The following is a 288,358-nucleotide window of genomic DNA, read 5'->3' on the forward strand; positions in this document are numbered from 1 at the left end:
TTGGGGAAAGGCAGCAGAGAGAAGAAAGTTTCTCACTGGTTTCCGTGATTTGTGAGAATTGAACCGTCTCTGTGAAGGTGGGCACTGAAGACTCATGCCCTCCAACATCTGGGCTGCAGTGATGTTTGCTAGAGCCACAGTGAACTATGCTATGTTTTATTTGAATTTTTCCTCTAATTGGAGCCCTCCCCCCCCCCCAAAGTTTAAATTTGACAAAACTCCTAAGTCTGACTTTGTGCCTGACTTCCATAAGGGTCACCTCTCAGGACTTGAACATCTGTTGAGTGAAAGTTTTGGAGCATACAGAAAAGCATGGACTGATGAGCCTCATCGCCACCATGCTATGGCTTCCAGGCATCTTTCTGTGTAGGATAGCTCCCTTTTACATGGACATGGAATATTCAGCTGCTAGCATCTGGAATTGTTCTTTTTTATAATTGGTGTGCACATGTAAGTATGGGAGCCAAGGTCAACCTTGTGAATGGTTCTTTAAGAGCTATCAACTTTGTTTTTTGAGATCCTCTCTCCCTGGGACCTGGGAGGCTGGCAAGCCAGTGAGCCTTACATAGAAAGCCTGTCTTGGCCTCCCTGGTTATTTAGTATGGCTTTTTTATGTGGGTGTTAGGGCCCAAACCCTGGCCTGTATGCTTGGGAAAGCTTTAGCTCTAGCCTACTGAGTTATCTTCCCAGTCTGTAGATACTGGTCTCAAGGCTTTTGAATAAGGGCCAAGTTTTATAATGACAGTACATATTTAAACAAAGGACTTGTGTGTTTCCTTTCTTTCTTCTACTCTGGTTGTAACTTTCCTAGTTGTTTTTGTTATTAACTAACCTCCAAGTAATTGGCTCATCTGATCTACAGGGGAAGATGGACATGTAATTAAATGGGAAAATCCATGTAAAAGAAATCTTTGCAAATGATTGGGAAATTCTAAGATATCATCAAGTACTTTTTCATCAAAATTAACCTTCCCAAAGACACATATATTTCTGCAAGATTCTTGCCAGAGGCATAACAGAACACTCCTCCATCATCAGCTCCTGGGAGTGGCCTAGCATCCTACAGACAGCCAAGAGGACAGAGTTCTCTAGCCAGTCTGCCAAGTATGAGAAGTGTCTTCAACTACCCAATGGGCCTAGATTGGTCGTTAGCAGTTCAATAGCCACAAAGCACAGACCTCGATTATAGAGAACATACTTGATTTTCAGCAGTTCAACACCCAGAAAACATTGACTATGAATAGTGTACCGTCTGTGACGTGCTTCAGGTGGAACTGGCCCACTGTGTTCACCCCATCCTAGCATTCACAACTCATTTGCCACAGGTTGGCAGGTGTGGCTTGAACTAACAGTGTGTTCGATTCTTTCCAGTTGAGCAAATATATTTCCAGTGGAAATGATATTTATTATATTCGCATCTAAGGGGTTAGCAAGCCTTCTCTGGTTTCTAGCACCATGGACACTTGTAAAACCTTGCAAACTTTATTTCAAGAGAACAAAACATGGGGGATAATCCAGCATTCCTTTCACTCTCTGTCCAAGTATACTGAGTCAGTATGGCTTAAGAACATCCTCCACACACGGTCGCCATGTCCCCGAGCTGTAAATACAGTAGGTGGCCAGAGAGCAAGCTCTAACTGCAGTCGTGTGTTTCCTTCATTGTATATATTCAGGTCAGATGTTAACATGGCTTCACCATATTTTCTTTGTAGTTTAATTTCCTTTGTGATTATTGCTTTTATTTAATGGTGGTATAAAAATGTCCCAAGGACTGAAAACAAATTGTAGCACCCTTTAACATAAGCATTAAGAAGTTCTCCACTAGTTTGCCTTGAGGCCAAGATTAAAAGTTAAAATCATTTCAGATAAAACGTGCAATAGATAAACACCTACATTTTCTTAACAAAACACAGAGCGCTATCTGTATCACACAGTGTTCGTTCTCATCACGTTAGGCCCAAGCATATAACAAACTAGGAATGAGGACGTGTGTTCACAGTGGCTCTCAGTGTCTCAGACCGGGCCTCCCTGGAGATGCCGTGAGGCGCCTGCCAGCAGCACCACCCTGCTGTTTCTAACGGCTCCCTGGAGAGCTGGCAGGATCCTGGACACGTTAGGAAGGAAAGGCAAAGGAAGGCTCCCCAGCCCTACCCAAGGACCACCATGAACTTCACAGCAAGGCAGAGGGTGATGGGAATCCATCTCCTAAGTGTCAAATTTGCAAAGATGTTTTCATTTCATGTTTACTATCCCACCTATTAATGTGTATTTGCTTCTGACACTTCGTTCATTTTATAACCTGATAGCGAACAGGTTCGATTTAATGGCCATTTCTTAATCAAGGTGTTGAAATGGTTGAAATGTTTGCTTCTTAAACAAGACAGATTTTTACCTATTTGTTCAGGAAGCAGCACACATAGATTTTTCAGAAACTGGGCTTTATGAACATAATGCATTCATCGGACCCTGATAGAAAATGCTTTAATTTTATTCAGAATATTACTTCATTTTAGCACCTGTATAGATTCAGAGTTCTTTGAACTATATGAAATCACTGAGAGTCTCAGTGCACAGCTGTGCATAATTTGAGCAGCTTTTTGTAGTTGCTCAGAGGGAGGAAATGTGGTCCATTTCATCCCCTAATATAAAATAAAGTATATTATACTGGGAACAATAGTTGAACTTTCACACATGAGTCCACTGTTTATTTTTATAGGCTTAGTATTTTAGTTAATTAAAAACTAAGAAATATCAATTTTCTTAAAATAAAAAAATTACAATCCTGTAAGAAACACACCTATCAAAACTTTTGCAAAGCTTTATTACTTGGAACATCATTGTGAGTGGAGAATACAGTTGGAACTGATAGGAAAAAGCACTGTCTAAAATGATACAGAATTTAATCATAAAGTACAATTCCTCTTACACTGCAGAGAAAGTGTTATGATGAATTGATGGTAAATATAAACACACAGATAATTTTAAATAGTCTTTGCCTCATTTTTAAATTGTGTGTGTGTGTGTGTGTGTGTGTGTGTATGTGTGTGTGTGTGTGTGTGTGTGTATCTGTCTGGGGGTATAGGTACATGAGTGCAGTGCCCACAGATGCCAGAAGAGGGCGTCAGATGCCCTGGAGCTAGAGTTATAGGAGTTTGTTAGCTGTAGGTGCTGGCAGCTGAACTCCCATCCTTTGGAAGAGCATCAAGGACTCTAAATCACTGAGGCGTCTCTCCAGCCTTCCTTTGTCTGATTTAAAGAGCATAGAGAATAGTTAAGAAAAGTAATACATGATTATTAAATAGTATCCTAAAACATGAAAAAATCATTAAACAAAATGAGATGGTTAATAGCTGACTTAAAAATTAGTAAAACCTTTATAGGTTTTTATTTTCTTCCTCAAGGTTACAACCCTAGCACCTAATTTACTTTTAAAAATGTATTATCTGAACAAACAATTACTTAGAAACATTATTACACAGATTCAACTCTTAATGGTTAAGATTAACAGTGCTGATTTTAATTAAAAAATATTTCCCTAGTAAATTTTCATTAGCCTTTAAAAAAGAAAAGAAATCCATGTTTCCACTACTTCCAAAGTTCTGGTAATCACTCATGCAAATGAAAAATAATGTATGTTTTCCATACATGCATAAGTTGTTCCACAAACATCTGGTAATGAAACTTTGAAAGCTGCTAGATTCCGCCACAGCCCAGGTGTTCAACGCAGCCTCTCTAGAACTCAGCCATTGCCCGCAGTCATTTGTTGCAACTTGTATTGGCATTTTTATGGTCGGGATGAGGGGCAAGGTGATGACATCATGCACTGGTGTTATGAAGGTGCTGTGAATTCACTGCGAAAATCCCATCAATGAGTGATTGTTGCTGAAACCGACTTCATTGGTGGCCGCCACGTTTTGCCAAGTGAAACATCTGGGCACAAAGTTAGCAGTGGCACACCTTGTAAATAACTTAATTGAAATTAATTGCCAGAAGTTTGCAGCATGCATAGGCAGTCATAAGTGCTATTTCTTATTCTGCTGAGGAGGGTTATGCTGAAGAATCTGTGCTCACAGGTTCTATTGTAGCAACAGAAGAGGAAAGTGTAGAAAAAGGGACTGTGACGGCAGGGCCCTACAGAAAGTAAAGCCACAGCACAGTGTGGAGAACACTTGTATGCCTCTTTCATGGAAAGATATTTTCTTCAGAGAAATACTTTTTAAAACTTATGAATAAAGCAATTTAAATAGGTAGTGATCTATATTTCCCCAGAAAGCTCTATTATTGTGCCCATACTATCAGTACAGAAGGTAATAGTAATGCTGATAGAAATATGAAATTATCATGTGTTCTAGAGCCACATATTGAAGAGATAGAGGTTATATTTTGAAAAAACTAGGAGACTAATCATGAAATATGTACCTTATTTTCTCCAGAGTCTTACTAATGTTTGGAGTAATTTTTACACAGTCCCTTGTGCCCTCATAAATCTAGGGAAAAGCAATTTAAAACTTACTAAAAGGACACAGCAGTCAACACAAGTAAGTTGATGCCCGCCCGACACAGCCTTGCCTGGCCTTAAGAAGTGGTTCAATAGTGGCAGTGCCAATCATCGACTTCTTTCATTCTTGGTTCTCATTACTTTTCAACTTTCCCTTTCTTTTTTAGAAAAGCTATGCAAATGTAAACATATTTAAAGATCCTCAGTGTTGATATTGTAAAAATTTCCCTCTTTATCTTCTTCAGATTTTGTGCTTTTATATTTGCTCCCATAATGAATTCTGTCTGAGTTCTCTATGTAAATTAGGATTTAAATGATAAACATTTTAGTTTAGCATGCCTAAAACTACTGGCCTTTATTCTCCCATTGAAAATAACGGGATCTAAGAAGGCTGTTCTTCGTAGAGCTGAGGACACTTTCACCGCATCCTTTTCTCCTGCTCACTGCAGGAACATAACCTGCCTTGTATCAAAAGCATTCTGGTTCATTTTTGACAACAGCCCCTGATATTCACAAGTGGGCTTTTGGTGTAACAGAGGACCCAGCTCTTAAGATAAGAAAAGAGAAAAAAGGATTTGGCTTTTTTTGCTCAACACCAAACTGCATTTCTGGATACACCCCTAAAAGTCATGCCAGTGTTTTCCCAGTGTGCATTCTGTTCTGGTCAAGTGAGGTGTGTGATGCAGAGGGGGAGAATGGGTTCTATTGAGCACTTGCTTTTGTTAGGAACACACAGAAAGTGTAGGCAAAGAACATCTTTAACGTATGGTTTTAATCTTAACATTGAATCCCCATGTGTTCCCTTGAGGATAATATTTTAATGGTATCAGATCAGATTAAACACAGTGGAGACTGGAGGGAGCGGCAGGCAGCCAGAACCATATGAAATCAATGACAGTTGCTTTGTAATCAGGTTTCCTTTTAGCTGCTTTTTGCTGCAAATGAATGTATTTATAGCAAGAATATGTAAATCACTTGGGCTTCTACAGGGAAGTATGTGATTGTATGATACATCCTAACTCTTAAGGATCTCAACATTAATAAAAACAGCTATGTTTGTTAAAGCTGTAAGGCAACCCAGAAAAGCCAGGGTAGGACTTTGCTCATGGATCCCTTGACTGGCAGTCAGTTCTGGAAGGTGGTGTGGAGGCAGCCCTGAGCAGCTCAGAAATGGCAAACTGGATGAGGCACATATGCCAGCGTGGCAAACTCAAAGGCATCTCTCAAAAGAAAGCAACACAGTTTCAACTCATGTTATGTGGTTTGTTTGTTCTTACAGTGCTGGTGACTGAACCCAAGGACCATATGCATGCCACTCCAATGCACTACCACCTAGCTGAATCCTTAGCTTAATCCATGTTACTATGCAGCATTTTTTCTTGCTGACATTCACACCATGCAGTGGATAGTGACTCAGCTCCTGATGAATCTACAGCAGTTGGAGTGATCTGGGGAAGGTCAAGTGATGACTGACATGTTGGGGTGTCAGCCTAGACTCTTAGTTACTTTGACACAAGGCTGCAGGTGGTGCAGGCTGGCTTTGAACTCCTCATCCTCCTACTTGAGGTTCAAGCTAAGATTGCAGATGTGCACCACCTTGTTAATTTAGAAGCTCTCATAAGACTCTACTAGGATGTAGGAATACAAAGGAAAATGAGGTTACTGCTTTACCACATTTAATTAATTAAATTTAGTTAGTTTTCATAATAATAATAATTGTGAGTTAGGGACAGAATGTTTTATTTATATTAGTAAAATTTTCTTTTAGATGATAATATACGACGGAAAACATCAGGGGCCTCTGAGGTAAGTTTATTCACTGTGTCAGAATTCAATCATGCATGTGTCTGAAATAATAATAAAACAAAACTTACATGAATTGAAAAGCATTGGGATATAGGCAATATCTATTTAAAGGATATATCTTTCTTAGTCTTTTCTAACTTTCCCAAACACTGGTGTTCCAGAAGAATCCATAATCTATCACAATGCTCTCTGGGTGACTATTGAGTGTAGAACTGAGTTCTTATGTCTTGTGACTCTGGCTGTTCCATCCTGTGAACACTTTCCCTTTTTCCTGATGTGGCTTCTGGGATCCCACACTGTCCTGGTTCTAATTATTGAGTTGCTTTTTTCTCAGCCTCCTCTGTTAGCTTGTCTTCTTTCAACCACTTAAATGCTGGCACCTTCTCTGCTGTAGCCTCACCCTTTCCTCTTCTCTTCCTTCTTCCTGCGGAGTTTGATGTAGATATCGTCAGTCTAGTCCATTGATGATGTCCAAATTCCTGTCCCATCTCCAAACCTGAGTTCCCATTCAGTTTTCTGAGTCATCTACTTGGTATTTGTGCATAGTTTCCTGACAAATACCTCAAAGTCTTTGCCAACATAAAGTTATTTTTACGCTCCAGAAATCTGACTTTTCTTCTTTGTGTCTGTTGTGGGTTGAATGAGAATGACCCCCATAGGCTTGTTTATTTGAATGTTTGAGTGGAACTGCTTAGGAAGGATTAGGCATGGTCTTGTTAGAAGAGGTGTTGCTGAGGGTGGACTTTGAGGTTTCAAAAGTCAATGCCAGGCCAGTCTCACTCTGTCTCTGCCTTCATTTTTCATATAAGATATGAGCTCTTTGCTACTGCTCCAGCACCATGCCTGCCTGTCACCATGCTTGCTGACATGATGGTCATCGACTAACCCTATGAAATTATAAGCAAGCAGCCAATTAAATGCTTTCCTTTATAAGTTGCTTTGGTCATGTTGTCTCCTCATAGCAACAGAGCAGTAACTAAGGCTGCCCATGTCAGGAATCCATCTGTCCAAGGTTAATCCACTTGTCCAAGGTAGATGGGATTTTTGAGGTATAGGGGGTGAAAATGTAATGCATGCTAGGCAAGTGCTCTACCTCTGAGTTATATCCCAGTCCCTCGATATCTCCAACCATGGCTCTGTTCTGTCCTTTTTCTTTCAACCCACATGGAGATAAAACACTGTGTTTGTTCTTAGTGCCAACTACTACTCAAATCCTCAAATTAATCTCTTTTGTTTTCACATCAAGGACATATTCTTTTTTTTTTTTTTTTTTTGGTTTTTTGAGACAGGGTTTCTCTGCGTAGCTTTGCACCTTTCCTGGAGCTCACTTGGTAGCCCAGGCTGGCCTCGAACTCACAGAGATCCGCCTGGCTCTGCCTCCCGAGTGCTGGGATTAAAGGCGTGCGCCACCACTGCCCGGCTAAGGACATATTCTTTTCAGCACCTCACTGAACTTTCTCCAAAACTGACCACGTACTTGGTCACAAAGCAAATCTGAACAGATACAAGAAAATTGAAAGGGCTGGAGAGATGGCTCAGAGGTTAGGAGCACTGGCTACTCTTCCAGAAATCCTGAGCCACATGGTGCCTCACAACAATCTATAGAGAGATCTGGTGCTCTCTTCTGGCATGCAGACATACATGCACCCAGAACACTGTATATATAATAATAATAATAAAGAAAAAACTTGAAATAACCCCCTGATCTTATCAGACCACCACAGATTAAAGCTGGATTTCAACAACAACAGAAAGCCTACAAACTCGTGAAAACTGAACAACTCCCTACTGAATGGAAACTGGGTCAAGACAGAAATAAGAAAGAAATCAAAGACTTTGTAGAACTCAATGAAAATGAATATACAACATACCCAAACTTATGGGACACAATGAAAGCAGTGCAAGAAGAAAGTTCATACCACTAACTACCTACATTAAAAAACAAACAAACAAACAAAAAAACAAACAAAACTGGAGGATCTCATGCTAGCAACTTAACAGCACACCTAAAAGCTCTAAAACAAAAAAAGTAAGTATACCCAAGAGGAGTAGACAACAGGAAACAGAGTTGAAATCAATAAAATAGAAACAAAACAATACAAAGAATCAATGAAGCAAAGAGTTGGTTTTTTGACAAAATCAACACAATAGATAAACCCTTATCCAAACTAACTAAAGGGTGGAGAGAGAATATTCAAATTAACAAATCAGAAATGAAAAAGAGGACATAACAGACTTGAGGAAATTTGGAGAATCGCTAGGTCATCTTCAAAAACCCGTACTCCACAAAATTGAAAAATTAAAAAGAAATGGACAATTTTATCAATAGATAGCACTTACCAAAGTTAAATCAAGATCAGATAAGCAATTTAAATAGATTTCTAACCCCTAGTGGAATAAAAGCAGTCATTAGACATCTCCCAACCAAAAAAGCCCAGGGCCAGACAGCTTTAGCACAGAATTCTACCAAACTTCCAAAGAAGAACTAATGACAATACTCCTCAAATTATTTCATAAAATAGAAACAGAAGGAACATTGCCAAATTCATTTCATGAGGCCATAGTTACCCTGATATTCAAACCACACAATGATTCAACAAAGAAAGAAAATTATAGACTAATTTCCTGTATGAACATAGATGCAGAATCAATCAATAAAATACAGAATCCAAGAACACATCAAAAAGATCATCTAACATGACCAAGTAGGCTTCATCTTAGAGATGCAGGAACAATCCAACATATGAAAATCAGTCAATTTAATCCACCATATAAACAAACTGAAAGAAAAAAAACACATCTTCTCATTGGATGGTAAAAAATCCTTTGACAAAATTCAACACCCTTTTATGATAAAAGTCTTGGAGAGATTAGAAATACAAGGAACATACCTAAATATAGCAAAGGCAATTTACAGCAAGTCTATAGCCAACATCAAATTATGGAGAGAAATTCAAAGCAATTCCACTAAAATCAGGAACAAGACAAGGCTGTACATCTTCTCCGTGTCTATTCAATAAAGTACTTAAAATTCTAGTTAGAACAATAAGATAACTGAAGGAGATCAAGGGTAAACAAATTGGAAAGGAAGAAGTCAAAGGATCATTATTTGCAGATGATATGATAGTATATGTAAGCAACCCCCAAAATTCTACCAGAGAACTTCTATAGGCAATAAACACTTTTAGCAAAGTGGCTGGATACAAAATTAACTAAAAAAAATCAGTAGCCCTCCTATCAGACTGAGAATGAAATCAGGGAAACAACACCCTTCACAATAGTCACAAACAATATAAAACACCTTGGGGGTAACTCTAACCAAGCAAGTGATAATGATAAAAACATCAAGGATTTGAAGAAAGAAATTGAAGAAGATAGCAGAAGATGAAAATATCTCCCATACTCATGGATTGGTAGGCTTGACATAGTAAAAATGACCATCCTACCAAAAGGAATCTACAGATAGAATGCAATCACCATCAAAATTTCAATATAATTCTTTACAGATCTTGGAAGGACAATACTCAGCTTCATATGGAAAGCAAAACAAAACAAACAAACAAACAAAAAACAAAAACAAAAATCCAGGATAGCTAAAACAATCCTGTACAGTAAAGGAACTTCTGGAGGTATCACCATCCCTAATTTCAAGCTGTACTACAGAACTATGGTAATTAAACTCTTATGGTATTGGCATAAAAACAGACATGTTGATCAATGGAGTCAAACTGAAGACCAAGACATAAATTAACACATCTATGGATGCCTTAGTTTTGATAAAGAGGCATGAAATACACAATGGCAAAAAAAAAAAAAAAAAAAAAAAAAAAAAGGTCCTGGTCTAACTGGATGTCTGCATGTAGAAGAGTGTAAATGGATCCATATTTATCACCCTGCATAAAAATCAAGTCCAAGCAGATCAAACACCTTAACATAAAACCAGAAACACTAAACCTGATAGAAGAGAAAGTAGGAAATAGCCTTGAACACATTGGCACAAAAGATAACTTCCTGAACAGAACACTGATAGCACAAAGCATAAAGATCAACAATAAATGAATATGACCTCATTAAACTGAAAAGCTGTGTAGCTGAAGTTTTCCTGTGTCCTACCCAGTCCACAGCTGCTCAGACCAAAGTAAACACACAGAGGCTTATATTAATTAAAACTGCTCAGCCATTAGCTCAGGTTTACTACAGACTAGCTCTTGCACTTAAACTCAGCCTATTTCTGTTAGTCTATATGTTGCCATGTTTTCCATGGCTTTACCTGTGTGCCATTTCATGCTGCTCCCTGGGCAGCAGGCTGGCATCTCCTGACTCAGCCTTCCTCTTCCCATAATTCTCCTTGTCTGTTTATCCCGCCTATACTTCTTGCCTGGCTACTGGCAAATCAGCATTTTATTAAACTGGTGTACAAAAGCAGTATGCAACAACACTTCTGTAAAGCAAAGGACACTGTCAATAGGATAAAATGGCAGACTACAGAGTGGGAAGATATTCACCAACTCCACATCTGACATAGAGCTAATATCCAAAATATATAAAGAACTAAAGAAACTAGACATCAACAAACCAAACAATATAATTAAAAAATGGGGTACAAATCTAAACAGAGAATTCTCAATAGATGAATGTCAAATAGCCAAGAAATAAAGAAGTGTTCAACATCCTTAGCTATCAGGGAAACGCAACTCAAAAGTACTCTGAGATTCCATCTTACATCTGTCAGAATGGCTAAGATCGATAGCACAAGTGACAGCTCATGCTTGTGAGGATGTGGAGCAAAGGGAATACTCCTCCGTTGCTGGTGGGAGTGCAAACTTGTACAGCCACTAAGCAAATCGATATGGTAGTTCCTCAGAAAACTAGGAATCAATCTACCTCAAGACCCAGCTATATCACTCTTTAGCATATATCCAAAAGATACTCCATCCTATCACAAGGACACTTGCTCAAGTATGTTCATAGCTGCTTTATTCACAATAGCCCAAAGCTGGAAACAACCTAGATGCCCCTCAACAGAAGAATGGATAAAGAAAATGTGGTACATTTACACAGTGGAGTATTATTCAGCTGTTAAAAACAATGATATCATGAAATTCACAGGCAAATGGATGGAACCAGAAAAAATCATCCTGAGTGAGGTAACCCAGACCCAGAAAGACAAACATGGTATGTGCTCACTATAAGTGGAATAAATGATATAAGTTAAGTATATGATGACCATGCTACAATCCACAGCCCCAGAGAGCCTAGGTAACAAGGAGAGCTCTGAGGGGAATGCGTGGATCTTCCTGTGAAGGGGAAATAGAATAGATTTTGTGGGTGGACTGGGGTTGGGTGGGATGGGAATAGAAGGGACCAGGTGGGGGAGGAAGAATGGAGGAAGAGAGTTCAGGGAGAGATGACTGGGATTGGGGGCACCTCGTGGGGGAGGGCAGGCAATGTGGAAACCTAGTGCAGTGTAAGTTCTCTGACCTATGAGGGGGACCCTAGTGAGGGCTCCTACTAATGGAGAATACAGAGCCTGAACAGGCCATCTTCTGCAACCAGGCAAGACTCCCAGTGGTGGGACTGCGACACCAATGCAGCTACAAAACCTTTGACTCACAACCTGTCCTGCCTTCAAGATGTGCTGGGGCAATGGTGGCTCAGAGCTTTGGGGGGTGGCCAACCAATGATTGATCTAATTTGAGGCTCAAGTCACGAGAGGAAGTCCATCCCCAACATTGCCTGGATGCCCAAGAAGAGGAGGCTGGATAGCCCAGAGATCTAAGGTAGAACCAACCAGGACTAGAAAAAAAAATCAATGACGTTATTCCCAATGATGTTCTGCTATACTCTTAGATTGGTGCCTAGTCCAGTTATCATCAGAGAGGTTGCCTCTGGTAGCTGATGGGATTAAACTCAGAGAGAGCCCAGCTTGGAGGTTTCCACTTCAGCTTGAGGAACCCTGTGGAAGATGGGGAGGAGGTACTGTGGGAGCCAGTGGGGTGGAGGACACCAGGAGAGCAAGGCCTACGGAATCAACTAAACAGAGCTCATGGGGACTCACAGAGACTGGAGCAGAGCCACAGTCAAGGAGCCTGCACGGGTCTGTGCTAGGTCCTCTGTGTATACGTTAAGGTTCTTTGGCCTAATGTTTTAGAGGGACTCCTGACAGTGGGAGTCCGGAATCTCTGGACTCTTCGCCTGCTCGTGGAAACTTTTTCCTCTTAATGCATTGCTTTGCCTAGCCATGATGGGAGGGGTTTGTACCTGGTCTTATTGTATCTTGTTGTGCTGTGTTCTGTTGATATCCCTGGGAGGCCTGGTCTTTTCTAGGGGGAGTTACAGGGGGATGGTGGTGGGGAATGGATCTGGACGAGAGGGGAGATGGGTGGGGGAAGTGGGATGAGTGGAGGGATGGGAAGCTGTGGTTGGGATGGATATATTGTATGAGAGAAGAATGAATACAAATTTAAAAAAATTGAATGGGATTTTTGTTATAAGAATTGGCAAATGAAGCTGGGAGGTGGTGGCTCAGGCCTTTAATCCCAGCACTCAGGAGGTAGAGGCAGGTGGGTCTCTGTGAGTTTGAGATCAGCCTGGTCTACAGAGTGAGCTCCAGGAAAACCAAGGCTACAAAGAAAAACCCTGTCTTGAAAAACTTAAAAAAAAAAAAAAAGGAAAGAAAGAAAAGAAAAAATGGCAAATGAATCTGCTTGTTCTCTCTCTCTCTCTCTCTCTCTCTCTCTCTCTCTCTCTCTCTCTCTCTCTCTCTCTCTCTCTCTCTCTCCCTCTCTCTCAAACTTGCTTTTTGTGAGCCCTGTGTCAATGGATGACGTTATCTTCCTCCCACTTCAGCTCAAAACCTCAGACTATGTTTTGACTCTTTCGATCTCCACCCCACCCACAACTACTTAGCTTCACTCAGACAAAATTCTGCTTTACAGCTGATTTTCCTTCCATTCTTCTCAGCCTTAAAGTCTGCAGGGGTTTTCAGAGAGCCTTTCAATGGATCCCCTTTCAAATGATGACTCTTTCAACCAAACTCTCTGCTGTTGGTGGTGTGATTCCCTTTCTGTTTGTCCTTTAAGGTTTTTTCTCTTTTTACTAACTTCTTTGGTTGATATGAAAATGAATGTGTGTGTGTGTGTGTGTGTGTGTTCAAAACCACTGTGTGTGTGTTCACTCAACACTGTTGTGTGAGTGTGTCTGTGTGTTCGTGTTTATTCAAAACCACTGTGTGTATGTGAGTGTATGTGTGCTGATTCAAACCCACTGTGTATGTTTAGTCAACACCATTGTGTGAGTGTGTACATGCGCGTGTGCTCTCACATGCATGCATGTGTGCTTATTGCACACATCCTGTGCCTCCCCTGTCTGCTTTGCCCTGCTCTTGCTCATCTCCTCATTCCCTGCGTTTACTTTCCTGTCATGTAGGTTACATCATCCTCTCTCATTTTCCCTGCTCCTTTTAGATTTCTTTCTCCCTCTTACGGTCTCTTTCTTATTTTCATTTCACAAATAAGCATATGTGTATATTAATTTAAAGATAAACTTCATACATGAAAAATTCAGTGTTTGTCTGAGTCTGCCTGTGTGCTTGTTAGTTGTTGGTTTTTTTGTTTGTTAGTTTGTTTGTCAGTTTGATGCAAGTTCAGATCATCTGGGAAGATGAACCTCAGTTGAGAAAATACTTCCAAACGGTTGTCCTGTAGGAAAGTCTGAGAGACACTTTCTTGATCAATGATTGATGTGGGAGGGCCTAGCTCACTGTGGGAGGTGCCACCAGGTGCAGGTTGTGCTGGGTGGTATTAGAAAGCAGGCTGAAGAAGCCATGGGGATCAAGCCAGTAAGCAACACTTCTCCATGGCTTCTGCATCAGCTCCTGCCTCCAGACTTCTACCCTGACTTTTCTTGATGATGAACCCGAGAGTTGTAAGTAAAATAAACCTTTTCCTCCCCAAGTTGCCTTTGGTCCAGGTGTTTATTACAGCCACCAGAAGCATAATAGAACAGTCTGCCTCGTTACTGTCCTGCTGCTGCGGTAAGATACTATGATCAAAGCAACTCAAAAAAGAGAAGGCTTGTTTTGGACTTACTGCTTCAGAGGGTTAGGGTCTGTGGCCATCATGGTGGTAGCATGGCAGCAGACAGGCATGGCACTGGAGCAGTAGCCAAGAACTTACATCTTGACCCACAGCATAAAGCAGAGAGAGAGAGAGGTACGTGGCAATGGAATGTACTTTTGAATTATTAAGGCCTGCGGCCAATGACACACTTCCTCCAGCAAGGCCACACCTCCTAATCTTTCCCAAACAGTTCCACCAACTGGCACCAAGCATGTAAATATATGAGCCATGCAAGCCATTCTTATTCAAATCACCACACTGCCTTTGGGCTCTTCATTACTCAGTTCATCCACACAGCTCCAAATCGTAGTGGGTAGCTGTTCTGTCTGTGACCTTGAAGCACCACCCCTAGAGATGCAGCAGGTTACTGCACTACCTGCCGATGACCTTGAAGTACATGCCCCTGGGGTATGGCTCCTGGGGACCCTTAAGACCTGAGATGCATGTAGGCAGTCTTCTCTGGCTCCCTCATGGCTTGGGATATGAGACTATCTCAGGCGACTGGAACAGCGTTCCAGAACCCGTGACTATTCTGTTCTGTACAGTGAGTTTTCCTCTTAATAAATTCCTTTGCCCTTTAAACAGACTCCATGGATTTCTCACCTTACCAAATAGAACAGGTTGATCTTTCTGTGTGCAGAATTGTGGTATAGACCCTTCATTCCTACATGACCTTTTGCTATGGGCTCAATGTCTGCAGTGTGTCAAAGATGTTCTCACAGTTTGAGTCTCTGACATCATTCCTCACAATTCTTACAAGGCCCAAGCCCCTGGGTCCTTTGATTCTGCATATGCTGATGCTTCCTTTATCTGAGGAGGAGGGATTTTCTTTACTCTCTGTAGGTCCCTGTGATGATGGTGTCTGCCCTGCCTGTGAGATCAGCTCAGATTTGAACCTTCTGAGTCTTCCTGGTACTTTTATGTACCTCCTTTTTTATATAGTTCAGCTATGTGTTTCATTTTCATTCTCCCTGTAGTTCCATGACAGATTTCAAGCTCCTAATGGGGAGGACTGACAGATGTTTGAGTTTATTGTTATCATTTCCAGTTGATGTTCTCTGATCACCTATGTATACAATCAGAAACACCTGAGTATTCAGGTACGGGGCGTGTGCAAGGAGGCGGCTCAGGGGTTGGGGAGATGGTTCAATAGGTTAAGAGCACTTGCTATGTAAGCATGGGGACTTGAGTTCAAATCCCCAGCACTTCCACAAAAAGCCAGCCATGGCTGTATGCATCCATAATCCCAATGCTGTGGAAGGCAGAGAATCCAGTGGTCTGCTGGCTGCCAAACTAGCTCCAGGTTCTTTAAGAGACCCTGTCTCAGCGAGACTAAATGAAGACTGATAAAGCAGGCACCTGATGTCCTCCTCTAGACTCTATGTACACACCTGTACACATGCACACACACATATACACACATGCAAGCACGGAGGAAGGGAGTGAAATTTACCCACTTTTGGATAGTATTCTGTACTTTTAAGACTAAAGGGGAAAATCTGTTCAGTAATCCCAAAATGATTGCCATAAACTTGAAAGTTTTTAACACGGGATTGTCTAAAATCTCATCATGCAATAAGTATGTCCCGAGGTGATTGGTTAATTTCTCACCCTTAAGAACTCATTGTAGTGATCATAAATACAGTGAATCTAGTCACTTCTCTAGGTTATTATCTTGTGTGCTGGCTGGTTTTTACATTTGAATTTTAATTGACCTGTAACATTTATACTTATTTACAGGATATAGTATTATGAGTGATAGTAATGTATAACTATTAGGCCAGATCTCTTACCTTGGTTTTTCCATCAGTATAAGTATCAGTACAGGTACTACTGCACAGTGCCCTCTGCTGAACCCAGGGGAATCCAGAGGGGAAACTCAAGAGTTGAGTGTACTTGCATTTTCTATGCCCAGGATGGCAGCTGGTGCCAAACAATGATGTCACATCTGGCGATGTGATCATTTCTCTCAATTGTGTGCTCTCCTGGGTCCACCAATTCTTTCCATTCAGGTCATCGGGCGGCCATCAGTTGGTAAAATTTTCCTCTTTATTTGGCCAAAACTGGATCTAGAATTTTAATGAGTCATACTAAGCCAGGGTTTAAAAATATGACTTTACACTTATACTTCACCTGCAAATATTCCCAAAGTATCATGTGAAAACCATGATAAGAACAGTCTTCCCAGTGAGCAGAGAAACTGGCTAAATCATATAAACAAGCACAATTTCACATATAAAACTCTGGAGGATTCTCACTGTTAAAGAGAAGGCCAAAAACCAAACAGGAATCCAATAGCACGAGAATCTTGGCTTGGACTGACCACACATCTGCTCATGCTGCCATGTTGCCAGATGTGTTCGTGGATTCATAACCACCTGACTAGGGACCATCTCCAGCTGAATCAACAATGAACAGCTTCAAAACAGACAGGAACATGCTCAAATCTCACACCTCAGGGTGGATCCCAATAACCCAGCCTCCCATGTGGTATTTCACTAATTTCTGTAATCAACATTGTCCTAGTCCTCAATGATTTTCAGATAAGTGACAGTTTTCTTTCTGAAACATAGAGCTGTGGAGATGAAAAGCAAGTGCCTATTTAATGAAATTCAAATCTAAAAAAATAACCACTCTGATATCAATGTTTTTACTTTTCCAATGCAATCAACTGATTTATCTAGAACTTTCTTAAAAGAAAATGAATTTTTCTTGATATTTTTATTATGTAATTGAAAATCTTAAGTTTTACCAAACTTGGATGGTTTCATGAGTCAAACTTTGCAGCTCCCAAGGCAATTTACTTGCGAATTCATTAAATTGGATTTTACTCCCTATTATTTTACTTTCAACGAAGAAAATACTTTTGTGGGAGGCTTTCGACTGACTTCTGCTGATTTTTTGCTTCAACAAGGGCAAGTGAACTTCTGATTCTGAGAAATTTAACCAAAACAGCATTACATTCTTTCAAGTGATTAAAAATCCTAAGTTTCTAGTGATATACATGAAGGAACTTAAGTATTATCACATTGTGGTAGCTTGAATGTGATTGGCCCCATAAGCTCATAGAGAGTGGTACTATTAGGAGGTGTGGCTTTGTTGGATTAGGTGTGCCTTGTTGGAGGAAGTGTGTCGCTGTGGAGGTGGGCTTTGAGGTCTCATGCTCAAGCTATGCCCAGTCTCAGACCATTTTCTGTTGCCTGAAAGTCAAGATGTAGTACTCTCAGCTACTTCTCCAGCACACCACCATGTCGTACTGTAGTGATGATAGTGGACTAACCTCTAAAATGTAAGCCACCCCAGTGAAATGTTTTTCCTTTATGAGGGTTGCCATGGCCATGGTGTCTCTTCACAGCAATAGAAACCCTAAGACACACATGTAATATGTATTTAGACTCAATCTTTGCATCATTATATATGATGAAGCTCAAAAATCAAAGCAAAACATAACAAAAACTAAACAGAAGGAAAACACGTGTTAGGTAGATGTGCTTTTCTCCGTAGCACCCCTGCATCCATTATTTCCTTCATTGTTGTGACCAAATACCCAACAAGAAGCAGCAGAAAAGGAAGAGGGGTTCTCAATTGGAAGGTACCACGAGCCACTGGTCACATGACATCCATAGTCAGGAAGCAGAGGGAAGAACGCTGGTGCTGGGCTCACTTTCTCCTTTTGATTCAGCTCAGGATCCAGCCCATAATATGGTGCTGCACACAGTCATGGTGGATCTCTTTCCCGAGTTCAGATTCTATAAGCCTTCTGACAGGTCTTTAGAGGTATGTTTCCATGGTGATTCTAAATCTAGTCAAGCTGACAATGAAGATGAATGGCACACTCATCATGTGTATTTTGAGTAGTTCATTTGTATTGTTCTTCAATCATATTTGAGAGAGTTGCTGGTTAGCATAGAATCCTCTTCAGTTTGCCTCAGTAATAACGTACAGCAGGTATTCTGAGGAATGAGCTGCCTACAGACTCATTTAGTTTCCCACAGTTGTTTTTTCCTCCATTACTAAAGGTTCAAAATTGTTTATTAAATACCTACTAATGTGAGTGGTAGCATACACCTTTACTCTCAGCACTTAGGTGTGGTTAATATATTGTGCACCCCAATAAACTTATCTGGGGGTCAGAGAATAAAACAGCCACTATATTAAACATACTAGGCAGTGGTAGCACACGCCTTTAATCCTAGCATTCCAGAGGCAGAGATCCATCTGGATCTCTGTGAGTTCAAAGCCACACTGGAAACATCCAGGCATGGTGACACACACCTTTAATCCCAGGAAGTGATGACAGGAAGCAGAAAGGTATATAAGGCACGAGGACCAGGAACTAGTGTTTTTAAGCTTTTAGCTTTTAGCAGCAGTTCAGCTGAGATCCATTCAGATGAGGACTCAGAGGCTTCCAGTCTGAGGAAACAAGATGAGCTGAGGAACTGGCAAGATGATATTAGCTGTGGCCTGTTCTGTTTGTCTGATCATTCAGCGTTCACCCCAATACCTGGCTCTGGGTTTGTTTTTATTAATAAGACCTTCTAACAATTCATGCTACACTTGGGAGGCAAAGGCAGGTTGATCTCTGTGTTTGAGGATATCCTGGCTTATGTTGTGAGTTCTAGGCCAGCCAGGGGCTACACAGTGAGGTCCCATCTAAATAAATAAAACATCCACAAATTCAATGTGTACTCAGCTTATCAGATATGATATTTAAAATTGGCTTTGATTACTTATATGTAACATCATTATCTTCATATAGGACTTTACATCTGTAAGGAGTGGAGATTTCCCACAGAGAACAGGACCAGGAAGAACACAGGTTCAAGACTGCAGGATAGCGGTATGGAAGTGGCAAGTTGAAGGATAGTCTAAAAACTCAGGTGAGAACTTGAGGTTTACAGCTAAGGGAATTTGTATAAAGACAGCTACTGCATTCTCAAGTACACAGGCATCTTAGTGAAGAGATAGAACTGGGCACTAACTATGCACAATGACTATAAAGCATGTTCACCTCACAGACAGCTGGGTCACATTTGTGCCATGGTCATGAGCTTAGGGGATATGCTGGCTGCACAAAAGGCATTCACATGGTGGTCAAGAATTTTCAGTGTTTGGGACAGGGATGGAGGCTGGCAGTAGGGTGTTTGCCTGGCATGTGTGAGGCCCTGGGCTCAATCCCCAACACTGGGAAAAATGGTAAAAGAAATTTTTCGTGTTTTCTTAGAAATCAAAGAGAACTGCATTACATATATCCCTTCTAATAATATTCATATAATCTGTATTCTACTTAGGAGCCTGATTTGCAAACATTTCCATAAGAGCTTAGATTTGGGGGCATCTTATAATTTTACTCAATGAAATGACTTCACTAAGTTAAAAGTTAATTTGCCAATTTCTGGTGAAGACATTAACATTTGTTAAATTATAACTTCTAGCAGATAAATATCAGGTAAATTATTGTGTGATACTCAGGCTTAACATACCTGTCTTGAGTAAAGAGTCTGATAAACGTATGTAAATAACATAAAAGCTTTTATGTTCAATAGAGAAATATGCTTTTCAGGAATGTTGAACATTTGACATCACAATACCGTGTTGTCATCTACAAACTTCATGATCAAAAGCCATGGAGAACCACACAATCAACCAAACAATCACACACACACACACACCCTCATAATTATTTAAGTCTGTCATGATTTTACTTTGGGAGGCATTTATAGCTATCCTGGAGTGCATGCAGCTACATCTGGCTGCAGGATGGGTATACCTGCAAGGTTTAACTTGTAGTCAAACCTCCTTCCCTCGTACAAAGTGGGTGTTGCTTATTGCCAGGGGCAAATTGTGATACTGCAGGCTTCATATCATCAAGGACTTTATTTCCATATAACTATGCTTTCAAACTTCTAAAACTTTTTGGATAAATATTTTATTAGATTTTTAATTAAAACTTACTTTATTTATCATTATTGTAGGTATATGATGTTGTATAGAGGCATGTGCATGCCACAGCATGTTTGTGGAGATCAGAGGACAACTTTTTGGAATTGGATTTTTTTTCTCTACCTGTGTGTGTTTTAGGGATTGAACTTGGTCAAGAGGTTTGCATTGCAAGGGCCTGTATCTGCTATGCCATCTCAACATCCCTCCATATTTTCATATATATATATATATATATATATATATATATATATATGTAAATTTTAAATAAAGTGTTTTTGAACTGACCCTAAAACATACATTCAGGCAGAATTGTCTCCACTAGCAAGAAACTGCTTTCAGTTATTTTTTCTATGTTAGATTAAAGTTTGACATAATTAAAAGGTAATTACCTTTTATAATTGGAATTATTTAAAAACACAAACTCCAAAAGAGGCTAAAGGAAAAAGAAAGAGATGTAAACAGGAAGACCGCCTGCTGTTCCCATGTGATACTTTCCTTTTTCTGGTCAACTTGAAAGAGTGATCAGACTCAGGAGAATGCTGTCTGGGGTTCAATCATGTTCTTTCAAACCCCATTTTTCAAACTTCATAGTTTTCTCATGATGTGTTAATTTTGTGGTACACCAAAATTTATGAAAATGTTTAGTTCAAACTCAATTTATCTTAGTTGCACCAGCAGCTCTTGCCTGGCATTCTGCCCAGAGTACTGATTGCAAAGTCTGCAGAAGTGATGTAGAAGATTTGAAAGAAGCAAGACAGTGGTCCAATAGGATGTAAAACTCAACTTCTGTTTTGATTTTCCAACATGCAGTATAAAAAGTAGCATTTAGCAGCTGGAGGTATGCCATTTGAATAACCATTTGTAATTATCTGGATGGCTTGCCTATTAAAATTAACCCATGGTATAAAATTATTCCAGTTTGTTTGTTTGTTTCACTGAGATCATTATTGTAATTAAACACTGAGGATAGACGGGTTTTGTTTTCTGGGGATTCAACCCAGGGCTTTGCATGTGCTAGGCAAGCACCAAACTGCACTACATGCCAGCCAGCTCTCCCCTGCCCCCAGCACTGACTTTGGAAAGTTTACTTGCACAGAAATGAATTACTTATTTAAAGGGTGTACATGGAGCTCCAGTACAGAGTGGACACATGTGCTTTCTATCTTCAGCCAGCACTTTTGAGAGTTACTCAGAGGTCCCAGTTACAAGTAGGTGGCCATGAAATTCATGTTTATTAACTGATATCATTTTACAGGTGATATTATAACTTCTTTCAATTTTCTGGCTTGATTTTTATTTTGTACATTTGCCCTCGCCTACCAAAGAAGCAATTCATGTTTTCAGATATTGAGAATCTCATTCAGTTGGAATTAGGCTAACTACGTTGTAGCATGAATCTTAAAATCTTATTAATAAAATTAAACCTGAGGCCAGTTATTGGGGTCAAATGCTGGATGGTCAGAGAGATAGAACAAGCCACAGCTAACCTCACCTGGCTAACTTCTCAGCTGATCCTGTTTCCTCAGACTGGAAGCCTCTGTGTCCTCATATCCCGAATGGCTCTCAGCTGAACTGTGCTGAAGCCTGAAAGCTTAACCAGCCAAATGCTTAACCAGCCAAATGCTTTTAGTTTCTGGTCCTCATGCCTTATATACCTTTCTGCTTTCTACCACCACTCCCTGGGATTAAAGGCTTGCTTTCTGGGATTAAAGGTGTGATGAGTCACCATGCCTGGCTGTATCCTTGAACACATGGATTTCTGCCTCTGGAATGCTAGGATTAAAGGCGTGTGCTACCACTGCCTATACTCTGTGTTTAATATTGTGGCTTTTCTGTTCTCTGACCCCAAATAAGTTTATTAGGATACACAATGTTTTGGAGAACACAATGCCACCACACTATGTAAACCAAAATGCATATGATGAGGACAGTGTTGGCAGACTGGGGAGGGGTTCCCCAGTGATCTCAGTTAGGGGTCACACATTCATTCCCTTTAGGATGAAAATTTCATAAGTGGCTGTGTGTCAGGGATAACTCAGAGGATATCTAACTGAGGAAAGAAAAGTGCTAAGTCATTCACAGTTCACTGTGTTCTTCAGCTGTGCACATCTCAGGTTAGTGTCTAATATTCTTTCCCATTGGTTTATGCACAAGCCAAGTCTCATGTGGATCTGGGAGAACAGTTCCTATGAAAAGCTGCTCAATTCTCACCACTGTATAGCTTAAACAAGGCTAAGGGAAGAAGGTAGATAAGGCCCTTTTCTGTTATAAGGAGATGGCAGTTCATTTCATAATATTTAATTTGAAGCTAGAAATACAGAAACCTTCTCCACCATCACACACTTAGGGGTGCAGGTAACAGAAAACCCAACAAACAATAGATTTGGCAATCGCCCTGATGTGGAGGCTTTAGAATTGCTTTGATCAGAGCTTTAGTTCACATCTCTGGATTCTGTGTCTTTGTCTTGCTCCCTGGGCCTGCTCTAAGAGCTGTTTCCTTCATGTTCATAAATTAGCTATAAAAGCACTGAGATGCACATACTTCTTCACTTATATGCTTGGAAGAGACAAAGTTCCAACAACCACTAAAAAGAGTCCTGAGCTCTGCATGACTGATCACCAGACAAGTCCATGATTCCAGGAAGTAGTACTGTGATAAACCCAGGACTGGGTCACCCCTTCCCCAGACCCCGTAACTGCAGCAGGAAATTGCAGTGCCTCCTTCTAGCTTCCATCAGCCAGGGCACACCTGGACTGAGCATGCTTACCTAGCATACCTAGAGACTAAGAAGTGGCACGAGAGCAGGATGCATATCAGACAACCAGATCTGCTGGACGGGATTCCTTTGCTATCCAAAGAAATGCCATCCACTGTTCTGTTAACTGGCGTATTATTTTTTTCTCTGCCTCCCCAGCTTCACTGTCAAATAGGTTAGGTCCTTCTGGAGAGCCTTAAATTTTACAAATCAATGTGGTATACACAAACACCTACTCCTGATAAAAAACAAAATGTAGAGAGGTAGGGCAAAATGACAATAAAAATCCTCAACTAAAAAGAAGATACCCAGAAACATTGCAAAGTAATTACTGTTTCTTGCCACACTTGTAACAGGGTCCCGGGGGCTCCTTTCTGGCTCAGTCGGTAGAGTGCCTGCTGTGCAAGCCTGAGGACCTGGGCTCAGGTCTCTACCACACAGAAGGTAAGTGTGGTAATACACATCTGTCATCCCAGTGCTGGCAGTGGGGCAAGGCAGAGACGGCGGATCCCCGGAGCTCATTGGCCAGACAGCCTATCCAAACTGATGAGCTCTCCTGGAACCTGAATCATAAAGAAATAAGGTGCAGAGCAACTGAAGAAGACACCTGATATCAACATCTGGCCTCCAGATGCACACACATGCATGTGAACACTCACTCACATGCACACATGTCCACCTTATGAACGTGCACATGTAACACACACATAATATACAGGCTGATTACATTTTTGATGTTTACCTCTTGATAAATTTAAATCATACTTTTAACTTGTTAACTGTTCCTGTTAATGAGGGCAAAGTGGTAAGCAAGCCTGGGTATTCCAGGTTTGGTGCCAGCAGAAAATTTAGCCCTTATAAGCCCAGCCCTGTATGTGGATCTTCACAGTAGCTCTATGCCATGGTGAAAACAAAACAACCCCCCCCCCACACACACACGCTAAAGGTCTTTCCCAAACTCTCATATTTAGATCTACTTTGGAAATCTCCCCTGACCTTCTTGCAAAACCTTATGAGTAATAAACCCTTTCAGATATTCTTAGCTTGCATATGGTGTCTTAAGTCTTGAAATATTACATACATTCTGTTGTGGTCCTTGCCATTTCTGTGGGTAATTTTAGCCACACCTCAACTGCCATTGTCAGGAGCAGAACTTGGTAATGCCCTGCTGTGTTCTGATTGTGTTTCTCAAATCCACATTACAGTCTAATTACCTGTGTGACTATGTGAGGAGGTGGGTCCTTTGGGAGATAGTTGGTTCATGGATGTGTCCAGTGTTTCAGGAGAGAAGGGGGTTCTATTGTGTGAGAACATAGCCAAGGGCTGTCTATGAACCAGAAAGCACTCTCATCAGACATCAGATCTGCTTTGCACCAAGATCTTGGACTTCCAGCCTTCAGAGCTGTGAGAAATAACATATCACCTACAAGTCACCCAGGGCTGTGTCGCAGTTGTTAGATGGGACTCAGGGTGGGTCAGTGTTCTATAGTTGTTCTTTCCAAATGTATCTCCATTTCCCAACCTCTTAAAACAGCTTCAGAACCTGGACCCGTCTTCTTCAGTTCTCGATCTTCCTCTCCCCTGTGCCTACTTTTCTGCCTACAATTTTCCAATAAACATCACCTTCATGGCCACCTCGTTCATACTTTCTCATCCAGTTCATGTCTGCTAGCTGATTTCTATTTTAGTCTTTATTACCTCTCCTCATCTGCACACCTGTGTTGAAATATTTCCCCCAAAGGTGATGAACAAATCCTGAAGTTTTCCATTGCCTTCAGAATAAAACTCCTGTCTTTCTGTAGAGTTTACAAAAACTCTTATCTTGCCTCCTCTATTTTACTCCCTACCCCCAATGCCATATCTATGTTGAGGATTCTGGAGACTGACTGATTAAAATGTCCTTGATTATGGAGGGGTGAAATGTTACAGACCCAGAAATAGAATGAGCTTGGGCTGTCTTTATTCCCCTTAGTAGCAGTACCATTTACACCTATGTTCACATCTGATCTAACATCCCCCTTTATTACCAGGTGAGATCTTTGGAATGTATTAACTTAGCAGAACACCCACATTTACTGATCCAAAGGCTAAGAAAGTCATAACATCTTAGATATATAGGCAGAGACTTCTCTGCTTAGCTGTAACCCATCTAACTGATGTCCTCAACAATAAGTCTGGAAAGTGCATTCATTTGTGACTTTTTTCCTGGGGCCCTGTGATTATGAAAAAGTCACATTCATAGTCATCTCATTCATGGTGGGACAAATCATTTTGTTGTAGTCTGAATCGCTGTTCCCAGACCATGATCACTTATATTTGAACACAATAAATTGTCTTATTTTTTTCTGGAATGGAAGCTGTTTTGCACCTGTCACAGCCCCTCCCCACCACCACCTTAGCTTTCACAATACCTATTCACCCTACAGCTCCAGGCAAGGGAGAACACTAAGTCCATGTCTCTCTCTCTCTCTCTCTCTCTCTCTCTCTCTCTCTCTCTCTCTCTCTCTCCCTCTCCTCCTCCCTCCATCCCTTCCTTCCTGTTTGAAACACACTCCTGTTTCTTAGCTGAACTGGTTCCTACTGATTCTTTGGGGGCTTGTCTTGAGCTTTCTATCCAAAGAGCATCCAAAGAGCAACACCTCCTGGTTGGCCAGGCTTAGAGGAGCACTCAGTGCTTCTAATTTGGTGTAGGCTCATTTCTGTTTTGATTGCATCTTTCTCTACATTTGATCTTCTTGGGGGTGGGGACAATGCTTCTCACCTCGGCTCACTAGCTATACGTACTATGGATCTGCAGACACATGCATAAAAATTGCCAATTGAAGAGGTACGTACTATGCTTAGAAATCAAGATCAAGGTTCCAGAAGTGAGGCACAGCATGGTGAAAGGCCTCTCCTCTTGCTGGCTGGAGTATAAAATGCTGTAGGAAGATGAGAGTTTCTAAAAGGTGGAGTTAGCATATGACTCAGCACTATAGTCTATGTCCAGTATCTGTCCAGGAAGTAATGGTCGACACAGAGCTTCTGGAAGTCCATCCATAGGAGTATTATTCATCTAAGTGGACTCAGGAAACACTATGCTAAGTGACAGAAGCCAGGCACAAAAAGGTCACACTTCATATGTGTAAGACATGTCCAGAGGAAGCACATGTACATGACAGAAAGTGGATTAATGTTGCCTAGGGCTGAGGTGAGTTGTGAAGAGATGGAGGAAGGGATGGCAGCTGAAGGGCATGGGGTTTCCTTTGTAAGTTATGAAAATACTTTAAAGTTGATCACAGTGATGAGTTCTTAAGTGTGAGCATATTGAAAATTTAAAGTTAAAAATACACAGATTACTATGAGGAATTTCAAAGGTGAGATTCTGATAACTGATAAACAGTGATTTGAAAAGTGGAGTGGTGTGCTGTAGGGGATGGTCATTGTGTTGGGCAAATTTAGCTTTCCATCTTGCTCTACAGCATGTTAAATTACCTTTCCTGAGTTTGTATTCCTATTTGAAGTGATTAAATTAATATACCTAGATTGTAGATTCATTGTACAAATTAAGAGAATATAACTTTATTCTATTTTGTCCAATGTTATAGGCATGTGGAATACTCTATGGATGTTATTATTATTACTCTGTGGGACAAAGTAAGCATATAGATATTTCCATGGAAAGCCAAAGTCATTAGAGTGTCGGGCACAAAAAGAGAAGAGACAAGCTGACACAGAGGTATTGATAACCGTTTAAGAAATGCTTATAGAATGCTTTTCCCTTTCTAACCACTAGACTGTCCAATCTACAAGGAGAAATGGGAAGCAGCTTGCTGGATGTACAAATAAGAGGTGGCCCTTGACTTCTTGTTGCTCAACAGAGAGTAAAAAAAAAAATGTGTAAGAAAGCATCAAATGCCAGTATTAGAGATATACTTGTTTGTGTAAAGAATGGGGTGGGATAGAAAAAGGGTCAGAAGAGGTGATCTGCTCTGTATTACTGCACTGTAATACTGATCTGCTGGACATTACAGTTGTTCACTAATGACTTCAAGTTTCCCAGCTCAGTGGAGGCTTGTCAGGACCCTGTTGATGCTTCCCACTTTGAGTTTAGAGATTATATATAGTTTAGTCAATTTTGTTCAGCGGACGAGAGAAAAGCAATTCCCAAGATGTTTAAGAATGCCCTTTATATGATGAATAGATGCAGTCCAGAGACTCACTCTCAAAGACCCAGAGTACTAGACAGTAAAAAATCTTGAATGTATCTGGTTCACTCCCGGACTGTTACCATTTGACTAGTCCCAAGTAAATGGTATACATTCAATAAGTATGGTTAAGTGAATGTTGTCCAAATCATCTGTGTGCTCCCTGTTGCCATTTCCACATAACAGGCACAACACTCTACACAACCACCCTCTCCTTCAAATGAAAATCTATCAAGTATGCGTGCATTCCCTTCAGAAGCTGTTGGCTGAAGGCTCTGAGATAAGGATGTCACGGTTCAGCTGTCTTTATCAGAGTATGGCTGAACCGCTATGACAGATTGGAGAGCACAGTAACTACAGTCCTAAGGCAGAGATTTTCAAAATGCACAGCAGTCTAGATAAGCTTTTGGCACAGGCACGTCCAGGAACTTAGGAGTTCTGCTAAGCCTTAGGATCAGATGTCACACCAAACGTTTCATGAGCCTGTCATACAGCCAGGTGCTTTATTCAGTTTTCATTTTTGGTTGCTTGTAAGTGGTGAAGGGATTAGAAGCGTCTTCTTACGGCAGATTCGAGTTCTGAACAGAAGAAACATTCTGATTTGGTAGGTGGTTGTATGGGTCTCTCACTAAGTTAGAATGAGAACTTTAAATAGGAGGTAGCTCTTGAGGAAGGCCAGGCAAAGCATAAGCCAAAGCCAATCTATTGCAGAGTGCAATTATCTGAGGATCACCCAAGTAGGAGGCTCTTCTCGTGGCCTAGTCTGCTGAATGCCTGATAGGAGGAACATTTGGTGGATGGTTTTGTTTTAAATGGAGCAACCATTCAGGACAAAAGATAAGGCATGATGCAGTTTCTGAGGATAGTCAGGGCAGTGTAAATCAGGCCAGTCCATTTCACAGGTCCCTCTTCTCCTCAGATGAGGTTCAGCCTGTCTCAGCCTGGGGTCATGTGATGCGCCCAGGGTGACTGGAGCGCCGCGCGCAGGCCTGGGCGGGCCTTGGTGGAAATCAACTTCCGGCGAGGAGGTCCTGGACGCTGGGTGGTGCGTGGGCAGCCCCAACTTGAATACCTGGGTCCGCAGTCACCTGGAGGGGGGTGCTGGCCCGTGTCCTGGTGCTCGAATCTGAGAGCGGGGTGTGGCGCGCAGGAGCGCGGGGAGCACTTTGGCGGCGGCGGGAGCAGGTAAATGAGTGCTCGCCATCAGGGTCCAGGTCTCGGCCGCATGCGGGGCGTTCCCCGGGTGGGAACGGCAGAGACACCGCCAGCCCCGAGGCCTGGGCCGGGCGATTCCCGGGACCTGGGGTCGGGAGGCGTCCAGCTCCCGCCCTCGCCTGTGTGGACCTGCACCTGCGTGGTCCCGAGTGGAGAGGGAAGTTCGCGTGCCGGCCGCGCTGCAGTTGTAGCTCCGGCGGAACGGAAGTGCTGAGTCGGCCTCGGTTCCCGCCGGCGCCGAGCGGCGCACCCCTTCCGGTCTCAGCTTTTGGGAAACCGCGCTGCTGGAGTGCGTACTGGGAGTCCTCCGGGAGAGCCGATCACGTGACACACCCAAACCTCGCGTTTCGGGTTCCCACCCGAGACAAGCACCTTGCGGAGTGCGGGACCTCTGTATCCCCCATTGGACGCAGCGTCTGCGCGGCCGCTTCCTCCGGAGGAAGCTTTGCACTCGAGTCTTCTGCTTCTCCAGCAGCGCCGGGCTGTTGCGGCCGCAGTGCTTTTGACCCTCAGCGCGCTGGGGACCCGAAGGCTTTGGGCTCAGCCGAGGTGCCTCAGTGCCCCACCCCCACCCCACGAATTCCGACTTCGTCCACTGTGCACACACGGACATAGCGTCCGCCCCGAATCTTTACCGCCCGGATCGGTGGATGGCTCAGGAACACGTTTGCATGCTGTGTAGTTGAGGGATTACCGTCTTGTTACTGGGTGGGCCAACAATCATCTCACCTCAAGATTTAAGGCAAAAGCTTGCAAAGGCGTGACAGCAACCGATGAGAATTGCAGAGCCTTGCACTTGTGGTCCTCTCAGCCACACTTTCTGTTGCTTTGGGGTTGTCTGTTCCACACCTGCTGGGATAAATGGCCCATGGAAGATGCTGGTACTGCTGCTGCTTCTTGGTGCAGTGCGATAGTTGTGGAGAATTGCCCGGTGAGGAAGTTTGGTGTCCCCCAGGATGGCTAGGAGGCGTTTCCGTGGGCTGGGAAATGTGAACTGGTTGCCTAGCAACAGCATAATCCAAATGAAATAAACATAAAACAAAATGAGAAAGTTAAGTCGTACCTCTTTTATGAAATGGAAAAATGTATCGTCTTAATGGGTAATTAGCCCAGGAATTTTGAGTTTTTAAGAAAAATTTTAATCTTAATACTTTACAGAAAAAGGAAACTGCTTGAAAAACCATTCAGAGAAACATTGTTCTTTTGTCTGTGTGTGTGGCAGAGAGAAAAGAGACGATCACTAACTTGTCTCAAGCTTGAATGGACAGACAAGAATTTGCCCAATGGGTCACTTTATATTGAACACCCAGCTACTGTCAGATTTGTAAAGTATATAGAATTTTTATGAATAAAGAAAACTTTGAAGGGGCTCTTTCTTAATGACACAGCCAAATGGGAATGGATTAAGGTGTGTGAGATGTTTCTGTTTATGAAAAAGGAGGAAAAAGTAAATTCTAAGGTTCACAATCACAGCTCCCACTGGCAACCTGTTCCTTATAAATTTCCATTATGTTTTCTCGTTTCTTGTACAATGTAAACTTTTGAAAGGCCACTCTATCGATGTGTATCTATTTCTTAGTATAGTAATGATACCTTTTGCTTATAGATTTGGTAACATTTTAGGGGTTTGGTTTCTCTGTGTGTCTCCTTTCTTACTCCAGTTTCCAGTAACTTGGTTTATTTGACTTGGAGTTAGGCACATTTTCGACATTTCTTTTACATTTTAGTTTACGGCAAACCTTCCACTAATTAAACTAGTGTCTTTATATACACACTCTGACAAATGCCTGGTCATGTAACATTACCAGTTTGCTCGTTGGCATCATCCTGGATAGCCACAGATTTTTCTTTGTCCCTTTTTCCCTTTTCTGGAATTGTGTAAGTGGAATGGTACAGTGCAAACCATTGCGTCAATGGCCTTTCACTGAATGCTTTTCTGGCTCACCCATTTTGGTGCCTGTAACCAGCACATCGTGCCTCCTTTAAAAAGGGGAGTGGTATTTCCTTATGTGAGTAGGCCACAGTAGTTGGTAGACATTTAGGTTGTTTCTAAGTTTTGTATTTTGGAATGAAGCTTCTATAAAAATGCACTTTGAGGTACATTCATATTTAAGTCTTAAGAGACATTAGTTTTCATTTCCTTTGGTTAAATATTGAGATGTGGGATGTTGGGCCAGGTGGCAGGTGCATGGTGAACGTTTTAGCACACAGTTTTCCATGGTGGCTGCTGTGTGCTGCACTTGATTGATGGTCCACGTTGCTGTGCATCAGGTTCCTGCTTTAGCAGGACTCATTGGCTTTTCATTTTTTTAAAATTTGAGACAGGGTCTCATCTCAAATAGCTCAATCTGGCCTCTAGTTGGTTCTGTAGCTGAAACTAGTCTTGAACTCTTGATTCTCGTGCCAGTACCTCCTGAAGCTGGGATTGCAGCTGTGTGCCTCTATACCTGGTTCTCACAGATGATTTTATTTGAGGTTTTAGTTAACTAATATATAAGACATTTTCCTTTGCTGCTTTTTGTTATTCGTATGTTCTTCTGTGAGGCATCTGTTCAAAGTTTTTGTCATTTTATTGAGTTTTTATTATCTAATTAATTTTTTGTTCAATCTGGACATAAATCTTAATTATATGCATATATAATGTATATATGTGATATATTGTGTATATGTTCACAGTTGTTTATTTATTTTATCTTACTTTTTGTTCACAAGTGTTTTCTTTGAGTTTGCCATTTGTTCCTTTTCCTGACACATGAAAGTAGTGAGGGAAACTTCAGTTTTGATGAAGTCCATTGCATCAGTTCTTTTTCCTTTTTTAAATGATTTGCATATGACCCAAGTTTGCAAAGAATTTCTGTTTTTCTCTAGATCTTTTGTAGTTTTCGGTAGTATTGTATTGAGGATCTGTTGTTTGTTACTTTTTATTTATAATGTGAGGTACAGGCTGTACCTTTCTCTGCCCACTTTCCTTTACTTATGCACACATTTGGCAGCATCTGGGAGAATCATTCTTACTGTCCTTCAGCAAGATATTTTTTAGCACTATTGTGAGTAGGCACTTCACTGTAGATGTATGGCTCCGTTTCTTTCTGGTCATTCTGTTCTGTTTTCCATATCATTCTATGTATCTCTCCTTTGGTGCAAACCACTCTGTAGTGTAGTTTTGTAGTGTGTCTTGAAATCAGGAAGGCTGAATTCTCCAGCTTGGTTATTTTTCAAATTGTTTCAGATGTTATAGCTCCTTGTGTAATTTTTAGAGACAGCTTAGAGGCACACTTCTCCAGAACAGGGTGGGGATTTGGTTAGGACTGCATTTAAGTTATAAATCACTTTGGGGTGACTGGCATCTTAGGTGTCTTGTAATTTGCTAGTTGATGCTTCTGTTTACCCAGAACAAAAGTTTCTCCTACTGTTTTTCAGCTTTTAGCATAAACATCTTATTCCTCTTTCATTACATTTGTATGTTTGTTCGTTTGGTGCTATCATAAATGGTGTCTGTGGACTTACACGTTTCTAATTATTGCTATATATATGTTGATGTTTACATGTTCTTGAATCCTACAGTATTGTTCAACTCACTTATTAGTACTTGTGACTTTTGTGGACTCCTTGGGATTTTCTGCATATTCATGTATTCCACCCATAGAGGCAGTTTTATTTCATATTTTCCTGACTGTTTGCATTTTTCTGTCTCATTGCACTGGCTAAGACTTCTAGTTATGTTGAAGAAGTAGTCACAGGAGACATTTGTTACTAATAATTTACATTAAAGAAAGCATGTAGTCATTTATTTACCATTTTGATCAGATTGAGGACGTTATCTTTGACTCCTGGTTTGCTGAGAGCTTTTAAATTTCAGTCATAAATCACTGTTGTATTGCTTTGTCTCATTGTAGAAGTCATTAGTTAAGGTAGAAAATTATCCCTACTATTATTCTAAGATGGCTGCTGCTTACATTTTGGTGCCCCCTCATGTTGCTTTTCATTGGGAAGTTTACTAGGCAAAATTATAAATACTTTATATGTAATCCCTTTTTTGAAGTATTACAGTATGAGTAACAATATGTCTGGGGGATTTTGTAACTTGATTGCCACGGCTCTGGGCTAGTGTCATACTCTGTCCACATTTCATTGTTTTCTTATTGTCAGTACAATTACAATTTATCCCACTGGAATTATCATCAAGTTGGTTTTTCCCTTTTATTAAAATACAGTTTCTATGAACTGTATCTATAAGAATTTTGAGGTTGCCAGTTTTGATGGCGTTGTCTAGTAAGTGCAGGGCGTATGTCTTTCTTCTGATGCTGCCCTCTGCATCCATCTGTACGCACTGTCCTGTGTTTCTTATGCACTGGTACTTCATTATTTATTGTTTGTTTCAGCTCTTTTATTAAAAACTGGATGTGTAAAAATATATTAAATGAACTCTCTGGGTATTTGCCCTTTCTCTTCCCTGGGATTTGGTCTTGTTGCTTTTTGTTTGTGTATTAGTTCTTGGTATATTATGTAGGCTGTGTGTCTTATGTGTGGCCACTGAAGTCTGCATAAATTATTGGCCACATACAATTATTTTCATTAATGCATAGAACTAACACATCTAGTCTTTGCCAAGGATCCCTGAATGATGGTGCATGCCCGCAGTGCTCCTGGGAGCACTGTGTAACTCTTGCCTTAGCCTGCATTTGCTGCTTGTGCGGAGCCAGAGGCAGTCTTAGGGCCGTCTTAGGTCTTCTCCAGCTTGTGCACACGCACAAGACCCTTACATCTGTACAGCTTTATGAACAAACTGGGCCTTTTAGATTTTCAGGAAAATATTGTATCTTTTAAAAATTACACATGAACATGTTATTCCTCCACTTCTTATCTTTATATGTAGGTTGTGTGTGTAGCTGTCACCACTGCCTCTGGCAGCTGAGTTTTAAGAAGGTTGGCCCTGTTTGTTTTTGGCAGAGGCCGTTCTGGTGAAAGGTGGCTATCCTGGCAACCTGAGTCAGATCAAATGCAGATAAGCACAGGGGCAGCATTTCCAGGGAACAGCTGGACAGGTCAAGAATGGCAGCTTCTGAGAATGGACCCTCAGAAGAGTTCCTGGGTGGCCCCTGGCTGCTGGGGTTCCTGAGCATTGAACCTGTTGGATTTTTCAGGTCACCAGTGCTGGGGAGAGCAGGATGAGGGTAGGAGGGACTGAATCGTCTCAGAGCCTCTGTTCTTCCTGACAGTGATGCTCCTTGGTTATTGCAAACCTTTGGTTAATTTTGAGTTATGAGAAAGTTGACTGGCAGTTTTTGCCACTGTTGTTCAAGTACTGTGAAGTTTTTGGAGTTCCTCTGGCAGTCTTCCTGCTTCCGCTGTGGGGTGACATTTGAATGGTCCAAATTCTTAGTGCTGATTTACCAGTCATATTCTCCCACTTCCTTCATCAACTATGTATACTTCAGCTTTGTGGAAGAAATCATTTGTGGGTTATTCAAGTTCAGATATGTAAAAATTTCCCTTGTGTATTTAAACCACTTATTTGGCATTATTAGTTATTGTCTTAAGTGCTGTGAGATGAGTCCACAGGATAAAACCTAGAACCAGCTCCCACCTTTAGCAAGGTGGCTCCAGAGTAGTGGAAAGATTAGTCCTTAGCTGAGTGAGAAGTAGATCAGATGAGGCAGTACAGAAACACTGTTAACTATAATAAACACTGTGTCCTAGACAAGAGTCACCAGCTAGTAGATCACACTGTTTTCTGTGTAGCTCAGTTAGCTTACACAGATGTTACTATAGTTTCAGGTTTGTGGATTGCAGAGTCATTATGTACAAAGGAAAAGTAGAAAACAAAACAAACCATTTATTGAATTGGGTCCTATGCCTGAACGTATTGCTTATGGGAAATTGGATTTCCTGCAAAAGGACTTTCCCAGTAAAAGACAACCAGAGCACATTTTCCCCCTTGATTTGCTGAATATATCTAGGTGTATTTTTGTATATTTCCATGTTTTGGTTGCTGAAGGTAACTGATTTTTTTTCCATTTGATAGAATGTTCCTGTCTTGTAGTAGAATCTGAGTGTCGTAACTGAGCATAGAGTAGATGAGTCTACTGTTGCAGAAGGGGTTCCTGCCTGCAGACCCTTGATACGAAGGTGGGTCTGTTCACTGTGCATGTCTGCGACCTTTTGTGTGATCATCTTCATCACTGAGGCAGACTTGAATGGTCTGCAGATGTGGTTAAGAGATGCGTCCGGACATGCATTTCCTTATTTACAGATCGAATTGACAGTTCCTGGGACCATCACAAACTCAGAGTTTCACAGTCCTCCAGAGCTGACGGATACAGAGGACCTGTGTTCCTGACTTGTTTTCACAAGAGAGACGTAGGTAGCCCCAAGGTGCGCCCTTTTTGTTCCTTCAATCATGTAGCTCGGGGCTAGGTTTTTACTTGTTGATGACCATGGCAGTACCCCTTTTTTGACTGGTATAGCTGCTTACGGTTCAGTATAAAATATAAAAACACCTACTGAAGACTTACACACAGTTTAAGGTTGTATACATAAGGAAAGAAACTTCCTCTAATAATAACGAGTGTCATTTCTGTCTCCCAGCAGGTAACATTGTTTGAGTTTAATGACATTAATTGACTCAGTAGAGAAGCAGGGCTAGCTGGCGTGTCTGTAGTACCCTGACCTTACAGCACATGAACATTGTGGGAATCCTTGGCTCACCAAGTTGTCAGGTGACAAAGAAGACCATGCCTAGCTACTGCTTTTGGATTGGGCGTTGTCAGAGTTAAGATATGAAGGTGTATTTCTAAAAAGGACTTTTTCATGTAACATTTGAGAGTAATTGTTCTACTGGATGGATTTGGTTTATATATGTTGGAAGCGTTATTAGAGTTGTGCTCAATTACTTACTAGGTGTGGAGGTGAAAAAAATTACAGGTGATTCATGCTAAAGTCAGAATCACATGAAAAATATGTGCTGAGGATTCTGGTATTTTTAATTCAAGGGGAAATGAAAATTAGTGGTTAGAATAAGTTTTATATCATCTTGGAAAAATGTGAACAGGCAAGTAATTTATGTGTTTCTCTTGGTGAACAAGTCTGTTTTCTTTTAAAGAGACACTATTAGCAGGTCAGACCTTTGGTAGGTGCATAAAGTAGGATACAAGAACTGTCCAACAGTCTGAAAATTAAGCAGTGGGAAGCTGAAAGGTGTGGGGATGCACAGTTCACATCTGCAGTCTTTACTGAGTCTTTACCTAGGTTTCACTGCCTTGGCTCTTCCAGGACCTCATAATAAGGAAGGTGAGAGAACATCAGATATTTGCAGTAGAGTACTGATTGTGAAGGGATGGGGTCCAGGCCATCAGATTGGAGTCTAGAGACACACCACCCTGAATATATTTGATAAGATCTGAAAGTTGGAACCAGGATGTAGCAGGCTTTCCTTGGGCTGCCAACCAGCTCCCCTGGAGACTTATTATTAGTTATGAATGTTCAGCTTTATGTTACGCTTGTCCTACTAGCTATTATAACTTAAGTTAACCTGTTTCTCTTCATCTGCGTTTTGCCTCAGGGCTTTTTACCTTTCTTTCATTCTGTATGTTCTACTTTTTCTGCTTCTTCCGTGTCTGTCTGTCTGGTGGATGCCTGGCTGGCCCCAGATGTCTCACTGTCTTTCTCCTGTGTTCTCTTCTTTCTTCTAGATTCCTCCTCCTATTTATTCTCTCTGCCCACCACCCCTACCTATCCATTAATCGCTTAGTTATTGGCCAGTCAGCTTTTTATTAGACCTATCAGGTGCCTTAGGCAGGCAGAGCAACACATCTTTACATAATTAAACAAATGTAACAAACAAATGCAACATACCTTTACATAGTTAAACTGATATTCTACAACATAAGCAAGTATAACACATCCTCACTGAGTTAAAGTAATATTCCACAGCACCAGGAGATAAGACAAAACCCCAGTGAAGGTGAGGACTGAACCCTAAATTGCGATGAGTGACCTCTCCTTGTCCTTCCTGGGGAATTAATTTTGTGTGCCATAGAGGAGACCTCATGGTAGGCATGCTGGCTGCTCAGGACCCCCAGCACTCTGTCTCTAGAAGCCTCAGTCCAGAAAGGTAAAGCACAAAGTGTGCCCTGTGAGGACATGCTGTGTGCTCTGAAAGGACTGTGTGAGCTTCATCATTTACACCGAGAAGTCTTAGGCATTCGTGGTAGAATTGATACCCAGGGTATGGCCTGACGGGAAAAGAAAGTTCGATCAGAGTGAATTTATTGATGTGCGTGCATTAAGCAGAGATTATTCTGCACTTCAGCTTGGGGAGTTATGAAGAATGGTGGTACTAGGTTCCCTGTCCCCCAAGATGACTGCAACGTGGCCCCAAATGCACTTTCCAGAGCAGATTGGGAGTTCTGCACCTGCTGTGGTGTGATGGCCAATTGGGATGTAGGCTTTGGGAAATGGGAATGTAAGCCTGTTTGTCGTTTAAGATTGACTCACTGAGGTTGGGAGTGGTGGCACATATCATTCCAGCATGTGGGGGGATCAGAAGTTCAGTCATCCTAGGCTACATAGGGAGTTCAAGGCCATCCTGGGCTACATGAGATACTGCCTTAAGAAAAGATCTACTCACTGAAATTGTTGGGATATATTTTTTAGTGGAGCCCCAACATCCTGGAAGAACTCTTGGTGGTGTACTTGAAGGGCAGAACTTACAGTGGGAAGTGCAGCCACTGAATTGGGGAACCTGAACACAGAGTACTCAGCTGCCAAAAATGAGATGGGGGCGGGGAGGGGTGGTTATCAAGATGCGCAGCAGAGCCAAACAGGCAGAATAGTCTGGCTTCTGCAGACCTGTGGCCCTTCCTTACTGATTTTGGTGTTCCCAGAATCAAAATAAAGAATTGATCTGCATAAGCAGGAAGTTTAAGGTCAGGTGAAATAAGGTGTAAGCAGAATAATAAAAGAGCAGATCACAGCCCTTGGCCACTTCTAGACCCGAGCAGTTTACAGCTTCTAAACGAAGGGCAGGCTGGTTCCCTTTCAGCAATATCCCTCGAACACCCATCAAATTTATACTTTCAGTTTCCACCTCCAGCCTTTCCAAGGGACCAGTGGTCTTTTACCAGGCAACTGTGCTCTGGGTAAAGAACATAGTCAGACCTTTGGGGTAACTGCTACACTCTGATAGTTTGAGAGACTCAAAATGGCATTGTGTTTGGCCCTAGTTATTTCCAGTGGGTTTTGTGGGTCACCAAACTCATCCTGTGTTTCTCTCCCCAATTTTGGAATACTCAAGTGGAGTAGTTCTTGTTTTGGACTCTTAATCATTGGACCCCACTCTTTGTTTGAGCCAATGGAATGAGCTGTTGCAGGAGCAAAGCCCTGGTAGAAGATGTTATATCCAAAGCAGTATCTCATTTCAAGAGGCATTCAAGATCAGTGAATCCCTAAGGACTTGGAAGATATATGAGCAGTGATTGCTACCATGCACTATTCAGCTCTCCTACTTGTCCTATATAAAAGGCAAACCAGTGCTGGAAAATGCCAGTGGGTTATTCCAAGTAATCAGTACAGTAGGGCGAGCGGGAAGACTTTAAGCTTTCATATTCTTATCTTCATCATCAGTACTCCATTACCAGGTGTAAGGAGTGTACTTGAGATCAGGCTGTTGAGGTTCAAGTTAGTTCCAGGAAGAAGTGGTCCTAATGCCCACCATCCCCTCTTTGCTGTACTCACCCCCTGGCCCCCAAAGCCTGCACCTACAGCTTTCTGGGGAGTTTCCTAATATCCTTTAACAGGAAGAGAAGACTGAGTCCTGATATGTGTGACATTTAGGCTCTACCCCCCACATTGTTATTTAGCATGTAAAGTGCCTTTGGGGACTCCTCTGGGTAGTGGTCCTGGTTAATCTTTCCAGAAGCAGAGCTGTGAGCCATGTGGTAGTTACTCGATTTGCCTAGAAGGAAAAGTGCTGGTGTGTGTTTACAGACTGATTTATGAGTTGTGGCCAGTGTTTGGCTAGGTGGTCTGTGGTGTATGGAAAACAGGATTAGAAAACTGATGAAAGGAACCCTGGGGAAAAAGTATGAATAGAATGGCCAAAGCATCCTGAAGATACTTGTGCCCCAAGTACTTGTTCTCCTGGGGGTGATGTCAGCAGAGATCAGTGGTTATGTGCATAGGATGGTCTGTTTTCTGGTCTGCTCTCCTTTCAGGGGCAGATCCCTAAGTGGTGTTAGCCAGCCTCCTCTGCATCCATTGTGTGTCTGTCGGCTCCACATAACTCAGTCACGTCTTAGCGCTGTGGATTCCCACTCACTAGGGTTGACCTGCGTGTGTCCAGTGCTGAATGTACAGTATGCCAGCAATACCCACCAATATGAAGGCCCTGATACAGTGCCAGGCTCTAGGATGATCAGCTAGTTACCTAGTGGCAGGTTGATTCCTTTGGACCACTTATATTATGGAAAGGGCAGAGTTTTGTTCTTGTTGTCGACATGGATGTCCTTTCCAAATGCAGTTTTGTGAAGACAGCTGTTCATGGGTTACACAGAATTCCTTAACGACTACTGTGATATTCTGCACAGAGCTGCAGGTCAGTGCATCTGTTTCATGGTAAATCTGATCGAGGAACTCATGTCATGACCAAGGAGTGTTTCAGTAGTCCCAAGTTTATGGGGTTCATTGACTTTACCATCTTCCATGGAGTGGCAGTGGACCCAAACTAGTGGGGCTCATGGATTACCATGTTCCACAGGAATGTGGCAGTGGACCCAGTTTTACAGAGTTCACTGACTACCATTTTCCATGCCTTCCAAAATCAGATGGCTTGACAGAATAGTGGAGTGGTCCTCTGAAGGCTCAGTTGCAATACCAGTTTGGGGGCTGAACCTAAAAGGGCTCAGGCAGGATCCCCGGGAATCTGCCTCTACTCTTTGTCAGCACCCAGTGCGCCATACTCTTCTCCCCTTTTGTGGATTCTAGGATTTAGGAATCAAAGATGGAGATGAGCTTGGCTACTATTTTAGTGACCCACTAGCAAGATTTGAGTTTCCTTTCCTGTGATTGTACCTTTGCTGGTCTAGGAGTCTGAGTTCTGGGAGAGAAACGCTGCAGTGGGAGGCACAGGAGTGCTTTGACTAAGCTTTGCTCCTGAGTGACTGTCCCTGCCTCTGGATCAGTAGGCAAAGGGGAGAGTGTGCCTGTCTGGACGAGTCCTGTCAAGGAGAAACCAAACTGCTGTTCTGTACTGGAGGCACAGAGAGCCCAGGGCCCAGGCAGTCCCCTAGGGTCGCTCTTCATCCTACCAAGCTCAGTGGTTAAAGTCTGCAGAAACTGGCATGGTTATGGCCTTGGCGCATCAGAAGTAGCGGTTAGGGTTGTCCTGGTAGGTGAATAGTCATAGCCAGTTGCTGGCGAAGGGACTGTGAGTGGGTAGTGAAGATGGTCGTCATCAGTACAGCTGTGAGTAGGTGGCCAGACACAGGCAGCAGCTACACTTGCATGTGCATTTTCTTACGAATCTGTGGTACGTGTAAAGCATGTGGTGGTATTGTGTTCCCCAAAATATTGTGTACCCTAATAAACTTATCTGGGGTCAGAGATAAGCCACTAGATACTTAGGATAGGCAGTGGTAGCACACGCCTTTAATCCTAGCATTCTAGAGGCAGAAATCCATGTGTTCAAGGATACACAGCCAAGCATGGTGACTCACGCCTTTAATCCCAGAGAGTGGTGGTAGAAAGCAGACAGGTATATAAGGCGTGAGGACCAGAAACTAGAGACATTCGGCTGGTTAAGCTTTCAGGCTTTGGAGCAGCAGTTTAGCTGAGATTCATTCTGGATGAGGACTCAGAGGCCTCCAGTCTGAGGAAACAGGATCAGCTGAGGATCTGGCGAGGTGAGGTAGCTGTGGCTTGTTCTGGTTCTCTGATCTTCCAGCTTTACCCCAATACCTGGCTACAGGTTTGGTTTTATTAATAAGACTCTCTAAGATTCCTGCTATAAAAGCAGGTATCTTTGCTTTCTTGTTCTGTTGCCTCACTGTGTAACATGAGATATTTTTACTTTACTTCATAGTATTTAAGTCTTTTTGGTGCTATAATATTTAAGTTACTGGAGCCTGAGGACCAGAAGAATGAACATCACTCAGGGTCTTAACCTTCTCTTTTGGAAAGGGAGTAAATGTGTTTCAGGTTCTGTGCAAGATGGTTTATATTGTGCTGTGTGGGAGACTGAGTGGCTTAGGAGAATGCATACAGGTGACAGGTTGAAAAAGGCTGCACATTTAATGTTTAGTGTCCTGTGTGAAGCTGCCTGGGCCGTGGGATATGCTGACACATGGTCCCACATTATCCTGGGTGTGTCTGAGGGTGTTTTTGGATAACATTACTGTTGCCCTCCTAGGTAAGAGTGGACCTCATCCAGTTAATGGAAAATCGAGTAGAATGGACGAGCTGTGTCAGGGGAGATGCACTGTTCCCCACCAATGGGCCTTCTGGTCTGTTTTTGAACTTGGACTCAGGATCACTGGTTGCTCAGGCCTGTACTGCCATCTCTCAAGGTCTCTAGTGTTCTGACTGCAGATCTCAAGACGTCTTAGACCCCATGATCATGTGAGCCAGTCTGTAGTCAGTCTCTGTCTGTCTGTCTGTCTGTCTTTCCTCCAACCCCCTTTTCCTCGTCTGGAGACCCTGACTTCTGGGTGGAGTTTGTTCTGTGCTTCCACACTTTTTGAGGAGAACTCAGATTATTCATTGAATCCTTTACTATTTTCTAAATAGTGCACACAATATATTTGTACATTTCCTTCAAAGCACTCCTCTCCATCCACTTGTTCTACAATTTAGTTTCCTCACTGTGTAGTACCTTGTGATTTCCTTATAATTTATGATGAGTTATTTAGAAGTATGTTGTTTCTTTGAGTTATTTGGGGACTTGCCAAATTTTATCTTTACTGATTTTCAATGTATTTCAGCTGTGGTAGTGAGAACCTTTTGTATGATGTCAGCTGTCTAAATCAAATTGAGATTTGTGTGGCTCAGAATATTGTCTGGCTTTGAACACTGTGTATGTGCTTGAAGGCCTAATCTGACCTTGTTGGGTAGCGCCTACTCCCATTATGTTTGTCTGATTGAAGATTCTTTCTTCAAGAATTCCATACTGCCGTATGTTTTCCCCCTAAGTATTAGCGGGCTTTCAGTCACTGTGACAAATACCTGGAGAACTCTGGCTCATGGTTTCAGTGTGTGCATGGTGTGCACCATTGCTGTGGAATCTGGTGAGACAAACCATCCTGGTGGCAGGAATTCGTGGTGGAGCACCTCTTGGTGGACAGGAACCAAAGAGCATAGGCCTGTGCTTGCAGCTGGGGTGTGCCTCCCCAATCCCGAAGTACACATTACTAACCTCCTTGGTGTTTTCCAGCTCAGTAAGGTAGACTGGAGACGAAGTATCACACGTGAGCATGACACCTTGTCATTGCGTTTGGCTTATGTGGGTTTTGGCAAGAAGTCTGCTTTTATTTTTACTTTAATTCTTTGGTGTGTAATGTATCCCTTTTCTGGACTATTTAAACTGTTCTATTTTCTGCAATTAGACCGGTACACACTGCACTATTTTATGGCTTCTCTGAAGGCCTTAGCCTTTTGGATCTCACAGTTTTTTTTGGACTTTTCACTTAGTGTCTTTGCATTTTTGGAAAGGCTGTAGTCACACTCCAGGCTACTTGAACGTGCTCTGTGCTCTCAGCATGCGTTCCCTCCACCTTTTTGGATATCCATTGTTGCTGATTCTGTCTTCACGATCTGCCATGTGCGTATATGAAGTTAGTCCTGGGGTGTTTCCTTCAATTAGTTCTTCCTGCAGTCCCATGCGCCTCCTTCAGCTCTTCTACATCTCTCCATAGTTTTCTTTCTTAAAGGAACAGGACATATGCTGTGGTCTCTTGTTTTGTGTCGGCTTTTTGTGCTGAAGTTGTGGCCATGGAGTTGTGGTGGTGATTCTCACAACTGGGAAAGAGTCTCCAGGTGTGGGCGGCTGAGTGGGCCCCTCTCTCAGCAGCTGTGAGTTGTTTTAAGCAGCTGTGGCCATAATAGCTGACGACTTGCATGATTGACAGAGCTCTGCAGGTCTGTGGGAGAGCGGCAGGCCTGAATTGCCTGATGGATTGTCAGCAGTGGTACAAGTATCAATTCACAGACCAGCGTTGGTCACCATCTCTCTATGGGACTTGAGGATATTTCCTCCTCTTGCTCTAGGGCAATGACTATTACTGCCTGGCACAGCGAAGGGTCTAACTCCTGTCCATCAAGCAGTGGAATTGTGTGTGGTTTACAGCTTCTCCCATGAAAAGAAAACAACATGAAGGAGTCCGTGTAGTGAAGGGTTAACCTGACATGAACACCCTTTGATGACCTGATCTAACAAGACTTATTCTCCAGCCAGAGCTCTTAGGTCTGGTCCTCTCTTCTGTCAGTAGGTGAGTACCCAGGCCATGATTTCAGAACACTGTCCTATCCAGAGTTCCTAAGCTTGGGTTCTCGGCCTTGCGAGTTCTGACTGGCTGGTCAGAGCCTCCCTCAGCGTGGCTCCTCTGCGCTTCAGCCCGAGCTCTGGCCTTGGAGCTGCAGAAGGCTTTGTAAGCTTGGCAGTTAAGCTGCTTGTTAGTCTCTGCTTCACTTTGACGGGTGCTCCAGGGCCAGGTAAAGAGTTAGCCTGCTGCCGCTGCTGTGTAGAAAAATGTGCATTTTAACATCACATTCTTTATTCTTTTATTCTTTTACATTAATGTGTATTTTATAAAAAGCAAATCTTTTCCCTCAACCTGCCATTAAATTTTATATAGAACTAGAGCTCTGAGAAGGCAGGAAGCGTCTCATTTGTGGAGCACGGCCTGACATGCACAGGGCCTGGGTTTAGTTTCCAGCGCAAAAATAAAAAACAGAAACAAAAAGCAAGACAAAACCGAGTTCACCCTCGGCATGCGCTGTACGCTTCACTCTTTGCCTGTCCCGGCTTTGCTTGGCCTCACAGTAGCGGAGCTTTCTGGCGTTTATGCCAGTAGTCGTCCAGCATCCTCAGCCTAGGAGAGTTGCCTCTTCTTTCCCTGAAGACTGCTTTTGTGCAGGGTGTGTGCTCTTGTGTGTACTTACAGGTCTCCTTCAGCTGAAGAAGTGAGTCTCCCCTCTGTCCTTTCTCAGGTCTGTGTTCTTCCTCACCAGGTAGAAAAGCCAGGCTTCCTGTCTGTGGCCTCATTTCTTTCAGTGGGTTAGAGCTGTAGTTTATAACTGCACTCACACCTGAATGGCTCTTAATGCATTCTGAGTCTTTGTTCAAGTATAACAAAGCCACTGGTAACATGCTCTGTGAAGGGAGAGTACTAGAGACGCTCAGGTTAAAATGGTTTCTTCTGGAAACATCAATTTTTTTCCATTCTTCCTCTGTTTCCTCTGGAACTTGTAAGTGCTCTTCAGAGTTACACAGGATCTGACAGTGAGCTCTGCCCACGTATCACAGAGAAAAGTCAGCACCTCCAGCAGAGCCGAAAGGAGGGAAAAACCTCTGTTTTTATGGACTTGTGTCAGGAACTTGGAAGCATGGTGAAGGATGTGTGTACAGGCACATGTGACTTGTGGCTTGTGAGTGTGACTGAGTTTTCTTGGGTTCTGCACTCCTGACAGGAAAGGATGCCAACTCCAGGGTAAGCTTGCATTTGCTGTTGCTATGCCCAGTCTGTCTGATTTCTACCTGTGAAAGGACTTGTGTGTAAACTCGACCTTCAGCCCCAAGCAGAAGTGTTCCAGAGAAGCCTTGGCTCCCACCTCCTGTGGCTTCCGTCTCTGGTTTCCTCTCTTGGTGGGTGTACCTGTGACAGTGTCCGTAGCCGCCATGCCTGCGTCTAGTGTTGTAGCATCCAGCAGCCGGCGTCCAGCAGCTGGCGCCCAGCAGCCATCCCTTCTTTCCCTGTTTCCCGGACAGTCGGTTTCTCTATTTACTTCCTCCTCTGTGTGAATGCACCTAAACATGCTATTTTTACGAGAATCTTACATAATTTCTCTTATGCTGCTGCCACCACTGTTGATGGTGGTGTTAGAATTCCAGGTTCAGCCCTGCAGATGAAACTTACATACCATTAACATTGCAATCGAAACATATTGTGTAGGATTTTTTTGAGCCAAATCTTAAGCTTTTTTTAGACTTTTACTGGGAAGAAAGGAAAAAAAATTAGCCTTTTAAAATCTTGGCTGCTTTCAAAGTAATTTTTAAGTTAGTCCACAAAGATACAAAGTAATGGCTTTTATTATGGTATTTTTATATGTGTATGTAAAAGCATACATACATGGTTCATATTACATTTCATAATTTCCCTTGCTGTGATAAAACATACCAACAAAATGCAACTTTGGCAGAAAATGGATTCATTTGTCCTTCAATTAAAAGTTAACAGTGTAGCATTTCAAGAAAGTCCAGACATCAAGACCTCATCAACTCAATCAGCTTGTCATAGCAGATCCACAGTCAGGAGCAAAGGATGAGTAAACACAAGGATCCTTACTTGCTTTGCTTTTAGCTAGCTTTCTTCTGTCTTACGTTGTTCAGGACCCCTTGCCTAGGGAATAGTGCTGCCCACAAGGGGCTGGACTGTCCTACATCGATTAATCAAGACAACCCCCTACAGAGATGAGCAAAGGTCAGCATGAAATAGATAACTTTCCAGATGATTCTAGATTGTGTTAAATTCTCACACACACAAACACACACACACACACACCCTGAAAAACAACACAGTTGTTATTTGAACCTCCCTCTCTTCCCTCTTCTCCCCTTACCTACTTTTCCTAGTCTCCTTCCCTATATCCTTACCTTCTGCTTCCCTGTCATGTGCATTCCATTACCTCACACTCTACTTTCCCTCCCTTCAGATAATTTCATATTCACACACACATTATGTGTGTATGTAAATTTCAGTCTAGATTCTACAGATGAGAGGAGAGATGCCATGCTTGTCTTTCTGAATCTGATGATCTCCGGTTCCGTGATTCATTCTGTGCAGCTGAACGGACTCCACTGTGTCCAGGTGCCACATTTTCTGTCCATCCCACTGTTGATGGAAATCTACGTTGGAGAAACAGGTAGTCTCTTGAAACTTGAAGTTCTCATTACAGAAATCACTCCTCTTGAACCGCAGGCCTTCAATAGGTGTGCTTGGTCTGTTTCTTGGGAGCTGTCTGTCAGGTATCTCCACACATGATCTTCTAGTGTGAGGACTAGTCCCAGCTACAAGTTTTTTTTTTGTTTTTTTTTTCAGGGAGCTTGCACACTCCACAGATGAGGGACTGACTGTTTCATTTTGTGCCCCTGTGGTTTCTCTGGGTGGCTTTTTCAAAGAAGTTCATTTTTTTTCCTGGCAATCTTGTGTATCCTGTGTAAGTATTTTTCATTATTAATAATTTTGAGAAGAACCAACTCCAGGTCAAAACATGGTTGCTAAAGCCACTGTGCTTTATCCAGGGTCATCCCAGTGGGTTTTGTATCTGTTCTGCCAAAGTCTGTTCATCTCACATGCCCCTGTGCTCACTGTCATCAACCTGGTGTGGAAATTATTTCTATGTATTTTGCCTAAATCAACAACCATTAAGAGAAATTCAACAAGACATGGAAGTTTAATTCTCTAATCCTGTAGGCTGGCTTGGGGAGACACCCCCACTTCTCACACTATAGGAATTTCCATTTCTGGTTGTGACTTGTGTCCCAGCTTTTCACTGTTCTTTTCCATCGTCTTCTTCCTCGGTTGGGCTTCGTGGTTAGAAATCTCCTCTTTAATTGAATTGCAGAGCGGTTCATTCCTGCCATTTTCCACTCCTCGGTCCAGCAGTGAGGGTCTGTGTGTGTAGGTACACTGCACCGTTTTAATAATGAATCTGGGCTTAAAGAGAAATTGAATTAAATTCTTCAGTTATTTTAGAAGTTCTAACATCATGCTATTTACATTTCTGGCCACAGCGAAAGTTTTTGTGAAACTGGGTTCTGTAGGAAAAAGCTTCATGTGTCATCATGATCTTGGAAGAACTTTGGGGACTTGGCTTGCCCAGAATTACAGCTTTGAACAGTCTCCATAAATCTTCCCATTAACAAGTGTGCATTATTTCTAATTAGGAGTTAGCCAGAAATCTGAGCTTAATCAGAAATAAGATCCTTCAACGAGAGGAAGCTGAGTTGTGGATGGATTAGGTGACATCTGTGATGACACTGATTTGCAGGGGAGCTGGGACTGGAGTCACAGGCCGACTTCGTGGCCAGCCGGCCGGCACTCTCCCCCTGCTGTGGGGCCTCTCACCGTCCTGTCTATCAAAACAAGGCCGCAGGGTGCTGGTGTGAAAGCGTCCACATCCATTTCAGTTCTGTGACAAAGATGAGAGCAAATCTGATCCATCTTCCACCTGAACTTGCAGACTATCCTGATAACCTGAAGGTTATCCTTTGGTTTCTGAAAAAGAACGTTTAGTGGCCTTTATTTCGTTCAACCTTTTTATGGTAATAATTTGTAAAGGTTCTCAGGCTTTGAAAAAAGCAAACGAGGACTCCCGTGCTGGCTGCTGTTACTGCCTGTTTCGTGTCAGCCCTTCCTTGGTGGGTTCTTTCTGCTGCAGGCATCTAAGCCCTCCTGCCTGTGGCCTGTGGGAACTGCCTGTCCCAGCTTCCGTGCTGATTAGTCTAAATGAAATGCCTGGTTCCGTCTTTGCTTGCGGTTAGTTCAAGGACGGGCAGGTCAGTGCCTCAAACATTTCTGTGATGTTGCTGCTAGCTTCTGTGTGTAGCTCAGGTGGGGATCGGATTCAAGGGACTTGGAGGTGAGTGTTGAGTCTCCTCTCTGCAGTGTGGTGCGCCTACTTCCAGGAGACGCAGGCACACATTTCTTTGTTGAAGCCTTTTGACCCATGGGTTTTCTCTGAATTCCAGGCGAGTGTGTGCACCTTCTGAGACTTTCTACTCCTCACTTTGCTCTCACTGGTTTTCAGTAGGAATTAAGTTTTATAGACTAAAAGGACAATGCCCTCTGGATAAGGGAGTGTAGAATCCTGAAAAGACAGGTACTGAGAATTAGGCTCATGGGCTGCCTTGAGCCACAGTGTGATCTGTGCTTTGCCCTCCTGGCTCAACTGACCTCATCTCTGTTGCTGATGACCTCCCCAGTCCAGTGAAGCCATTGGTTGCCTGTTTTCATGACTTCTCTAACATTGGACGTATTTCTGTGTCCTCACTCACTTCATGATTTCCAGGGCATCGTTCTTTTGTTTGATTTCTCTCTCTTTAAGAATTTTATTTTACAGAATATTACCACGGTGAACTAGATTAGCATCAGTTCAGTTATTTCAGTTCCTTTTTGGGGCTTGTTTACTGAACCCAGATTTCTAGCACAGTGATGTAGTTTGGCTTTGTCTCCCCTGTGCATGATGCTGTGCCTGTTTTTACCCTCTGTCCTTCGACCTCAGTCTCCCCCGTCTCTTCCTGCCTCCCCACTGTCTGTCTCTAGTAACACTATTTCTTACTCTGTCTCTGTCAGTGTCCCCCACTTTTTTGCTTATCTATCTATCTATCTATCTATCTATCTATCTATCTATCTATCTCTATCTACCTATCTACCTATCTACCTATCTACCTATCTACCTTTCTACCTATCTACCTATCTATCTATCTATCTATCTATCTGTCTGGGTGGGTGCATGAGCACGCCGTGCCATGAGGCATATGTATGGACATTGGAGGGCAGTTTGTGCGAGTTGATGACTCTTTCCTTCTACCGTGTGGGTCCTGGGGGTGAATCCAGGCCGTTCAGCTTGGCTGTAGGTGCCTTTACCTCCTGAGCTGCCTTGCTGACCTCCGCCCTTCAGCATTTAGTGATACTCCATTTCAGTCTGTCTCTCCCTCTCACATTTCCGTGGCTGTTGGTAGACATGTATGTTGTTTCCATATTTTGGCTGTTATGAACACTGAGCCTGGGAGTTCAGGTATCTGTGATAAACTAAAAGGCTTCTATGGAGCTGAGGAAACGGAACAAAATGAAAAGTCAACCTACAAACCAGGAAGTTGAAACTGCAAATGTGTTTCTGAGGACGGTTGACGGTCCCAGTTAATGGACCGTTCCTACAGTCGAACAACAGAGGAACAAATTGTCTACTGAATAAGTATGCAGAGCACCACAACTGAGACTTTCCTAGGAGTATATAAAAACAACTAATAGATATGTGAGGAATGCTGTTTTGGGAATGGGCATCAGTGGTAAAGACGACCCATGTAGGGCTGAACACTCAGTCTCTTATTCTCAATACTTTGATATCTCTCCATTGACTGTTGTCCACTGCCGAAAGAAGCTTCTCTGACCAAGGAGGAGAGTGGCCCAGGCCCATGGGTACGGCTGTAAATGTTTAGAAGGCAACTTCACAACCTGATCACTTAGGAAAATAGCAATAGCAGGTCCGACCCTATGGCCTGTGACCTTCCTGTTCTATCGATCTGAAGAGGCACTGTGGCCATCATTGAGGGAAGCATGGCTTCCTGCAGGCAGGAGTGGGGCTGGAGCAGTAGCTGAGAGCTTGCATATTGATCCGGCGTGTCAGGCAGAGTGACTGAACCTGGCATGGGCCTCTGAATCCTCAAAACCTGCCTTCAGTGCCACACCTCTTAATCCTTCCCAACACCTACTGGGAACGAAACATTCACATATATGAGCTTATGGGGGCCATTCTCATTCAAACCACCACATCCTGCATGGGCTTTTGACTAGGTTAATAGTACCAAGCTTGAAATTCCCACCCATGGAGCACCCCTCAAACCCAGTCAGGAAGCAACCAGTTTCCCCTAACTGTTGTACCACTCTTGACCCAGTCAGCACATCTCGCCTGGCAGAGTTCTGTTGTAACATGTAGGGTCCAGCTGTCAGGTAAAAGTATTGGTGTGTGTGCACTTGTGTGTCTTTCTGTCTGTGTGTGCTTGTGTGTCTGTGTCTGTGTGTGTCTGTGTGTGTGTGTCTGCTGTGTGTGTGTGTGTGTATCTCTCTTTGTGTGTGTCTCTGTATGTGTGCGTGCTTGTGTGTCTGTGTGTCTGCCGTGTGTGTGTGTGTGTGTGTGTGTGTGTGTGTGTGTGTATGTACGTGTGCGCATGCACTCATGCCTGTGTCCGCGTAGCGCCTTCCTGCACTGTGAAGTGCAGCCACCAGGGAGGAAGATTTCTGGTTGCCTCTTGACTGACTTTGAAGTCAGCAGCCCTTCTGTTGTGCACTTTCAGTGGGCTGGCTGTGTTGGCTCCGACAGCCCCGGGAGCAGCATCGTCTGTGCCGAGATCCAGGCTGAGCTCAGCGCGTCCCAGTGTTCGGTTCGGTTGCTGCTGTGTGTGTTACTGTGCATGAGACCGCACCACAGGCTCCATGGCACTCCTAGGAATTGAACTCTATTGTGCATTTACTGGTTTGACCCTCATCACAGGTTTTGCATCAGTGTTGTGTGATGTCATGTTGGGTTTGATGTGTGGATTATGGGAATGAACTGGAAACCAGCCGTTGAGGGTTAACACTGAGGTGATCCCAGAAGGCAAGCGGACACCATCTCAGGTGCTGTCAGGTGCGTTTCCACAGACTGCGTCCTCTGAGCCTTGGCTGTGGACAGACGATTGTTAACTTGCATTGGTTTCTGCTTGCCATAGGATCCAGGGAATGGAACAGCCACACAAGTGTCTTATACACTGTTAAACAGTTCCTTCCTACTCACTCGTGGGGAGTTTAGGGGAGAATTCTGAGATTGCATGCCAGAACTTGGTGGACTGGGAAACCATTGAGATTTCTTCATATTTTCAAAATTACCGGTATAGTTTAAAATTCACAGTATTTTTTTAAACAAAGGACTTTGTATAAAATACTATTAGGTTTTTAATAGTCATCTTCTTAGAAACACAAATCCAAGGGAGGAGGTTTTCCTGCACTTGAAATAAAAAGTGAAGTTCAACATGGCACCAGATTATACCTGCCGTGCACTTAGTGTCACGAGTTTGGTGGCCTAGCTTGCTTAGAAGGGGAGAAGCTGGGCAGATCAAACAGGGCACAAGAGCTGCTCCCGACTCTGTGCTTGCTTAAATAATTAAGATTCACCTTAAAAACCTCTTAAGTTAGAAGTAGTGATGGCCTATGTTTTGTTGCTATACTGCCTGTCGGTGTTTGCGTCAGTCATGTGTAATTCTGGTGTGAAAAGACACCGTTTTCCCCAGTGTATAAATATCATCGGTTCATTTCTGCAATTTTGCCCTTCATGAACTCCCTAATTTTCAAGTATTAACATTCATGTATATATTATAAAACACCTGTATGAGCCGGGCGGTGGTGGCGCACGCCTTTAATCCCAGCACTCGGGAGGCAGAGCCAGGTGGATCTCTGTGAGTTCGAGGCCAGCCTGGACTACCAAGTGAGTCCCAGGAAAGGTGCAAAGCTACACAGAGAAACCCTGTCTCGAAAAACCAAAAAAAAAAAAAAAACCAAAAAAAAAAAAAAAACACCTGTATGAATATATCTTTTTGAATTCTGGTAAACTTGCCTCATAAAAGAACATTCACATTCTTTTCCTTATTTCCTTTTTAGCACATCTTGGCCATCTTTCTTCCCCGCCTCCTGGCTTCCTGGATTCTGTGTTATGTGGATTAGTTTGGCTTGTATGACAGTTGGGTACATGAACTTGCACAGTGTGCCTTTTAATTGGCTTAATTTGGTGAAATAATGCTGTGGCTTTTAATGATTACTCCAGTCGTGAAAACCTTCTGAACAGTGGTCAGAAATGTTAGCATATGTACTCCCTGTGGATGAGCGATCCCAGCAGGCATCACTGCATCACCAGAGTGACAGCGCCTCCCTCGGCAGTGTGCTGTGACCTCATGATGCCAGGTTTTTCTAGTTGTGGCTATCCACCAGGTATTTACATGGGCCAGTTCATATGGGAAATGAGGTCATTGTTTTATTTCTTTTGTTGTAAAGGTGGTCTAACTAGCAAACTCTTATGCTTAGAGATCATCTTTCAGGTTTGGAAGGAAGAAACCTCCATTTCTGTTTATTTTTCATTCTTATATCAGGTTTCCATCTTGTTACAGTGAAGGGTATGTGGAGAGAGGCTTCTCTCAGCTGATGTTGGAGAGAGCCTTTGGGATAGGTCATCTCTGGCCATGGCCATCCATCCTCAGACTCATTATGATCTGTGACCCTGAGTTCAGGGGACTTATGCCAGGTACATACGGCTCAGCTCTTCCTGCCATCTTTCTCTTTAAAAATTGTGGTAAAATATTCATAGCACAAAGGATGTTTTTCAGATTCTGAAGTGCACACTCCATTGGCATTAAGTACTGTTATACTATACTCACCTTGTGAGTAGAACTTTATTTCTTAATTTAAAAGCATTGTACAAAGTGGGCACAAGGTCATTTGTCTGATATTTAGGCCTGGTAATTTAGTTTATGTAGTTTTAGGGTAGAGCAGGTGGTCATGAAAAGAGTATTTATATGACTTAAAACATTTGTCATATGTTCTATTCTTTGGATTTTGAACCCAAATATTTTGCCAGAGTATAGAATAGAGGTTGAATTCACCCTCCCCCACTTCAAATTCTTGCCTTCATTCCAATTTTTGTTTCCTGGTACTGAGGATGAACCATGGGCACTGTGCCTGCTAGGCAGCCCCTCTCCACTGAACTCCATCTTCAGCTAATGCAGCTTTTTGACATCTGTCGATATTTATGGAGTTTGTGTCATGCTTAGTTAGATGCTAGAAATATATAAATCAAGACCCCTTGATTTATATATTTTATTAATCAGTATCAATAGAATGTAATTACTGATGGCAGTGGTTATATTTTAAATACAGCACTAATGAAAATGCTCTCTTGTGATTGGTATTGGCACCTGCTTCCATGATATTGCCAAGAGGAATTGCTTTCAGATGTGAATTCCACTATAACCGAAAGAGATTCTTCTCTCTAAGCAAAGAATGGTTATTTCCAGTGACTTGTAAAACATTGTTATTGGAAATGACTCATTAAATTTCTTATGTATTTTTATTCTATTACATGATTCATAGAAATAAATTATTTTTTCTAGCCATTGCCTTTGTTCCCACTTTTGTATCTGAAGATAGAGGTGTTTCATGGGAAAGTTCTCCTGTTTAATTTTATATAAAATATAAAATTATATATGTTTATATAAACATTTATAACATAAATAAAATATTAAGTATATTTATATATAAAATATATAAGCTATAGATTCTCTGAGTGACTATGTAAAATTAAAATTTTTATGGTTAGGTTCTACCTGGAGGCAGAAACTGAAGTAGAGGACATAGAGGAGTGCTGTTTATTGGCTTCCTTACCAGGGCTTTCTCTGCTACAACCCAGGACAACCTAGGACAACCTTCCCAGGGTTATCGTCACCACCATGGACATGACCCTCCCACATCAGTCGTTAATCAAAAAGATGCCTCCACAGGCTTGCATACAGGGCATTCTGATGTAGGCATTTTCTTAGTTGAGGTTCTGTCTTCCCAGATGACCTGAGCTTTTTGACAAAATCTGACCAGTGTAGCTTTGAAGAGAGTGAGGTAGGAGACCAGGTGGAGGGTCTTGAGATAGATGCCATGCCTATACAGGAACATGTGGAGACTCAATTTGAGACACACACACACACACACACACACACACACACACACACACACACACACAGACTGACTCTGACCTTGATTTGGAAAAAAGCCAGATTACATTGCCATCTTACATAGCACACCATTTCCACATGGAAAGACTTAATAAAAGCAACATGCTGAATGCAGCATATCATGTGTACATTCTTTGGGTGAGAGAGGCCTTAGCTACTCTGGTGAGCAAGCTGTGAATAAAGAAAGATATTTGTATGGAACTTAACTTTGGAGTAAGAATTACAAACCATGCATTTGGTAAAATATTTTCAGTGTAGAGAAGAGACAGGTTTGATATCCATTATATATTGTCAGAAAAGAAACAGCAACAGAGGGAATGAGCGAAGAACACAGAGAAGCAAACCCACAAGTCCAGCAACAGGAGAAGATGTAAAGGTGTCAGACTCACTAGTGACTGGTGTAGACAGCCAGAGAGGGATGGGGGGGGGGGGAGGGAACCGTAATGTTCTAATGGCAGAGGGGGAGGCTATTTTTATATTTTGCTGTTGGAAATGTGGATTAGTTGAGCCTTTTTGGAAAGTGATATGACACTAGCTATAAAAATTAAAAATACATATGCCAGTTGACCTAGCACTTCCATTTATTGGAGTCCAGCCCATAGAAACATACTCAGCGTGGAAGGGTTTCTGTTTGTAGTAACGTAACTGAATACATAGGTTGTGTCTGTCAGTAGGAGAATTGTCAGATAAATATGTTCGCATTGTAGATTTACACAATGCATTCTTGTTGCCACTGGAAAGAATAAATCAGGTAGATGTCCTAACCAGGACACATTTTCATGCAGAAGTTCCTGTGGGAGAAAAATACAAGATGATGAAAAATGTGTGTTACTTTAAGACCGTTCAGTGTCAAAGCTAGCATGTGTGTGAAATCTGCTTTTGTATGTGATTTTGGAGTTATAATTACATTTCTGCTTTTCCTCTTCTCCCTCCAAACCCTCCCGTACCCCCCAACTCTATTTCAAATCCACGGCTTCCTCTTTTTTTTTTATATCAGTTATTATTGCATGCATTCACACACACACACACACACACACACACACACACACACACACACGTAAATATAAGCTATTTAGTCTGTGTAATACTACTTGTATGTATGTTTTCATGATGACGTAGGCACTGGATGACCACTTGTGCTCCTGGTTAGGGAGGCCCACCTCTTCTGTTCCCAGCTCATATCTCTGCTTTAAAGTCCAAGTGAACATTGATACATTTGAAAGGATTTACAAGTTGTAAGGTAACAAAGTTTAGCTCCTTTGGAAACTTCGTCACATGATCTTATGGCAGTCCATGTTTTTTGGGTTAAAGGCTCAAAATCTGTGAGTTTACATTAAATTTATGACCTAAAAGAATAAAACAAAACTAATGCATGAAGACATCTTAGATATTTAATAATTGGCACATAACTAAATTTGCATATTGGTGGAGTATTGGTCAGTAATGGAGCCATGCACAATGCCCTTGTAAGGTCATTAGAAACGTAACACTGTATTCTGTAGCACATTGGGTGTAAATCAGTTTGAGGTGGCATGTGTAGTCAGATGTATTTCTGTGTTCTAGAAGGAAACTGTGAAATGCAGACAGAAAAAGTAGATTATGGTGAAGTGTTTCTACAGTATTTTGACAATCGAATTGGACAAAGTGTTGGCAACATTTGAAAGTAAAATTGAAAAAAATGTTATATGTGGGTCTACAACTCCATGATCTGGATTTCTTTTTTTTTTTTAAGGGAAGAATGTGATAAGACAGTTTGTAATTATGTCTCAGGTATACAGTGTTTATATTTGGGTTCAAGTCTAGTTCTCCGGGCAGGTTAGTTCAATAGTGTCCTTCTTACGTGCAAGTCTAGTTCTCTGGGCTGCTTAGTCTGATAGTGTCCTTCTTAAGTGCAAGTCTCGTTCTCCGGGCCGGTTAGTTCAATGGTGTACTTCTTAAGTGCAAGTCTAGTTCTCCAGGCCGGTTAGTTCCATAGTGTCCTTCTTAAGTGTAAGTCTAGTTCTCCGGGCCGGTTAGTTCAATGGTGTACTTCTTAAGTGCCGGTCTAGTTCTCCGGGCTGGTTAGTTCAACGGTGTACTTCTTTTTTTTTTTTTTTTTTTTTTTTTTTTTTTTTTTTTTGGTTTTTCAAGACAGGGTTTCTCCGTGTAGCTTTTGCGCCTTTCCTGGAGCTCACTTGGTAGCCCAGGCTGGCCTCGAACTCACAGAGATCCGCCTGTCTCTGCCTCCCGAGTGCTGGGATTAAAGGCGTGCGCCACCACCGCCCGGCTAACGGTGTACTTCTTAAGTGCAAGTCTAGTTCTCCAGGCCGGTTAGTTCAATAGTGTCCTTCTTAAGTGCAAGTCTAGTTTCCAGGCTGCTTAGTCTGATAGTGTCCTTTTTAAGTCCAGGTGTTGGGACAAACCAGTCACTTCCAAGGTAATTTAACTCTGCCATTTATTCAATCACTTGATGGTTAACGTTTTAACTCTTGAAATCCACACAAATGTATGAGGACTAACAAATGTTTCTGGAGGGTGGGGGGTGGGAGGGAGATCCTCAGGTCCTGTTTGGGGGCCTGGATGGCTCATGTCCCATGTGCTGTGCCTTTTGGGTTCTTTGGATTGTATCTTATTCATGTCATATTAGGGTGATGAGAGCATCCAGTGTTTATTTTGTTGGGATGTCTGGCTTTCCTTGGTTTGTAGTTTGTTATTAATTAATCTCAAGATGGTTTTGGCCATCTTATTTTTGGGTATTTCTTCATCTCATTCTCAATGCCTTCTCTTTTTGGAATTTTATTTACAGCATGGTTGATTTTTCTGGCAGCACCCGGTAACCCAGGAATGGATGCTTTCCTTTTTCCTTTTAAATACCCGGTCTCTTTTCTCTTTCTCTGTGTGTGTGTGTGTACATGTGCGTGTGTGCTTGCCCGTGCCTGCATGTGCTTCAGTTTTGACACACCTCGTTCTGTATTTACTTTTTTCTGTTTTACAAGCTTTACTGATAGCTCCATAAATGCTTTTTCTTACAGTATCTTGAATCACTGGCATTTTTCACTTTACTTATTTTTCTTATAATTTTCTTCTTTTATATTTGTTTATTTGTCTTTCCATTGTATTTTCAAATTGGTTCCATTAAAGAAGTTTTGGGGGTTGGCAAGACTTGGCAGTTAAAAGTGCTTTCTGCTGAGTTTGATCCCTGGAACCTACATGATGGAAGGGGAGAACCAGCTTCTGTAACATGTCCTCTGTCCACTCTCTTGCTGTGATACCCACACGTGTGCATGTGTACATACACACACACACACACCCCACACACGTGCGCACACACACACGCACACGCACAGAATGTGAAAACTGAGTCTTGCTATATTCACTCTCTGGGTCTCCCTCATCACTTTAATTTTGAACATTTCTTTTTTGTTGTTGTTGGTCTTATAATTTATGCCTGTTACTATTTTATTTATGTTTCACTGTTTAGTTGGGGGAAAGTTTTGCCAGCATGAATATTTGTAAACCAAGTTCGTGCAGTGGATGTAGAAGCCAGAGGAGGGTGTAGATCACTGGGAACTGGAGGTACAGGCAGTTGTGAACTACCATGTGGGTGCTGGGAACTGAATCTGGACCCCTGCAGGAGTGGGCAGTACTCTAACCACTGCACCATACTCAGCCCTGCCCATCAATAATTTTTAAAGCTTGAGATAATTTATGTCATGAAATGGCGTACCTTAGGCCAGATGACTGGTGTTTCTAAAGTAGACTAAACTAAGCCCTGCTCACACACATCTCACCTCATAATCACTCCCAGTTGTTTCCCAGTAAAACACTAGGATTTATCCCCTCCCTAGCTTGGTAGACCCCAAAGCCCTTGGCTCTGCTCTTACTGTGACAAAGATTTCAACTCACCTTTGTGAGTTAAATGAGATAAAAAGTGAAACAAAGCAGAGACTCATAGGATGAGACCGTTTAAATAATGTATTGCTCAGTGTATATAAAATGAAGAGACTAGAATGGCAGCTAACTCAGACATTAAAAGTGCCCAACAAGAATAATGTTAATAATGGTATGCCAACTATTTAAAAATAGGTTTTCTAGAAAAAATATTACTTACAAAAACTTCTGGAGAAATTAAAAGTCTGAATTGTCCCATAATTACGAGAAACTGAATCTTCCCACAAAGCAAGCAACAGGCTCAGATGATTTGCTAAGCAAGTTATTATTTTTTTCTACCAAAATTCTAAGAAATAGATTATTCCATTCTGATGCAATCTCTTTTAATTGCAGGAAAAAGGAACAATTTCCAGCCAGTTCTCAGGGCCCAGCTCAAACCTGATACCTAATCAGATGAGGCTTCTATGAAAAAGGAGAATGAGAGGGGCTTCGTGGTCCAGTGTCGTCTGGAGACCTAAGACAGGATATCAGCAAATGAAAAACGCAGTCCAGTTACCAGCTGGTTTATCCCAGCTCTGCCAGGATGGCCACCGTTCCATGACCCCAACTCCTGAGTGACAGAAGAGTATAAGAACTGTGTGACAATCTCATTTGATAGGCAGAGTGAGTTCCTGATGATGAGGTTCAGCAAATTACAGAAAGGAGAGACCCCTTTGATCCTGTTAGGATCCACCCAGACTGTTGTCAGCAAGGCCTCTTTTCTCTATGGGGTGGAAGATTCTCTGTAACCAAGAATGGTAAAGTCACACCCAACTTAATGTGTGGTATAAACAGCATTGGTTACCAAGGGTTCCGAGGTCAGGGAGTGGGCTGTAGAAAATGGTGTCTCACTCTCCCTTTTAGTTCCTCAGGTGGGATGATTTGATCTCTGGAGGTGGCTTGGTTGGTGGACTGGAATCATCTGAAATTATGTTCATTCCTGTATCTTGAGATTGGATGCCATTGGTTGGCAATCAGCTGGAAAGCCTACACATGGCTTCTCCAAATGGTCTCTGTGTGGGCTCCTGTGGTCTTTCTGCATCCTGGCATTTGTATTCCGGAGACAAGATATGGGCCAGATGCTAGAGGATGCTGTCTTCCAATCGATTAGGGAGGTCACATATGCCCAGGGTCAGGGAGAAGACAGTGCTAGCATCCATTTTTAGAAGGACACATGGGTTAGGAGAGGGCTTTGAGATTATCTTCAGCAAGTGCAGACCGTTACATGACATCATGCACCTAGCACAGCAGTGGAGAGCATGGCCCATGTGCAGCGACAGGAGGGACAGGGCCTGAGGGAGTGGGAATTGTAATGAACGAAACAAAGCTTGCTGTTTGGAGACAAAATGATCATCGGCATATAAAAGAACCATGAAAGAATGTGCAGATAAATTATTACCAACGAGAGCTTACCAGGGAAAGAGGGATGTACGACATAGTTAAGTCAGTGGCATTGGTATGTAACAGCAGCGGACGGGTAGATAACGTAAAAGGAGACACTAGAATCGTAGAGCATCGGGTAAACTTGACAAGAGATACACAAAAGTTCCTTCAGGAAAATGACAGACTTCCCTGATAAGCCATGTGCACCTTAGTGATGTGTGCCAGGCTTAGGGTGGGGCCCTCAGTGTTGTACAGGTGTCATTCCCATGAAAACAATTCTGCAGCTAGAAGAGACACACATATGCATGGGTCTGTTTGTTCCAAAATAAATTGTATGTGGAAGTTTCTGTCCCGCAAGCTGTTCCCAACCACTCAGAGAGTCTTAATCACTAATCACAAATGTTTGAAGCTCAGGCTTATTACTAACTAGCTCTTACAACTTAAAGTAACTCATCTCTATTAATCTGTGTGCCGTGCTGAGGCTCGTGGCATTTACCTCTCTGCATGTCTTGCTTCCTGTCAGTCTGGCTGGTGATTCTTTTGACTCTGCCCTTCTTCCCAGAATTCTCCTAGTCTGGCGGTCATGCCTAGCTATTGGCCAGTCAGCTCTTTATTAACCAATGAGAGTAATACATATTTACAGTGTACAAAGATTGTTCCACAGTAATAAATGTGTTGTATGATAAAGACAGTATCAGGTTAATGAAGGAAAAAGTTACTTTATAATAAAAGAAATGGGGAGAAAATGTTCATATTTTTTTTAAAAGAAATTAGATCTTTGGTTTCACTAAATGTAAATATTAAGCTGTAGCTAGCTTAAACATTTGAATGTCTAAAAATGTTAATTTCCTTTGTAGCAAGTGCAGGTATATATCTGAAAATATTCAAAAAAACAAAAGATTTAAAAAGATTAAAATTGGTTATTAAAAAATAGAATTTTTTTTCATCAAAAACTGCCTTAAGTAAAAAACTGGCTTACAATTTAGAGGATGCTTACAATGCACAGGGTTGACAGTTGGGCCAGTGATAATGGCAGTGGGAAAGGCGTTTACCCACAGCTCCTGTAAACGGTCCTCTGACTCTGCACACACATGCTCACAAATGGGTAATAAAGAGTGGCTGAAATAAAGCAGTGCTCTTGTTGGTAGTGGACGCAGAACAGGTAGTGAATGGTTCATCGGTTTGAAGGAATGGGAGACTGGGTGGAGGCAGCAAGGGACCCTCAGCACTGATGCCTTCATGTGTCTGTTGCTGTGACACAATGGTGGCTTTTTCCAGGACATATTGGTGTAGTTTTGCTTTTAATTGTGAGGACTGAAACGGAGCAAGGACTTTGTCACATGTCTTGAAGTGGAGACTGACAAGGGCCTAGAAGATTTTTCTCATCAGTCATCATTTCCAAAGCACCAATTAAAAGTATTCTTTGAGTTAATAGCCCAGCAGCTGCCAGCGTGAGGTGCTATGCTAAGAAGTAAAGGCCACACCTGTGCTCCTGCACGCCCTCAGGTTTTCTCCAGCTGATGAGCCGGCCATCCTGCTCTCCTGCTACGAGACTTGCAATGCACAGTCTTTGCCGCTGTCCTGTTTGTCAAATTTCTTCTTCCTCACCTGCAATCATTGGAAAGTCAGAAAGTTACAGAGAACAACTTGGCCAGGCAGGGGTGTGGTCTGTGAGGGAGTGGCCGGCCTTTTCCTGTTGGGCAGTGATTGCATTAGGTGCTCTGTGGCCTGTGGTCAGCAGAAGGGCCTCTGAGACACCAGTAGCCCACATGTAGCCTCTGAAGGCTCTTTCTCTGTTAGACTTTCTGGTTGTCTGCTTTTGAGCAGCTCTGATGTCAGAGGCATAGTTTATTTGTGTGTAAATACTTGCAATGTGGGAAAATGTAGCAGAGGAACATAAAAACAATACAGTTTCGTTAAAATGTTGTTTTAAGCCAGGCAGTGGTGGTGCACGCCTTTAATCCCAGCACTTGGGAGGCAGAGGCAGGCGGATCTCTGTGAGTTCGAGGCCAGCCTGGGCTACCAAGTGAGTTCCAGGAAAGACTCAACGCTACACAGAGAAACCCTGTCTCGAAACCCCCCCCCCCAAAAAAAAATGTTGTTTTAAAACATGTATGCTTTGCTTTAGTTTCTGACATAAACAAACTTGCTTTGACTTCTTTGCTGAGTATTTGGATGGAAATGCTAGGTAGATTGGATCATAACATTTTGTTTTTCTGCCCATAATTTAAAGTTGTAAAAGGTATTTTTCTACGAGGCAACGTCCACCTGTGTTTTCTGCGTCCTCACACTGCCGTGTTTACCAGGGCAGGCGTTTGGACAAGTGTATCCAAACCATGCATATCATGGCTGCATCTTGATTTTCCCATTGCAGACCTGCACCCTTCTAGTAGGAAAGATGTAATCTGCCTTCCCTCCCTCTTCTTACTGTCTCTCAGTGGTCACTTGGTGATTTTGGTACAGTTAGCTACTCAGTGTTTTGTATCACTGCAGTCATATACTGTTCAGTACAAAACTGGGGTGTTTATTTTTCTTGTCCAGTTTGTTGGTTTCTGTTTTCAGTTGGCTAGCACTGTACTCACTAATGCAACCCCCAACTTGCCTCAAAGTGTTGAAAATTCCACTCATGATGGTAAGCCATATGAGGTGGTCTGTTAATTTCTTTTGTTTGAAGTACCTCCCAGGAGCGTTCTGAGTGTCCGGTCTTCTTGGATGTCCCCGACATGGAGGCAGTTTTCCAGACTCAGCCTGAGAGGCTGTATTTTCCATTCTCATATCTTCTTCCTTGTCTTACACCTTTGCTTTCCACAATTATTTTTTGTCTTTTTGTGGCTTTGGGGATTGAACCCAGAATTTAGGGCCTTGTGCATGCTGGGCAAGCACTCTGCCATGAGTCACATCTCCAGCTCCACAAGACATTTTTAAGAAAGAGCATAAAAACTCATGTTGAAACCTTACAGGTGGTGTGAATATGACTTTATTCTTTCCTGAACTCAGTGAGTACTGGCCTGGCTGGTTATAGGATTCTGTGTTGCACATCATTTTCCCTGAGTTTTAAAAGCCCCTCACTGCTGTCTTCTGCCTTCCTGTGATGCTGCACGAAGCCTCTGTGCTTGGGTGAAGCCTGTCTCACATTCCGGAAGCTTGTTGGATCCTCTGTGCATTGTGTTGTGCTCTGGTGTGTGTTCTCTTATTTACGCTGTAGTTTTATAAAAGAAAGTTTTCTTGAATTATTTTGCTGATGATTTCATAGTTCTGTGTTCTTTATAGAATTCCTAATGATTAGATAGCATAACTTGGACCGAAAGTTTCTTATATTTTACTCCCTTTCCATTTTTCTTTTATATGCTTCATTTTAAGGGAGTTTCCCTTTATTTTCTATTCCACAGTTCTTCAATTCTGCAATCCTAATTTAAATTTCTAAGACCTTCCAGTCTCACAAACAGGATGCCCTGTTCTTACCTCAGTGGTGTACCTCCTGTCGGCAGCTCTCTGGGGACACTGTGTGTGCTTGAGAACTTGCTTTCTTTCCCATTTGTGTGGTTGTCTGGTCTCTTCGTCTTTGCTGCGATTCCCGTCACTGGTTATCCTTGGAATCCTGCTTATGTATGAGATGGAGTCACGGAGAGTGAGTGTGTGCAGTAAACCTGAGGGGTGGGCTCCTAGTCCAAGTGTTTCCCTTGTTTTAGCTGATTTGATCTCTCCAGTGACCCCCGTCGTAACAAAAATGTTTCAGTTACATGTCCACCTTACACAGTGCTTGTCAGACTTGGGATTTGAACCCAGGCAGCTGGACACCATACTTGCTTCCTTTTAGCCTTTATGCTGGCCTGTCCTTCAATGAAGTCAGGAGCTAAAGGGAAACTCTGTCATCTGGGTAATCTGACCTCACCTTCCAGTGCAGCTAGTGGAGTAAACCTGTGTTCTGCTGGGGGAGGAGCTACAAGTGACCGGCTGTATGGGTTTGGGCAGGGGATTGAGGTGCAGCCCCGACTCGGGTTGGATTTTAAGTCTCACCTTTGACCAACTACTAGTGGCCCATTCTCGAGCCTTCTGTGCATAGCATGAGGGAGATGGGCTGAGCCCCCCCCTTCTCATGGGCATCAGTTCCCCGCCTTCACTTCACACTTCTGTACCTTACCTGTTCTTTGAACCTTGTTTGTATTTAGGAGCAAACACAAGCATTTTAATGTAACGTCTTTTTTTTTTTTTTTTTTTTTTTTTTTGTCATTTTAAAAGAAGACTTTTCAGTGGAAACTTGGATATAATGTACGTTTTAAATGCTCTATTTGAAATTACTGTTCAGTCCCTTCAGTCTGTCTCAAAGGTCCCCTGATATTCCCAACTTGGAGTATGTCCCGATACTCCCGACTGATAGGTCCCCTCTGAAGTCATCTCCCCACACTGGGCAGTTTTCTCTAGAGCTTTCACACTGTTTGATATTTGTGTGCCTTCCCTAGGATGTGTGCATTCTTCCACACCACACCAGCTTCTCAGAGACCTCGACTGACATCTGTGGAGTGACTTCAGAGGGTCTGTTGTACTGTCTATGTACATGTTTTACTTTCTGGTCTCTTTTTCTCAAACCATGCTTTAAAAGTACCATCTTTCTATTAAATACCGAGGTTGGCAGAATAGGGAATCAAAATAATAAAGCAACAGGATAAGTTAATTCACATATAAGGAGTTCTGAGATTGTTGAACCTAGATATTATGAAAACCTTTAGTCCAAGATGTAGCATGAATCTTAACAGTTCTTATTAATAAAATCAAACCTGGGTCAGGTATTGGGGTGAATATTGGAAGATCAGAGAGGCAGAACAAGCCACAGCTACCTTACCTGGCCAACTTCTCAGTTGATCTTGTTTCCTCAGACTGGAAGCCTCTGTGTTCTCATATCCGAATGGCTCTCAGCTGAACTGTGCTGTTCAAAACCTAAAAGCTTAACCAGTCAAATGTTGAACCAGCCAAATGCTTTTAGTTTCTGTCCTCATGCCTTATATACCTTACTGCTTTCTGCCATCACTCCCTGGGATTAAAGGCTCGCTTTCTGAGATTAAAGGTGTGAGTCACCATGCTTGGCTGTATCCTTGAACAGATGGATTTCTGCCTCTGGAATGCTAGGATTAAAGGCGTGTACTACCACTGCCTATCCTCTATGTTTAATGTTGTGGCTGTCCTGCTCTGACCCCAGATAAGTTTATTAGGGTGCACAATATTTTGGGGAACACAATACCACCACATTGAGTCCCTGAACTAATGGGATATAGCTCTGAATTAGAGTCTCATCCTTCTGTGACTTGGGTGTTACATGGTGTTGGCACATCCTGGTAATCACTAGTTCTAATGCTGTAACACAAAAATGCTTTATAAAGCCTTATCATGACACTTTTAGATAAAACCAAGGTTTGAATGTATTCAAGTGACAGAATCCATCAAGAACCACTGTGCTGTCCTTCTTAAGTATTACTTTTTTATTTTTGTGTAAATTGCTTTCCTTTTTGTCTGTTTGTGTATTGTGGGCTGCGTGTTTGCATGTTCATGTGTGTGTAGGGGGTGTGGAGTCCCAAAGTAAATGTTGGGCATTGTTTATGATCACTGATTTTTGAGGCAGGCTCTCTTGTTGAAGCCAGAGCTGGTTTAGTTAGCCACCTTGCCCAGGATTCCCTCTCTCTACCTCCCGAGTGCTGGGATTACAAAAGGAGTTTGACATCTGCCTGGCTTTTTATGTGAATTCTGGGGGTCTGAACAATGGTTCATATACTTGTGTGGCAAATGCTTTATCTACTGAGCTGTTTCTCAGGCCACTGTAAAATCGAGTTTTAAAAACCAGTGCTGTTCACACCTTTAATTCCAGGACTCAGGAGGCAGAGGCAGGCAAATCTCTGTGCATTTGAAGACAGCCTGGTCCACATAGCAAGTTCCAGGCCAGTCAGGGCTACATAGTGAGACCCTGTTCCTAAAAAACACACATACACACAATCAGCAGCAAAAAACATCTGTTGTTTTTCTTCTCTTAAATTTTCAAAAGGAAACTATCATGAGGTTTGAATCTAAATTATTTGGAGAAAGGCGCTGGCGTTAAAATAGCATTTCTGTAGCACCATATCTTAAGATATCTGGGACACATTTATTTACTCTTAAATAAAACATGTGACCAGTTTTTTGACAATATAGAAGAGGAACTCTGCCCTGTCTTCTTTGGTGTGTAGGAGTTGCTGGAACCTAGAGCATCAGTGGTCACCATTCTGCTGTTTTGCACAGCTCAATCAGAACTTAGGAATCCGCTTCCTTACCGCAGGCGAGCATGCTGTAAGCTCATGTTGTCGACTCACTGGCACCCTTCCCGTCCCGTGCCAGGATGTGCCTTGTGAAAACACAGGAGCATTAACTCTGAAAACTCCAGTCTTTAGAGGTGAACACCAGAGTCTGGTGGCATTCATAGATGCTAAAAATAGTTTGTAATTGGCTCCGGAAGTTGTGGTGCCGATGTGAAAGGACAGTTGCAGTGTTTGCACTTTAACTGTTAATTATTAGGATGCGTTATCGTCTTCTCCCATAGTTCCTTCCTGACAGATGTAACCAGAGGAGGATTTTCCTCATTTGAGACATGGTTAATGTGACGTCATTTCAGACTAACTACCATCGACAGTTCTTAGAAGTCTGGTGCTGCATATTCATGACTAGCTTAGCTTTAACTTCTGAATTTATGAAAAGAAATACATCTTTTGAGAAATGTAGTCAGCCTATGAGGCTCTGACGACAAATGGTGGCAGCGGTGCTGGCCTCCTCTGTGATAGCAGCTCTAGTAGCGCAGTGCTGCTCATAAAATCATCTTACTCCCATCCACATTCATTCCTTGTACTGTCTACTTTTTTGTGAGAATGAATTTGTTTGGCCTAGTGACAACAATCTGTGATTAGTGTATTTCTTTGCTGTTACTTTTTGAAGTGGGTCGAGTTTTCTTGATGGAGTTGTTGGTCAGTGTTTCTCAAGAAGCTGAGCATGGCTGCTGGTGACCTGGAGACAAGGCCTGCTGGGCTTCACATGGCGCTTAGCTTCTGCTTTCCTGTTCTCAGTTGTAGGGAGAGAACACTTAACGTAGGTAACGATTGCTCCTTGGCCTTGTCAGGCATTTTCCTTCCTTTCTGTTGGGAGCCAAGGCCTCGGCTTTAGTTTTGAGGCCTAGGTGCTAAGGCTTGACCCTTGACCCCTCTGTAGTGTATTTAGGAAGAAGCACAGCATATGTTATGCTGCAGCTTCTCTCTCTCCCACTCGAGAGTGAAGGTGTGGAGGATCCTGGATATCCTCATGTTTTCTGCCCTGTCTCGTGAACACACGACTTGATTTACCTTGATCAGCCCAGTAACTTGCTCCACATTTTTCCAGAAGTGCAAAGCAGTTTCAGCTAAAAATACACATATCAAATGCTCCAGAAGTCGTGGCCACAGCTCAAAAATGCTGATCAATTTTGAAAATCTAACTCAGCCCGGCCATGAAACCGAGGGAAGAACCTTTGTGGTGGGGACAGATTTCCAAAAATTCACCACAGTCCTGTTCTTAACTGGAGTTTGTGCTGATGCTGCCAGACAGCTGAGGAGCAGACTCGGAAAGCAGGAAGCATTACTGATGGGGCCTAGCGCCACTTTGGGAAAAGCAAATTAAAATGTAAAAGAATATTTTTCCACTCCTGGAGTCTCAACAGAAAATGGCAAAATACATGGTTGCTGAAAAAGTTCCAGAAATTGCTAATTTTGCCAGAAAGTAAAAACCAATTACCAGCTGTTTTTTTAAGTGATAAAAATGCACACGTACAGTCTAAGAAGGCCTTCCATCATCCAAATGAAACAGCTTTAGTTTACAACTCAGGGTCCATATTCCTTTAGTCCCAGCGGTGCTTTGGTGCAGGTGACTCATCTCTGTTGTCCTGTGTTTCAGGTGCTGCCTAAAGAATGGAGGATGACGACTTTGGTGGCTTTGAGGTACGTATCCTCTGTTTTTTAACTTTGGGCAACAGCAAACTATTACAAAAATGTGTTTACTTTCATTGTTTTCTTGATCTATTCTTTGTGTGGGTGCTGCATGTTCTCAAGTGTCCAGAGCCCAGAGAACGAACACTTATGTGTCTTATTTGGTCCTGTTCACTTTTTTATTTTGGACAGGGTCTTTCACTGGCCTGGAACTTGTCAAGTAGGCTATACTGTCTGGCTAGCAAGTCTCAGGGATCGGCTTACCGAGCACTGGGATTACAAATGCATGCCACCATGCCCAGATTTTTTAAAAATGGGTCCTGAGGAAGAAATTCTGGTTCTGTATTTGCAAAGCAAACAGTTTACCAACTGAGCTCTTACCTCTCCCCTCACGGTCCATTCTGAACCTTTTTTTTTGATGTAACTCTGAGACAGAGATTGAAATCAAGGAGAGTTAAGAGGTATCATCCACCAGACACTGAGGTGTTGCTGAAGCGCTGATCTTGCCATAGGGATGGTTTAAATCGGGGTAATTAATGAGGCTGGTGGAGCATCAGGAAGAACTCAGACTGTCAGAGGAAGATAGGGACACGTCTGTCAGAATGGGAGTCGGAGCCTGTCACAGCCCTGTTCACATCTGTAATGAGTGGATTTCCTGTGTGAGACACACAGATGTCCAGTGTTGCTGATCATGCTGTGCTGTTATGTGGCTCTCTCAGGTTTTGGTGGAACATTTGTAAGTAAGTGTTGTTAGCTGAAAATGTAGTGTCTTTTCCTTGGTCCTTTTCAGTGTGTGTTCATTTTATTGGAATATTTTATAACCCAGTTATTTTTACAGAACCAGTGTAGTCTTGCAGGAAAATCTCTGGATTAAGAGTCAAATGCAGGGCTCAAGTCTTGGAACCATCCATTGCGCACGCTCAGAGGGTCTCTCTCTCTCTCTCTCTCTCTCTCTCTCTCTCTCTCTCTCTCTCTCTCGTCTGTCTCTTTCTTTTAGTTGTTCGCCTAGTTTGGATTTGGTAAAAAGAGAACTATAAAAGTTAGGGAGTGTAATTAATGTTAGTAAGAGAAGTGGGGCATTATTCAAGAAAGAATGATGTGGTTCTTTTTAGCAGCAGGTCATTTCCATCCATCTCTCATAGCTGCCAGTGTAGACACACATGTTCTCCATGTGCAGGCAAGTACTACAGACAAACATGTTCTCCATGTGCAGGCAAGTACTACAGACACACATGTTCTCCATGTGCAGGCAAGAACTACAGACACACGTGTTCTCCATGTGCAGGCAAGTACTACAGACACACATGTTCTCCATGTGCAGGCAAGTACTACGGACACACATGTTCTCCATGTTCAGGCAAGTACTACAGACACACATGTTCTCCAAGTACAGGCTGTCAGTGTGGACATACATGCATCATTCCATGTCTCATCCCAAACTGCCTTTCAAAAAGCTCATTTGAGTGTTTCATACTTTTGTTTAATGGGTTGTGTTTTTGAATCTTATTCATGTTAAATGGAACATTTAAAAATTTGTTAAAATTCATTGATATTGAGGACAAGATGTGTTTCATACTATCCTGTGGCTTGCCTTGGTGCTTGGAAGCTATTATTTAAGGGCCCCATCCAAGCGTATTCTTGTGTCTAAAGCATAATGGATCCACAGAAAGGCCACAGTTGGTTGTTGCGTTCACAGGTGACTCCTGAATTCAGTCCTCTCAACACTAGAGGCAGCGTTAGCTGACATGGTTTCATTGTATTCGCCTGGTGTTCTTGCTTCTCAGCCCTGCTCTGGAAGAGTGGAAGGACTTTCCTGTGTTCAGTACTGTGTGCTCACTGTCACAGCCAGTGGACAGCGCGGCCTTGTCTGCTCTCTGCAGACTGCGTCCTTTGCCGCCTGGGCTGCCTGGCAAGTCAGTGCAGAATAGAAGTCCAAATTATGAAACCATGACTCTGACTTCAATAATAATCTTGCTTTAATGGTTATCTGAGAGACAGAACACTTTGTGCTCTCTCTGTAAACCTTGTCTTAAGTAGCTGCCCCCAAGCAGGAGAGCCCAGTCATCAAAAATGCTGCCTTTTGTAATTCTTCAGTGGTTAGTGCTCAGGAGACCAGAGTAGATGTTCAAGAAGACACACTCACCTGCTCTTTCAGAGTCTCTAAGTCTTATGCTAATTTAAATGGTCTTTTTAAATAAAAGATTTGCTCAGTCTGTTTTTAAGGAAATTTTTACATGGGTGGATAAATGTGGTGAGTTAGAATAGTTGATGTAAAGTTCACAAGTGAAAACATGATGAAAGATACATGAAATGAACATTTCATTGGCATCAGGTTGGTGGGATATGGAAGAAAAACTTTACCTGGGAACTGGGGCCTGGGCACTGTAGGTGGGGCCAGTGCAGGGGTGGAGCAGAGAGGTGTTCAGAGAGAGTGAGTGAGTGGCGTGTCGCAGGAGTGTCCCTGTGGGGCCGAGTGTGACTCCTGATTAAAAAGTACAGCTCTTCAGGTTTTTTCAGATGGTCTTGCCTTGTCTTACAGGCCGCAGAGACCTTTGATGGCGAACACAGTGGAAACCAAGCAATGTCCCCTGCTGTCCCCTGGGCCACCTTTCCTGCAGGTACTACCTCCTGAGGATTCTTTTTCTTGCATTTAAAGATTTTTTGCTGCTTTTAAAACCTATTTCTCATTTTTTTTCTCTTTTTCTGATCTGAAAATGTAGTGTCCTAGATATATCCTGAATCCAAATTTTCTTTCAAAGTATGAATCGCATTGTACATTCAATGCTAGCTTGGAGGCTGGTTGTAAAAGGAGATTAGGAACACTGAATGAACCTTAAGTACAACATACATTGTTCAAATTTATCTTGGTTTAGGAAGGTGTTGAGAAGCTTCCTGGGTCGTCTGTGCATGGCAGACTCCATTTTACATCTTAATTTATGATGTCCATTACTATTCAAATATAGTAGTTTCTTTATAGTAAAACTATTCAAAAGTATTACAAATTAACAATAACAGTTGGCCCATACATGTTTTCAAAAAGTGCTCCATATCCTACCCATCTTGAAATGCACATAAAATCCACTCTGAGACCCCACTTCACTTCAGAATGCTTATGATGTAGGAAACAGTGGTGGGGATGCTGGAGGGGACAGAGGAAAGAGGAACTCTAGCTACTGCTCTCGGGAACACAAACTAGTGCAGACACTCCTGAAGTCAGTTTGAAGGTTTCTCAGAAAGTAACAATGGAACCACCACATTCCCCAGCTCTGCCACTCCTGGGTATAATAAGCCTTAAGGGCTCAGTGCCTCACTGCAGAGACCCGCACATCCATATTCCATGCTGCTCTTCTCACAAGAATAAGGAGAAGACATTGAGTAATGACGTGAAGACGTTGTAAGAGGCTGTGGCTTTGTGTCTTAGTTTGGATGCTCACAGTGAGGGAATGGAAGTGGAAGGAGACGCCAAATTCTGTGAGGTGAGGAAGAGAAGCTCCTTCCATGCCTGGATGTGAGAGGTAGTCTCCAAGAAGCTCTTGTCCCTGGTGTCAGAGGCTGTAGGTAGGCTGATGAGCCAGCAACTTCTCTCATCCCTCTTCTCTCTCTTCCCCTCACTTCCCTGGAAAAAAACTCAGATCTGAAGATGGTGTTCTTCTGATTTCCTTATTGGTTTGCAGAAATGACATTAGCAGGCCTGGCTAAAGGCTGACCTTGAAGCTGTGGTTTCTGCTTCTCTTTTATACATCTGCTGATGCTGCATGCAGGTAGATGCAGGCTACAGGATTTATCCACTTTCGTGGAGGTCATTTCCAGGAATGGGACGTGAGTGGGTTACTAGGCATGACAGTCCCTTCTACACCATACCTGTCTTTCATCTATTTAGAAAAAATGTTTTCATGGATATATCTGAGAAAATAACGTAAACATTTGGTTTAAGTTTTAAGTATTTTGGGGAAGATGAAAAGGTTAGTTTTCAGGGTTAAGATAAGACTTTTGTTAAGTAGTGAGTATAAGAGGTTTGTTTTCCTAGTGAGTGTACAGCTTCAAGACAGGGCTAGATGACAGTTTTTAAACCCCACTGGGGATAATTAATGTCTCTCTTTAAATGTCTATTTATAGCCTGCAGTTCTTTGGGGGTTCCAGTACCTTACGCTGTGTCACTGACAGGCAGTACTGACGGTGGATGGATGAGTGGCAGGATCCGCTCCACACTGCCCTGCACACACCCTCTGCTCCCATCCTCTTCATCATGTGCAGTCTCTGACCATCTTAGTTACTTCTCTTGTGATCAGGTAGCTGATAAGAAACAACCTAAGGGAGGAGGGCTTATTTTGGTCCATGATTTGAGGGGATCCAGTCTGTCATGGTGACAAGAGTGTGAGGCAGCTGTCATGGTGCACCCGTAGGCAGGAAGTGGAGAACAGTGGATGCTGGTGTCCAGCTCATTTTCTCTGTCCTCAGTCTTCACCCAGCCCATGAGGTGCTGCCATTCTGTCCTGCCCTGCCCTATACACAGGGTGAGTTTTCCCTCCTTGGTTGGACCTTTCTGGAAACTTTCTCACCCAGAAGTGTACCTCCTCAGTGAAGACTGTCACGTAACCTGAAATGCACAGTGACACCCATGTTATGGAATTGGAGAATGTAATGGAAGATGGTGAGCATGAAACCATGGCCCCCTTCTCACTGCAGCCCACAGCGTTGAAGTGATTACTTCGTTCTAGTGAGAGCTGGCCGAGGAGAAGAGCTGCCTGCCTTGAGGCCGTTTTCTAGTTGTGCTGTGATCAGCACCTGAAGCTCTGTCATGTGTCGTTTTGTTCCATTTGCTTGGTGCTTGATGTCTCCTAATTCGTATTTAAAATCATGATGAAGTTGGCCGTCTTGGTTATTTTAATGTATAGGTTATACTGTATCTTGTATAGCTGAAACTTCATACTATTAAATACCAGTGACTTCCCCTCCCCCTTCCCTTCACTCCTGGCAGCAACTGGCTTGCTTTGTCTCTGAGTTTGGATCCTCGGGTGTATGCGTGGTGATTTCACAGGCTGCAGTTCCGTGACTGGCTTAGAGCACGTTTCATTCATGTTGCATCATCTGCCCCAGTTTCCTGCTCTGTTAATCCTAATACTCCATTTCTCATTCATTCATTATAGACACTTGGGTTCCTTTAACCTCTGGCTATTTTGCATAGTGACACTGTGAGGATGGTTGTTACGTGATCTTTAACTATAGTCTTGTGTATGACTCATCGTTATATGCCCGTTTTAGTCTTTTTATGGCAGAAAGTTGGTTTGAATCCTTTGGAAGTACAACCGCTAAGGAAGGTAGTGATACGTGAGCCAGTGCTCTGTGACTCTTGGTGACTGGTGAGTAGATTTACCTGCAGTTATCTCTCTTGGTTATTTTCAATCCAAGGCGAATAAGTAAATAGTCTGAGTGATAAGATGTAAGAGCAGAAAACTAAACTTTGCTTCAAAAATATATCAACCTTGGAAACCTTCAGTACTTGCTAAGAGCTGGGTGTTTCTGTGTCTGAGTCAAATGTTGTGATGACTTCCATGGATGTATGGAAGTCATGTGTGGAAGATGTACGACCTGGAAGTGATGCTCCAGTCACAAGGCCTGTGACCTGGCTCAGGGAGTAACACACCTGACTCCTGATACCTCAGTTCCGCCTCTGGAGCCCGGGGCAGAAATAGTCCCCCGACTTCCAGGGGTGCAGTGGCAGGCACTCTGCCTGCATGCACATCGCACATGGTGGCTCTTGTTTTTAAAGAGGCCATGGATGCTTGGAAGCACAGAGCAGTTACTGTGCTGATCTTTTCTTCTATCTCCTGGCTTCTCCTGTATGACAGAAATAGTACATGTTTGGTCACGTTTTAATTTACTGCAGGTCCAGGAGCAATAACGGTTGCGTCGTCTCTGTGTTTCATTGGCCATTTATTTTTCTAACACGTTTTCTGAAGGAAAACCATTTCAGGATTTGTGTGGTTGATAATTCAACAGCATTCAGCATGGTTGCTCATAAGAGTATAAGAAAGCAACAATTTTTTTTTACTAAGAAATCTTATTTATGAAATTGCAAAATAATTATTTTTTTAATGTCTATAAAAGGAGGACTGTTCTCCTTTCATTTCCCTGAAATTAATGACTGTCTGCTGATAGAATGAGCATGTAAATACTTGTGCATGTGAATATGAAAGCTTATGTATATATGGAGACCCTGGGGATGTGGGCTGTGGAGTCTGCCTTGACTGCTCTGTGTGGTGATGTCTTCTCCGCACCTGCTTTACCCTTCCACACTTGTTGTGCTCCCCTCTCCCCTCTGCCCCTCCCCTCCCCTGGACCCCTCCCCTCTGTTACTGTGACAGAAAGAAGGAGTCATCTGTACTTGACTTGCTCAGTTCTTAGTACTCCGTTGTCTTGGTTTGGCATCTGTATGCATTTTTTTTTTAAAATTTCTTTATTGTGCCTCTTTTCATAGCAGACCCAGAGTTTTAGAATTCCTGGAATTTATTAGGTTGTTTCTGTGTTCACCATTGATTCATTCCTTTGCCACAGATTCAGAAGGCTCTTGAAGTGTCAGGCTCACAGCTCTGTGCGTTGTGGACTTCATTTTCACTGACTGACTGTGGAAGCTGTTGCCTGGGAGGACAGAATGTTTCCCCCGATGCGTTTTTCGTGTTGGCAGACCTTCTACCCCTAATCTTAGTTAGCTTCAAGTCTTTGATAGTAGTTGCCTACAGTGAATACTAGGTCGGGACGTGTTATGAAGCCATTTCGTACAATGTGGGTGGCACAGTTTTAAGAGGCAAAAGATTGTTCGGTTTTTGCTTTCGACCGTCAAATGTAAGTTGTGTAGAAGGCGAGGTGGGAGGCACAAACCTTGAATACTGTCCTTTCCAATAATGCTTCTGAGTTCCTTGCAGCTCTGCACAGACCACATTAGAATTCAGTGACCATCAAAGGGAAAAACAAGTGGTCCAGATAGATACTTTAATCCAAATTAGCTCCTTCAAAACAGCTTATAAAGAGGGCAGACTAAACTGTCTGTCACAAGCCGGCCCTGCAGAAGGAATAATGGGAATTGGACCAGCAGATGCAGAAGCAAGTGACTTAGATGTGGTTCCTTCGCATCTGGAGCTATTTGCATACAAAGCCAACAGGAAAGTTCAAACATTCCTCTCAAGACCTTGGCAGAGGGGAACCTGGAAGACAGATGCCTTTTTGATTTCATGGTTCTGTCTTTCCGTTCTCCACTCTCCTGGCCGGAAAGCCTAGGACAGCAAATCGGTCGTTTTACTAATCCTCGCTCCTCTCTTCACTGGCCCTGCTCTTCCAGGGGATCCGTGTTATGCATCTCGAGGGCTCAAGACCCGAGTCTACACATTTTTTTTTTTTGTATATTTTTTATGAGCGGTTTGCATGTTTGTGCGTGGTAGTAAAAAGCACTAGATTCTTTGGTCTGATCTGCATCTGTGGTAGGTTTGGAAAGTGACCCGGTACTTGTTCACATACCTGTGTCTTACAGGCAGCGTAACCGGCCTGGCAAACGGCATTTAAAGAGACTCTGTGTCTCAGTCTGACTAAGAGACCAGTGAAGTAATGGGCCTCCCAAAATGAAAATTTCCCAGAAAGTTGGTGCTGAGAGAAGGAAAAGAGGGGGCACTTGTTCCCTGAAAGGAGATTTCACACAGTTCTAACCCCTTGTCAGACCACCTGACAAACAGACTGGAGCCACGCCTTGACCAAGACTGCTGAGATGTCATCCCTCGTCCCGTTTCCCTCTTCCCCACATGGCTGTCTGAAGTAAAGTTCCTTTCTGGTCTCCTTTAATTTGACTCTTTTAATTGACGTATTGAGGATGTGTGACTGGACCTGACTTGGGGGTCTGGTTTTAACCCCCACATTGGATAACAGTAGTGTGAGTAACATTTAAAACTTCCTCTACTTCCTGCTTACTATCCATTTAGACATTTTGTTAGCTCATACACTGGGTTTTCTTTCCTTTTTAGTTTATTTTATATAGGTATGGGTTGATTGCCTACATATAGGTCCATGTACTATATGTGTTCAAGGAGGGGGCATTAGAAGAGAAGCCAGGGCAGGAGCTTGAGGTGGAACTGAAGCAGAGACCATGGAGGAAAGCTGCTTACTGATTGGTTCCCTGGTCTTGTTCTCCACTCTTATGCAGTCTAGGATTGGCACCGCCCACAGTAGGCTGGGCCCTCCCACATCGATCAACAATGAAGAAAATGCCCCACAGACATGCTCAGAAGCAAATCCAACAGGGAATCCCCAGGCAAGGTTCCCTCTTCCCAAGTGTGTCAGATTAACAACTGAGGCTTACAAAGGCAGTGGCCCTCCAGCTGTCCATGGCATCTTTGAAGTTCTGTTAGCCAATGTGTAAACTGAAATGCCAGGTGATCTTTAAGGATACTTCCTGATTTTGAGTCCTGAACTTATTATTTTTTTCTGATTCCAGCTCTGTGATTTACAAAGCTTCCTCTAGATGAACCAGGGTGCCTGATTTTAACTGCATGGGCCAAGTGATGTGACACTAATGCCAATTACATTCTTCCCAAGCAGATACACACTAAAAACACAAGTGGGAGAGGCTAATACTTAGGAGAAAGCAATCCTGTTTTATGTATTTGAATTTTCACATCTGGTCTAAAGTTGCTGTCATGGATTCTAAAGACCAGGGCCGGCCATTGCAGTAGACAGAACCAGCTCCTTCCTCTCTTCCTCCTTTTCTTTGTTTCCCACATCCTGGTGTTGACCTCTTACAAGCCTCGCTATAGATAGATAGAAACAGTAAGTTTTCTGTAGTTGGAATTCTTAAGGAGCAGGTGGAGAAGAGAGGGAACTGTGAGGCCGTCTGGCAGAGGGGTCAGGGCCTGTGATGGCTATTCTTAGTTGTCAGCTTGACTACATCTGGAATAAACTACGGTTCAGAAATAGGCACACCTCTGAGATAACTTTTGCTTGGTGTGAAGTAGGTGGCTCCACTTCTAGTGGGACCTTTGAGATAGGAAAACACTCGCCTTTAATCCAGATCTCGAGGCACGATAAAGACACATCTTTAATCTGGGCCACACCTTCTGCTGTGTATAAGGACATGGGAGGAGGGAGCGTCGACTCTTTCCTGCTTGCTCCAGCCTTGCTGGCGAGTCCATTCCTTCACTGGCAGTAAGTCTGCTTCTTTGGGATTCCAGTGTCTACTGAAAACCAGTTGAGACATCAGCCTTTAGACTGAACACTGCTGGCTTCTTAGACTTTCTGTTCACTGCCAGCCATTGTTTGATCTCCGAGACCTCAGCCTGTAAGTCATTCGAATAAATCCCCGAGAAAGAGAGATTCATTCTTAGGTTCTGCTGCTCTGGAGAACCCTGACTGACACAGGGCCCACCCCTCCGTTGTCCTGTGTGCATGTCATCTTTGCTAATGCGGGCTTGAGTCAACTCTCACTTTGTGCTACAAAGTTGAGTTTTAGGCTCGTCTGTGTTCCCCTCTGAGGTCTGTGATCCCAGAGTCTCAGAGCTTCCTGTCTGCTCTTCTTATTTCTGGCCCTTCCACTGAGAGCTGGCCTTATTCTGTGAGGTTCTGGAATCCCGTAAAGCATCCCTGTCTCCTCAGTGTGGTTATCTGCCCCGCATCTCCCGTCCCCCTTGCGTGACCGCATCTCACCCGTCAGCTGTCACCCTTTGCTCTTCTCTACTTTCGCTCCCTGCCTGAGCCAAGCCACCGCCACGCTGTTTCCGGGGACTGTGATCACTTCTTCTAGCACCCGCTCTGGTGTCCAGCGAGAACCCCGTGGGCTGGACTTAGTCATCAGGGTGTCTGTTGTTTGTGAAATTTTACTTTAAAGTTTTTTTCCTCTCATTTGTGTAGTTTCCAGAATATTAAAGTGTAAGACATCTACTTAGCTATGATTTTGGTGATTATGATTTGACCTATTTTTATGATATTCCTCTGAGTGTTTTAGTAACCTCTGCAGTGTATTAAAGTCTTGCACCTATAATTACCATGTTCTTCTGAATAAATCATGTGAACTATGCAGTTACAAAATTTCACTTGATCTAAGTATTGCTATTAGGTCTAGTGGAAGCCGTTTGATCTCACTTTTGACTTCTGTATTAATTTACTTGATACTCTTGCCTTGCAGCTAATAAATATTAAGTTTTTTTCTTATTAAAGCATGGCTGATGTGAAGAGGTAATCATTTCACGTAACTTCTGAAGTAGGGCTTGATGGTACAGGCCTGTAATCTCAGCTACACCAGAAGGCAAAGTAGGAGCATCATGAGTTCAAGGCCAATCTGAACAACTTAGTGAGACCCTGTCTCAAAATAAAGAGTGGAGGGAGGGCTTGGCATGTAGCCCAGTGCTGGGTGCTGGGCAAGCGTATGTGAGGAGCTCAGTTCAGTTCCTAACCTGAAAGATCCCTTCTTTAGATTAACATGGAAAATATTTTAATCTTTCTTTCCTCTCTCTCTTGCCTCTTCCTCTTCTCTGTCTCTCTCTCTCTCTCTCTCTCTCTCTCTCTCTCTCTCTCTCTCTCTCTGAATTTAATGAAGGCTAGTTTTATTGTATACAACTTCAGGTAGATTGTGTTGGCTAGTTGGACCATGCAAAGTAATTTTAGGTTAAATAACATAGATATTGCCTAATATACTAAGAAAATAAGCAGGGATATATGTGTGTAGAGATACTTGTTTGAACTGTGGAGAAATAGTGAAAATTTTACCTAAACTTAGTTCTACAGAAGTGTTTTCTGCAGATGGTTTGAAGTTTCAGTCATTTTGTGCCTGAACAGTAGTAAAAAGTTGTTATGGAGTGTGGCATGCATGTCGTAGTGTTCACACATATCACACAAACACCTGTTAGTGTCATGCACATACCCACATCAACACACACACACACACACACACACACACACACACACACTTAAATTTTTATAAGTGATTCTGTCAGTGTGGAGAAAATGCCACTTGAGTTTGAGTGCGCGCAGGCTGGTGAGAACACGGATCGCCATCACCTGTCATCACCCAGCAGTGCCTGTTAGCAAGGACTCAGCAGACTCAGTCAGTAGTCGCTTTTCTTTTCTAACAATCTCTTAAAACTAAGCACAAAATGCCATTTGTTTTCATTTGAAGGAAGTTGTTAAATTGTTAGTTCATTTATTGAATAAACATTCAATGAATTCACCAGGTATTCAGGTCCCTAAAGGATCAGTCATCAAGAATTTTAAGCCCTTTGCCTTCTGATCTAAGCAGAGTGTTTGCCTTCGTGTGGTGTGTTGATGATGCTCACAGGTTTTATTTCTCCTGATCTTTTTAGATTCCTGCTGGTTCTTTTCCAATGTGAAGCAAGGGCCCCACATTTAATTGTAGGTTGTATTAAGCACAGAAGTAGAGCAGGGAACAAAGAGCAGTTCTGTCTGCCTTATGGGTGTGTATGCTAGAGAAATGGGCCCAGATTAAGTGGTCACAAAAGTTCTGCTGGGTTAAGTACTGCTGGGCTGTATAACCAGTGGTACTTTGGAGGCAGCTACAAGGATCAGGGAAGCCTGTCAGAAGGGGGAAGAGAGTGTGGCGGCACTGCCTTAGACTGAGGAATAATTGTCATCAGATGCAGAGCCCATCAGTTCAGGGTGAGTAGGGTGAGGTTCTGTTGCTGTGGAGGCAGGGCTCAGAAGACCTGTCCTGAGAAGAAGCCTGATAGCTTCCATTCACCATTTTCTGTCCTCCCCTAATTTGAGTAAAATTGTCCATTGAGTTACTTACATTTTTGCTTTCTCTTTTCATCTGTCACTGTCCCCCAAGCCCCTCCTGTCCTCTGCCCCCCCATCCTCTGCCCCCCTCCCGTCCTCTGCCCCCTCCTGTCCTCTGCCCCCTCCTGTCCTCTGCCCCCCCATCCTCTGCCCCCTCCTGTCCTCTGCCCCCCTCCTGTCCTCTGCCCCCTCCTGTCCTCTGCCCCCCTCCTGTCCTCTGCCCCCATCCTCTGCCCCCCTCCTGTCCTCTGACCCCCTCCTGTCCTCTGCCCCCCCATCCTCTGCCCCCTCCTGTCCTCTGCCCCCTCCTGTCCTCTGCCCCCTCCTGTCCTCTGCCCCCATCCTCTGCCCCCCCATCCTCTGCCCCCTCCTGTCCTCTGCCCCCATCCTCTGCCCCCCCATCCTCTGCCCCCCTCCTGTCCTCTGCCCCCTCCTGTCCTCTGCCCCCCCATCCTCTGCCCCCCTCCTGTCCTCTGCCCCCTCCATCCTCTGCCCCCCCATCCTCTGCCCCCTCCCATCCTCTGCCCCCCTCCTGTCCTCTGCCCCCCCATCCTCTGCCCCCCCCCGTCCTCTGCCCCCTCCTGTCCTCTGCCCCCCTCCTGTCCTCTGCCCCCCCATCCTCTGCCCCCCCCGTCCTCTGCCCCCTCCTGTCCTCTGCCCCCCTCCCGTCCTCTGCCCCCTCCTGTCCTCTGCCCCCTCCTGTCCTCTGCCCCCTCCTGTCCTCTGCCCCCTCCTGTCCTCTGCCCCCCCATCCTCTGCCCCCCCCCGTCCTCTGCCCCCTCCTGTCCTCTGCCCCCTCCTGTCCTCTGCCCCCCTCCTGTCCTCTGCCCCCCCATCCTCTGCCCCCCATCCTCTGCCCCCCTCCTGTCCTCTGCCCCCCCGTCCTCTGCCCCCCTCCTGTCCTCTGCCCCCCCGTCCTCTGCCCCCCTCCTGTCCTCTGCCCCCCACCCCTGCTCTCCCCCACTGCCCTTGCGTCCCACACTGTCCACTTTTGATGGAGTGTCTGAGAGCGTCCTCCTCTCTGACTCCCCTGACGGTGATGCTGCTGCAGAACAGGGTCTCACTTCCTTGTTCCCAGCTCATGTCCATCTTGAGGTCTGTGGATGAAGGAAATATGTGGCTGGGTCCCACTCTTTTCTTCTGCACACACAAGGGTCTGGAAATCAAGTTGAAGTCTACAGAATTTGACAAAATTTGCTTCTCTCTCTTGGTTAATTCCTTTGCTTAGTTTTTTTGCTTGACTATTTTCATCTATGTTCAGTTTGACTTAGTTGCTTTCTTTGAGTATTTTAGCTGGGTACCTAGCCTTCTGTTCACTGGAAAGAGAAATTTTAAAATCCACAAAAAGAAGAATAAAATAAAGTAAAATAAAACCCTTCTATCAGTCTGCTGTTGCCCGACTCTGTTAATTTTGTTGAAAGTGAAGAAATGTTGCTGTGGAAAACAAAGTGAGAATTTTGCTAATCAGAGTCTGGGTGTGAGTCTCTTGCCAAGCCATTGTGTGTCAGAGTGCAGGTCACAGCTGGGGAACGTCCCCTGGACTCCATAGAAACCATATGAGCGAATGATTCTAGAACTCTATATCCTCAAACCCTGCAGACTGTAAGTTCACATCTCTTAGTTGTGTTTAAGAACTTCTCATCTTTGTGAAACTAAGTAACAGAGATCCTCTGTTCAAAGCGATTGCATCATGTGCATTTACTGTCCTGCTCTAGTAAGGAGGACACTGTGGTGTGAATCCCTTGGGAACATAGCTCCTGTCTTCTGTAGTGAGGGCGGCACTGTGGTGTGAATCACTTGTGGTGAACACATTTCCTGTCTTCTGTAGTGAGGGCGGCACTGTGGTGTGAATCACTTGTGAACACAGTTATCTTCTGTAGTGAGGGTGGCACTGTGGTGTGAATCACTTGTGGTGAACACAGTTCCTGTCTTCTGTAGTGAGGGCGGCACTGTGGTGTACCATCTCTGGGCAGGTGGCTTTAGGCTGAGCAGGTCAGGGGAGCAGTCAGTAAGCAGCTTTCCTCCACATGTCCGCGTCAGGCCTGCCTGAGGCACTTGTCTTGAGGTCCTGCTTTGGCATCATTTGTGGACTGTGACCTGTAAGCCTGCAGATAGATCCTCCCTCCCCAGACTGCTTTGGTTATGGGATTTATCACAATGACAGAGAAGAGACTGGACAGTCATCTGCAGTACGGGTAGTTCACTTTCTGCCTTTTGCAGTCGATCGTAGGGTTCAGTCCCCCTATTTCTGGCTAACTATTTGCATGTAAACACACACACACACACACATATATACACGTGTGTGTGTGTGAATATATATATATATATATAATTTATATTATATATATTATGTTGAGTGTGTGAAATGATAACAAAGTTCAGAAGTCCCTAAAGCTGATGCTGAGAGGAGAGACTCAAGCATTCACCTTCTGTCTTCCCAAAGAATTCCCACCTGTCTGCCCACAGAGTCCATTAGCTTCTGTTTCTTCCTCCTGCTAGAGTCTTGGCCCCTTAACAACTCTAACGTTTGTCTTCTGTTATTTTTCTCATCTCAGTTGCTTAGTCTATAATTTGAAAATCTTTCAGAGTTTTTTTGTCAGTTTTAAGTTCTCTACAAATTAAGAATATTGGGCTTTATTTGTGGGGCATTTGCATATATCTTTTTCTAGATTGGCAATTGCTGCACTTTAAAGGTAATAAACAATTTTTGATAAGCAAAAAAGTTTTTGTATATTCTGTAATCATTCTGTTTTTTCTTTTAATAACTGGGCATTAGGACATTTTTCTTGTACATTACTTGATGACCTCAGCCCTGTTTTAGTTTAATTTTTATGTGATCTTGTTTTTTAAAATACTTTACTCTTTGATCTTTTAAAGATTTTATTTAGTTTTTCCTTTGTGTTTATGTGTGCATGCACACATGTGTGCAAGTGCCTCCATATGCCAGAAGAGGGCATTGCATTCTCTGGAGCTGGAGATGGTTATGAGCCACATTATGGGTGCTGGGAATTGAAGTTGGGTCCTCTGGAAGATCAGCAAGCGCTCTTTACTGCTGAGTTGTCTCTCAGGCCCTAAATCTTTGATTTTATGAGGAGTTTGATCTGTGTCTTATCTCTTTCCAAAAGGCTGAAAATTCCATCTTTATGACCTCAGTGACTTAATACGCCATATCTCTTCTGTGCTTGTTTCCCCCAGATGAGTCACTTTCGGGGTGTTCTGATCTGCTTTACAGCATCTTCAATGACCCAAGTTTTGCTACATTTCACTGTAACTTCATACAGGAGTTTTCCATGAGGCTGGCAGCACACTAGGGTGCTGATTTCAGTGAAGAAGAGAGAGACTGTCATCCCAGTGGCTACTTCTTCATGTGGCCTGTGTTGTCCATTTATTTTGCCCCATTGAAAAGCCTGTTGATACTTCACAAGGAGCACAGGAAGCCTATAACATAACCAAGGAAGGATGGCAGCTGGATGGTGCTGAGGTCTTTATCATTCCAGGGCTTCCTTTGTCTTGGCCTAAAGCTTTCCTCTTGTATCTTTTGTAACTATTTTCCTCACATTGCTCACTAAATTTATGAAGTTTTTTATCTTGTTGTACTAAAAAACAGTAGTTCCTTTTGTTATTGTTCTCATGGGGTATACAGCCTTTTGACGTTGGAACAGGATGTTGTCATGTAGTTAAAAAATACATACATGCATATTGCATATATTTTCATATTTATATATGCAAAAAACTCTCAGCGTTTAAGTAAGTTCATGGTTTGTGTTGGGCTACATATTGCCTGTAGGCCACTTTTGAACACTCCTGGTATTTTTTTAAACCACTTTTTCATATAAATGCCACTGATGCATTTTTTGAGTTTTTCTTGCTACTTTATGGAATAAATACTTTATGGTCTGAGATCCAGGGTAGGAACCAAGTGTGTGTGGTCATTCAGGTGACTGTGTGTGTGTGTGTGTGTGTGTGTGTGTGTGGTCATTCAGGTGACTGTGTGTGTGTGTGTGTGTGTGTGTGTATGTGTGGTCATTCAGGTGACTCTGTGTGTGTGTGTGTGTGTGTGTGTGTGTGTGTATGTGTGGTCATTCAGGTGACTGTGTGTGTGTGTGTGTGTGTGTGTGTGTGTGTGTGTGTGTGTGTGTGTATGTGTGGTCATTCAGGTGACTCTGTGTGTGTGTGTGTATGTGTGTGGTCATTCAGGTGACTCTGTATATGTGTGTGTGTATGGTCATTCAGGTGACTCTGTGTGTGTGTGTGTGTGTGTGTGTGTGTGTGTGTGTGTGTGTCGGTCAGAGGAGAGCTTGGAGGAGTTTGTTCTCGCCTCTCCCTGTGTCTGTGCTGGGGATGAATTCGGGTGCCCGTCTTGGCGTGGTCAGATGTGTTCCTCGGCGCCACCCTGCACCCCCTTCACTGCCTTTGCGGGTTTGGTTTGACTGATGCATTCCTATTAATGAGGTTTTCTCTCATTTTTATTTCAGAGTGTTGGGATTATGTAGGTTTGGCTCTTGGGGAGAAAAGCCTTGTGATGTCATTGGAGCTTCATGCTTGTCTCTGGGGTCATTGCCTGATGGCTTAACTTCCCCCAGAAATAGGTGTATTCCTGGAGACCTGCTTTAACTTTGCAGTCAACTTTGAGAACTCTGTTTCTTTAAGCACTTGCCATTTTGATAAAAATTTAAAATTATTTAGAAGTCTAAAGATAAAATAAGGGAAATTTTCTGTTTTAAAGCTGTGATTGTTGCCATTTAATTGTATGTATTTGTATTTTACCCATTTATTGGACTAGCTGCTATATTTTTAGCTCTGCTTTTGAACCCAGAATTTTAAAAATTAGACCAATTATTTTATGAATCTTTTAAATTCCTGTATTATCCTTTTCAGTTCTCTTTTCCTATTCTACTTTTTCTTCTCCATTTCTTTAGTTTGATCTGTAAAGAATTAGTTTTTTTTTAAGTTTCTAGAATATATATATGTATGTATACACATCTATATCAATTACTGCTTTCTGTACATTGCAGATTTTGGTAAGTAATGTTTTTAAGGCCATTTATTTCTTAGATATTCAATAATATTCTTAATTGAAAGTAGGTCATTAGAATTGTGATTAGGTGGATAACGGGGCAGGTGGGATGACCCTGGGAACGCTGGTCTTCGGGTGTGGAAAGAAGACCCCATCCTGGTGTCCACTTGCCGCTGTGTTTCCTCGCTCACCCAGGGCCCCTGCTGATTGGGTGCTGTGTCTCTGTCAGCTTACTTAAGCATCCACGTGTAAGTTTGAGGTTCATGTCATTTCCCACTTTTGTAAGAGGAAACCGTGACTGAAGGGTTTGTGTAATTTGTCTAACGTGCCTGGTGTTCACATTGGAAGCCAGGTTGGACTTCCTAGGTTGGCTTGTGTTTGAGCAGTGGTACTGTGATGTCATAGAGGCACTGGACAGTGTGGCCGAACTGTAGGCGCTAGCAGCGCAGTGTGACTGGATGAGGTAACACTGGCTTGGCAGATCCAGTGTTGAAGTTAATGGAGAGTGAAACATGAGGCTGATCTGGGCTGTGTGAAGTGACAGCTGACTAATATGCCTGTGGGACATCTAAATGGATCCTTGTGGTAATCAGGTGAGTGACTGGCGTGAGAGGGCCAGGGAGCACTTGATTCTCGAGATGGGAATTTGGTTTTCATTGCTTTGTGGGTCGTAGAAGGTTTAATAATGGCCTTGAAGGTGGTAGAAGGAAGTGGAAGTGTGTGTATCAAAGTCCAGAGAGTGGAATGCGTGTTCATCAGAGGACCAGCAGCACCTTACGTAACAGCTGCAGGAGACTGGCCTGGGTGGGAGTGAGGAAGGTGGAGATGGGCTGCAATCTGCCGAGGAAGTGTGGTTATGAAGCGGAAGGTAGGGTGGTGGTGCCTGTCTGAGAGCCAGGCCCGCCTCTCTCCTCCTCATTTTTCTTCTGTAACCTCTTCTTGCCTATTGCTTTTTTCCCACTTTCTTCCTTCCCATCCTTCACCCTTTCTACCTATTGTCCCCTCTCTTTTCTTTCTTTTCATGTGACACACTTGGATATTCAGTGTTTGAAGAATTTCCCTTAGGACCACATGACATCTTGTCTTCAGTCATGACTGTAGATGTGAACGACAGGGATGGGGCGATACTCCAGCATTAGGGCTGTCTTGGTCAGGGTTTCTGGTGCTGTGATAAAACACCATGACCAAAAGCAACTGGAGGGGGCAAGGGTTTATTTCAGCTCGCAAATCCTCACCACAGTCCACCACTGAGGGAAGTCGGGGCAGGAACCTGGAGGCAGGAGATGATGCAGAGGCCATGGAGGGGGGCTGTTTGCTGGATCATTTTTCATGGCTCACGCAGCCTGCCTTCTTCTGTCACAGAGGACCACAAACAAGAAAGGGCACCACAGGCTTGCCCACAGGCTTGCCCACGGCCATGCCCATGGCCATCCTGGTGGGGTATTTTCTCCATTGAGCTCTTTCTTCCCAGATGACTCCAGCTTGTGTCAGGTTGACAGAAAGCACAAGGGTGGCACTGCTTAGAGTCTGCCTGTTAACACATCGTGTCCAGGACATTTAATATCTGAGATGACAGCCAGTGTGCTAAACGCTTTCAAGCTTGCTTTGTAGTTTTGTCTGCTTTACAGAAGATGTGGAAGGACAGGAGGACAGGCTACTCACTATTGTTCTGTGCTTAGTGTGACTTTGTGATGCCAGGCAGTACTTTTGTTCATGCTTTTCAGAGTTCATAATATGTTATCAATTAAAATTCAGAATGAGAAGCTGGAATGTTTTAACATTTTTAGAGAATTCACTTTAGCCATATGTAGGGAGGATTTGGGAAAAATTCTGAAAAATATATGGCAAGTTCAACCTTTATTAAAGTTCTACTGTTTTGTGTTTGAGTTGAAAAATTGAAATATAATACAAAATTGTGCAGCTAGACATACACACACATAACACATGCATGCACACAGACACGCTCATGCACACAGAGACACACACACCCGCACACACTGATTTAAGTTTAGAAAGAAGTTAATTCTGCAGCTAAATGATTTCCTTTTTTAAAATTAATTTTCTTTTGAGAATTACATGCATGGTTACTATATTTACATCTTCTCCACCCTCTTATCCAGTGTGTAACATACTCTTACAAAGCCACAACATTATTAGATACAATAAAATTTTACATAATTAAGAGTTCCTTAAAATAGCAATCAGAAATCTGTGCATTTGGCTCGTTAGTACTCACTGCCTTCTATGTGTCTTTCTTCAGGGCAACACGCAATTGTGAACCACCTTCAGTTTGTGGTAGGACCCGAGGACAGAGCCACTGATGCCAATGTGGAATAAAGGTCATTGCAGTTAGGCCTGGGGTGTGTGAGTGAGTTGACTGCTGAAGATGACTCCTCAAATTTCAGGGCATATTAGATTCATTTGAATTTTGGAAGCATTTAAAAATAATATAAATATCTGCTTTTTCTTCATTTGTATTTTTTTTTGTACCTGTCAATCAGCTGCTTCCATAACCTTCTAAAGAGAGCCTTAATCACAGTGTAACAGTGGTTTATTATGGATCTAATAGCAAAATTGTTTCCAACATTACTTTTGTGGAAACAATCCAGTAAGTGAAAATTGATTTTAACATGAAAACTTTAAAAAAATTATTACAAAAGAGGAACTTCAGGTTTTTATGGCAGTCTTCCCTCCGTCTCCATTTTCCATAGTGAATGTTTAGCTGTTGAGCTCTGCTAGACTGGAGCTAGGGCCACTGTGTGTGGCAGTGTCTCCCTGCACCTTGCACATTCACAGCACTCCTGGCCATACCAGGCCAGTGCCCCTTTACAAAAGTTCAATCAACTCTCCTGAGTTAGTGGGTGGATGTGCCATGTTGTAGGTTGAATATTTTCTCTGCTGGGAAATGAACATTTCCAGTGGGCTAGGCTAGTGTGTGTGTTAAAGACGTTAAAACATGTTGTTTGCGACTCGTGGAGACATCGTGTGTAACTCAGAAACACTCCTTTGGATTTTAGACATTAGCCATAAAGTCTGGATTTCTCAACTCCACTGCACCTAACTAACTTCTGCACCCTTTCCTACCCGCCTGCGCGTCTCTGTTTGGTCTCTGACACCCCTCTTGTGCTTCTGTCTTCAGTATCCGGAGTGCGTCTCTCACCAGCTTCTCCGGAGCTCATTCTGGACCATGACCACTCATCACCATCCTCTGGCCGCCTCCCTCCAGATGCCATCATTTCAGCACCAGATGATACGCGTGCAGACAGTGGCCTTGTGAGTCAGACCATCCCCAAAGCTCAGGTGAGTGCTGTCGTCATTCAGAAGGAAGCTTGCTTATAGAATCTGCATCTTGACTTAATTAATTCATGTCCTTACTTCTTTTTAAAATAGAATTTTCCGAAAGTTATTTCTGTAGTAGGTAGGATATTCTAATTTTGAAGCCAAGACTAGAATTTTTTTTTTTTAAAAAAAAGCTATATAATACTGTTTTGTGATGTGATTGCAAAAGACTTAAGTACCTTAGTTATAAAAGTTTGCTTTGAGTGTCTCATTTATTAAAATTGACTGAGTACTCGGGCCCATGGCTCCATTTAGGGGGCCCAGAGGACACTGGATTTAAAAAGAAAGCTAGCTGGCAGGACTTGTTCCATAAACATCCACTGAGCTTAAAGGCTAGTACAGAGCCCAGAGCTTCCTGGGTAAATTCCCGAGGAGTTCCTCGATGCTGAGTGTCAGCTCCTTCCTCAAAGCAGTCTTCCGGTCACCATGGTAAGTCCTGCTGGGGCAGGCAAGAGGGTCCAGCGGTTGAGAGTACATAGGGCTCTTGCAGAGGACCTGAGTTTGGTTCAACACTCACATCAAGCAGCTCCAGGGGATGCCACCTCAAACACACACAGACACCCACACACAGATACTCCTACTCCCCCAGGTAAAATTAAATCTTAAAAGAAAGAAATGTACCATTGATTCTCCTGTTGAAAGGTGAGAAACTGAGGCACAGAGGAGCAAATTCCCTACAAGAACATTGCTGACAGGCTGGAGAGATGGCTCAGAGGTTAAAAGCACTGGCTGTTCTTCTGGAGGACCCGGGTTCAATTCCCAGCAACCACATGGTGGCTCAGAACCATCTGTAATGAGATCTGATACCCTCTTCTGGCCTGCAAGCGTACATGGAGACAGAACACTGCATACATAATACATAAATAAATCTTAAAAAAAAAACATTGCTGGCAGGCTGCAGAGACAGAGCTGGGTTTCACTAAGTAAACTGAGGCACACAGGGTAAACTTCCTACAAGAACATTGCTGGCAGGCTGCAGAGACAGAGCTGGGCTTCACAGCTGATTTTTTGCCTACTTTACAATTTAACTGTGTGTGAAATTGCATTGGAAGAACATCCAGCCTGCCTGTACTCAGTTGGTGGCATTTCTGCCACCAAAAAGTTGATGCTTTACTGTAGTAAACAGCTGTGCATGGTTATTTAAATGGACTTACCTTTGCATATGTTATCTTGGACTTAGAGATTAGTAACAAAAAAGAATAATTGTTTTTGCATTTCGAACTTAAATTCAGAGTTAAACTTCAAAAGGGAAATAATTATTAGAATTGTTTTTCTTTTCTTGGAGTATTAACATGTTTTTTAGGTACAAGAGCATCTATTTCAGTTTTAGGGTAAAAGCCTCCAAAGACAGCATCATCATAGCATATTCATTTAAGTATTTGCAGAGCTAGACATCATGCTGGATACTGAAGGCAGGGTTCCAAAACTCAGTTTTAAAATGTCAACTGCAATTTTAAGTAACCTGTTAACTTTGCTAGAAGTTGATAAGGTAGCATCATTAATACATATGAAATTCTGAGTTGAAATTAATTCTAAATGAATCCTAGGTCGGTGTATACATTTCAGAATGGGTGTGTTTCAGATGTGTCTATGCTCAACTGTGCATTTTTGTACATAAAGGTTTTAAGTGTTTTAATGTGTTAGCAGTAATGCAGTAGTGAGTATTGTAGATATAAGAGGACTTTTCTTTATGCTTCAAAGATCAGGCTATTGTAATAGTCTGAAGTCTTCTGTTGATTCACTTAGAGGGGAGATAATTTCATTGCTTTCAATACAACTTAATTCTGAATGTGGTTTAGAATACCCTTTGAACATTTCCTTAAAAGGATGGTCTAACTTTTCTCTGTCTGTTAACACATGGTTTAGATTCAGCAGTCAGCACACACACATCTGAATATACCACTTTTTCCACTTGGCTTAACGGATGAGACAACCCATGGAGCGCTTGCACTGGAGGATGACCCTGAGGGTCCTGGAGCCGACGTGTCCCACTCACAGCTACAGCAAAAAATATCAAGTCTGGAGACTAAACTGAAAGCATCTGAAGAGGAAAAACAGAGAATTAAAAAGGTGTGTGTGTGTACATCTGCATGGGAATGTAGAATTGTATATGCTAGCAGTTTGACATCAAATTTAACCTAAAGTGGGTTAAAATTTCACCAAAGACTGTATTGTCTTCCCTGGGGTGGAGGTTCAGGTCAGTTACATCAGATAGTGGAGGCACTTTATTAGAAGCTGCTAGTCATGGGCTAGAGAGATGGATGGCTCAGTGGTTAGGAACCCTACTGTTCTTGCAAATAGACCCAAGTTTGGTTCTCAGCACCCACATCGTAGCTCACTGTCTGAACTCAAGTTCCATGCCCTCTTCTGGCCTCCAAGGGTTTTCTGTATGCATGTAGTGCACATTCATACATGCAGGCAAACACATACATAAATAAAAAACTAAATAAACCTTGAACAAAAGTCTCTAGTCAGTGGTTGGCACACCCATGCGTTCAGCATCTGATTCAACCATCCATACATGAGGGACACATCTTCTATGTGCTATGGGTGTATGTTTACAGACCTCCAAAATAGCTGAAGATCTTAGTGTATATGGTAGGATATGTGTAGGTTATATGGAAATATCCTGTTGTTTTTTTATAAGGGTCTTGAGCATCCTGAGACTTTGGTGTCAGCAGGGATCCACATGAACTGAAAGGAGGTTGAATGCAGTTCTAAGGCATGCACAGATTTCTCTGGGGCTTTTTGTTATTTCTTGCTCCTCTATGGCTTACGTTTCTGTAGGCAGTGTTATACTTGGTGTGTGGATTTTAGGTTTGCTGTGTTACCTTATCCCTTTGGGAAGTCAGGTACTCCTTGGGTGTTTGAACTCAGATGTTCAGGGAAGGGACTGGTATATGCTCTCAGTTCCTTCTGTCTTTCCATCTGTCTGTCTATCCATCTGCCTGGTTTCTATCATTTATCATCTGTCAGTTATTTATCATCTCTCTACATCCTTCATTCTATCTGTTTCCATCCATTTGTTCACCCATAAGTCTGTCTGTCTGTCTTAGCCAGTTCATCAAAAGTACTTTCAGAGATTGGGTTTTATTCATTGTACTCATTGAGACACTCTTGTTCTTATTTACTCCTTGTTTTGTGTTTGTGGTGGGTGCCTATACATGGTGTATGCATGTAGGACATGCTCATGTGTTCTGTAGAGGCTAGAAGTCAGCTCAGGAAGCCTTCATCCATCACTCTACACCGTGTGTCTCCTGACCTGGAGCTCACCATTTCCACTAAGGTGGCTGGCCACTGGACTCCATGGATACTCTAGTCTTTGTCTCTCTGTTCTGGAGTTGCAGATGTCTGTGGACACCCTTGGCTTTTTATGTGGATATGGGGGTCTGCACTCAGGTCCTTCATGCTTGGACAGACAGCACTTTGCCCTCTAAGCCGCCTCCCCAGCCCCACTCTTAGACATTTATGAATTTTAATGTTATGTCAGTATTTGATATTGGCCTAGAAATTAGTTAACTTTGGTAATTTCCTACATACATAATTCTGAGACTTTAAGCATTTTTTCCTAATTTTCTTCCCTGACAAATATTTTTTGTGTTTACTGAAAAAGTATTTTATGCCATGGAACATTGCAAGCTTGTGTTTGGGTTCCTGGTAGGATGTGGACTCGCTGATGGAGAAGCACAGTGTCCTGGAGAAAGACTTCCTGAAGGAAAAGGAGCAGGATGCTGTGTCCTTTCAAGCCAGATACCATGAGCTTCAGGTGAGCAATTCCTTAAACACACTCTTGTTTCCAGACATGTTCAGTGACGGTTCTGAGCGAGTGAGGGACATGGCGAAGGGAGTGGTCTCCTACATTTAGTCTGGGAGGAACTGGAAAGCGGCATTTTCAGTTGTCACGACTTTTCGGGATGCTGGCATCAGATCTCTGACTCCATGCTGAAGTGCACTAGCTTATAGAAGATGCTTGCAAATAGAGAGTTGGAGAAATTGGGGAAATGGAGTTTGTTTGTTAGGGTAATGCTTTCTACCCTTAGGAAGTCATTGTAGGTAGAAGGGTGTCAAACTGAGGGGCATTTGGACTGGGAAACACCTGTTGTCTCTCTGCTTGCTGCTTAGTTGCTGAGCTTGTTCCAGGTTTTCCTGGGCTGGGTGATCACATTGCCTATAGAGTACGGTGGATGGTCCAACTCACATTTCCTATAGAGTAGGGTGGACAGTAAGTGCTTTCTTATACTCAGATATCTAACATGTGCTTCTTCTGAAAATATTGAGAGTTAAAGAGGAGCCGGTTTATTTTGTTAAGATGGCAAGGGTGGTAGAGTGTTGGCTGGATCTCTAGTGCCCACAACATGAAGTAAACTGTGGGAAATATTCTAAGATGTGCCAAAAGTAGAGTATGCATGTGGATCAAAATCACTTCTCCAAAAGAAATGTCAGGGTGTATAGTTCTAAAACGATACGCTTATTCTGGAAAATATGGGCAATATAGAACAAAGAAAGCAAAACTCTTACTACAAGGAAAATTAGAAATCATTTCTCATGATTTCAGAACATTTGGCTTTTAATTTTCAAGTTTAAGGAAACCTGCCATCCTAAGGTCAGCACGGAATGCATGCTAGCAGAAGTTTTGACTGACCCAAGAAAGAGTAATGAACAAGTGGAATGTGATTAGAACTTTAGCTGACTGTTTAAAATATGAAGTATTGCAGCGTTCTATTGTTTTTGTGATACATGCTCATTACTAGGATAGGTGGGGAAGTGTGAAAACAGCAGGACACGTGGAAATAAGACCGATGTGATAGCCAGGGAACAATGGGGACACCTCCCCTTTCCTGCCCTGTCTAGGGTGTGCAGATGGAGGAGAGGAGGAGAGGGAGACAGTGAGTCAGCTGATCTTGCTGGACTCTGAAGGGGCTTTCCTAGAACCGAGTGGAGTGTGCCTCCCTCTCTCCAGCATGGGTCCCAGGTCTCCCTTCTGTGACCCTGCAGTGGCTCAGCACCTCCACAAGCACCAGGGAGATCTGCTGCCTTCTCAGAAAGCACGGCACGGTGCTGTGTTTAAAATGTTACCAAAGGACTCGGCCAGTTCCTAAGGCTTCATTTCTAGTAGTTGTCAGCTTGGAGCTGTGGCCAACCTGGAGCTCTCAGTGTAAGTCTGGAAAGACCAGGCTTGTTGTGTTTGTTCTCTGTGGTGACTAAGTTTCAAGTGAGTATACCTTCATTATGGCGCTGTCACATCATCAGACTTCATTCTGATTCTTCCCCATTCATTTTTCTACAAAAGTGCTTTATAGTTACAGGAGATTGAATATTTTCTGCTTGAGAATTAAAGCAAAATTAAAAAACACACCCAGAATGTTGTGGGAAAGTGAAGTATTTCAAGGACCTTAGGTTTACGTATATAAATGGGTTTTTATAGCATTAGGTCACCACCCGTGTTCTCTTCCTGACTTCACAGACTTGTCAAGCTTCCTAAGAGTGGGGATTATTCTCACGATTGTCAAACTTGAAATATCCAAGTGTTGAACCCTTGGTCTCTTTGCCTGACTCTGTTATAGTCACATTATCTTGAGGCCTTTGGTTATAAGCGTATATTAAATGGGTGGTTTCATAGCCCTAGACTTTTCATTTGGTAATCTCAGGCGTGGGGAATTAACCAAGTCTGCACAGGAACCTGAAAACAGCATGCTAACTGACTGAAGAATGCTGAAGGAAGTTGCCCTGTGGTGTATCAGCTGACACCTGCTGTACTTGGGTAGTTTTTATGTCGTAGAAGAGGGAACCTTAATTGAGAAAATGCTCCCACCAAACTGTACCCTGGGCAAATCCGTGGTGCGTTTTTTGATTGATGATTGTAGTTTGGTGTAGCATGAATCTTAAAAAGTTCTTATTAATAAGATCAAACCCGGACCAGGTATTGGGGTGAATTCTGGAAGATCAGAGAGACAGAACAAGCCACAGCTAACCTCACCTGGCCAACTTATCAGCTGGTTTTGTTTTCTCAGACTGGAAGCTTCTGTGTCCTCATCCCAATGGCTCTCAGCTGAACTGTGCTGCTCAAAACCTAAAAGCTTAACCAGCCAAAAGCTTAACTAGCCAAATGCTTCTAGTTTCTGGTTCTCACGCCTTATATACCTTTCTGCTTTCTACCACCACTCCCTGGGATTAAAGGCTTCTTCCTGGGATTAAAGGCATGTGTCACCATGGCTTGGCTGTTTCCAATGTGGCCTTGAACTCAGAGATCCAGAGGGATTTCTACCTCTGGAGTGCTAGGATTAAAGGTGTGAGTGCCACCATTTTCTAGCTCTTGTATCTAGTGGCTGTTAAGTTTATTAGGGTGCACAATATTTTGGGGAACACAATACCACCACATTTGGGTCTGATCCATTGTGGGTGGTGCTACCCCTTGGGCTGGTGGTCCTGGGTGATACAAGAACGCAGGCTGAGCGAGCCATGAGGAGCTGGCTAGGAAGTAGCCCTCACCTGTGTGTTGTGCTTCAGCTCCTGCCCTGGGGCTCCTGCCCTGAGGCTCCTTCCTTGGTTTCCTTCAATGATGGACTGTGATGTGGTTGTATAATCAGAAGAAACCTTTTCATCCCCAAGTTGCTTTTGGTCATGGTATTTTATCATGGTAGTGAAGACAGAAATTTGTACCAGAGAGTGGACTATTGCTGTGACAGACCTGACCATATTTGTGAGTGGACTGTGGAAGAACTTTGGTCTGGAGAAGCCATTAAGTGTTCAGAGCCTAATGAACTATTGTGAGAATGTAGAAGATAATGCCGAGAGCAGTGTGGGCAACAGAGGCCTGGCTTGTGAAATTTCAGAGTGAAGTTTGAGGGTCCCTTACAAACTCTACTGGGGTATCCAATGTTTTGAGTTAGGAGCCACTGAAGTGAAACTTGTGCTTTTCTGGGACAGCCAATACTAGTCAGCTAAGGCTGCACTATCAGCTGCAGTCAAGAAGAGAACAGCACTGCTGAGGTCAGTTCTTCCAGGAATGGATTCCTCAGGAACAGCGTACAGAATCTTTGGTCCAGACTGGGCCAAGGCTGTGCTTTGTGCTGTCAGATGAACTTGGTTGTATGTAAGTGTCTCTCAGGTGGTGTTGGTTTTGAAGGCATAAAAGGGAACATGGGGAGAAGGTAAGGCTTTTACCAAATGGCAGGTCAGAGTCTGCAAAACGAGCCCAGGAGGGGCTGTTGGTGAAGGTTCACCACAGCAGCACACACTGGCACTTAGACAGTTCCACAGTTTAAATTGTTAAAGAGGGAAGTATTCCGTAAGAAAAAATTAATGCTCCAGTTTGAACCTGCCTTACACAGAGGTCTCTAAGTTCTCAAGATGATGTCTCTGACAAAAATACATTCCTGCTGTATATTCATATAGTCTTAAAAGTTCTCAGTCATTTAAATTACGGTTCACTCAGTGCTGGATGCAGAAGCTTCCTGGCCCTATAACCCAGGACCTCTTGAGATTGATGTTTCTGTAAAGACTTGTGCACAAACATATCTAAATGACAGAGTTGTAGTCATTGATGGGCTGGAGCTTTGTTTTATAAGATGAAATAACTTTTTGAGCAGCACAGTTCAGCTGAGAGCTATTCGGATGTGAGGACACAGAGGCTTCCAGTCTGAGGAAACAGGATCAGCTGAGAAGTTGGCCAGGTGAGGTAGCTGTGGCTTGTTCTGTCTCTCCGATCTTCCAGTGTTCACCCCAATAACTGGCCTCAGGTTTGATTTTATTAATAAGCCTCTCTAAGATTCCTGCTACACAGTGGGCCTCATGATGTATGATTGGATGTTGCCAGCCACTGCGCCGGCCCCGGGGATGTCTGTGTGCCCCTCTGTCACCACTGTGCGGTGTGCACGGAGAAGTACCAGGTGTGCAGGGTGTTCTCAGTAGTTGTGTTCTGTAATTTGGGAAGTGCTCATAATAGATTGTTTTTTATTGTGTCTAACGCCATTGCCACAAGAGGAAAACAACGACTTGTAATGTGGCTAAGCCTTGCTTTTACCCAGTGGCAAAGGAACCTGTTATTTTTGAAAACACCAGTTTACAGTCCCTAGGGAGGCTTTTGCTCTGTTTCTCTACTTATCTGAGGTTAGACCCTGACCTCAGCCATTCTAGAGCAAAGCCACAGACCTCAGTAGTGGATGTGGAGACGAGTTTGGGGCAAATTCTCATAAAATCTATATAGTTTATCTAGTGGCTACACCACAGAGACTTTTCTCCTCAATTACAGAGTTTCCTATAGAACACAGAGGAAGAGATGAGTCTGTGTCCATTGTCAGAATATGGCAAGAAGCTTAGATATCTGAGAAAACTTTGAGAAGGGGTAGATATTTCCCAGTGCTGTGTTTACATTATGATCATTTGAAGGATTTTAAATTTCAGACTTTTTTTCAGTTGAAAGCATGGAATGTGGAAAAAGGTGAAGGATATTTGCTGTGTCCTTACTTGGTTTGAGGTGCTCTGCCCTCTAAATGTTCGCTGTTGAGAAGGCATGCCTTAGCATGTCTGTCTGAGGAACAAGGGCATTGTGGGAATGAAGAGCCACTGTTAGAGGGTGATTATTTAGGTCATACTAGTTTTTGAAGTTACTTCATGAGACAGCATTTTTCCAACCTCTGGCTAAGGTTGGTGATGACTCTACCCTATTTCTGTTACTTTCTTGAAAACTTAGACTCTTGTTGCTGGATTCCTTGTTTCACTGCTTCCTGTCTGTAGGGAATGGAGGAAGCCCCGAGTGAGTGAAGTCCTGATGATTGATTGTGTGTTGATGACATGAGCTGGCATGCCAGGGACCCTGATAGAGGAGTAGAAAAGCCTCTCCCTGGTGTTGGAGTTGGAATCTATGGAAGATAGGTATAAACGGAGTCTCAATACTTGGGGGCTTTGTAACGAGACTTGAAAAGCCCTCAGCAGAAACTAACCATGCAAAAAAGGCCTGGCCCTTTGCTCCTGTACTTCCAGCTTCCAGAACTGTGAGCTATTAATTCTTAGTATTTAAGCTGTCAAGTCTTTGAAAATTCATTAGATTGCACAAGCAGTCTAAGAAACGTTGCAGAGTTGTTGACTTTTAAGTTTCAGTTTGTACTATAGTTGTCCATTTAACATACACGGTTTATCCATTTGTGCTTGGCTTGGTTGATACCAATTTTAAAGTAAGATTAGAACACTGTTTAGTTCACCGTATAAAGCAACTATGTGAATTTACAACTTGTGGAATTTTTCACTAATTATTTTTTAATGGGTATTATGGGACTTTCGTCTGCATGGGCCAGAAGAGGACATTGGATCCCCTGGGATTGGAGTTACACACGGTTGTGAGCTGCCCTGTGGGTTTTGGGAATTGAATCCAGGTCCTCTGGAAGAACAGCTAGTGCTATTAACTGCTGAGCCATCCCCTCAGCACCAATTTTGTGATAGAAGTATTGCTAATGTTTATTTCACTTCAAGCCAATATATGCTATTATATGACATCTTCCAAAAAGACACTTCTTGGAATGTAGCTTCTGACATTAGATAGAGATCATTACTGAAAACCACAGCCAACCAAAATGCAGAGTCGTGGAGCGCAGTCCCCGCTGATACATCTACAATACAACTCCTGTATCTGAGGCTCAGGGAACATTGCAGAGGAGCAGGCTGGGAAGATTGTAAGAACCAGAGGACCAGGGAGTTTGCTGTGAAGAATTACTGTATTTTGGAAAGGTGTTAAGAGATGAAATCAGTAGATTTAAAAAAAAAAACCTCTTTTATTTTTATTTATAAACTAAGAACAAATACCTTCTTAGCTTTCCTTTTTAAAATTGCTCAGTAATGGACTATTTAGCTGAAAATAGCTGTTTAAAATAAAAATCCCCCGCCGGGCGGTGGTGGCACACGCCTTTAATCCCAGCACTTGGGAGGCAGAGCCAGGCGGATCTCTGTGAGTTCGAGGCCAGCCTGGTCTACCAAGTGAGCTCCAGGAAAGGCGCAAAGCTACACAGAGAAACCCTGTCTCGAAAAACCTAAAAAAAAAAAAAAAAAAAAAAAATAAAAATCCCCGAGCTTGGGGATTTAGCTCAGTGGTAGAGTGCTTGCTTAGCAAGCACAAGGTCCTGGGTTCAGTCCTCAGCTCTGGGGAGAAAAAAAAAAAAGACAAATAATAAAATAAAAATCCCATGTGTGGTTGGAGTTTTTGAAGTGGAAGTCACTGACGGAACCTTCAGATAGTCAGATATGATGGTATTTAGGAAAAAGTGTAACCCATTTACTTTGTACTAACCCTGTACAGTGTGTCTTTTGGAGAATAAAAGTGTATGTTTTTCATACTTGGACCATCCAGTGGCATTGAATGGGGAATAGAGGCCTTCCTGAAGTCACACTGCAGAAGCTGCCGTGGTAGACAGCTGTCTGTTGTGCAGATGTGTGGGGCTTCCAGGACCAAGAGGCTTCATGGGAGCAAGGTGTATGGACTGGACTTCTCCTCCTTTGTCCCTTGGTTGACTTTCCTTCGTTTTACTCATTTTAGAGTGCCGTGGAATGAATTTCATTACCACTAAATCCTTGCTCTTATGTCACACCCTGAGATGCTCTCCACGGGGCAGGGCCCTCTTACTGACCTTGCAGATGAGAGTCTATGGCTCCATTGCTCTCTGTGGACAAAACCCTTGTCTGCATACTTCAGTGCATTGTGCTTAGTTTTTTTTTCTTTTTGATACAGGGTCTTACTGTGTATCCCTCGCTAACCTGGAACTCACAGAAATCCACCTGCCTCTACTTCCTGGGTGCTGGGATTAAAGACATGCACCGCCATGCCAGGCTGCATGTGTTTAATTTAGTGTTATTGCTTCCATATCTACCTGGCACACTTTGCATTTATGTAGGAGGGGACATGCATAATTAGTGCTCAAAGGACTGTCAGAGCTAGCGTGTGTGGACAGTGCAAGTTTGCGAGATATTAAAGAGTGCAGTGATGGAATATAGCAGGGTTGTTCAACACTCACAGGCCATTGCTCTCCTGGGACTTCTTTCTTTCCAGTGGGAGATGGGTGCCCTGATCTTGAGGGAGAGTAATGCCCATAGCTGGTTTTCACCCTTTACAAAAGGGCACAGAGTGAAACTGGTTGTAGAAGGAAGCCTTCTGAGAAGGCCATCTTTGTTTCTTGAGGAAGCCGAACACCAAGCGAGCCTGCTCATCTGAATTTCTCTCAAATAAAAAGTTCCTGCTCTCAGATCAGAAATTATGTTTTCAATTAGATGTCTGAGTTAAATGCATCTTTGGGGATTGTAATCTAGATTCTTTGACATCTGTTTAAAAGATCAGGGAATAATCCTGAGGCAAAGACAGTTAAACCTGGATCTTTTTCTTACTTTTATTTCATTTCCACAATGTAAAAAGTGGTGAGCTACAGGCCGAACTGCATCCTGACCCCAAAGACAGAGTACTGTCTTCACTCCAGGCTTGTGGTTTCTGGTTGTCCATGGTCTCAGGATGAACATCCAGGACCGAATGTTTGCAGCCAGCACAGCTGTCCTGACAGAGGTTCATACAAGGAAAAAGAGTCATGCTGGGCTAACGTTACAGAGGGCAGGAGGAGCTGGAGTGCCGTGTTCTATGGAAGTGGTGATGCTCTGTAGCTTTTGCTATGAGCCTTTTAAACATTGTAGAAAAGCCACAGCTCTTGAAATATGAATCCTCTTCCCCCTCTTCTGAAGCCCAGGACATTACGGCAATGATAGTCATAACAAATTAGTCTATTTTTGGAACTATTACTCTGCAGGGTTCTTTACAGAACTAGGAGTCAGTTCATGGTTTGTCTGCAGTAATGTTAGCCCTCCAATCAGGATTTGTGGTAGCTACGTGCACGTATCAGGAAATGACAGATACACGGTGTATGGCTAAACTGTGTGGATACTATAAGCACACTTGTGACAGAAGTCTAGGTAAGCCAGATGTGGGGCCTCCTGTTTCAATAAGGACCCCTCAAACTAGTAGAAATCAGCATGGTAACAGGATAGCGTGTTAGCTTGTCAAGACAGACATAGTCAGCTTCTTGGGCAAGGGAAGGCTTTCATGTTTAGTAATGTAGTTAGCTGCATTTCACAAATAGCTTGTGTTTTAAGGAAGACACTGGGAACCATGCAGAGGGCCGTGACACAGCTGCCAGGGTGTTGAGGGAAGGCCCACAAGTCCAGTGAACTTGACCTTGACTTTTTAAAGTATTGGTTAAAATGGCCATTGAAAGTCCTTTTCTACCTTTCTATTTCTTATAAAGAAGTAAGAGGAAGCCCCTGTTCAGAGTGTCTGTCTTCATTTTTATTCATAAAGTTCATCTAATGTTTTATGAACTTGAATGAAGTCTGGGAATGTGAATGGCTGGTTACTATCATAGTAGCCTTGGAGCTGGGGAGGTGACTGGTCAGTACAGTGTTGACAGAGCAGGAGCAGCATCTCGACTGGTTGTGGCAGCATGCACCTGCAGTCTCAGCACTTCGGAGGCAGGGGGAGAATCCTGTCAGCCAGTGAGCCAGCCTGTTATGCTGAGTGGGTGAGCTCTAGGTTCAGTGAGAAACTCTCTCAGAAAACAGGGTGGAGGGAGGCTAAGGGAGATGCTTGGCATTGCCCTCTGGCCTCTGCACATATGTGGATCCTAGAGTCGTCTTCCTCGTTTGATCAGTGTTTAACCTGTTTTATGTGCATTCCTGTTGAAGTCATCTTGCTTACTGTGTACTGTTGATATATTAGCCCTGGCCCAGCTGGCAGCAGTGTTAGTGTCTGAACGAACCTGGTGTCAGTATTTTGTACTTTAACCTGCTGGCACTAATGAACACAAGACAGCCCCTGAGCTCAGTGCATAGGGACCTCAAGGGCCACCATAAACAGTGACAGTCGTCAATAACATACACAAAAATACAAAAGCACAGTGTTGAAAAGATCATGGAAATGTTGGTTGTTCACAGTGCCACCATGGAAACAAGAATGTCACTTTCTCCTAAAGTTTAGGCCACACCACATTTTCTTTTTGTTAGAGATTGGTTAAAATAAAATGTGTTTTCTCTATGTGGATGTGTGCACGTGTGCTCACAGAAACCAGAAGCGAGTGTCATCGCCTGGACCTGGAGTTAAGGAGATGGTGAGCCACCTGGCATGGGTCCTAACTTAGGTCCGCTGCAGGAGCTGCACACGCTGGTAACTGCCCAGCCCTCTCCTCTCTCCAGCCCCTGTACTCAGCATTTTCATCAGTTTGTTTCTTTGGTTTCTTTTTTTTTAAAAGAAGCTTCTGATGTGTTGACTTGCAATTGCAAATACATTTCCTGAGCAGACGGTCATAGGAGGACTCTGTGGTGGTCTGGGAGGACTGAGGGGGCTGCTGGTGCCTTGTGTTTTGTTCCTCACTTTTACCATTTTGTGTTGGTGGAAGTACTCTTTAAGGGTCTCATGCTTCCTTATCCTCTTACGCTTTAAAAATCTGATCTTTACTTCAGCTTTGCAACCTGAAAACGTTAGCTGTTCCTTACCTCAGTTTACACACAGTCAGTGTAGAGTGTCATGAAGCCTAATCAGAAGGCATGTTTCAAATTTATCAGAATATTTCTCTAGGTTATGGATACATTACTGTGTGGCCTTTTCTGTACTCAGCCAGTTCTTAATATTTGCATTGTTAATATTACCATTTTAAAACCATATTGAAGGGCTGGGGAGGTGTAATGCAGTGGTAGAGCATTTACTAACACACGCATCAAGTTTGAGTCCCAACTTTGATAAAACTAGCAATTAAGCATATATCCAATGGTTTATTATGGTTTGTTTTCACATATATAATTTTTATTTTTATTTTTTGACAACTGATTTTACTTTGTAGCTTGGACTGGCCTGGTACTTACTAAGTGCCCTGGATTGGCAAAGGCAAACATCAGTGCTCATGGTTTTTGGAGCTCAGCGACTCCTGCAGTGGTGTGTGTGTGTGTGTGTGTGTGTGTGTGTGTGTGTGTGTGTGTGTGTGTGTGTTAGTTAACATCTTAAGTAGGGGTTGATCTTCAGAAGGTCGCTAACCAAGGTCTATGTGGTGCGCTTGGTGGTGGGCAAGTCTTTTGCTGGAAGAGTTGCCTTTCCACGTTTAAAGTGGGGTGTATTCTTCTTTAGCTTGATGGCCTTGCCAGTTAGAAGGAGTGGTCTTAACGGGGAAAATAGGTTTATTTAAAACAGTTATTTTCAGACATTCAATGACAGGTGGTTTTTCTTGGAATTACAGATAAATAGTTCCTTTTTCCCAGAGAGTTCAGTTGCCTTAAGAGTCAGGCTCTATTCCTCACCCTTCCTTTCCTAGTGTTTGGGTTCTGTGGAAGCCAGCATTTCCCTGTTAGGGCAGTCTGCAGAGCACACATTCTGGAGAACACTTCTTTTGTTGTTTTTTGACACTTGTATTTAGTTCTCAGGATTTCTTTTTCCCCCTAAGAAATGGTTTTCTGGGTTTCTGGTCTTTTGGCTTGCCTAATGATGTAAGGAACCCAATCCAGTTCAGTCCAGTGGCATCCTAGAAGTGGGTCCCCTGGCTTTTAGCTTGATGGACAGGAAGAGGCAGGAAGTTGGGCCTGCCTGTGAGCAGGCAGGTGACCGGCAGGAGTTTCAGGCATGGCTGTGCCCCTGACAGAGCATCTGCTCTGCAAGGCTCATTGTGAGGGCAGTTGGTGCAAAGGGGCTTCACCACCATCACTTGCTTAGACAAAATGTCACACACACCCTTTTCCTTTACTATTTAACTTAAAGGCCATTTTGTATTGTATTTATTAAATTCTTTCGTTTGGGGTGGAACTCCAGAACGAGGCAGGCAGCCCTCCTTTCCACTTGCTTTTGTTAGTTTGGAAATGGATCAGCCAGGACCGCCTGAGTTGCAAGCCGCAGCTCCAGGTACGCCTGTTCTTGCTGTTGTGGCAACAGGGTGCTTCCTACAAGAGAGCCAGAAGAAGAAAACCCAGCATGTGCACGTCTTGTGTCAGCAGAGATGTCTGTCAGATACCTTTGTTTTCTTATTAATGATAATTGGCTTATTGTTAGGGAATAAATTTAAGTTACTTTGAGGGGTGGATTACAAGTACAAAAATAATTCCTTCGCTTGTGCTTTTCTCTCCCCACATCCCTTCCCAGGGAAATAAAAAGAGACGTTAATCTAATTTCTTAGCAATAAGTGGGGAAAATAAAGGGCCAACTCCAAGTCACTGAGTCCCTAATTCAGGATACTTCCAGGGTGAAATCTAGCCTGGTGCACTGTGAGCAGGGAGTGACTAGTGATCGGCAGGAGCTCACAGGTGCAGAGCTTAGAAACCCAGCTTCCTGTGAGATGCCTTTATAAACAGTTTTCCTTCAGCTCTGTTGGGATAAACAGATTTCCGGTTTCCATGGTGTGTTTTGGAGATTTCAGCAATGGTTATATCGTGGCAACTTCTGTAATTGTGGTTGCATTATCTCTAAAAGGGAACTTAAAAAGGCTCAACAATTCAAGTTGAGCATTTCATTCAGGCAGGCAGTGGGCAGGGGTGGCTTAGGCTGCCATTTTCTAAAGCTTGAGAAGTTGTGTCCAGACTCTTTGTATTACTGCTTCTGGGGAGCAGAGCTCCGTTCCTGAAGGCAGGCAAGGGTTTGGAGAAGAATCATGTGGGCGGACATAGAAAAAGCGAAGCTGCCGTCTTGCTCTCTGGCATCTTGTGACGGCCTCCTGCTGACCCTGGAGTCTCCCAGCTCCCTTGGGTTCAAAGGGAGATGAGAAGGAGCCTTAGCACAGTGCTTTGTGGGAAAACCTTTTTTACTTTTCTCCTTAAACTGCAACCTGGCAACTGTTCTATCTTTGAGCCTGTACGTGGGTTTTCAGTCTGTATGGTTTTTGCTAAGTGAGGATGTTTCCCATTTGTTAGTCTGTTTACAACTTTTGCTTTTTCTGTAAGAAAGGCTGGGTTTCGGCTGTGGAATGCTTTATCCACATGCTTGTAACATAGTTTTCCAGTTTACCGTTGGTTGAAGCTGTTCCAGGCCAGTTGTCCTCAATGTGCAGTGGTGACTTGCTCTATTTTTTCAGTTTATGGCACAATTTCTGTGGTGATGTTGGCCCTTGTAGATTTGCCCTTAATGCCAAGAGTCAGTGTTATCCCTCGGGTTTCCTCAAACACCAGCTCTGTGCTTGGCCTGTTGTCCTTAGTGAATTTTCACTGTGGTCTGATGCATGCCTTCATATCTACTGTTAATCTAGCATAGCACACATCCCTGTTTTCTTGTGATGCAAACATTACTTTGGTAGTATTCTGTCATGGGAGTGAGCCCTATCATTTCTGTGTGCTTGCACATCTGGGTGTTTTTTTCTTGCTCTAAAGCCATGTCCCTGTATAGCTAGTTTCTTTTGCAGGTAGTGGTGGTGGTGGGGATGTCAAACCCAGGGCCTTGTGCATGTAATGCAGGCACCAAACCTCTGAGGCACACCCCGAACCTGTCTGCGTGCATTTGTGCAGCGAAGCACAGCTGGGAGGTGGAGGGGACGGTCTGGTGGGTACGAGTGGTTGTTTTTGTAGAGGACTCGAGTGTGAGTTTGGTTCCCAGCACCCACACAGTGCTTCACAGCCGGCTGTAACTCCAGATCCACAGGGACCTAAGGCCCTATCTGGCCTTTGGGGGCACCTGGCACATACATGGTGCACACACATATGTGCAGGCAAAATACTCACGCACATAAAAGAAGGTAATGCTAAAAAAACTTTAAGGAAAAAACCACATTTTGACTTTGATAGATTTAGTGTAACTTGTCAGAGGAAATTTTGCTGAGTCAGAGGCTGAAAGTATAGATATAAGATTCCACAGGCTTTCTGAAAGGCCAGATCAGGTGGCTTTTGTTACGCTTGTCTCCTGCTCTTACCAGTAGCCCGTTTAAATTACACTTTAAATGACTTGTTTGGAACTTAAAAAATAGTATCATTAGCTTAGAGTGTGTGTGTGTGTCTAGGACACACACTGACGGCAGATGTCATCCTCTATCACCCTCTACCCACTTTCTATGGCAAGGTCCCTCCCTGGACTTGGAACTCATCTGTCTGGCTGCCACCTGTCTCCACAACTCAGCACTGGCAGGTGCTCATGCTTGTGTGATAGCCTTTTCCTGACTAGCTGCCTTCCCAGACTCTGCATTGGAGGGCAGCTTTGTTTTTAAACAGGGTCTCACAATGCAGCCCTGGCTGGCCTACAATTCACAGAGACTATCTGCCTCTGCCTCCTGAGTACTGGGATTAAAGGCATGTTTTCCTATGCTCCTACCAAATTTTAGTTGTTGAACATTATATATTGAATCTTCTTTGGTCTCTTTAAAAATTAAATATTTATCAACCATTTCTATAGGTATTAATTTAAATGTCATTATTCTATTATGAACACTTCTTGATTTAATTTCCAAATGCACAATAAATTCTGAGAGCTACTCACAAGGCTTTGGTAGAGCCCTGAGCCCAGGAGACAAACTCCTGCATTTACACACTCACATTTTAGGAGTGCTTACAGGGAACAAACAGATTTGTAGTTTTTCAGTTGCTAATCATGCAGTGAAGAAAACCAAGGACAAATAAGACCTTGAAATCACTGGCTTGTAGGTGGTAAAGGAGAGCGCCAGCAGTGGAGATTGAGCACAGAACTTGGTATAGAGGGTTTGAATCTGGTGGTGGGTCCCAGGTTTGTGCTGGGGACGGCAGAGAGAGGAAGCCCATGAAGACCCCAGGTAACACTGTTTTCAGAAAGCACAAGGACATGGTACTGGCAGTCACAGCAGCCTTGGAGCACAGCTAGATCAACATGTCACTGTGCTTACAAACCACACTGTTGGTGATATCATCAGACCCAGGACTTCTGGAAAATTACACCGCATCCACGAGAGAAGATGGTGATACCATGTCACTGGCTGTTTGGATATTGTCCTGAGTTTAGACACTCATGAAGTGTCTCGGGCACCCTGTGTGGTAGATTTCCATTGCTGCTGAAACAGCGGACCCACTGATGCCGATGGGAGCGAAGAAGAGACTGAGGGGCAAGCTGAACAGGAAGCTGCCAGGCCATGCACATTGAACTTTCTAAAAAACCAAAGATCCTGCAAAGCATCTCCCTCTGTAGGGAGGGTGGGGAGAGAAAACACAGAAAGGACTCTGCCCATTGCTGCTTTTTTACCTGTAGATACATCTTCTATAAAATATTTAGAGAAAGGAATTTGGCTTTTTATTTTTATGGTCTTCCTGGTTCCATAATTATGAGATATTCCACTGTTGGCAGATTTTGCAAACAGTACGAATGTATGGAAGTGGTGTCTCGTTTTATAAACCTCTCTGCTGGTGCTCCTGCCAACAGTGTTGCTACCTGACCTGTTTGGGGCCCAGGAACTTCAGTCCTTCAAGGTAGACCCTCTGCGTCTGCACAGAACTTTCTGTGTGTCTTTAATGCTAACTTGAGAAAAATTGGCATGAGTTTTCTGAGAGCTAATGCTTTTGTTGATTTGCCAATTACTTAGAATAGTTGAGAGAGGAAAAAAGTTGCGTTTGTGAGATAGGACACATATTTTTTTTTGTCACAAATAGTTTCTTCTGGTAATCTAATTTCATATCTAAAATAGTTATTTTGTTTGGAATCAATATATATTTCCCAAAAAAGGAAAATTTGAAATTTTAGGGGCTGTAATTTAGTGAAACTTCAGTTATACTAAAAATGTAATATTTGTATAAAATTGAGTTTAACAAGTTGCAAATATTACAGAAAAATATGTAGTTTGGAATTTAAAGGCCACTTATTAATCATTTCTTGCCTATTTTCAAAAATAGGGAATTTTGATACTTTATGGCAACAGATATGCTTAACCCTTTTGTTTCCTTTTAACATGACTAAACTCTAGTCAATACTTCTTAGTAGAAACACCATCTCTGGCCACAGACAGAGGAGAAGATATTTTCTTGGTAGCACAGACTGTCTCCTGTTTTGATGGCTCTCTTCTTCCAGCATTTCAAAGCACAGGTTCACATATATAACATGCTTACTCAGTGTCAAACAGTATTAGAATGTGTGGTCTTTGCTTTGAGACAGCTTAAGAAATCGCTTTGATTTATGAATTTCCAATTTTCTTCAAAAGCAAAAGGAAGATAAGAAAAATGGGTGTGAACTTGCCTGGTCCTGTGTGTGGCTCTGTGGTGTGAGCACACTGGTGTGAACTTGCCTGGTCCTGTGTGTGGCTCTGTGGTGTGAGCACACTGGTGTGAACTTGCCTGGTCCTGTGAGCAGCTCTGTGATGTGAACACATGTTGCCTTCAGAGATGGTGATGCTTTCTTAGTTGTAGACTTTTGGTCTTTCTTTGACTCACCAGTTACCCACTCTTTCTCTCCTCAGCACATACTTGTTCGTTTATGTCCTTTCCTTCACGCCAGGTAGGGCCCACACTGACAGGCTATGAATCTGGGATGGCTGCGCCCTCCCCCAAGCTGTCATTTCTTTGTCCCCAGCCTTGGAGTCACCACCATTATCATTAGAGAATTACGTGTGGTTTCTAAGATAGACAGTTTCGCTTTATTATTTATGGTCATCAACCTTCAGAATAAAAACAGACTTATGTAGCTCAGAGTACAAAAGGCTGTGTACCATGGAGTCTCCTTCCACAGTGTCTGTTGCCTGTCCTCCTCCCAGGAATCTGCCCATGAGAACCGTTTCTGTGAATCTCCCCATGGTCTTTAGTTACATGTAAGTATACCATGTGTTTGTAAGTGTGTGTACACACACACAGAGTGTTCTTCCATTCTTCCTAAGTACATGAGTCACCACATGCCCTTCCGTAATGTGCCTTGCCGCAGGCCGTCTTTCTGTCCTGAGAGGGAGTGGCATATCCTTGCCCTGGAACTGTGTGTATTGGATACTGTTACTGAACACAGAACTCTACTTTGATGATTTAGGGATTCAGCTCTCCCTGTAAGACCTAAACAAGGTAATTACCAAACTCTAGTCGCAGTTTAATGAAAACAGCACTGACTTTTGATTTATCAGTTGATTGACTGGTTGACTGTGGTGCTAGGGATGGAACCCAGAGTCTTTGGATTTGTGCTCCTCCTCCTTCAGCCCAGGTTCTCTTTGCTCCCTACACCCAGGAGCACTGCACACAGTCAGCTTCTTAATTTGGCTGCTTTTGTGCTGGAGACCCAGAAAGCTTGCAGGGTGATGAAGGCACTGTCCTTGTACCCCTTGCTGCCCTAAACATCTGTTTCTTGTATTTTGTTTAGTAATTTGCCTTCTCAGTTTTTCTTTACAGTTACTCTTACATTTTACTAAAAGCAGCAAGGAGAAACCAGGCTGTGCCATCAAGCCTTTGCTCACACACATTTCATACACACACACACACACACACACACACACACACACACACACACACACACGGAAACACATCACTTATAAATGGTTTTCTGCCCATTAGTAGGTTATAGTTCATCTACAATGTCTACCACTCTGTCTAAAGGCAGAAGTCACCTTTATTTTTCAAAATCATGTTCTTCATTTTCCTCTGTGCCCTTCCCAGAAGCACTGTTAGTATTCACGTTTGCGCCAGTTTTCTGTTTGTTGAGCCATTTTTACCTTAAAATGAGGCCTTTTCCCCCAGCATTCTTTCCTTGTCGCTTCATGGAAATGTCCGTATTACAGTACAACAACGCAGAGCTCTTCAGGGTCAGGCTTTTCTCTCTCATCCCGCAGTTCTCGCAGACCCCGCCCATGCTGTCATTCTCATGCCGCCTCTGACTAGTCAGATCTTGTTGAAGACTCCCTTGTAAGGGTGTTTGGCTTGCAACAGTGTGACTGTTCTCCACATTGTCCTCACTGCCTTTCAGTCTTGCTGAGGGCCTGAAAGTATACAGAAAGTGACAACTAGCATTTGACAAGTCAGCCCACCAGACTCACAGTCCTCCTTATGTCTCTGTCTCATGTTCCTTCCCTTTCCCTTGCAAAGATCCCATCAGTTGGATTTGTGGTTCACACTAACTCCAAGCTGGTCACATTCTATCATCGTCCAGGTATAGTTACATTGGAAGTTATATTGGAAGAATGATGACCGGAACCATGTCTTTGGGGGTGAGGTCATTTCAGTTCACTCTGAGTATCAAAGCTGGGATTTTAGAATGTTGAAATACATGAAACCAAATGATAATATTGTGGGCAGAAACACCCAATACAGACTAGTGGCCAAAGCATGAAGAAGTGATTTTTCTTGCTCAGCTACTTTATAATGACTGAAGTGTTAACTATTTGGAGAAACTGTTACAAGTGTGCTCCTGCCACTGGGATTAAACTACAGCAGACTTGGAGAGTGTCCTCACCCCTGGATGAGCCATTAACATTGCAGCATTTATAGAGAAGTTTGTATCCATAATGATTAGAATGTTGTTTTTAGATGTCTTATGTGCACAGGTATTTTTTCTTTCTTTCTCTCTCCTTCTCTCTCTCTCTCTCTCTCTCTCTCTCTCTCTCTCTCTCTCTCTTTTCCTTCCTTCCTTCCTTCCTTCCTTCCTTCCTTCCTTCCTTCCTTCCTTCCTTCCTTCCTTCCTTCCTTCTTCCTTCTTCCTTCCTTCCTTTCTTTCTCTCTCTCTCTTTTTTTCTTTGTCTTTTGTGTGTGTCTATGTATGAGTGCACATGTGTGTATAGGGCAGAAGTTGATATCTGATGTCTTCCTAAATCACATTCTGATTTTGAGATTGCTTGTTTAGCAAGCCCCAGCTCTCCACTCCAGTACTACCAGGTTGTTCTCATGCTCTACAACAGACATTTTACCAGTGAGCCATCCTCACTGCCTGGGGACTCTTTGCTCTGCTGTTGGTTGGCTAAATACCACCCTCTGACCCCTGGTAGGGAGGACTGGAGGTGGTCATCTCTGTACAGGGAGAGAGGTGCAGCTTTCCTTGGACATGGTGACTCTTCCACTACTTCCCCTTCCGTCTCACCTTCTCTTCCCCTTTTCCCCACCCCATTCCTCCCTCTTCCTTCATTCCTTCCGCCATTTTCCTACTACATCTTTGTGTTTTCCTTTTCTAACTTCCATTTCCATCTTTCCCCCTCTGCTTATCTTAAATTAGCTCTAAGCATGTCTTCTCAAGTATCTGCCTTTGAAGAATTTAGCATCCCAAGTGGTGCTAATCTGATGCCGGCAGCTTCACAGGAGGCTTGGTTCTTCCCAGGCTCCTCATGGGGGTGGAGTTGTTCACACCTTAGAACCTGCGTGGATGGATGAGCCTTTGTGCTCAAGGAGGGAGACACAGGCATCACCCTGAATTCCACAGGAGTGAATGTTTTCATCTTTGTCCCTCATTTGCTAACTTATTAATTCCTTACAGTTTGGGTTTAGATATGGATATGGGGTTGTCATGTCTAAATGAAAACCTTTGTAAATTAGCATGTAGGAAAATGAGCTCCTTACTTCTGTGCCTCTGTGAAGAGATTTGGAGTTCTCTGTACAACCCCATCTTTTATTTGTTAGTAAAAGTTTTGGAGGAATTTGCTTTAGTTTCTTCTTTTTGTTGAGGAAGACTCAGCAAGGCCCTTCTAAGCTTGTGCATGAAATGTATGCAGTATGTGGAGGTAGCCATTAGTGGTCAAGGTCATTCAGTCAGGAATCCTGGGAGATTTGCTTTACCATAAGCTGAGGGGACAGTCTTACTGAGGTCACAAACGTAAATGCTTCAACAGCTTTGCAAAGGATGCTTTGCTTCTGTTTGTAGTTCTGCATGATACTTTTAGACTGATCCTTAGATCTGTTATTTCTCACCATTCAATATTTGTCTGAAAATGACATTTTTGAGACCCATGGGAAGATTCCCAGGTTTTCGGTCATGTGGTATTACTTGTCACCAAGTATAAAGAAACCGAAGTGCCAGATGCCTTAAGTCTGCAAGAAGTAGGGAACCCTTTGGGCTCAGCCAGACCTGACACTGTTGTCAGGAAGAAGCTGAGTGTGGTGGCTCAAGCCTGAACCCCAGCACTTGCCAGGCAGAAGGAGGAATGCTGTCAACTTGAAACTGCCTGGGAGACTGCGTAGTGAGTCCTAGATTGTTAACCCAGGCTATCGAGGGAGAACCTGCCTCAAAAACAAAGACCCTGAAGGAATGTCTTGTGTCACAGCTAATGGAAATCATGGAGGTGGTGTTGCACCACATCTCTTTGTTTGGACATGTGTGTGACAGCCTGAGCTTTCCATGCTCTGGTTTACAGTAGGCCAACCTGGGTGGTTCCCTAGACCACAGCGGGACCAAAGCGTGCTCTGCTCCTCAGAGCCTTGAGCTTTTTCATGCTGTCCCTTGTTTTAATCTCTTGCTGGACTCATTTCCTTGTGTGTTGTCTGAAGGTGCATGTGCTGCCTTCTCCTGTGGGGTTGACTTAGTTATTATGACCCGTGGCTTCAGAGAAAATGCTGGTCAAGCCTGCATTGGAAGTATCTCAATGAGACGACGTTAACAAATTCAGTTCCTATTCCTAGACTGAGCCCCACCGAAGAATTTGAAAGGCAACATCGGTTGATTACCTTATCTTAGGTAGAATGTCATGTTTGATTGGCCCACACAATTTCATTGTTTTCTTATTCCTTACCAATCTGTCAATCAAAAGATGGCTGTGCATCATCTGTGTGGCAAAGGGTGCCCTTGCTCTGCCTTGATTAATTTATTAGAAGGGATTCATGTGAGTTTTAGTAGGCTTGACAGTGGCAAAGCATAAAAGAAAAATAATTATTGAAATAATACATATAATATAATATAAAACTAATATACAAATAAACATTGAAAAATAATTTTTAGCCTGGGTGTTGAAGAATGAACCCCCATAGTTATGATAGCTCAGCAAATGTTGCTGTTGATTATACAGCTCCTGATTTACGCTATGTAGTCGCTAGATTTTGAGTCCCCATCACATCTGCCTCTGCAGCATAGGGTAGCCAGGTGACTTGAGTGCTGGGCTGAGGTGCTCTGTGAAGTAGGAGTGCTTCTATTGTGACTCTAATACATTCAGAAGCCCAGGCTCTACAACACTTGTGCTGGGATCTTTCTGGGCATAAGGAAAAAAGAATGGGCATTTCAGGATTACTAAGTGTGATCAAGGTATCTTATTTTCAACAGAAGGAATAATGGAAGACATAAAAGTCCATATATTACTGAATTCTATGTAGAAAACAAACCTGTTTATTGGAGAATAATACTCAAATACTTCCATTTATTTTCTTATTTTTGAGACAGAATCTCACTGTTCGGCTCTGACTTACCTGTCTTTCACTATGTAGACCTAGCTGGCTTCAAACTCACAGAGATCCATTTGCCTTTGTCTCACAATGCCTCCTTCGTTCTCTGCATGCCCATGCTTTAGATGGACTTTTATCTCAAAAAAACAAGCCAACAAATCCATTTTCTTTTTGATGTCACCTGCAGACTCAGTGTTCTGCATGCTACAGGGCATAAAGGAAAAGGTACTGGTTTATTACGATTGTGGAACAAACATGAAGAACAAATTGTGGATTCAATTTCTTTTTCCCTTTCAGGAAAAGCATAAGCAAGAATTGGAAGACATGAGGAAGGCTGGGCACGAGGCACTGAGCATTATTGTGGATGAGTATAAGGTAGGTTCAGGAGGTTCTGCTGACTTTGCAAGCCCCAGGGAAAGCTTTACTCTTGGGTATGCAGAATCACACTCAGGTCATAGACCTCTCCTAGCTGTATGTGTTTGTCAGATCTCTTCACTGTCATAGACCATGACTGAACACACTTACTGGGAGGGAGGGTTGATTTTGGCTCATGGTTTGGAGATTTCCACTCACAGTCTGTTGACTCCTTGCTTTGGACCCAAGATAAAGCTGGGTGTCATGATGGAGTATGTATAGAAGAGATGTCCACATTCTGGCAGCCCAGGAGATGAAGGACAGGAAGGGTCTTAGAAGGACATGTCCTCAGGGACCTACTTCCTCCAGTTGCTTCCCCTAAATATTGAGAGGTTAGACCACCATGGTTAGTCATTTTCCAGGTCTCATCATCTGACACCAAGGTTTTAACATATGAGCCTTTGTGGGACAGTTCAGATCCAGACCATACCGTATTTGGTGAATAAACCACTGAGTGAAGTAGGTGGCCATTGAAAGTGTACTCAATGATTACAGAGTTATGCTAAATATTGTGTTGTATTTGTGAGACTCAAAATATTTGAGACTATTGGCAGGTGAAGTCTAATGTAAAATAGTATATAATTAATTAATTAGCTAGTTGCCATAGTGTCTTTACCTCTGATGTGGATTTACCTGTTATAGGAAAAATATTAAGATATTAAATAACTTTGAAAACATTATATACTTTGCTTTCTTCTTTTAAATTAGCTAGATCTATTTGTGTATAATTAAGTAGTAACAGGTTATGGTAATGCCCTATCAGTGATATATAGTATTGGTATGTAGTTCACCAATGGATAGCTACAGATATCCTAAAACTGGAGTTACAGATAGTTGTAAGCAGCCATGTGGGAGCTGAGAATTGAGCCCACGTCCCCAGGCTCTTCACTGCTGAGCCATCTCTCCAGTATTCCTTTTCCCACAGCATTCCTTTTTCAACAAGCATGTTTGTATCATTCTCAACACTCATAGTTTTGAAATGTTCTTTGCAAATGTCATTTTTGAAGGAACATGACTGAGACCTGCTTGTTACATCTACTTCTCTACTGTTGTCACGGTTTAATATTCAAGGAGGTCTTAAAGTTCCAGTGTGCTCCATCGTGATTTAATGAAAAGTGTTGGGAATTAATCAAATGGCCTACAGAGTGGCACTGAATTTGTCGTATCCTGGATAATGAGTTTCTATTCAGATAGCATAAATTTGTTCCCATGAACTGCTGTGTGGCTGTGTCCACATGCCACTCTCCTCACTGACTCTTTGGTAAGCTCCATCCCAGCACAAGGGAGTTGAGTACACTGAGGAGGAACAGCTCAGATACGTTGGGACTGTAGCATCTTTCCAGCAGGTGCTTTAGAAACAGGCTGTGTAGACAGGCTGCGCTGTAGCTCTTCCTCTGAGATTGGAACATTAGAGAGCTATGATTCTTAACTGTGGTGTGCTCTGCCCCTCTGAGATATTCTCACCAGTATCCTTTAAAGCTTCATTCTGTTCCCTTCTCACCTAACTTTGCTATTATGTTTACCCCTTCTTTCCCCATTGAGTCTGGTCTGTGTGGCCAGCCAGTCTTGGGATTGGGCCTGCTCTGGTGCATGGTCAGCCCGCCAGCCTGCCATCATTGGAGAAGAGTCTCTCCCTCTCCCAGCAGCTATCAGATGCTAACTGCTTCTCAGCTGGAGAGATTGCATGTCCACCATTCCTCTCTGCTGGGATTCTCTCTGCCAGATTTAGGACACAGTCTCTGCGAGTTCTTACCCCTTCTGCACTGTTGTGTCCAGAAAACAATTTCCTTAAAGTCGTCCACCCCATCTGGCTTTTAACATCTTTGCAACCCCCTTTTCATGAAGATTCCTGAGCCTTGGGTTAAGGAGTGCGATGTGAATGCTGGGTTAGGGCTGAATATTCCAGTCTTTTGTTCTGTTTATTGACCAGTTCAGGAGATGGGGTGGGGGGTGGGGGTGTATTAGCATGGCTTCTTTATCTGCTACTGCTCAGGTGAGATGTCACTTTTTAAAATGTCCAAATGAAGCAACCTGTAGTTTTTTTTTTCTTTTTCTGTTTTGTTTGGTTTTGTTTAACCTAATATAGAAATAAGCCATGCTATGCCATGAACTTTTCTTTAAGAAGAGAAAGTTCTGATCCACTCTGCAACATTCCTGGATTTATGAAATGAGAGGAATTTAGTTCTTGTGATCCTGAGAATATATTCAAGCCAATTCCATGTTTTAATGACTTTAAGGTTTAAAGTCATATTATATTAATAAGCTGGATATTCTATTTTATGCTGTCTATGGAGATTCTGCATAATATTGTAGACATTTATTATAAGGAATGTTTCATAGTGACCACAATTTGTACCTTGTGGCTAAGTGCTCCTAGTAGTAGACCTGATGGCCCAAGAGCAGAGGCTTTATAATCAGATGTGTATATTAGAGCTGGACTCTGTTGTTGACTCCTGTGATCTTGAGGCAGCTTCTCTGATTATGACATTTATTGTCTTCAATATACAAGGAGTAAGGATGCCTCATGGTCATGGGATATTGTACACATGCTGAACAAACCTATCACATAGGTAATAAGCCCTAGCAGATAGATGCTGGCTAGTGTGTTCAGCATGTCAGTTTCCCAGCTGACATGTGAGTGTCCTTTCGTTGTTTTATGACTGACGACTCTCTTTTACTTCTGTAATAGGGTGGTACAGATTTTTGTTGCAAACCTTTCAGAAAGACTCACTTGAGAACAGGAGATGGTGGCCTAGTCCAGCCTGTAATCCTTTTGGGCTCCTATTTAAAAACCAACATTCTTTTATTCATTTAGAAACTCAGTAGTTCACCAGGGCATGAGAAAGACACAGGAAGGTCTGTTACAGAACAGAAGAAAACCAACTGGAAAGACTAGTGTACTGAATATGTGGATTCCCCCATAGTGTCTACTGAGTTTTGTATATTTTCCTTTTATGCACTGATTTTTTTTAACATAACGTAATTATCTTTATTTATTTATTTTACATCCTCACTGCAGTTTCCCCTCCCTCCTCTCTTTCCATTCCCTCCCCCTACCTCCCCTCTACACCCCTATCCACTTCTCTGTTTTTGTTCAGAAAGGGGCAGGCCTCCCACAGGGATCAACAAAACATGACAATATCAAGTTATGGTGAGACTAAGCACCTCCCCTTGTGTTAAGGCGGGGGAAGGCAATACAGTATGAGGAATATGTTCCCAAGAGCCAGCTAAATCATTAGGAATATCCCCAGCTCCCACTGCTAGGAGTCCCACAAGTAGATCAAGCTACAGAACTGTCATATATATGTAGAATGCCTAGGTTGGTCCCATGCAGGCTCCCTGGCTGTTGGTCCAGACTTTGTGAGCTCCTGTGAGCCCAGGTTAGTTGTTTCTATGGGTTCCCTTGTGATGTGCTTGACCCCTCTGCCTTCCTCTCTACAGCAGGATTCCCTGAGCTTGGCCCAGTGCTTGGCTGTAGGTCTCTGCATCTGTTTCTATCAATTACTGAATGAAGGCTCTCTGATGACAGTTAGGGTAGTCACCAATCAGATCACAGGAGATGGCCGGTTCAGTATCCACTATTGCTAGGAGTCTTAGCTGGGGTTATCTTTGTAGATTCCTGGGAGCTTTACTTGTACCAGGTTTCCACCTGACCCTGAACTGCCCACCCCCACCCCACCCCCTGCCACTTCCAGTCGTCTCTTTCAGCACTGTCCCCCTCCATCCATTCCCCTAACCTGATCCCTCATATTCCCATCCCCACTTGTGCCCCCCAGTCAACCCAGGAGATTTTTTTCTATTTCCCTTTCTCAGGGAGATCCATGCATCCTGCTTTGGGCCCTCCTTGTTACCTAGCCTCTCTGGGTCTGTGGAGTGCAGCATGATTATCCTTTATTTTATAGCTAATATCCACTTGTGAGCGAGTACATACCATGTTTGTCTTTCTGGTTCTGGGTTACCTCCGTCAGGATGATTTTTTTTTTTTTTCCTGGTTCCATCCATTTGCCTTCAAATTTCCTGATGTCATTGTTTTTAACATCTGAGTAATGCTCCATTGTGTAAGTGTAACACATTATCTTTATCCATTCTTTGGTTGAGGGTTATCTATGTTGTTTCCAGGTTCTGGCTATTATATGCACTGATTTTGAATGTCTTTTTTTCTCAGGATTTAGCACAGTGAAGCAAATGTAAATCCTGAAAGGCCCTAGGGTCTGGTGCCTGAGATTGCTGAGCACAAGCAGCAGGAGAGCTTTTCTTCATTTGCTTATTTTATAGTCTTGGAATCCTAATTTCTGATGTGATTGCTGCCTCAGGACCAGTAGTTCTGAGAAGCACAGGACCTTTGCTGGAGACACTGATCAGAGTGTCTGCCTTTCCTGACATAGGTAGTTATATCACAGTAGGGGTTTTTGTTTTAAGGTGACCTTAGCAATTATTTACGGATCAGAGTACTGTAACTTTTGGTTCTCAGATTTCAAAGGGCATGATAAATACCTTGTGTTGCTTGTCAGAGACACGTGTGCTAGGGTAGGTATCTTCCCAGGAAACTAGACCAGTAGGTGTAGCTAGGGCCTGTGTCTTTATTTCAAAGTTTGAACATTATTCTGCTTCCCCAAAGGGCTTGTAAGCCATGACTATTTGCATCTCCTTGTCTGTCACTGTGTTCAGCTTCAGCCTGTTGTTGCTATTTCCCATGTTTTTATCCCGTTATTGACTGAGCCTTAAGGCTCTGTATCCACTTGTTCGTACACATGATTTTCCAGTGAAACTACATATAAGAGAGATGAGATAAACTCAGGGAAAGTGAGTGAGTATATGGAGGACTGTTCCTTGTTCTTGAAAGTTAAGGGGAAAACCAAGAAAATTTGAGTTTTAATTGTAACTAAGCAAATAGGATTTGACTTAAAAACAAACAAACAAACAAACAAACAAACTCCAGCCTTGTGTTTCTGGAGTCAGAGAGCTCTTTGTGGAGGAGGGTCAGTATAAGAGCCCAGGGAGAACCATAGAAAGCCATGTGTGGAAAAAGTATGGCATGTTTACTGACCTAGTGGTGTCTTCTTGACTTCTCTAAAGAGAAAGCACCTTCTGCAGAGACACTTGCTTTCTGGTGTTCTTTACCAAGTTTCTCCTCATGCCTCAGTCCAGCTAGCACGGTGCCCATCAATACTTGAGGTAAAGTAATTTTCAGTGCTAACTCTCCTTCAAAAATGGCTTTTATTTTTGCCCTAAATAACTTTTGGGAAGAATTTTCCAAGGAAGCACTTAGTTGACTCAGTGTGTTGAAATCCAGCTTCTAGCTTGCTTTAATAGTGAGGGGATGTTCTCAAGACACTTAGTCAAACATGTTGCTTTTATTTTATCTCACTTGAAGCTCACTCAGTTCATTAGAAAATTCCAACTTGACACAAGATCTGAACATGTTGTTTTGCTTAAAATTTTTGTTTTGCTACTGTATAGAGGGTATTTTTTCAATTGCAGCCCTGCCCTTTCCCACAATTTTTTTTTTGTTTTTAACTAAAACCTAGCATAGTATTTACTTAAAGATCATTTAGTAAAAGGCTTTTTTTTTTTTTTGCCGTTCTTAAATATGGACTTAGAATTTTATTCTGTAGAGGCATTTATAAGTTGTTCTCTTGTCTAGTTCACCTTACCTAATTTTGGAATTAAATTACACTCTTTTGCTGTTGTTTAAATAAAATATTTAGGGGAAGTGAGATATCTCAGTGGTTTGCATCCTATCTAAACAAATAAATTAAATATCTTTTAATTAGAAGGTTTAGGCTTTTGGAAGATCACATTGGACCAAAGTGTTAAAACCTTGAATTTTTACCTGCTCGGTGAGTTAAAATACCAAGTAGAGTTTAGTTTTTTATTTATTCACAGATCATGCCTAACAAGTTATAACTGTAAAGATGTGTTGTATTTTTTGGCATATTTATGTGTGGCTCTACATTTTTGGTTTTTTTTGTGAAATGAAAATTAGATGCTGGCCAAATATCAGGGGAGGGTACCTTTTCCTTCCCCATTTTATTGTTGACATACACTTGGCCAAGAAGCATACATTTACGAAACTCATTTTTTGGCTGGGTGTGGGAGCGCACAGGAGCTAAAGAAGGACACTTGTTGAATTCCAGGCCAGGCTGAGATGCATAGTAAATTCAGAGCCAATTTGGACTACTTACTGAAATCCTCTATCAGAACAAATGTACAAATCAACAAGCCAATCAACCAGCCAGTAAGCCAATCCACCAATTGACCAACCAACCAATCAATCAACCAACCAACCCACCAATTAAACCAACCAAACAACCTACCAATTAACCAACCAACCAACCTACCAATTAAACCAACCAAACAACCCACCAACTAACCAACCAACCAGTCAACCAACCAATCACCCACCCAACCAACCAACCAACCCACCCACCAGTTGACCAATCAACAACCCAGCCAGCCAACAAACGAACAAACCAACCAAACAACCAACCAACCGATCAACCAAGCAACCAGCCAGTCAACCAACCCATCAGTTAACCAACCAACCAACAACTCACCAGTTGACCACACAGCCAACGAACAAACCAACCAACCAACCAACCAGCTAGCTAGCCAACTAGCCAACAAGTCAACCAATCAACTGATCAACCAAACAACCACCAACCAACCAGCCAGTTTACCCTGACCTTATAGTATCTACACACTTGAAGATGTCTTCTCCACAGGCACATAGTGCCGCTTTTCTCTCTGTTTGTGAAGCTTAACTCCAAGGATATCTTTAGTTCTATATAATCCAGAAACCAAGGTCTACTCCTTACTGAGTATATGAATAGTACTTGTAAACACTGGGCTATTGAATGAGAAAACAGTACATGTGCAGATTCTTTTTCTCATGATTAGAATATTGTGATGATCCCCACTCCCTTCATTATTCAGGCACTGAGTGAGATGCACTGAAGTTGAGGCACAGGAGTTTCTCCTACTTACAGTGGGAAAGTGGTTCTGGAATAATCTCAATTCAATCTTGAGTATCCCAGTTTCCCATAGTAACTAAACCATGTTTTTTGTGGAAGCATTAGTCTTTTGCTTTTTTTTTTTTTTTTTTTTTTTTTTTTTTTTTTTTTTAAGTTTGCATATGCCTTAAATTCCTTTGGTAAGCATTGCATTGAATTGTAGCAAATCAGTGTCAGTTACGTGCCAGCCTCGAGAATCACATGATTGCTGCATCCATTTTTCCAGAGCCTCTACTGGCTGGTAGTACTGCATTTGAGCTCTTGAGATGACTGTGCCTTTTAGTAAGGGAGAGCATATTGCATTTAGGAGACTTTTTCCCAGGGTGTACAGTTACTCCATATTATATAAAGTTCTTTTCCAACTGGAGAAACAACTTTGTTTTCTCTTTGTTGGGTAATTTCCATTGATTAGATGTTTCTGGGTCTTCATCCAAAGATGGGAAAAGTAAAATTTAAGATACTTTTATTTGAATCTCACCATTCTGTTAGCCCAAAGGTATGAAATAAATTTATAGCTTTTAGTTATTTGATTGAGCATGGACTCTCATAAATTCCAAGTTTTATCATGTGATCTGATTTTTCCTGGACACTAATGTTGTTTGCTGTTGCCAGCAAAGTTTGGCCCAGCAGCCTGCTGCTTGATATGAGTGACTGGATTGGGACTCAGGCCTTGGCCTGTCCTCCCTCGTCCCTCCCACCAGACTCAACCTCACTGGAAGTTTGAGGAAGGTTGAGTACTTGAGAATGGCTCTTCTGTGCCTCTGAGTTTATAGAGCTGAGCCAGAACTCCACATGCCAGGCTATTCTTGTGGTTTTTCTAGTCAGGCCAAAACCGTAAGACACTGGGAACATTGGAAGAAAGCTTGTTCTATTATAGATTATGGCTTTGCCTATGTTGTTGGTAAGTAGCAGCCTGGTAATAGGGCAGGAGGGAGACTTCTGGATGAAGACACAGATCTTCTTACTCTCTCCTTCCTCTCTCCCCCATGTCCTCCTCCCTTCCCCGTTCCCTCCCTCCTCCCTCTTCCTTCACTGTATAGCAGATCTCCAGGAAGAACACCCAATATAATACACTTGAGAATGAGCCAGAGTTACTTGCCATTTGTCCCCTGAGTGCACAGCACCTGCTTCCCCCACACTGCCTTCCCTTTACAAATCACAATGTTCACGTTAAGGTCCTTTTAACCTTTTATGATCAGTACTGTTCAGTGTTAAGCATTTGATCTGATCATTGTCAGTCTTATTCTACCAGCTAGGATAGATTGCCAATTTCTGCTTATTACCCTGAAAATTCTGTTAGTGACTTGGAAGGACAGTGAATCCACAGGTACTGCTCCCCCTTTCCTTATTTACATGGTTGAGGCCTGGCATGTTCTGATGGAGTGGACAGCCTGAACCCAAGCTGATCCAACAGTGTCCATCTCTGCTCATACTGTAAGAGAAGGGACTGCACAGTGGCATCTGTAAAAATGTGTTTCCTGGCAACCTTGACCAGTGTCATGTGTCAGTCATGCCATCCCTGAGCTCTCACTAGGGCAGGTCTGTGGAGACTGAAGACTCAGAAAGTGCCTGAGAAGCAGTGATTGGGATGGACGAAGAGTGAACATGTTTGTAGCATAGATTTATTTATTCATTTGTCATCAACATCCCATTTAGTGTGATGGGACAGATGCCATGGTTGTTGCCAGCAGAGAAAAACTGATGAGAGTTAACATTCTTACTCTAAATTGAATTCCTAAGTATGGGAGAGGGTATGCTTATAGACATCTCTATAAAGACAGCCATCTACAAGAGTCTATTTTTCTTTTAAACTTCCTGCCTGTTTGACAGATATAGAGAGAAGTGATTAAATTTGTTCTTTCTTGTGTAATAGGCTCTTAGGACAGATAACAGAGATGTAATGAACCAAGAAACTCTTTAACTGTCTGTCCTGTTTCTAACTAGTGTGTAGCCTACTGTCAAGATCAGAAAGGCTGAGTTGTATTTTAGTTCTTATTTTCTAGCTAACTTTCTGTGTATTCCCAGTGTGAGAACATGAACTTTTCTATACAATTGTATATTATTGAAGGATTAGTCTTAATAAAGCTACTGTTTTTTTAGACATACTAACATACACAATGAATAATTTGGAAAATTTGAAAACAGGTGACTATCTTTTTAGAACTTAATATCTCTATGTCTGATCGGGTTGCTTTGTAGCAGTAAGAAGGAATTTCAGTGGAAGAGTAATCCGTGACTCCACTCTACTCCCATTATCAGCAATCAGCACATTTTGGTTTCGTGATTTTGTGGGATGTCCATGTGCCGCTCCCCCATCTAGGAAATCTGTTGGTAAAGACCAGCTAGGGTTGATGGCAAGGCTGTCAGGCCAGCTCACACTATTTAATAGTGAGATTCTTCCATCCTAGTTAGTGACAGTCTGGTTTAGTCATGTGAGTGTTGAGTGACGGTGTGGCCACCACTTCTCTGTGGCCTGCTCCTCAACCCTGGGGAAGCTTCAGTTCTGGGGAAGTAATCCTTGACTTCTAAGAGTCTTAAGTCAGCAGGTCTTAAGAATTTCAGATATTGGCCTTCATGCAGTCCCTTCTGTCCTGTGTTGTTGCCTTACAACTCTAAACAACCTGTGGACGTGTCTGGTAACTTTGCTCCTCATAATTAAATTAAGACATCCAGGCAGGTGTGTCTCTGGTGCTGATCTAATGAGTTGGTTTGAGTCCAGCCTCTCAACAATCAGTGTTGATAAGGTTCCATGTGAGGAACTATTTCTTCTCTCCTGAGAGACCTATACTTGAAGAGTTGATCCCACCAAATTGGAAAAAAAAAGTAATGATTTTAAATCTAGCAACTACTATAAGTAAGGCTGACACCAGTTTGTGTCAAGGAGTCTATTTGATGTATATAGAGTGAGGAATTTAAAACACAAAACAGTCAGGAAATTGTCAGAGTAGTTCCATTTCAGAGCATCATCAATAAGAAGAGTGAAGACACCACCATTATAAAAGAGCATCATCACCAAAGGGAGGTTCTGTAGTTCTTCCCAGTTACCACTGCTGATGGCAGAGACATAGGCACCATGTTGATACATGCAGGTAAACAGATGGAGGAGGAGTTATAGTAAGAGCCAGGTCCTCCTGTCCTGATGTAGGGCTTGCTTCTGCTTGGGACGTTCAGACCTGTCCATTCCAGCGTCATAGCTGACCCCCCAATGCCTTCTCCTCTCTGTTTCAGGCTTCCTGTACTAGTAACCAAGTACTTCATTTAATCCTCTGAGGACTCATGAGGAGGGAGGCTGTTTAGGCAGAAATCGATCTTGCTTTCCTTTCTTTGTTCTTTCAACTGAAACCATAGTAGTGATTCAAGTCACAAGGAATAAGGCTGTGGCATCAGAGAGGGAGGCTGGTCCATGTGGCAGCTTTTCAAAAGGTTGAAGTATCTGGAAGGCAGACATGCACAGCCTCTGTGCTGTGCTTAATTTTAGAAACTTCTTAATTTTAATGTGTTGTCCATGGCACAAAAGAAATTTTCACTGGGAGACTTCTGTGGTGTTTGAGGTAACAGCTCTTATGTTACTAGAATCCTGTAATGGCAAGGCCAGCAGGAACCATTCCCTCTGTCCTGAAGGTTTTCTTTGGCTTTCACAGCCTCCAAAGCACTTTATAACATGGCTAGACTGTATTGAATTTCCGCTAAGATCGACGCCCATCAGCTAACATTTCTCTTTTGAATTGTGCATAAATGCAGCACTGGTCCTCTGTCTACAGAAAAGCCTGAATGCCAGCACCTTTCCACACACCCAAAATGGTAACAGACATTGCCTGCAGCCTCTGTGTGACCTTGCTGGCATTGTTCTTTAAAAAAAAAAAAAAAGGAAGAATGGAGAAGTCTTTGATGTCTCAATTGAGAGTTAAAAAACTTAGACAATAGTTTTTCCTTTTCTTTTTCATTTTTATCAAATGAAATAGATCTGTTGTGGACATGGGGTGTTCACTCCTGACATGAGTCCTCTTTTCTTCTCCCCAGAGGTTGAGCACATGGGGTCTGGATGGCCTTTTCCTGACTGGGTCATAGGGACTGCATGTTTGAACTTGAATCAGGAGCCAGAATGAATTGGAAATCTTAAATCCAGACTGAAGCCCTTGTTCCATGCCGTTATCTGTAAAGACTGTTACAGAAGACAAGTTAGGAATGTTAATATTGATGTACCTTCTCTGACTTAAGATCCATGAGCGTTTCACCTGGAAAGACAGTTGTTGTTTTATACAGTAACACAGGAAGCCAGGCCCACAAGTGGGTGCGTGAGTACTGAGGCACTGACCACCCCAGTGTGGAGTAACTGAGGAGGTCCGTCAGGGTCTCCCGCCTGTACTGCCCCCCCTCTGCTTGTCTGCATTCGCCTCCACTCTGGCCTCTGCTTCCTCCTGCCAGCTGCTGTGCTGAGCCTTACCAGCAGGCTTCGATACACACACAGGTATCAGAGAGTGCTTCTTTTCTGTCTTACTGGTCCCTGAGGTCTTTAAAATGTAATGTGTGCCATCTGCCTACCTTGCAGATAGGAGGTTGTGTGCATGCGGCCGGGATGTTGGCCTTTTCTTCTCATTCCTGAGCAGCTCTTGAGGGACTCATCCTCAAAAACTGGTGTTTAAAAGAAGAGGGGTCGCGTGACACATTGGTGAAGGTGGAGGCTCTTCAGATGATGTCTCCTTCATGGGAAGAGAATGCTTTATTTTCTGTCTTTCTAAAAACATAACTGACTAGAAATTAGAGTTAGTCACTTGAATTCAGCATAGTTTGGGACCACAGCAAGTAGGGAAGTGAAAATAGCTCTTTCATTTGAACAGTTCTGTCATATTACACATTCCAGCGGAGAATGACGGTTTTGTCAAGCGTGGGGCTACACACTGTCCTCCCAGACTTGGGATGTAGGACAGGAGTATAACCTAGCTATATAGTGAGCTTGAGGGCAGCCTGGGCTACCTGACACCCCATCTCAAAACAAGAAGGCATTCCTTACAAAAGACCTGCAATTAATTATTCAAGCAAATTGTCTATATTATTCTTTAATTAAGATTTTTTATGCCAAGTGTGGTTGGCACACCTTTAATCCCAGCAAATGAAAGGCAAAGGCAGGTGAATCTCTGTGAGTTCAAAGCCAGCCTGGTCTACAAAGTGAGTACCAGGCCAACCAAGACTACATAATGAGATCCTGTCTCAAATGAAACAAGACACTGAAAATAATTTTTTAAGCTAACAAATAATAAATTTTGCCAGAGGAAAATTAGAGATTCACAGCATCTAGTCCAGCTCAGAGACTTAAGTTTGGTTTTTCTGTCCATCACTCCTTATGCTTCTCAGCCTAAGACTGAGGTGGCTTCAGGAGCAGTCTCCCCATGGGTGACCACTCTATCCTTTTCCTTCCAACAGTTGAGCACTAGCCTCACCCTCTGCTCTGCTATGACATGACGTGAGGCTGAGATAGCAGCGTTACAACTCCTATTGCAAAAGAACCAGTTTTCTGAGCATCTGAGACTTATCCAGAGGTTTAAAAAATATTTTTAGTTTTGTTAAAAAAAAAATAAAATGCATGCCTGTTTATTTAGGATTTTGATGCCTGTTGTTTCCAACTGAATAAGTCTATTTTCAAAACAAAGATTAGGAGATTTGGCTCACTTTCGTTTGCTGGCGAATATGCCAAAGGTCTGTTTCCCATAAGATGTGTCTGCCTTCAGTTGCCATTCTGACTGTGAGTAGTTTATTATACCATACATTTAACAGCAGAGCGTTTGCTGAAGAGCTCTTGTGTGCATTTAGGATGCTAGAATCTATAAATAGCACACAGATATTATGCGAATATGGTAGAATCACACAGTGCTTGGAGCTGGCAGTCTTGTAAACATGTCCAGGAAGGGGCGCCTTGGCACCAACACTTGCCAACTTGACTTTCTCAGAGTGGTGAGATGTTCCTTTCCTGGCTTCCGGTGTCCACATTATGCAGTTCCGTCTCACAAGCCTTGCTACCCCTTATGAATACTGTTTTATGGCTGGTGTACACATACCTAACCTCCACCCTTTCATCTTGGGGGCATGAGCATCCTGGGGGGCAGGCTTTAGTGTCTCAGTTGCTCAGAGCCGCCATCTGCTTCCACTTGCCTTGTGGTCTCGAAGATCATGCTTGGCCCATGGGTACTGCAGTGTGTCCAGAGGATGTGGAGTTTTGTCAGCCAGTGAAATATGTCTGGCTTTTTTTCCTTCCCCCCACACCCCCCACCAGCCTTCATTCGCTCTTCATCCTGTGTGGTCTCTACTGAACTGAATTTCTGTTTAACAGAACTATTTACTCTCTTTATCATTTTCTATGGCTTGATTTTTTTTTTTTAAGGAGAAGGTGTGTAGACTTTGAGCCAAAACAGTGTAGTGTTGGAAGCAATAAAACCTAAAGATAGATGCTAATGTCCCGTGTCAGCGCGCCCACCGTGTGTGTGGGTTCTGGAGCGCAGATTGCCCACTTGAGACGCAGACCTGTAGGACACTCGCATGCCAGGAGTCAGCTCCGGGTTGTCGGGTCCAAATACCTTTTTCTTTTTCATGTTTTTAGGCACTTCTGCAGTCTTCAGTGAAGCAGCAGCTAGATGCCATTGAGAAACAGTATGTGTCTGCAATCGAGAAACAAGCTCACAGGTGTGAGGAACTGCTGCACGCTCAGGTACTGATTAACCATGCACCTCCACACATCCTTCTGCCTCCCTCTCCCTCCCTTTCCCTGGGGTGCTGTCCCTTCCCCATCAGCTCTCTGGTGTTTATGCCCCTTGATGTATCTTGGAGGAAAAGTACACTTGAGTAAGCGTAGCTTGATAATTTTATGATGGACTTGGAATAGGGCCACAGGTCTGCACTACGTGGGTTTCCCCCAATGCACAATTACTCTTATTTCCATTTCTGGGTTATATTAAGCTTCACAAAGTCACAGAAGCAAAGAGATTGCTGAGTGCTTCAAAGCGTCTGAATGACTGTTGTGACAGATTTATAAATGATGTTCAGATTGTAAAATTGATTATTAATGGGTAGAGAAAAACAAAATATATCTGCACTCAACAGGGAAACAACCTGTCCATCTTGGAGTTTTTGATTATTTTGTGTACTAGTTTCTGTTTGAACATTTTTCTTTCACTGTTTTTAAAAGCCAAAACAATTAGCTACTTTACATTAATTAAGCCATCAATTGAAGAGCGTTTATAGGTGTTCCATAGTCAGTAATGTGTGTAAAACACTTCTTGTAATGTTTTATAACATAAAACTTGGAAAATGAAGTTGGAAGTAGCTTTTTAAAAAGTCCTATTTAATACGATAGGAAGAAAATTAACAATAATTTCGGAAATAAAGTATAGTATTTGACGGAGATTTTTAGATAAACTAGACTCAAATAGAGATCTGTCTGTTAGAGAGAGAGGGGAGAGAGAGAGAGAAAATATTTGGCCAGAGGATCATTTTGGGTAACAAGTAGTCTCTTTGGCCTCTTACTATTTTATTATAGTCTGCTCTGCTTGCTAAAGGCAAAGCCAAATGACAGTTGGGTGTGTTTCTGTACACTGTATTTGGACTTCTCAAATTGAGGGAATTATGCCTGTTATGGTAGGGCTAAGAGTGCCTGAAACAAACCCCACCAACCAGGGGTTGGAGCATAGAGGGCGTCCCACATTGTCTGACACCTACCAGAGATGACCTGTGTTCACTTTCACCTAGTTCAGTCTCAAAAATACTTTCTTTTAAATGTTTCGTAGTTTGGTGGTTTGGAAGTATATAAGTATACTGAGGTATATCAGTTTAAACTGATTTATGTATGTGGTGTTTGAAATAGATCAGACTCCTTTTTTTAAATTTATCAATACATATTTTAGTTAGGGATTTATTGCTGAGCTGAGACTGTGGCATGACTACAGCAACTCCTATGAAGGAAAACACTTAACTGGGGGTGGCTTACAGTTCAGAGGTTTAGTTCATTATCATTGTGGTGGGAAGCATGGTGGCATGCAGGCAGACATGGTGCTGAAGAAGAAGCCGAGAGTTCTTTATCTGGATTCTCAGGCAGCAGGAGGAGAAAATGAACCACTGGGCTTGGCTTGAGCTTCTGAAACCTCAAAGCCCACCTCCTGTGACACACTTTCTACAACCAAGCCACACCTACTCTAACAAGACCTCCAATACTGCTACTTACTCCCTATGGGCCTAAGGAGGTCATTTCATTCAAACCACCACAATACGCTTTTCTAGTTTCTTTTGCTGAAAAAAGATAATCTTCCATATCTAAATCTCCTTTATGTGTTTGTCAGAAAACAATTATCATGTGTATGTGGACTCGAATGACTTCCATCTCGCCTGTGTTCCCAACCTGTTCAGATGCTGTGTTTTATTTATACAGGTGTCTTACTGGTCTTGAACCAAGAGGTGTAAAGCCCTCCACATCCTTCTTGTAGTCCAGAATTGCTTGGCTACTTGATGTCTTAGGTTTCTGAGTAAACTTTATAAGCACTGTGAATTTTTATGACAAAGCAGGTTGGTTTGTTGATTAGGACTGAGTTAGGTTTGGAGTGCGATGTCTTGGCTGCACAGAGTGTGCCTGTGTGTGAGAGGGTACATCATTGCCTGTCAGGGGCTGCACAGAGTGTGCCTGTGTGTGAGCAGGGTACAACATTGCCTGTCAGGGGCTGCACAGAGTGTGCCTGTGTGTGAGAGGGTACATCATTGCCTGTCAGGGGCTGTGCACAGAGTGTGCCTGTGTGTGAGAGGGTACATCATTGCCTGTCAGGGACTGTGCACAGAGTGTGCCTGTGTGTGAGAGGGTACATTGCTGCTTGTTCAGGGTTTTAGCTTATTGCTCCACTTCCTCGGTGTTTAGGGTCAGCACATTGGTTTCATTTCAGGCTTTTCATTATTGGAAATCTGTGTCATCACCTCTCCCCCTGTTTTCAGTTATCCAGTTAGTGCTTGTTGCTACTACATAAAAATGCACTCTATCATTTTTATATCCTCTAAGGATCAAATATTACTTAGCAGTTTTAGCAGGTTTTCTGCTAAAAATCCATGGAATTTCTGGGTATAAGACATTTTTTGCATCTTCCCTTTTATTCTTGATGTTGCCATGGTTACTTTCTTTTGCTGTGATGAAACACCACAGTCAAGGCAATGTATGGAGGGAAGAGTTTATTTGGGCTTTGGGTTCTAGAAGGTTAGGGTCTAAGGATGGAGGGACATCTTAACTCACCAAACTCTGAGACCATAAATACAAGACAGAGAGCCAGCTGAAAATGGAGGAACTCATGTGCACTCAAAGCCCATCCCTCTACTGATGCACTTCCTGCAGCAAGGGTGTACCACTAAACCTCCCTGCAAAGTGCCACCAACCAGGGACCAGGTGTTCAAATGCCTGAATCCATGGGGAATTTTCACATTCAGACCACTTGAGTGGCTTCCTCTTCCTTGCCAGCTGAAGTTCTGTGGTGTTGAAGATGAGGAAGTGGATTGTGTGGCCTTTTGATTGTGCTGCTTGAGGAAAGTGCTCCTGTTCTCACCATGAGTGTAATTCTGGCCTCCTGTTCTCACCGTGGGTGTAACTCTGGCCTCCTGTTCTCACCATGGGTGTAACTCTGGCCTCCTGTTCTCACTGTGGGTGTAACTCTGGCCTCCTGTTCTCACCATGAGTGTAATTCTGGCCTCCTGTTCTCACCATGGGTGTAACTCTGGCCTCCTGTTCTCACTGTGGGTGTAATTCCAGACTCCTGTTCTCACCATGAGTATAACTCTGGCCTCCTGTTCTCACCGTGGGTGCAACTCTAGCCTCCTGTTCTCACCGTGGGTGTAATTCTGGCCTCCTGTTCTCACTGTGGGTGTAATTCCAGACTCCTGTTCTCACCATGGGTGTAACTCTGACCTCCTGTTCTCACCATGAGTGTAATTCTGGCCTCCTGTTCTCACCATGAGTGTAATTCTGGCCTCCTGTTCTCACCATGGGTGTAACTCTGGCCTCCTGTTCTCACTGTGGGTGTAATTCCAGACTCCTGTTCTCACCATGAGTATAACTCTGGCCTCCTGTTCTCACCGTGGGTGCAACTCTAGCCTCCTGTTCTCACTGTGGGTGTAACTCTGGCCTCCTGTTCTCACTGTGGGTGTAACTCTAGCCTCCTGTTCTCACCGTGGGTGTAACTCTAGCCTCCTGTTCTCACTGTGGGTGTAACTCTGGCCTCCTGTTCTCACCATGAGTATAACTCTGGCCTCCTGTTCTCACCGTGGGTGCAACTCTAGCCTCCTGTTCTCACCTTGGGTGTAACTCTAGCCTCCTGTTCTCACTGTGGGTGTAACTCTGGCCTCCTGTTCTCACCGTGGGTATAACTCTAGCTTTGGCTGCCTGTGGCAAAGCTCTATGCTAAGGTGAGCTTTCAAATAGGTGCTTTTATTCTAGAAATAGATGTAGGATTTTATTAATCATCTGACTACACATTCTTCCTTTAGATAAGTATATTTGTATTTAAGTTTAACATAACATTCCAGATTGTCCTTTTAGTAATGTGGAAATTTTGGTTATGTCTCTTGTGTTCAGATATTGGTAATTTGTGTCATATTTTATTTTCTTTGCTCATCTGCTAGAGATTGATTAATATTTTGGAACTTCTCAAAAAATCAGTCGATGAGACTTTTGGTTCTATTGACTTCCTTTTTTATTTTTTATCTCTGTGTAACTAATTTCTACTCTAAAATTGCTATTTAAATTTTCAGATTAGTTGGATGCCAGTTTCCATTCACTTAGGTCCCCAGCTGGGGCCTCAGGTCATCACCAGTGGAGTCCTCCTTGAGTGCTTTGTGGACCTGCTCTAGAGGGAGGGAGTTTATTTTCAAAATCATGTTTTCACTTTCAATTAGAATGACTTTAATTTGTCTTGTAATTTGGTCTAGAAGTATCTTATTTCTTTTTCAGATATTTTGATGTTTTGCAGATGTATTTTTTTTTTATTGATTTTAAGTCTTATTCTGATGTAGTGAGAGAGCATACTTCATGTGGTTTTGATGTAATTTTGAGGTCTGTTCGATGTCCCAGAATGTGGTGTCATTTTTTTTAATGTCATCATTTAGATAAGCCTTTTGGTTGTCCTCTCAGGACTTGTGTATTGTTATAATTTCCTGTCTGCCTGCCTTGGAAGTTGTTAAGGAAAAGATACTGAAACACTTGACCCGTGCTTATAGATTAACCCAGTTTTCTGTGCTTGTCTGTCAAGTTTTATCCTTTCCTAGAACATTTGACTTACAAACAGTTGAGGCACACACATGAGAATTACTGTGCTTCCTTCATGTAGTTGTCCCTATCCTCCTATGAAATGTCCATCTCTTACTCTGGTGATACTAGTTGCAATGAGATATACAGATGACCCACTTTTATTTTGATTATGGGTTATGTTAGTTGGGTATAATTTACTCTGTTTTTATTCTAGATGAATTTTTCTCTAATTATTTCAAAGGTGTTTCTTGTAGGAAGCATATAGTTGCATCTTATTATTGAACCTATAATACTTTCTGGCTTCTACTTATGTTTGAAGATTCTTAAGTTATTTTCCAAGTCATCGTTAAGGCTCATTTCTTAGAATCTATTTTAGGTATTAGCTTAAAATATTATTTGTTTGTAAAGTGGATTTTAAAATGAGTGTTTTAAAGGATTTTTATTGTTAGTAAGCACCTAGCCATGAAATAACAATAAATATATTGGTAATCTTATATAAAATATTATTTGTGACATTATGGTTTCTCATATAATCTTAACACATGTAAATTGTGTTAAGAAATCTGATTATATACCAAAAAATACATTTTAATACAGATAAAATTTTGGGTTGAAGATGACTCACTACCCAAAAAAATCTGCTTGGAAGCATCTGTGTTAATATGCAGTAGTGAGATGTGTTTCTTTTTAAATAAATTTGGCAGTACTGAAATTATTGACATATTTTATGATGAATCTGGTTCCCAATATTACGTACCACAAATGCTATTTTGATAAAATCTTCAGTACACTTTTATTTAATTAACCTCAAACAACAACTTCTTCCTGTTTATCTTGTAAAGTTGTGATATAATTTGTCCTGAAGCAATAGAAATTCTTGTAAATTGGCTTTACTTAGAAGCATAACTTCGTGTGTCTTTACTTCTTTCCTTTCCATGCTACTGTGTGCTCAACTGTGAGACCTCTACCACATAGTTATGCCGTAACCATGGTAACATTATAGCACAAAGCATCACTCATGAAGCTGGTAATGATGGTGATTGGTGGTGTGAACATCATCTATGGTTGTGTCCAGTGCGTGATATTTGTTTGTGAAGGGCACTAATTAATGTGTCTGTTATACTTTGTCATTAAAGACTTCTCTATCTGCTAATCAAACCCTGCACCATCAGCCAGAATGCTGTGCCGTTGTCCCAGCAGGGGCTGCCTGCCTCCTGTGCTTACTGCTTCTTGATGACCAGGGCTTCCTGTGAGGTAGTTGTGTTAGACCCTCTTGGATTGTGTACATTGAATTGTACTAAATGCCACAGTGACACAATCACACAACAGTGTTTTTCTCTGAATAATAGCCCTCTTGTTAACGAATGTATGAGAGTATAAATTTAGGAATTAGCTTGTTTATTGCAAAGTCTTTTGGTATTGCAGTTTGAATTATGTTTTTTTTTTTTTTTTTTTTTTTGGTTTTTCGAGACAGGGTTTCTCTGTGTAGCTTTGCGCCTTTCCTGGAGCTCACTTGGTAGCCCAGGCTGGCCTCGAACTCACAGAGATCCGCCTGGCTCTGCCTCCCGAGTGCTGGGATTAAAGGCGTGCGCCACCACCGCCCGGCCAGTTTGAATTATGTTAAATCAGTGAAACTAAAGATGCATTGACTCCGCCAGTGCTTGAACAATGCTTTCTGCTCTCTGTGTGCCTGCTTTGAGAACTTCTGTTGGTGAATTAATGCGTTTTCTATTGCGGGTCACAAAGCGCACAGACTGAAAGTGTGTGAATGAAGACAGGTTTGTTTCATCTCCAACTGTGGAGCTAGACACATCGGGGGATGCTGTTCTTACTGGCAGAGGCCTAACGCTGTTGGTAGGACCATTTAGTAGAGAGATGAGAGAACATGTGCATGTGTGTCTGGTCTCTTTCTATTCTCATAAAGACAATAGCATTCAGCTTTCCTGCTTTTCCCACTTCTGTTAGCCCCCAAGTGTGCTACCTCTAGATACCACAGTGATTAAAGTTCTGCCCTCTTAGGGCCTCATCGCGGAGGATCAAACTCCAGCATGAGTTTCAGAAGGGACAAGGCCTATGCACAGATTTTGTCCACATTTTGGTATTTCTGTGGTTACTTCATGTTTTAGTGTGATTGCAGTTTATTTTATATTAATTTCCATTTATCACCTTCTAGGTGTTTTGTTATTGTTCTAACCCAGACCTTGTATTGCTGTGAGATGTCTTTCTGTACGTTGTGAATATGTGTTGCTCTGATTGTTTTGGCCAATGGCAAGGTAGAATAGGTTAGTTGGTAAATTCGAACTGAAGATACAAGAAAAGAAAGGAAAGTGAGGGAGACGCTTCGAGTCGCCACCAGGAGAAGCAAGATGTGAAAGTACGGGTAAGCCACGAAGCCACGTGGCAAGACATAGATTAATAAAAATGGGTTGAGTTTTGTTATAAGAGCTAGCTAGCAAGAAGCCTGAGCCGTAGGCCATGTGGTCTGTAATTAATATAAGCCTCTGTGTTTACTTGTGACCAGCGGGACCAGGCCCGACAGTAAGCATGCTGTCCTTTCTGGATGAGCAGGACACAAGGAAAGTGGGGCTAGGCGGAACCGAGAAACTTCCTGCAATATTGTATCCTGTGGCACACTTCTATCAGTGAAGAAAAAATTAAACTGGCTTTGGAGATTGTCAGTGATTTTCACCATAGAAGCCATGCCATTCTGAAGTACGAGTGTTTCGTTCTGCTGTACATGCTTTCCGCTCCTGCCCTTATCGGGGTGGTGTCTCCACAGTAGCACTGTGGAGGAGTGAGTGGCAGGCTCCTGCCTAGACAGCAGAGTCCAGCTTCCAGCATTATTTTCTCTGCTGTAACAGTACCTTTTCATCATCTTAGAAATCTGACTTCATCTTCCTCAGAGTCGGTGACCTTCTTAGTTACGTCTCTCCCCCTGTGAGCCGGCCACCGAATTGTCACTCTCTAAGCCTGCGTGACATGTAACTAAAAAGACAGTGGCCGCTTCCTCTGTCCCGTGGTTTCTAGTTTGCCTTTGAATAATGTCTTTTCTGTCTCCATTTTGGATTTTGAATTATTGGGTGCTGACTAGTCTTCTTTTTCTTCCATGATCATCTTGGCCACAAGTGAGACACTGTCCTTACCCTCTACCAAATACAGTCTTTCAAAAGTTAATTAAATTTCTGGGTTCTTGAAAAGTAAATAGGTGGACAAACAAGGCATCATTTTCTGTCAATAAAATATTGGATAGTTGATTAATTGCAGTTGATGTATATGCATGTGGCATGCATGTGAGTGAGTTTGCACATGTGTACATAGTTGTGTGTTCGTGTATGCAGAGGCCCAAGGCTATGTCAGAAATCTTCCTCTCTTGTTTTCCACCTTATTCTTTTTTTGAGTGTGGGGGCTGTTCTTTTGAGATGGTCTTTCTATGTATCCCTGGCTGTCCTGGAACTCATTATGTAGACCAGGCCTTGAACTCATAGAGATCTACCTGCCTCTGCCTCCCAAGTGCTGGGATCAAAGGCGTGCGCCACCACACACCTGGGTCCACCTTACCACCTTATTCTTTGCTGCAGGGACTTTCAGTCAAACCCAGGGCTCTCTGTGTTGGCCAGTCTCTGGGAATCCTGTGTCAGTCTTTCAAAGCTGGAATACAAGAGGTCTGCTATACCCACCCAACATTTACAGCACTTCCGGTGTCTGAACTAACCCTGCTGAGCCATCTCCCCAGCCCTAGATGGTCTTATCTTTTAAGCAGCATTCTTTATGTTTTTACATGGGCTTTAATTGCATTTCAGGAATGGTTTAGTCCACTCTGGACTTGTTTACATAGGTGTCAGGTGAGTCCCTAGCTGTTTGTTATCAAGGGTTGTGTCCTTTGGGGCACCCTGTTCAGTGCTTCCTGGAGTTCTCTCCTTCCCTTTGCTGGAACACTGACTCTTCTGTACTTAGGTGAGTGTTGGATGTTGTAGCCTCCTTCTCTTGGGTCTGCTCTGTCTCTGTGCCCCTCTCTGCTGGATACCCCGTGGTTTGTCCTCTCTGGAGCACCCTGTGTGTCTTGGTTGGTGGACTCAGCCATGCTCTGCCTTGCCCAAGGCCTGGCACATGTCATTGTCCTCGTCTCTCAGTTAACCCACTCCCAGTTGCAGTGGTGCAGGCACTGGTTTTTTAACAGGTAAGAACTTGAGAAAATAAATATTGATAAACAAGACTGAAGGAATATAAATCAAAAACCAAGGAAAAGGTAGACTTGTATCATGACAACTTATTTTCCTTAAATAAATTAATTTTATGAAATAAAGTTGAGGGAGCTTGTGTCCCCTGACAGCTGTGACTCAGTGGATCAGATTGGCATGAAAGCAGATGAAAGGGTATTTCATTACTCTGTTCCTCAGACAGGGTGTATTTAGGAACGTGTGACAAGTGGGACTGATATCATAGAAAGGGAAAGTACTGATATAAAATAGCTTTTAAATGTAACTGGACTACAGAGGAAATGAAGGCTGAGAAAGGAGAGAAAATACAATAGGTTCAGCAGAGTTTGAGCTGTGACTTAAGCAGAGGTCTTTTCCAAAGGACAGGAAGCTACCATAATTAGAGCTTTCCTCCAACTTCATAGTCCAGAAAGGAACTTGCAAGCAGGATATGCACAGAAGCCGCAGGGCATACCTGGGGAGATCGGTGTGGAGAGGAGTGTGAGATGAAAGCAAGGGTGTGCGTATGTGGAGACCCAGACATACTTAAAGAGGAAAAGGAAAACTCCAATAGCTAACTTGATGCCTCACCCTCTCAGTCAGTTGAAGGCCTGAAGTACTTTCCTGCCACAAAAGTACTTGTAGTGTAGAAGACCTGAGTTCCCAGTCCTCTTGCAGACCCTAAGGGCTTCATGCTTTTTATCAACACTTACCTCTTCCCATCTTCCCAGCCTGTTTGTAAGGTTCTTTGGTGAGCCCCTTCCTTAGTGATGTATCCCTAAGCTCTGTTCATCTGCTTGTGGTTGATATGACTGTCTAAGGATGCTTCACCACGTCCAGGGATGTTCTCTCTGCACATGGCCGCTCCTGTCTGCTGAGTCTTAGCCATTAGCAGAGTCCACAGAGGTGGTGAGAGGCTCTATTTAAGTCTGTCACCCACTCACCCTAGCATTGTCAAGTATGTAGTGTCCGTCCTGTGTTCCGTCTAAGTAGAGAAGTGATTTGTAGTGCAGAGTGCTAGACTCACACAGCAGGGGGAAAGTCTAGCTCCCATTCAGACTCAACAAAACCCTTTAGGTTTTATCTAACTCAGGGATTTGCTTACGGTGGTTACTTTTGCATACTGATACTTCCGTGGGCAAAATGAGATGAAACTGTTGGTATCAGAATTCAGACTTTTTGAAAATTGTTTAATGACAAGTATCACTAGCTCATTTTTTCTTAATTTTCTATAGAATGGTTATAAAACAACAGTTTTGTCTAAATTCTGCTGGTGTTTTTGTCCAATTTTAGCTGTCAGGACCACTTGAGTCTCATTCTCATGAAGTAGGCAGATAAAGTATGCCCCAAGACCATTTGTCTGCCAGGACAAACACATTTTATTAACTGCTAATTAGTGTCCCAGATGTATACATAGGGATGCGGTGAGCAGATTGCGGCCAGCCAGAACTTGTGTTCCTCTACCGCAGACCTCACTTTGCTTTATTCTCTGCGTACAGGAAATTTAAGAAATTTAAGAAATCATTATTTTAAAATGAAGCCTTCTCCACTAATGAGATACTTGTCCCCATTTCTCTTGAATGCATTATTTGAGGGAGATGAGTCACCATCCTCCTAAAAACAAACAAACTGTAAAGAGAAGTCAGGTTCATGTTATGAAGAAGGCCAGGACATGCTCCATGCTTGTGTCGTGAGAGGATGAAGTAGATGAACCTCCTGCTTAGCCTTTCCGGGAGTTTCTTCACTGTGGAGTCTCTCTCTATGTACAGATGGATTCCTGTTGACAGTGGGTGTTGTCGGGAGAGAGCGCAGCAGGATTGTTCAGGGGTTTTGTCAGGGAACGGTCACAGGACATTGGGAAACATGGCCTGCAGTCCTCAGGTGACCTGAAGAATGGCCTCAGTGCCTGCAGCTAAACATGGAAGAGGACATTCTTCGCTTCCGAAAGGCACATTATTCAAGCCAGTGCTTGTAAGGATTGTTATAGATGCTGTATGGTGCTATTCCTGGGGAAGTGTAAACAAATAATCCAGTGACAGACCACAACACGGATACCACCCAGGTCGAGTCAGTGAACCAGTGAGTTGCTGGGGGTAATTTACAGGAATGTAGGTAAGGGGTTATGGGAGCAGAAATGACCCAAAGACAAATGCATCACCAACAGCCCACCCCAGCATAGGTAACAGCTCACAGACAGCTGAAAACCTGGACCACTTGCACAATTTGGAGTCAGCTCAACAGTTTGGTGACTGTCTCCTTCAGACAGCTCAGGTGATCTGAGCATCTTCAGGCAGCTCAGCTTGTCTGACCCTCTCCCTTGGCCAGCTTTACTGTTTGTATAGGGAAGGGCCTAATGCATCATCAGGTCAATTTCTTTCTTTTTTTTTTTTTTTTTACAATTTAATTTAATTTTACATATCAGCCACGGATTCCCCTGTCTTCCCTCCTCCCGCCCTCCCCCCAGCCTACCCCCCATTCCCATCTCCTTCAGGGCAAGGACTTCCCTGGGGATTCAGCTCAGCCTGGTAGATTCAGTCAAGGCAGGTCCAGTCCCCTCCTCCCTTCACCCAGGCTGAGCAAAGTGTCTCAGCATAGGCCCTTGGTTCCAAAAAGCCAGCTCATGCACTAAGGACAGGTCCTGGTCCCACTGCTTGGGAGCCTCCCAAACAGTTCAAGTTAATCAACTGTCTCACTTATCCAGAGGGCCTGATCCAGTTGGGGGCTCCTCGGCTATTAGTTCATAGTTCATGTGTTTCTACTAGTTTGGCTATTTGTCCCTGTGCTTTTTCCAATCATGGTCTCAACAATTCTCACTCATACAATCCCTCCTCTTTCTCTCTGATTGGACTCTTGGAGCTCCACATGGATCAGATTTCTCTCTGATTGGACTCCTGGAGCCTGGCCATGGATCTCTGCATCCGCTTCCATCAGTCATTGGATGAGAGTTCTACCATGACAGTTAGGGTGTTTGGCCACCCTATCACCAGAGTAGGTCAGTCCGGGCGTTCTCTCAGCCATTGCCAGTAGTCTATTATGGAGGTATCTTTGTGGATTTCTGGGGACCTCTTTAGCACTTTATTCTTCCTATTCCCATGGGGTCTTCATTTAAAGGATGACTAGACTGCTACTCACAATTCCAGGGAGGCTACCTAGAAAAGAGGACCCTAAGAAAGACACAGGGATCACCCAATGACAGAGAAATGGATGAGATCTACATGAGCAAACTGGATGTGAGGGGGGTAATGAAGGGCAAGAATCGAGGGAAAGAGAGCTTAGGGGAGTGGGAGATCCCAGCTGGATCAAGAACAGAGAGGGAGAACAAGGAAAGAGATACTATGATAAATGAAGACCCCATGGGAATAGGAAGAAGCATCAAGTCAATTTCAAGGACTTCTTGAAACTTTTTAGTTGTGTACTTGCTGAGCTCAAGAGCTTCCATAGAGGATGGACTGTTTCACCACCACCACCCCACCACCCTTTAGAACATCCTGTTTCTAAGGAGCTTTCCTCCAAGATGGAAGGTTTTATCCCAGAGAAAATAACTGCACAACAGCAGTGTTCACATGGTAAGCTATAAAAAAGGTTAGAAACTCTAACCAAAGATACTTTGCTAAGGAAATATATCTGGACCTATCTGGACCTTTTGAGGGACCGGTTAGACTCATCAGATTAGAAAATGGGCTAGGGAATATTTGTACTGCAGGCAGTTCTTCCAGAAACCCTGTGGACAGAAGCAGAGTGTGTGAGAGGATGGACTTAAACAGCTGACCGCTAGCAGTGGAATGACTCCCGTGTGGATGGGTGTCGGCTGGAGTCGGGGCTCCTGTGTGGATGGGTGTCGGTTGGATTCGGGTCTGTGGTGGAATGCAGCTTGAGTGTGTCTTCATTCTGCTCAGTATTTTGTGAATGGTTGGGATAGAGAAGACCCATTTCCACATTGTGATTAACACACTGGAAGTCTTAGCAGCACTGTGTCTAAAGTGCAGTTCGGGGGAATGAATATTAGGGTCTTACAATAAAAGCTTCTGTATCGGTAGAGTATTAGAAGGAGCCAAACCTAGCTGTCCTAGCTGTGCTGTGTGCATTTAATATTTTGTCTTTAAACATCAAGTCTTAAGAGTTAAAAACACTAATTTAGTTTGAGGATCCTATAATATTAATTTAGTTCCCAAAAAATACTAGAGGTTCCAAACTTAATCATTTCATAGTCAGATTGCAGCATCTTTCAAGGATGGTGAATACAGAGTTAGCGGAATGAATCTGTATAGTGCAGAGAGCAGTTGATGGTACTGATGATACACTCCTGTTTGGAAGCTTATTATGTAGGAAAAAGGTTAGGCTTGTTAGATTATTCTAGAATTAGGGTTAAACATGAACCTCTTATCACACTGGGATGCATTGGCCACATTTATCCAATTTCATATTAAAACAGCGATCTCGCATCCCCCAGCCTTGTGTAGAGACAATGAGTGGCAGTTCCTTAGAGGTGGCAGCTCTCCTCCCTGTGGAGGAGCTAAGGTGACCTCACTGGAGTGTTGGTGCCTGGGTCTCTAACATGTTGAGCGTGTGTTCTTGTTTCTGTGATTCTGGAAACTGCTTCTGATTCACCCGTTGTATCCTGCTTAGTGGAGGTCCTGGTGTCCCCAGTGTCACCACAGGGCACCATTGCTCCTGAGTAAGAGTGTGGCCATTCTCCTGTGCAACTTAACACTTCCCACTTGACTAAAAGACAGAAAAATGGACATGGTGTGTGATGGTGGCCATTCCCTCTTCTGATAGGAGTATTTTTTTGATGATTTTGCTGTTTTTACATTAACAATTTAGGAAATCTTGAGACTTTGTATAAACCAATGTCTCTTCAGGAGAATATGTTTTTTAGAGTGCTCCTGTGAAATGCTTATTAGCTTTCAGCCGGAAAATATCAAAAGTAAATCACAGGAAGACAGTGCGATGGCTGCTGAGCTTGGAAGTTGCCTTGGGAGGTGACTTCTATCCACAGTCTCTCCATTTCTTTGTCTGGAGGTCCTTGTTGATCATGATTTTGATGAAGATACAGGAGAAAGGTCTGTGTTAATGGATCCCATGCCAAACAAGGGATTAGAGTTAGTTGTGATTTTTGGTACCTTATAGTCCAGAATTTGTAAGGTTGAGTTAAGTTTTATTATTTGGACCCTTAATTTAAAGAAGGAATTGTTCCACTATACATAAGGCTTCTCTGAACCAAGCATTTCAGTGCCCCTCATTTGAACCCTGAATGCCTGTATGAAGACATAAGGGTTCATTAGATATGATGATTTTATTTGTATATTCATGAGTCTATATCCACCTTACCTTTTAAGAGAAACTATAACATTTTGATGTATCAACCAAGGAGCAAATTAATGGGTTAAGTTCAGATTATACAATTAACAAAATTACATGTGTTCTGTCCAGAAAAGTGTATGTGATCACATTATATACAGTGTGTGTGTGTGTGTGAAACATTTTGCTGCAACTCATTAAAATTCATATTTTTATATATTGCCAGAAGAAAACAAATACTTTAGACAATCAAGAGCACACCTCCATGAGAAATGTGCAGTTCCACCCAATATAGTAACAGAGTCAACTCTCCTCTGTCAGTGAAACTGAATTCCCACAGCATTCCTCCATGTGAAGAGGGACTTGGTATAATAGAAGCTTCTGGAATGCCACCAGCTTCCATCTGTGCCCAGGCAGCTTTCCCTGTTTACTCCTATATCAGAAATGCCAGAAGCCCACCTGTGGGCTGGCGTGATCTTTCATGAGCTCACAGACCAAGGAGTCTGTGACTCTAAAGCAGGGTAGGAGGGAAGGTTAAAGGGCTTTGGAATAGAATTAGTCATAGAATGGTCCTGCAGTCATTTGTCCAAATTTACAAGATAAAACCACCAGGATAATTTAACACAGGGGCTTCACAGAGTCACTGTTAGCTACCCTCTTGGAAGGCATGAATCTGAGTGACGCATTATTCTGATGGTTATACTCCAGCCAGGTTTGGCACAGTTTATCTATTTTATAACTATTTTGTTAATTCTGGGCTGTCTCTGACAATTTCCCCTCATATGCTACTCATCAGCAATGTTCCTTCTCTCCCCTTTCCTCTCTCTCCCCTTCTTTCTATCTCTCCCTTCTCTCTATGTTCATGCACAAGGTTATAGATGACTGTGTATGTCTAATGTTTATTTTAATTCTCTACTCTAGCCTGTCCTCTCCTGCTGGGGAACAGTTTTAAAATGTCTGCTGTGTCTGTCCTTAATTGAATATGTAACTCACAGTGTGTTTTATGATATTTATTTCACAAAAATGGTACGTATAGAAGTCATTCCCTATTTTCTACTAGACTACTCTGGAAGCCATTTAAGCATGTTCTTAAAATCCTGAACTATTCCTCTGTGTGAATGAGTATGTCTTCTTACTGTTGTCTGTTGCTGAGTAACTTGCATGTATTCTAACGTGCGTCTGTGCTATGATTCCACTGTGTTTTCCCTGTCTGCCCTGTAGTGTAACAGACATCCCTTAGGCTGTCTCTCCACAGACCCCTCTATTACCTGCCAGCACTTCTGTAGGAGACAGCAGGTGCTAGGCGAGGACCGCAAGTCCTTGGGACTGCTGTCTCGTTCTGACAAACTTGAGTTTTACATCCTCAGTTGTTGGTATTTCATTCTTTGCTGTGAAGCCTCTTTTTTATCTTGAATTTATTGTGCCTGTTGACTCTGGGGTTGATCCTTTGATAGATTTGCCTTTTAGTAGCACTTTCCCCACGGACACTTATCTGTTTTTCCTTGCCAGTTTTCAAGTGTTCTTTGTGAATAAGACATATTAATCATTGTTACTTTTACTTCTGATAATCCCCTAAAGAAGTTTATTACATCTGCAGCTGGTCCTGATGTCCGCTGCTTCCTCCGACTTCTCATTCTCAGCCTTCAGTACTATGTTTGATGTATCAACAGAAGAGCAAATTAATAGGTTAAGTTCAAATTATAAAATTATCAGAATCACATCAGTTCTGTCTAGAATTGACATGTGATTTCCTTATACAGTTTGCACAAAACATTTTGCTGTATTAACTCATTTAATACTTATATTTAAATATTATTGGTTACAAATTTCAAATTATTATAGTTTGATTGCTGAATTATTGGCAGTTTTACACCCTAAGTTGATTTCAAACTTCAAAACTTGTCTTGGATAACACTTCCAAAGACTAGACCTACAAATAGGGCATTGGTGCCACACAGGTTTGGAGAGCAGTAGGAATGGAAATTTCTAGAACTCTTCCAGACAGAATGTGATGACCCTTGGTACAAAGTCTGCACTGCCTAAGACCTGACTGGTGTGACTCTGTGTGAGGGGCAGGCTGTTTGTTACTGAGACCATCACTCCGTTCTTCCTGTTCATAATTATCTCACTATGTGTACTGAGACTTCATTGAAATATTTTGCTAGAGGAACCATATAATACAGTTTTTCTTACTATAGTAAAGAAAATATTGTGGCTGAAACCCCCCCCCCCATTTTTTTTTATAGCTAATGCATGTTTTTTGCATGTAGAAGAGAAAGAGACAGTGGGTTTTGTTGATGTTTTATGTTCTGTACAGTCAGGGTCTCACAACTCTGTTCTCACACTGAGCTACACCTCTAGCCCACGGCAGTCTTTTTAGTTTCTATATTCTTCCTCTATATGAACATAGGATTTTTTTTAGGGAATTAGGGGTTGAAGATATTTGATGGTACTAAGGTATTTGCCGCTGTTAACGCTAATAAAGACATAAAGACAAAGATGTGTCCATTCTTCCCAGCACAGTCTTAGCGCAGTCCGCACATTCTGACCATTCAGGCCACTTTGTATGAGAATGGCTCATGCTTTGTTATGTCTTTTCCTTCATGACCTCATGACTGTCAGCTCAGTGTTGAGGACTGGCGCACGGAGGTCGGTGTTTAAATCTTTTTATTGGTCATCTTATTTTTGTTCCGTCATGTACCTCTGGCCTGGGTTTCCCCTGAGCCAGCAATCTAGTGCATTTCTGGTCTGTTTAAACCTTAGCCACCACTGTTTCTCCAGGTGGTCTGGGTGGTGATCTCCACTTGGGAATCTTGTAGACCAGCTGGTTAGGGAGGCTCCTGTAAGTCCTTGAAACTTCAGTTGCACATGGAGACTTGCTTGATTAACTTAATCCCACTGTTTCTGTGCGGGGTTTAGATGGGGAAGTAGCCTTTCCCCCTTTGTGATTCATGAAAAGATGGTTGCTTATTTTTGCCAGTCAAGAATTACCCTAGTTCTCACTTTTCTTGAGTTATTTTGGCAGTCATGTTGATATGCTAAAACTTGACCACAAACTTGTTTGTATAATATATGGCTATTTACTCTCAGAGCTTTCAATACAGCATGCTCTGTACTTTAAAATATAGGACATTCGGTGTCTCTAAGAAGCAAGTATGCCATAGAATCAGCTATAAAATGAATTATACATAGTTATAAATACTACACTGGAGATGAGAGCAAAGTACAGTGGGGTCAAAAATACTAAATATATATTAAAATATAAAAATTATATTAAAAAAAATATATATATGGTGCTAGAAATAAAACCAGTTCTAGACTGTGACCTCCTTCAGATCTTTGCCACGTCCTGCATACCTTGGTCCTGGAAACCTGATCAGAGCAGTGTGACAGTGGAGAAGGAAGAGGCGCACAGACACAAAACAGAAAAGCTGGGATTGGGTGGGCTGTGTCCGAGCTGATGGAAAGGCACGAACTACGTCATCTCCCCACAGTTACTTTAAGCAGCACAGGGGAGGGGCTGGCTGGTCTCTTCCTGGGAGGTCTCAGGTTTATCATCCAGGAGGAAGCTGCAGGTACTCGTCCTTGCACACTGTCAACATTCGCACTCAGACCAGAAGTCTTTGCCATTCCTATAGGTCTGAGGCACTGGGGCCCTTGACATGACTGTGCCCGTGTCAAGCAATGCACACTCAGAACTTTACCAACTCTTTACACATTCGCTCAAGGCTTCCTTGGCTCCCCAAGGGACCTGTTTTCAGTAAATTACAGGAGGACATGCAAGAATGATCTTGGCAAAGCAGTATGAATCCTACACGATAGGTGCTGTTATCTTATACAATATTATAATGTAATATTAATGCTATTCTAAAGTAGATCAACATTTAATTACAGCCACCCTTACATTCTTTTACAAAAGTGTTAGCACTCATAACTGTCTCCTTCCACCACTCTAATGCTAATGTAATCTTTCTCAAAGCCGTCAGCTCATTCTTCCACACAGCTAAAGTGCACTTAAGAAGCAGAAAAAGCTGTTGCTTTTTAGTTCACTTCTGACAGGGTTTAGCTGTGTAGCTTAGGCTCCCACACTCCCATTGTAGCTCTCAATGGTCTGGGCCCTACGACCTTCCTGCTTTGGCATCTGCAGGGCTGGGATTCCAGACTGTGTTCCTATTGGTTGTATTTCCTACCTGTTGGAAGAACTAACTGGCACAAGATGAAATCATATCAACACTTATTATAGTCATTCTTAGATTCTTTGTTTTAAATTTTATACAGGGCCTCACTATATAAATTAGGCTAGCCTGGGACTCACGGAGATCCACCCACCTCTGTGTCCCGATTTCCAGGATTAACTATGTAGACCACCATGCACTGCTATCCTCAAACTCGTTAAGATACACAAATAACTAACCCAAATTTTGGAAGCTCAAAAGAAATTCCTGGTTTACAAAAAATGTCTCATAAGCCAATCCCAATTCAAGGTATTTCTTGATCTCTTTGAAAAATGTATGTGCATAAAGGGCATAAGGACTGTTTTGCTGTGCCATGTTTTTTTCTTCATTTGAGTGATTACTGCAAGGCTGTGTAGATTTGTCCATCTTCATAGAACAATGCACCATGGCAGATTGGTGTGAGGAACACTGCAGCAGACCCCAACCAAGAACCATGCTTTCTTCCCAGCCATAAGAGGCCCACTGTTCCGCCAGTCAGCACCCATTCCTTCAGGTCCCGTCAAAGTACCTACTGTTGGTCAAGTCTTCCCTTAAATCTCAGGAAGAATTATTTTTGAAGAATTGTGTATGTGTGTGTGTGTGTGTGTGTGTGTGTGTGTGTGTGTGTATGTGTGTGTGTGTGTACATTCTACTGAATTTTCTATGTTGTGTGCAGATGTGTTTGCATGTGCACATGTGTATTTTAGAAAGAAAACTCAGAATTATGAGATGAAGCTGGTGAGGTAACTATCCTGACAGGAAGAGTATATGGTTGTCACACCTCTGCTCCTGTGATGGGCACTTACTCTGTTTGCAGACCCTTACCACTCTTTCCCTGTGAAGGAGGAATTGCTGATATGGTTGCTAAGTTGCGAAATATGATCCCAGCTGATTGTAACCTATGAATCTGGCTCATTTCTTTCCTCTTGGGACCCCTCTGTCTTGGAGCTGTCTTAACTAGAGTGCTACTTATATTGTATCTGACATAGATCTTTAGTACCTCAATTGTCTGCAACTGAAAAGTGTATCTGTTTCAGTACAGAATTTTAGAATATTTTTAAGCCAGGCAGTGGTGGTACACACCTCTAATCCCAGCACCTGGGAGCCAGAGACAGACAGATCTTTGTGAGTTCAAGGCCAGCCTGGTCTACAGAGTTAGTTCCAGAACAGCCAAGGCTACACAGAGAAACTCTGTCTCAAAACAAACAAACAAAAACCCACTCCCCATGTAATATTTTTTAAATGCAGGTAGGATCTTTGTTTATAATTGACTCCTAAGTATTTCATTGTGGTCAGATAATATTGTCTGTGAATACATACATGTATACATCCCATGTGCACAACACTGAGTTTTGGCATGTCATCACTCCTTGGAAAGTGTGTATTTCTCAGCTGTTGTTCATGGTTTGCATCCAGCGCACTGTGGTCAGATTGTGCTACAGACACATTCACAGCCCAGTGCATTGGTTCTTGAGAAGCATTGATGGGTTGCTTATAAAGCCCATGAGAACCCATTGCTCCAGTGATGAGTCATCCTTCCATATGGCCCTCTCCATCTTCCCCTTACATGCCATGGATGTGTGTCATAGGCACAGGCATGTTTACAGTTGTGCTGTGCTCTGGAGATCATGGTTCCAGTGGTACACCACCCCATGTGTCATTAATAAAGCAGTTTCTGTGTCAGGTGTTCTAAAGTTTGCTTTGGTGTCTCACTCTCCACATGCTGGTTCCCGTGCTTTTGCTTTAGGGTGAAACCCCTGTGAGCAGTGGGTATCTGAGCTTTTCTTTTCACTTGACGGACAGTTTCGTTCTAATGACTGTTTTTAGGTTATAGAAACTGCAGTTCCTATCTGCCTGGTGCAGCCACTCATCACAACTTCCTACATAGTCGGCTTTCCTAGTAGCACTTTTGTTACAGTCCGTGAACCATCCCAGTATCACACAAAGGATATAGTTCCCCTCAGTGTTAGTCTGGAAAGTGCACATTGAAGAGTTTCCACAAATGTGTAACAGCCTGAATCCAGCCCTTCACAGCCCTGAGAAGCACGGGAGATGTCTGTGGTCTCCTTAGTCTGCCCTGCGGTGAGATAGAGCTTGGCTTCTTAGCTGAAAGCCTTTAGGATCTGACACACCTCTTTGCTGCTGCTATTTCCTTTTCTTTCTTTTTTTTTGGGGGGCGGGGTTTCGAGACAGGGTTTCTCTGTGTAGCTTTGCGCCTTTCCTGGAACTCACTTGGTAGCCCAGGCTGGCCTCGAACTCACAGAGATCCGCCTGCCTCTGCCTTCCGAGTGCTGGGATTAAAGGCGTGCGCCACCACCGCCCAGCTGCTATTTCCTTTTCATAAAGTGCTTTATAAACAGGTTCTGTCCATCTGTTCTACACTGAGTGGTGTCTTGGATACTTGTAAATTTTAGCAGTTAGGATAGTGCTGCACACAACTGTGTCCACATCTTTGTGTGGATGTGAGTTTTCATCTCCTTCAGGTATGCTTCAAGGCAGCATGATTGATAGGCTGTATGAGGGAACCATGTTAGCTTTGTAACCATGTTGCCAAACATACTGCCACAATACTTGTGCTCTTTTGCACACTTAGTGTGGCTTTCTTTCTCAACTGACTTTAAAAAGTCTTATTCTAACGGTTTAGGGATATTGCTGTGTAAAATATGAAAGTGGAGTTTGAAAGATGAGCATGAAAATCCCCAGCTACCAGGTAGTTTCTGATGCCTTCGTGGGAGTTAGACCTACAAGCTCGTTATGCCTCTCAAGGAAAGCTCGGGCTGATTTCTGAAAAGTTAAGTGTGGAGTAAAACCCTTGCCTGGACAGCTGTGTCTGTCCCCCCTCCCCAGCGGCCATGGGTGAATGTCTGTGTCTTCCAAAATGCATGTTGCAAGATAATTCTTAGCAAGGCAGTACTGAGAGTAGGGCCTGGAGGAGCTGAGTGAGCTTAGTACCTCAGTTTACCTTTCAACAATGAGAACACAGCCTTGAAGGCATTACCGTGAGACCAGGGAGACTAAACAAGTGACATATAGATTCCTGGTGCATCTGACTTCCATGTCTTGAAGTATTTGTCACAGTCACACAAACAGGACACTGCCAAGACGTGAGCTACCTGCTGTTGGGCTTGGTGCACAAAGGAGTCGTTTCTCGAGCTGCTGGTTACTGCTGGGAGAGTTTACTCTGCTGTTTAGGTGAACAGAACAGGGCTGAGGTGAGTTTTCAAGAGCTGTTTCATTAGAAGTTGTTGAGACAAAGACTGCCTCATGTTTGAAGTGCGTCTGATCCTCTGATGTAATAAAACGCTGTCTAAGATGGAAGCCTGCTGTGTCAGTGCTGCCTGGCCTCCCAGTGTGTGCCTCATTTCTTCACCCTGGAATTCGGTGTGTGCTTCATTTCTTCACTCTGGAATTCAGTGCATGCTTCATTTCTTCACTCTGGAAAGCCAAAAAGCCCTGTTTAAATCGGAGCCACTTGCTCACCGATGCTCCCTGTGCTTGTTATGAACAGGACTGTTGGTCTGTTCATAGAAGTAAATCTGCTAATACAGACATATAATGGTCTGATTTTGTTCACAGTGAGAAGTGTGCTGATGTTCCCGGCTTTGTGAAAACCTCTTCAAATAGATGAAATCTCAGTTTACCTTCTATAAGGTTTCTTTCCCAGTATTGTTGACCCATAAATGGGTGACTGACTGTAACTCACATTGTGGTAAGATGCTTATTAAATTATCATGTGTTTCCATTCATATCAAACAGAAATATGTGTGGGAGCACACGCTTAAGATTCCTTCTAGATCACCTGGTGTGGGTAGGGTCAGCAGCTTGGAGAATGACAGAGACTGTTGTACAGAATATGTACTGCCACCACCCCAAACATGGAAAAATAGTAGGACGTTTCAGTGCACGGTATGTAGGTAACTGTATGCCTGGCCATGAGCACCAAGGTGGCTTAGTCTAAGCTGCAGTATGGAAGGGGCACCATGTGTGACAGGGTGGCTCTGTCTCAGACTTGTATTGTGACTTGCATTCACATTCTAAGGAAGAAGAGGGTGTTTGTTTGTTTGTTGGTTGGTTGGTTGGTTTTTTGCATGTTTGGGATTGGATAGAAACCACAGAACCTCTATATTGGTATTTGAGTCTGCAGGGAGCATTTGCACTTGCCATGATTTCTTCCAAGGAGGTGTGGCATTCTATTCCTAGATGCCTTTCCTTTTGGCTATGTTTTAAAAGATTGTTTTTGACACCCTTGCACCCAGCTTCTACTCTGTAAAGACAGAACTTATTTCTCCAATTACATGATTTTTATAACTTTCATTTTTATATTTTCATGTAAAATACATATAATTTTTTTAATCAAACTTGCACTGCAGTTTTAAAAAGCAGCATAGTATCTTAAATAGGCAAAATGTAACAGACCCCTCTTGGATGAGATTTGCTGGGATAGTTTCAGTTAATTTTCATAATGTCTTTTATAGGGCTGTAAAGCCAAGTCTTGTTAACCAGAGCAGTTGGGGTAAAGCCACCACACATCACCTATTCCAAAGTGAGAAGCAAGAGTCAGCCCCCTTCACCACAGCTGCTCAGCCTGTACAACCCAGTGCCTGCACCTGCAGATAGACGTGCTGGGACACTGCCACATTTCAAAGCCCCGCTGGTGACTGAAGTCAGCCTAGCTTTGGACATTAACTTGAACCAGGTTGTAGATATTTGTAAGAAAAATAAAGATGTGTTTTTAAGATAATTTGTGACTGCTTTATCCATGGTAGAATGGGTAAATCTACTGTATATTTATACAAAAAATTCTTAGTCATAAAAAATGAATCAACTAGTGATACATGCAGTTAAGTTCTACATATCAGATAGTGTGTCTTTAATCTGTATAAGCATGGTGAATTAAAAATCCTTGTCTGCCATTCCTCTCCTCTTCCCATGAATCATAGATTGAAGAGGAATGGGCACTAATTCTGTCTTATTTTAAGAGTACTTTGGAAAGGACAGGAATAAACAGATGAAATCAATTCTGCTATAGACTGATTGGTGTGAGTGAGGCCTTCTGTGGAATATTATGTAGCTTTTGTTGCTGTAGGTCATAAGTAGGTCGAACTGATAGTTATTAACACAGTTATTAGAGAGTTGACCCTTCTGGAAATGAGTTTATAAAGCTTTTGAAGAATTCATTAATACATGAAAAGGGATCACCCTCACTAAGGCTCAGATTGCACATTGGAGCATGAGGAGAGTGGGACAACCCAACAGACAGCTGTGTTTAGTGTCGCCCCACCTCATATAAAGCATAAGTGTGCAAGGCCCCAGGGGATTCACAATTATTGTCGCCTTGGCTGTTTAGGTAAAGAGCTCATTTCAGGTGGCAGTATCAGTCTGCCTTTGTCTGGACCAGGCCAGAGTTGGCGCTTGTGTGCTATACTGGGTGCTGTGGAGTAAGAAGCATCCTTCTGGTGCATTTTCTCAGCAGGGCACTGGCATCTTAGTGCACATGTCCTGTTTGTGTTCTTGTTGGCCACTGAGGAGGGTTGGCTCACCTGCCACTACACTTTGTTGACAGAATTTTTCAAGGAAAGGTTGTTTGTAAGTTATTTGTGACTGATAGTTTATTGATTTTTTTTTTAATTTTAGAAATTTTGTTGAATTATGTTTACCAAACCTCTCTAAGCCTAAATTAGTTAGCTTTCTCCTCCTCAAAAGAATTGTATTTATCTGTTTTCATGTTTATGTGTATGTGGCATGTGTGTATGCATGTCTGCATGTGTAGTATGAATCCTAATTGGTCTTATAATAAAAACCCAGGAACCAGATATGGGGCAAATGCTGAAAGATCAGAGGAAGTAAGCCACGGGCACTTCTCACCTTGCCAACTCCTCAGCGGAAAGGGGAAGATCCTGTCTCCATGAATCTTGAGACTGAATGGCCCCGAGTCCTCATCCCAAAGGGCACCAAATTCCTGTCTCCTCCTGCCTTATATTCCTTTCTCTGCCCAGCCATATCACTTCCTGTCTCAACCTTCCTGGTACTGGGATTAAAGGCCTGTGACTCCCAAGTGCTGGGATTAAAGGTGTGTACCACCACTGTCTGGCCTCTATGGCTAACTCTGTGGCTGGCTCTGCCCTCTGATCTTTAGATAAGCTTTATTTGTTAGTAAAATATCACCACATGCATATGTGTGGGCATGTGTATATGTGATACACATATGTGTGCAGCCTCTCTGGGAGCTAGAGATTGCCATCAAGTGTCTGCTTTCACTCTCCACCTCTTATATGGAGGCAAGGTCTCTCATCTGAACCCAGAATTGTGCTGTTTGGCTAGTCTAGCTAGCCAGCTTGCCTCAGGGATTCCATTGTCCCTGCCTCCTGAGCAATGGGATTCCAGGCATGTCAACACACTCGCCCAACATTTACAGGAGTACTGGCACTCTAAACTCAAACTCTCACACTTACATGCAAACACTTTCCTGATGAGCCATCTCCCTAGCCTCACATGTATCAATTTTCAGTCTGTCTGTTTGTCTCGTGTATATCTGTGTATATCTTCTCATATGTGGATTTTGTTTGTGGTGCTAGGGATGGAAATCAGGACCTTATATGTGGGAGGCAGACACTTTGCCATGGAGCTATGCCCCAGCTTTCTTTTTGGTCTGTTGTATTTTGAGGCACAGTTGGACTTATGTAGCACAGGCAGGTGTTGAACTTGGCGTTTTCATGTGTGTAATTAAATTTAATTGGATGTTGTCTCTGACCCTATGTACTTACATGGGGTGAGAGCTAAAGTCTTCATTGGATGAATTGCCAGCTTGGGTTTCCTGCACCCTCCACCCTCATTTTGCCAATATTTCTGTGTTTCCACCAGTGATCACTGGTTACCTGGGCACAGATGTTCTCTCTTCTTACTGGTTGATTTTCAGAGCCATAACAATACCTTAGGTGTCTTTCCTTGTAGCATCAGAGGCTCCTGGAAGTGCTGGACAATGAGAAGGAACTGTTAAGGGGAAAAATCCAGGAAGCTTTGGATCAGCAGTCACAGGAGCAGAAGGTAAGACCTCAGGTACCCAGAGCTTGAGGAGGGTGGATCTACTGCCTGGGGTACCCAGAGCTTGAGAAGGGTGGGTCTACTGCCTGGGGTACCCACAGAGGGAGAAGGGTGGGTCTACTGCCTGGGATACCCAGAGTTTGAGAAGGGTGGGTCTACTGCCTGGGGTACCCAGAGCTTGAGAAGGGTGGGTCTACTGCCTGGGGTACCCACAGCGGGAGAAGGGTGGGTCTACTGCCTGGGGTACCCAGAGCTTGAGAAGGGTGGGTCTACTGCCTGGGGTACCCACAGTGGGAGAAGAGTGGATCAACTGCCTGGGGTACCCAGAGCTTGAGAAGGGTGGGTCTACTGCCTGGGGTACCCACAGCAGGAGAAGGGTGGATCTACTGCCTGGGGTACCCACAGAGGGAGAAGGGTGGGTCTACTGCCTGGGGTACCCACAGAGGGAGAAGGGTGGGTCAACTGCCTGGGGTACCCACAGAGGGAGAAGGGTGGGTCAACTGCCTTCCTTTGCTGCATCCTCCCTGTTGTCTTCTTGTTCATAGGAAACACTGGAAAAATGCCTGCAGGAAGAAATGCAGAGGAATAAAGAGACACTGGAGTCAGCTGTGAAGGTAGTTAAACCATTATCATTGACAGTAACACAGTGTAGAACAATACTTCATTATAGAAAATTCCCACTTTTTCGCCACTCTTTTTTTTTTACTTTCAGTATGATCCTTCATATTCCTGTTAATTCATATTCATAAGATGATGGCATTGAACGTAGGTTATTAGTTACTTATTTTAAAATAGTTATGTTAGAACAGTGATACTTACCTCTAGTACTGGATGGATGAGAGAGAGGTGGGGGAGAGGGGAGAGGAGAGAGAGAGAGAGAGAGAAGAGAGAGAGAGAGAGAGAGAGGAGAGAGAGAGGAGAGAGGGGAAGAGAGAGAGAGAGGAAGAGAGAGGGGGGGGGCCATCTCCTGCTCTCCTGCTCTCCTGCTCTCCTGCCGGCCCACAGGCTGGTCAGTGTTCCCAGCAGCTCCACAGAGGCTGATCAGTTGAAGTTTCAGCCCCTTTCTGCTCTTGCCTGGCTGCCTACAGTCGCGTTCACCTGCTCAGAGCCACGAAGCAGTTAGGTAGCCTCAAAGGAAAACAATTAGATGGCATGGTGGTACTCTCCCATGGCTCCCGAAGCTCTTGGAATGAAATCCAAGGAGACCTCTGCTCCTCCCCTCTGCTTGCCACACACCAGATCCGCCCTGTGTGTGTGTGTGGCGCTGTGTGGCTTAGGTGTGTCATTAATGGAAATGGGCATTAGCTTCTGGGAAATAGGATGCTAGACACAGGAGAGCATTGGTAGAGGGCATGTGCAGTGTGGCGTAGGAGACAAATAAATGGACAAACAGCTTAAAAGCCAAAGTAAACAAGTGCAGAAGTCTACGATGAATTCAACACATGTGAGGAGTAGCTGATGAGAGCCAAGTTCTGAACAGAGAGTGGATCCAGGAAGAACAAAAGGTCAGGCTGTTGGCTTGAATGGAGACAGAGGGAGACCAAGCAAAGGTACTAGTTTGGACAGTCCCCGTGTGCTTTCCGGGACTCGGAGGTTGGTGGTGAGAGTGGGAACGTGCGAACGGACACAAATGTCACCTGCCAGGTAACAAGGAAGTGTGCAGACTTCTGGAGGAGCAAGGCGGTGAATCCGTGTTTTCCAAAGATCAGCAGTTTAGAAGTCATGTTTAATTACAGGAGTCTTTGAAAATACAGGAAAGAGTTAGGTTGTAACAGACTGTGAAAGACATATTTCAGTTTACTGTAGTTTCTTCCTTATTGTAAATAACTTTTAAACAATAATGTATTTATTTTTATTTTATATGTGTTGGTGCTTTGCCTACATGTATGTCTGTGTGAGGATGCTGGATCTCCTGGAACTAGAGTTACAGATAGTTGTGAGCTGCCCTGTGGGTGTGGGTATTGAACCCGGGTTCCCTGGAAGAACACCTGGTGCGCTTAACTGCTAAGCCATCTCTCCAGCCCCTATAAATAACTTTTAAGACCTACTTTTTGATGTCTGCTGCTTTAAGCTAAGGCTTGATTTCTTTAAAGTGGAGAAATATCAGGAGGTGAAGGGGGAAATCTGTATCAAAATGATTGAATGCACTGTGCCTTTATGTAATATACAGAAATGCAGCAATGTTGGGACTGTGTGTTAAGTTTAATGTCTGGGATTTGAACTTACTGTTAACATTTCTGTTTTGGCCTTTTTTTTTTTTTTAAAAAAAAAGCTTGAGAAAGAAGCGATGAAAGATGTCATCACCAAAGCAGTGGAAGAAGAAAGGAAAAATATGGAAAAAGTTCATGCTGAAGAACGGGAAATGTGGAAGGCAGAACATGCAAGAGATCAGGAAAGGGTAGCAGAGGCTATCCAGGCCGCCGTCCAGGAGCAGCGGGTGATGAGTCAGGTAAGTCACCCAGAAGTGTGGCTCCTTGGTCCCCATCCCTCAAAGGAGAAAGTACCTTGCTATTGCTACCTTACTTTTAGGAGGCAGGTATTTTATTTTTATCACAATATTTTTGTTTTGACCTGGTTTTTTTTAAATATTCAATAATTTTTTACCTTACTAGTATTAAAAATCCTATAACATATTTTATGTTTTTCTTTTATTTAAGAAAGATTAGAATCTATGTTTCTATTTTGTCATTCTAACTGTATTAAGCGCCCCACATTCATTCATCATTCATCCATTCATTCATTCTCTTTCTCTCCTTTCCTATCTTTCATGCATACACATGTGCATGCATGCAGGAATATGTGCACATTCACACAGTAATAATGTATTTGATTAGAAAAGCAATTTGATTCAAATAAATTATTTCTGACTTATGTACCTGTATATCTTTAGTTGGCAGCAATAATTAACATAACCTCACAAGTCTCCCCATGGTCTTCTGAGAGGAAATGTGCAGTGAGCCAGTATGTCCTCCCTACAGAGTAACTTTTGCCCATGATCTCCCGCTTTGTATGGGCAGAGGTGCTTGAATAAAAGACAAATACATAAAAAGACCTATTTTCTCTATAGGATGTCAGGCTTCTATATGGTATAGCACAACATACCATTTAAAATGTGTCCCCTCAAAATCTGGGCATGGCAGTGCCCACCTGTAATCCTAGCTCAGGAAATAGAGGCAGGAAGATTGGTGGTTGAAGACCAGCCTCAGCTGTGTAGCAAGTTTGCAGCCTGCTTGGGCTAATAAGACCAAAACACAGATAGCACAAAATGTGTCCCCTGTAAGTTGAGAATGTAATGAAGATTCTTAGCAGTGTAAGCTTTTGCTCGAGCCTGTCTATCTGAATGTGAATTTCTCTGATTGCACACAGGGGACTCTGGGCAGGAAGTGGCTATAAGGGAAGCAATGTGAGTGTGCTGGCCTATCAGATGCATTCGGAGTCATTTCCACATGTTGACTTCAATTAGTCATACAACTGACATTCCATTGCTTAAAGCCTATACTCCTACTCAGGGAAAGTGGCAGAAACATGGCTTTTGTGGAATGCTCTGTGAAGCTCATACCTCACCTGACTATTTAGGATAATCAAATAAGTGGCTACAATCAAACTTACTCTTTGCTGTATTAATAACTAAAGTGACTTCCTGTTTCTCTCCAGTGCCATTTAGATACAGTAGTAGAAAAGCATTTCTTTAGATACAGTAGTAAAAAAATAGTAACCCAGCCTTTTAAAAGATGATAGGAAGCTGACAAAGGGGTCGTGTCAAGTGTTTGGTGGTCCTGTAAAGTATTTGGTGGTCCTGTCAAGTGTTTGGTGGTCAGTTGTCATGAAAAAACAAAGCTGCAGAGGTGTGAGGAGCTTGCTGTGCACAGGTTAGTGTTTCAGAGGAGAGCAGAGCAGAGAAGTGCCCGGTTTAGCTGAAACAGTGCTGTTGTCTAAGAACAAACAGGCTGGGAGAACATTGGAGCAGGCACCAATCCAGAAATACCCAGTCCCTCCTAGGATTGATACATACAGTGATCATGTGACAGATTCCATGCTTTGAGTCTGTATTCCCTAGAAGAAGGCCAAGGTAGTCTTAAGAATTTATTAAAATTACACAAAACTGTACATATGTGCATATTTTTCTGCAAAGATAAATTTTACTTTTATTAAATTCTCAAAAGAATTTTAATTAGGAAAGTTTTTTTAAATACTGCAATTGGCTTCCCATTGCCTTCTGAACTTTCTATGTAAAATATATCCCAAATTGATTAAATACTTAAATTGTAAATTTTATATACCAAAGAAGGAATTAGGCAAATATTAACATTCTTTGAAAGGAAGACTCTGGCCTGTTAGATTGATGGATTAAGTACCACCAAAATCAGCTTTATAAAAGTAGGAAAATATTAGTAAAAGTTATCCAAATTTTTCCAAATTCTTATACCCATCCAAATATTTATTCAAGAAAAAAATGGTTAAATATTCCTAAGCTGGCTTCCTGAAGTTCTAACCAGCTCCTTACATTTCCGTCTCCTTAGTGCAGCTTTGGACAGGGCATAGCTGTGCAAGCCAGTCTGTGGCCCCATGAGGTGCCAGGTTTGCAGCCCCACAGAGGCTGCATGCCTGGAGGATTGTCATGTGACCGGCTCTGCAGCTTCCTGAAAAACCTGCGCTTTGTTTTTTTTTGTTCAGTGTAGTAAGTATTTTTACTGTTTCAATACAGTCTTTCTATTAATTCTTGGAGAATTTCATTTGTGAATAAGTGGATTTTGATCATATTCCCGTTCTTCTTCCCAACTCCTACCAGATCCATCCTGCCCCATAGGAAAGCCCTGTGTCTAGGATGTTTGTCAGTGACAGGGATGGTGATGATGATTATCATCTCAGCTACAGAAATACCTGTTGGGGTACAGTAGAGGCTGGAAAACACTAAAGAGGAAAAATCTAGAGGAAAAACTCATTTTCTATAAATGGCTTTGGAAAACTCTGACTAAGGTCACACACACCCTGAGAGGGGCCTGTGACCCGCTGGCCTCTGGTAAGGTCACACACACCCTGAGAAGGGCCTGTGACCCGCTGACCTCTGGCTAAGGTCACACACACCCTGAGAAGGGCCTGTGACCCGCTGGCCTCTGGCTAAGATCACACACACCCTGAGAAGGGCCTGTGACCCGCTGGCCTCTGACTAAGGTCACACACACACCCTGAGAAGGGCCTGTGACCCACTGGCCTCTGGTAAGGTCACACACACACCCTGAGAAGGGCCTGTGACCCACTGGCCTCTGGCTAAGATCACACACACCCTGAGAAGGGCCTGTGACCCGCTGGCCTCTGACTAAGGTCACACACACCCTGAGAAGGGCCTGTGACCCGCTGGCCTCTGACTAAGGTCACACACACCCTGAGAAGGGCCTGTAACCCGCTGGCCTCTGGCTAAGGTCACACACACCCTGAGAAGGGCCTGTGACCCGCTGGCCTCTGACTAAGGTCACACACACCCTGAGAAGGGCCTGTGACCCGCTGGCCTCTGGCTAAGGTCACACACACCCTGAGAAGGGCCTGTGATCCGCTGGCCTCTGACTAAGGTCACACACACCCTGAGAAGGGCCTGTAACCCGCTGGCCTCTGGTAAGGTCACACACACACTGAGAAGGGCCTGTAACCCGCTGGCCTCTGGCTAAGGTCACACACACACCCTGAGAAGGGCCTGTGACCCGCTGGCCTCTGGCTAAGGTCACACATGTCCTGAGAAGGGCCTGTAACCCGCTGGCCTCTGGCTAAGGTCACACACACACCCTGAGAAGGGCCTGTGACCCGCTGGCCTCTGGCTAAGGTCACACATGTCCTGAGAAGGGACTGTGACCCGCTGGCCTCTGGCTAAGGTCACACACACTCTGAGAAAGGCCTGTGACCTGCTGGCCTCTGACTAAGGTCACACACACTCTGAGAGGGGCCTGTGACCCGCTGGCCTCTGACTAAGGTCACACACACTCTGAGAAAGGCCTGTGACCTGCTGGCCTCTGACTAAGGTCACACACACCCTGAGAGGGGCCTGTGACCCGCTGGCCTCTGGCTGAGATTCAGTGAGTAGAGACTAGGTAGGATGTAGAGCTATAATTAGTGTCCAGGTTGCTATAGCAAGGGAACCTTCTGAAAAAGGGTGGAAAGCTCAGTAATTTGAAATAGTAAGGAAATCTATGCCTCCACCTTTTAGTAGATCACTAATGTAAAGCACAAATAAGAAACTTCAGTAATACAGATGATGAAGACTGCAGGTTTTGCAAAATTAATCCCCAAAAGTTACTACATGAGACAGTCCCAAACAAACAAACAATGTGTCACATTTAGCAGTCACACGGTGGGGAATAAATATAGAAGAACAGAAAAGATTTGTTTCTGAGTCACTGTTTTGTATTATTTTAAATGTGCATTGTTTAGAAACCAAAAACTATTCAAAGAAACAGTAAAATAAAATCCACAGATAGGTAGAAAATCAGTCAGAAATACCTAATAATGGCTTAAAAGACTAAGACTTTATTCTGCATCATGAAGAACTCAGTTTTTGTTTGCATTCATAAGCCATTGTCTTCTGTGTCACGAGTGCCTGGGCTCCTTGAGAACCACAGGTCTTCTGAAGCCTGCTCATGAACTTTCAGAATGGCAACTTCTTTCTCCCTACCCAGAGCAGGTGTACCTGCTGCATGTGACTCTTCCTGCTGTGCCCGGGAGTTCTGGCGCCCAGATTGCCAGGAGCCATCCCTGGCGGTGGACAGGTCCCAGCAGAGGATGTAAGGAGTTGGCAGGGAAAGGAAGTAAGCCAGGCCATGATAGTCTGGAGAATCTTGCAGCCTGACTGACTAGCAGCCAGAGTGCTTCTTTATTCATACAAAATTTAGTAAGCAGGGATACATCCATTATGTTCCAAAGACAGATCATATCATTTTTGTTTTTGGACATGTGTTCCACTTCCTTTTGCTCATCTTTTAGTCACCATTAATAAACTATGAAAGAACATAGTTATCATTTCCAATCATTTTCCCTCAAGTATGGATATCATTAATAAACAGAGTTATCATTCTTACTCAGTAACCCCATAACCCAGTTTTAAGACTCTAGAAGCATATGACAGTCTGTTCACAGACTCATAGCTTTCGTTGCTTCAAGGACTCTAGACCAAAACAAAATCTTCAAGCCACCCTGGGCATTTTGCCATGTCCCAAGCCATTGTATTATTAACTCTTAGTGGTCAAAGTGCCCAGGAAAATCCTCAGGCTAAGGCTGCTGCAGTTACTATTCAAATTCTGGCATAATACAATGTTCACATTTATATCTTCATAGAATTTGTCTATATGTCTAATCCTGGCATTCTGTTGTTCCTTGGTCATATGACATTATTTGGCTCTGTATGAGCTAACTTATCTGAGAGAGTGGGGTCCTGACACCTCATACTTTTTTCATCTTTCCCCTCCACATTTTGCTCATCAATATGTCTCTGTGCAGGGCAGAGGTATATGCCATCTAATTGCCTGAGTGTACAGTGGGAAGAGGCTTGGAATCCGAACTGTGAACAACTCCAGCCCACCAAATCTTGTTTTGAATATCTTATTCCTGTGTAAGTACGGAGACAGATGTTTCAAGAATGTCTCATAGCCTCATGAAGAGACCTCTGGCTTCTTTATGTGTCACAACCTCCAAGGCATAAGGAAGACCTTCAAGTAGATAAGGATATCTCCCTAAAAGTGGGAGGGGGAATAGTATGTTCAGGACTTTCCTGGGGAAGCTTAGAAGCAGCATTCCTGGGAGAAAGCATAAATGATTCATAAGGAATTTTACATCAACCCAATATCCTCAAACTGTACAAATATTAAAAGTGCACCAAGTATGTAACAGGTGGAGATGAAAACCAAAGGTGGCATGGCGGCCATCATGCGGCTCAGCTCTGCTGGATCTTCGTCAAGCAGCTGTGTTGGCTTTATGACTTCTGCCATTCCATTCAGATATGGTTGTGCCACCAGATTGTAGCATGAATCTTAAAGAGTCTTATTAATAAAAACAAACCTGAGCCAGATATTGGGATGAATGCTGGAAGGTCAGAGAAACAGAACAAGCCACAGCCACCTCACCTCATCAGTTCCTCAGCTGGTCCTGTTTCCTCAGACTGGAGGCCTCTGAGTCCTCATCCAGAATGAATCTCAGCTGAACTACTGCTCAAAAGCCTGAAAGCTTAACCAGCCAAATACTTCTAGTTCCTGGTTTTCACGCCTTATATACCTTTCTTTCTGCCATCACTTCCTGGGATTAAAGGCTCACTTTTTGGGATTAAAGGTGTGAGTCACCATGCCTGGCTGTTTCCAGTGTGGCTTTAAACTCAAAAAGATCCAGATGGATCTCTGCCTCCCAAGTAATAGGATTAAAGGTGTGAGTGCCACCATTTTCTGGCCTCTATATATAGTTGCTGTTCTGTTCTCTGACCCCAGATAAGTTTATTAGGATGCACAATATTTTGGGGAACACAATACTACCATACCAGATCATGTGTCTTCCACAGTTACTTTCTCTCACAACCTGAGTTTGATTGAGTCAAGTGTTTAAAAATTGTCTGACCTTACTTATCTGAGAGCTTTGTATATGATCTCTGCCTGCCCCCATGTCTCCTAGGAGGTCCAAGTGTCTAGCTCACCAAATGTGTTTCAGAAAATGTCCTGTCCTAAGACAAGTCAGGGACGGAAGTCTCTTACAGTTAATTCTACACTAGTGGACATCTGATCCCACAATCCAGCACAGTCACCAAGAGTCATCACCATTGGCTTTTTTTGATGGCATCAGATATCACGTAGAGGTTTCATGTGGAAATGTCACTGTGTGTCTTCTACAGCAGCCAGTTATTAGCACAGAAATGCCCTGAACGTTCCTCAGTGTCCCTGGGCTTCTGCTGTCCACAGCTAGACCTGTCATCAGTTCTGCCTTAGTTCCTGCTGATGTCTCCTCCTGTGAGTCACCAGGCTTACACACTAGTCACTGAATTCTCTTCGTCTTTTTATGTGCATCTGTGTAGGCCTGGGATGCCCAGGTCCTACGATAGGCTCAGAGGTGCTGTTGAGACTCATCCATGCAGATTGTCCTATGACTGCTGACCACAGTTCCTGTTCCTCGACCCTTGACCTGTCTCCCTACAGTGCCCAACCTGGCAGGGTGAGGTGGGTTCTCCTTGAAGTCACCTTTCACGGATCAGGTTCCACGTTTATTTTTAATATTTGAGTTTGTTTATACATTAGAAAAACCAGCTAGTTTCTCCATTCTTCCTCAGTCATCAGCCTGATCAGAGGTAAGCACAGCCTCTGAGAAGCTCCCTATGTGTATCCTGTCAGCTCTGTCTGTCTGTCTTTCTGGCATGTACTGTCTCACTTCATTCCCCTGCCCCCGACCTCCAGTAGAGTAGAGGCTTGCCTCCCTGAAAGCCCTGCATATGTGAAGCCTTGCTTCAGCTCTTCTTCTCCCATGAAGGAGCCATGAAGTTCTCTTCCGGGCAGAGCTGGGACTGCTCTTGTGCTGATGTAACACCATCCGCCATCTTCGCTCTTACCTGCCTCTTTGGGCCTCAGGAACAGCCTTGTCATGCCTTGTCATTGCTGACAGGTGAGACAGTGCCATGAACACTCCCAGGAAGACTGGTGGGGTGCGGGCAGTCCACCACCCTTCCCTTCGGCAGATTTCTTGAGCAAAGGGGCTCCCTGTCACCATGTCCTGGTAGCTTTGATGTGGTTGACTCCATGCTCACCCAGGGAAAATGAACTTCTCCGTGTGTGTGGCTTCTTGTGAGGGCTGTTTGTGCCTGTGTTGCTGTTGGTTCTGAGTGTTCATGGGACGAGATCATCAAGGCTTCCTTTTCCATTCTTGCTGGCATCATATGATGTGATTATATCTTGATTTTTTTTTCTAAAACTCTCAATATAAAGGGAAAAGTAAATTAATGAATTTAATAGGTCAAATAAGAGAAATAAAATTATAGGTGTAAAATACCAGCTTAAATAGACATTTAGAAATGACACAGTGCCTGCCACTGAAGAATAGACTTTTTGGAAGCTCCTTCCTGTGACCTCCTTTTATTCAGCCCAGAGTTTTATTATTGTTTTAGAGACACAGTCATGCACAGAGCTAGAATCACACTCACTAAATAGCTGAGGATGTCCCCAACTCCTGATCCTCTTGCCCCCACCTTCTGAGTGCCAGGATTCCAGGCACATCTGCCACAACTAGCCTTATCCCAAATTTTAAAATAAATTTGTAGGCGTCACTTTATGAATTAGTTGCATCCCCCAGGGAAAACTAGTTGAAAAAAATCAATGAGTTATTATAAACTGCTCTGAAAATTTTCCCACAGGTTAAATTAATTTTCCTAAGTGAGTTATGTGGCTAAGCCAGAAATATAACTTATAAATAGACTTCCCCTTGGTTTATTAGTGATAGGAATCTGAAATCGTGTCCCTGCTTTCTGTTCCTACCCTGGAGCACTGTAGCTGTGAGTTTTAGATGTATAAGTAATGTCCTTGTTATCCTTTGGAAAGCCCCTCAGATAGGAAGTGTTACAGAAGTTGACAGGACATGATTGTATCTTAAACAAGGAGAACAGTGATGGTCTTCTTGTTCTGGGGTCATTCGGGCAGCTTTATTCTCCATGACTTTATAGGCTATTCTAGACAAAGAAGCCGCTTTAAGGATTGGGGGAGGAATAGATGAAAGGCTTCCTGTGGGGAGTAGAAGTCTTAAGAGGAGCTGCTAGTGGTTGTCCTGACATCAGCAGTGACCATCACAGCATTGGCTCATCACCTCCAGTGAGTGGCACGCACTTTTCTGGTTGGTTGCTAATGTGTCTGAGTTGACTTTTTACTTTTTCACTACATTCTTCCTAATCAGCTACGTTATGAGGCAGGTGCCATTATCACCCCAAGTGTGTGCACTTCTTATGGAGGTTCATGTTTGAGCACCTGGAAGCTGGAGGTCAGGTCGGTCCCCCCCGCTCCCTCCCCCCTTCAAGGTGGACTGTTTCCTGTTCCTGGGCTTTCTGGTTAGGCCTAGAATGACTGTCCAGGGAGCCCCAAAGGTGTCCTATCTCTGCTCGCTTCCCACATGCTGGGATTACAAGCATATGTTACTATGCTCAGATTTTTATCTGGGGTCTTGCAGGTTGAACCTCAGTAAATCTAGGTCCTCAGGCTTGCATAGCAAGCATTTTAATGACTGAGCCATCTCCCCAGCCCCACCTGCCTATACCACCGTGAAGATACAGGGGTTCTATAGCGCATCACAATGGGCATCTGACCTTGTCAGGTCCAGGCTGCCTATCTCGAGAGGCATTGAAGTTGCCACAAGTTGTCCCCATCCCCGACCTCCATTTCCCCACCCCAGGCTTCTCATCTTTAGTATGAAGTACAGATTTGTCTTGGATAGGAATAGATAATTATATAAGAAAACCCTTAGGTGGCATTATTCTCCTGCTATTCATTTATTCTGTAATTTTTGCTGAGCACTGACCCCATGTTGTCAATTCTAGAGACGGTTTTGGTACACAGAGTTGGCCCTTGTGAAGTATATAAGGTCAGTTGAGAAGGAGCCATAGTAAAAAAGGCTATGATAGAGAAAAAAAAGTATCACGGCTATGTGTTTGACAGAGTCACTGGTGGGGAATTCCTTAGATATAGGAAGGAAGCCAGAGGTGGGGAATTAGTATGCAGGTTATATGGTACACTCACATGAATTCTTAAGGAGAGAGAATGTTGTGGTAGAAGTTACACAGTAGTACCAGGGCCTTGGGAACTTCTGTCTGGTGTCTGGTGATAATATGAATTGTGATAAACTGAATTGGGATAGTGGTTTCATTTGGCCAGACCTATCAATCCTCAGAGCCATTTCTTTGTAAATTGTGGTTTTTAAGAACAAATTCCTATTATATTAAAGTTTTGAAAAAGGCTCAAGTTTTGTTGAGATTAAAAATCTGTTTTGTATTAAATATCTGATGCGTGTTGATAATCTGTAGATAAGTCTAGAGGAGAGATTGGACCTATTACATCCTGCTACAGAGACACCTGCATACCCATGCCCTATTGACTGTGATGATCACAAGGAAGTGGAATTAACAAATGGTGGGTAATGGAAATGTATATAAACACAGTGGACTTTTACTCAGCTATACAGATGAAATTTGTAGGTAAACAGATGCATCTGGGAAGTAATATATTAAATGAGGAGACTCAAACTCAGAAATACAACCAAACCAAACCCCAAACAAGCAAGCTCTTGCATTCTCCCTTATGTCTGGATCCTAGCTCAGTAGTGTTTATTTGTATATGAACAGGAGGAAATGTGGATAAAACCTAAGAAGTAGAGGCTAAATGAGGGTGAAAGGATGCTGAGGGGCTAGGGGATGGGCAGAAAGGACACGGCGGAGAATGAAAGTAGGGACGGCCGGGGTGGAGGGGGGAGGGAGGACGCATGTGGATGGGGAAGGGAGACGGGAACTAAAACAGGTTCTGCTCGGAAGTGGTGAGGTGGCACCTTTGAGATGTTAAGTGTTTGTCACTCTGGTTTATACTTTGTATGATAATTTTAAAATTCTTGAAAAAACCTGGTCTGAAGTTGGGTGCCTCGTCAGGATTAGTGTTTGGAACAGATAAGACATGGGTGCTGTTTAAAGCATGGGACGGGGCTCTGACTTTTTTTATGGAGTGTGACCATCTTCTAACTATAGATGACACAGTTTGCTTCAGATTGACTGTTTAGTGGAGGTGATTCTGCACATAAGCTTGTGCTTCATAAGGGATAGTGACAGTCGCCCATGTTTGGGGGCAGAGCTTCCATCCTGTTGGATGCTCAGAGTTTCCTGTGTGCACAGCTGAGTGACAGAGGACAGCACTCCTGTCAACTCTTTTAGCTGTGCTAGGCATGTGTGGGTCCCCAGAGGTGTAGCCCAGCCATTCAGAGAAACAGGAGACTTGAATGAACCACGTTAATGGAAGTGAACATCTTCTCTTGGCTTTTGAGTCCAGACAGAAGGGTAGAACATGGAAGAATAGGCCTCAGGTAAGCAAGCCTGAGTGCTAGAGCACCTCTGAGGAAGGAAGTGCAAGAAGCCTGCCTGCGGAATCTGCAGGAGCACACAGGCAGGAGACACACCTACTGTTCCACAGACCTTACTTGAGGGCTGTTTCACTTTGGCCTTCATCCTAAGTTAAGACCTGTTCTATTACAGAGTGCACCTTTTAGAGATATTAAAAGGAAGATTTGTAACCCAGGCTTATTTTCACATGAAGTTAAGATCCTTGCTGAAGGAAGGGAAATGCGTTTGTAACAGACCCCAGGCACAGAGACAGGGTTCGTTTACTTCACTGCTGCAGCACAGTGCTTGTGAGGAACCCCATCTGATGCTGCAGCCTCTTGGCTTACAACCTAGCACAGCCTCTATAATTTGGGGGCTGTGTTTTCTTAGAAGCCACATATTCTCAGATATTATAATTAGGGCTTAAATTTTCTCAAAGAGATTGAGCATTGCCCCCTAACCCTTCTTAAGAAGGAAGTGACAGTTCTGTCCAGGCTTCTCAACCTGATACTTTCCCAACCCCAACCCCATGCTGTACTGATATCTTGGGTTTGGATTTGTTCACTTTGCAGTTTACTAAATTATTTGATGGGTACCTCATTTGTAATGGATAAAGTTCAGTGACATTTGCTGTGGGTACAGCTGTGAATGTGCTGCTCTGATTTGGTTGATAAATAACATACTGATTGGCCAGGATCCAGGCAGGAAATATAGTATAGGCGGGACAAGCAGAGAAGAGAATTCTGGGAGGAGGAAGGCTGAGGCAGGAGTCACCAGCCAGACACAGAGGAGGTGAGATGTAAAAGTACTGGTAAGCCACAAGCCATGTGGCAACTTGTAGATTAATAGAAATGGGTTAATTTACCATTTCTGCTAGGACCGGGAAGGACGTTGGTGTAGAGGACATCTGCCACCATGAGTTCCGGTACGTTGCCGAAACCTCAGATGCGTGGTCTTCTGGCCAAGCGCCTGCGGGTTCACATTATTGGTGCGTTCGTTATGGCCCTGGGAGTTGCCGCTTCCTATAAGTTTGGCATGGCTGAACCCAGAAAGAAGGCATATGCAGATTTCTACAGGCATCATGACTCCATGAAGGACTTTGAAGAGATGAGGCGGGCTGGTATCTTCCAGAGTGCGAAGTGACTTCAGAATGTACAGAATATTTGGATTGCACTCGATAGAAGTTCATTGCTGACCTGTGTTCCTGAACTATGAAACATGAATATGTGGGCTAAGGAGTGGGTTACCTCAATAAACAATTAACAACTATATAGACAGTAAAAAAAAAAAAAAGAAAGAAAGAAAGAAATGGGTTAATTTAAGATATAAGAACTGGATAGAAAGAAACCTGCCACGGCATACAGTTTATAAGTAATATAAGTCTCTGTGTGTTTACTTGGGTCTGAGCGGCTGCAGTGCTGGAGAAATCTCCAGCTACAGACATCCTTAATTATTAAGAATGTAGAATCCAGAAGAAAGGATTAGCTAGGATCCCAGCTTGTCTTCTCTGCCCCAGCCTTTCCCCTCCTGTATGACTGCTACCCACTTCATTCAAAGAGAAAACCATATTCTCCTTGTGCATGCAGAAGGTTAGGATTTGTCCCAGATTGCCCTGCTGTCATCCCCATTTCCATGCCTCTTTAATCATCAGAACCTTCCCATTGTGCCGGAAACATAGTTCATTGAAAATGAAAGTGCTTAGCCTGGTATGGGGTGCCCTCCTGCAGTCCTATAGCCTGGTATGGGGTGCCCTCCTGTAGTCTTACAGCCTGGGATGGGGTGCCCTCCTGCAGTCCTATAGCCTGGTATGGGTGCCCTCCTGTAGTCCTATAACCTAGTATGGGGTGCCCTCTGTAGTCCTATAACCTGGTATGGGGTGCCCTCTGTAGTCCTATAACCTGGTATGGGGTGCCCTCCTGTAGTCTTACAGCCTGGTATGGGGTGCCCTCCTGTAGTCCTACAGCCTGGTATTGGGTGCCCTCCTGTAGTCCTACAGCCTGGTATGGGGTGCCCTCCTGTAGTCTTACAGCCTGGTATGGGGTGCCCTCCTGTAGTCCTACAGCCTGGTATGGGAGTGCACACCTGTAGCAGCACTTGGGAGGTGAAAGCATGAGGTCAGGAGTTTAAAATCATCCTCTGGGCACATGGTTCTCAATCTGTGGGTCACGACCTTCATCACAGGGGTTGTATATTGGATATTTACATTACAATTCATAACAATAGCAAAATTACAGTTATGAAGTAGCAATGAAAACAGTTTTATCATTAGGGGTCACTACAACATGAGGAACTGTATTATTTAAAGGTCATAGCTTTAGGAAGGTTGAGAACCAGTGCTCTGGTACATGACACACTCAAAAAACAAAAACAAAATAAACAATAAATAAAATAGTAACAATAGAATATTATCTTCATATATGTTGTTCCCTCTAGCCTAGTATTGTTCTTTTAAAATTATTTTATTTTGTGTGTATGAGTGTTTTGTTTTCATGTATGTTCACCACATGCCTGCCTTTTGCCTATGGTAGTTAGAAGAGGGTATTGGATCCCCTGGAACTAGAGTAACAGATGGTTGTGAGCTGCCATGTGGGTGCTGGGAATCAAACCAAGGGACTAAGCAAGTATTCTCCAAGGCCAGCTGCTGATGGAGATGTGGACCACGAAGACTATGTTCTCTGGGCTCCAGGTGGCAACAGAAGACCTTGGGAACTGGACTAGAGGTCATCATGTTGTGTGTTGGCTGCATTTTACCAATGTCCTGAAATTTTAAATGAGGTCATATTGAAAAGTAATTAACTAATAATAAGAGCTAAATATTCTTGGTAATACTCATGAGATAGCCTTGAATATGACACACCCAAACAGGAGAGTGTTACAAATGCTTTCTGGAAATGGCTGGATATTTAACATGCAGGAAGAGGGCTTCCTGACCCATGTGGGGGTGGCTGAACTGGTGGAGGATGGACAAACAAACCTTGAAAAGAACAAACCTGGCGACTGGCATGAGGATGGAGTCTTGTGACTCCAAGAGCTGCATTTTGGCTGGGAGTTGGGGTGTGACATTTAAGTGCAGTCTTCCTGCTCCTGCTTACGTCTGAAGCAGAAAAGGGACATTAGTGAAAAAAATGGGTGAAGTGCGGTGAAAATTGATGATCATCTAAGGGTACTGTGCTTTGCATCTGTAGGAACTGTTGTCTCTGTGTGTGTCACACAGAGACATTTCTGTGTGTCTGAAATTGTTAGAAACTGTAGAAGTAATGCAGCCCCAGTGGGAAGAGCATGTAGGAGATTCAGTGATATTTCCCCCTTTCTAAAACCCAGTTCAGTGTAGGATGCCTGAGAGACTTTCCAGCTCGTGGCTCAGGGGAAACTGCATAGAGGGAAGGTTTGGACTATAAGAAAGAAGGCAAGGTCTTGAATCAAGAGCAGGAGCCCCTTTGAAATATAGCTGTTACCCCAAGTGGAGTGGGTCAGCAGAGGCGAGCACTCGGTGCCGAGTATTGAGAACCTCACCTCCCCATCCACCCCCATCTCAGTTCTCAGATGCTGAGGGCCATGGGAACTGGGAGATGTTTTTTTCCTGAGGAATCTGGACAGCCCAAGATGAAAGACCTAAGTACATTGTTATAGGAAATGGCCCCAGGGAAGCAAGCAGCCAGATGGCTCTGTTCTCAAGACCTGGGCCACAGGCTGTAACTGCAAGCTCTGGGTTGTCATCCTGCGTGAGTGTATGACTCTTTAAACAAAAGAGTCAAGTATGAAGAGACGGCTGCTTGTGAGCACAGAGAGTAAAGGAAAGATTTGGGGGATAAGAAGTTATTAAAAGCTACCCTTGATTCCTCAGAGATAGAGGCATGCACACCAGACAAAGACGACTCTGTGTTTCTTTTAAGTTTTTTTTTTAATTTATTTTATTTGTATGGGTGTTGTGCCTGAATGCATGTCTGTGCACAAGTATGTCTGGTACCCACAGGGACCACAAGAGAGTGTTGGAACCCCAGAGCTGAAGTTACAGTTTTTATAGACATGCCATGTCTATGCTGACAATTAAACTTGAGTCCTCTCAAGAGCAGTCAGTGTTCTTAACTGCTGAGTCATCTCTCCAGTCCAGGAGGCTGTACTTTTAAAGCAAGAGAATAAGAACATATATTAAAAATAATCAAACTCAAAAGTCAAAAGTTGAAGTTGTAAATGATTTCCAGAGAGGAGTCTAAATATACAGATGTAGCCCATCTGGTTCCTCACCTGCCACCATCAGCAAATGCACAAACCTTCGTTCAGAACCATGGCCTGAGGTCCTCCTTGTCCTTGAGACACCTTCGCTGGATAATTGTAGCTGCCCTCCCTCATCCAACAAGCTTCTGTTTACAGCTAATGGAGACCATCACAGGATACCACAACTGGACCAGTGCCGAGATCAGCAGATTGTGGGAACCCAGCCCCAGTGGATACATGTGTAGCACAGCACCTTCATTTGTGGCTCAGACAACATTGTGGAAGAGGGGGCGGAGAGATTGTAAAAGCCAGAATTCCAGGAATCCTGATGAGAAACCATCTCTCCTAGAAACGGCTGCATAAACAAGACCAGGACAATGGCAATAGTAATAGATGTGCTGAAATGGAAGGTGGGAAAACCTCCTGAGTCCCTCCCCTGGACAAAGAACTACAGGCAGCTAATGGCTGCTGGTGGAAGGAGAATTAGCCCCTCTCGGGGATGAGCCTCCTTATGGGGTGTACAGTGTGGAAAAGTCAGTCCTGTAAATGGAAGCTTATCTCTGTCCTGCCCTGTCCCACGGCTGCTTCCCAAATTATCAGAGGCTTATATTAATTTTAAATGTTTGGCCATTAACTCAGGCTTGTTGCTAATTCTTACACTTAACCCATAATTCTTACCTATGTCTAGCCACATGGCACATAGCCTGTTACCTCATTTTCTACATGTCCTGCTTGCTCGTCATCTCCTGACTCTGCCTTTCTTCATCTTCATCCTCAGTTTGATTGTACCATCTAACCTTATCTTGCCTCGCCATTGGCCAAAACTGCTTTATTATCACCCAATGAGAACAACACATATTCACAGCATACAGAAGGGCATATGTCAGTACAGCCCTAAAAACATATCCACACAACAACAAAAACAGACTCAGCAGATTGTATGTATGTATGTGTGTATATATATATATATGTGTGTGTATATATATATATATATTTACATGTAAGATACATATATGTAATAATAATAAAGAAAAATAAGCTACCAGTTTGGGAGTATTGGGAGAATATTTGCAAGGAGGGATCTTGGAAGGTGCTAGAGGGAGGAAGGGGATGGAGGAAGTGATATACTTTAATTAAAAAAAATGTGTAAAATTTAAAAATGGGAACGATCATGTGATAATTTAAAAAGCTAAAGTAAATCCATGCTGATATAGAAAAGAACCAGGCAGTCCATCAGAAGGCCTGCAGCTATATGGAACTCAGATCAATCACAACTGGAAAGTTGTAACTCTGTACTAATCCTTCATCACTTATTAAATCTAGAGTTAGAAGGTGTAGCTTTCTAAATTATGGAGACTCATGTCTAGCTTTCTAAATTATGGAGACTCATGTCTGATCTGCTTATAACCAGGTTCATAATGAAACTTAAGAAATGAAGCAAATACATTCTTTGAGATTCTGGACAGTATGTCCCTCCTGTGGCCCACAAGCCTCACTACCCCAGGATAGCTAGGAATTGGGCCTAATACAAAATTGTAATTTTACTTAAGAAGTTGGATTTTTTTTTTTTTGCAATTTTTAAAAAACTCAATGTATGTTTCTTAGAGTAAGCTCTGTATTACAAGGTGTTACAATGTCAAAAGGTACAATGCTCCAGAGGGAAAACTAAACCAGTGTACCAGTGATGAGGAATCAGCCTGGGATCATATTCTCAAAGTGTTTAAAACTGCAGAAATTTCCATCCTAGAAATCCAGATCACCAGCTATATGATGAGGTAAAATAAAAACATTTTCAGACAAAGCAGATGCCCAGGCAAAAAAACTCCTAGAGGAGATGGTCTGCCAAAGGAAGGATCAGCCAACAAAAAATAGTACGTAGGTCTAGAATCTAAGAGATTCTGATAAAAACAGATGCGGAGGATCCCAGGAATGTGGCTGACGTGATCCCAGGTGGTTAACAGCGTCTAGAAAATCTACAAGTCCCTGGTGGCTTTGACTTTGCTGAGAAGGCCGTAGACAAGAAGAGAACGTGGGGGCAGCATGGCTACAGTAGCTGCATCGTCCCTGAGCCTGTCCTAGGAGGCCTCCATGTTTTCAAAGTACTCTTTGTTTGCAAAGTACATCTGGCTTTCCTAAAATAAATTCTAAGCATCTTCCTGTCTAGAGGATGGGAGATCATCAAAAGAGAGTGGCCCCATCTTTGAGGCACTTCTTTTTAGGCCACTGTAGTTATAGGTAGTCACATTAAATGGAGCAGCTGATGACAAATAGAGAGTTAGATATGGAGAGAGCACAGATCCAAAGACCTGCAGAGCTGAGCCAGCCCAGCTCTCCAGCATGGAGACCATGGCCGAAACAGGTACTGGCAACGCTTTCCTGTACCAAGCCAGAGAGTAAATCCTTTAAGGGTTTCAACCAAGTGGAGGTTCTAATATGATGAGGGGATGTTTTCCCTTAGTTGGTGAAAATCAATATAGTCAAAGAGGATTTTTTTTTTTTTTTTTAGCGTAGACTCACGAATACAAAGAATAAGATTTTCTTGTGAGGACAGCATTTTGCTTACTTAGAATTCAGGGTCCCCATCATCTGAGTCACCAGTGCTCCCATCCTGCCTCCTGGGTCAGTAAGCGTCTGAGTTGATGGGGTATGTTGGTTTCCTGGTGGCATGTCCAGGACCTCCTGCATTCTCTTCATCTCCTTTTGTCATTCATGACAGTGCAGACTAATTACTTCAAAGTCAAGATGGCCTGACATGCTGTTGCACAGCACATGGATTTTGAGATAAAGTTTTCTTTTTACTCCATCAGTGTCTAGGTTGTAGATTCTAGAAAACCCTTCTGAACCACAGTTTGAGCTTTAAGTTTGTGTGGAAATGGAAGGGTATTGACACACAGGAAAGCACACAAAGTACCCATGACTCTTCACGGTTTGCACACTGCTGACTGTAGCTGGGCAGGTGAGACCCTGATGATAGTTCTACTTTGACTCACTTTGTTCAGTGATAGGCAAAGTGAACTGAGGCAGTGTACGTACCCAAAAGTGCTCTACCATTGGGCCACAACACAGCTCTTTTTCAGATGGACCTTGAATTTGCTTTGTAGCCCAGGCTAGCCTTAAACTTAGTTCCCCCTGCTTGAGACATTCAAGTATCTGTTACTTTCATTTTTAATAGAAACATAATAACCATAATAACTCCACATACAATTATAGTGGGCTCTAATGTCTCAGCACATGTTTATATTGTGTGTTTTAAATCAAGGTATTTGACATATTCCTCACATTTTTACATTTGTTGTTTTTTGTTTTGAAAGATTCACTATAATATTTTGTTTGTAGTTATCCCACTGTGCCATAGGACACCAGAACTCTGTCCTCCTTGAAAATAGCTTTGTATGCATTGAGCAGTCTCTTTCCATACCTACCACTTGTGTGTGTGTGTGTGTGTGTGTGTGTGTGTGTGTACATGTGTAGGTACAATGTAACTGATCCCAGTAATTATGAAAAAAAAAAAAAAGTAGCTCACCACTTTGGAGGCTGGAAGTCCAGGAAGGATAGTATTGTCATTCTGTTCCTAGGCCTCCTGGGCTGTGCCACTCCAGGCCTATGGCAGGACAGCAGGAATTTGTACAAGCAAAGATCACATGGTGAGACAGGAAGTGAGGAATTCAGAGATGAGTTTGTAGGAACTAACACAGCCCACTAGAACAAGACTAGTTAGTCCCTTCTAGAATTCCCCAATGAAGTAGGTACCTCCATCAAGTCCCACCCCTTAATGCCACAGCATGGGCTAATCCTCCCCTACACAAACATTGTCAATTCCAATTCTTGCACACCCAGCTTCTGTTAGCACTTATTACACCAAATCACACCACCTACCATACTGAAACATCATGTTTCCATGTATTAAGGGAGTGAAAATCTAACTTCAGGCAGATCCATTGTCTGCCTTGCTTACTTGGCTGGGTGTGGACACAGGCTGGCCCTTGTCCATAGTGAAGGGAATGAGAATTCACACACGCTTTTCCTTCCCTGTGGATAATTAAGAGTGAGTTTGAAGAGTGTTGTGGGGATGACCAGGCAGATGCTGACTTTGGGGAGAGGCTGAGATGACCGTGGGGAATTGACCAAGCATGTGTTTGCCAACCCACGTGGCAGGAATGGAAGCAGTGCACTGGGCTCCTGGGAACCCTGCGCCAGGTCACAAGTGTGGCTTGAGCTTTCAGGGTCTTTGATGTCTGCCTGGCTTTTCCTCTTCCTCTCCTGCCACTCCCAGAAGAACTGTCAGACAAATTTATTTGTAACAAGCATCCAGTGTCCAGCAAGCACCTCTCACAGGCCACACCCTGTCTTCTCTTAGAAGGGCTGTGCAGACAGACATGAGACATCTCTCCTAGCAACTCCTAAAATTCGGGTCAGCACCACCCATTGGCCCTAGTGTCTTTTGAGACCTCTGTTTCTATATTGTTGCTTCTCTTTCTCTTGTTTTCCTGTTTGTGTGGGTAAATTACAGCCCATCAAGAGGAGGAGAGCGGAGGCTCCCGGATCTGGAATTATGTTTTACAGGTACTACTGGACACTTAGCAGATAACTTGACAAGTGAACACATGAGCAGGAGGCAGCTGACCACAGATGAGAACTCTGTGGCATCTGAAATCTGACCCTTGCATCTTATAATCACCCGCTTTCTATGCCTTTCTACAACCATGTGTAACTTTTAAAATGATGCTTAATTACATTTAATATGCATAGAAATAAAAAATTTAACTACATGATAAATGTGATTTACTTATTAAGAACTGGTAAAAATAAGTCATTATGCAACTGTATAAAGGAATATAAACCATACTATAAAAGACTATAAGAGCCTAAGAAAATATTCAGAGCATGTTTCAGTTGAAAACTTCCAGAGATCGTAGGCAGCACATACAGTATAATCTGACTCTATGTCCAGTTTCCTCCTGCTCTGCCCCTTGTTCTTTGTACACATTTGCATGTTTACACGTTTGCGTGTATATCACTGTATGCTCACACTTTCTTACATTCTACAAGATTCCTACAGTAAATAGACTTGTGATAGTGAATCATTATTGTTTTATATTTTCTGGGTCATGAATACATGTCTAAACTGATTGAGGAAAAACTAAGAGAATACATGCATAGATCTCAAGAATCAAAAGTGAGGAGAATACTCTTTGATGGTGTTACCCAAGTAGAAAGTCCTGACATCTGTGGATAGATGGAAGTTAAGTAATTGTGGTTTGTAGCATTCATTTCAATCAAACACTATCATTTTATTTATTTTAATTAAAAATAAAAGAGTAAAGTACTATTTTTGCAGAAAATAATGTTGCTTTCTGAGAAGCCTGTCTGTCTGTCTTAGAATATTACCTACTCAGCCCTTTTCTGTTTATCTGCTGTTCTGAAATCCCTCAGGTTTCCGATACCCAATTCAGTAAGGCAGTGAGTTCCTCTTTCCTCCCTAGAGGTCTGGTTTCAAATAGCAGCTAACAGGGTGGCGTTCCACCTGGTGTCCAGCTCTCAGCATCTTGACCTGGCAGGAGGCCAAGTGTCTGTAATAAAGCTTGCTACCCAGACTGCATCTGATGACTGCTGTGCAGGAGTAAACACTGAGTTTGTGTGGGTGCAGAGGACAGGAAGGCAATCTGACAGAAACCAGGAGTGACAGGTTGCTGAGGAAGCAAGTGGCATCTGTTAGGTTCATCACTTCCTTCAGAAAATGGCTAATTCCATTTCTTTCCTCCTAATGCCTCTGTTACCAAAAGCTGTTACAGGGCCACCCTCCAGTCTAAAGATTGGCTTGCAACAGAATGAGCTGCACCCAAAAAAAGCCCTTCAGTTCTATAAATGCACAAGTGTGTCTTTGTGCATGCCATACTGACCATGCTTTCCTACCCCAAACAGGAAGCTGTCAAAGCAGCAATAATAGAGGAGCAGAAGAGAAGTGAAAGGGCCATGGAGGAGGCAGTAAAGAGAACAAGAGACGAGCTGGTGGAGTACGTGAGGGAGCAGAGAAGGGTAAGTGTCCTGTGTAGATCCCTGCTTTGTACAAGCTCTGTCACAACAGAGGCTTTCACGTGTGATATGGTGTTGAGATTTTGAAAAATACCCTCAGTATAAAATTAGTAATCTCCTTGGAGGTTATTTTCTCGAATAATTATATATTAAGCAATTATCTCTAGATATCCTATTAGACAAGAACCAAGCAACAATGAGCACTCAGGAAGATAGTTTTGGACTTGAGAGGGGCTGCCATGTGTTTATAGATTCCTTTAATTCTTGTAGGCACTTGCATATGCTCTTGAGGCTTCTTTGTTAACCTGACTGTGGTCCTAACAGATTTCATGACAGTCAGCAAATAAATATCACATTGCTCTGGTTCTGTTTCAGAGCAGGTCAGAGCATGCTGGTCAGAATTCAGAAAACAAGCTGCAGGGACTAGAAAGTAGAACAGATTTCACTTACTGTCTTTCCACAGACCTTGAGTATAATAGGCAATATAGGATGTACTGTTAAATGGGGTGTGTAATCACTATAATAAGGATGTAACGTATTACACTAAAGTGTTTTCGTATGTTTTGTTTACATACCTAACATATGCATGTAAAATACAGTAATTCCTATATACCACATGCAGATACATACTATAAACTATCAGGCTTTCTACACCATAACAAGCATCCAAGCGGAATGGTATATAAGGAAATTTGGTGCATGATGTCTAAACTTAATTGTGGGCTGAACGGTCGAGTGGAAAGTGTTGGCTGCTGACCTTTAGTCAGCAGCAAAGCTCTAAGAATGCAGGGAGGGTCAGGGCCACTCCAGGCCTGCACTCCCTTCTTGAAGTCAAGTCTGTATGGTGCAAAGAAAATTCCTCATATCTGTGAGGCCTGTTAGATTTCAGCAAATAGTTTGTCATCAGAATACAAAATCGATAAGGAATGTTTCCAGATAAGTAGTCATCTACAGAAGCACTCTATATGTGGTTATCTTTGGGGTTGTTTTTTTTAAAAGTGTTTTCACCCTGATTCGTGATAGATTTTCACATTCTGAACTCAAAAGTGAAGTTGGTATTTTAATTATATGTCAATGTTTCCCACAGAGGTTATTTCAGATAATCCAGTTTATGAGCTGTGCCCAGAAGGAATATGGATGCACATGGATTAATTGGAATAGTGAAGAAACACAGATTTAAAATCAATGTAGGGGTTCTTCTAGGTCCCTCCTTTCTATCATCTTTTCTTCTTTAATGTTCTCCTTGGTGGTTATAACACTCGGCATGAAGTCTGCCACCCCAGTAGTATGACGTCTCCCAGGCGTCGTCACTGGCTGTGGGTTCTTGTAGAATGGCTCAGTAGAAGTTATTCACTGTTCTGACTGAAAGGCTATTGGCTCATTAGTGCTGCCTCTTTCCCCTCCCCTCACCCCAGTTCTATGAATTGGACCTCTCTGAACCCCAGTGTGAGTGACTTGGCAGAACAGGGTGTGCTCCGCTTCCTTGTTCCCATTAGCCTGACGCCCTCAAGGCTCCTGGGTGGGTCACATGGTCCAGACTTTCTTCTTCAGGGCTGAGTGGTATGTTGTATGTGTATATTCTCTTAATTTGTCTGTTGATAGACATTCAGATTGTTTCTTCATACTTAATATAATTTCCTGAATCAATCAGTCTATATTTGAAATATAAATCTGCACAGAGATTATAGCAAAGCACATTTACAAGATCATTTGGGGGTAATTTTTTTTCAAAACTGTATTACTTTTCTGTATTATGTAGCTACCATAAAAGTATCTGGTTAAGATTAAGAATGCCCTTTTTAGGTTCCTCTAACCCCTATATGTCAATTTAATGTCTAAAAAGAACTAATTATGGGCTAGGCCATTTGACCTGTGTTCCTCCAAATCTGTTAAGGGCCTATCAGTTGCCTGTTTGTGAGAAGTAGCCTGATTTGATATGTAAAGTTCATTGACAACAGTGTCAGTGACAGCGCAGCAGAATCAGGCCCCATTGTACCGTAAGATTCTCGCAGCTTTCTTTCTCGTATTGTGTTATTGCATGTTGTGGTCATGCCTTAGTGATAGGCTACAGCAGCTGGAGTGAGGATGTACACCCTGTGCCATGTCCATACTTGTTCTGAGCGCTGTCTTCAGCACGTTAATAAAAATTACCCAGGAGCCACTTGTTGGTAGGTGGGTTTTGCTAATTGAAATGTGTATTCAGCTCAGTGTTGGTGCTGTCATTTACTGTGTGAGTTCTGGAACCTTATCCCACTCCTGTTACCGATTCCCGGGAGATCACAGCCCTCTTACCGTAGAAAAATTAGAAAAATTACCACTTGCCCTAGGCTTGCATTTGTATTGGTGACGCTATGAGAAACTTTTGAGTATCTGGGTATTTTGTCTTTGCAAAGGGAAAAGCTAACTTTGAAAAGTCCATGAAAAAGCCCATAGTGAAAGCAGCAGCTTGTTAATATGTCTTTTTATGTCACTCTTGAAAATTTTAGAGTCTTAATTCTGTATTTGCTTCTAAAATAACATATTTACCGTGTAAAGTTAATTTTAATATAATATCTTGGGACTTAGAAAAACTAGAGCTTATAAACTAACTTAAAGGAAATGTTTTTCGTTTTGTTTTATTTTAGCAAATTCCTGTTATTCTTGTCTCTTTCCAAAAAAAAATGTAATTGGGGCAACTTATCTCCACTTCTTCCTTTGGAAGATAGTTTTTTGTTTTTTGTTTTGTTTTGATCAAATAACATTTTCAGTATAAAAATTTTCCTTAACTTTCTTTAGCTCTTTAAAAACAAAAAAACCCTAGATCAAGCTTAGGATTTTCAACTCAGATTCCTCAGAAACCCTTAAGACCTTGGTTCCTGCTGGCCTTAAATTCCAGTCTCTAGGATAGCCTTGAAGTTTTGAGAAGTCTTTGCTGGTGGAAGTCTCCTGTGGAGCTAGGCCTTGCTCTGTGGGTCCCTCAGCAGCATCAGACCCTTGCCCAAAGCCCTGAAAGTTTGAAATGAACACTACTCCACTCCACATTTCCCCGTATGGTTTTACTTTTATAGGACTGAGAAATATGGAATAGAAGAGTCAAAATACTAAAATTCTCAAATAACTTAAAATTTTTTCCCATAGTGTAAAATACAGGTCACCATAAGAGGTAATAGCTTTTTCTACATGTCTAAATCAGTAACTTTCTGATCAATCATTCAACGCTATTGAATGTTAAAAATATACCCAGGATACTAGAATTAATACTGAACTCGTACTGTGAGAAGTCTGAATGGTGTTTTTCGTTTCGTTCCTATGAGTGTCATCAACAGAGGTGCTGTTAAACGTTGTGTACAGCTGTCATTCATCTAGTCCAAACATCTGGATGATAGAGTAACCTTTATGCACTAGTTAAGAAGTCTCAGTGCATGCTCAGATTTCTCCAGCACTGTTCACACAGTACTGCACCACAAAAAAAAAAAAAAGGTATAATCAAAACATCCTACCAATAAGAATTTTGTGATTAATTGGAAAAATAAATTAATAATGAGACATTTTGGGTGTTTAAAATGATTATAAATAAATATTCAGCCCAGTCATAATTTTAAAAAGTCCTCTGCAAAACTTGTCCTTCTAAGGCCAAGGGAAAATGTTATATCAGTTTTGTAAATTTGGGGTGGAATAGAAAAACTGTTTTTTAGCGTAGCACTCCAAAAGTTTTCCATAGTATCTACTAGTTGTCTACTAGTCAGTGGGCTTAGTTCTCTGTCCTGTCTATGAACTGCACACAGAAAAGCCTGGGATTTTTAGGCCAGATGTCTACCCTGAGCATTGGCTGTGCACCACAGGCACACTGACTGGCAACCACACTGCATCCTGCTGAATTTAAATTGTGCTTTCAGACTCTTGCGGTACCTGCCATTCTAGATTGGGATGGGCCAGATCCACCCTACTGCTTGTTTATGAAATTCCAGGAACACTCAGCTTTGCTTTGTGCTGCAGCAGCTGAGTAGAACACCTGCCATGTGTTATTGAAGCATCACTGACTTCGATCAGGTGTCCAAGGGCTGCCAGTCAGCCCTTTAATTCTCTCACCATGGAACTAGGCAGTTGTCATTCGCTCGTGTTCTGAAGAAGTCTCTCCCTTGTCATATAAACCTGAACAACTGTTACAGCAAACATCAGTAGTGCCACAGGCTTTGTTTTGTATAAAGGAGAGAATGCAATGGGAAAGATCAGACACTTCTTGGGGGAGGAAGGATTTGTGGTTTATAATGACCAATAGCCCTTGGGCTATAATGAAGAGTTCCAGCCCATCCCATAAGTTCAGACTGGTACACATGAGCTCGCCATGAGGGAGGAAGTGAGAATAGCATCCAGCAAGCAGTGGCCACTCACAGCCAGGCGGTGATTCCTAAAAATAAAATCTCATCCAAATGTAATAAAAGATTATTATTTTTTCCTCTTAAGAACCAGAATTATGGCCTGTGTTTTCAAAATCATCTCCAGGAAAATAACCTTCACTTGGGAGGATTCTTTTAATTTAGACTTTTAGAGGGGAGTAAGGAGCAATTATCTTTACTTCAAAGATTTGAGGCCAAGACATTGTCAGAATTTCTTAATTATAGCTGGTCTCTTTAAGGCTGGCTATGCTGCAGTTCTCTGGGGTTTCACTTCCATCTTAAGCTGTTAAAGGCAACATTGAGCCAATGTGAACTTACTTTACTTCTGATAATTTCAGTTACTGGAATTACAGACAACTCTAGGGAGCGGGTCACGTCACCATGCTGCCTTGCTTCTTGTCTACTACGTTAACACTTTGTTCCTCGCAGTTGTGACATTCTACCCAGAGTGTGATGGCGTGTTTCTTGACAGCTGCTGAGTGTCTTGAAGGCTTTTCAGTTCTTGCTATAAATTGGTCGCATTAGAGGAGTTACTCTCTACATTGTTGATACATCCCTGCAGAAGCAGTGCCATTTCTCTGCTTCCCACCCCCACCCCTGCTTCCTTTATGCTAATTAATCATTCTTCTGTGTGGCCTGGGCCAGCTCTGTAGTCAGAAAAGGATAAACTCAGGAGTATGTCAGTGTTGGGACCCACAGGGTCTGCTGCGGCTTTTGGTTTGGATGTCATGTTTGAGTTTGCTTCTCTGGACTGAGGCACGTGGGGGTGGGACCTGCTCCTTCACAGTGTGCTTTCTGGTGACTTGGGTTTAGTGCCTAAGTGGGCTTAGCCTTCCTTTTCATTTAAACCATTAGAATTTTACATTCTAAATATATAACATTTTGTACATGTCAGATGGCCTCTGGAAAGTTGTTGAAAGTCAATAAAGTCAGCTAGTTGGAGCTACCTTGCTAAGTGGCCCCCAGTGGGCACTCTCCCTAAATGTGAAGCATAGAAAAATTTTATTTAGAGGAAAGCTAGCAAAGCCAATGAACTATGAAGGTTTAAAGGGTCCTTGCAGCTTTCAGTATCAATACAAGTGGACTCTAGATGCTGATTCCTGTCCTAAATTCTTCCTTGAAGGTTTCTTTTATAAAATACACTTGAATCTTAAACCTACCTCTGTTTCACATTTCTTGACCTTCATTCTTGATCTGAAGTGTCATTGTGTAAGAAGACTCTTGGGAATGTTCACAGATATGTGAATAGAGGCCATGCTAAGACATCTATCCATCTATCAGATTATTACATCAGGCCAGGTACACTGTTATTGAAGGCTTATGATTTTGATGACATCACAGAACACAGGTGAGGGGTTTCTTACAGAAGCCTGGTTGACCCCACAGACAGAAAGTCCACCATTGTGGATTGCAACCTGAGGAAGCTGCTCCGTGTATTCCTGCTTTAATCAGCCTTTTACTACATACAAGACCACGGGCAGCTGGGCAAGGAGTGACCGTCTAGATCCCATGCAAGAGTCTCCTGGGAGACACTCATAGGAAGGCTCAGGAGCTCGTCACCAGTACCGGATATCTCCTAGTTGCCATGGCCACTGGGCAAAGACCAACCAAGGATGGTACCTTGTTAGGACCCCAGGAAAGGCAGTGTATAATAATCTGTGGGTGTAGATTTATTCCTGTAAGAGACCAAGTCTTTTGCTTTCACAAACTGTCTTTTTTTTTTTTTTTTAACTACAGAGGCAGTTCAGATTTATTTTCTGTTTCAAGTCAGAAACCCATGGACAGTAGCCCATTCCTTCCCAGCAGCTGTGGTGGGAAACTTCACTAACGTCTGCCTGCCAGTCACTGCCTCCAGCCTTATCTTAGCTTCACATAAGGACTAAGGGGGAGTTCACGCTTAAGCCTCCAAAAGGACTTCACATTCTTCCGCATTTTTCTTCACATGGGCTAATGCCAGACTCATTTCAAGTCATGCTTCCCTTGGGCATTGAGAGAAAGAAGAGCCTAACATGCCAGGGCCTCGCTGGGTCTTGAAGTGTATCCAGACATACAAGTTGTTATTTAAAATAAGGTTTTGTTTTGGTTGGTTGTAGCAAGTTAAGAATACTGAGTCATGGTCCCAGTGTGCTCTGAAAGCCGTCTATTTTGTTAAAGTTTGAAGTTGAGTTGGCTCAGAGGGTATTTTACAAACAAAAGCTTACTCCTCCTCTGCAGCATGAAGGTAAAGCAACACAGCACTGGTGTGTGCTGCTGTTGAGTACTTTTTCTAATGTTCTCACTATCAGATCTTTCCTGCTAGTTAGAGATACTAAGTAGTTGTCACAAGAAAGAGAGACTGGGCAAATTTCAGGCATTGAAATAACTTTTACAATAGTTTCCCACAGAATATCTAGAAATACAGTAGCCATTGTGATCATGGGTATCAAAGACTTGGCCGCTAGGAATTGGATGTGAGGTTGAGGTATAGCCGTAACAGGTCAATACTCTTCCCTATACATCTTGTGTGTCTTAGGGAGACTGGTGAGTTCTTGGCCAGGTTCTGCTTTCTAAGTGTAACTCCAGAAATGGTCGGCATCGCCTTTCCTTATTTTCAGTGGAAGGGAAATGACTTCTTGACTAAAAGACACTCAGTGATGTCTTAATCTGTTTGATTTATCATGTTGTTATTTTCTATCATGTGTATCTCTACAAACATTTCTTTCCTTTGAAAAATTAGCAAATAAATAAATAAACAACAGTTGTAACTAATACTGTTTTGGAAATATCATGAAGATGTCCTTCTCTGAGGGGTGTGTTGTTTCTCTTCTCCTTTGAAGACAGAGCAGCATCCTGCCCAGCAGTTTGATGCTGATTCACAAGCTATGGGGAGTCACTTCCGGGTGCTCCCTCCCAAACGAAGGCCAGCCTGTGCAGGGAGAAGAGCGATTGCTCATCTCTTATCACTGTATTATTTTTGAATGATGTCCATTCGATTGTGGGTATACGGTAAGTCTGGCTTTGCCTTTGACTAAAATTTCAGACTGTTTTTTTGTTGTTTCCTAGGCAGAGAGTTCTAACTGGATAGTCAGAGGGTAACTGGAGCACTCATCACCTATGGCCTGTGCAGCCCTCTGATTGTGGGTGTTTCTCATCACTGGATCCTTGTACTAGTGACTTCCGTTTTCTTCCCTCATTGCCAGTTGGTTCAGCTGTGGTTCCGTGAAAGTCCATCATCCTCTGCTGTGTGCCTCAAGCTCAGTACTCACATTGCTTTACATCCTGTAAACTCATTTTAATTTTTTTCCTTTTTCTTTAGAGTATGTCTGTGTGAGTTTATGTGCACCGTGTGCATGAATGTGCTAATGGAGACCAAAAGAGGGTGTCAGAGGCCCCTGGAAATGGAGTTGGAGGTGGTGAGCCACCCAGTGTGAATGTTGGGAACTACACCCAGGTCCTCTGACAGCACCTGCCTTTCAGCATTGAGCTGTCTGTCCCATCACTAAAGCTAACTTTCATTATAAATCTACATATCAGTGTTTGAAATTCACCTAAGATGAAGCTGCTGTGGTTCACTTGAAAATTCATACACACACAAACATTTATATCCTCATTGAATTTTTGAGAATGAATGGGGGGAAGATAAGCTGATGTGTGAAGAGACATTTATATGAAGGATTCAGGTGTTCAGATGTGGCTTTTAGAAGCAAAGCCCAAGGAAGTGGTATAGGTCCAGCCACCATTGCTGCCCTTCCAAGACCCACTTCTTCATTAATGTCCCCTGTGAATCACAAACCCCGTTTTTCTGTGTCTCCCGAAGCTGAATTACTTTCCCACACCCTCAGCAATAAAAATGGTCCCATGAAGATGTTGCCCCTCAAATCACCCACCTCACATTGAAGTGTTAGAATCATACTATGGAAGACACAAAAGAACCCTTTTTGTGGGGGTAGAATGTGTATTCCTCAGCACCTATTTTTATGCTTCCCACCTGCAGATAGAAGGCCACAGTGTTGTATCCTAAGATCTGGTGCAACATAGTAAGCCCTGGTGTGAAACACTGTAGATTGGCAACCCTAATGCTTCCATGTTGTCTGAGAGACAAGCCCTAGAGGACTGTGTGCTCCCTGTTTATGGGATGCATGAAAAGCGTTTGCCTTATTAGCCTTGTGTGCTGGGTGTTGATACAGAACTCACATCTGAGTCATTGTGTGGCCAAGTATCCCACTGTTCACTCACCTCCGGTACCCACAGTATTTTCTGGAAATGACTGAAGTCTGTGTGTTTTGGACTATGCTGGGCTCAACATGCAGCACAATTACCTTAAAAAACTTCTCCTCCTCTGATGGCTGCTGGATTCCTTCCTGACCAGGGGTCCACAGCAGCTCTCCAGGTCCCCAGTTTTTTGACTTAGTTCAAACCTCGCAGAGGCAAGGCCAGGGTGAAGTTGCAGCTCATCTCTGTGATGTCATCACTATGGATATTCCCACTCTGAAGCCCCTGGGTTGGGCTAGGGTTGTGCCTTATACAGTAGAGTGCTCCCTAGCACGGATGAGCCTTGGCTCCTCTCCCTAATTGATTTGGGACTAGAGTTGAAGAAGGCATCACATGGCTTTGTTGTGTGACTCAGACTTCCTGGATGTGTCACAACTCAGCTGACTTCTTTCAGTGACTGTTGTAGGTGTATAGTCCTCTGATGGACTCCCTGCAGTCTGAGTTCTGTGACTGCCTAGCCCTTCTGGTAGTGACAATCACCATTTCCTTCTGGCTTCTACCATTGGGTGCTTTTCCCAATCTGTAACCCCTGTCCCCAGTCTGGCCCCCACAACATCCCATTGTGCACATTGAAAGCAGGGTGACTAAAAGTGCCCCCAGCCCTCAGAAGGTGGGCAGGGCTCCGTGACTCCACATTAGCAGTGACTGCTGGCTGAGCCTCTCGCCTAGAATTGAGAATTGGCTTCTGTGGGCTCCCCCTTTCTTTTTAAAGCCTTCTTGAGAAATGGACACACCATTTTTGTCTGAATTCTGCTCTTCTACAGGGTCTCCCCAAATTTCAGCAAGCTCTGAAGTTAATAATTTATTACAGACTACCAAAAGTTTTGGCCTGCACACTTTATACTTGTTTCCAAAATCACCTGGATAATTAGCCCTCCAGCCTTACAGAAGCAGAGAGCAAACCATAGGTCCTTCTTATTCTTCTGAGTTTCTAAAAGTGTCTGTTCACACAGAAGCTGCCACCAGCTGGGTGAGCAGCCACAAGGATTCTCAGAAGGACAATGAGTGCTCAGCCAAATGGAAGGCTAGAAACCAAGCCTAAGGCTAACCATAGGCAGTACCAGAATCTACACATAGAATGGGCTAAAGGTAACATTTCCTTTGCTACAGCTGTCACATTAGAAATTATGAAAATCCACTGCTCAGCTGAATCTGCCACATCCCACATTTTAGAACAGGTACCTGTGCAGAGACCTCAGTGCTCACTTCTGACTTAGAGTTCTGCTCACGTGACCAGGTAGTGGCATCTGAGAAGGAGAGCAGGCCAGACGGCAAGCTTGCTCAGTTTGATGTAGGGGAATTGGACTTCATGGGGCTGAGTAGTTCCATAGGAAGGATGTCGGAAGTCAGAAAATATTACAGATTGCCACCACATACTTTGGGAATTTCTTCCAACTAACCATGGTTACTGCAGAAATATTTCCAGTTTTTTATCCTCTCAATGAATCCTAAAATTGATCCTTTGAAGCCAAGCTGGGAGGTGGGGGGTTCATTCTCATTAAAACAGAGCTTTGGTGACTGTCAGGCATCTTAGCAAATGTTTGCCACTTGGCTACCACAGTGTCATTCTTTTTTAAGTACTCAGAAATTTTCTGTAGCCGATGCCTGCATTGTGTAGCACCCTCCAGAGGTTCTGCTGTGTTTGATAGGATAATGCTTTTGTTTCCACGGACTTACAGAAAAAGCAGTTTAGGAAAGTATGTTGAGATGGGTGTTTCCATGTGTCTGTGATTCCACTGTTGTCTTGCACTGACCAACAGTCACCACCACTATAATTTGGGGCTATTTTGTGTGTAGTGGTCACAACAGTTTTCCTCATTGAAGGGTCACCACAAAGCTCTGTGGGATAAAGAGCTTGGCGAACTTGCCTTTCCACAGAATGCACTGGGGTAAATCCCAGCATGTTCGTTGGCCTTCTGCACATCTCTGTTCTCTGTATTTATGGCTGACTGTTGTCAGGGGGTCTCTTTCTCTTTTCTTCCTTTTCTGTGTTCTTGCTGCATTAAATCTGTTACCTTGACTGGGGATACAGCTCGGTGGCAGAGTGCTCACCCAGCATGCCTAAGGCCCAGGGTTCATTAAAAACCAGCCAGCCAGCCGATAACCAGCAGACCGCCTTAGCGTGGCCGCTGCTTTCTCCAGCACCTGCTCTAAGTGTAAAACTGGACAGAGATGAGAAACAAGGCAGCAAGAAAAGTGTGGAATGGGTTGGCTGAGGTCCTAGTTGTATGAGAGGTAGACTTGCTCACTGTCTGTTTTTTCTGTACCTCACTGTTTGATCTTAAGATTAACAGCTCCAGCCAAGGTGTTAACTAATCTTCAAACACAGAGCCTTCCCGTCCATTTGTGTTTTTCCAGATGTTGTCTTTTAATAGAGGCTTTCTGAACTCTGTATTTGAAGTAAAATACATTGGGGTGCATCTTCCTTCAGTCATTGAGTTGAGGAAATGGTTGCACTAATCCCACTAATGCTTGCCTGTCTGTGCCATTAATAGTCTGTACAAGGACATTGAATCTCGGCTTCCTTGCTGTCTGTCAAGAACTTCAGTGTCTCCCTCTTTATTTTATCGATTGGAAGCCATTGGGCCTTCAGGGTAATGGTATTGCTTAGCTTTTTCCTTACCAGTTAGCACGCTGATTCATTTAAGACTTAGTGTGACCTGCACTGTGCTCACTCTGCTGCTGTCCTCGGCGTTTGTCCCATTTCTGTGGCTCAGTCTTTCTTCTTATGTGTTTCCTATGTTGAAAGTGAAAGCATCTTGCCTGGTATGGAGCTGAGCCACAGGACTATGACATGCCCTCTTTCTGTTCTTAGCTGAGTTTATTGGTTTCTTTAGAACCCTGTCTTGAGAGAGAGAGGAGAGAGAGAGGAGAAAGGAGAGAGAGAGAAGAGAAAAACCGTTTTACACATACATTTTTCATTATATACTTTCGTAGTTAGTAAAAATTCCTTCTTGTTTCCTCTTACCAGGGTACAACATGACCTTCTCACTTCCTTTGTACTTAAGACTCCTACACCAGGAGTCAGAGGAGGGTGAAACTAGCATAAACATTCAGGAATCAATAGCCCCTGAATTTAGGCAAAGAAAGGTAGCTGGTTGAACAGTGTCTAGTACCCGTGCCAGCTACCCAGAGATGTTACCCAATGCGCTAACACTGTAAGCTGACTGTGTAGGATCCGCCCCGTCATAGCAGGAGGTCAGTGGGGAAGTCCATTCTCCCTGGAAGTGTGGAGGGAAAGAGGAACGGCTTTAGCCAGTGATTATCTCCTGGGAGAGCAGTCCATTAGCTGCCCTCTCCATAGCAGTGCTGTTCTGCCGAGCACCAAGTGCTCTTTTCTCTGTCGTGCCACTGTCTGAGATTGTTCATGTCATTGTGTTAATTCATCATTCAGTGAACGAATACCATCAGTACCAAGTCATCTGGACCAGGTATGCTGGTCAGCAATGTCTGGCCAAGGTCCAGCTTGTGTAGTGCATGTATAACTCACAGCCAGGATACAGGTAGAGGCTTAGGGTAGTAGCCACTAACCAAGCTAAGGAGAGAGACTACCCTTGGAAGTAATTAAATATATAAAGTTGCAAGTATATTTGTGTGTGGTTGATTAAAATGGAAAATAGAATGAGAAAACCCTGTCATGTTTTTTATTAAAAAGTGGTTGACATTGAACTTGCCCTTGGAAAGAATGAGCTAATAATGCTTTTATGTAGGAAACTGGGAGTCCTTGTGCCTGCTCTTCATCCCTACACACTCCCCACAGGGACTAAGGTGTGTGCCTCTGTGTGTGTGTGCACCTGTGTGTGTTCATGCCTGTATGTGTACACATGTGTATGATGCCTTTGTGTGTGTCCATGTGCCTGTGTTTGCCTGAGAACCATGAGTGTGCACACCTATGTGTGCATGTATGTTTGTCCTGCCAACGAGTGTCAAGTTTGAAGTGAGTATATTCTAAATCTCTGCAGGTTTTAAATCATGGGTATAAAAAGCACCTGCTGAAATGAGGATCCTTGGATGTTTTTAAATTATAAATAAGAATAAGATACTAACAGGATGTCTTACAGTGTCTTTCTGGAAGCCAAAAAGTCTCCACTAGATCAGATCATTGCTTGTTTAATACCTGAAGCCTTTCAAACCTTGGTTTCCCACTTCCCATAGATGCAGATTTGCTCATTGGTAGAAGACAGTGACCTCCTGGAAATATCTCCTTCTCCATCACCAGGTGGTGAAATACTTCTAGGAAAGGGGGCATACATTATGTAGACATTCAAAATCTCTCTGCCCTCTATGAAACTAGTATTACTTTGTTTTGTATGATAATCATTTGCTTCTAAAATTTTATTCTTGACAATTTTGTTTCAACCTTTTTTGTTTTTTTTTTCTTTTTTCATGCTTGTTTTTGAGACAAGGTCTCACATTTTAGCTCAGGCTGCCTTGGAACACATGCTATAGCCCAAATTGGCCTCCAGATCCAAGAGACCCCTAGTTAAGATCTCAGGTGTGCCTGTGGCATGGCACCTTGAACAATGGCCTTGTATTCCTTGAAGCCCCTTATGCCCAGGCCTCCACAGAGAGCAGTCAATGCCAATTGTTGGCACCTTTGGGCCTCTGGAAGCTTCTCTGGAAGAGGATTGGATTCCTTTGTAGATTTTGCCTTGTGTGATGTGTATTGGGGCTGAAATCAGAAGCAAAGCAGTAGGTGGTTGTGAATGCAGAGATGTCACTAAATCTCACTTCTATTTAATTTAGTTCAACATTAATTAAATTAAAGATTTGATGCTGAGACACAGCCATTCGGAGTCCTGGTTCTTTGCTTTCAAGTGTTAGAAACTGGACCAGCCCAACTCTAGGAAGTGGGGATTTCCTGAAAGAGTTGATTGGCATCTGTACACCAGACTTGTTAAGATGAAATGAAGCAAGACGGCTTGGAAACTAGAGGCAGCAACATTAATGATGGCCTCTGAATGACAAATAAGAATGGACAAAGCTAGCCGCCGCTGCTGCCACCACCACCACCACCACTACCACCACCACCGGCCCTCATTTCTCCAGAGTCTCTAACCCAATTGGATTAGTTGGGAAAGACAAACAGACTCCTAATTGCATTCCACAGAGAAAGAACAAATTCCCCAAATGAAATTGGAGTTGCCATTAGAAAGGGGAAATCAACCCTGGAGATGGCAAGACAGCGTGTTCTGCACAGCTGCTGTGTGTTTGGTGTGTGTGACTCCCCAGAGACCTTGTTTCCAGAACACTGTCATGTTTCTCCCTTACTGCAAGCCCAGAAGTCAGCTGTACAATCTTCACTTTGTAAGGTAGGAATCTCACTCAAGATGACGCTAAAATATGACAGAACTGAGACAATGGAGGGAGCATCCCTGAGGGACTCCTGTGGCCCTGTGTGGAGGAGCATCCCTGAGGGACTCCTGTGGCCCTGTGTGGAGGAGCATCCCTGAGGGACTCCTGTGGCCCTGTGTGGAGGAGCATCCCTGAGGGACTCCTGTGGCCCTGTAGTCTATGTTATCTGTGGCTGTCTGCAAGGCCCAGGTGTAGAACTGGTTACTATGACAGTGGCTCAGAGACTCTTAAAGCCTAAAATATCTTGTCTTGCCCTCCACAAACATTTGCCATGTGCTGATTGACAAATTCACCCCCACCACAGGGACTTGAGCCTTTTAGCTGTGAACCAAAAGATGCTAAACCATGATCCTGGAGAAAATGAGATCCACATGATATGAAGTTTTCTTCTAACTAGGTGCACCTCTTTTATCTACCAGTACCCAGTACTGCTATCAGATTATAAATCCATCCGTGAATTAATCCATTTAGGAGCTCAAAGTTCTCATGATATACTTGCTTCCCCAAAGTGCCACCTTCAAACATCAGAACCAACCTTTCCCATATGAGTATCACATCATAACCAAACTTCCCAAATGTGAGCATTGTAACAGGACCAACCTTCCCACACATAGGCATCACATCAGGACCAACATCCCCACTTGTGAGCATTGTATCAGGACCAATGCATACATTGTCTTTTTGAGGAATGCTTCATATTCAAACCATAACAAGCACCTAGCCATTTAGTCTTCTTGATGTGGACCCAAACATAGAGCCTAGACAAAGCTGCCCCAGCTGCGCCATGCTCACTGAGCCAAGGAGTACTTTAACCCTTGAAACCATAGAAGTAAATGTACCAGAATCCCTGTTTCCTTAGAGAGTTTATATAACATCGACAGAAAGCAAAATAGGATATTTTGAGGTGGCCTTGGGAAGACCAACACAGTGAGTGAGTGTTGGGGGTAGTGAGAGAGTCTTTCTTAGTGAACTGAGCCAACATGTAAGAAGAGGCTGAACAGAGTGGTTAAGTCTGGAAGAGCACCCCAGACACAGGGAATTGGAAGCACAAAGGCAGCTGTGGGTGAGCCTCTGAGAGAAAACAGACAGAGAACAGCAAAAAAATTGAGCAAGAAGTGAAGAGAATAGAATGTTATCAGAAAAAAAGTAAATGAGAAAATGAATTTGATGGAGGTTTGAATATTTTATCAAATACTGTAAATGTGTCAAATAAAATGTGTATTAAAATTGAACAACCTTTAATTACTGTAATATCTGAGTTTGTGTTGAAGGTACTCACATATCATTTTAATCCCTAGAAAGGACAAATAGATTTATGATGATAGCAGTTATTTTTAATTAAAATGAACATATCCATGTCTGGGATGTAAGATAGAATCATCCCCTGGTGTTTTATGGCTAAGATAGAGTATCAGACATGAAAGGAGGGCTGGGGGACACATACAGAAGTTCATAAAGAGCAGGAACAATGTAAATGTTATATATCTTCAAAAAGAATACTTTAGCATATTTTTAAGTTGGTGATGGCAGGGTATCGATAAGAAACCTAAAAGAGTGACGGTCACAGTCATGACAGAAGCACCATGGACTGGAAATCCTGTCCTTTGAAGAACTTCTCAGAACACATGCAGATCTTTACTGGCACCTGTAGTTAGGGGTCCCCTGCAGCTGTGGTGTTGATTAGTGGTGGTGGCTCCAGCACTGTGTTTCATCTGGGAATTAAATCCATGCATCTCTCTAATAGTCACAAACAGGCTTCATTTGTAACTAGGCACATGTCTGTGTTATGCTCCCATTGAGTCACCCACTTTTAATTACTCCACAGTGTTCTGGTCAGGTATTTCCACTAGCTCCCTCCTGCTTTGTTTCTGTTTGTACAATTGTACCCAGCTTATTCCATGTCAGGATCAAACTCTTGTGGTCAGAATTAGAAGCAGTTCTGGGCCAGGCAGTGGTGGCACATGCCTTTAATTCCAGCACTCAGGAGACAGAGCCAGGTGGATCTCTGTGAGTTTTAGGCCGGCCTGGTCTATAGAGCAAGTTCCAAGACAGGCTCCAAAGCTACACAGAGAAACCCTATCTCGGAAAAGAAGAAGGAGAAGGAGGAGAGGAAGAAGAGAAGAAGAAGAGGAGGAAGAGGAGGAAGAAGAAGAAGAAGAAGAAGAGGAGGAGGAGGAGGAGGAGGAGGAGGAGGAGGAGGAGGTTCTGTCTGCAAACCAAGTAGTCTTTATTTTTACAGTAAATTTGTTCATTTTCTATGTACAGCTTGGTTGCCTATAAGACACATACTTTTTTTTTTAAATACTCCAAAATTTTGTGTATTGTTTGTCTATCAAGTAATTTTAGTAGTTAGTCAGCCTTAAAATCTTTGTCATTTGTAACTAGTTTTGATATCTTATTTGATAAATGTGCCTCTCAAATGTACTTTTTTTATTACTAAAGGCTATCTTGAGGTGTGTGTCATTTAGAAGTATATGTTCAGAATAATCAGACATTATAATGACCCTTAATATTCATTATATCCCTACTTCTTGCCTGTAAGGGGTTCTAAAGTAGCAGAATACTGAGATGCAGGTTTGAGAATGCTGCCTTTCAGGGATATTGTTTTTGCTATCATCATCATCATCATCGTTGTCGTCAAGATGTTTTCCTCAGTCCCTCCTGTAGCTCTACTGTTTGATCTGGACAACTGACATCCTTTGCAGTCTTTGTCACTTAGGAGTGTTTGGAGATATTTTTTCTGATCAGTTGTTTTTGTTCGTAAATGTTTTCATATACTTTAAAAAGTACTAATTGATTTTATGTGTGCTGTGTCCCTGAATATATATATAGACCGTGCACTTACAGAGACCAAAAGAGGGCATTAGATCCCCCTGGAACTGGGGTTGCAAGAGGTTGTAAGCCTCACGTGGGTAACGGGAAATGAATTCTAGTCCTCTGGAAGGGCAGCACAGATTGTTGAACCATATTTCCAAGGTCCTTCATATAATCGTGTATTTGGGGAGTGGAGTAGTCTTTTGCTGTGTTACTCATTCATTTTACAGAACTCAATGAGTTTCTTTAGAGAGGTAACTAACCAGCTCTGTTCAGTGGGTTGGTATGAGGCCAGACTTTGCTGATTCCCAAAGACTGTTCTGTTCTGCTTTGATTTTTGAGATAGGGTTTCACTTTGTAGCCATGGCTGGCCTCAGACTCACACTAATCCCCCTGCTGTAGCCTCCCAGGTGCTGGGGTTACAAATGAGCAATACCACAGTCTCAGATGGGGGCTTTCCATTGCCTCCATCTTCCTGTGTGTAGAACAGGAAAGTGGAACAAAAGGCGTAGTCTGGTCAATGTTTCCTTTCTCTTTTCACCTTCCACTGAAAAGAGTTCATGAAACTGGGTGCTGATTCCATGTAGCCTTTGTGAAGAGTTTTAAATCAACAGCTGGCATTTGCAGTTCAGGAAGCCCTTTGAAATGATGGTGAGTGATATGGAGTCAGTCTTGCAAAGCACAGAAATGCCAGCCAGCTGCCCGTGGCTTCTGGGACGTAGCCCATCTATGACTTGGCACTTGTGATTTCATTTCCTCTGAACAGGATAGATGCAGAAACTATTTCTAACACCCTTGGGAGCCACACCCTTCCCCTGAGCGAGTCTCAAATGTGTCTCAGCTTCAGGTCAGGACCCCCGGGAGAATGAGCACCATATTGGTGCCTTTTAGACTAAGCTATGAACTGCTGAACTTTGGTCACCCTGCCTTTCTCCTACATTGAGGAAAGTGCCTTAGCAAGTGCTTTCCTGGGTGAGCAGTGAGGCATAATGGTGGTCTTCCTCCCTAGACATCATGCCTGCTTTACCCCATTTCTTTTATACCTAACCCAACTGGGCAAGGCTAGATGTTTACTTTATTTTTATCTAGACTGCTTCTATCACCCAAAGACTATGTATGTATTTGTAAAGTTTGAATTCTTAAACATGCCCTCTGCAAATAAACTGTACTTTCTTTGAAAAAATAAAAATCCATGAAATGGGAACCTGTTAGAGCCTCTTATGCTATATTTTCCTAAAGAAGTAGATGGGATCTCCAGTTGCTCAGAAACCGTAAGACTAGATTGGCAGCTTACCATGTTGATGTTGAACGGATTTTAATGTATATGGCTGTGTTCTGTGTACTGGCCTTTCCCAAAGACTTTCAGTTGTGTCTCTTGTTCAGAAGAACCTGGATATGTATTGCCAAAGCCATCTTTAGTCTGCATCTAAGCACAATGATGCTGATACAGTAAAAGGGCCTGTCTTTGAGAGAAGTTGCACCATGGGATTTCCGTCTGTCAGTGGTCTTCAGGTGACTTGCCACATGTTCTTTAGCGGACTCACCCTTCCGTTTCCTGTGTAATGTCATGTGTTTACATTAGGGCACAGAAGAAAAGAGTTTCCCTGTCTTTGCTCTATCACCTTAATTGGGGCCTTAGAGAGTAAACTTGCACCCACAGACAGTGGTGACCTAAAGGTAGGCCTGGTTTCTCACTCATTTTCCAGGAGTCTTCCTACCCCTTATTAATCTTATCTCCCAGTACCAATGGACTAGAACGTTGGGAGAGCCTGGCTACAGGCAAAGGTTTAAGTAGTTCTGCCAGCTTCTCTTTCCAGTGGGAAGTCTTATCATCTGGGAATACAGTAATGGGGAAGAGGCTGGTTTTTGTTTGTTTTGTTTTTTGGGAATGCTCTTTGTAGCTTGTGTGGGATTAATACAAATCAAACTAGTAGGTCAGAGTTACTTAGTTGACAAGAAAGAACAGAACTGAAATAGGAGGAAAGGCCACGTATCAGCGCTTCTATGCCAGGGTCACCATAGGTTCATAAATTCCAACAGACATTAGAAGACAAAGAAGCATCATTGCTCCCTTGATCTTGATCTCTCTCTCCAGCTCAGACTCCTGAATTATTATCAGAATTATGTTCTAATGATTGCTTGTTCAACCCCCAAATTAAATTTTCCAGTTCAGCAAAACCTTCAGTCTTATTCATTTAACATGTTGAGCCTGTCCCCATGTTCTTGTTCATGATCTAAAAGCTGAGTTTTCAAGGCTGGTGAAATGGCTTCGATTCTACAGCATCTGCTGCCCAGCCAGGAATGCTGGTGTTCAGATCCCAGCACCCACACCAAGTGACTCATCGATGCCCTTAACTCCAGCTTCAAGGGACCAACATACAAGGAGTGCAACATGCTCCCTAGGACCTGATGAGCAGGTTCTCTCTCTCTCTCTCTCTCTCTCTCTCTCTCTCTCTCTCTCTCTCTCTCTCTCTCTCTCTGTCTCTCTCTCTCTCTCTCTCTCTCTCTCTCTCTCTCTCTCTCTCTCTCTTACACACACACACACACACACACACACACACCTGTGTATAAAAATAAAAAATAAAGCCAAAGTTAAACTTGCATTTCTGGGAAGTGAGCTAGCTCCCTTATCATGTAACACTTCAATTTCCCGGATCCCAGACTGAACGCGGCAGCAGCATACGCCGGAACCTACAGTGAGAGAAGCTCAGACGTCTCGTACTCTCTCCAGTCAGGGACTTGGGACTCGATGCCCGTTCTGTTTGGCACTCTATGCACTCATTCTGCCTGTAGCACCTAACTATCATCCGTGCCACAGAGTGCCAGTTCAGGCTCCAGCAAGTACATTTTAGAAGGTGGGGTGAGGAACAACACAAGAACAGAACTGGGGAAGAGCAGATGTCCCCTGCAAGACCCTTTCTTGAGCTCCGGTGACTTTTCCTTTCCTTCTGCTAACCATAGAAACCATGCGCTCCTGGTTGGGGTTTGTGGGCTTGACATCAGCTAGGGTTATCTGGGAAGAGGGGCCTCAGTTGAGAAAGTGCCTCCACTAGATTTCCTGTAGGCAGGTCTGTGGGAGCATTTTCTTCATTGATGATTGATGTGGGAAGGCCCAGCTCACTGTTGGATGTGCTGCCCCTGGGCAAGTGGTCCTGGGTTGTATAAGAAAGCAGGCTGAGCAGAGCCATGAGGAGCAAGCCAGTGAGCAACACTCCTCTGAGGCCTCTGCTTCAGTTCCTGCCTTCAGCTCCTGCCCTGACTTCTTTTCTTGAGGGACCACAGCTGTCAGTCTCAGACCAGCATTGCTCCCCAGGTTGCTTTTGGCTGTGGTGTTTATCACAGCAACAGACAGCACTCTGGGACAAAGAGTAACCCAGAGATGTGTGGTTGTTTCTAGAATTTCCCTTGAAGCCTGCTGGTGGAGAAGATGGGAGCCTTCTGCCAAGGCTTAGCAAATTTTACCACAAACCCTGCCTGAGCAGGTGCTGCCCCTCTCTTTATTTCCATGTTTTCAGTATCGTCTAAGTTTAGTGTGGAATGAGAGCAAACTTCCTTTACTTGTACTGGATGGAGGGGTTATTGTTTTCCCCATTCCCAGGTCTAGCCGGGAGGCAGCAGCGGTTCTGCGAGGCATGGCAGGGAAGGTAGTTATGCCCTTGGGAGCAGAAGTCTCTTTAAAACGTGCCAGGTGGTTGGTTCAGTTGACAGTGATCAGATTTCACAATCATGTACGCGTTGTAAAATCCCTAAAGATGTAGAATGTTTCAAAGCGGGGAAAATCTATTCACAGTAACTTCCACTCAGTTCAGTGGTGCGTTATGGACTCCGTTTTAGGCACTACGTAATTAGAATCCCTAACCAAGTATGCACCCCAGCACATGTTGGTCTCAGGCTACCCAGCCTCTTTCCCGGTAGTAAAAATGCAGAAATGAATGAGCAGAGGTCACCCAGGCTTAAGGTGGCTGTGCGCTGCAAGGTTGCACACAGTGCAACTGAATACAATTGAACTGAAAGCCTTTGTTTCCTTAGGAACTGGGGCAGGAGGGAGTTTTACACTGTTTTTCTGTGTAGCTGCTGGCATTTCCAGATTTTTTAAGGCAATGTTTCTTTTCATGGTGTATTAATAAGCTGAATTTTCTTTAAATGCTTCCAGTGTGTTTTCAGGGGCCCTTTTGTGTGTTAATTTCTGGAACTTTCTGAATCCTCTGTGGAGGGAAGACAGTTGTATTGTTTAATAGCTGCATCTGCCAGGTTTTGGCACCTTGACAGGTGTTTGTACTTGGGTAATGCAACAGAAAGAGCCCCTGTGTATTTATAGCAAAATAGACCCTGTGCCAAGGCCCCCAGTCATAACTGAAGCTCTTATCTGAGAAGGCTGTGCTGTGTTGGGGTTGGAGGATAGGCTTGGGTGTCACACACACACACACACACACACACACACACACACACACACACACACACACACACCTGGTGTTAAGTCCCAGCTCTTGCATTTGGGCAAGTCATAACCTTTCTAAGCCTCAATTGCCCTATTCATATAGTTGCCAGGAGAATAAAAACATGACATGACTTAGCGTCAGGCTCATGAGACAGAAACACCCTGGGAAGCTCTGTCCAGCTCCTCAAACACTCAGGAAAGCCATGTCTAGCTTCTCAGACTCTCTGGGACTCAGTGTCCAGCTCTTTGGGTCCTCAAGAGATCAATGGCCAGTTCCTCAAACACTCCAAGTGGTGATGTCCAGACTAATGAGCCAGAGGCACTGTGGGAAGCAGTAGTAAGCTTTCCTTTTTGTAAGCTTTAAATCCATGGCCTTACTTTTTGCTTGTGTTGTCATTGCCATTGGCAGAGCTATAACTGTTGGAACCATGCTTCTTCCTTAGCTCCCTGGAGCCTCTTATCAGGAGCCATGTTCTTGACATTGAACGTACTACCTGCCCACTTCATATCTACTGCAAGGCACTCTTGACTGGCCAAGCATTGCTACTGAGCCTGTAAAGTTGAGCAAGATTATATGCTGATGTGTGTGCATGAATGTAGATTCTAGAGTGCAGAAGTGAGTGTTTGCATTCCCCGTGGGCTCTATAATAGTTTGAGACAAAGTGCAGACTGCTTAGATGTGAAGAACTTAATTTAGATGGTTCCAGAACAGAGAAGTTTTTACCCTAAGACATCTTAAAACAAAACAACAGTCCTTCAGTTGTGGCCAGTGCAGTTTAGACTCCCTGGACCCACTTACCCATTTTTCTTTTACTCCCAATGAGCATCTGGAACAGGACTTCTCTTTGTGGTGACTTCTGGGATGCATTGGAGACATAAACTCTGAGCTGGGTGTCATCATGGAGTGTAGATGTGGACTGTGAGTATTCTGATGAAGAGGCCAGACCCACACACTCTGAAGTTTCAAGATGAAGGCTACTGGCACTGCCTCAAGGTCAAACCACTGCCCAGACTGTTGAATCTTTGAGAGTCTGATTTATTCTAAACATGTATCTTATGTGACATTAATTTCCCTGATTGATTCACTCTCTATCATCATGACTTACAGTAATGTCACAGATACATTCCCAGAGAGGGGCTCTGTGTCTGACCTTTAGCTTTATGTACACTGTGGACACTAACTACCATCAGACTTATTTATCTAACAGTAGAGAAAAAGCCTTTTAATAGAGAAACTCCTTACAGCAGGCATGGCCCTCATGATGTACCAGAAAGTGTCTATTAAAGCAACTGGACATGTTATAGACAAAGCTTGATTGCTTCTCAACTCTGGTGAGGAGAAACAAGGGAAGGAAAGGTAGCAGTATTCATCAGAAGTGCCAAAGCATCACAATTCAGACCACACAGAAGAAGAATTCCATGTCTTCACATTTATCAGCCCTTTTGTGGATGACTAAGAAAAAGTCCAGGATCTTACAGCTATGCGTGGGTCCATTAGTCCGTGTGTGTTTGTGTGTGTATGTGTGTGTGTGTCTGTGTCTGTGTCTGTGTGTGTGGTGCATCTGGAAGTTGGTCATGATCTTAAGTCAGGTATTGTGTCATTATCCAGAGCTTTTCAGTGTCTCTCTAGCCTTTGAGCAGGTTCTTTTGGAATGAGCCTCTGAAGAACCTATCTCGTCAAAAATAAAGGCAGAAGACTCTCCTTGATATACAACAGCCAAACTCAGATGTATTTAAATGTCCTTTTAAGAAGTGGCTTGTCTTTTGTTTTTGTTTTTGTTTTGTTTTGTGTGTTTATTTTTTTTTTTTTAAGTGCAGAGGACTATTGAGAATGCAAACCTAAATTCATTCACTCAGTTTCTCTCGCCTGCCAAGATTCTCTTCCAAGTGGGGACTGGCACATCACTCATTCAGAGATAAGATGATGTCATCTTCCAAATCAGAGTTGTCCGAGCTGTCTGTGTCACCCAGGATCAGTTCCACTTCCTCATCTGCATCAGAGTCTTCATCTTCCCCCTCCTCTCCCTCCTCTAGAAGGTTCGCTAGCTCCTCATCAGAGGGAGAGAAGTCATTGTCCCCATCCTCTCCTGCGTTCTCATTGTTGTCATCCTCCTCCAGTTCTGCCTCCAGCAACTGGTCAGTGTCAAGTTCATCTAAATCATCGGTGTCGTCATCATCTTCATCATCATCCTCTTCCTCCTGTTCTTCCTCTTCCTGGTCCTCCTCTTCATCTTCATCCTCTGCCAGACGCTGCCTGCCCACTTCATAAAGCCTGCATACTGTGTCCATGTTCAGGGCATCCATACTGCTTTGATTCTCAATGACAGCAAGATAACAATCTTTGGTGTCTGTACACAGGTCAAAGATGTTCCATTTCACATCAATAGTCGCTATAGGCTTATAATCAGTTGCATTAAATGTTCGGAAGGATGACCCAAAAGGGCTTTTCATCCTCTCTTCCAATAAGTCATCTTCATCTTCTGCCTGCAACATTGCTCCATACATCACTGTCCCAGTGTGGTTAAACACCACATGACATTGATCCAGAGCAGGAACTGTGTGTAAAAGATGGAAAGTTCGCAGGTCCCAAATCTCTGTGTTGATGATGACCTCCAGCCCATTGGGATGGAAAACACCACTGATATTCCTGTTGAACTTCTCAAACTTGTGGATGGCCTGTGCAGAGCGGACATCCCAGAGGACGCCATCATTTAAGACAAGATCATCTGTAGGATTAAAGGTGGCACAGTTCCTCTTGTAGTTGTTGGCAAGATCTGGGTTAAACAGAGTCAACAGCTTGTTGCCAGTCTGAATATCATAAATATGGGCAATGTCTTCTTCTGTGCCTATGATCTGATCCTGAGAGTACTTACTGAACTCAACATAATGATCTTCTGTGAAGGAATGCTTCATATCAAATACTGACTTCATCCCCCAAAGTGCAGACAAAGGCTGGCTCCAAGTGGCAGATGTCAGAAGTAATGACCCATCCCTGGAAGGTTCAAGGTGTGTGATGGCTGAGTTGTGACAGTTGTAGCTGGCCTCTTCCTGTCCACTGAATACATTGTAGAGCTTCAGCTGCCCTGTACAGGTACCGAGCATCAGGAACCGCTCCCGGGCTGAGAATGCACAACACGTAAAGCCACTCTCGTCTTCATTAGCTTCCCGGAACACGGAAATAGGACGAAATCTGCTAAAAATAAGGTGCCTATCAAAGCATCCGCCGCCTTTTGCTGTCCCCCAGGGCTGTCTGTTAAGGAACTGTGTACCCTGCATTCAGAGGACTGTGATTTAGAGTCTCCCTGGAATCTGAGGGCCCTTCTAAAAAACAGTAACACACACACACACACACACACACACACACACACACACACACACACACAGACTACAGGGACTAGGCCCCAGTGTGTGTCCCCTCCTCCTAGGACGGACATAGCTTTCCTCACGGGAAAAACAAACATGTCTCTGGGTATTTCGCAATATATTTTCCTTGTATAATGTTCTTTACTTAAAGAACAAGAAATAGTTTTTTATAAAACTTTAAAAAGAAAAAAAAAAAGCAAGAGGCATTTATAACCGAGGGTCTGAACTTCTACCCGCCAGTCTATCCCTGCACTTCATTTTCTTTGGAAGAAAATGATGTCTACAGAACAATATAGAGGCATTTTTACATACGTATTTAAATGAAGAGGAAAATCGTGGTTTCTTAAATTGATAAGGATTAAGAATATTTTATTATAAATATAATATATGATTTTTTAACCTGTTTTGTTGCCTCATACGCTGTCAAGTTAATTTGTTTTCTTTGTGCCAGAGTGGGAATGGAAGGCGAGGTCTGCTCTTGGGAAGATGCCTAACTTCCTCCCCTGGTGGCCAGGCAGCAGTTGTGGACCTTGGTTTTGTGGAGTTGAGAACTTTAGGGGTATAAATTCACTCCCTCTCTTTCTCTTTGTGATTCAGTTTTTCAGAAGTCTTTTTTTTTCCTTCCCTTTCTTCCCAATGTGGAAATTACAAATCAAAGGTCTTTTTCTTTAATGTAAAGTGTATTTATTTAAAAAAAATACAAAATAAACTACAAGTCTGTCTTTGAAAAAAAAAAAAAAAAAAGAGAATGCAAACCTAGACTCTTAACTACTAAGCATCAGTTTTCCATACTATGATGCAGGAAAGTTAGACTGAGCAGTTCAGTCTCACCATTAAAGTACCATAACTGTGTGATCCCAGGAGCAATCGAACACTGTTCTCCATGTATTTACAATTTGTTTGTTTGAGGTCTAAAAGAACTGTTTCAGAAGAAATAAGGTCATAGAATATTTTTTCAAAATTTGCTTTATACATACATGGATTATAAAGTTTAAAAAGTCAGGGAAATATTACCTGTCCTTTAGGCATCCAGGAACTTGGTATCCTGGTTAGTTTTTAATCAACTTGGCATAAGCTAGAGGCATTTGGGAAAGGGGACTCACAGTTGAGAAGTGCTCACATCGGATTGGCCTGTGGGCAAGCCTTTGGGGCATTTTCTTTCTTAATGATTGTGGGAGGGCCCAACCTACTGGGTGTAGTGATCCTGGATGATATAAGAACAAGGACTGAGCAAACCATGAGGAACAGGCCTGTGAACAAGGCTCCTACATGGCCTCTGCTTCAGTTCCTGCCTCCAGGTTCCTGACCTGAATTCCTGTCCTGACTTTTCCTGATGATGGACTATTACCTGGAAGTGTAACATGAAATAAACCCTTTCCTCCCCAACTCGCTTTTAGTCACGGTGTTTTATTACAGTAATAGTAACCCTACCTAAGACATTTCTCAATGTTCATTATACCCAAAGGCTAGTAATAATATTTAAGAAGAACATTTTATAAAGTACCCAAGAATAAGCCTAACTAAGAAAGTGAAAATACATTGAAAAAAAGAAATTGAAGAAGATACTAGACCATGGAAATACCTTTCATGCTCCTGAATTAGAAGAATTGATATCACAAAATAGTATATTACCAAAAGTAATATACATATTCAGTGAAATCCCTCTCAAAGTCCCAGTAGCATTCTTTACAAAAGTAGGGGAAAAGTCTTAAAATTTATTTGAAAACACAAAAGATCATGAATTAGCGAGAAAAGTACTAATCAGAAAGAATACTGCTAGATAGACCTCAGTGCATGACTTCAAACTGTCTTACAGATCAATAGTGACAAGAACAGCATGACACAGAGTGACCGGACACAGGATCAAGAAATGAACCCACAAACACCAGGACACATGGGGTGGAGTGGGGACAGCTAATTTAACAAGCAGTGTTGACAAAAATGGATGTCAGATTGTCAAATGAAGTTAGATACGTATCTCTCACTGTGCACAAAAATCATTTCAAGTTGGACCAGAGACCTTGATTTAAGTCCTGAAATGCTGGAACCGCTAGAAGAAAACATAGGAAGAACATGTGAAGTCATAGACACAGGCAGAACTTTCTGATGCCAGGAGCACATGAAATAGCTCTAAGAATTGGCAGGTACAAGTCCTTAAGATTTACAAGCTCACACAGAAAAGGAAACTATCAGAAGTGAGAGCAGATGGCCTCCAGAATAGGAGAAAGTATTTCCCAGTCATGCTGCAGACAAAGGCTCAGTGTCTGGAATATATAAATAACTACAAAAATTAAACACCAAAACAAGCAAACAGAAAACCCTACTGATTGCTAATGGACTGACAGGACGGGCAGTTCTCCAAAGAAGGAGCACAAATGACCAGCAAGTACTTAAAGGGCTCTGCATCCTGATTCATGAGTGAAATGCAAATTTAAAGTACTTTGCTCTTTTACTTCATCCAGTCAGAAGGGCCATCCAGTGGCTGGTGGAGGTTTCTTTACAATAACTCACATATGGCCTAACTCCATCTTACCCGGACACATACCCTAAGGACTCCGTGTCCTCCACAGAGATGTTTGTACATCCCTGTTTATTTCTGCTTCATTCATAGCAGCAAGGAAGTAGAGTCAGCCTAGAGATCTGTTGACAGATGGATAATGAAAAAATGTAGTGTATATCCACAGTGGAATTTTATTTAGCCGTAAAGAAAAGTGAAATTTGCAGAATAAATGGATTGGTCTGGAAATTATTCTATGAAGCAAAGTAACCCAGACTGAGAGAGGAAAGAACTGGGGCTGAGGGGGTAGGCCATAAAGCCTGAACAGGGACCACAAATGGGAGAAAGAAGTTGTGTGGAAAGGAGGTGGGTAATGAAACACATGTGACATGAACATGGGGGCAGCTGAGGGTGAGAGGTCACAGGAAGATCAACAAATTATGTTCGATAATGCCAAAATGAAACCTATGACTTTGTGTACTAATACCTAAAGTAATAAAAATTTAACAGAATCATTTGAAATTTTGTATTTCCCAAACTCAGCAGAAAGCCCTTTGTAAAAATAGAATACATTACTGCACAAAACTTCATAGGACACAGCAAGAGAAGCCACCGTGACACAGAGGTCCCCATAAGACACAGGATGAGAAGCCACTGTGACACAGAGGTCCCCATAAGACACAGCAAGAGAAGCCACTGTGACACAGAGGTCCCCATAAGACACAGCAAGAGAAGCCACTGTGACACAGAGGTCCCCACAGGACACAGGATGAGAAGCCACCGTGACACAGAGGTCCCCACAGGACACAGGATGAGAAGCCACTGTGACACAGAGGTCCCCACGGGACACAGGATGAGAAGCCACTGTGACACAGAGGTCCCCACGGGACACAGGATGAGAAGCCACTGTGACACAGAGGTCCCCACAGGACACAGGATGAGAAGCCACTGTGACACAGAGGTCCCCACGGGACACAGGATGAGAAGCCACTGTGACACAGAGGTCCCCATAAGACACAGGATGAGAAGCCACCGTGACACAGAGGTCCCCATAAGACACAGGATGAGAAGCCACCGTGACACAGAGGTCCCCACAGGACACAGGATGAGAAGCCACTGTGACACAGAGGTCCCCATAGGACACAGGATGAGAAGCCACTGTGACACAGAGGTCCCCACAGGACACAGCAAGAGAAGCCACTGTGACACAGGTCCCCATAAGACACAGGATGAGAAGCCACCGTGACACAGAGGTCCCCATAGGACACAGGATGAGAAGCCACTGTGACACAGAGGTCCCCACAGGACACAGGATAAGAAGCTGCAGTGGCAAAGAGGCCTCCCAGGGAGTGGACCCCACCTGAGCTAGCTGTCAAAGGCTGTTCAATCAATTTACGACAGAGGCATGAAGCCCAAAGCCAAGATGTCTGAGCCAGGCTCTCTTTGCAGGCACAGGGGATACCATGGTCCTTGTCACCCCCTCTATGTTGTGTATTGGTGTCTCTTATGAAGGCATCCCTGGTTGCATTTTGGGCCCACTTTTATCCAGTGTGAACCCATCTTAGCATGCAAAGACTTCTCGGGTAAGGTGGTATTCACTGGAGGTTTGGACTAGCGGGTGCTAGTTTAAGCATTGTGAGTTACCTTACTCAGATGATGATACTTGTATCTGATGCCTGTGAAGAGGCATCAGCTTTGTTTTGAATGGAGCGCTTGGTTAAGCTTTAGATTTTTCTGGGAGGCTTTTTTTCTCGTTTTGTTGCTGCTGTTTGTTGTGGTTTTGTTTTTGAGGCAGAGTCTTCTGGCCCCAAAGCTTCAAACTCCTTATGTAGCTGAGGCTGCCCTTGAACTCCTGGTACTCCTGCTTCCACCTCTCCAGTGCTGGGATATAAGGTATGCACCATCATGTCTGTCGTGGATATTTTTCCATTTTCAGGCTGGCATGGATAGTGGAGCATAAGTGAAGCGAACGCCCATGAAGCCACCTCCAAACCACCTGGAAAGGGAAGGCTCTTCTGCCTGTGTCTACATCTGAAGATTTCTGAGTTTTGCTTGTTTGGTGCTTTCTGAAAACTTAGTTGAAGACTCCATTTGGTCTCTTCCTTTCAAATGTTAATTTTGTTACAAATGTCTACTGGTTAATCCTCTTTTAAAATGACCATATGTGATAGATTGATGTATTATACAGCTATAGTAAGATAGTGTAACATCGTGTGGAGACAGATGAGGCCAGGAACACAGTGGACAGTGGAGAATTGTGAAGACAGATACCTGCACATGTGGAGAGAGAGCACAATTCATCTTCTGGATAGCAGTCTGTGACTGAAGCAGTTGCTACAAGCTGCACTCTGCATAGGTCTTTGTAAGGGTTTCTGTTGCTCCGTTGTTGTTTTTGTTTTTGTTTTAACTGACTGAAAGCAGGTTGGGGAGGATAAGATTTATGTCATCTTAGAGTTCCACATCATAGTCCATCACCGAAGGCAGTGAGGTTAGGAGCCTGGAGAAGTAACTGATAGAGAGGCCACAGAGGAACACTGCTTACAGGCTTGCTCAGCCTGCTTTCTTATAGAATCCAGGACCACCTGTCCACAGGTAGTGCCACCATCAATGTTGTGGGGCTCCCATGTCAATAATCCATCAAGGAATCCCACCACAGGCTTGCATGTAGTAGAGTCTGAAAACATCTACTAGCTGTGTTAAACTGTAAACTTACCATGGGAACGATGCAGCTGTTTAAAGAACAGAATGAGGACAGGGTCCTCTCAAGCTGGGGACTGATGACTTGGTATACTCACTCTGGAAAGCAACTTGGTCACACCTGTCACTGCCTGAGTAATCAGCTTATATGCCATAGAAATTCCACATACTGAATTTGTCCAGGATAGTTTTGAACATCTTCTCATATGAATAGTGTACACTTGGATTTTAAATGTTCTTATTGCTTCAAAGACAACACAGTGTGTGTGTGTGTGTGTGTGTGTGTGTGTGTGTGTGTGTGTGTGTCTATGTGTGTGTCTGTGTCTGTGTACACATACACATGCCCTGCACATATTAAAATGTCTTTTTAGTAACCCAATTCTGGATGAGATTGGACCTCCTGTCGCTCTTGGAATTTAGGATACAAAGCCATTTCCCAGTAGGTGCCTTGGCCCTTATTGGGCTTGTGCACAGATCAGTTCAGTCATCCTCAGAAAACTTGACAAGTGTCTAACACTTCCAGACAGTCATTTGCAAGGCAGACCATGTCTCTGCTCACCTGGGACTAAAACTTGGAGGCCCCCTTGTTGATCCTGTGAGTAGGAGGAATGTCTGTTTTTATAGCTATCCAGAGGCATCAAAGGAAGAAGAGAAAGGCTGAGAAGGAGAGAGGAGCCGGAACGCTGCAGTACATTTATGAAAACCTCAGCTTCCCAGAGTCGAGGGGAGTCTTGTCCAGCCCAGTCCCTCTACACCGCTGCTTTGCTAAATTACATTCTTTGTCAGCTGACTCTTGGATACTTTGAAAGTTTTGTCTTCCAGCCTCTAATCATCCTGAATTTCAGTGGATTATTAAGTGCAGTTTGATAGAGAACTCTCGCTTGAATTTAGGGTTGCTTATAAGAAGGATATGACAGGTTTACATTATAAAATAGAACCCCACAGAGCGCTCTTGAAGGCTCCCCTTGTCTAAACTGTGGGCACCATGGGCACCAGCTTCTGTACCGTTAGCGACATCATCTTCATCCAGAACGTTCTCATTCAGATCACTGTGTTTGCTAAACCTGGTTTTGATCACTGCATTAGGTCACTATTGATCTACTGAACTAACCCTAATTTAAAATCTCCTAACAGGAGAAATAGATCATACAGGTTTCAACATTATTGAATATTTTTTAAAGATTGATTTTATTTTTACTTATGTATGTGTTTGTGTCTGTGTGGTGCAGGCATGTGCATGTGGGTACTCTCGGAGTCCACTGAGGGCCTCAGGAACTGTGGTTACAGGCAGTTATGAGCCTCTCTTTGTGGGTACTGAGGGCTGAACTGCAGTCCTCTGCAGAAGCAGTACCCACTCTTGACCGTAACTGATGAGCTGTCTCCCCAACCCCTTCAGTTTTTTTTTTTTTTTTTTTTTTTTTTTTTTAACATAGTCCTCTCCACCCCACAACACTTGGCTAATTGAGGGTGTCACCTCATTCAGCATCCCTCCCGGCTCCAAGCGTGATGTAACTGGTTGATTTCCTTTCTGTGCATCTGTGGTATCGATAGGATCTTTGAGGGGTTTTGATCTCTTTTTTAAGAACCAGCATATTTGTACTCATATTTTATAAAATCATTCTGATAGTCTACCTACAACTTCTCCGGTAACTGCAGGCCATAGTCAGTTGTGAGAGCATAATGTCACTCTCACAGCCCAGATAATAGGTCAGCGACAGTGATTGCATGGGCAAGATGGTTGGAAGTCCCACTGGAGTCTTCTCACACAGAAAGCCCCTCCTGGTGGTCTCATTGGCATCATATTGGCTTTCTCCCAACTGAAGTTTCTCTCTCTCTCTTCCTCTTTCTAAACAATTAACAGCTCGATCAAGTCACCCGCCAACGCAGCCTGTCCAGCCTGGAGCTGTTCCTGTCCTGCGCCCAGAAGCAGCTGAGTGCTCTCATAGCTACGGAGCCTGTTGACATTGAATAGAGACAAGCTGGCCGACCCGTCCCTGTCATTAAGCCTGCCTACTCTGAAGCTGTTCCTCTCCTGCGCCCAGAAGCAGCTGAGTACTCTAAGGTCCATGGAGCCTATTGGCATTGAATAAAGGGAACATGACAGGCTACTTGCCCTGGCCATTGTGTCAATCACTAGACTTCTAGTAGATGCTGTGACTGATGCTTTTGTTTTCTGATTAAACAGCTGGTTTCTAGGTCAAGGATGAGCCAAAGCAGTATCTAGAAGAACCATCAATGGATCTAACTTATTCTCTATTATTTTGTTACAAGTAGAATGAAAGAATATATATGACCCAGAGTTCATGGGGTAGGAAAGCACTACGGCTCCAGGTGGCCTGGTGACACTGTGGTGAAGGACCTTTTGAAGCCTCGTGGTGATTTGTGTCACCACCATTCACTTGTTTCTGAGGAGTCAGTGGATAGAAGCACTGACGTGGTCATTGTTGTGACTGACCTGACTGCTTCTCTAAAGGTGAATCTGTGCATTTTCATTGATTTATCAAAAATAAACAACACTAGCTGACCAGGCTTTGAGCAGCTGCCACATTTAAACTTTGGGCGTGTGGCACAGGCTTGCTTCCTGCCTTTCTTCAGAGGCCTGAAAATCATTTTTCATAATCTAATCAATCTCTAGAAAGAACATAACTTGGAGTTCTAGACATCTATGGGAATTTAATCAAATATCAGATATATGGGTTCATCGGGGTGTTCTTAATTCACGAGCAGTGTGCTCCAGTATGAAATCATGAGCAGTTTCAACATCAAAACTGACAACAGTGTACCTATGCAGACACTGTGTCTCTGAAATGCTGCTGCTTTCAGGGCTTTGTACTTCTCTGGGATTTCTTGGTATAATAAAAGAAACTCCAAAAAGTTGCTTGGTTGTCATCATGTGTTCTATTTCTCTTTGCTATTTCTTCCTTCCTTCTCCCCCGACCCCTTGAGTCAGGGTATTGCTGTGTAAAGTCCTGCTTTAAAATCAGAGAGACCCACCTGCCTCTGTCCCCTAAGTGTTAGGAAAGGTATGCTCTACTGTGCCAGGCCACAGTCTATTAATTCTTCACAAGTATCATTTCTTTCTCAAATTTTTGTACCATGAATGATTGTGCTTTGTGAGCACCTCTCATTAAAGAATGACAGTGTTTACCAAGAATCTTATAATTATTATCATAGGAACTTAAAATTTGGAGTAAGAAAGCCATTGGCCTGAGTTAGGACAAGTGAAAAAGGGGGGGTGTTTTGAATTTAGAAACAAGCCAGTACGTCTGGGTCCAGTATTTAAGGTCACTTGACTCTTTCCAAATAAATGTCAGATACCATCACACATCACTCAGATGGGCCAGCCAGCCGTAGGTTAATGGGGGGTGTAGGTCACTGTCGCTAAGGTCCAGAGAGGGCAAAGGTATCGGGCAAGTATCTAGTCTTGTCTCTGCTTCATCCCTGTCACCCCTGACCACCACAGGATACGCTTTCCTTTTTCTTCTTGGGTTTCCAGCTTTGCTTTCTATACAAAGTAATTACTCTCTGAAATAACTTGGAATCTGTTAGATCTGTCAGCCCATGGGTGCTGGGGACACCCACCAGGTCCAATGCCATTTCACTTGGATTGCTGTGATGCTTTTTCCATGAGGATGTTCTCAAAGATGCCTGGAACTCTATTTGTGATATCCGATGCGTGTGCAGGGATTCTTGATGCTGAATTAGCTACTAGTGTTCAGTGACATTTAAAGTATATTTTCAATTAAATGTACTGTGAGTTTTGCTCTGGTTATCCAAATTGCCTAGAGCATCTCTGGTTTCATACCCCAGGAGAATTAGATGATCAGGCACTTCTTACTGCAAAGGTATGACTCTATCCTTGAGACGTGGACCTCAGTCTCACCTCCTCAGCCTGTCCTCCGGCTCTCCTACCTTTGAGTTCAGGTGAATAAAGAAGTAAAAGGTTCAGTGGGGCCTTTTTGACAGATGAATTACTTTCAGATTACAGGTGTGGCACTACTGTGCGTCAATGGAAAAGACCCCCAGCTTCCCATCTTTGTAAGCTCTGTGCCAAACATTTTCACATGATATCAGTAACCATGGATAGGAGGTGACGTGTTGGAGTTTATTAAAGGAATATGTCTTGAGTTTCTCGTGTGGGATTCAGATTCCAGCCTTTTAACACGGGGCTCTGCTTTGTCGGGCTGCTGAGCCCCCTCCGTGAGCAGCACCTCGTGTGTGTACTGGCGTGCCTTAGTTTTCTAAGTCGGACCTTTAGACACACAGCCTCGCCCACTGAAGTCTCGGGTTCCACATTCATGACAGAGAAATGATTTTTAGACTGTGAGACACTGCTGGTACTCTGTGTGATGAGCATTGCTGGAATGGCCATTGGTACACAGTGATAAACCCTACAAAACACAGGGATGACTGCCACAGGCAAGCAAACTATTAACTCCTTGATTGAGAGACCTGCAGGTGAAGACCTGACCCTTACCTGGACTCTTGTGAAAAGCTAATTTGGAACGTCACCTACTGAACCCTTCCAAGGTCAGATTGCTTACACCTTACGTTCTGAGTGTTGGACTCTATGATATAACCCAGGTGTTCTGGAAGTGTATGGGTCCACTTTCCCTTCAAGCTAGCCAGAGCCCATGTGATTTACTTGCGCCGAAGAAGCATCATTGAAGGCTGTTCAGAGAGCCCTGCCCATAATCCCTGGAGACCAGCACATACCAGCTTGTCTCCACATACTAGTCCACACTGGAGTGAAAAGACTCGGGTTTTTTGTAAGAAATGTTGAATACATCATTGAATCAGTCTCATCCGACAAAACTGAAAAAGTCACTGACCCTGAGACTGAGCAGACAGTGCCGTGCTTTGACATTTGCTGTCAACTCAGAATCAGTGGTGGTTTAAAGTCTAGTCCCTTAGCTAAGTGCTGACTCATGTTAAAAGTCCAAGGAGCTGACTCAGCAATTGCCCTGGGGTTGGTTATACTGCAGAGTCAGGTGTCCATAATTATAACTTCTTATGAATGCTTTTATATAGTTTTACAATTAAACTGCATTAAATTAGAAAATGTTGTGTTTAAACAGTAAAAACAAAAGCTCTGTTCACTGAAAAAAATTTATATAATAAATTTCAAAGGAGGAGGGATATACATACGTCTGGGAGGCATTTTTGAAACCAAGGGAAGAAGAGCTGGGTCTAAACCACTCTCATGCCAATAAACTGATCTGTTGTGTCCTAAAGACTACTGACAACCCAGAAAGCCAGTGCACTAAGCATGTACAGCCATGGACCACACACTAGGCCTCCCAGGCCCTTTACCTTAGCAATAGCAATAGTATCCCAGGCCCTTTACCTTAGCAATACCACCAATGTCAGGCAGTGAGGAGAAGCAGTTTGTGAGAGCTCACAGCTAAGACTGCCAGACACTGAAAGCCAGACCAACTAAAACTATTTCACTTTAAAACAAACACATTTTCACACTTGGCCCCTAACAAAAGCCTCTTTGGCCATCAGTCGCTGGTCTTTGTGCACAGAGGGAAAGCACTGGTCTTTCTCAGATCACTTCTGTCTGCTCTCTCCCCAGTAGCCTGCCTGCCATCATTACCGCTGTGTCATGTGGATCATCTGAATAATTAATTATTCTGATTAAATATGATTGTTATTATAATTCAGAGGTTATATCCTTTTTATGTTGTCTTCCTCCTGAAGAGAGAGCCTGTATCAGGTGTGTGTCCACATGTGTGTGCAGCTTGCACAAAGGCCAGTGGAAGACATCACATGTCCAGCACTATCACTTTTCTCCTTATTACCTTGAGACAGGGTCTCTCGACCTAGAGCTAGGCTGGCAGCCATCCCGCCCCATCCCCGCCACACACACACACACACACACACACACACACACACACACACACACACACAAATCATCCTCGTGCCTGCACACCAAGTGCTCTCAGGTGCTGAGCTGTCTCCCTGCCCCAGTTTTGGGTTGCATCACTAAAGCATTTTACGGTGGCTGCTTCTAGTGACCTCAATGTATGGTGACTTAACAATCAAATCAAGAAGTAAAACACTCCACCTTCAGAATGACTAATCAGCTAATAGTCAGCTAATAGATCCTGTCTACTAATTGATGGGATTTAGCTAAAATCATGGTATTCCTAAATGAGGTCCCATAAGAACCTGGAGCCACCTATATTTAACAGTAGCCAGCCTGTGATAAGTCACCAGGGCCTGAAAATTATAAAGCAAGTTTTTCATCTCCCAGTGTTGTTTGGTGACTAACCTACCTTGATAGGAATGTGCTGCTCACATTCACAAGGTTGTCAGAACCATAAGTGGGGAAGAATATATGAGAACTTCTATAAGAAATCCCAGGAAACATCTCCCCTTGAGAGGCTAAGCTCAGTGCTCCATCGGTGCAAGCAAGGAGGCTGAGGAGCAGTGTCAGGTCTTCTCATCCAAGGTAGGCTGTTACAGAGCCCAGGAATGGCAGGCGTGCATGAGGAGGAAAGCATCGGGTCAGGCTGGAGCAAAAGGTGTACAAGTGCTGCTTAAGACAGAGGCTGAGCCTAGACAGGAGCCTTCTGAATCCGTCTCTGATGCCCAGATGGGATACAGACTGGCCTTGTGTGGGGAGTATGCAGAAATCAACAAGCACACTCATTCAGAAGGCAGGAAAATTTGACTCAGTGCTGGCAAACATTCAGTTGTCGGAAGTCCGAAGCTGACTTAGAAAAAATAATAATACAGCCACAGAATGTACAAATCGTTGACTTTAACACAACTTACTGAGACAGATTCTAGAAAATTCTTTGTGGCTAGATGTGTATGTAATGAATGTTGAGTTTTTGCCCATTTCATTGAAGTATTGTTTTCTAAAAATGTTAGTAACTCTGGTCATGGGAACAGCACTGAACTTTATAAACTATTTTCACTGTAATTTTTTGGTTTTTTTTCTCATAAATGCCAAAAATATAAATGCTAGAAGTCCACACAAATGGTGACTACTTTCTTATTAAATTATTAAATTTATAGTTATTAGTGTATTATGTTCATCTTGTCATTCCTACAAAATGTCTGATGCAAGCAACCAAAGAAAAGAAGTGTTTATTTTGATTCAGGGTTCCGGGCACAGCACGTCATGGTGGGGATCACATATGGGGCTTGAGGCTGGACACAGCAGAGAGAAAGGGACATGGTGTGCGGCTCGCTCAGTTTGGACCCCCAGCCCATGGAATGGTGCTGTCCATAGCCACTGTGTGTTTTCCCAGTCCAGTTAATACAGGTAGGTAATCCCTCACGGGCTTGCCCAGAGGCGTGCTTCCTAGGTGATTTTGGATCTTGTCAAGGTGACAATATTAACTTTCACAGTGAGTTAGCCTTTAAAATTCATTACATAGTGTAATATTTTAGACAAGGTTTGTTTTCAGTCATGTAGAAAGCTAAAATTATCAACATTTTTAATGTCCTCTATTTTCTTATAAAGCAGAGGAACACACTACAAATTAACTTAAATCTAGTATATGCTGCCAGCTATAGAAAATGAGATAAACTCAGTAGATATCATGTCTCAGATTTTAGGAAATGGTCTACCTTACTCCAAGCAGTTCAGAACAATAACTATCATTGAAGAGTCAAGATTTCTTCACTTTTAAATGAATGGAACTCTTCCTCTGTGCTCAAGAGCTCTTCCTGTGTGAACCCTGTGCCTCGATGCCAGTTCTCCGCAGGAAGAGGATTTAATCTCAAGAAATAACATTTTATGCCTGTTTGCAGTCACAAGTACATTCTCCATTGTATATAAACACAGTCTGCTGGGGATGCTATGAATGTGTTTTTCTAATTGATTGATAAATAAAATGCTGATAGGCCAGTAACCAGGCAGGAAGTATAGGCGGGACAAGCAGAGAATTTTGGGAACAGGAAGGCTGAGTCAGGAGACGCCAGCCAGACACAGAAGAAGCAAGATGTAAAAGTACCGGTAAGCCACAAGCCACGTGGCAACTTATAGATTAATAGAAATGGGTTAATTTAAGATGTAAGAGCTAGTCAATAGTTAGCCTGAGCTAATAGCCAAGCAATTTTAATATGAGCTTCTGAGTGATTGTTTTTATAAATAGGCTGCGGAACTGCAGGGGCCTAAGCGGTACTGGAGAAAACTCCAGCTACAATAGTCTACAGCAAAGTCAAAAGCTTCCTTAACCACTATAATGCAGTGCTGGGTGGACTGTAACCCCAAGTGTAGGGCTGCTAAGCTCATCCATTTCTTACATATTTTTAAAGATTTATTTAGGGGTGTGAGTGCACACACACAGAGCTAGAAGAGATCACACTCCCTTGACTAGTTAGAGCAATGGGAACCCAATTCCTCTCCTCTTGATTGCACAGCAAGGGCTTTTAACCATTGAGCCATCTCTCCAGCCCCCTCATTCACTTCTCATCCTGTGATCTCAACTGACACTATGATAAAAACGCTCTCCATGTGCTGGTAGCCACCAAGTCTGTATCTAACTGCGTTCTCTCTCCTTTAATTCTGAATCTTCCATTTAACTGCCTACTTAACATGTCCTGTGATGCTCATCATATCAAAACCAGGAATCCTCATCCCTGGGTTTAGGGCAGAAGCCCTGGATCCTGAGCCCTCAGCAGGCAAGAATCTGCCACCCATGCCAGTGTTGCAATGGAGAGAGGAGAGATAGTGAAAAGCAAACAAAAGGGATTGAATTAATACGTTTTGGGGAAGAGGAATGAATAAAGATGACCCCAAATGACTGTCAAGTATTGACATGAGCTATGAGCTTAAAGAGAAAGAATTGGAACAGAGGATAAAAGGTGTGTGAAATTAAACAACCAGTATGGCCTGGCCCCACATTGGTCCAGTTCTGTTCCTGCAAAGTGGGCTGATAGATTATTAATCTAATTATCGTCATCTCAGAGGGGCCAGTTTGGCTCCTGCAGTGGGACCTGCTTCTGGCTGCAGCCTCTCCAACACAGATGACTGTTCCCATCTAGGGGACAGTCTGTCCTAGGTATGGTCTTCTGGAATCCAAGGTGGCAACAGGTTTGAGACGATTATCTGTGTGCCATTCAGACTTAAATGGGAATGAGGTGTTCAGCAGACTATTCATAGTGACTGACATGGTTGTGCAGATCCAACAGGAGTCTGGCCCAGAGAAGAGGAGACACAGAAAGGTGGCAGGGAAGCCAGCTTCACACTGCTCTTGTTTATGTGTGGGCCCAAGCAAGGAGTGACTGCCTGTCAGCAAAAGCAGGGTCTAAGCGCCTGCTGTATGCCTCTGAGGGCTTTTCTAGTTCTTAATCTCAATGGACAGAAAATCAACACCACACACACACACACACACACACACACACACACACACACACACGGTTACATCACTCCATAGTGGAGCCTGAGTCATCTACCTCCCCTAGCCATCTCAGTGCCTCTTCCTACCCAAAGCCTTCATGATCTCTTCTCTGGGCTTTTGAAGAGGAGTGCAGATGAGCTTTGTTCCACACTTGCCCCAAACATCCCTTAAGTAGCATGATGACCTGGGAGCTAAGCTAACATCTCCAGAAAGATGTATTTACTGGTTCTTCATTGTGGATTGTTGGGTCCCGGACAATGAATAGTATCAGGCATTGGTGGTGCCTTGTCTCTAGAGTATGTATAATAATGACGTTTGCCAACCATGAAAGGACACCTGGGCAGATAAAGTTGACCAGCTAAGAGTCCTACAAACCTCCAGTCAGTGTATGTGTGGTCTCTGCCCCTGGAGCCCCCTTTCCCCCTTTCCTCTATGAGGAGCAACACTTAATCTGCCTCCTGTTTCTCCTCTGCATTCTTCTCCAGTGAGAGTTTCTCTCCGTTAAGGCCTCCTGGGGACCAGGATTCAATGTATAGTGCAGTCTCTCCTAGAGGACATAGTTGCTCACGAGTTGGTCGTTTAACATGCAACAGAGAAAGTGAACTCTTATGGGCTGCCCCCCCACTGCCCTTTCTCCTTGTCCTTTGCCCACACGTGGCCAGGGGACGCTCAGTGCTTGGCCGTGGAACTGAAGTGTACAAACAAGGTTGTGAGGGGACTTTTCTAAGTTTATACACATCTCCACGATGTGATCATACTGAGAGTGTCAATATGGAGGTGTCCTTTCCTAGGGACACTCTGTCTCCTGTATCTTTACTCTGTTAGATTGTGTTTCCTCCTGCCACCCATTTGTGTTGATTTGAGTCAGGGTCTTGCTGTCTAGTTCTGGCCAAACTGAAGCAAAAGAAGCCTGCAAAGTTCCCTCCAGATGATCCCTGAGGTGAGCAGTGTTTTAGTTGTGTCTCCAAAAGAAGGGCTTTCTCTGTCCCACGGAGTCTTCTCTCTCTAAAGTTCAAGGAACACTTGCTTGGAGAACAGGTACCCTCAGTTGAAATGAAGAAGCAGAAAGTTGTGCATTGTGGTACATAACTGTGATACCAGTGCTCTGGATAAGTGGAGGCAGAAGATTGGAGCCAGCCTCAGCTACATGGTGAATTTGAGGTTAGCCTGGGCTACGAGATCCTCTCTCAACACACACACACACACACACACACACACACACACACACACACACACACACACACACACGGAGGGAGGGAGGGAGGGAGGGAGGGAGGGAGGGAGGGAGGGAGGGAGGGAGGGAGGGAGGGAGAAGGATGGAAGATAGAAATTTAGTAACCTTAATGAACGCTTCAGCTTACAAATGAAGTTTGTATGAATAGAAAATAGTGTCTAATGAATTGTAAGTATTCAAAATTATTCTGCTTATGCTTGTTCCCTGCTATCTTGGAATGTGGATGAAGCTTCTAAAGTTAAGGAAGCAGCAAGTGACCATTTCAGCCCTGATGGAGTATTAATTTGGGCCAAGTTTGTTTTACTGTTGGCCCATCTGTTCTGATTGACAGTCTTCTAGGAAGCCATACATAAGCTTACTTGAAGATCACTGAACACTAGATGCCCACTAGTTCTAAGTAAATGTTTTCTAATATGTGCTCATATTACTTGTTAATTAATATCTGTTGAACACATTCACACTGAGTTCATAACAGTGCTTTACTGCAGCACACAGGCACACATTTAGAACTAGTATTCTGAGTTTCTGGAATATTCTCTTCCCTGAATGTTTAGAAGGTGCTGGACCAGGCACCTCTGGTTGCAATGCGCCCTGATGTGATGGTCTCTGCATCGTGACCAGGTGTGTTCAACCTTAGCAGACTTAACACCATCCATCTCTTTCTCCCTCCTCTTTCCCCAGCCACTGGATTCCTGTCTGCCACAAAGAGTGGTGACAAAATCTAATCTGAACTAGACCACAGTCAGACGCAGTCCGATTGAGGGCTTGGACTTGCATCAAACCAAAGCAGAGTGGGAGGGTGGAAACTGACTGTCTTGTAAATAGCAAAGCCACCCAGTGTGTGAACCTGAAAACATGTAAGGAGCAGCAAGTCCCATCTGCTGTATTCCTCAATTCCAGCCTGCTGCCTCTGCCAGCTGGTTTCACCAAGTGTGATTTGCAGTGTTATTTTATTGAAGGTTTCTTAACAATTTGAGCACAGTTCCGAATGTAATATTAAATCCTCTTCTGGCTCAGCCAGTTGCAAAATTGCACATTCTGTCTACACATCAACCCCCAGGTCTGGAGGGGAATTGCAGGCTTTGCCTACCCAGCACATCCCGAAAGTACTCATTCTGTCTACACATCAACCCCCAGGTCTGGAGGTGAATGGCAGGGTTGGCCTACCCAGCACGTCCCAAGGGTACTGCCTTGGAGATTTCTGTGCAGGTGGTACCGTGTGCTCTCCTGAATACATCCAAGCAAGATTAACTATGATTAGAAACCATTTTACTCAGAGGCAAGCATGAAGCTTGGCTTCAATTTCTCACAAATCCACAGGGCCTTTTTTCTTGCTCAGGACATCTAGCCAGGTCCAATGGCCAGACCTCTGAGCCTAATCCCACTTCTGTGGGAGGAAACTGGAGATGACAAATGATCTTAGCAATTTAGGTCTAAATTCCTGGTGTCAACTTTATATGTCAGGTGCAGGGTTGGTCATTTATTTTTTTTAAATCCATGTGAGATCTGGTATTGAAAAAGCCCAAAAGACACAACACTGTAAAGAACCCTTAGAGAATTAACTCAGTTCTCAGCCTTTGTGTGTGTGTGTGTGTGTGTGTGTGTGTGTGTGTGTGTGTATGTGTGTGTGTGTGTGTGTATACATTGTATATGTATATATGTATGTAAGTGTTTGTATATACTGTGTGTGTGAGTCATGTGTGTGTGTCTGGATCTGTATGTGTGCATGTGTGTGTGTATACTCATGTACATCTATCTGTATGTATATGTGTTCTGATGCATGTGGTGGCCAGATATTCTACTTGGGTGCCATTCTTTAGGGGCCATCTACTTTATTCAGTCCCCTGTTGGCCTGGAGCTCACAGATTGGGCTCGTCTGGGCAGCCAGCAAGTCCTAGGGTCTGCTTCTCCCTGCTCCGTAGTGCTGGGGTGGGAGAGCTCCATGGTCTCCCTTGTGTGCACTCGGGAACTGAAGCCAGGTCCTTAGGCTTGCACAGCAAGCCCTTTGCTGCCTGAGCTGTCTCCTCAACCTTTCCACGCGTAGACTGAGATGACCAGAGACTACCTTAGATGGCAGCTAGCTTTGGCCTAGTATAAATACAAATTATCACTACATAGTTTTCCCAATAATTCCACAAGGAAAAAATATGGCTTTTACTTAATTAAAAATCATTCGCTCCCTATGACTGAAGTTTGCACGTCCAGGGGTGGAACAGCATCCTCCTCAGAGCAGTGTATCCACCACTGGGTACCCAACCTGCCATCATCACAATTTTTGATTCTGAATGTTTTTATTAAGATGTAATTAATTCACTTGTTCATTTGTTCTACTCTCCCTCCATAAACAGGCTGTTGCTCTGTTGTGAATTTCCTTGGAAACCACGGACATTACTGTAGAAGGGACTCGCGGGTCTTATCATTGCAGTTCTTCCCTGGTCTGTGGGATGTAGGGTAGACTCTGTCCCTCTGCCATGGCAGTTACAGATAACAATAGCAGGCTACTCACAGGAATGATAAATACCATGTCCAAGTCAGAACGCCATCACTGTGCAGTAACTTTGGAGATCAAACCATCACAACCAGGGTGCCACAGAGAAGATGGTCCCCAACAGCACTGCTGTGGGATGATGGCCACTGTACAGTTAGTTCTTTTGGAATATTATGGTGATATTTCATTTGTATTGAAATGTAATTTTATTTATATGTTAATAATTAAAGTTGCCCGGGGATCAGAGCTAATAGCAAGCCATCACAGAAGCCGGGCAGTGGTGGTGCACACCTTTAATCCCGATCATATGACAGGCAGATCTCTGTGTGTTCAAGGATACGCCAGCATGGAGACACACGCCTTTAATCTCAATACCAACCATAGAAGACCTGGAGGTCTGTATAGACAGGCAGTGATGAGGAGGTCATGTGGTTGGGTTTACAACCAATGAGATGGCATAACAGAAAGTCAATAAAAAGACAGCTACATGGGAAGTAGGTCTCTTGCTCAGGGGAAGGACAGCAGCGGCAGGAAGGGTAAGAAGGAGGTTTTAGTCTCAGCTCTCAGCTACTGCTCTGACCTCTTGGGCTTTTAACTCTGCATTTGGCTCTGTTTTTCTTATTTAATAAGACAGTTACATCTACAGAATATCACTGCATAATTCATGACCACATCAACCTCAGTGGAATTGTGTCCAGTATATCATGTCTGCAGGCACAGTACCCAATTTCAGGGATGAAAAATGATGAGACTGTGACTCTCTTGCTGTCTCATTGCCTAGAAACACTTGTTCAGCTGTGTTGACCATTCTCTGTGATAGATTTTGCTGAAAGATTTTTACATTACAGGAAAAGGTATGTTGAAAGTGGAAGCAGGGCACAATGAATCACACTCACAATCCCAGCACCCAGAGGATTGAAGCAGGAGATCAAGGCCTGGCCGGGTACCCTAGGATACAGAGTGGGATCTTGTCCAGAGGAAAGAGAGAAGGGGGGCAACAGGAGGGGCCAGGAAGAGTGAAGAGGAGATAAGAAAAGGAAGAGAAAGATGAAGATGGAGTGTGCACACACATGAAATACGATGTCATACATTGCCATGCTGGTGGTCTTTTTAAATATTATATACAAATATCCACGCTTAAAAAGGTGAGAAGAGAGAGATGAGGGATCTGATACTGAGTTTTTCCTCTCCCCAGATTCCAGAACTCAGACAATGAGCTGGTCTGTGTAATTTCCTCTGCCCAGCTCCATCCTACACTGTTCCAGATGGCTTAGGAAATGGCTGGACTCGGGTGCAGTCAGTTTTGGACAAGTGGTTTCGGTTTCTTCTTTTGTAGAATGAATGGCAGTTTGAAATGAACTGACACAAAGACCTCTGTCCAAGTGTGCCCGGGTGTCCACAGCACATCCTTTGTCCTGGCCTGTGTGGAAATATCATGGTACAGAGGAGCCCTGTGGAGTTAGCTTCTTTTCATTGAGCTTCCTGAGCAGGAATTAGTGTTTCAGAACCACACGGGCATCTGTGTGGCCCCTGCTTTGCTCTTCTGCATTGTGATGGTTTTTAACGCACACTGTCTCTTTCTTCCTTGCACCCTTTCCCTGGAGAGCCTTGTGGTGTCCTGTTAAATTCCAGGAAAGTGAGACATGAAAACACTTCCATTCACCTGTCCCCACAGCTTTGCATTATGAATATAAAGATTTCTTTGGACAGTAATCATTTCTGTAAAACATTCATTTTAAAATGCCAAGGTTTTGAATCTCCAGATTAATTTTGGGATTGCCATGGTTACTCGAATGAAGATTTAGGGGTGTTGGTTAGTGCAAATGTTACGGCTCTGGGGGGACAGGCTTCCCAGTGGAAGTGTTACAGCTCTGCTCCAATAGGGAAGCCTCCCCCAAGTGTTCCACTATGAAGGGAAAGGTATCCTGGCAGTCAGGAGCAAAGGAACATCACACTGCACAACAGACATCACACAAGAGAGTTCTTGGGAGAGACACAGGAGGGCACTGCCTCTGTCAGGAGAGAAGCAGCAGAGAACTGAGCAGAAGACAGGGTTTATATCAGATTACTTGGGGGCAGAGCTTCCCAGGGTGGAGAGTTCCAGGATGGGGATTGGTGGAGTTTCAAGTCCAGAGTTTGGGGCGAGTCCAGGGATTGGTGGGGTTTCAAGTCCTGAGCTTGGGCTTTTTACTCTGTAATGTGGGTGCTGGGTCCAGTTGTTAGGGCAGTTAGAGTGTTTTGTGGGTGGAACCTGGTGGTTGGAAGTCTTCAGGGGTAAGGCCTGGCCACTGGTGAGCATTGAGTGACTTACAACTAGGGTCCATGCAGCAGAATTTCCTGGGTGCTACACATTCCCAAGATCATACCTCAGCATCCAAACCACAATCTTCTGAGGAAGGCTTCCTTCTGAATGCTCCAGATAGTTCTAACACAGTGAAGTCTGAGCACTTCTCCCTGGATGCATTAACATTATTCTCAAACAATGGAGGAAATGTGTGTAAGTCATCACAGAGGTGACTTGGACTGTGTCAAAAGAACAAATCAAATATCTTTAACATTGACCTCATCACCATGTCAAGAACCTCAAGGGAGAACTAAGCTTAGCTGGTAGCAGAAGCCAGACAGTAGTGATAGAAAGAGATGTGATAGGAAAAGCTTTGATCTGCTGTGTGATTTGAAGAAGCACCGAGCAGGGTTATACACATGGGTTCATCGTAAGGTGACTTAACAGATAAGGGGAGGATGTGGTGGCTGGGGAAGGGGAAAGGTACAACCAGCATTTCACTTTAGCTCAAGTTTCCATCACTGTTGCTTTAGATGGTGATTTTAAACTATTAGTGTACTGTGCATTTCAGAATCACTGAAAAGGGGTTTAAAGCACTTTTACCACCAAGAAAATGCTGCAGAGCTAAAGTTAGTTGTTAGTTGACTCCATTTTATCATTCTACAATGAAAATATACATGAATTATCACATTATGTCACATACACAATTGTTATTTTGTTGATTCAAAGTGTTTCTTAATTTTAAAAATAAGATTATGTTGCCGGGCGGTGGTGGCACACGCCTTTAATCCCAGCACTCAGGAGGCAGAGGCAGGTGGATCTCTGTGAGTTCAAGGCCAGCTTGGTCTCCAAAGTGAGTTCCAGGAAAGGCGCAAAGCTACACAGAGAAACCCTGTCTCGAAAAACAAACAAACAAACAAAACAAAACAAAACAAAAAAAAGATTATGTTATAGGAAAAAAAAATTAGCCAAATAAAACAGCTATTTTGTGGTTCAAAAGTTAAGACATGATGTGGAAAGGCAGGTTTAGGAACATAAAATCAAGATTTATCACTGAAGAGTTTTGTGCTGAGTAAGACTGTGTCAGAGGAAAGCAAGGCAGGTGTTCTGGGCAGCCCAGGAGGCCTGTCTGTCAGTCAGGGGTGCGGAGGGCAGGACAGTGTTTGGAAACGGAAAACAGCCTTTGCACACACTCATTTAATCAGAAGTTAAGTAGTAATATCCTGTTTTGCAGTCAAAAACTGAGTCACAGCTGTTCCCTGAATTGCCAGAGGTCGATGGGTTAGTCAATGGCAGAACCAGCCCTGTCCTATTGACTCCAAAGCCAATGTTTCTCCACCTAATTACCCCTCCTTCTCTTTTGTTTTCAGCCTTGCGGCTACTTTTCAGTCTTTCTGAGGACTGAACTCTTTTACCCATGAGAATGTTCTAGTTTGGGGGATGCAGCCTGCCACAGTGGCATGAGGAGAGTCACAGGGCCAGGTTGTACCAAACAGGTAGCTGAAAGTGATAGAAAGCTACATCCTTTGCCAAGCCATTTGGAGGCTAAAATAGGTGAAACCCATTTCGGTCTACATAAAAGTCAAATTCTGACTTCCATGTGTCATGTGCATGTTGCACAACCCCGCAGGTTATTCATAGAAACAACTTAGGAAAAGGACACAGCCTGCAATCCACTGTGAGTAAGGGGTCACTCATGAGGACTTGGCGGGCAGTTGGTTCCACTGTGTTTTTATAGAAAGTACACAGATGTGGGGGAAAGATTTCTTCTAAGATGCACAGAGAAAATAGGCTGTGGGGACGACTCAGTCAGTAAAATGTTTGCCATGAAAGCCTGAGGACCTGAGTTCAGATGTCCAGCACCGTGTGAAGGAGCCCAGAGCAGCAGTGTGTGCCGGTCACAGCACACAGCACTGGGCAGGAGGAGGCAGAGAGATCCCTGCAGCTCGATGGATGGCCAGGTAGCCAGTCAGCCAGCTGTAGGGTCATGAGACACCTGCCTTGAAAAGTTAGGCGGGAGCGATGGAGGAAGATATCTGATGTCAACCTCTGCTCTCTCTCTCTCTCTCTCTCTCTCTCTCTCTCTCTCTCTCTCTCTCTCTCTCTGTCTCTCTCTCTCTCTCTCTCTCTCTCTCTCTCTCTCACACACACACACACACACACACAGACAGACAGAAACAGACTGGGATAGAAAGAGACAAACACCCACAAGCAACCCCTAAACACTAGGGAAGCGGTACCCAGCTTTCTCTCAGCTCCAAACCTTTCCAAGTCACCACCTCTTGCCCTCCAGTACCCTTTGCAGCTGATATCACCCACCCATGTCAGTGTTCCCTCTCTGCTGGGGCTATAACTCATCCTCAGCTATCAGCCATAGAAGGCTGCTCTTTTCTTAGAAAGTTCTAGAACTGCCTTTGGATTTTTTCCCTGAATTGACCTAATTAAGTTCCTAGACAGTTCTTGTCTTTCTCACCAGGCTCTGGGTCCACAGACATCTTGGCTGAATACTTCCTCCCCCTAAGTCTTCTGCAGACTCTGGCAGGCTGGGGGAAATGCAGTTCTCTCCTGTGGAACAGTAAATGAAGGATGCACAAGAATGCACAGTTGGTAAAGAGACTAAGATGCCAGGGTGCTAATCCTGCGTAGACAAGCATGCCACAATGGTCCATAAATAATACCCAGAGGTTCTGTTGATTTGGGGCAATGTTTGAAAGAGCTGTGTGTCGCTTGAGTTTTCCTGCCTTGCCCACAGTCAGGACAAATCTTTGTCACCCGCCAGTCCCACAGCCGCTCAGACCCAACCAAGTAAACACAGAGACTTATATTGTTTACAAACTGTATGGCCGTGGCAGGCTTCTTGCTAACTGTGCTTATAGCTTAAATTAGTCCATTTCCATAAATCTATACCTTGCCACGTGGCTGGTGGCTTCCCGGTGACTTCACACGCTGCTGGTCATGGCGGCGGCTGCAGCGTCTCTGGTCATGGCGGCGGCTGCAGCGTCTCCTTCTGCCTTTCTGTCCTTTTATTTCTCCTGTTAGTCCCGCCTATCTTTCCTGCCTAGCCACGGCCGATCAGGTTTTATTTATTAACCAATCAGAGCAACTTGACATACAGACCATCCCCCAGCACAGCCAAGTGCAGACCATCTCAGACACCTGCACTCAGGCCCATGGTCCTAATCATCCTCTATACGGACCTGCTGGGTAACGCCACAAAGAACCCAAGAAGGGCTCCCACAGGACATACAGAACATCCCACAGCAGCTGTGCTCAAAAATTGAAGTTATCATTTAAAGTAACTGCTGAGAGGGGATACATCTTTCCCGCTTCTTGGGCTTTCCAAATGGAGCTTACAAGCCATGCTCCTTTGTCACTCTGGAGGCACATAGGCTAATTTTCAGGTTGGCTAATTTGCAAATAATATGTTTGACATTAATAACTGCCCTTCCTTTGGGAGGGAGTTAATGTCCCTGTAACTCACTCTCCATCTCTTTGGATGGGTTTTCCACAAGGGAAGGTAGCCCCACAAGGCTCAGCCACCTCACACCCCAGGCAGTGTCTCCCAACCAACTCACTCTTTGGGTGTTCAGCCTTTTGCTCTGCTCCTCCATGGCTTTTCCTCAAAATGTTAATCACAGAGAAATAAGAAAGCGTTTGTCAGCCCTGTCCCTCACAGAGCCCCACAACTATGAACACCCCTAGTAAGGAACACTGGACTGAACAGTGGGAGTGAACGTCACACAAGAAGTATTAATTGTTTGCAGGGAGGGAGAAAAAGTGCGAGAATGGTGTGGTCCTTCCTTCAAGAAGCTTGTCACATGCCGACTGATAGAGAGCAGACAGCATGGTGCCGACATGGGGACACCAGAGGGAAAGATGCCGGCTGGGTAGCCCGAGGGGGGGTATGGTTTCAACTGAGCTTTAAGGAAAGGGTGGTACATGCATTCCACAAAGGGCAGTGTCGTATTAATGGAAAAGTAAGCACATGGGACTGCTTCTATTGCAAATAAGTGTTGGTAATTACATCCTGTATGTAACTAAAACTCTATCATTACACTGAAAAATGTGGAGCCTGCTGAAGCTGCCCAGTGACGGTCAGGAGCATGCAACCTCAGCTGTGCCCTCTCTCTGCCCAGACATCATCGTGATGCTCACAGTGGGCCCAGAGAAAGCCTGCCAGTCAAAACATGATCATTAACAGGAAAAGAATCTTCTGGAAGTTGATGCAAAACTCTGTTGTAACCTCCAGCAGCAAGCATGCTTAACAAAGAGAACTGAGAGAAGGAAATTCATTCAGCTCTGTAAGGGGAGTCAGCCTTCTTAGCCCCTGAACGGATCTGGTAGGAGCATGTAACTAGCCTTAGCCCTGGGGCTTTATCTTGCTATAATTTATCATTTACTTTATTGTATTATTGTATGTCTCTGGAGGGTAAGAAGTGCCTGTATGTTCAGGGACCAGAGGTCAACCATGGATGTTGTTCCTCAGGACTCTGAGCCTTGTTTTTTGAGACAAGGTCTCTCCCTGGCCTGGAACTCACTGACGCAGCTAGACTGGCTGGCCAACAAGCCAGATCCTCCTGCCTCTGCCTGGGTAGCACTGGGATTATGAGGGTACTATCACATCAGGGTATTTTTTTTCATGTGGGTTCTGTGAATCAAACTCAGATCCTTACGTTTATGCCACAAACATTTTACCAACAGAGCCATCTCCCTGACCTCACGGCTTCACCGTAGCACCACTAGTTCATGTGAGTAAAGAACAGTAACTTGGTTTCTGACCTTTCAGTGTTATAACAACACCATGTGTCAGCACCCCGGTGAGCCCCCATCTGCTCTGTGCTGAGCCAGCCCCATGCTCTGACTCTAGGCCCCTTGTGACATTGTCAGGCACCCACCCTGCAGTTGGCAAGAGAGTGCTCTGTGGTCCTCCAACACAAACCTCACAGTTGGAGATGCCACAGAACCCTCATGTGCCTTGACATTTAATTCTCAGATCACAGCTAATGCTTCTCAGACACATCTGGAAGAGCCTTTGGTAACTCATCTGGCACTCTCTTCCTCTATCTTCTCTCCTCTGATTCAGAGATCTTGGGGCCTGGAGTTAAAACACCTGGCTTCTAAGCCTGGGCCTTTGCAATAAGGTAGTATTTCTCTTAGTGATTTATCCACTTCACCACCCAGATGTGTGGGCACAGCAGGGGTTAACCTTGACCTGCTGAGCTCTGGCTCAGATAACTAGATGCAGATGGAAGGATCCCCACCTTCAGCTCAACCACACTCATTAATTACTAAGACAGTTTGCAGCTAAAGTGGATGTAACACATGACATCCTGAAGACGGGAAGCCCTGCTTTCCTTGATCCCCAGAGTGTTTTATTTTTCTTTTAAGAATGTCAGCACAATTTAAATGCATGATATTTCACATAAATATCCAAAATTTCAGATTCTCTTAAAAGTATTTTTTTAAAAACCATTGCCCTAGTAACATGACAATAATTAGCTGATGTGAATTCATCACTAGCTTGTCCTTGCAGCTAGCTAGTTCAGGCCACTTGTTGAGATGAGTACTCTGCCATGAGGAAGCTAACTGTGTGTGTATCCATCTGTGTGCAGGTCTGTGTGTGTGCATGCCAGTGGAGGCCAGAGGTCATTGTCAGGTGTCTCACGTCTCCCCCATCACACTCTACCTTAGTTTGTGTTACAAGGTCTCACACTGAACTTTGAACACACACATGTGGCTATAGTGGCTGGTCAGCACATCTCACATCTCAGGGACCCTCCTCTCTCTGCTTCCCCAGTGCTGGGACTATAGGTGTGTGCTGCCATGCTCAGCTTTTCCATAGGTGCTGGAGCTTGAACTCAGATCGTCGTGTTTACAAAGCAAGCACTTTCCCACTGGGCGACCTCCACAGCCCTCTGGCCTGTGTAAATCGGCGTCTTGCTGTACTCTTAACTCATACCCCCACGATGCCAGTAGAACATTTACCTCTGTTGATACTTCTAGCTGTGGCGTTGCTGAGTGTCCCCTGGAGTAGGCAAGAAATCACATGGGCTCAGAACTGCCCTGAAAGATACCTCAGTAGTAGTTCTTAGAACTAGGGAGATGGTGTCCACTCTCTTACTCTGCGGCGGCACAGCTTGGATAACTAGTCGCTGCCTGGGGTGGCAGCCACATCCTCAAGCCTTGCACAGTGTGCTTTTCACACAGCCCCCTGTCTGTGCAGCCTCTAGCCACCTGCTGGCTCCTCTCCACTCTGCAGTCTGACCACGGCTCTCCTCTCAAACATGTGATGTAAGTCATTCTGTGTCCTGAGCCACACAGCAGAACCTCACTTACAAAGAGCCTGTCACAGGAGAGGCAGCCCTTCCTCCTTCCCTCAGCTAGGAATATCTGCTGTGTCTCATGCTCACTCCAGTATCTGAGTAGGACACATATTCCTGGCTGGTTTAAATCACCTCCATACAGCATTCCTGAGTGGCATTCCCAATGCCCTGAACAGGATGCACTTCCATATACAAGAGCTTATTTGAAGTCATTTGTCATATCATAAACTCCCCAAGAATGCAGGCTTTACACAGTAGTCAGACAATTTTATATACACACCAAGAATTTGTTTCATCATCTCCAACCTCATCCCTTTTGATTAAAAGAAAAAAGCAGAGCGTGTGAATGATTTATCTGAAGTACTTTCTTTTTATGATACAGATTCCAGCGGTATCAGACAGGATGTTATGAGCCCACACGGGAGCCTCTAAACTCAAGGGTTAGCATTAGCTCTGCTGCCTTCTCCCCACAAGGCCCTAGCACATCCATAGATCTCTCAACTAAGACCACATGAAGCTCCCTGATGGGCTATGTACATTATATGCTGTCTTGCTGGCCAATCAGATTTCTCTTCCTTTGGCTTCTGGGAATGGGAGGAGCCCAGCTTGAAAGGCAGGTGGGAGTAATGATAGCAATGTAGCACTAAATGCAAATGTTGTCTGTGGTGGAGCTGGGGAGCTGACCCCGTGGGTAGAGTGCCTGCTGTGCAAGCCGGAGGTGTCCCTCCCCCCCCCCCCGAGTTTGGGCCTGTGTCACCCACTCATTCCACAGGAGAGAGTATGGCTTGTCTACTGCCCCAGCGTGGGTGTGGTCATGTGCACTGTGCCGTTATTCCAGGTCTGTAGTTGGCAACCCAATGACTGTGACCTCATACTTTGAGGCAAATGCTTCTGAAATGATAGAATAACTACTGTTACTGCTAGTAACTAGGTGGTTGGTGCTTTAGATGACACTTGTCTCAGGGAGTCCCTATGCCTGGGAGATGAGAATGCCATCTGAGACTCGTAAGAACTGTTGCAGGGAGGGGAAGCTTAATTCCCTTCTGCTAATAAAATTGGAAAGTGGATTTCAGCCCCTGTATCACCAAGAGTATATCCTGAGAACAGTGGGAATATGACTCTATCCCATAACTGCAAATACTGATCCCATGACAAAGCACAGTGGGAATGGCACATGGCAGAGCATGGCCTGTGAATGGCAATACTTAGTGATGAATGCAACCCTTTCCTGTTAATCCTACTGAAAACATGAAAATGGACCCCAGAGCCCCTGCCATGGCTGGAGAGCACTTCCTGTTCCCTTGTTAGAAAGATAAATCCCGTGTACTGGGTGGGCCCATGGCATCCCTCCAAAAGATTCCACTGCCAATTGATTGCCACTTGACTGGCGCTAGCTAATGAGATGGGAGTCGTGCCCATATAAGGGGGCACCTTGGGCCCTCTCAGCCCCTCTGCTTTCCCTCTGGCTGGAACATTGGAGGGAAGGCTCGGAGTTGGAAACCGGCAACCTACCCTTGAGATAAGAGCTGCAAGCTGATGGGAATCAGGGTGGGAAGCTCTGGGTCCTCACACTAGGGCTTCCCTCTCATCTCTACAGGACTTGGGTACAGTGTGAATCAGGAGAGAGGCTCTGTCTCCTTTAGCAGGAGTCATTACAGTGGCCAGGCCTGTTTCCTAACTAGTCTTGTGTTCACTTTCATAGCCTGGTGCAAATCAAAAGAAATAACCTGCCTTAATCTGCTTGTAGGGCAGACCCTCGGCATCCCAGCCATGACACTCTTCTCTAGAATTCTTCTGTCATATGGGATCACCAGTGAAGTCTTCCAGCTCTTTCTCACTCGGTAGGAATGTCCAGGCAGGAACTCTGCCTGGCTCAGCTCCCCTGCCGGTGAGCCCACAGGGCTGGGTGCAGCCTTGGCGGCTCTTTTCACATCCACCTCCATAGCAGCCTCCAACCACATCAAGGCTCAGAGGCAGCTTAGAAATTAAGATAACCTGCATCATAGATCAAATCTTCAAAATCATCGTCTTTGATTAATAGTAAATTTAATACTAGTATTTAGGGGTTTATGTTTTGGATTTTTGTATCTTTAAAGCAAAGTTATTTACCACATGTCCTGAGGTATTTTGTTTCTTCTCTTAAATGTGTGAGTTGTTACATGCTAGTGAGTCATGAGCTGTGACAACACTCATGTCATCTTGGGTATGTTTCTTTTTCAGGCTCCTGAGGGGCTTGTTGTTGTTGTTGTTGTTGTTGTTGTTTCAAGACAGGGTTTCTCTGTGCAGTTTTGGTGCCTGTCCTGGATCTCACTCTGTAGACCAGGTGGCCTCAAACTCATAGAGATCTGCCTGGCCCCACCTCCGAGTGCTGGGATTAAAGGCGTGCACCACCACTGCCCAGCTACTGAGGGGCTTTTATGAGATATGTAAGAGAGATATAGAAGCCTGGATTTCTCTCAACCTTCCCTCACACATTCCCCATGCCTCTCCAGATAAAGTAAGAGGGCCTTAGCACTTCTAACACCACTTAGAAATTTCTGGATGTGCCTCAGCCCCAATTAATGCCACAATTCATCTCTGAAGCTCTTTCCAAGTTAGACAGGTCATGTTATAAATGAGGGGTAGGGGCTGGAGAAATGGCTCAGCTGTTAAAGGCTAGGCTCACAACCAAAATAAATGAGGGGTAGGAAGGCAGGTGAGCGTCTTTCCTTGTAACTCATGCATACCACGAACCATGGCGTACAGCAGAGGTACAGATTGTGCTTTGTGCTGGGTGCGCAGGACTTTACATACTTGTCTTCGTCTTTTCTACAGTGCTTCTGGACAGGTTTCTCCTTCTTTCCACATCAAATACTTTACTAGAACATCTGGATGTTCCTCCTTTGACCCTTCCCCTCTCCCCACCCCACCCCCGGTTTAGTATTCTTCACTAAACCTAGAGATCTCTGTTGTACGAATCTTTTCATCAGTTCCTGAGCTAATAACCTTTTGCACTGTTCTTCTTCAGCAATGCTGTGTTCTGATGAGCAGGTGTAATGAGGGCATGGGATGGTAGGGGGAAGAAGCTGCCTTTTCAATAATTAAGCTGATGTTACTGACAGTCATGTGAGGAGGGTGAACAATCACACGACACAAAAGCAAAACAAGAAGTGTTAAGCCAAAGACAAACTGCCACCCGCTGGGGGTCAGACTTTGGGGAAGGTGCTGCATTTGCCTCAGGAAGCGGGTAATCTACAGAGTGGCCAAGCAACATGAGGCTGCAGAGCTGCCAACGGCTGTCTTAGGGATAACTCAGGGTGTGAGAGGAACAGATGATAGTGGTGCCCAAACTGGCCTTGAGAAAGTCCGGGAAGTTGCCTGTGCAGGAAAACAAAGGTAGAAACTGCAGAGATGAGTAGATGAGACTCAAACCAGTTCCATACATGTGCAACCTGGGGAGGCAGTAGCTGTGAAATAAAATCCAAAACTATGAATAAAAGCAGGAGTCAAATAAAGCATCCAAGACAATGAAGGTACCAGGGAGCAGTGGTGGGAACAAGGCAAATAGAGTAACCAAGGTGGGGAGAGGCCACTCAGAGCAGCGCTGATGTGTGAGGCTGGCAGGAAGAAGGAAAAGGCATCCAGCATGCTGCATATTCACAGAGGTGCAGATCTGTTAGTGGTATCACAGCTGAGAAACACAGGCCGAAAAGGTAGCATAACAGGAGTCAAGCAACCCATGGGTCACAGATCTGGGGTTCAAATTCAGCTCTAGTCCCAAATCTTCTGTTCTTCCCGCTATCAGCAACAACTACAGAACAGAATGTTCCTGAGAAAGGATGTGTTTTAATGAACTGTATGGAAGCCAAACACAACCAGACTTGGGCTTTCTGAAGCCACCTGGATGCAGGGTAAATGCCTGCATAAGACTTTCAGGGAGAAGGGTATGTTTAGGAAGACATTTGGACAGACTTCCCAAGAGGTAGAGCATGCAGTCTCAAGGTCAAAGTCTAGAGAAAAACTAAGATAAAATAAACCTTCTTGTAGAAGTAGTTAACTAGAATATGGTATAAAAACAACAGAAAAGGGAAGACTTGAAGATAAGGGTTCCAAAGGGAAGATGTGGAACTGGGAAGAAAAGTATCCAGGAGAGGTTCTGGTGGAGAGAGGGTGGAGGCCTCATGGAGTACAGCAATCTAACACAAAAGCAAGACAGCCTCACTACTGGAAACTCTGTTTCCTGAATTCTCCTGTAAGATGTGTCACCACCCTCCAGCTCCGACTCACAGGCTCAAGAGCATGTCCAAATAACAAGAAGAAAAATGTTCAGAATGGTGGATCCATGGGGTACACAGAGCACTAAGGATATGTGGGAAAGACAAGGAGTCCATAAATGGAGTGATCAACCTCTGAGAGAAGTGGCCAGGGATGGCTGTAACACTCTGCCCACACATCAGAAGTATCAGGGCCTCTGAAAGGTTGTTAAAGGGCTGGCCACATAAGGAGCAGATGCTCACATAAGGAATGAGAACTGAAAACATTCTCATCCAAATCTGAAAAGGGCAAGCTGACCTCAGCTGACACCAGCCTTGTGAAAGGAACATATTTCTAACAGCTGTTCAGGGATTAAACGGGCGACCTTGGTCAGCAGGAACTTTTCTACCCCTAATGGTATTTAGGCAAAGAGAACACACACCCTAGGTTGCTGCTCTGCCTGGCAGGGGTGGAACAGAGTTGGTGTTCCATAGAGACAATATAACCCCATCAACTCTCAAAACTAAGCATCCAGATTGAAGCTGGGAGATATATCATGCTAGCAAAGAAGACCTGGATTTGAAAATGTAAATGTAAGACTAAAAATGATTCAGAATCCACCCAGCAGGTCAAAGGTAAATCTGAACCATTAATACCCAAGGGCAGGATAAAGTTTCCTCACCCTTCTGGTTCAATTCAAAAGTAATGATGTATCAGGGTAATCCATGGCATACTGGCTTATTTCAGGCATGCTGAGATTTGCCCTCAGAGCTGGTGGGTGAACAGACCTGTCTGAATGGACACCTGCTAAGGTCAGAGGTTATCTGTTCAGGTTCTTTGGCCCTTGAGATTTGTGTCTGGGCCGAGTCATTCTGTGTGTCCTCATCAACAGTGATGCCCAGGGGTCTATAGGTGCCTTGAGGCACAGCTTCAAAAGAAAAGGAAACAAAAGTGTGGGGGTGGGGTGGTTGAAAAACACAAATCCAAGTCATGTGCCAACAGCACCAACAAACTCTTCTTCCTGTTGGTGTGTTCTGTACGTCCTTTCTGTCTGTGTGACTTAGCCAATCAACCAACTAAAACAATGGATGCTGTGTGAAGCTTGCTAGGTAGGATACATGGCAAGCTTGTTCCTTAGGGGGACAATTTTAGTGTGAGACTTTTAAGAGGCAGGGCCTCATGAGAGGTCCTAATCAGCTGCAGCAGGTATGCCCTCAGAAGGGACTGTGGGACTGCGGCTCCCTGACTTCCCTCCTCAGGTAAACCACCCCTCCCTACATGCTTCCACCTTTGACATGATTCACAAGGAGACCCAGCTCCTCGGATCCTGTACTGTGCTATTTAGATTTTTTCAAAAGCACCTCAAAGCAGAGGCTAAATACCCTCCCTTTTTTTCAGTAATATTAGCAGGTGTTCCATTCTAGTCATGAAAAGCCAACCATCGTCTATCGACAAGGACAGGATCTACAACAATGTCTATAACACAAATAAAAATACTTTACTGTGTTTGCTACAGAACCATGTCTAGGTTTTCTCTCAAAATGTTCATAGAGCAGAATGTATGCACAAATGGAAGCAGGGGGCTTAAATTAACACCATTTTGCCAAAGCTCAAATTGTTTGTGTCAGTTGTGGATGAGCACAGCTTGGCTCTATGAAATTCATACATTTTTTGAGACCACTGTACCTATTTCTTTACTTATTTTTGTCAACACAAAAACCACAGCTCTCTCCTTAAAGGACATGAGAGAACATTTATTCTGGAACCATTCTGAGTGGCCATTTGAGTTTCCCTAAATTGCATGTTCCAATGTGGGAGTAGTTTTCATCAAGCTTTTATAGTTTTACAGAACAAAGAAAGTCATAAATCAAGGCAGGTTTAAAACACTTTTATTTATTTTTTTATTTATTCATTGTTTTTTTTTTCTTTTCTTTTCTTTTTTCTCTGGAACTCACTTTGTAGACCAGGCTGGCCTTGAACTCACAGAGATCTACCTGCCTCTGCCTCCCGAGTGCTAGGATTAAAGGTGTGCACCACCACTGCCCGGCGATAAATTTTTAAACCATGAGTAATGAAAAACAAAACAAAAGGGTATTTACCCACATACCTGTGATTGGTGTGAAGAGTCACAGGTCATCAAGGAGACAAGAAAACAAGGCTCTAAATAAATCTGGGCTAGATCATAGTCATGGAAGGAGACTCTCAGCCTCAAAAAGCTTATGATATTTGAATTAATAATGCAATATTCCATTTATAGCCAGGATAAGAAGGCAATCTTGATGACTCTCAAACTGTCCCATGTGTGAATACTACACAGAGAAAACCCAACACAGGACTAGGACCAAACCCACCTACATGACAGTTGGGACTAAGGAGAGGTAACTGTGCAGCCCTATGCATAATTATGGCACACCAGATCATATTCAAGCTACCTCTGCTTGAAGAAAGGTGTTTTTCAGCTGGACAGCAATAGCACATGTCTTAAGTCCAGCACTCAGGAGGCAGAGAGCAGGCAGGCTGATCTCTGAATTCAAGGAGAGCCTGGTCTACAGATCGAGTTCCAGAACAGCCAGGGATATACGGAAAGCCCTGTCTCACCCCCTGCCCCTCCCAAAAAAGAAGTTTTTCTCTCAAGAAAACTTGTTTTTGATAGGGTCTTGTGTAGTTCAGGATTGTCTCAAACTTAGTACATGGCCAAGGATGAGTTTGGATTCCCATCCTCCTGCCTCCACCTCAGAAGTGCTAAGATTACAAGTATGCACCACCACACCCAGCGAGAAACTCATTTTGGGTTAATGAAAAATATACATGTTGTTTCAGATTAATGAAAAGTACGTGCCTATCCATCCCTTGATTCACACTTTTTCACTCCCCCTTGAGGCCAGGCCCGGTGCTGGTGTGACAGGTATTCCTGTGAGGCTGCTTGCACTCTAATTTTCATGCACAGAAGATAAAAACACTGTAAATCAATGGCTAAAGTGAATACTGGCATATCAGGCACATGGGTCTGCTGTGGGTGTTGAAAAAGACCTCAAAGCAGAGGAGGCTGAGCTGAGTGACAACTGAGCTAAAGTTTGTCGGATGAGAAATAGAACTGCCTTTCCCAAAAGCATGAGGACTGTGCTGGCCTGTCACCCAGGAGACGAGACCCAGGGAAGCCTGGCAGGGTTATCTAGATTAGGCTGGTTAAGGTGGGAATACCCACCTTAGCTGTAGGTGCTACCATTTCATGAGCTGGAGTCCTTGCCTAAATAACAGTGTCAGCATTCATCTCTCGGCTTCCTGGCTCTGGACACAATGTAACCTTATGCTCTAGTTGCTGTGTTTTCCACCAGGACATTTCCTACCTTGAACCTTGAGCCAAAGTCAACCTTTCCTTACATTGCTTTCCTCGGGGTATTTTATTATAGCAACAATAAGTGTCACTCATACACCAAAGAAGAAGAGAATGTCGCTGTGACCTAAGGAGGTAAGTGTCGCCAGGGTCGGGGTCCTGTGCTGCGGTCCTGGCTATGCAGGAGGGAGTGTCTGGTGTGGCATTCGAGTGCACTCCGAATTAGAAGTTCAACAGGTGCATTCTGACTAGTTCCTTTGGGCTAACTTAAGACAAGTGTCATGACTTCCAAGTCACCCTCTCCAATATAGTCAGGGCAATACAGTTGGGAAGGGCACGGCCTGCAATTGCTCAAGGACCCATGCTAAGACTTGTGCAGTAGAATCAGTAGACCTGTTGGAGAAGGGTAGCCACAACAGTTCTTGGCTGCCTGAGAATCATCCAGGCAGTTAGTTGTGAATTCTGATCCTGGAGCAGGTAGGCCAGTAGAGATATTAACACTCCTCTAGTGTTAAGATGAATAACCAAATGTAACTTTCAAACAAAGAAAAAAAGTAGAATTTTGTTCTAGATACACTCCACTTAGGCTTGCATTTGGCCAGAGATTGGGGCTCAGGTGCTGGAAATGAGAGCATCACAGGTCCAGATTGACGTAGGGGCACAAATTACCACACAGGTTACAAATGAACTTTTGCAGGGAGCAGAGCATTTAACAAAACAAATAAAGCCATCTTGTGTTTGTTAGAATGGTTCCAGGGAGAAGAATGTTGTGTGTACCACTGTCTTCCAGAGGCTCCCTCTGCTGTCTGTGGACCCTTTCGTTCTGTGATTTCCTCTTCCCTGCTCATGGCAGCTCCTGCTACCCTATCCAAGACTCATGCCCGTTTACACAGTCTATAACATTTCTGAAAGGCGGTCGGGCTTCTGCTGCAAAACAACATGTCTTAGATTCTTTCCACTGTCCTCCATGAGTAATCCAATCTACGTGGAAGGATAAAAGAGTAAACACGTTTGTGTTCCATAATCTAAATGTTTTATTTTGATAATCCAAATATTTCCAATGGAATTTTAAACAGTTTTATAGTCTACTCTCATTAAAAAGTGATATAAAGTAAATGTGTCTTAGCAAGCAATTGTCTATCAAACACTGTAATTCTTTCTCATGTTCCCCTGGTGGATTGTTTTCTGTCTTTCAACAGAATTCTTTCAAATTCAGGCTCAATAATCTTCTTTATATGTTATCCAAGGTTTGGAATACAAGAACCTGTCTCTACTTACTCAAACAATGGCCTCTATTATAGTATCTTTTTCTTTAAATCCAAATATTATACCCAGCATTTTAGGAATTCCCTGTCTCAAATGCAGTCAATTAAATTGTCTATAAGTTTCTCAGAGGTCCAGAAAATGAAAGGAAATAGGAATTTGTACTTTGAAATGAGTTCAAAAATGTGGACCATTTGTCAGTGTTGGTCTCTGTCAAATAGTCCTCATTATCTTCGGGCTCTGCTGCTAACAGACGAGATAATCTGACACAGACTTCTCCAGCAAAGACATTTCCTTCCAAGGAGAAATCAGGCCTCTCTCCACAACTGGAAACACGATTCTCAAGTTTGACGATGGGAGGGACAGAGGGATAATGCCTCCAGGTGCCGCCATAGCTGGCGGTGTAAGAACCAGGGCAGACATGGGCCCTTGTGTCACCTGCAAACATCTGGGAGGTGAGACCTGATGATCCAGAACTGCAGGTGAAGGAAACAGTGGGAAGCTGTGGGCAGGGCTCAGGCATGAGCTCCCCCTTCCTGCCTGGCCTGCCTTTGGCATCCTGTGTTTGAGTTGAGATCTTCTTCCCTTTCAATGAATGTTCACCTGACTATCTTCCTACCTCTGGTTCTGCCGATCCTAAGCTCCCAGTCCACTCTGTGCTTCTAATCTCCTGTCTCAGAAGGCTTAAGCCACAAGGAAGGAAATGGACTAATTAAAACAATTTGTAGGGAGGGTGCAAGACTGGTGGTATCTCTAGGATGAGCGTTCCTGAGAGTTACTCAGTGTGAAGACGATGTCTAGGACCAGCTCCTTTCCTAAGGTAAAAAGTCTGGAATCCCAGAGTTATTTTGTCTCCCAGCTCCATTTCCCTCTCCAGGTCAGTCTTCTTGGCTGAACCCAGGTAGGGCATGTTACCTGGTGCTGCCTCTCTCTAAAATGGGAGTCCTGATTGATAACTGAAGACCAGACTGACCCATCTTCACTTTGTCAAAGACTATGATGGCAACAGAAAGATATTTTCTCCTAAAGACCAACTTGGACATTCTAGAACAGGACTTCCTAAACTCTTTACATTTGTGACTGCCTAAGAGATTTGTATGCAACTTTGGGTATGGAGGCTACATATATCTGTATGATCTTTCTTGTCAGACTTTCTTGGCCCACCAGCCCCAAATAATGACACAGAGACTTATTAATTATGAAAGCATGGCCTTAGCTTGGGCTTGTTCCCAACTAGCTCTTATAACTTAAATTAACCTGCTTCTATTAATCTACATTCTGCCATGTGGCTTTTTACCTCTTTGTGGTGGTATTGTATCCCCCAAAATATTGTGCACTCTAATAAACTTATCTGGGGTCAGAGAACAGAACAGCCACAATATTAAACATAGAGGTAAGGCAGTGGTAGCACACGCCTTTAATCCTAGCATTCCAGAGGCAGAGATCCATCTGGATCTCTGGGAGTTTAAAGCCACACTGGAAATAGCTAGGCAAGATGACTCACGCCTTTAATCCCAGGAAGTGATGACAGGAAGCAGAAAGGTATATAAGGCATGAGGACCAGAAACTTGGCTGGTTAAGCTTTTAGGCTTTCGAGAAGCAGTTCAGCTGAGATTCATTCTGGATGAGGACTCAGAGGCTTCCAGTCTGAGGAAACAGGATCAGCTGAGGAATTGGTGAGGCGAGGTAGCTGTGGCTTGTTCTGCTTCTCTGGTCTTCCAGCATTCACCCCAATACGTGGCTCAGGTTTGTTTTTATTAAGAACTGTTAAGATTCGTGCTATGCCTCTTCTCCATTTTGTATGTCTGACTACCTCTGTGTCTCACTGGTGTCTCTTAAACAGCTAGATTTATCCCCCTGAGTTTCTCCCTCTGCCCAGAAGTCCAGCCTAACCTCTCCTGTCTAGCTGTTGGTTTTTTAGCTTTTTATTGAACCAACCAATCAGATGCCTTAGACAGGCAGGGTGAACCAGTGACACATCTTTATACACTGTGATAAAGATCCCGAAACATACATCTAATATTTATTGATAATAAATCATACACCTTAAAATTTATTAGTACACTGGTAAATTTTACCATTTGTTAAATGAAATCAAATTTGCATGTTAATGAGATGGACATGCATATTTATTTTTACATAAAGAATTAAATCACGGATGAATATTTGATATTGAAGGAAACAGACCATCTTCAACATTTCTTAGCTGAATGCCTGGATTTTATTGCTGTGGGATGGTCTGTATGTCAAATCTGTTGCTCTGATTGGTCAATAAATAAAACACTGATTGGCCAGTGGCCAGGCAGGAAGTAGGTGGGACAGGGAGAGAGGAGAATTCTGGGAAGCGGAAGGCTGAGGTAGAGAGACACTGCCAGCCGCCGCCATGACAAGCCGCATGTGAAGACACCGGTAAGCCACAAGCCACATGGCAAGGTATAGATTTATGGAAATGGATTAATTTAAGCTATAAGAACAGTTAGCAAGAAGCCTGCCACCGCCATACAGTTTGTAAGCAACATAAGTCTCTGTGTTTACTTGGTTGGGTCTGAGCAGCTATGGGACTGGCGGGTGAAAAAGATTTGTCCTGACTGTGGGCAAAGCAGGAAAAGTGATTGTTAATGCCCTAAATAACATTTTGTATAATGCAAAGGACAAATAGGAGGTATGTGATTAGGGCCAGTTTTCAAATTATTTTAGAATTCTTGTCTTAGTATAAAGACAAAATTCATTTAACATTTTTTATGTTAAATCAACCCTAAGAGTTATTTTCAAAACCCAACATTCAAACCCAATGTGATCCAAAGAGAAACTAATTTGATACTCACAGGCAGAATGACTGAGAAAAGTCAGTCTTGATTTCCTGTAGTTACATCGTTGTACTTTTGTAAGAGCAGAAGTCTTTGCACTCACAGCAAACCCTGCATGCAGCTCACAGTCATCTGGGCCAGGAGCCATGGTGTAGGTTTCACTGGCACTGCATGTGAGGTAGCATGCAAATCACAAAGTGTGAGTTTGGTGTGCTTAGAACCAAGGCTGCAGTGAAGTCACATGATACAACACCTGTCATCTCTGCCAGAAACACCTCAGATTTGTGATGCATCTGACTGTGGTTTAATTTTGGTCACCCTGTCTTCAGAAACTTTCGCATGTCATGAACCCCTCATTCAGTTTACAGTACCTCCTATGGGGCTGGCACCCACAGTTCAAAGAACTGGATCCTAGAGGAAATAAAACCACCTTCCCACTGAGCCTCCATCCTCACCTGCTGCTCATTCTAGAGAGCCTCTGTTAATTTGGATGTTAACACCTGCTGGCCAAGTGATAGACCTTGAAACAGTTGATTCCCTGGGAGGTGGTTAGGCTATCATGAGGGTTCAGGAGTTTTCAGAGATAGGCAGAGTGGGAAAAGCAGGGATTTTGAATTCAAGACAGTGGTTAAGTTTAAGCTCAGAGAGTGCAAAGCAAAGCAGGGCCAAAGTGCAGACCCTGGAGGAGAGTCAGGGGTGAGGCTCTGAGAGCCCCACGGGAGCAGAGGCTGGGGGTGTTGAGGGGGAGCAGTGAGTGCCACAGCCCCTATGCGTCACCAGAAGCCAGGGAACAAGCCAGTGGGAGATGACATGAGCACACGTGAAAAATGTTTCCGTGTAGCTAGAGTTTTCCTGCCTTGCCCATAGTCAGGACAAATCTCTGTCACCCGCCAGTCCCACAGTTGCTCAGACCCAACAAAGTAAACACAGAGACTTATATTGCCTCAAACTGTATGGCCGTGGCAGGCTTCTTGCTAACTGTTCTTATAGCTTAAATTAATCCATTTCTACAAATCTATACCCTGCCACGTGACTCGTGGCTTACCGGTACTTTACATCTTCCTTGTCCTGGCAGCTGCTGCAGGCAGTGGCTTCTTCTGCCTTCCTGTTCTTTTATTTCTCCTCTTTGTTAGTCCCTCCTATACTTCCTGCTTAGCCACGGGCCAATCAGTGTTTTATTTATTGACCAATCAGAGCAACAGATTTGACATACAGACCATGCCACAGCATTTCCATTTCCTTTTCTCTTCTCTTTCTAGAAGTTTTGTTCACTTTGAGCCCCCAGTCTATGTTCCATTGTCCTTCTAATGTCAACCTTGTCTAGCTTTGCTGGCTTCTCAAAGCATCTCCAACTACTTACTTAAACCAACTTCATAGTAACAACCAAATGCATGTGTGAGCTGGTGTGCAGGTGGCATTTAAACCTATGTATTGTCTTCCCTCCTGGTTTGGATTCCATGACACTGTGGACTTCAGTCCCTGGTTTGGATTCCATGACACTGTGGACTTCAGTCCCTTCACATGCAGTGATATCTGTCTTTTAGTGAATGTCCATGGAGTTGATGGACACACACATTAAAATCCTGCCTTTCTTCTCCCAAGGGATATTGCATTTATTTTTACTGGGATTCAATACTGTATCCATATCCAAGAGGGTACAGTACTAAATACTATGAGAAATATGTGTTTTATTTCACAAAAGAACTTGTTGTGTGTCCTTTTGTGATAAAGATGTCTGCAAATTTAATTTCCTCACATGTTCTGGTAAAGAATAATACAACTGAGAAATTATCTAATACCTGACAGGGGAACTTTGAGCTTTTCATAGGGAGGAAAGTGACTTATACTTGTCTCATTGTCTTGACTGTTGATTCATTGATGTGTTTTGAGACAGGAGTTTGTGCTGTGGGATGGTCTGTATGTCAAATTGTTCTGATTGGTCAATAAATAAAACACTGATTGGTCAGTGGCTAGGCAGGAAGTATAGGTGGGACTAACAGAGAGGAGAAGAGAAAGAACATGAAGGCAGAAGGAGACACTGCCAGCCAGCGCCATGACAAGAAGCATGTGAAGACACTGGTAAGCCACGAGCCACGTGGCAAGGTATAGATTTATGGAAATGGATTAATTTAAGCTATAAGAATGGTTAGCAAGAAGCCTGCCACGGCCATACAGTTTGTAAGCAATATAAGTCTCTGTGTTTACTTGGTTGGGTCTGAGCGGCTGTGGGACTGGCGGGTGACAAAGGTTTGTCCTGACTGTGGGCAAGGCAGGAAAACTCTAGCTACAAAATTGACATATCTTTCTATGTAGCCCAGGCTAACCTCATCGAATAGAGATTTTTCCTGCCTCAGCCTCCAAAGCTGAGATTTCAGTGTGCACCACCACACCCTGCTCATATTGCTTACACTGCAACTCTGAGCACGATGGCTCAGGTCTTAGAAACAACACTGAACTTCCACAGTGTAACCTTTCTCAGTTAATCTTGTTTCTGTGGCATGTGTGGAGAGGAAATTAAATTAGGAAATACTTTCACACCTGTGCCGAAAGGATGAGGACAGCATCTCAGATGCTCTCACACCCAAAACACACTCCCACACAGGCACATGTCTAGACACTTCTTACAAGCACAGCGTTTCTGTCTGTCTCTTTCTCTTTTAAAAACAGAGTCACATGTAACCCAACCTAGCTTTGAATTTTCTATGTAGAAGAGACTGGCTTTGAACTCTTGATCCTTCCAGCTACACTACCCAAATGCTGGGGTTGTGAGCACTACCATGCCTAGCTATCAAGCATCTCTTAAATACATATGACCTGCTCCTCAGTAGTAGAAAAACTCAGTATTTTCCTTTTGTCCCATAGCTTCAACAAGTCTAGGGAGATATTGTCTTCCCCCAAACAACAAACTCTTCCTTTTTCCCCAGGGACCCAAGTTTCCCCAGCCCAGCAGCTTCAGACTCCTCAATGGAAACCATGTGGTCATAAGTACTTTGTTGCCTCCTTGGAAATTTCTTTGTGAAGACCAGACTTAGCGGGAAATCCTTATGTTGGGAACACTCTGGGGTTTCACAGTTTGGATGACAGAATCTGTAATACTCACATAGAGGTCACTGAAAGAGGCCATATGTCATGGAGCGTGTTTATTATAGTGGTCAGAACTCTTAGAAGCAGTGCTCAACATAAAAAGGCTCCATCTGCACTCCACAGTGACAATGAACACACTTCTCAGGGTTCTCCCAGCATCCTCCTCTGTGATAGAATTCCTAGTCATTCCATCAGAGAGTAGAACTTGGTTCAAGTAGTGAGCACCCAGCATGGGGCACAGTTAGCCTCAGCAGAAGCATACAAGTTTCTCTTCAGAATATCTTGAAATTCCCTCTCAGCCATGTCTCCTCTCCCTAGCTGTTAAGATGTGAAATGCTCTCCACAGCCTCATGTTTTGAATTCTTAGACCCCAGCTGGTGGGGGGGGGAGGCTATGGAACTTCAAGAAGATGGGGTCTAGCAGCCTGATGGTGGCCCTTTGAAGGTTATGCCCAGCCTGTTTCCTGGCCGGCCCCAAAAAGAAGAGCCTCTGCCACAAGCTTCTCCAGCTGTTCACTCTACCATGCCTTTTCTGCCATGATAGACTGAAATCTTCTGAAACAGGAGCCAAATACACTTCCCCTCACATTGTTTTAGAGAGGGATTTTGGTCTCAGCAACACAGTGCAAAAGTAATTAACACACTACTGTATGACTTTTCCCAAGGAGATGTGAACAAATGTCATTTTACCCCAGATAGGCCACCCCAACAAGAGTCAAGACAAATGACTCCACTCAGGTGTGGCTTGGTGAACCAGTGAGCTTATTGCAGCTACTTGCAGAAGCATTGGTGGCTCACATCTGTATTACCTGTATTCTCCCTCCAGCATAGTTAATGGCTCACATAAGCTGCATTCCAGAGAGGGGCCTTTCTACACAACTTGTGAGCATCTAGGCTGGTCAGGGAGTCTGGGCTCTCCATCAGTGCTCATATCTTATGAGGACACTTGTAAGTCCTGTATGTTTCTGGAGTTTCCTGAGTCTTGTGACTTGTGCTTACTTTCTGAGTCCTAAAGGAATGTTTCATTTGGGAGGAAAGCTAGACAACAGGCACTAACCAACTTGAAGATTCTGTAGATGGAAAATAGTCTCTTCTCACATTATAGGTGAGGAATCTGTCCTGTGCCTTGCAACCCTGACTAATGGGATTTGGCTTGTTAGCATTTCCAGCAACAGATCTTTCTGTGCTATGTTCACCTCATGGGCTGTTGTTGCACGGATCTTAAAAGTTCTTATTAATAAAATCAAACCTGAAGCCAGGTATTGGAGTGAATGCTGGAAGGCCAGAGAAGCAGAACAAGCCATAGCTTCCTCACCTTGCCAATTCCTCAGGTGATCCTGTTTCCTCAGACTGGATGACTCTCAGCTGAACTGTTGCTCAAAAGCCTAAAAGCTCTAGTTCCTCATTGTCATGCCTTAAATACCTTTTTGCCTCCTGCCATCACTTCCTGAAGGGTTTGAAGATGACCTGTCTATCTAAAATATATCTGCTCAATCTTGAAAACATACCTAATATGACTACAAGTTCTATTGTAATGTCTAACTACTAACTTTCATTTTTTTTATCCTAATAGTTGGTAATAATAACATTCAAGGATCAGCAAATTGCATTACATTGTTAAATGAACGATATAAGTACAATATCTTGAACAAGATTGGAAATATGTATAGCATTTTCTAACAATATCAATCTCAATATATATAATTTGTATACAATATATAAAAATCCAATCCAATGTAAAGTATTTAAAACTAGTAATTGTCTTTTAAAAGTAGATTCAATAATCTATCTTTTTATCTATATAGTATCTATATCTTCTCTTTATTTTTCCGAGTAGATTCAATAATCTACCCTCTATTCTATCAGGCTGTTGAACTAGAAACTTCTCTCCAGGGAAGCAACAGCAAGCCCACTTGAAATTTATCTGCCTTGCCAAATAATACTGGCTGCAATAGTTACTAGGCCTAGAGAGCATGAAATAAAAGGCCGTGGGTGAGTCTGGTGCCAGCTCTTAGTCCCTGGACACACTGAGTAGCATCTGTTTGAGGAGAGATGCCTTATCCTCTCTGTGTGGTTTGCTCCATGCAAAGAGAGGTGAGCACGGGGGGAGGTTAACCGGGGGCCAGGACTCGCCAATTTGAAGCTTCACCACCCGACAAGATGAACACCTTTGTAATTTGATTCCGTAACTTCTTCTCCTCTGCTGTCCTGAGTTTCTAGAAACATTCAAGTAACACGTGGGGTGGCACATGAGTGATGGACATATCTTCTTTGTCTTATATCGGTTTTGTGAGGGAAGAAGGCCCTTATTTTACCCATTTGCACAGAGGTTGGGTAGCTTACCCAAAGGCAGGCATTCATGGATGGAAATCAAATTAGACTCTAAACACCATGTTCTTAAACCTAAAGCCTCCCACAAGAGAATTCCCCCCACCCCGTCTCAGAAGGCAGTGAAACCACCTCTAGTCACATATTTGTGAATTCAAAGCTTTCCAGAGCAGGGCTGAAGCACTGCCTTCAAATGCTTGCATCAAAATAAACAGTACTGATAGACATGACCAACAGCTCTGGCTTTCATTTTGTTGGTGGTGGTTTTTTATTTTTCTCCTTGTCCAGGCTTTTATGATGAAGTTTCCATGAGAAAAGAGATCCTGTGGTCATATAAAATAATCAACATGAAGCATGTAGAAAGGTTGCTGGTAAGCCATAAGAGGAAATGAGGAAATCGCTGACAAGATGTTTGTCTGGACACTCACATCCAACAGGCCTGCCTCCATATGCTGTTGGTGGTCAGTTGCCCCTAGGGGGCACCAAAGGGATCGCTTGTCTTTGTTTTTTCTCAAGTGTCGTTCTGTAGATGATGTGCACTCCCTGCATCTCTGAGGGTCTCTGGATGGTCCTTTAAAAGGTCCTGGATGCCTTCCTCTGATTTGTGTAGAGGGCCTGGGTCACCTAGAAAGTGAAATGTAGCCGCTGAGTGATAAAGGTCTCCTGGTAAACCTCTTTTGAGCTCCCCACAAAACCGCAAAGAGCATCTAACTAGACCACAAAGTGGTTGCTAGTGCGGAGCTTCATAACCCTCAGAATGAGATGCCAGGCATAATAGTCTCCACCTTGCAAACCTTCCACTCTGCATGAGGAAAATGCTGATCTCCATCAGTCTGAAGACACTTGGGTACACCCTTGCATAGAGGCCGAGGAGGGCAGAGTTGTGCCTGGGTTTCACCACCTGAAGCCCTGTGGTATTTCAGCCTGAAGGACCGACCACTCACTTACCAGAAAGACTTGCAACAAACCAGGCTCGTGCTAATGGATATTTAGTAGACTATGAGAGATCTGTGTAATATAACAGATTTCTTTTTTAAAGGTGCAATGGAACATTCAGTTTTAACCAGAATTCTAAGTTTTGGTGAGCACTCTTGCATATCTTTGGGCTTGACATGACCCCTTTGAACGAATATCCTTTATCAAGGTGACCATGTGGAGTTCACACAGAGCCATTGGCTTCTTACAATCATACAAGAGGACATTCTGTCGTGAAGAAATTGAGATTGACAGTATTAAGACCCCGAGGTTTTTGTTTTTGTTTTTTAATTTAAAAATATCTCTACTGCTAATTCTCCTTGCTGCTTTTGAGCCAGAAATTGGTGTATTTAATGGCTGGTACTGGCTGGTGGAACCCAAATTACATGAAAGAATGGCTTTCATGATACTGTTCAATTTAGGGATTTCTTTCATTTCAAAGACAAGATTAATTACCTTTAGAAAATGCTAAGCAATTACCCAGTAATAATAGTGGAGTGGTGGGGAGGACACTCCCGGGCCTGTCATTTCAAGGCAGGGCAGGAAGGCTGGGCGATAGAAAGGCTCTGAGATTTGAATCAAGGCAGAAGAATCAAAATCCTACTCACATTCTGGAGACTTTAAGAAGCAAGACAAAGCTGATTCCTGGCCCTTCAGTGGACTTGGATTATAGACCTTTTTCCTTCCTGTTTGTTTGTTTTGGCATAAAGTCCTTATTAATGAGTATTGTACGTGATCCCCCTATGTCCTGTTTTAATCTCTTGTACCCAGTGGTGGCTGGACTCTGATAACCAGAGAGGTGTGAGCTCTTCATGATAGGTGAGGGACACAACAGCCCAGGGCTTCCCAGTCCTGCGAGAGGTTCTCATTGTCACTTTGTGAACTGATCACCAGGGGCCATTTTACTCTTAGAGTTCCAGAACCCGGTATGGCTGTCCACAATTTTGGACCCTTCTCTCTTTTCATGCACCATCCACCCCACCCTCTCCCCCAAACACCTAATAAGTAGCTGTGACACTTCACTATTGACCCAAGAGCTTCTTTATGTGTGTGTGAGAGTCTGTAGGAGTTGTGACAATTCAGTGGGTGTATGTGGATACTAACTGACCCTCACGGGACACCACTCAGGGATTTGTGTATGTGGATACTAACTGACCCTCACGGGACACCACTCAGGGATTTGTATATGTGGATACTAACTGACCTTCACGGGACACCACTCAGTGACTTGTAGTTCAGACTTGATCTGAGGACAGTACAGCACTGAGGCATTCATTCATTACTTTTTTGTTTTCTTTTAGAGTGTGTGTGTGTGTGTGTGTGTGTGTGTGTGTGTGTGTGTGTGTGAATGTTAGGCCAGAGGTTAATCTCAAATGTCATTCCTCAAGCAATATTCACCTTGTTTCTTGAGACAGAATCTCTCTCTGGGACCTGGACCTCTCTGATCGGGCTAGGCTGGCTGGTAAGCCAGAAGGATTTACTTCTCTCTGCCACCCCTGTGCTGGGGATTACAAGTGTGTGCCACAACACCCATTATTTCTGGGGGTTGAACTTCAGTCTTCATGTTTGAGTGACAAGAACTTTATTACTGATCTATCTGCCCATTCATTTCCTCATTAAGACGTCCAGAAACTCCTGAGAGTCTGGTACCTGTCTGACAATGGCGAGCAGGGCAGCTGCATTCCTGGCTCCCCCAGGACGATGCTTCAGTGAACACTGAACAAGCAGTCACAGTGAACTATGAACTAACGCTCCTCAGAGACTCCGCTGGCCTCTAGGCTGGCAGTCTACTCCAGTAGCTCCTGGCTGGAGGGTTTAGGATGTGGTGGAACATTTGCTCTTTCCTTGTTGAGGGGAAGTGACTCACTTTTGGGGACCAGGAAGGAAGTTGTTCAATGTCTTCTGTTGCACCCCTGACATGGATGTGGGGAACGACCCAGCATCCTCCACATTGTGACTCTAAAACACAAGTCTTTGAAGCCATCCTTGGCTTTGCTGACCATGTCAATTGGGCACACGGTGTACTGAACTGCCCTTGGAAATGTGACCTACTCTCCTGTTATGTTAGGACAGTAGATTGGTTTTTCCAATCCATGAATAAAAGTCCTTTTTTCCTATGAAATTTTGTTTCTGGGTGATTTCCAGCAAAAGTGAATGAAATATCAAAATGAGGCAGAGAGCTGCGCCGGTCCACCTCTGTGACATAGACGAACACCTAGATGGAGTCACTTGACTGGCAATCTGCCTGTGATGGGGATGTTAAGGTAGAGGTGGGGTCTCCTGATCTCCTCTCCTCCTAATCTAATGACTATGACCTGAGAAGATGACAGGAAAAAAGAGGAAACTGGAACCTTGAAGGAATATGGACTTCACACTACCTTGCCCTTTCCAGGCTGGATAGTTCTGAGAGCTTATGTCCATTCATTTGGATAAGTAGAAGTCTGTGTACTCTGTGACAAGTATAAAAGGATGTGGTGTGGATTAAAGCCACGAGAAGGCTCCCCACCTCCAGGGGGCAGCAGGAATGCAGGGCAGTTAGGGGACGCCCACAGAATTAGGAGCAGCAGCGGTTTCTCTGGCTGTCTGCTGTTCTGCTCTGATACTGGGGCAGTGCAGAGACACCGGTCGATTCTGGACTTTGGGGTGTGTGTGTGTGTGTGTGTGTGTGTGTGTGTGTGTGTGTGTGTGAGAGAGAGAGAGAGAGAGAGAGAGAGAGAGAGAGAGAGAGAGAGAGAGAGAGAGAGAGAGAATTTCCAGAGGGTTTAACTAAGGAGGGAAGAATGTGGGTCGCACCCTCCCTTGTGATATGGTCTTGGAAAGCTGGTTGAACGGCAGCGCTCACCTCTCTCTGCTTCACAACTGTAGTCTCAATGCAAACATCTACCTCACATGCCATCCCCAGCATGACAGTGTTTTACCCTCAAACTATTGGCTAAAATAAACTTCCCTTCCTTGTTTATTTTTGTCAGGTTTGCTTCTTCAATTTTATTTTTAATTGTGAGTGTGTGTGTGTGTGTGTGTATGTGTGTGTGTGTGTGTGTGTGTGTGCATGCACACATGTTGGCACATGCGTGTGCACATATTCATGTGTTAGAATGTGCTTGTGGCTGCCAGAGCTCAGTATCAGGAGGCTTCTTCAATCACTGCACTTCGTTCTTTTGGATGCAGGTTCTCTCAACAAACATGGAGATCACCAACTTGGCAGGTGGCCTGGCCAGTGTGCTCAGTGTGCTTCTGTCTCCGCCTCCCCAGCACTGGGACTACATGTATTTGTCACCATGCACAGCTCTTTATGTGTGTGCTTGATCCGAACTCAAGTCTTATTGCTAGCTGTAAGCGCTTGACTGATTAAGCCATTCCAAAGGCCCCATTGTGAACCTTTCTTAAGCCTGGTTGGGAAACTTAACTTGTCTGAGAAGAATTTTAACACTTGTTGCCTCTTCTTCCTCTTTCCCTTGACTTCTTTGAAACTTCACCTCTCCTGAAGGTCACCTTCAGTTCTTCTAAAGAACTGAAGGTTCTTCTGGTCACTAAGCTGGCATTGATGACTGGGGTCCCCTTCAGGTCAGAGTAGTAGACTCCTACCCCTATGTGTGACCTTACATATTCACTGGGGGTTTGGGCTTTTTGGAAGCTGCTCCACATATGAAGTCAGTTTTCTTGGTAGCTGGGATGAGATGACCAACTTGCCTTGTCCTCTAAATGTTCTCAAGTGGCAGCTAATTTTAGCCAGAAGGGACTTGGTCCTAAATTTGAAGTTGGGACTGAGAAGAGCAAGGCTCTATATCCCATTGCAAGAGCCACCCAGATTCTCCATGATACTGTACATTAAAGCCTGATAACAAACTGTCCTGTGAGTCTGTGCCAGTTCGGTTGCTCACTGCAGTGATTACTCAATGCCGTCCTGGCCGGCTGGGGCTGTGCACTCTTTTCCTTGCTGTTTCCATAACATCTCTCATCGGCCCAGTGAAACTTAAGGGTAGAGCTAATCTGCTGCAGCCTGCCTGGCTGCAGCATGCCAAGAAGCTTGGTGTGTCTGTTCATCCCACTCTTTTTGTGAGGGCAGCTCAATGCTGCAGGAGGCTTATATTACAGCTCTATCAAGTTAGTGACCACTGCCCATGTGGAACAGCCTCTTGACCTACTCTAAAGGCTGAGACTCCACTGCCTGAACAGTCTCCAACATGCAAACAGTTTTCACATACTGGATTCTAAAGGAGTATCTATACAAATAGTTAAATATGTGCATTGCTTCAAAAGGAATTTTCCACATATTTTTTAAAAAGAATTGCAGGATTGATATCCCATTTAACACTGTTTCCAAATTCATATCCTTGGACCAGCACGCCTGCTATTTGCTTATAACTTGTAAGGGGATGGGGTGGGGGAGCTGGCAATAGAGAGGACTAAAAGATTCCGGACCAGTGGGGAGAGGAATAAATGAAAAAGTCTGATTCCTCTGAGGTATAATATGAGGAGCCAAAAAGCAAACATAACTGATCAATTTTAAGAGAGCCCTGTTAATTTAGCTTTGAAATCTAGGGCCAGGGGAGCAAACACATTTGTCAGCAACTGAGCATCTGGAATGTTCTAGATGAGACATGCTATGGAACTGCCCCTCTCGGCAAAGAATATGGACTCTGAGATAGACCTTTGTCCACACCCCAGTCCGTCCTCCTGCTTTGACTCTGGGAGTCCTCCTCTGCTGTGTTGTGATTTTCTGGCATCAGCTGCCATTGGCAGCTTCTGTCTTGGACTGTCTTGGGAGAAGTATGACTTTACCTCCTCCCTCCTCTGATCGCTTGGGCTCTTTCACAGGCTGCCCTTGGCCTGAATGCTTGTATCTGTGTTCAGGCAGCAAGGTGTCAGCTCAGCACCCTTACTCAGTTCTCAGCACAACACAGAGCTTCGTGTTTTGTCTCATTTGTTTACTCTTTCCTGTGTCCACCCTCACCCTCTTGCTGCCATTTTGAAATAAAATCCAGTGCTCACATATTTAATAAAAACAAACTGACAAGTACATTAAAATGCAAAAACCTAAGTCAAAAATAGAAACAAAAGTAAAACCTAAAAATTATTTGCTTTTGTTATGAGACTTTTTGTTGCCCCCACAACTCCTATATTCCCAAATGCTAAAGGATATCAGAGGCCAAATAGAGGGTGATCAGAGGTCCCAATTCTTGTCTGTCACCCAGAAGTGGTTTCCATTAGCTGTGGAACTTGTGATTATGCCTTAGGGTACTTCACGCCAGCACTGCCAACAGATCTAAAATATAGTTACATAATCACTTTATTTTCTAATAAGTACATTTTAAAAAGTAAAAATAAAAAATTAAATTTATGTAAAGCTCATACTTTGCTTAAATCAAAACATTCTCATTGTAAAAATACCACACAAAATTATTAACATGACATTTTGCATTATTTTATTTTCATACTGAGCCTCCTAAATGTCAATTAAGATGCTACATTTTGAATAAAGTGTGATTCAGTCCTACTTTAAGGGAGTGATGTCAGCACAATAATGGAACAGGACATCCACATCCTTGGTTTGTCAACAAACACATGTTTAATAACATAGAGATGGATATATATGAGAGACCCAGAATCCATTAAGGACCTGTATTGCCCCATATGATCCACTTCAAGATCAACCACATTGAAACAAGCAACTGTATTAGCCCCTCTCCCAGGCCAGCTAGCTTAGAGAGTATCTTCCTCAGTGTCTATTGCCTCCCGTGCAGCCACAGGGCAGGCTTCAGTCTGATTCACATGGAACACTGACTCGGCTACAGACAGCTGGGTAAGAGCAGAAGGACACACGCTTGGTGAGGCTGGCATGGATCTGAGGTGAGATGACTCGGTTTCTCCCTCACCCTCAGCAGGGAGGGGAAGAGCAGGGTGCACTCCTATACATCACAGTGAGCTGATCTTTGCCTTACTCCAATGAGAGAACAGGCAGGCATCTGTTAAAATTCCAAAATCTTTAAAGATTTATTTTTGTTTTTTATGTGTTTGAGTGTTTGCCTGTGTGTATGTATGTATGCATACCATATGCACACAGTGTCCAAGGAGGCCAGAAGGTATCAGTCCCTTAGAACTGGCATTCTAGACAATGGTTGTGAGCTTCCATGTGGATTCTGGGAACCAAACCAGGGTCCCCTGCAAGAGTAGCTAGTGCTCTTAACCACCGAGCCATCTCTACGACCCTTCTCCCTCATCTTTTTGTTTATTTTTTAACAGACTTCCTTTTTACACCTGGGTCCAGGCACAAAAGATAGAAGCACCTTCTGTCACTTGCATGATATAGCAAAATTGGGAGAAGGCACAGGACACAACAGTACTCCCCAAGGAGGGAGAGGAATAGAGTATGCTCTGACATTCTGGCCTATGATGCAGTAGCCAGATAGCAAAAAGTGCAGAAAGCAAGCAAGCAAGGAAGGAAGGAAGGCAGGTGGGAGGGTAGGTGGGAGGCAGGGAGGGAGGCAGGCAGGGAGTGAGAGAGGGAGGGAGGAGGGAGGAGGGAGGAGGGAGGCAGGGAAGGAGGCAGGAAGGGAGGGAGGGAGGGAGGGAGGGAGGGAGGAGGGAGGCAGGGAAGGAGGGAGGGAGGGAGGGAGGAAGGAGGAAGGAAGGGAGGGAGGGAGGAGGAAGGGAGGGAGGGAGGGAGGGAGGGAGGGAGGGAGGAAGGAAGGAAGGAAGGAAGGAAGGAAGGAAGGAAGGAAGGAAGGAAGGAAAATCTTTCTAATTAGGGACCTATAAACATTAGTCAGTGAAGACAATCCACAGAAAATTTGAGACTCCACCATCTTCAGCCAGGCTGGTAGGTGAAGGCCTTCCCCTATTGAAGACAACCCACAAGACCATCAAAGGAACTTGTTATTTAAATGAACAGATGTGGCTGAAAGTTTTCTCTGGTCCTGCCCAGAGAAAGTGCCCACGGGCCCTGCAGCCACTTATAAAATAAAACAATCACTCAGAAGCTTATATTAATTAAAACTGCTCAGCCATTAGCTCAGGCTAACTACTGACTAGCTCTTACACTTAAACTCAGCCCATTTCTGTTAATCTATATGTCACCACGTGTTCTGTGGCTTTATCTGTGTGCTGCTCCCTGGACAGTGGGCTGGCATCTCCTGACTCAGCCTTCCACTTCCCAGAATTCTCATTGTCTGTTTATCCCGCAATACTTCCTGCCTAGCTACTGGCCAATCAGTGTTTTATTTACCAACCTATCAGAGCAGCACATTCACAGCATACAGAACATCCTGCAGCAAACGGATGTCCATAAAAGACACAGGAACCAGAAGAATCACAGCCAAAATTCACTTAAGACAGTTGAAAAAATGTCTAATGACCAATACTAAAGAAATGGAGATCTGTAAATTGACAGATAAGAAATTGAAAATAACTGTCTTTAAAAAGCTCTGTGAGTTACAAGAAAGCACAGACTCTAAATAAAACAAAAAACGCAGAGGTTGAGAATATCAAAAGTGAAGAACTTTAAAAAAAGAATGCTGTAGTTAAGGAGCACAGTGAATGAACTGGAAAAGCTTACCAGAGTCCTTAAAGCTCTCCACAAAGCGTCTCTGAGTGCTGGGATTATGGGTTTGTGCCATCAGGCCCAGCTCAGATAGCTCTACTTTTAAGAATACTCTGTAGTTACATGATAACTTTGAAATTTCTTTTAATGTGTTTAGAGGGAGAAACCAAGCAAATAAAGTAAAATATTAATAGCATTTGACCATCCAGTGGGAGAAAGGGTGTGGCTTGCTTAATACTTGGTACTTCACTGTATTTTCCAGAGAGTTCCAGAGGGACAAAAGAGAAGGGGGCAGAGGTAGCACGACGGATCCATTCTGTAATATTTTTGATTACACAGTAGTTGAAGGCACAGGAATATAAACCTGGAAAGTCAAGGAGACCCTGGAAGATGCATGGCTTGTCACAGAAGTGAACCTCTGCTACCTCCTCTATCACAGTGTGCCTAAAGTAAACAGAGCTCACTGTACTTTGTAAAGAAAAGCCAAAATTCTGGTTTGTTTAATTTTTCTTCATGTCTTTTTCCATTCAAAGCCATGTACTCAAAAGAATCTTCAATTTAAGTTGCCAATACGGTACCACTTTTATATTCCAAAGGCTCGGGGGAATAATATTTCATATGCCTGTTAAACATGTTAAAAGTTCTTTTCCACTGAATTATATTACACAAGGTCAGGGCTCCAGCTCAATGGCTGATGCATAAGAATGGGGAGGAGGAGGTGGGTGGAACAATCCAGAGTGACCTAGTAAAGCAAGCCTGCTACATTTTTATTGAGTTGTGTAATTTTACTTACAAGATATATTTGCTATAAACCTTACATAGGTTTTCATGACCAAGTAAGTAGGTAGAACTGTGAGCAGTGAGAGCTGGCCCACCTTTGGTATCAGAAGCATGTTGCTGTGTTTCAGCTCATCAGCTGGGGCCTTTTGCTGCCTTTGACATCATCCCTCAGTGTAGCTGAAAGTTTTCCTGTGCCCACCCAGCTCCCGTGTCAGCTCTTCTGAAAGAAAAGTGTGCCTCAGAGTCCTCTGCAGTCTTGAGAAGGCTGGTGCCCCCCAGTGTCCCCACTTCCCACACTACCCCCTTTGAAAGTGCTTGTTCCACTGTGAGTGCTGCCTGGTTCTTGGTGTAGCATGCTGTACTCTAGCAACTGTGCATTTTTAGAGCATCAGTGTCCAAGGACATCGGGGCCCTTAGAAAAACAGGGGTGAAGGACTTGAAACGCAATAGGACATGAACTCTAGGTAGAGGGTGTGAGCAGAGCTGCAGACAGCCCTTCCCTGAGAAGAGCAGCAGAGGCAGAGGCAGGAGAGATCCACACAGGTCAGCTATTGCTGTGAGCTGACTCTTGGTGCCACCTCCCCACTGGACCAACAAACAATTTATGTTTGCATGTGACATAGATAAAATGCATACTATAATATATGTGAAACATATTTATCAAAGTTTAGACTTTATAGGGCTACTATTCTAAAGATGGACCAGGTGGATCAACTACTATGGTATCTTCACATACCTACTAGCCTGTGCTCAATCTCATTCAGTAATCCCATGCTGACTGTCAGATCCACCTGTAGTGTGTACACTGCCTTCCTCTAAGCAATTTTTGTTATTTTCAAAAGTTGCACTTTCAAGGGACAGAACCCAGGTATGATAGTCAATGTTAGCTGTCAACTTGGCAGAATCACAAATCGCATGGGAGATGGGCCTCTGGGCTTGTCTGTGGAGGATTATCTTGATTGTATTAGCTGAGGTGGTTAAACCTGCCCACTGCGGGTGGCCTTATTCCCTGGCTAGGAGCCTGGACTGTATAAGCAGAGAAAGGCATCTGGGCCAATGCGTATGTTTATCTACCCCAATCTGCTTCCTGGCGGTGGATGTGATGTTTGAGCAGCTGCTTCAAGCTCCTGCTCTCCACTTCTCTGTCACAGTGGACTATATTCTGGGAATGCAAGCCAGAATCAACTCTTTCTTCCTCCAGCTGCTTTTGTCATTAAAGTATTTTCTCACAATGGCAGTGAACAAGACAGAAGAGACTCAGTGCAAACCAGTGTGAAGCCCATGCTGCCTGCAGTGACGTTGCACCAAGCAGTGAAGTTCTTTGTTTCTGACCCACAGTTTTCTGCTGCTGGCAGCAGTGAGACAATAACAGGCTGCCTTGGCAGGTTGTCAACAACATGAAAGGTCAGACGTTCACGGACCATGACAAAGTATGTCTCCACCTTCATGGCTGGCATGGCTTCAAGGCACTGGTTATGGGTTGTGTACATAGCCTTCAGACAGCATACAACTTCTCTGTGTGCTTGAGTGTAGTCAGAAGTTTTCCTGTGTCCTTCCTGGTCCCACAGCCACTCAGAGGCTTAATATTATTTCTAACTGCTTAGCCATTAGCTCAGGCTTATTACTGACTAGCTTTTACATTTAAATTAAACCATAATTCTTATTTATGTTCAGTCATGTGGTTTGGTACCTTTTCTCAGTTCTGTCTTGTCATCTTGCTTCCTCTGTGTCTGGCTGGCAACTCCACACTGTCCTTCCTCTTCCCAGCATTTCCTTAGTCTGCTCACCCCACCTATACTTCCTGCCTGGCTACTGGCCAGTTAGTGTTTTATTAACCAGTGTACAAGAACATTATACTACAGGATTTTTCCTATTTTGTTTAATTAAAAAGGAAGGTTTTAACCTTAATATAGTAAAGCAAAAACAGTTATTATGTAAGAATTACAGTAACAATAGCCAATCCATTTGCATCTGACAAAATTGGTAAAAATAATTATCTATCTTATATTTGTGAGTTTAAAGTTTTGTATCCAGTTTATCCTTTATTATAACTAAAGAAAACTATAACTATCTAGTCTTCAACTCCATCAAAGACCCCAGAAGGATATAATATTACCTAAGTAAACAGGAAGTATTTTGTAAGCAACTTCCAAAATTCTGGAAATGACAGAGACAGCTGGCTGCCTGGACAGTCACCCAAAGTTCCTCTGCAATGTTGGGGCATCCATCTTCAGCCTACAGGCCTAGAATTTCTCAGTTGCTTCTCCCTGTGTCATGTAGAGAATGTCTAGCAGTCTCTTCTGCGAAGCAGGGACTTGAAGGACCATCTCACTTTGTTTTGGCAAAATTTAGTCCTGTATATCCAGTCTATACAACATTTTGTCAATCAATCCAGGCAAGAGCAGCCTCTTGCCTGAATGGCTAGTTCTGCTAAGAAGAAGATAAACTCCACATGGAGTGTCTTCAATGCCCATCTTTCTCTTTGAAGTAAATCAGTGCTGCCAGAAGCACATGTGTCTCATATTCCAGGAAAGTCTAAGTTTTTAAAACATTTTAAATTCCATATTCTGTAGGCCTTTGAAGTGTTTGAAGATTACCTACCTAACTGAAACATATCTATGTATACCTAGAAAACAGTAACAGACATTACTGTGTGATTATCATAGATGACTAATTATTAATCTGTATCTCTTAATTATATATTACAATTTCAAATGAACTGCATAAATGTAATACCTTAAACAAGAATAAAAATATACATACATTATAACAAAATTAACTTTAAATTTGTATCAATAAACTAAAATTCATAGCAACATAAAACATTTTAAACAAGTTGTTACTCTTTAAAAGTAGATTCAATAATCCACCCTTTTATCCTATCATATATATATATATATATTGCTTCCTCTGTGTCTGGCTGGCAACTCCTCACACTGTCCTTCTTCTTCCCAGAATTATATATATATATATATATATATATATATATATATATATATATATATATATATATACTATTCCCCCTTTCTTCTTTAGAAAGAGATTGTATTTATAATCAACTTCCTTTAAATAAAAATAAACATTTATAAACAATATTTTGGGAATTTGGGCATAGCTTCTCATACTTCTTCCTCTTGATTGGGGGTGCTGGTAATCTTATGGGGATCCTGAAAAAATTAAGAATTATAGTTAAATCTTTACTGTAGTCTGTGAGGATGGATCATCTCAGCTAGTTGCTTTGAAGCTGTTCTGGATGTTGGATCATCTGGAGACCTTTCAGGGGGTCTTGGTTGATCAAACCATATTAACCTGAAAGCAATCCACAGGTTCTCATCATCTGTGGAAACATAAGCAGAACCTCTTTTTCAAAGCAATGTATCCTTAGACATAAATTTTGAAGTCAAGATACCTTTAAAATACATATATTGGTTTGACCTAAGAGCCTTTATAATCAAATGTCTTTCTGCAGTTAAAAATTCCAAAGACAATATAATCCAAATTCTGTGTGTGATTTTCATCTTTATGTGGCTTATTTTTTATATTACTTTTACTGTCTCTTTAAAGACTTTATTTTTTAAACTATTTATTTCTTTATATAGCTGCATATATTCCTTTTCCTCTCTCTTCCAAGCCTACGTACATTTTACACACACTGTAAACCATTTAGAGTCTGCAAGCATCTGCTGAAAGAAAGAAGGAATGCTGAGGGTGCAGTTCAGTGACACAGTGCTTGCCTTGCATACGTGAGGTTCTGGGTTCCACCCAAGCACACGTTAGAAAGGAAAAACACGAGAAGAGGCACGAGGCAGTCTAGCTGTCATCAGCAACCATGTTTGAAGTCACTGCCCATCCAAGTGCAAAGCCTTTGCTCTCCATTCCTGGTTACTCCATATTTTATGGAACCAGCCAAAAATAGTCTGATGCAAGTCCCTCACATTTGAGGTCCTGCCATTGGAACCAAATACATGTTGCCAGGGTCTGGAGTATCGGAGTCCCTGGCCAGACTCCTTTCCTTTCCTCAGGCTTAGGTTGCTGCAGTCATCATCTTTTTGATCACTTTCCCTTCAGCTTTTCTTTCTCCTCTGATCCTTGAGTGACATTTCTTTAAAAGTGTTAATTCATTCAACTACATTATACGCACATGAGAAAATAAGCACATTTTTGCTCAAATCTCTTGAGTTGATCATCTGCAGTTTAATATTAGAATAGAAAAATTTTTAGTTAAGTAAATTTAAACTATAAAAGGAATGCACATTGCAGATATATATATATATATATATATATATATATATATATATATGAATATGGCACTAACTGGAAAGCTTCATTTCTTTCTACCCTCCCACCATCCTTTGTTCCCTTTTTCCAGATATATCTATTATTTTTTGTGTAGTCTTCCAGCTTTTTAAAATCACATCACAAACAATTGTTCTTCTCTTTCTTAAACATTTTGGCATAAGGGAGAGGAGCGTGTACATACTTTGCCAAAATTGTTTCTGTCCTTTTTACAGCATTTCTTGGTTATCTTTCTAAGTTAACACCATCAGGCTCAGCCTTTCTGTTGTATGTGTCTTATTACATTTGGGATCCAGACCATAGCAAAATAGGAAAGTGAGCACCCATGCACGTTGTGAATGTCCCTTACCCACCTGCATGAGTCAAACTTCTGGGTCAAGGGATTTTGTATTTGGGTAGCATCGCCAGGGGGTGGCTTTGACTCTCCCTTTCCTGGGGTGAAGGACTGGAAGACTCTTGCATGAAATGACATCACATCCCAAGAGGCCAAAACAGAGGGTTGGTCAGATTGGGTGCAGACAAAGGCCACTAGAAGATTGCAGATTTTCATATAAGAACCCTTAGAACATGAAAGAAATTAGGATTTCTTCAAAGGACAAGAAAAGTTCAAAGAGCCGAGGAGAGGAAGAGGGGGGGGCAGAGAGGTCTGGCTTTCAGATAATTGATGCACAGGGATTGGAGTCTGGAGACAAAAGCAAAGAGGAAAACAGCATTAGACTGTTGTGCTTAAATTTCCCAAGAAAGGGAAATACATCTCTTGTGAGTCATGCACATCCAATCAATCATTACAAATACAAGATGAATTTAATTTCTCCAAATGGAGAACAATGGGCTCCATGTGTGCCAGAGGCAGGGATCACCTCCACTGGAAGAATGTGAGGACTGTACAGACCAGGAGAGGGCTATTTGAGCTCATGGGTGCTCTGCCAGAGATTGGGTATGTAACCTCAGCTGAAGCCTTTTCTTCACGGGCAGGATGAGGCTGTGATAAATGACCCCTAAGCCTCCACTCTACTATTTTTCCTTAAACCGACATGTAATGTTTACTTACTACCAAGAATTCTACTGTAGTCTTTACTGTGAGTTATCTCCTGTACCCTCACCAAGATTCTGTGAGGGCAAGAAATGTTATTGTATGAGATTCCCACTTAACAATAATGGAAACCCATTTGAGATTAAGTTTTGCTTTTTTTTTTCAGTGATTAATAGAAGATTTATTTGTGCAAGAATAGAGTCATCCTTGCCAAACTTAATAGGAGAGGTTAAATGTTTGGTCCAATTATCCTTCCTGGGTAAGTCTGTCCTTTTTGTCCCTGTCTGTTTTGAAAACATAATGCCAGAGGATGAGGGGCCCAAATACCACCACAGCTCCTAAAAGTGAGTTCTTGGGAGTGGCTCTGAAATTGGGATAAATATTTGCTGATCTCGCATAGGTCCAAAGAATCAAGGCAGGATCTTCAGTGTGCGCTAAGCGTTTGGGATCATTGTACTGAAGCAGATACTCTGGTTTAAGCTGGGCCCTTATGCTCAAGCTCTCAACCTGCTCCTTTCTGGCTTCCAGAGACTCGTCGTACTCAGCTGGGTCAAGGGTACTGGGGAGAGTGGTCAGGGGCGCAGGCGTATACTTGGAACCCAGCATCTTGGCTCTTGTTTTGCTCTTTAATCTGCTCTTCTTCTTATTCTTTCCCTTTGAAGTCATTTGGCCTTAAACATGGTGAGTCACAGACGCCCCCATTTGCAATGATGTTCATTATAGGACGATGTAGCTTGAGTAAACTCTCTGAGGGGAAGAGGGCAGACTTCTCCTCCATTTGCAGTATACTAATCAATACCTACACTGGTTGGATACTGTTCAGAGTGCTGGGAACAGCACCATCTACAGGACCAATGGGCAGAATAGACAAATTAACAGAAAGACTAAGTAGCAAGTGCCTGGTTAGGCATTAATCCAAAGGATCATAGTCATGTTTTGGGGGCTCCAGGAGGACATTATAGAATAGAAGGATTCCAAAGGTGAAAAGACATGAGCTCTGCTAGCTGAAAGGGGAAGCATGCCTTGAGAAGGATATTGAAGGGGAAAGGAAGGGCTAAAGCTACACTTTTGGCCAAAAGCCATTGATTTAGTTTCTCTGGAGGATAGTGTAGGAGCGGCCACAGAAGCCAGGTCCAAGTTGCAAAATCTGCAGGACCTTTCATGGCCTCCCTAATGAGTTTGGATCTTTTCCTGAGAGCAACGCTTGCTTAACATAGTAACTGTATTATATGTTTATAACATAAAATCTCAGTTATAGTCTTCATTCCCAACAAGAGCCTCCTTCATATGGGAGTTAGTTTTGAACAGCCTGCATTTACCTAGCAGCTGAGAACCCAGTTCATTCCACAGCTACCTTAGCCAGGTGAAGAGTCACGCTTGTGTAGACATTGACCTGTACCTCTTCAGACTGCTTTACCAATCTGTGATAAGAATACCAAGGAGGTCAGGGCATAGAGCAGCAAAGGCCCCTGAGAAGGAGCACTTCCCTCGCCATTCAGCTGGTTCCTGGGCTCAGAGTGAGCAGGATTGTGGAAGTAAGAAGTAAGCCCAGGAAGCACAAAGAATCAGCCAATGCACAGCTGTGGGAAAGCATTCACTAGAATCCTCGTTCTCTGCGGGGACCCAAGCCAGGAGGAACAGACCCTCCTTCCTCTCCCACATACTGCCCTAAAGGTTAGACCCTACACACCAAACCTAGGCACCTACTCCTATGCAGTGTTATCCCAGGACGTGCAGGGTTTGGGAAGAAGAAAGCTAAAGCTGTGCTAATCATAGAGGCAGGAGCCACACTTCTATAAGACAATCTCTAGACAGTTCCAAAATCTGGGTGTGCTCATTCCTAACAAAGGTTCTGCTGAGTAGAGAGCCAGTTGCTTATCCTAGATGGCTTCTATGGAAGCATGTCAGACAATGCAAGCATTTTCCTTGCATGCTAATTTTATCATTTTAAAAACTACACTTTTTATACCAGAAATGTATAGCATCTGCTCATGTTATCTCACTCTATCTTAATTCGATTTCCTCCGCTGGGAGACTGATAGAGATTTACACCGATTTCACAAAAATGCTAGATTTTGTCTCAGGTGCCATGGTACCCACAGGAGTATAAATAGTACAAACAGACTTATCATGGGAAACTTTCTTTATGAAAATATTAAATTAAATGATGACCCTGCCCAGCCCTATATATGAGAAGAAGCATTCTCTCCTTTCCCACTTGTTAAATAAACAGGAATTGGAAGGTATTAGAGTGTAGTAAACCAGGACAGGTATGGTACTGATGGTAGATACAAAAGACCCCAAGGAAAAAGAATACAGGGTGGGCTAATTTTCCTTTTGTGATCAAATACGTGACAGAGAAACTCATGGGAGGGGGATTTACTTTGGTGCAGGGTGAAGGTCTGCAGCCCACCACATCAGGGAAACATGGTAGCAGGAGCCCAAACAGGTGTCTACACTCTGGAAGTAAGAGTAGGCAAAAAGTAGTGTTACATTATCAACCCTCAAGACCCACCATTGTTGACCTATTTCCTCTAGCAAGGCTCCACCTTCTAGAGAGTCTACAACTGTCCCAGTTACCAGCTGAGGACCAAGTGTCCAAACACATGCAGCTAAAGGGAAAATTTTGCATTCAGACCACAGTGCATGTGTAGGGAAGGGTTTAATTTAACTGAGTCAAAAAGAAAAAAAAAACGCGTCTCTATATTCCACACAGAGATAAAACATAAATGCACATATGTATATATAAGCATACTTGATTCAGCATGAGGGAGGGATCAAAGAACTAGAGGTGGATTGCAGGGATGAAGAGACTGACCGGCAGGTGCAAGAGATCACAATACCCAGGGCTGACAAAGCAAAAAGAAGATATGTTGTGAACAGTCCAGAAAGGCAAGCTATCCATGCTGTTATTCCCAAGGAGAGAGAGCATGCCACAGAGTGGTGAGAATTCACTGTGATGGGGTTGCTGGGCCATATAAGGATGAGTAAGGCAACTTAGCTTATTATAAAGATAGAAACTTGGATAAGGTGTGGAGGACAGGATGGAAGTCCTCACCAGATGCAGCTTCTGAGTTGGGAAAATAAAACAAGCTTAGACCACAAAACTAATATCACACATTATATTAGACTTATTCCAAATGGTCCTTTATGGTTCTATACATATGTTCTCTATCCAAACGTCCTCTACCACAATAAACTGCACGTATCCAAACTGTACAAACCTAGAATCTTCTGGTATCTACAACAGGTAGAATACAGAAGGGAACAGGACAGCATACAGGTTCCAAACACTCACATTATTGAGAAAAGCCAATTTATATTATTTTTAAATGTTTATTTTTATTTATGTGTGTGTGTTCTGTGTGAGTGTATATCATCCTATGTGCAGTGCCTGCAGAAACCAGAAGAAAGCATTAGATCCTCCTGGAACTAGGGTTACAAGCAATGATGAACTGCCTAACATGGGTTCCAGGAACACAACCCAGTTGGTCCTCTGGGGAGCAGCAAGGCCTCTTAACTGCTGAACCATCTCCCAGCTGCACCCGTTTATGTTCTGTTTTCCCTTTTATTGATAATAGTTTTTTTCTCACATAATATTATATTCTGATTACATTTTCCTCTCCCTCTACTCCTTCCAGATCCTCCTCACCTTCCCTCCCCTCTGAGTCTGCCCCCTTTCTGTGTCTCATTAGAAAACAAACAGGCTTTTAAGAGATAATAATAAAATATAAACTAACACATCAAAATTGGACACAAAAAAGGGAGAAAAAGAGCCCAAGAGAAGGCACAAAACAGGGTGTATTAGTTTCCCAGCACTCACATAAAATCCAACAGGAAACATGTGGCTTGAGCAGAAAACAATAGTTCTCTTCCAATGCTGGAGGCCAGAAGGCAGAGGCAGACATTGGCCAAGTTACTTTCTTTTGGAATCTCTCATGGAGATTCTGCCCTATGCTCTCTTAGCTGCTGATAAGGACCACTGGCCCATAGGGCTCCCCAATTTGTAGACACACCATCACTCCTACTTAACCCTCTGTCTTCACAAGCACTTTCCTGGTGTCTTTGGGTATACTACCACTCACATTCCTTCCCCATCTTCATAAAACGCTTCTGGTGACTCTGTGTTTCCTCCTGGAGGTAGTACTGTTGAGTTCTGGCCAATGCTCCTTCTGTATAACCTCATCTTAACTAACGCCATTTAAATGAGCTTAGTTCTGAATAAGATCACATTCTGAGGTTCTGGGAACCAGGACTTAGGTAAACCTCTTGGAATACAATACAACCCAGAGCCTGGGGTTGGTGGTGATCATAGGACCCAAAGCAAAGCTGTGCTGCAGATGACAAGTGAGAAAACCCATGTCTATGTTGTCTCAATGAGAATCTGAAGCTCTTTAGGTCTTCAAAGACCCACTGAGAGATCAATTTGCCTACCACTGTGTATTCTTGGAAAGTCCTTAGCTTGTGATGACTGTGGTCCTGGGTGTTTCTTGTTTTGTGGATGCATCAACAGGAGAAAATAACAAAACAACAAAATATATGGAGGAAAAGGGAAATGGGTGCAATGTACATGTTGACATGGCAAGTGTAGTACTTGTTCAGTCAACACTTAGTATTGCAGTTAGATGTGTAAGACTCCAAAATATAGGGCATGATCTACACTTAAAACAAGATGGAGGAAATTCCCATTAAAAAATCAATATAAACATTTAAAAAACACACCATGTTGCAATATGAAACTCAAAGTAAGCTTGGAACTTCTGCTCTGTGATAGCCTAGCAGCTTGAAATCTCAATAATGCTGGAGAGTGTGGGCTTCCACCATGGCAGCTCCACTGTTAAAAATTCAGCAGCTCCATGTGAGCCAGCTGCCACTGGCCGCATGTCAAACAGGAGCCCTGCCTCTTCTTTCCTGTGCAATGTACATGCTAGGCCTTCAGTTTTTACCTGCAAGTCCATGTGCACAGTATGAATCATAGTGTTGTCTAGTTAATATAAATTGAACATTATGCTGGGCAAGAAGATCTCATCATGATTCACTAATCCCTGCTCAGAAGGAGCCTTTATGTAAAGCAGTTCTGTGAAATAATCTCCTTGTACACTGTAAAGATTTGTCACTCAATTGCTTTGATAAACTATTGATTAGCCAGCAGCCAGGTAGGAAGTATAGATGGGGCAACCAAACTAAGAATGCTGAAAATAGAAAGGGTGGGGTCAGAGAGAGTCACCAGTCAGATGCAAAGAAAGCAAGATGAGGATGTCATACTGAGAAAAGGTACCAAGCCATGTGGCTAAACGTAGATAAGAATTATGGGTTAATTTAAATGTAAGAACTAGTTAGTAATACACCTGAGCTACTGGCTGAACATTTATAATTAATATAAGCCTCTGAGTGGTTATTCAGGAATTGGCAGGCTGGAGAAAACCACCATTTACAAAGTAGCACATGGAATTAGGAACTCCTCAGCTGTAGAGGTGGAGCCAATTGGAGTCAACTTCCCTGTCATGATCTGTGCAGCAGAAAATAAGTATTAATCAGCTAAGCAGAAATATACACATTAAAGCAACCAATAGTTCTACATACTCATGGCAGGAAGTTGGCATTTAGCTTGAGCAGAGAAGAGAGAAGAGGCATCTGCTAATCATGCCACACCAGAGCAAAGCCAGAGTGATTGGACAAAAGAAGCACCAGGCTGGGAGTGCTGGCTTCTCAATCCCATGTGATCTGGCTCTTCAAGGAGGGGCACTCTGCCTCATGCTCAAGCAGACTGTCTTAGCTGTCACTGTTGACAGCTCTGTCAATCACTGCAGTGTGATAGAGATAGTAAACTGCAGACCTGGCTCTGAAGACCCTATCTAGTAAGATCATAAAACCAAAATGATTATTTTTAATACTTGCCAGTTCATTGGAACCTCAATAAGCAGTTTCTAGTTTGTTACCACCAAACTATGAATCATGCAATAGAAATTATATTATTGGAGAGCAGCAGTGGAGGTAGTCAAGGTGGTGGTGAAGAAGGGGAAGTAGTTATGACAGTGGACAAGTGCTGGTAGAAGTAGTGGTGGTGATGGTGATGGATACAACAGTGGTGGGAGGTGGTGAGGTTGGTGGTGGTTGTGGTAGAAAATACAGTGTGGGGTTAGTAGTGGATACAGAGGAGACAATGGTGATGGTGGAGGTAGCAGAAGGAGTGGTGGTAGATGTAGATGTAACCAATCGTCTTATTAAAATAAGAAACACAGAGCCAATGTAAAAGAGAAAGCCAAGAGGTCAGAGCTCAGAGATAAAATCTTACCTCCTGCAGTGCTCCTAACTTCCCTGAGAGAGCTACTTCCTGTTTGTCTGTGTTTAAATAGTCTTTCTGTTCTGCCTTCTCATTGGTTGTAAACCCAACCACATGATTGCCTCATCACTGCCTGTAAGTACCGCCCTCCAGGTCTTAAAGGCGTATGTCTCCAATACTGGCTGTATCCCTGAACACACAGAAATCTACCTGGCTCTTCTAACTACCACGCTCTTGCTATGGCTCTAATAGCTCTGACCCCAGGGTAACTTTATTTATTAACATAAAATTAAAATCACATTTCAGTACAAATAAAATATCACCATAGGTAGCAGTGGTGTTGATAATGATAATGGTGGTGGTGATGATGGTGATGGATATGATGGTGGTGGAGATGATGGTGGCAGTTTTGAGGGTGGTAGTGGTTGTAATGGTGGTGGTGGTTGTGATGGTAGAGTTGGTTGTAATGGTGGTGGTGATGGTGATGAAGGCAGTGATAGAAGTTGTTGGGATGAACTGGTGAGGGTGATGGTCAGAGTTGCTGGAAGTGGTGGTAGGAGAGATGGCAGCTGATCATGCCAGATGTTCTGGTTCTAGGAACTAAGATCATCACCATGCCTTAATAATAGCCATCGCCACAAAATTGCATAGAGACATTTATTTGTTTGTTTGTTTGTTTATTTATCTATTTGTTTATTGTTTCTCAAGACAGGATTTCTCTGTGTAATTTTTGGTGCCTGTCCTGGATCTCACTCCGTAGACCAGGCTGGCCTTGAACTCACAGAGATCGCCTGGCTCTGCCTCCCGAGTGCTGGGATTAAAGGCGTGCACCACCACCAACTGGTGCATAGAGACATTTATGATGTGTACTATTTTCCCAAATCTTCCTGGAATCATCTTATTTCAAACACTGAAGGCCACAAGAGTCTTTGCCACAACCAGTACCTTGGGGCTTTTAACACTTCACCAGATATGTTTTGAGGTGGTATGTACTTGATCTTTGTTGGGTAATATTGACTGCTCAGGCTCCCTTGATGGGATGGCAGGAACACTCCTGGCCCTGGCCTTGACTCTCATGCAGGCAGATTCTGGAAGCTCAGGGAGCTACTGCTCCAGAGCTAATGTTGCCCAAATTGGAATGTGAGCTGTTAGGGAAATGATTTCCTATCATTTCCCCTGGCAAGCCATGCAGATGTGCCTTTTAAAGTGTCTTTAGAGCTTTTACAAGACAATTATTTTTTCTACTCGTGGTGACCAAATTTATTTCCTTCTCTGATCTATTTTATTCCCACCTTTTATTGTTCTATCTTAAAGTCGGATCCCAAATTAAGAGGCTAATCACAAGAGCGTGTTCTGGGTTTTGCTTTTAAAGAAGTTCATTCTTTGGTGATCTAACAGAAGACAGAAGCCCTATTTCAGGAAGGACTTCACAGAATCAGGTAAAATAGGCTGGTCATCCATGATTCAGGTAAACTTCACTTTATTTATTCATGTGTTATAAATTTGATTCATGGAAATTTATTCTCCAAAAAACAGCCATAGAGTCTCCAGATTTTCACACATTGTCTAGCACTAGTTAGGTGTTCATTGAAGCTCTATGAATCATTTGAAGAATGAATTAAAAGTAAAAAAAACTTTGAAGCCCATGTGCCAAACTCTCTCTCTCTCTCTCTCTCTCTCTCTCTCTCTCTCTCTCTCTCTCTCTCTCTCTCTCTCTCTCTGTGTGTGTGTGTTTCATTCAAGGATTGATGCACATGTTTTTGTATGTTTTGAACAGGATCTCATTAGTGCAGAATGATCTGGAACTGTGTACATGAGAATAATCTTGGATTCCTGATTCTTCTGGCTGATATTCACTTATAAATCCAAGCTGAAATTACAAAACCATTCTGAAAATCCAGAATTAAAGCAGAGTTGGACAATATTAGAGGCATGTCATTCAGCAAAACCTTACTGGCGGCCAAGAGTATCCAGCCTTTCAACATGTTGACATGATGTACCTACAAAGTTAACACCCAAGAACCACATAGTCCATTACAAAAAAAAACCACTCCAAATCTCATAATGTTTAATAAGGTTATGACTTTATGTTGGTCTGCATTCATTGCTCTCCTCAGCCTCATGTGTCCTGTGGGTCACAGGTTGGACATGCCTGAACCAACTAATAGGGAGTTTGGCACAACTGCTTTTCTGAAAAAGTTACATGCCTAAAATTACCTTAATTTCCAAAGATTTTTTGTTGTGAACTCCCCTGGTTCATTTTCCCCCCATCTAGTAATGATACCAGGGTCTTCAAGCTTGGCTACATGTTCATCCTCAACCTTGGCTGCATGTTTAAATTATCTTCATTGTCCTTTTTTTATAATCAACAAAATGACTCCAAATCACAATGAACGATTCAACCCATCTTACCACATTGATCCTTTCATCATTCCCCACAGTTTGAGATAAAGCTCATTATTGAGTCTTTATTATCTATTTTAGTCTATTTATTTATTTTAGGAGATATATTGTGTACCCCAATAAAACTTATCTGGGGTTCAGAGGACAAAGCCAGCCACTAGATTAGACATAAAGGCCAGACAGTGATGGTACACACCCTTAATCCTATCACTTGGGAGGCAGAGATCCATCTGGATCTCTGTGAGTTCAAGGCCACACTTGGAACAGATTCAGGCAGTGGTAGCACATGCCTTTAATCCCAGCACTTGAGATCTTGGCCTAAGCTAAGGCCAAGGTTTCATAATTAATAAAAAGTCTCCATTTCATTATTTGGGAGCTGGTGGTCCAAAAGAAAGTCTAACTACAGAGAGGATAAATGTATGTGATCAAATCTTACTGCTATAGGAACCCTAGAGGACACAGGACAGCACAGATTCTGTTCCATCTTGCTTTACTTCTGTTCTCAACTCTCTAGAGATCAAATGGAAGGGTGTGTGTCAGAAAATATAAGTCAGTCTTGTCCTTTCCTTCCCTCATCCCCCTCCATGTTCTCCTAGTCCTCCTCCTCCTCTTCTCTTCTACTTCCTCCCATCATCTTCCTCTTGATTATCTTCTACTTCCTTCCGTCATCTTCCTCTTGATTATCTTCTACTTCCTACCATCATCTTCCTCTTGATTATCTTCTTCTTCCTCCCATCATCTTCCTCTTGATTATCTTCTACTTCCTTCCGTCATCTTCCTCTTGATTATCTTCTACTTCCTCCTATCATCTTCCTCTTGATTGTCTTCTACTTCCTTTGCTTCATCTACTTTCTCCTCTTTTTTCTTTTCCTCTTCACATCTTCTTTTCTTTCCTTTTCCTTTCCTTTTCCACCTCATTCCTACACTTGAGCAATCTCTCTGTGTCTTGGTGGGAGGTAGAGAAATCCAAACACCAATTCTACATTTCCCCCCTTCTTACAAAGTCCTTCCAACTGCTCACCTGTGATTGGAACTGGAAGCATATCAAGTGGAAAAGGCCAGGATTCCTTCCCAAGGCAATGGTGATGACAGCAGCTTTGGGGCAGCAGTGACAACAACTTTTGAAGATGTTCAGTCTGTTAATGAAAATTATAGGAAGTCTCAGCAAGGGGCAGTGGATACTCCTGCAGCAGGGAATCAAGGATGGGAAGCTTTACTCTGGGTAGAATACTGCCAGAAGACAAGGTGATTCTGTGACTAATAATTGCTCAATGACATTTTATGGAAGGTAGACAGAGAAGGATGGAGGTGTACTGAGTGATGGAACAGCAGTTACTGTGTGGCAAGGGGAAGAATGCTTGGTGTTTTTCTGTCTATGATGAACCTCTGTGATGTTTTGTCCAAAGTGAGACCAGTGTGAACAGCATGGCTTTGCAGTGATGCCCAGTGGGTTTGTAATGCTGTTGAGACTAAGCTGTGCCCCTCAGGCCTGCTCCCTGTGTTTTGTCCTCTTCCACATGACTCAGTGCTGACAGAATCCACAGTGTGAGCTCTGACCCCACTTATTGTGTATTGTAATTCTGATTATGTTTTTCCATTCTGGTCTTTCGATTACTCTGGTTTTCCATTCTGGTCATTTCTAGTTACTCGATACCCCACAGGTAATTTTTTTCCCTCCTTAAATCATCCAGAATAAACTAAGGTCTTAGCCTCTCAATAAACATAATATTTCTTTGACAACAGAAAGTTAAAATGCTATAAACTAGTAAAAATTGAACACCACAGGCTGTTGACTTCTGTTTATTTTTAAAATGCATTTTGTTTTTCTAAAACTCTTAATGATTTTGGAAAACCACTCATCTTTGTATGAGTGATGACCCTGGGAGCATCCTGAGAACCATTAAGTCTGAGCTGGTGAGTCTTGAATCTCCAAGGATGTCCTGTTACTCCATTGTGACCCTTAAGTTGGTGCTACACCTCAGACAGGAAATAGGTGTCATTTTGAAACGTAGCAGGTTTTCAGTAGGGAACACTTCCAGCTTTCTATAACAAGACAAGTTCATAGCCAGGTCTGGTGGTACCTATCTGGAATCCCTGCATTTGGGAGGCTGAGACAGGAGCATTATGTGTTTGAAGCCAGCCTGGTCTGTAGAGCAACTTACCAGATTGGCAGAAACACTATATAAAAAAACAAGCAAAACCCACCACCAACGAAGCAGTTCATGCAAAGCTAAAAATTGGGAATAAAAACCAGTATTCCACCATGGGTAAACCTGGGTCAGGATGTGATTTGGAATAACTGTCGGGGGAGAAAAGAATTCATAGGCCATTGAGTATGCCTAGAACTGAGAGCAGATCATGTGTGAAGATAGGGTGTCCAAAGGTCCAGGCTGTGGGCTTCCTGGAAAAGAATCAAGCAAACATAGACAAAAAAGGACCTAAAGCTAGAAGAAAGATTCCTTGGAATCAGACAGATGAGTCTCTTCTTTATCTGGGAAATGCAAAGGTCTTGAACCAGCTACAGGAGCTTAGACAAAAAGGACCTAAAGCTAGAAGAAAGATTCCTTGGAATCAGACAGATGAGTCTCTTCTTTATCTGGGAAATGCAAAGGTCCTGAACCAGCTGCAGGAGCTCCCATGGAGGGAAAGTGACTTTTGGGCAGCCTCATTTTACAAATGGGAAAAGAGACTCAGTAGACCGAGTCACATGTTCATCACCCCACAACGACTTTGAAGAAACAGTGACTGAGATGGATGAATTAGGGGAACATTTCCTTCATTTGACCTTCAAATCTTACTTTGAAGAATGGAGACAGATGGGAGCTTGTGGCCCACAGTGAACTGACTGGATACCTCTGGGTATGTGGAGAAAATATGTCTGCCTGGTGTGTGCCAAGTTCATTTGCACCCTGGATCACCAGACCATGGAGTGAGGTCACTGAGTGTGAAGGACACATAGCTTGGCTCAGGGGTAAAGACCAAATTTCTCAGAAACAGAAATACTTTCCAGCTTTTAAGTTCCATTCACAATGCAGTGAACACACTATAATATTAGGTTTTCTGTCTGTCATCCAAGGTGAGCTAGCATCAGCCAGGAGACTGAGGCATCTGACTGAGAATGCTTTCTTCAGAAAGACTCTGAACAAAGAATGACCTCCACTCAGCTTTTCAACCAGCCAAGGATAGAAAGACATGGAACTGGCCAGGTTAATGTCCACCTTCTGCCTGTCTTCATTACTTCCTTTGGTATATAACAGTATGGTATGTCACCAGCAATACTTTTGGCAAACATGCTCACCACTTACACAGGGTTTGCTTACTGTGGGAAGTGGGCTCTAACTAACTCAAACCATCTTCAAATGGACTCCTGAGGAAGGTGGTATTGTTATCCCTGATTTATGGTTGAGGAAACGGGGGTGTAGAGATGCTAAACCCTTCCCCATTGTCCATACAGGTATCCAGGAGGCTGCACTGGGCACCCACACCAAACATTCTGGCTGCAAAGTACCTGCTCTCAAGTCTTTCTCTCTCTAAACACTGCTTCTCCTTATCTGTGACACCCCAGAAATAAACCCGGCAACTGGGAGGACAATTTTCTGTCTTAATAACCCACTTTGACTCAGCTTCCCTTTCCTGGGATGGGTACAATACCACGGTGATTATCTAATCCATCTGGGGACCTAGATGCACACTCAGTGTTTACGGAACACTTGGTGAGCCATTAAACAATTAATAAATAATTAAATAAAAAAACACATTTTCAGCTTTGCTCATCAATGATGGCAGTGAATGCTGACTTTTCCTCCTGAATTTTCAGCATTCTGGTTCTGTGATATTTCCGTAGTTCCATTTATCTGGTTCATTCATGAAAAAAACAAAAAAAAAAAAACAAAAAAAAAAAAAAACCAGCAGTATGAAGTCTCCCACCTACGTTGTCAGCCATTGGTAATGAACTTCCTCAATCAGATATAACACTCCTTTTATGATTAATTATCTTTATTTAGTACACTTAAGGGGAAAAAGAACCAAATGAAAATATTAAAGTTGGAGGTAACACAAACTAATTTGATAATATTGCCATTACGAATGAGTGAATGGATACATGCCACTTCCCTTGAAATAATTTTTCCTGTCAGAATTTATGTCTTTCCTAAAGGGGGTGTTTTTCTTCATACACTCTGTGTGGAAGTAATGGGTAAATGTTAGCTGTGTGTCCTTTTTTGGGCCCATTAGGAATTATAGGTCACAGAAATCTACAAACCAAAGGGTGACTAAAATCAGGGCTAAGTATTTGATGCTTACTTACTTACTTGTAAAATGTAACATGGGCACTGAAATTATCATACCATACTTTAGGAGAAGATCGTCACCCCCAAAGGAGTGGGGGTTTCGGCCCCATTGGCCGTCATCTCTAATGACCTGAGCCACCAATCACTATCCACCTCAAGGCCTTCCAGTGTTTTTCAGAAAACACTTGCCTTTGCTGCTCACTGAAGTAAGAGCCAAGCCATAAAGACCCCCTGAAAGAATTGGCCCTGCCAGGCGTGGGGATCACTGGGCCCCAAGTGCATGTTGTTTGTGGGGCTTTCTGCAGCCGGACGTGGGATCAGGAGGCCGGCAGAGGAGGACTGTCTGCAGGTGGAGGGGGAGATGTTTGCCCAGGGCCAGCTAAAAAGGAGAGCAGACAGATAAGGTGTGAGGTAGGGTTGCACTCAGGGTGGCTTTGGAAGGCATCTTCTCTACTCCCAGGAGGAAAACAGTTGCCCAAGCTGGCATCCCTGCAGTTTAGAAGCCCGGTTGCCCCTTGGCATTAACTTCTCTGCTTCTTTGCAGAGGTAGGCGCAGACTCCAACTGCTGCCCAGATTCCCCCCGAACTCAGGGGCGGGACAGTTTTCCTTGGTAGTGAAGTTGTTTTCCTGTGGAGCCATTTTGGCCCCAGGTGAGGAGTTTTCATTTGGATGTCAGTGGGGCCCTTCTGATGTTTATAAAATGGAGCAAACGTACAGTTGGAACAGTTATTTTAGGTTTTTAAAAAAACACATCAATTTCTTCACGTAACCGGGCACTGTGTTTGAGACAAATTCTTAAAGACTTCCCAGTGCACGGAAAACCCCTGCCTTGCTTCACATGGTACTCAAGCTGAGTTTTGATTGTGACATCTCTCTGATTTCTGGAGTGCCCTGGATGGAGGCCCACTGAAAATAACCAAAAAGATGGACTAGAACTTTCTGTTTCACATGCAGAGCAGAGGAGGGAGGGACAGGCCTTTTCCAGGCAGAGCTTCAGCTGGCCGCTGAGACTCCCTCCCACGAGGCTTCTCTCCGGAACAGGAGCACCTCTTCAGAAGATTCGCCCTGCACCTGGGCTGTGCCTCAATCGCATTTCAAGGATGCCCCCAGCTCCATTTTTTTCTGCCCATGCACTTTCATAGCTACTGTAGTGTCCAGGTGGACAGGCTGCCCAGCATCTCTCCCTGAATCGTACCCACTGCCGTGACAGCTTTCATTCCCAGCTGAACGACTAACGTTATTTCCCAACCTAATCTGCAGTTTTTCTGCGCATTTCCTTTCAACGTTGTTTGATGTGTTCCTCACTTAAAGGTCTCACTACCTTGAAACTCAGATTTCAGTACAAGGCTGAGGAGCACCCACAGAGATTGTTCCCCAAAGGAAGAGTTCATGGCAACCCCGGTTGTTAGAATTCCAGGCTTCTTATGCCCATAAACTCATTTCCTCAACTTAAGTGTCTGTCTTCAGGTAGATAACAAGAGCAGTTTTTTGCCCTTGTTTCCCAGTCTATTTGTATGTTATCTTCCTTTTTACATTCCATTTTCATAAGATCAGTCAATACTGCTCCAGGCAGCACTAAATGGACCTGGTGGGGTGTATGAAGATGGAGGGGGTGTGGGAGGAATGGGGGGCAAGTTGGAGTGGACACAATCAATGTGCACATATGTGAAATTGTCAAGGAATAAATAAAACGTTTAAAAAATTTTCCACATACTTTTCCCCCTCACGCTCCAGCACTCAGTTCTTTCTCATGGTACAATGTGGCACTAGGTAATCTAGACAGGTGTTGGATGCATCTGTGGGTCACTCTTGACTTTCTGTCCATTGTCATTTTTCTTCAAAGAGTCTTGATGGGATTACTGCCATTTATTGATTACTTAATTCATATTTTATGCTATCGTCCCTGGGTAAACACACGGTTCCACAGCTGTTCAAGTCCTATGTGTGAAGTGTACAGTACTTGCTCATAACCTGTGCATCCTCTCGTTGACACCCATGGCCTCGCTCAATCACTAATAACACAGGGTGCAACTGTGCCAGTTCGTTTTGTTAACCTGACATAAGCTAGAACCATCTGGGAAGAGAGAACCTTAATTGAGGGATTGCCTCCATCAGATGGAGGCAACTCCATGTAGCATTTTCCTAGCGTTTGCCGTGGGAGGGTCCAGGGAATGGTGATACCATCCCTGGGCAGGGGGGTGCTGGGTTGTATAAGGCTCAGCAAGCCGTGAGGAGCAAGCCAGAAAGCAGAGTTCCTCCATGGTTTCTGCTCTCAGGGTTGGATGGTAACTTGTCAGGTAAAATAAACGCTTTCTTCCACAGGTTGCTTTCGGTCCTGGTGGTTATCACTGCAACAGGAAGCACACTAGGGCAGTGACATAAACAGTCAGTGCTGTACTGTTTAGGGAGAAAGGTGGTGTGTGTGCTATAACTTTACTTTTACTGAGTAATTTTGAATGGATGTTGGTTGCATCTCTGAATAGGGACTGCATCCGATACAGTTGGTCAGTGGTGCTCACCAGTTTGTCTACTCCTTCTGACAGCCCCACAACACATGTGTTAGTATTCCTATTCTCCGAGTAAGGGAAAAGTCCAGCTACTTCCCCAGGAGCCATGACATGTCCTGAAGTGGGGATCCTAATGGATCTGCCTACCTTCAGTCTTTGCTCTTCACTGCTCCCTCAGTGAGCCAAACACAGGGAGGCTCGCCTGATTTGCAGCCATTTTACATCATTAAACACATTTTAGAATCATATACAGGTTCATCCAAGTTTCAGATAATTCTGAGGTAGATTGAAGGAAAACACACAAATTTTGTATCTCTGTGCATATGTGTAAGTGTGTGTGTGTGTGTGTGTGTGTGTGTGTGTGTGTGTGTGTGTTTACACAATTAAGTCCCACCTTGGCCTGCCAATGATAACAATGGGAATATTCCTAAAGAAAATGGAATATTCTTTACTCTCCCTGGATCAGTAAGGATAAGCCAAATTTTACTGCAGTAACAACCCTCCCCCTCCAGATCCCAGGGACAGACTGCAACAAAGATGTTTCTCTTCCTAGGCTATGTATTTGTAATGGCCCCTCTAGGACCTTTGCTGCATAATAATTATGGAAATATTCCCATGAATTGGCTTTCAAGGCACTCCTGGAACCCCATGAGGTGTGTACTGATGTCCTGACCCTTGCTGGGTGGTTCGTACTTGAACCCTGTATGTAGCTTGTATACTCTTACCTATGCCTAAGTTCTTTACAGTTCTTCAGTTGTTTGGAGTTCTCTGGTCCAGTGAACTAAAGGAACTCTGTGTGGACTCTCCTACATGTGACTCTTCCAAATGTTAGTGTGTCTGGAGCAGACACAGAGCTCGGTTGTTGGTGCTTCTCTTCCCTCCCTCTTGAACAGCGTGACATGAACAGGTTGACAGATAAACAGTACAGATGCATGTACGTATACAGACACAGCTATCTGACAAAGTCAAGGACATATAGGTGCCTGGCATGCTCAAAGAATATCTCACTAAGATGGATATTTGATTATTACTTGAAATGTTTATATCTATTTCTATTATTATCATCTCTTCCTATGCTTCTATTTCTCTAATGAGGTAGTACTTCCTTTGCTGAATATAACTTTTTAAAATTTGTATTAATGTATTAATGAATGGTGAAACAAAGACAAAAATGATGCTGTCACAGGTAAGGGTGGTCCAGGACCATGTGATGCACTCACAGGTAAGGGTGGTCCAGGACCATGTGATGCACTCACAGGTAAGGGTGGTCCAGGACCATGTGATGCACTCACAGGTAAGGGTGGTCCAGGACCATGTGATGCACTCACAGGTAAGGGTGGTCCAGGACCATGTGATGCACTCACAGGTAAGGGTGGTCCGTGTTGGAACCTTATTCAATTTTGGATTATGTGCTGCATACTAAATGGCTCCAGGAACTTGGGCCTCACTGGGGTAAGTGAAGGAATGAAGAAAGGACAGATACAAGGGCACACAGACAGAAGGCCATGATGGTGGACTGGATCTCTGAGGAAGAAACTACAGTATCCTGGAAATTCAGCATGTTTATTACATAGAGTTGAACAGAGAGGCGGGGTTATTGCATACAGCTGAACTGAAAAAAAGGAAGCAGGGTTTTTACACACAGATAAACATGGAGGCAAAGTTCTGTCTGTGATTTGCAGCTGGACTAAGGAGGCAAGTTTAGCTAATCTCAGTGGGAGCGGTCTCTGTCATGGAGCAGCCTCCAGGCCACACATATCTCAGAGTGAGAGGCCTGTGGTGGTCATTCCGAGCACACTGTCAGCACCTGCACTCGGACCCCTGAGAAGACTTCGCCGTCTCTCTGAGCCTCATTCTGGGAGACTCACCATTTTTTTGCATTATCCTGAGACTACGGGATTCTTGATATGGTCATGCCCATGCCAACAGCATACATTCACTCAGAACTTCCTTCACGCCCTACAGTGAAGCACACACCCTTTCTTACAGTCATGCACTTGGCGCCTAGATCCCACACCTTCATGTGCTATGAAAACATGCTCCTTTCCTTGACTACTCCTAGCAACCTCAGAACTCCCTCGACACCCATCCTTCACCCCTGCATCAGGCTACACATACTCCCACCTCTGAACTACGGTATAAGTTTCTCTGCCCTTGATAACAATAAAATTTAGACAGTTTTTATGCAATTCGTGTTCAGGTATGCAGAATAGAAGGGCTTATCCAGCCACTGGCTGGGGTTACATACAGAGTAAGGCAAAACTGTGACCTTTTAGGGAGAATCTCCTATTTACTATCTCATGCCTACAAGTAATTGGCTGTGCATATGTTTACAATCAGATGCATTATGGGAAGGAACATGCAAAATAGAGAACCCTTCAGACCACATCCCATAGTAACAGCCTGCCTTCCCTTGGAGAGAATAAAGAGGCTCTAGGTTCTAGGCTGTATCTTGGGCCCTGAGAACACTTACTCCTGTGACCATGATTATTCCTGACAGTGCATTCTTTACTCTGTACTATTGCTTTGTTCAGAGTGAATAAGTATCTTGATTCTTTTGCAGTTTTGTGTGAGCTCTTATTTTTACTTCTTTGGGTAACAGACCAAATGCTTGAAAATACCTGGCCCAGACCAGCAGTCACAAGCTTTGTCTAGGAGCAAGTTCTGGTTGTTTTTCTACAACAGGAAAATAAATGGCTAATGTCACTTACCATTAAAAAATATATATCATGCTATTAGAGTGATGTAGTTCATTTGGCTGCCTTGCAATACATGTATACATTTTTATGTATAATTTCCTTATACTTAATTGACTAGGCACTTCATTGCTGTGGATATCGCTCTATATAAATAAAACACTGATGGCCAGTGACCAGACAGGAAGTATAGGTGGGACAAGGAGAGGAGAATTGGGGAAACAGGAAGAAGGAGAGGGAGACACTGCAGCCACCGCCAGGACAAGCAACATGTAAAGACGCCGGTAAGCCACCAGCCATGTGGCAAGGTATAGATTTATAGAAATGGATTAATTTAAGCTATAAGAACAGTTAGCAAGAAGCCTGCCATAGCCATACAGTTTATAAGTAATATAAGCATCTGAGTGATTATTTTATACGTGGATTGTGGGACTGCGGGGCTTGGTGGAACCTGGAGAGAAGCCCTCCAGCAACACTTCATAATCCAAATGGAAGTCTGAGATTGAACAATTGGGTGGTACTAATTCATGCTTAACCAATTTGCATGAGTTTGGGCTTTTTGCCAGAAAATATATGATATAATTTAATCAAAAGCAATTTATGTCCTTTATATGTTTTATTGTCCAACTCTATACATGTAGAATATGTATCCAGGCATGGAGGTATGGCTGTAAGAACACAAGTTAAATGTGTTTCAATATCTCTATGATCCTAAAGTATCCTCCAATACAGTATAAACTATGTGGTGTGTGCATGTGTTGGTGTATGTGGGAACAAGTGTTTTGATTGAGAAGTACCTGACAAAAGACACAAGAAGACTATCCAAGGAGCATGGCCTTTTTTGTGATGATCCTTGGAAATGGTATCTGAGTTGAGACTGAGGGATGGTGGTTAAGGGAGACAGGACTCTGTGGGGTGTGTTTCTTCGTGTTATTATCTGCATCTGTCAGGGGATCTGCATCTGTTACATAGGAGCTTCCCAGTCCTTTATATCAGCATGTCCTGGTAGCACTCACAGCAGCAACCTGTTGATTCTGGATGGCCAAGGGCTGCTGCCTGGCACCAGAGGCTTCAGGGTGACTTAACTCTAGACAGAATTGTTTCCAATGTCCACCTAAGGAGGCCCTCAGCAAAGCAAACATTGATTTTGGAGGAATATACTTTTTTTCTCTGTTCGATCACTGCCAGGAGCCTCTAAATAGGATCCCTATTTTTCTTTCCTGTTAATATTAACCCATTTAGAGGCCCAGTGATTAAGTACAAGCCAGTCAGACTCATCGGATGTTACAGGAGTCATTGCCTCCCTGTCAAAAGCAGTTCCCAGGAAGGACTCAGTAAGTGACTGAACATGAACTCCATCCTTGGAGGGAGCTCTCAGTGCCTGGGTGGCCTCTAGTTTACTGCTGGTTCACTGGGCTCCTCCTGCCTCAATGGACCAGCTCCCAGGACTATAAATCATATAGATGTGAACTCCATCCTGAAGTAACTAGTTTGCTTTATTTATTTGGAAAATGTCAGTAACTGCTCTCTCCATGGCTGGGCTGTTGAACCCGCCATCACTGAGGCAGTCTCGAGAATGTTTAGTCTTAACACTGTGTGGTTTCTTTTAGTGGCTCCTGAACTACATTTGGAAGAGAGACATGCTGGTACCAGAGTGTGGTGGATTCACTTCCAGGTAACCAGGGGTGCCTCAGAATGCCTTTGGTTCTGAGGCAGAGTGGGTGGCAGTGTGAAGTGGAACCTCTCCCTAAACAAACCAGACCCACATAGCCATAAACAAGAACACACCCACACACACCTTGATGTTCTGGGGTGGAATCCGCAGAAACTAGTCCAGTTTCAAATGGAATTTTAGCCAGGGTAATTTTTAATCTTTTTAATGTAGATGTGGTCATTCATGTAAATCTCTCTTCTGAAACACACATATTCCATTTCCTCCTGGTATGTTACATGTCTTAAAAAGTGTATTTGAATAAAAGAAAACGAATACTTAAAAATGAATAAAATCATTCATCAGTAGCAATGATGTGAGTTTGTGCTTGGGACTCCTAAGCCAAAATATCAGAAAAGACCACATTCTTCTTTGTAATTTACCAAGCAGCCTTCTACTGGAGAGCCGGTAGGATGGGGGAGGCTGTGTGAGACAGGGGCTTCACTGCGTTAGGAAATAGCAGCGGCACAACTTCTTCCTGAAGTTAGTAGACAAGGGCATTTTTGCAGCCTTTCTTTAAGGTAGTGAAAATTTCACTCCGTTTTTTAAATGGCAGGTTGGCATAACATAAGCAGGAAAGTGTAGTTTCTTTTTAACTTCATGTGGATGAAGAGCGGTGCATTCTGTGTCTGGGACCTTGGACTTTTCCATGTACTAAATTACACCAGAAATAAAGCCAGACCAAACCAAACACATCGTTCAAGGACTCTGGGGTCCACTGTGCTGGAGAGGGCGGCTTTTCCAAGAGCTTTGCAGACCATCTTCTCATTAGCTGTCATGGTCAAGGGGAAACTCTGGAATGAGAGCATCCCTGTTGATGCCTTTCTCCTCACACCCGCTCCTAGTGCTCGTACCAGCCTGCAGGATTTAATATTGTCAATAGAGTATACGCTCATCTTTACATGCGTGGTGAGATCTTTTGTAAAATACACATTGCTGTCCAAAGGCCATCCTGGAAACCAAGAGCAATAGAGGGTGGCCATGGAGTTGATCAAGTGCTCCTGAGTACTGTGCTGGGACAATGGATTGTTCCTGATACTGTTTGAATGAACAGGGTAGACAAGGTTTAGAGAAAAGGAGACTTTCAGTAAAGGACTAAGAGCTGCCAAGGACCAAAGCAGGAAGTGCAGGCCAGACAGTGGTTTCTATCCTGGTTAAGTCATTTTGCTTCCTGTCTGACCCAGGAAGGGCTGTGTTGCAGCCACTTTGCATCCAGGATAGCTATGAATGATGGCCAACGCAAAGTTGTAACTTACTTCAACCATTAGGAGATACACGTTTATTTTTTACCTTTTTTGTTTTGTTTTGTAATTTGATTGCATTGTTCCCTGGGACAATTGCTCTTTATGGGACATGACAGAGAAAAGCCAAAATGATTGGTACCTTTGGTGTCTCTGAGGGCAGCACACCGCTGCTGAGGTGGTTCTGAGAAGCAGTGTTCTTTTGGCTTTTCTGGTGCTTGTCTTTGGTTTTATCATGAGGCTCAGCTTCCCAAATCTTCCAAGTGCTAAGTGGATCCTTAGTGAATTCAACAGAAGGGGAAACAGGTCTTGGAAAACAAAGAAGACAAAAAAAAGATTCTGGTCTGGTAAGGACAGCAATCTGTCTGATGGTGAACACATGCCTTTCCCCTTAACTCTTTTTGAATGACGTTTTCACAGGGAACAGGATTTTAGGTTTTCTTTCCTCTTCCTTTTTTACATTCTTCTTTCAAACCTAAATACTTAACTCCACTGTCTTCCTGCTAGTGAGGTTTGTGAGGAGAAGCTGGGTATGCTACCTTTGCTATTGCCTCTTTCAGGACTTCCTTAGTCTTTGAAATTTGGTTCTAACGTTCTAGGTGTAGAAGTTTTGTAACATCCATCCTGCTTTATCTTTTCTCCGAGATTCCCACGTCTGTGAGTCACTGTCTAATATATATGTGAGCATTTCCCCAATCATGATTATTGAAGTGTTTCTCTTATCCCCCTGCTTCTCATTTATATAGGTGTTACACTTTCTGTAGTCAACACTTCTTGGAGATTCTGCTTTTTTCCCTCTTCTCTTTGTGCTATGTTTTAAGTGTCTACTGAGGTACACCAAAGCTTAGAGATTCTCTCCTCAGCTGTTTGCAGGCTGCTAATATGCCCACCTATGGTAGTATTTTATTTGCACTTAAATGTGATTTTAATTGTATGTTAATAAATAAAGTTGCCCGGAGGTCAGAGCTATTAGAGACATAGCAAGAGCGTGGCGGTGGTGGTGGACGCCTTTAATCCCAGCACTTGGTAGAAGAGCTAGGTAGATCTCTGTATGGTCAAGGATACAGCCAGCATTGGAGACACACGCCTTTAATCTCAATACCATAGAAGACCTGGAGGGCTGTACATACAGGCAGTGACGAGGTGGTCATGTGTTTGGGTTTACAACCAATGAGAAGGCAGAACAGAAAGACTATCTAAAGACAAACACACACAGGAAGTAGGTCTCTTTTGGAGAGGTAGGACTACCACAGGAGGAAGGGTAAGGTTTTAGCTCTGAGCTCTGACCTCTTGGCTTTCTTCTTTACATTGGTTCTGTGTTTCTTATTTAATAAGATGGTTGGCATTCTTCATTTCTGCTATGGTATTCTTAAGTACTAACTTTTTCAGATTAGTTCAGTCTTAGAATTTTCATCTTGGTACTTAAATTGTCCATGGATTAACCTGTGGGAGCCCTTGAAAGTCAGTCACTTAAAACCCTAGGTCTAATTCCACTACTGTTGACATATTTGTGTCTGGCTCTCCTGTTACTTTGTTTCTGGCTTGTAGGTGTGTGTGTACATGTGTACGTTCCTGCGTGCATGCACGCAAATGTGCATGTACACACACTCATACAAATGATTTAATGGCGAACATGATGGGCTTGATAACAGCTGCTATAAATCACATTTTAGTGATGTGGTGGTCTGATGGCAGAAAAGGAGACTCTAGGATTTTGTCTGTGTCTTTTCATACCTGTACCTCTGGACTGTAAGCTTCCGAAGAGCGTTCTCTCCCCTGACCCGAGACCCGTAAGTGGGCAAGGAAGGACATGGTTATCTGTGGTTAAAGTTTCCTTTCTCTGGACCAAATATGGTCTGATAAAACTGCAGCAAGAGAGGTTGCTGTTGAAAACCTTCTGCTGCGCTGACTTTATTAAGAGGGGATGCTCTATGGCATGTAGAGATTTTTCCTTTTAGCCTCATCCTGATGGGAAAAGTAGGGGAATTTCCCTTACTGTTCACTGTGATAGTTTGGCAGATCTCTCAGAAGAAAAATTCACAGCCAGGTATGGTAGTATGAACCACTAATTCTAGCATTCAAGGAGATGGAGGCAGGAGGATTAGAAATTCAAGTTCGTCCTTGACTACTACATAGCAACTTTGAGACACCCAGACTACAGTAGACTTTATCTCAAAAATCTTGGCAAGCATGTGAGCCCTTCATGACTGAACCCCATAAATTTTTTGACCCCGTACTAAACCTCCACAAGCTTGTCCATGAGAGCTCTGGCTCTCTGCCCAGCATTGGTACATGGAGGCTTGTGCATAGGTTGGTTGTGGCAGTCTTTTCTCTTCTCTCACTTTCATTTTAGGGAACAGTAGTGAACGCTAGTGTGTCTTTTAGCCTCACTTCTCTTATAGAACTTTTAGTTTCTTTGTGTTTTCCTTGGTGTGAAGGTAACTTTCAAGCTGAAACCTGAAATCAGAAGCCATGGGTACCTCCTTCTATCCACAGAGCTCATTGTCCTGGTTCGGGGCATTCTCCTTTTGAGGAGTGATTGTTTGTCTGAAATTATTTCCCAAATCCTGAGGTATGGTTGATGAATCATTGCAGAGAAATCAAAACAACAACAACAAACCACATAAACTCTACTGAAGAAAATACCAAAGGAGGGAAAGATTTAATTCAATTAGACAAATGGAGGAGAAGCACTTTCTTCAAGCCATGTGGGCATACTTCAAGCTTTTTGTCTTTTGTTTGGACTCTGTTTTACACAGGAGAACAGCTAGTTAGATACATCAGAACACATCACTTCTAATTCACGCCCCTTCACCATGTCACTGTTCTGCACAGAGTATGATGAACTGTTTAGATGCTTATGCCTGTGAGTGGTCAATCAGAAACCATGGCAGTCACCTCTGCATGCTGAGATGACCCTGTCCTTCACATGATGCTCAGATGCAGCATTATTTAGACACAGAGAAAGTATGGAGAATATTGAAATGACATACATGCATCTATCTCGAAGATTTACCCAATCTCATCACTGACAGACCTGATTCAGTTACTTTTCAGGAAACAACCACCAGCCAGCTGCCCAAGGAGCAACATGTCAGCAAACTGGTAATGCCACAGCCATATGACAAAGTATAGATTAATATAAATGGATTAGTTTAAGATGTAAGAGCTAGCTAGTAATAAGCCTGAGTCATTGGCCAAACATTTATAATTAATACAAGCCTCTGAGTGGTTCAGGAAGAGGTGGGCAGGAGACATTCATCCATTTACAACCTGTGTCTGGTTCCTTTGAGAGAAGGTGACTTAATATCTTTAATTGTGTTCTTTTTATGTTTCTTGTTTTTTTCTTTATTAGGTATATATATATATATATATATATATATATATATATATATATATATATATAATTTTTTTTTTTTTTTAACTTGGGTCACTTAAGGAACCATCCATTCCATCTAAATTTTGATGTAGATTCTCATGAGTTTTGAAATTTGTTTTCTTTTAGATTTTTTTAATCTGAATGAACTTATATATTCATATTTTTAGAGAAGGACGTGGAGGCCCAGGATATATAGCACCCAGTGCAACTGCCCTCATTATCTAGGAAGAAAATACATTTTTGAAAATTTATAATAATAATAATAATAATAATAATAATAATAATAATAATTATTATTATTATTATTATTATTATTATGTGTGTGTGTGCACAAGCACACTGATGTGCCTGTGGAGGTCAGAGGACAACTGTATGTGAAAGCATTTGGTTCTTTCCACCTTTACCTGGGTTCTGAGGATTGAATTCAGGCCTCAGACTTCACAGTCAGTGCCTCTACCTGTTGAGCCAACACTCAACAGCCTGAAGAGGAAAAGTCCTTAAGTGCTTTTTTCTGGCAATATCAAGGCAGGATCATCATTTCATCTTAAAATTCTAACTTGGATCTCCTCCAGGTTCCTACGTGAAAAATAGCATCAGTTATTGAGTGCCACATGTGATGAGGAATGTAGATGCTGAGTTCCTTGTGACTGTTGGGAACTCCTCAAACATCATCTGACAGGCCCTTGAGTAGCATTGTGGGATATAAAGTATCTTTGGAATGTGTTTGGAATATAAGCCTTTAAGGGGAAGGTAAGTAAGGCTGGGGAGCGCTGGGCTTCTTTCCTCTTCTGAAAATCTACCCTCCCACAGGCTAGGGCTTATGCTTGTTTACTTCCAGAAGGAAAGCATGGGAGGCCCCTGGACATTGGATGGGTGTTCTTCAAAGGTCCATGCACTAAAGGCTGTTGGCTGCTGGTGGTTCTATTGGAAGGCACTGAGACCTTAAAGAGTGGGGCTAGTTGGAAGAGGTTAGGCCACTGGGGTATGCTCCTGCAGTCTATATGGTGCTCTGGACACTGGGTCTCTGTCTTTGCCTCATGGCCACCATAAGTTAACTAGATCCTCCTCTGCATGCTCCCACCTTGCACTGCTGCATGGGAATGGGCCCCAAAGGGGTGGGCCAGCTGACCACAGATTGAGAATCCCCAGCTGGAAGAAAATAAGCATTCCATTTTCAGTTGGTCATTTCTACTATTTTCTTATAGCGATGGGAACTCAATTATCTTAATACTATCTTTCTGCCAGGTGACCAAGCTTCAGTTTGGATAATCATATTATTGTTGAATGGAAAGTGCATCAAATTTCTCTTTCATCTGTTTTCTCTTATAACTTTATCTACCAGTCTGCTTTTATCATAAACTAATTTGCATATGTGCATGGATATTGACCTTTATTTTCATTTTATTCAATTAAATTTTCTTAAGTCACAAACTTGTACTAGTTTGAATAGCTTTAAATTTTATTTTATATTTTTTATTTAAAATTTGTTTTAAGACAGGGTCTTGCTAAAATTTTTATTTCATGAATACTTTATCTCATTACTACCCTCCTTCTCCCACCTTCAACTCTTCATATGCCCCCCAAACTCCCTCTCAAATTCATGACTCCTTTAATTATGGCCATTAATATATGTATGCATACATATCTATATCTGTCTGTCTGTAAAACCCAGAGTCCATTTAGTGTTGTGTGTGTGTGCACATGTGTGTGCATGTGTGTTCAAGTATGTGTGTGTGTGTGTGTGTGTGTGTGTGTGTGTTTAGGGCTGAACGCTTGGGGCTGGAGAGAACTGACAGTCCCTTCGTCAGCACCTGGTGAATACTCTTAGAGCAGGTATTCCTCTTCCTTAGTCTTTCCAGTGTTTTCTATGCTGTTTACCCTTTTACTTGATTATCCATTAATGCTTTGCATTTCTATGATGTATTATTTTGTGCTGTGGGATGTTCTGTATGTCCTGTGGGAGCCCTTCTTGGGTTCTTTGTGGCGTTACCCAGCAGGTCCGTATAGAGGATGATTAGGACCATGGGCCTGAGTGCAGGTGTTTGAGATGGTCTGCACTTGGCTGTGCTGGGGGATGGTCTGTATGTCAAGTTGCTCTGATTGGTTAATAAATAAAACCTGATCGGCCGTGGCTAGGCAGGAAAGATAGGTGGGACTAACAGAGGAGATATAAAGGGACAGAAAGGTAGAAGGAGACGCTGCAGCCGCCGCAATGACCAGAGAGGCTGCAGCCGCCGCCATGACCAGAGACACTGCAGCCGCTGCCATGACCAGCAGCATGTGAAGACGCCAGTAAGCCACCAGTCACATGGCAAGGTATAGATGTATGGAAATGGATCAATTTAAGATAAAAGCACAGTTAGCAAGATAAGGACAGTTGGCAAGAGGCCTGCCACGGCCATACAGTTTGCAAGCAATATAAGTGTCTGTGTTTATTTGGTTGGGTCTGAGCGGCTGTGGGACTGGCGGGTGACAGAGATTTGTCCGGACTGTGGGCAAGGCGGAAAAATCAAGCTACAATTTTGGTGTAGCTGAAGTTTTCTCCAGTCCTGCCCAGCCAGCCCCACATGAATTTACATATTAATTTTCTTTTCTTTTTTCTTTCTTTGTTTCTTTGTTTCTTTGTTTTCTTCCTTCCTTCCTTCCTTCCTTCCTTCCTTCCTTCCTTCCTTCCTTCCTTCTTTCTTTTTTCTTTCTTTCTTTCTTTCTTTCTTTCTTTCTTTCTTTCTTTCTTTCTTTCTTTCTTTCTTTTTGTTTTTTTGAGACAGAATTTCTCTGTGTAGCTTTGCACCTTTCCTGGAACTCACTCTGTAGCCCAGGCTGGCCTCGAACTCACAGAGATCCTTCTGGCTCTGCCTCCCAAGTGCTGGGATTAAAGGCCTGCACCACCACTGCCCAGCATTAATTTTCTTTTTTAAATAACATAATTCTTTATTGAATTTTACATCATGAACCCCAATTCTGATCACCTCCCTATCCCTCTATATCTGCCCCTTACCACTGCAGCATCCCTCCCTCAAAAGGAAACCCCCCTAAAACTAATTTTAAAAAAAGCAAACAACAACAAAACCCCAACCTTGCTCCTCTGTCTTTCCTGTCTCTCGATTCATCCTAATGGCACTGGGAGCTGTGGTGTGTCACGAAGTATATCGTTTTGTCCAATTATCCCCACCCGCAAATGTTCATTGCAAGGAGTCATTGGTCTGGTTCAAGGCCTCTGGCACACACACCATCACCACTGGACCCTCACTCAAACTCCTCTTGGATATCCTGCTGTTGCCCCAAGTTTTGGAGATCCTGTGTGGCTCTCTTTCCACAGGACCAGTCCCCTCACACACTCCAGCAGGTCATAGATGGGACAGATGTTAGGCTGGGCCAACCCAAGGCCTAGGATGTGGGTCTGGGTGGTAGCTAAGCTGGTCAGTCTGCCCACTGGGACCGCCCCTGCAGATGAGGTGTCAAGCCAACTATGCTAGGCCAGTTCTCCCACATCTGTGGTGAGGGGTAGGGCCATCTCTCTGGAATGTAAGGGGCCAGCTCTCCCATAAGGGGAAAGGTCAGCTCTCCTGCTGTAGTATCCAGTGAGGGTCAGGGCCAGCTATCCCAGGGCCAGTGAAGGCTGGGGTCAGCTCAAGAAGGTCCTTGGATTTCAGCATGCATGACTCCTATGAACCCTAGTGGTAACATGTAATGGGGGATTTATTAAGGCAACTCCACGTAGTTAAAAGGGTTTATTTTGGGGTAACTTACAACAAGAAAAGGGATAGGTTACAGGATCTGGGAGAGGTGAAGTGCAGTCCAGCGGTGTTCTCTGGAAAACTCTGCTCAGTCTACCATCCAGCATTCAGGATTACTAGGAACCAAGAGAGCTGGCACATCCGGATCTCGGGTCTTAAGGGCTCCCCGTCTCAGCCCCGCCTCAGGGGCAGGTCCTAGGTAGACTTGACAGTTGCTGGAAGCCTCACTGGGGGTAGTATTTCCAGGTGAAGGCTAGAACAGCTACCCACTACAAACATGGGCCATGAACGTCAACCTAAACCACAGCTGCAGCAGGACCATGGACCCAGGCATGGCCCTCAGCAGCAGCTTGGCCCCATATTTCACCATGGCCCTGTGGCAGCACAGGTCCTACAGATTAGTATGGCCCCAGTGGCAGCTTGGCCCTTGGACACCAACATGCTCTCAAGTGGCTGACTAGATGCCTGGCAATTGTATATCCCTTTATGTTTGCAGGAGAAATGGACATCAACTCAGACCCTGGCTGCTGCAGGGCCAAGGACTCAGACATGGCTCTCAGCAGCAGCCTTGGTCTGGACTACACCATGGGACCTGTGACAGTGCAGGCCACTCAGATTGGCATGACTCTGGCAGTGGCATGGCCCCGGACACCAACATGGCCATGGGTTGCAGTGTAGGCCCTGGGCTTCTGTGTGGCCTTTGTTGGCAACTTGGGCTACAGCAATCAACACAAACCCTGGCTGCAGTAGATCATGGACCCAGATATGGTCCTCAGCTATAGCCCAGGCCCAGACTTCACCATGGTACCTCATGGCAATACAGGCCACTCAGATCATATTAATTTTCTAATCATTGATACCATTACATGGGCAATACAGTATAGCTCCTCTATGTCTTTTAATAACATTTGAATTTTCTTTTAGAAAAGATTAAGAATTCATGTTAGGTTTTGTATTGGTTATGGTAAATTATAGTAGCTGCTGTAACAAACATTCCCAGAGTTTTCTCACTCACATCTCAGGACAGTGTGGATTAGGTGGAATCTCTTCTGATTCACAGAGTCATTGTGGGAACTCTAAGGAAAGCTCTACCATCAGCCATGGGAGACTCTAGGTCTTGTCATTCAATGGGTGTAATGTTAGTGTCAATTATCAACTTGATGAGATCTAGATCTCCTAGGAGGCAAGCTTTCAGGCACTCCTGTGAGGGATCATGTAGGTTAGGTTAGTTTGTGTGTATGCCTGTGGGACATTATGCTGATTAGCCTAGCTAAATGTGAACCTAGGAATAAAATTATTCTGGTGAAATCATAAAAATCATCATCCCATTACTTACATAAAGTCCAAAATAATCTGCCAAAATGCTATTAAAGACAGCGAGCATTTAGTCATTGGAATCAGGTTAGCTCAGCAATGATATCATCATCTTACACATTAGTAATGACCAATATAAATATGACAGATAATTTTCTTCTTGCTTTATTTATATTGTCTAGATTGTGACAATTTTAGACTTTGTGTTTTTAGTCTTTTGTCTTTTATTTCAAATTTAAATACTAAAATATTCCATGACATAGAATTGAACAAGACTTTTGTTTGTTATAATAAAATGCTATAATAAAATAAATTGCATATGAAAAAAACCCTTGGAATGCCACTGGCATGCATCTGGATGCTTATCTTGATGGAACATCTCTCCATCCTGAGAGATATGGTTCTGAGATCATTCCCTGATAGCAGGATGCTGTGAAAACTGAAGTTCCCATTTGTATTCTTGTCCCAAGTGTCCCTTCTCACACTCCTCCCATCTTTCTGCAAGGTCCTGTGTTTGTTATAATTCACAAGCCGCTGTTGATCATCATCATCATTAATTAATAGTTCACACGGAGTCATTCTATGCTTGGGTTTTAACAAACAGCATATAAAGTTGTCCATTACCCTAAATTCACTGTGCTCCACTTTTTCTCCACATACATTCCTGAAAGCAACTTGTCTCTCTACTCTCTGTAGTTTTATCTTTTTTAGAATGTTATACAGTTGAAAGCATATCGTCTGCAATCTTTTCAGTTGTGAAAGTAAGTCCCCTTTTATGATGGAGGCCATGGATTGATTCTGAGCTGGAAATTTTAGGAGTTGCGTGTGGTGGTATTGTGTTTCCCAAAATATTGTGTGCCCTAATAAACTTATCTGGGGTCAGAGAACAGAAAAGCCAATAGCTACTTAGGCAGTGGTAGCACACGCTTTAATCCCAGAAAGCAAGCCTTTAATCCCAGGGAGTGATGGTAGAAAGCAGAAAGGTATATAAGGCGTGAGGACCAGAAACTAGAAGTATTTGGCTGGTTAAGCTTTTAGGTTTTGAGCAGCACAGTTTAGCTGAGAGCCATTCGGATATGAGGACACAGAGGCTTCCAGTGTGAGGAAATAAAACCAGCTGAGAAGTTGGCCAGGTGAGGTTGTCCATGGCTTGTTCTGTCTCTCTGATCTTCCAGTGTTCACCCCAATACTTGGCTCTGGGTTTGTTTTAATTAATAAGACTCTCTAAGATTCTTGCTACAGTTGCGGCCTCATGGGAGACTTTAGGATCACTGAGGGTGACCTGAACAAGATTTGGAAACCTTGGTCCTGTCTTCCTCCTATTTCTTTTACTTCCCGGTAAGCACTTTTGCTGGGCCACAGGTTTTCTCCATCCTATGATGCCCTGATACAGGCTCAACAGTAACAGGATGAAGGAACTGTGAAACCTTGAACACTGAATCAAACCAAACCTTTCCTTTTGTTTTATTCTTTTTATTTGTTTGTTTCTGTTTTTTGTTTGTTTGTTTGTTTGTTTTTTGGTTTTTTTGTTTGTTTTTTTTTTTTAAGCAAGTCTTGCTAGGTAGTCCTGGCTGACATATAACTTAATATATAAACCAGACTGGCCTCCATCTGGTGGCAACCCTGCCTTACATCCTGAGCGCTCAGCCTGTAATGTGAGTATCACACCAGCCTGCTATCTTCTGTTGTAAGCCTCTGGTGCATGTCATTGTTACAGAGTCTGCCTGTCAGGGAGATGTATGTGTCTTCTGTATCAGTTTCCAAGGATCTTGACAGCAAGAACAGGGGGTTATTTTGCTCATTCATATCCCCAGTATAGGCCTTGACCTGCTCTTAATGTTTGCAAGTTGGCAAACTCTGGCAACTTAGAACTCTGACACCCTTGAAACAAAACCTGGAGAGGGGATGGTTCCCCTGACCCTTTGGATTTTTCTAAACACTCAGTTTCATGGACTTTTCTTTAAAGGAA

At 43.2% G+C, this 288,358-nt stretch overlaps 1 protein-coding gene and 2 pseudogenes across 8 annotated transcripts; 2 read left to right on the plus strand and 1 right to left on the minus strand.

The window, feature by feature from the left end:
• The first annotated feature begins 28,356 nt into the window (after positions 1–28,356).
• On the plus strand, positions 28,357–205,573 carry Ccdc91 (coiled-coil domain containing 91). Of its 8 annotated transcripts, none has more exons than XM_006986659.4 (13): positions 28,357–28,495; positions 66,495–66,538; positions 69,066–69,144; positions 86,452–86,612; positions 88,518–88,721; positions 90,313–90,417; positions 111,210–111,287; positions 124,932–125,039; positions 150,262–150,354; positions 150,897–150,965; positions 152,624–152,800; positions 173,564–173,677; positions 205,327–205,573. In XM_006986659.4, exons 2-13 carry the CDS (start codon positions 66,509–66,511, stop codon positions 205,435–205,437), a joined length of 1,329 nt encoding a protein of 442 aa, XP_006986721.1. In that variant the 5' UTR covers positions 28,357–28,495; positions 66,495–66,508; the 3' UTR covers positions 205,438–205,573. The 8 variants fall into 8 exon arrangements, with proteins under 8 accessions (XP_006986721.1, XP_042130308.1, XP_015860667.1 ...); XM_016005181.3 differs by lacking the exon at positions 28,357–28,495 and adding an exon at positions 28,940–29,074; XM_016005182.3 differs by lacking the exon at positions 28,357–28,495 and adding an exon at positions 29,321–29,456.
• On the plus strand, positions 164,284–164,697 carry LOC102922486 (cytochrome c oxidase subunit 6C-2 pseudogene; annotated as a pseudogene).
• A 51,501-nt stretch (positions 205,574–257,074) lies between the features above and the next one.
• On the minus strand, positions 257,075–257,434 carry LOC102923545 (NADH dehydrogenase [ubiquinone] 1 beta subcomplex subunit 4 pseudogene; annotated as a pseudogene).
• Positions 257,435–288,358: the final 30,924 nt, after the last annotated feature.

The sequence above is a fragment of the Peromyscus maniculatus genome, chromosome 3 (assembly GCF_049852395.1).
Source record: "Peromyscus maniculatus bairdii isolate BWxNUB_F1_BW_parent chromosome 3, HU_Pman_BW_mat_3.1, whole genome shotgun sequence".
Classification (NCBI taxonomy): domain Eukaryota; kingdom Metazoa; phylum Chordata; class Mammalia; order Rodentia; family Cricetidae; genus Peromyscus; species Peromyscus maniculatus.

What these genes read in the sequence shown, in the direction of transcription:
- Ccdc91 (XM_006986659.4), top strand. Translation starts at nt 66,509, where the DNA reads ATGGAGGATGACGACTTTGGTGGCTTTGAG. An exon ending in CTGGGCCACCTTTCCTGCAG is followed by an intron (nt 69,145 to 86,451) that starts GTACTACCTCCT and finishes TTCTGTCTTCAG; the next exon opens with TATCCGGAGTGCGTCTCTCA. An exon ending in AAAAACAGAGAATTAAAAAG is followed by an intron (nt 88,722 to 90,312) that starts GTGTGTGTGTGT and finishes GGTTCCTGGTAG; the next exon opens with GATGTGGACTCGCTGATGGA.